General features: G+C 43.8%; 1 protein-coding gene across 2 annotated transcripts; it reads left to right on the top strand.

The window, feature by feature from the left end:
• The first annotated feature begins 107,971 nt into the window (after positions 1 to 107,971).
• EMCN (endomucin) lies at positions 107,972 to 239,491 on the top strand. 2 transcript variants are annotated; one of them, XM_075609167.1, is made up of 11 exons: positions 107,972 to 108,127; positions 117,654 to 117,716; positions 133,536 to 133,679; positions 151,229 to 151,348; positions 202,614 to 202,682; positions 203,981 to 204,040; positions 217,308 to 217,400; positions 222,120 to 222,144; positions 226,138 to 226,199; positions 230,985 to 231,058; positions 236,509 to 239,491. In XM_075609167.1, the coding sequence occupies exons 1-11, from the start codon at positions 108,004 to 108,006 to the stop codon at positions 236,512 to 236,514; spliced, it is 840 nt and encodes a 279-aa protein (XP_075465282.1). In that variant the 5' UTR covers positions 107,972 to 108,003; the 3' UTR covers positions 236,515 to 239,491. The 2 variants fall into 2 exon arrangements, with proteins under 2 accessions (XP_075465282.1, XP_075465292.1); XM_075609177.1 differs by lacking the exon at positions 230,985 to 231,058.
• The last annotated feature ends 4,302 nt before the right edge of the window (positions 239,492 to 243,793 follow it).

The following is a 243,793-nucleotide window of genomic DNA, read 5'->3' on the forward strand; positions in this document are numbered from 1 at the left end:
GTACAAATTAATGGCTAAACTGATGCAGGATGTCTTAAAGTTACTAGAGGTCAAGTCTGTTCGGACATCGGTCTACCATCCACAGACTGACGGATTGGTGGAAAGATTTAACCGAACTCTAAAAGGGATGCTGAGGAAATTTGTAGATTCAGAGAAGAGAGCCTGGGATGAACTTCTCCCTTTTCTGCTGTTTGCAGTGCGGGAAGTTCCCCAGGCCTCCACGGGATTCTCTCCATTTGAATTGCTCTATGGCCGCCAACCCCGGGGTATCCTAGACCTCCTAAAGGAGTCCTGAGAGGAACAGCAGTCCCCTTCTAAGAATACCCTGCAATATGTACTAGACCTTAGGAAGCGCCAAGATGTGGTCGGCCATTTTGCCAGGGAGAATCTTAGGTCAGCCCAGGACAGTCAGGAGAGACATTACAATCAGAATGCTCGCATGAGAGTGTTTCAGCCAGGAGACCAGGTGATGTTATTGTTACCCAGTTGCGAGAGTAAACTCCTGGCCAAATGGCAGGGCCCATTCGAAGTACTCCGCCGTACGGGTGATGTGGATTATGAGATTGCTCAACCAGGGTCCAGGAAGGGTAAACAAATTTACCATGTGAACGTGCTGAAACCCTGGAATATGCAGCGGTCTCTATTCATCCACCCGGTGGAGGAGGAAACGGACTCCACGGGGGAACATCGTGAGTGACGATAAAATCCCAATGGGTAAACAGTTGTCCTCTGAACAAAAAGGGGACTTGTTAGCAATAATTACACAATTCCAGGATGTTTTTTCTGACTTACCAGGACAAACTAACTTAATTTCCCATGCAATCGAGACAGCACCTGGGGTAAAAGTACATTCCCGTCCTTATAGGTTGCCTGAAAGTCGTAGGGCTCTGGTAGAGAAAGAGGTACAAGAAATGTTACACTTAGGAGTGATTGAGGAATCATGCAGTGAGTGGTGTAGTCCACTAATTATGGTCCCTAAACCCGATGGGAAGATAAGATTTTGTGTGGACCTCCGAAAGGTCAATGCAGTATCCAAGTTTGACGCATATCCAATGCCAAGGGTGGACGAATTAATTGACGCCCTTGGTAACGCGGAATATATATCCACGTTGGACTTGACAAAATGATACTGGCAAATACCCTTAGAGGAAAAGTCCAAATGCAAAACAGCCTTTGCCACTCCCACGGGTTTATACCAGTTTGTGACAATGCATTTGGACTGCATGGAGCCCCAGCCACATTTCAGAGACTCATGGATAAGGTACTGAGGCCCCATAGGAATTATGCCGCAGCCTACCTAGATTACATTGTCATTTATAGTAAACACTGGCGGGCCCATCTAAATAGGCTGAAAGCGGTCCTCAAATCTCTAAGAGAGGCTGGGCTCACACCCAACCCTAAGAAATGTGCCCTGGGTAAGGCGGAAACCAAATACTTAGGGTATGCAGTGGGAGGTGGAAAAGTAAGGCCACTAGTCAACAAGGTAGTTGCCCTGAAAGAAGTTCCGACCCCCCAAACAAAAACGCAGGTACGCTCTCTGCTGGGTTTAGCAGGGTACTACCGGCGGTTCATCCCCAACTATTCGGAAGTGGCAGCCCCTTTAACGGACCTCACAAAAAAGTGTGCCCTTACACAAGTGGTGTGGTCAAGGGATTGTCAGAGAGCCTTTGAGGACACAAAAAGGTGTCTATCAGAGGGTCCCATCCTTAGAAGCCCAGACTTCAACAGCCCTTTTATAGTGCAAACAGATGCATCAGAGATAGGGCTAGGGACAGTGTTGTCACAACAGTTTGAGGGAGTTGAACATCCTATCCTTTTCCTGAGTAGGAAATTGTTCCCAAGGGAAAAAAACTACACAGTGATTGAGAAAGAGTGCCTCGCAGTAAAGTGGGCAATCGAGGCTTTGAGGCATTACCTGGCAGGAGTCCATTTTACTTTGGTGACGGATCCTGCTCCACGGAAGTGGTTAAATAGCATGAAGGATTCCAATGCTAGATTGACTAGGTGGTATATGGCCCTCCAACCCTTCTCATTTGAGATTCAGCATAGGCCGGGAAAAGAGAACGCAAATGCTGACTTCTTTTCTAGAGAAGGGGTGGATGGTCGGGCTTCAGCCGTGCGTAGCCCCAGCCACACACTAACAGGAGAGGAATGTGACAGGGTAAATAAAAGCCACCAGTTATATGCCTGGAAAACCTATGTCTAGTCTGCAGTGCAGCACTGACTAGGTTAACTTCAGCTGGGAACCTCAGGACAATTAGTTGGATCCCAGCTGCCTAATCAAGGTGTGTTAAAACCCAGGCTGTAGACACATGGAGCCTGGCTGTTGAGGAGAGAGGAGTAAGCTGCTGAAGAGATTTCCTGATACAAGGTCCGATTAGCAAAGTAGATGAATTGTGAACTGTCTGTCCCCTGCATAGAAAAGGGTAACTGCCTGATTTGTACACTGTCTGCTAAAGAGAAACTGTTTTTGTTTGTCTGCTGAAGAAAAGCCATTTTTCTTTTGTTGCTGATGAAAAGCTATTTTTGTTTTGTGTGCTGTATATCTTTTAAGGCTAAATAAATCAGCCTTGTCAAGAAACCCGCGTGTGTAATTGCAGGTACCCTGCAACAAGGACTTACATTTTTTTCCATTTTTCCTGCATTGGATTGAAGCCGGGAGTCTCTGGAGCTGATATGCATTAATACCAGCTCCGGAGACTTCTGGCTGCTATACAATGCAATAAAAATACATTTACAGGCAGCTTCATTACGTTAGCGGCTAACCGCTAAGGCAATTTTTTGGCCCATGGTGGGTGTTTAGGCCTTGCAGGGGGTCTGTGGGAAGAGTTACCCCTTCATTACCTTGGCGGTTACTACCACTACAGTAATTAAGGGGTTAACCCCCTCCTGCTACCCATCCAGTAGGCATAAACACCCACCATAGGCCAAATACCACCTTCACTCACCCCCACTACCAACAATACACATTAAAACACAATACTAGCCAATGCACCCATTCATTGCCAGTGTGGTTACCTATGCCCTCAATGGGAGTAAAGATAACACCAGGGGAATTAATTGGTACCCCCTTTACCCCCAAGAACCATTACATTACAGTAATGGGAAAAAATACTAGTATCCAGAGTAATAGCTCATTTACCCATTTAAAATAAAACATTATCCAGCCAGCATAAAGTAAATAAAACTCTACTTACCCCAGGCCCAGAAGAAGGGCGTCCTCATCACCATCAACATCCTCCTCGTCCTTGTTGCAGGAACAGTACATTAAAAAAAGAAATTGGTAACCTCTTTAATAATTAAGGGGTTAACCCCCTCCCCTGCTTCCCACCTGGGCGACCTAACTACCTTCAGCAGGGCAACTACCCCTAACCTCTGTGAAAAATCAGGATCTCCCCAAAAAATTAGGCAAAACCTCAAAACTACCGATGCTCCTTCAATGGCAGTAATGAAATAATGAAATAAAGAGTTTACACAACAGTCTCTGATTCCTTCGGTTTAAAGTGAGCGTGTGAGGGAGAAACGTTTTATACATAAATCAATCCATAAGGTGTGTTTGTGATGGACGCAGCCAGGGTGGGGGGCTATATGAGCAAAAGATAGTACAAGTGATTAATATTGTACTGCAATATGTCTGTAAAATACTTACAGTGTCTTTGTTGCTTCCCTTACCGCACCCTGTGTCCCACACCTTCTGTCAGCTGGCCGGTACTCACGATGAGCTGTCTGTGTCCGCCTGTCTGTGCTGTAACGATGAAAGGACCCCCACACAAATTGCTCACAGTGCGTGCTCCAGCCGGAGATTCAAGTAGAAAAACTATTAGAAGAGGTGGTCACTGCCTTCCGATAACAGTAATCGCCAAGCTTAGTATAATAAAAATTAATATTTATTCATGAGAAAACGAAAGAACAAGTAGTGTATACTCTAACGCGTTTCGTCTCAGTTGAGACTTTATCAAAGAATAAAGAACACTAATTAACGAAACGCGTTTCCACCTTTAACACCCTTCTTAACCCAACTACACCTATACCCCCTCTACCCTCATGGCCTGAGACCTTGCCACCTATTTCACAGACATGATTAAGACAATCAGTCATGACATATCTTCATGTAAATCTCCACAAACAACACCTATCTCCCTTTGCACACCTAATTTCACTTTCAGCTCATTTTGCCTTGTGACTGAGGATGAGGTCTCCAGTCTCCTCTCTTTAACTCTCCATACAACTAGCCCAAGATCCTATTCCCTCACATGTCTTCTGCTCCCTCTCTGGCACACTAAGCCCAACCCTAACTCACCTTTATAACCTCTCTCTCTCACCTCTGGCACATTCCAATCTTCTTTCAAACATCCACACATCACACCCATTCTAAAGAAACCCTCACTTTACTCATCCTCCCACTATAACTACTGCTCTATCTCTCTTCTCTAATTTGCCTCCAACTACTTGAGTGACTTGTATACTGTATAACTGCCTGACTCACTTTCTCTCCTCAACTCCCTGCTTGACTCTTTACAATCTGGTTTCAACCCTCTACACTCCACTGAGACAATATTAACAAAAGTGACCAATGACCTACTCTCAGCTAAATCTTTCTCCCTACTAATTCTCCTGAACCTGTCTCCTGCCTTTAATACTGTTGACCACCCCTTCTTCTAAACATTCTCCACTCCATTGGCCTCAGTGTTCGGCCTTCTTCCGGCTCACATCCTACCTATCCAACTGCACCGTTAGAATGTCATTCTCGGATGTCTCCTCCTCTCCATTCCTCTTTCTATGTGAGTCCCACAAAGCTCTGTTTAGGGGTCATCTTTATGATCCCAACTTCATTCCTCACATTCAGTCCCTCATGAAGTCCTGCCATCCCCACCTCTGAAATATTACTTCACCCATTTCTCCCTCATGATGAAACTAAATTCCTAATTCACTCACCATGTCCCACCTCGATTTCTGCAACTTTCTCTTTGTTGGTATTTTCCTTGTGTGCCTCTGCCAACTCCAATCCATCCAAAATGCTGCTGCTAGACTCATCTACCTCACTCACCACTTCACTTCTACTGCTCCACTACGTATATCCATACACTGGCTTCCCATAACCTCTAGAATTACATTTCAAACCCTAGTAATTACTTACAAAGGTCTCAACATCACTGCTCCCCTAACATCTCAGCCCACACCCACAAATATATACCTAAATGCTCTGTTTTCTGCCCACGACATTCACCTTTGCTGTTTAAAAACTCCATGAAAACTCACCTTTTCAAGGGACCCTACTCGCCAGACCTCTAACATCCAGCACCCCTTCCCCACCAACCTCACTAGAACCAGCTGTGTGACAGGACCAATCTCCACCCAATGTAACACCTCCCCTCACCCCCCCAAAAAAAATCCTTAATGGCTTCAGCTGTCAGACTGGGGCATATTTTAGCCTGAGCCAAAATATCCTACAATGAGCAGCCACCTTACCTTCTTGTTTCAACATTCTCTCATTACCTCTAGATTGTAAACTCTCACAAGCAGGGCCCTCATTACCTCCACATCTATTTGAGCATGTTGTCATCAGTTGTATGTAACTGTTAATGTAATACAGAAGAGTAAAAAGTCAGTACTCAAGTGGTCTTCATGAAAAAAGTATCCAAAGGATTTATTTAAAAATAGATTGACATTTCGGTTCACTTGTTAGCCTTTCTCAAAATGAGTGGCGGGATCTGGTTCAAGGTGAAAGCTAATCCACAGACTGTTGTCTATAATAAGGTTAAGTTGGTGGCATACACACATAATTTAATATAGGGATATCTGCAGTTAAAGTGCTAAAATACATCTATTTAGCAAGGCAATGTCAACCTTGGGGACCGGGAGTCATACCACATAGATAGGGAAGCACTAGCAATCCTGGATGGAGAAAGCCTGATAAATTCATGTTTAAAGGGATAAATTACCAACACAACCTGTCCCATCCTACCCACATGCATAACTATGGGACCCCTTATCCTAAATTAACCAGTGTAGTCCCAATCTTTCATTCAGCCTCTCGGGGCTACAGTGTCTAGAGTATAAGTCCATCTGGCTTCACACTGTAAAAGGTGTCTTTCCCTGCCCCGCCTCTAAGAGACACTGCTACCGATGCAGCAGCCGTTATTGAAACACTTCACGCGGTGTATATCTCGGAATACCGATGTCAAGGTGCGGGATTTCTTCCAACCGTACCGCCTTTAGACGCGAGTGCAGAAAATGGCCTTTTAGTGTTCTGGTTTTTAAACACCTGAAATTGACACAGTAGCACAGTACTGTACACATTACAATTCATTCATTTCATTGCATTTAATTGCACACAATCCATGAAATTCAAAAAAAGCAACCGTGATAAACACATGTGCCTGGGGCGAGTGGCCGCGTTAATGCCGCGTGGAGTACACCAGCGCACACGAAAACGGCTCCATGATTTGTTCGAATAACAGCCGCTGCATCTGTACCTGTTCTATCCCATGGTGTCTTAATTGAAATGGCTCATCAATTGAAAAATAATTGCTACTGAGGTATCTCTATTAATTTCTAATACTTTTTTTGTGTTGGCCACACTTTCTTTAAAGCCCTTTATAGTTTTTCCTACTGTATACATACCAGCCCACATGGGTATTTCAATAAATATACTATATGCGTGCTTAAACACTTAAAGTAATAGATTTAAAATCTCCTGCCTGTATGGGGATTGGGAAAGAAAAAAAAATATCTCCTCTCAAATTATCCTATTACACTGAGCTCACAACAGGGAAGGAAAATTGTCACAGGTTGGTATTTGTAAAAAGGACAGTTTTAGTGTATTAATGCTAGCTGTTTCCCAATCCTATCCTTGATACTCTATGCTCTTTTGTAAAAAAAAAAAAGCGGCCTGTCTTTAAACAGGTGTCCCACTTGTGGGCCCACCTGTAAGAAAGGCCAATGTTTCAGCACAATCTTTCTTATGATTTTTTGCCTGCAAGTTAAAGTAAAGGTAAATACTGATATCTTGGTGCTGACTTTGAAGAATAGCCGGGATCCAACCGCTGCTGCCATAGGTAGTGGTACTGAGAAAAATGTCTTATATTGCTACACAATTCAAAATAGGTCTCATCACAAGTCATTGTAATACTAATTGCTTTATTAGCAGAATTTTAGAACTCACAACATGAGTTAAAAGTATGTACAAAGGGCACTAATGTCCTAGTGGTTTCTTAAGTGGATTCAACAGCTCAGGTGGTGTTTTAGTGTCAATCACAGGTAGTTAGGACCTGCAAAGAGGCCATGACTTGGCAGGGCTGCAGGCTTATAACGCTTTGGCCAAAGAGTTGAACTAAATGACTCTTACTTATGAAAAGACACACCGTTAAGTACTGTAGTTAAACGATATATTTTTTTGTCATATTGGATGCAGCACTGGGAATTTTTTTTTGTCTTTGGTGGCACTCGTTTTGACACAAATATATTGTGTGTGTTAGTAAATCGTCAACCGGTAACAGTTGTTTGGAGGTCTGTGACTCCTCCTCCCTGGGTTTAAGCTCACTCCTCCCCACTTTTTAATTAGCAGGTCTTTTCATGGACCTGTGGAAGACTGGTCTGTTGAGGACATTCTCCTTCCAGTGCAGAGGTAAATGAGAATTTTCACAGATCGTGTTAGGACCTGCAAAGGGGCCATGCCTTGGCGGGGCTGCAGGTTTATAACACTTTGGCCAAAGAGTTTAACTAAATGATTACTTATGAGAAGACACAGTTAAATATTTAACTATATATTTTTTGTCATATTGGATGTAGAATTGGGAATCTTTGTCTTATTTTGCAATTCTAGCATTGGCCTAATCCAATGTTTTGTCACTGTAACCCCTCTCAGCTAAATGTCTTCTCATCTGTTGGATCCTTGTAGTCAAAATCTCCTGGTTACTAACAATTCTTTTTATCTCATAGTAATTGACTGTATTGCAGACCACCTTTCAATACATATGGATGGAAACTGTTGGCACATAGCAATCATATGTAATAACATTGTATTGATAATAACTTATATTTCCAAAAAACTGACAAAACAGTGTCATATTTTGCTGTGAACTTGATCGTGTCATGGTGTGTATATTGACAAGGAAATTCTTATTTCACTGACTCACTGACTGAGAGAATACTATTTAGTATCAGATTGCTGGTCTCACTCACAAACACACATGAATGCACCAACACCAACTGATAGTAAAGTATAGTTTATTGAAATACTTAGTTGCGGACAGTATTAGACCGTACTGGATTGGGTACCCCCGCATCAGCTGATATATGTAATTAGTGGTGGTGCTCCTTGGGTAGGGTGTAAGCATAAACTAGAGAAGAAAAAGGAACCCAGTATGGGCACTCTGCCACCTTCTGGATGATAAATGAGTAATTAAAATTACCTTTATTTAATAGTATCCAAAAATAAAATAATGGATTTTAAAACGCTAATTAAATGCCAGAACGATCCTATGTACAAACACTAAGGGCCTCATGCAGTAAACTCAGATAGAAAAAACACCAGGGTTTTTAAATCGCCATTTTTGGCAGTGTTGCTATCACAGTATGCAGAAAGGCCTGAATACCAGTGATAGCAACATTTGCAGAAATGGCGAGTACCAGTCGGCGATAGGATCTGCCCTCCGAAAAGGCTTTACTGCTATTGTAATGAAGCCGCTGTAATGTAATTTTTATTAATAGTGTGTGGGAGCAGGGGGTCTCCTGAGCTGAACTGCTTTGATTTCAGCCCCGGGGACCCCCTGCTTCCCGAGTTACAGGCCCTGGTATTTAAATCCCCTGGTTATTTCATGCGGACGCTTTAAAAAGGGTGGCGGTACCGGCACCCGATGCTCCATACCAGGGCCTGTAACTCTATTAATAAAAATTACATTAAAGCAGCTTCATTACCTTAGCGGATATCAGCTAAGGCAATGAAAGGGTTAAACACCAGTGCCATGCTTATTTTGGCTAGCGGGGGTGGGTGAAGGTGATATTTGGCCTTGGTGGCTGTTTAGGTCTTACAGGGGGGTTGCTGGTGGACTTAACCCCCTCATTACCTTAGTGGTTAATGAAGAGGTTAACTCCTCCAGCTACCCACCCGGTAGGCTTAAACACCCATCTTTGGGGCTAATACCCCCTTCACCCACCCCCACTACCCACAATAAACACAAATAAACACAACAGCCCTACTAACCACCTCCTAGGCCCCCAATAAACCAATACAATATCTAATAAATACCAATACACAACCCACCCACTTCTGTGCCTCCACATAAAACCAATATTTATTTTTTTACACACACGATTAATACCCCAGGCAAGCGGGGGTCCCCGGGTGGTCCTGATGGGTGTCCGCAGGCCACACAGTGCACCCTCGGGGGTGCCCACGGGTGTCTGGTGGCCCTACGGTTGTCCCCACATGGCTCTGTGGGCCTCCAGGTGGTCCCAGCGGGTGTCTGTGGGCATTAATGGGGCCACAACAGTCCCCACGGGTGTCTGGGGGCCCTCAGGTGGTTCCCACAGGTGTCTGTGGGCCTTCGGTGGTCCCTGTGGGTCCCCGGGACCCCCCACAGCTGTGGGACCCTCGGTTCCTACCCCCAGGTGTCTGTGGGTCCTCAGGTGGTCCCCGTGGGTGTCCGGGGGTCCTCGGGTGGTCCCCGAATATGTGACGCCATAGCTTTATAAAAGCCTATGCAGCCTCATTTTATGGCAAGAAGCCGTACTCCTCCACCAAAAGCAGGAGAATGGCGTTCCTCCAGAAGATACAGATAAAGAAGAAGATACAGATGAAGACAAAGATACAGATGAAGACCCCAGAAGACCCCAAAAGAAAGTTACGAAAATGGATTACAATTTACAGAAGAAAATAAAGAAAGAAGAAAAGGACTGCGGATTTTTTTTACCTGTGGGCCGTTGCTGTTCTGGATCGTGGATTGGTTCGAGAGCATGCAGTGACCACGGGAATTGGAGAGTGAAGACATCTAAAGGTAAGGAAAAAAATTGAATGTATGCTATTTTTATTTTACAGGTTTTTTTAATTTTATTTTTATTGTGATTGAATTTTTTTTTACGCCCATTCATTCCCACTGTATTTATGTATGTATCTTTATGGATATACATACATACAGGGACAAGCAATGGGTGTTTTGACAATGCTTGCTTTTATGTATTTTACATGTATATTGGTAATTTGTTTTTTATTTATTTTGCTCTTTATTTTGTGTTTGTATTTAGTTTGCTGGCATTTTTGGTGGTGTTTTAAATTGTTTATTTCTGTCTTTTGATTGGTGTTTGCTTTTTAATGTTGGATTATTTTGTGACTTTTGTTTTAGAATGATGCAGTTTATGTGGATATTTATTTTATTTATTAATGGTTTTGTTTTGGTGTTTTAATTGTTTATTCTGATCTTTATTTTGGATTTAATTAATTGATTGGTGTTAATTTTGTTGTGTTTACTTCTTAATTTGTTTTTATTTTGGGATTGTTTGTGTCATGGAACAGAAATACCCATTTCTGCCTTCTCTGTTTAACCCCCGCCCCCTTCCTTTCCTTGGCAGTTCTGCCTGCTAGCTGTATTTGGATGTTACTGTCCTTGCAGTTTCACTCCCAGTGCAGATGGAATGGATACATTATGTTGCCTTTTTTCCTTCCAGTCTGTCACACCCCTGGTTGCCCTGGCAACATCTCCAGTCCTCCAAGTTAATGGGCTTTCCCATTCCCACTGTCCCTGCTGACAGTTAGTTTGGCCTGACCCCTATCCCTGTGTCGCAAGCAGTACCCACTGTCTTTTACTTCCTGACATTGGCAGAGTGAGTACATTTATGTTACACCCCTATGGCAAGGCCAATTCTTTTCACCTGCCCTTAATTACAAAGCATCCACAGAGATACACCTTTCCAACACAAACATCTTATCCACAAAGAGGGCTGAGTTGAAGCTAGCTGGGTTCATTCATACCCTAGACATGACCCTGGATCCAGAATAGTTTGCAATGCATACTGTAGGAGATTGTTTGTGATTGTTTTATTAAAGTTGACCATTGACTGGCATAGTGTTAAATCATGCTCATATTATATGGATATGATGTACTTACTGTGCCATTCAATTGTTTTATTGCCATTTGTTAAAGAAAAAAAGACGGTGTATAATCAGCGCTAATAATTACAAATGATAATGATAATAATGAATAATATACCTCTACAGGAATACCCCCTATTGGTGGGATTGGCTGCCTGGAGAAAAACTGATTCGTACAAATTAGATGACAAGATATGAACAAAATGAAAACCGGCACCTTACATGTCCAATTGTGTGATATGGAAGTCCAATTGGTGAAGGAAAGTGTCCCAATAATTAGACCTTTCAGATCTAAGAGTGCCAGATGGTCTGATGTGGCTTCCGTCGTGCGTTCAAGTGATATGTGAAAAAACACAAAAAGAATTATAGTGCAATATGCCAACAAATGTCACTCTAAAACTGACATGCATACCAATAAAAACAAAACATTTAAGACAGACAATACAGACAATACAGACAATACAGACCAAGACACTACCCAACAAACAAGACAAACAATAGCAAGGCTGAAATTAATAAAAGTAACTTTTATAAAAGATAAAACATAAATGGTAATTATGCGGATGACTGAGAGACCGCTGGTCCGGATGGTGTAAAACCGGGACCCTACTCACGAGATTTCAAAAGTAAGTAGGCAATGAAAGTCGGTCATGATTTGGAACAGTTTCTCCTTCTGGTCACACTATGGAGCATTTCTTATAAACCCTCCTGTAGTTCCCCGCGTCTCTGGGGCGGATGCTCCGTCACCGAGGGGCGGACCTTGTGGTTGAGTACTCCTTCCGTCTCCGACCCACGTCTGCCGCGTCACTCTTGTCACTCCGTCAAAAAAGCACTAGACATCCCGGGAAGTCTACATTATATATATATATATATATTGTGGCAGAACGGCCTCGCGGCGGGGTCAGTAAGATGCTTGACACGATGGGAAACTTTAAACACTAGTGGTTTATTAGCCACAACCAAAATAAGTACGGGTGCACTGTCCCTTTAAGAAACTACTTTCTTGCAAATTAAAGCCTAGTCCCGTTAGGGACACTAACTCACTTCTTGAGCCCTTACTAACAGGACAGCCAGCTAATCTGGTCATGCCCAAAACATGCTACACAAACGATAACCAATAAGCATAATAAGAATAAAGTCTTATCTGTTTCAGCTCCGAACAGCAAACAGGAACACGGTTCCGGGGAGCAGGCTGTGTCCAGCCTCGCAGCAATGTTTATCTTTATCCTGGGTTGGGGTCCCAGCTGGTCCCAGCAGCAAAGCTCCTCGCAGGACTGGGGACCAGAGCAGCAGCAGCTGCTACGGCTTCCAAGCCGGGAGAGTTCTCTCCACCTTCCTGTGGAAAAACAAGCTCACCTTGTGTGAGCAACTTCCTGCTTTTTAAAGCACTTGTTTCACTCATGAGTTCAGCCCCTGTTTAATCAGTCTTCAGCTGTGCTTTCTCTGTCTGAGGAGATTAACACTCAGTGATCTGGCTGCAGCATCTCTCCATTCACTGTCACAGCCTACTGAGTCAGTGACTCTGTCACAATATATATATATATATATATATGTATATATATATATATATATATATATATATATATATATATATATATACATTATACACAATACATTGCATGCACAGTTAGAGAAGATGTATATTATAGGCTTATGTAACAGTTACAGACAATATTAAAATGTGAGACAGCCTTAGTTTTGAAAGAACTTAAACTGGTGGTGGATGTGAAAGTAGGTTGCTCCAGTTTTGGGGTGCACGGTAAGAGAAGGAGGAGCGGCCGGATACGTTGTTGATGCTTGGGACCATGAACAGTCTTTTGGAGTCTGATCTCAGATGATAAGTGCTGCATGTGGTAGGGGTGAGGAGCTTGTTCAGATTGATGGGTAGCTTGCCCAGAAAGTATTTGAAGGCAAGACAGGAAAGGTGAACTTTGCGCCTAGACTCGAGTGATGACCAATCTAGTTCTTTGAGCATTTCGCAGTGATGTGTGTTGTAGTTACATTGGAGAACGAAACAACAAATTGAATTGTAGAGGGTGTCAAGTTTGCTAAGGTGGGTTGGGGGTACCGAGCCATATACTATATCTCCATAGTCTATAATTGGCATTAGCATCTGCTGTGCGATACGCTTTCTGTCCAGCAGGCTTAGGGAGGATTTGTTCCTGTAAAGTACACCTAGTTTGGCATAGGTTTTGGATGTCAGGGTATCAATGTGCATTCCGAATGTTAAGTGGGATTCAAACCATATGCCCAGGTATTTAAAACTAGTTACAGGAGTTAGGGTGGTGTTAGCGTTGGTTCTGATCTGGAGCTCAGTCACTGGAAGCTTTAAAAATTTAGTCTTGGTCCCAAATTCCATTGTTACAGTCTTGTCAGTGTTTAAAAACAGTTTGTTTTGGGAAATCCAGTTTTCGAGTCTCTAAAAGTCAGACAGAAGTATGTGTTCAAAGTCGGACAGGCTAGGGCTGTGAGCATATAGGATTATGTCATCTGCATACATGTGTATTAAAGCTTCCTGACAAGCTGTGGGAAGATCATTTATGAACACTGAGAAGTGTAGGGGCCCCAGAACAGAGCCTTGCGAGACGCCACAGGTGATATCCAGGGGGTTGGAGTTAGAGCCTGAGATGGACACATGTTGGGATCTACCTGATAGGTAGGACTGAAACCAGTTTAAAGCACGCTTTCCTATTCCAGAGCTCTGGAATTTGATAAGCAGGATAGCTTCAACAGTATCAACAGTAGCAAAAGCCTTTGCAAAATCTAGGAATATTGCACCAGTGAGTTGACCCCGTTCCATTCCACACTGGATTTCATTGCAAACTTTTAGCAGGGTAGTTACGGTAGAGTGTTTTGGGCGAAAGCCAGATTGGAATTGTCTTGTTATAGTAATCGCTTAATTGGGAGTGGACACATTTTTCCATGACTTTGGATAGGTTTGGGAGAAGGGAGAGTGGCCTGTAGATTGAGACAGTGTTTTTGTCCCCACTTTTGAAGATTGGGGCAACTCTGGCAGTTTTCCACGTCTTAGGGATATGGCCTGCGGACAGGATAGAGTTGACTGTGGAAGAAATTGGTTTGGCAATTGCTGGGGCACCAAGTCTTAGGAACCTAGATTGTAGTAAGTCAGGTCCACATTGGCTGCTTACTTTTAATTTTAGTAGCGCTTGTGTAATCTCCCCTTCGGATACTGGGCCAAATTGAAAATTGTGGGCAGTGTTGGGAGGGGTGGGGCTATATGGGTACTCCCAGGATGAGATTCAGGTTTGTGGTTTGTGTTGCATTTCACTAATAAATTAGTAGCACACCCCACCAAGTAATCATTGAATGCATTTACAATATCAGTGGGGTTTGTCAGAGTAATATCAACCTTAGTGATATTACTTGGATGTTGATGGTTAGAAGGCTGGAATATATTGTTGATAACTAGTAGAAAGGGGGGGTGATAGACAGCACTCTGACACAATGACTCAGCAAGGTTGCAGGGTGCACGGAACAGGAAGGGACCCTAATTCCCTTCAGAAGTACTAACAAACCAAAAGATAGTACCAGCACTCTCTGTCCCACAGCTACAGATATAAGCAAATACCAGTGTAGGGAATATGAATAATTTAAAGACACTAATAATAAACTGAAAATATAGCAATAATAGCCAATACGCCAATGCAAGAATAAATATCACCATAGAGAAAATCAAAAATTAAAGTGGATAGAGGGGAAAGAAGGAGAAGGGGAAAAAACAAAAATGAAAAGCAAAAAATCACAAAAATAGAAAAAGGAAAGCAAACTAGGGGGGCGACGTTTCGAGGGGTGACCTCTTCATCTGGCCCATTCCCCCTGGTCCCAAAGGGTCCCAGAGGTACTTCCCTAAACCTTCCCTCCCCACTGTCAAATAATCCCACACTCAGCTAATGATATAAATCTAAAATCTAAAGAGGGCAAATCACATAAGCAGATATCAAATATCAAACAAGTAGTAGAGAGGATTAACAACTCCAGCCAGACGACAGGAGCTGTTAATCCTCTCTACTACTTAAAGCAATGAATTCAGCTTGTTCAGTCCCAAGCACTCGACAGGGCACCAGGAAGAGGGTTTGCTTATACTTGTTCACTGATTGACATCTGATATCTGCATATGTTCTGTGTCTTTTACAATATTCTTGTATCTACATTTATTGTTTGATATTTGATATCTGCTTATGTGATTTGCCCTCTTTAGACTTTAGATTTATATCATTAGCTGAGTGTGGGATTATTTGACAGTGGGGAGGGAAGGCGTATTGGCTATTGTTGCTATATTTTCAGTTTATTATTAGTGTCATTAAATTATTCATATTCCCTACACTGGTATTTGCTTATATCTGTATGTGTGCGACAGAGAGTGCTGGTACTATCTTTTGTTTTTTTTTATATTGTTGATAACCTTCCAGAAGTTAGCTGGGTTTGATGTATTCTGGTGGAGATTGTCAGAGTAATATTGTGCTTTTGCGTGTCTTGTTTGCCTTGTGCACATGTTCCGCAGGCATCTGTAGTTATTGAGATCCTTGGTAGTGCCAGTTACTTTGTAGCTTTTCCACAAGGCATCCCTGAACTGGTAGAGTGCTATAAGGAAGGTGTAACCCACGGAAGGTGGGCTCCCAGTTCTCTTATTCTGCGTAGTGGAGCATGGGTATCACAGAGTTTTAAGAACTCGGATTGGAAATAGTCGAGCGCAGAATCAGGGTCAGGAATTAAATCGATTCTGTGCCAAGGGCAGTTGGTAAGGTCAGCCAGAAACTGTTGTGGGTTAAAGTTTTTAAATGTTCTAGTGAGGAGAACTTTAGGGCTTGATTGGGGCAGTTTAATTTTCTTTACACAGTACACTATTGCGTGGTCACTGAAAATGTCAGGAAGGATGCCAGAGGATTGGATTCTGCTGGGATTTGAGGAGAGAATCCAGTCCAACAAGGAGTGGTTATGCAATTTCAGGTTTGTCCGTGTGGGTTGGGAAATGAGTTGCATTAGGTTAAGCGATTTAATTTGTATCTGGATTTTGTGGTTTTTAGGGTCAAGCCAATTGAAGTTAAAATCCCCAAGAACTAGCAGCTCACTCTTCTCATTCAGAGAGGAAATGGAGCCAAGAAACTGGGTGATATCAGTCAGGGACTGTAGAGGGGCTTTAGGGGGGCGGTAGATGCCAGCAATCAGGATGGGCTTAGAAAAGGGGAGGCAGATTTTGCCAACTAGGATTTCAAAAGAGGGTGGGCTCAGTATATTTACTGCCCTTCTTTATGAGCAAATAAGGTGGGGATAGGCTAGCACCATTGACACTGTATAGATCCCCATAAGGAAATTACCCCAGATCCTGCAGCAGTGTACCTGCTATGTGTGTACTATTGTACCCTTGCCCGGTCTTCCACAATAGTGCCGGAAGTGCCATCAACCTGAGTTAGAAAGAGGAAGTATCTTCTGAGCTGACTGAAAAAAAGATTTAAACTGCTGAATCTTGAGCATACAGGAAAGGGGGAAGCACTGTCTGAAGTTTACAATATACAGGAGATGTTCAGACTATGTAAGCATAATTACTGCAATAAAATGTCTAGCTGTCCCGCGACCTCCACTGATTAGTTGTGCAAGGGTTAAAGGTATCCGCTCACTGCGGCAGGCAGAAGCTGATGGCTGAAGAAATTCTTCAAAAAGTCGTTGGTAGCTTTGGCTTGGTTTCTTGGCTCAGTACGCACCAGAGCGTATGTAACTGGGCCCCTCACACACAGGGGTTTAGTTCCGCTAGTCCACCCAGGTAATAAGTCTCCCGCAAGAGACACAATACATCCTGCAAGGTATACAGATACAGTCCCCTCAAGAACTGGATACAGAAAAAAAGACACAGGCTGAGCTGTCTTAAACCAAACACTCACACACTAATACAGTTTGCCCTTCAGTTATATCTCAAACTTCATAGAGATGCCAGAATGTCTGCACGCTTCATAGGTTTTTCCTGTCTGAGTTATGGATGAACTGCTGACACTCTATTCCCTTGGAGTGTTATATTACACCCAAGACTTATCCTGGATGACAAGCTGGGAGATGTGAGAAGTGTCTCCCTTTACACAAAAGACTCCTCTCAATTTAGATTACTCCCTTCGATGTGCCTCCGCCCCCCGTGGCTTCTTTGGATATGCAAGCAGAGGCATTAGGCATGTAAAATAGTGCGCACGTGCGTCAATTATAACTGGCTGTGTTAGCCAGACTTTTGTATACTTGGGATGCGCGCACACACGGCTGTGAGCGGTGACGCGGCAGACCAGTGAAAATACAATAAAATTGTATTTTCGCGCTGCTGCCACGCCGCAAACCAATCACAGCGCGGCCTAACGCTGTGGCATCAGTCACACCTCTTAACCACGCACATCACGGCTTGCACCCTAGCAACTAAACACGCACGCCATGTTCACGCACAACGCTGGGCGTGCGCCCACACGCGTAGCAGGGAGGACTATATAACAAGCCTTAGGATGCAAGTCAGTTGTTCCTTGATTAGAAATGCAGGAATAAACTTATAATGTCCACTTTTCGTTGCTTGGGTGAACCCCGAACTCCCTAAGGATTAGGATTCATGGGGATAGGCTGTCCTACTGGCTCTATGCGTAGTACAATCATACCAGCGCTTCTGCTTGGTCTGCGCCGTCCTGTGGTTAGCCTTTGCCACCCCCAGAGATATCCAACTTCTCTCTGAGCTCCACCACGTACTGTACCACAGATCTATCAGTACAGGTGGATTCTCCCTCCCAGTCCTCTCTGAACAGGTCAAGCGGCCTACGCACCCTGCCCCCGTAGAGCTTCTCAAAGGGAGAAAAGCCTGTAGACTCCTGGGGCACCTCTCTGTCAGCAAACAGGGGCTGCAGGTGACCCTCCCAGTCTCCCACTTCAGCTGCCACGAACTTCCGTAACCTGTTTCAGGGTGCCGTTTAACCGCTCACACAGTCCATTAGTCTGTGGTTGATAGGGAACTGTGCGTAGCTGGGTAACCCCACACTTAGCCCAGAGACATTGGACCAGTTCTCACAAAGTGCAAATAGATGGCGCTCTTACACACCATACACAAAAAAACATGGACCAAAGTGATTTATTAGTGAACTAAGTAAAAGTATTGATAATAATGCTCAATAACCTCTTGTAATTACTTGTTTCCACAGTCCAAACATACAAGCAACTCTCCACAAAATCCAGAAGGAGTGAATATCCCCAAGAAAGAGAGAAAAGACAATATAGTGTACACTGTGTATAAAAAGTTGTTTTGATCCAATCTTGGCTCACACTTACAATGTTGCAGTTGGTAATGCACTTTTTCTAAATGTGGCAATCGAATTGGTCTTCGTCCCAGGGATGAGGTATATGTAGATAGTCCCTCAAATATGGAGAGAAAGAAGACACATAGTGCCTCATGCAGTAAGCGCCGAAAAAGTGCTCTCGGCAGGGGTTCAATATCGGCATGATTTTGTCGATTTGCCCTCGCAGTATTCAGGAAGGGCCGAATCCCTGGCGAATCACTGCGAAAGCAAAACGCAGAGTAGCCGGTGGCGAGAAAGTCTGTCTTCCGATAACCTGGCGATACGCCGTCCCCTGCCGATATGTCAGCAGAGAGACATCCGCCACTCTCTCTGCGCAAACATCGGCAAAATAAAAAATCTACACTATGAGTAAAACACAGATATAAATAAACAATAATTCCTTGCCTTTGCGGCTATCTGCTATGGTAATGAAGCAGCGTTAATGTATTTTTAATAATAGTGTACAGGAGCAGGGGGTCCCCTGAGCTGAACCGCATTGATTTGTGGATCAGGGACCCCCTGCTTCCCGAGTTACAGGCCCCGGTATGTGTCATCGGGTGCCAGTGTCGCCGCCATCTTAATAGAGCCCACATCGCGTCTTGGACGCTATAAAGATGGCGGCGACATTGACCTCCGATGCCACAAATCAATGAAGTTCAGCTCAGGGGACCCCCTGCTCCCGCACAATATTATTAAAATACATTAATGCTGCTTCATTGCCATAGCGGATAGCCGGTAAGGCAATGAAGGGGTTAAGGCATAATAGCATGTTTATTGGGGACAATTGCCCCCAATAAACATTGCAATAAACAACATACACCCTGTGCCCCCAACAACGCCTATACCCCCATTACATATATTATATTTTTGGGATGCAAAGCAATGATACTAGAGGCTGGCGGTGGCCCTCGGGTATTCCCCGCAGGCCTGCAGTACCATCTCTGTGCCCCCCCAAAAAAATCCAACAACACAAACTTTACAATAAATACACCCCACCTAACACGTACAGTACAGTAATGTGCAAAATTACTATTATCCACATATGGATAATAGCGAATGTGCCCATTTTAAATACATAAAGAACAATAAATACATTAAATACATATTGCACTCACCCATGTCCGGCTGCCACGATGAAGGCCATCCTCATCTTCATCACCGTCCACTGTCCCCTAACCCCTTAATCACCATAGCGGTTATTAACCGCTACAGTCATTAAGGGGTTAACCCACCCTCACCCACCACTCGGGAGGCCTAAATACCTCCCCCACTACCCCCTCACCCCATGAGGCCTAACCACCCTGACACACTACTCAGCCGGGAAGCCTACTCACATACCTTTGGGACCAATACCCCCTTCCCCCACCCTCAGTACCCACAATAAAAACAATTCACAGCCCCACAATAAACATCATTATATTTATTACATACATAACCCACCCTCTATGCCCCCCCATAAATACATTATTTATTATTTTACATACAGGGTTAATACCCCAGGGCCACGGGAGTCCCCGGTGGGCCTGATGGGTCACCTCACAGACCTACAGTAGCCCAGCACCTGGTTTGAAACAGGGTCTGTAGGGCTGCGGGTGGTCCCCGCCAGGCGCCATGGTCCACAAGCTGGTCTCCACGGGTCACCGTGGGCCACAATGGGGTCCCCACGGGTAGGCCCGCGGCTGTCTGGTGGGCCCCGGGTCAGACCCACAGGTGTCTGAGGGGCCTCGGGTGCTTCAAACAGGGGTCTGGGGGCCCTCGGGTGGTCCCTGCGGGTCCGCGGTTTACCCGTGAGAAGTCCGAGGAGACCTCAGGTGGTCTCCATAGGTCTCCCGCAGACCTGAGGAAACAACCCTGTATGTAAAAATAAATAAACATGTCATATACATTAAATACAAAGAAAGATGGCCGGCCTCACATGGTACGGTAGCCAATCAGAGCGTGGGAACTACATCCCAACTGTGATTGGCTCTAGTACCATGTTACAGGCTTTGAATGACGTCACATCCGTTCTCCCCAAAGCCTCTGTCACATGGTCTACAAGAGCCAATCAGAGTAGGGATGTAGTTCCCACGTTCTGATTTGCTACCGTACCATGTGAGGCCGGCCATCTTTCTTTTCATGACGTCGTCTTAAAGGCAATTGAAGCACAGCCATTCTGATTGGTGTCATTGCCTTTAAACGACGTCATAATTTCCCCCCCCCCCTCCAAATCACATGGTTTTCACGGCCCAATCAGGGGCGTGGGAACCATATGACGATAATGTGACGTCATAGGCCTATAAAAGCCTATGTCGTCTCATTTTGAAGGCAGACGCTGAGAAGAATGGACCTCCGGAAGGAAGACGAGGACCAGGGCGTGGCAGCAGACGGGAAGAAGACCCCCAGAAGACCCCAGAAGACCTTAGAAGAACAAGAAATAAGACGGAAGAACACAGATGAAGATCCCGTTGACGTTTTAGATTAAAACAAAAAGTCTCGGTTTATTTTTTTATGGTTTGTTATTTTATTGGTTCCTGTTGCTGTGCGTGGATTGGTTGGAGAGCTTGGTGTTCAACGGGAGTCAGTGAGTGGGGCAGCTAATGGTAAGTGAACAAAATGAATGTAATTTTTTTTAACTTTAACTGTTTTTTGTAATGTCTTATATGTGATACAATTTTTTTCCATTCTCATTTTTTGCCACTGTATGTATGTATGTATGTATGTATGTATGTATGTATGTCTCTATCGATATATACATACAGGGTAAGAAATGATTTGTTTGGAAATGCTTGTTTTGAACTATATCAATGTATTTTGATATGCTGCTATTCATAAATGTGTCATTTAATTTTTAATTAGATAGATGTAATTTATGGTGTTCTATGCTGTACTTTAGGTCAGGGTGAGGCTTGCTTTGTTATAGTGTGTTTTTTTGGTACTTCTATTTTGTCAGATGTTTACATTTTTGGAGAATGGCTTTGTTTAACGATTAAAAGAGTTAATTGTGTAATTGATTTGGATCGTATTTAAATTGTTTTGGGATTTCATTAATTAATGGTAATTTATTTCGGTTGGCTTGCTTGGTTTAAATAGTATACTTGTTTGGATTTGATTATATTTTCTTTTGAATATTTAATTGTTAACGTTGATTGGCAGAGTGTACATGGTGCACAGATTTTATGCATCATGTCGGTTAGCCACAAGGTAATGAAGTGGGCTTTAAATGCATTTTTCCTGCCTTGGATGCATGCCGGGGGGCTCCGGTGCTGCTATTAATGGGTATCAGCTCCGGAGACCCCCGGCATCAAACCCAAGCAGAAAAAAGGCCTGATTTTTTCTAAGTGTCGACCTTGCCGATGCTTCTCCCCCAGCAACTTGCCAACTTTAGTTGACGGGCTGGATTGGCATTAAATTGTCAATTCTAGAGTGCCGATCAGCAGCGAAAAGCTGATCGGGGCTATTAGAATTCAGCCGATTTCAAAAAGTGGCGAAAAGTGCCGAAAAGTGGCGTATCGGCACCTGCATGTCGAAAAGTTTTTTCGGGAAAAAAAATTGACGATTTTGGGCACTTTTCGGCGCTTACTGAATCGGAAAGGCAATTTTGGCGAGAAAATGGCGAAAAAAGCCTTTTTGGCGCTTACTGCATAGAGCCCATAGTGCAACTCCGTGATAAACAAAATTGCATGAAAAACGTGATGTACTAGGTATTCACACATTGCAGAAACAAAATTAAAAACCGGGCGCTTCTTAAACTATAGTGAAAAATATTTTGTCTATATAATATAGGTGATAGTGATGTGTAGTTTTCAATTTATATCACAAAATGTGATAAGTGACCTCCACCAATATAAAGTGAATAATAGTGGTGATGTGAAATACAAAATATAAAAGCAGCTCTACACCCTTTAAACGGACTGTCCAGGTCCAGGTAGATCTTGTGTAGGTTTCCAATTGAGCGATTCACGCATTGCACATGAATAGTAAGCATAACAAAGGAGGAAAACATCCATGGGAAGCGGTGCACAGCAGAACAATAGCCAAATGCAGCTCTATGAAAAACGGCTAATTTATTGAAAAAACGAGCATGTTCACATTGCCAGACACACTCTGACGCAGTTCATCCCGCTTGGGACTTGGTCAAAGAGGAAATGGTAAAGCGTCTGTGTGCTTCTCTATAAGGTACTGTCAGCTCCGTGATTGGCTCATTACAACCAGATCTAATTGGCATACCCTCTGCACAGCTGAATGTTAATGAATGAGGGTGCCGTATGGCCGATCCGGAGCTGCAGTGTTCAGAGGCAGCATACTGTATGCATCACAGACACAGCTGATACAAAGTTATAACAAATATATACACATACAGTAACACAGAATATAAACTTCTTAATGAACAATACTGTCAACATGTGACATAGGAATTGTAACATATGAATAATGTTAAAACCACAAAAAGCATTTGTAAACATAAGCAAGGAAAAAGACATTCGTTTGTGAGAATAAAGATGAAAAATAAATATAATAATAATAATAATAATCCTATTCCTAACTAACCCATTTATAATGTTGAATAATTAAATATACTCACTATGACCAATAATAGGTCAAAATATATAAAGATTAAAGATTAAATAAAGCAATCTAATAAATAATGAATAGGTATGAAACCTTGAAACATTTACAATCTAAAAAAAGAAATAAATATAAATTCTTAACATAATCGTGATCATATATAATTAACATCATTCAAATTTGAAAACATATAAGAGCCACCTCAGCACAAATGAGTAAGTTAGTGAATAATAATACTAATCAAATTAGAAAAATCATATTAGAAAAATATAATTATATAGCATATAACTAAATGTCAGTATACCAAATTGTATAAGCCATAACTGTACCATTTCTTGATTCATATAGAAGAAGCACTTCACTGCCACCACTCTAGTAATGGGAATGAAGTCCAATAATAATATATATATATATACATATGAATAAGAAATGTATAACAATGAATAGAAATGTCACCCAAAACAGATCAAAGATAAAGAATATATATTCATAGAGAGGAGAGATGCACTGGATCACATCACAGCCTGAATCAATCAACCAGAAAATGTTTCAGTTCCCAATCCGTGTGTATACCATTTGGGTGCAGTGTGTCCATAGTGTAAATCCAGTGCATCTAACTCTTATTCAAAGCATTCAGCTTATCCCCACCTCTGGGATGACATGGAGCATGTTTAATACCTACAAAGGAGAAATTGGAGAAACCTCTTGAGGGCAGGCTGAAAAATGGCGAGAAACCGGATGTTTGTCATCTTTCTTTTAAATAAGGCGTACGTGCTCCATAATCCGTGACTGTAAGGGTCTTATGGTGCGTACAATGTATTTCTTATGGCACCCGCACTGTAAAATGTACACAACAAAACATGTGTGACCGTTGATGAAACTGTTAATACAATGATTGGACTTGTATGATTTAATGTATTTGGTGGATTTTGAGTATTGGCAAATGGAGCATCTACCACAAGTGAAGACGCCTTTTGGGATCCCTTGTATCTCTTTGTAATTATCATCGGACTCGAACATAGGCGAGAGACAACCAGCCAAAGTTCTACCTTTCTTAAAGGCAAAAAAAAGTTGGTATCGGGGCAGGGTGGGTTAACCCCTGAATTACTTTCGCGGTTATTAACCACTAAGGTGATTAAGGGGTTAACTTGCATTTGAAAATATTTGCTATGTATTTTTTTGCCTATGGAGCCCGTTTGATGACCGGACGCCCATCGCATTGCCAGGGGGTAAGTAGAACTCTATTTATTTACTTTATTGATGCTGTTTTATGTGTTTAAAAATGGGCAAATAATCTATTATCCATATCTGGATAATAGTTATTTTGCACATTACTGTACTGAATGTGTTGGGGGGGGGGGTATTTATGTCTTTAAATGTTGTGACAAACGCCCCTCTTTTGTAGTGCTGACGTCTGTCTGGGTTCTTCCCGACACAGTCTTCTAGGGTTAATTATACAACAAACAGGATCATGCAAAGTATTATGCTGCTTAACTCAGGCTTCTGCCTGCTTTATTTTCATCCAATTAAGGTACTGCAGCTTTAACATGTGTAGGTTAGAGGTACTCAGATACTTTCATTCAGCAGTTCACACATTTCAGTGTTACAATATTTCCCACACTGTTATTTCAAGAAATAAAACCAAAATCATATAAGCAAATCCTATCCCTTTCAGGGATCTAACTACACATCAGAATCAGTCTCTCTAACAGCTGCTGGCCAACTAAACTGGTTCCCCAGCTTAAAACAATGCTCTCTCATTTAGGGACACAAGATACAGCACAGTCTTTTAGCAACAGCAGTAACCATTTGTTTTGTCTTATCTGTTCGTGGAGTCCAGGCAAATCCTCTGGTACTGTGATACGTGGAGGGGCCGTCAACCCCGATACTGGATGCAGGGGAGCAGCGACACCCCCAGCCCCCAGGCTCCAAGGAGAGAGAGAGAAATGCAAAACCTCTCTGCTCTAAATACCTGTGCATGTGATTAGAAGAGCAGGTGAGGGAGAACTAGAGCCATTGTAATCTGTGGTCTGGATTTTCCATCCAGCTGCCTGAGTTAATGTGAAGCTGTGGACCGGATCATTTTTAGCTATTCCTGCACTTTCTGCTCTAAAATGGGGCAGAAAGCTGCCTAACATCTTTGGACTATGTCACAATGTATATGACAGGTTTATTTTTTTTACATACAGGGTTGGTTCTTTAGGTCTGCGGGGACCTCTGGAGACCACGTGAGGACCCCCCGGACGCCCACGGGTACCAGGCTGCGGACCCACAGGGGACACCGGCGGGGAAGAACCAGGGGCCCTACAGCTGTGGGGGCCCTGCGGACCCATAGGGACCACCTGAGGGCCCCAGACCCTGTGGGAACCACCCGAGGACCCTCTGACATCTGTGGGGCTGACCCGGGGACCACCAGACACCCACGGGCCCACCCGTGGAGACCCCATTTGGGGCCCACCCATGGAGACCCCATTTGGGGCCCACCGATGAAGACCCTATTTGGGGCCCACGGTGACCAACAGGGACCACCTGGAGGCCAACAGCACCTGGCGGGGACCACCCGTAGGCCTCCAGACCCTGGAGTACTGGTACACTGTGGGGCCTGCGGACCCCCGCCAGGACCACCGAGGACTCCCATGGGCCTGGGGTATTAACCCTGTATGTAAAAGAATAAATCAATGTAGAGGGAGAAAGGGGGTGACCCGGGATTAAAGGGGTTACACCCCATTTGGCCATCCCCTGACCTGACCCGGGAGTCAAAGGGTTAACTGGGCTAAGACACAGAACAGTGATTTAACCCCTGTAATGACATGTACATGTGTATTCCCCTGTTTCCCCTGTTTTATTGTAACATCTGGTCTGCAGCACACACACACTGGGATCCATCCGGGAGCACAAGGGTTAATAGTTGTATAGTGATTATAGCCCTTTGTGTAAGTTTCCCGCCTTTTCAGGCAACATTTTGCAGGTTCCCATAGGCCGCCATTAGGGCTCAATGCTTATTAATGGTGAATCTTGCTGTGGAGTCCTGTTCCTGAGAAGACCAGCAGATGGCGTCCGAGAGGGAGAGCGGCGGTTTCCCATTGAAAGTCAATGGGCTCATTGACTTCAATGGAGAAACCCCCGAGAGAGCTTTCCAGGAACGAGTTGGCTGCCGTCCAAACCGCTTAACCGCAAAGCGGATACAATTTCAATAGAAGAGCTTTGATCACTTACAAGTCAAGTTCAACGACAAGTGGCGTGGGAAAAAACAGCTCTAGGGCCCCTAGGAATAAAATTATTTTTGTCCCTAGTTCCTAGACCTCCCCCCACTCGACCACAACCAGGTCCCCGTATCCTGGACCCCCGATAAGGGTCGAACCGAGAAGAGCGGACCGCGCCATAGGTTCCAATGGCGGCGGCAGAAACAGCTCAGGAAAACGGCTAAGTGTCAAATGCAGAAATTTGGTAATACATAGCTCCGGTTCCGGAGGGCCCAGCGGATCAGGGTTTGGGGTATCTGTAGCCACTGCTCCGGCATCGCTGCAGAACCATCCTTGACCCGCTTGGACCAACCCGACGGAGTATGGACCCCCTTGAAAGTTCTGGATTTCTCCCATAGGCTTCAATGGCGGCCAAACCCCATTGACCGGCTACGGCGGAAAACTCCCATTGACTTCAACGGCGGCATCGCCCCGTTGAACGTCTATGGCGGGGATTCCCATAGCCGCCAATGGCGGCGGTTTGCCATTGAAAGTCTATGGCGGCGGAACCCGTTGTTTTCAATGGGGATTTAGTGAAAAACCGTGATTTACAGCGGAGATTTGTGTATTAAAATGTAAAACGGTTTTAAGTGTATTTGTGTATCTCCGGTTTCCCAGGTCGTAGCAGGTCGCAAATTGGACCATAGGGTGTCCCAGTTCCGGCATTGAGAACTGAGAAGTTTGCACCTGCTGGACCCAAAGGAACCGGATAGTTTAATATGTTCATGTTTTATCCAACATACTGTATTCCGAGATATGGGTAAAACTCAGAGGAAATTCCTTTGCATACCAGGGTAGCATATGGCCCGAAAGGTGACCCCCTGTCTAGGACTTGAGTATGTTTCAAAGGATTTTGTCACCTCCACTGTTTGCATGAGGGTGGAGACTACTCAAACCAGAGCAGTCTTCAAGTGTTCCATTTCACACCTCACAACAAAGGATTTCCTGCCAGGTACTCCATTTGGTAGACTAGCTGGCATTCCTGATATAGAGTAGGGGTCATAGAAATGGGACCCCAGAGCTCTACTGCGCATATCCCAACTAGCCGGGGGCATGGGTCAAAAAGGGTTCCCACGTTAACCACTGGCTAGAGTTAATTGAAAACCAATCCACGGTACTCAATGTTAAGGATAGGGCACAAAAGGTTTATAAACTGATGTCCACCCTGTATCCTTTGTCTTCAATTTATCATCTGATGGCTACCTGATTGCGAGAGAATTGCTATGCTATATACTTCTCATTCCCCAACCCCAAAGTAAGTGTACTTCTTGTCTGTTACTGTATTATTCGTGTGTTCACCTATCCAAAGGAATAAATATACTTTATTATATCTAAGACTCGTCCCAGTTCAGACCCAGTGATAAATATATATCATCTGTTATATATACTTATGTGTGACTATACAGCCTGCCATAATCTCACCGTGGCAATCATGTATTTATGGGGGCACAGGGGGTGGATGGGTTATGTATTGTTTATTAAATATAGCATGTTTATTGTGGGTAGCGGGGGTGGGGGATGGGGGTATTGTCCCCAAGCCAGGGTGGGTAGGCCACCCTGGGGATAGTGGGTGAAGGTGGTTAGGCCTCACGGGGTGGGTAGTGGGGGAGGGTGGTTAGGCCTTCCGAGTGGTGGGTGAGGGTGGGTTAACCTCTTAATTACTATAGCGGTTAATGATCGCTAAGGTGATTAAGGGGTTAGAGGACATTACATTGGCTCTTTTTATTCTTGTGTATGTTTTGCAGCACCGGAGGGGGACATGGACGGTGATGAAGATGAGGATGGCCTTCATTGTGGCTGCCGGGCAAGAAGGGTGAGTGCAAGATGTCTTTATGTTATTTATTGTGATTAATATATTTTAAATGTGCAAATGCATTATTATCCATATGTGGATAATAGTAATTTTGCACATTATTGTAGTGTATGTGTTAAGGGGGGGTGTATTTGTTTAAAAGTATGGATGTATTTTTAAATTATTTTTGGGTGACACAGAATTGGTAAAGGCAGGCAAGTGGGGACCCGAGGGCCACAGCGAGCCTCTAGTATCATTCCTATGCATCCCCCAAAAATTAAGCTATGTATGTATGTTTGGGGGTATAGGGGTTGTTGGGGGCACAGGGGTGTGTGTGTTGTGTTTTGCAATGTTTATTGGGGGCAATTGTCCCCAATAAACATGCTATTGTGCCGTAACCCCTTCATTGCCTTAGCGGAAAGCCGCTAGGTTAATGAAGCTGCTTAAATGTGTTTTTAATAATAGTGTGCGGGAGCAGGGGCTCTCCTGAGCTGAACCGCTTTCATTTCTGGCTCAGGGACCCCCTGCTTTCCGAGTTACAGGCCCCGGTATGGGGCATCAGTGGCCAGTGTCGCCGCCATCTTTATAGTGTCCACGTCGCGTCTTGAACGCTATAAAGATGGCGGCGACACTGGCATCCAATGCCCCATACCGGGGCCTGTAACTCAGGAAGCAGGGGGTCTCTGAGCCAGAAATCAATGCGGTTCAGCTCAGGGGACCCCCTGCTCCCCACACTTTTATTAAAATTTACATTAATGCAGCTTCATTACCATAGCGGCTATCTGCTACGGTAATTAATTATTGTTTATTGTTGTGTGTGTTTTGACAGTAGTGTACATGTGTAGGGGGTCTCCTGAGCTGAACCGCATTGGTTCCAGCCTCGGGGACCCCCTACTTCAGCAGATACAGGCCCCGTTATGGGGTGCCAGTATCCCCCTGCAGGATTTAAATCCCCCGGTCACGTGACGCGGAAGATTTAAAAATACAGGGGATACCGGCACCCCATAACGGGGCCTGTATCTCATGAAGTAGGGGGTCCCCGGACCTGAAACCAATGCAGTTCAGCTCCGGAGACCCCCTGCTCATGTACATTATTATTAAAATGTATATTCTTAATGCACGATCGCCTGTAACAGCCGTGCATGGAGATGCAGAATCTCCATGCAAATGTTACAGGAGGCATTTTTTTTTCCATCAGCTTTCGCACTTGAACTTTAAGCGCAATAGCAGGGGGGGTGGGGGGGAAGCACGCACGATCAGGTAGATTTGAGCACGTCCGATCCCGAATGCGCTGAACTCCTAAGTGAATCGCTCCTCTGGCTTCACTTTATAGCAGACGCGAACATTTTTTTCACGCCACCGCAAAAGCTCACCGCTTTGTGCATAGCCCCCTAAATGTGAAAAAAGTATAGTTTGGAAGTCTATAGATGATAACCAGATCATGTAAACAAGAAAACTGCTCCAGTGAATAGTCCCAGCACCCGTGGGTGTCAGTGTAGTCACGAGTGACAAACATCCAGGCTACTTCCGGGTAAGTTGAATAAACTTTATTGGAACATCCCACACACAAGGCTACACCACGATCTCCCCCTCAATAACCATAACAGGGCCTGTATCTCATGAAGTAGGGGGTCCCTGAGGCTGAAATCAATGCGGTTCAGCTCAGGATACCCCCTACACATGTACACTAGTATGAAAACACACATAACAATAAAAAAAGCTGTGTGTGCTGAGCACGCGCATAGTAAGTGAAACTTCTTTGTTTTTTGTCACAGAAATTTTATTTGTGATGGTGATGTTTTTAATTAAAAATCACAAAACAATTTCACTTCCAAAACACAAAAGTTTGACCGCATGTTTTAGCTATTTGCACATCTATATTTATAGTAACTGAATTCTTTGTGTCTGCGTGTGTCAGTCAGTGTGTGTGTGTGTGTGTGTGTGTGTGTGTCTCTGTGGTGTGTATGTCTCTCTCTGTGACCTACCCCCACCACGACGTAGCTGCGGACACGGGGGCTGTGTTTCCTGCTGCAGCCAGCCCCCAGCGGAGGTACGGGACATGGGAGGTGCTCGGCAGCTCACAGGGTGGGGGGGGGTGGAGTAGGCACATCACTTGGGGGCGCTGTTCGGCGCATCACTGGGGTGTGTGTGTCAGTCTGTGTGTATCAGTCAGTGTGTGTGTGTCAGTCAGTGAGTATGTATGTGTGTCAGTCAGTGAGTGAGTGTGTATGTGTGTCAGTCAGTGAGTGAGTGTGTATGTGTGTCAGTCAGTGAGTGAGTGTGTATGTGTGTCAGTGTGAGTGAGTGTGTATGTGTGTCAGTTAGTGTGTATGTGTGTGTGTGTGTGTCAGTGTATGCTTCCTGCGGTTTCTCGCCTGAGGATAGCTGGCCAGCTCCCCCGCAATGATCGTACTCAGGTGCCCCACCGAGAAGCAATCTTCTCTCACCCCGATACCCTCCATCAGGTGGTTGAGTCCTGAAACCAGGCTCCGGATGTGAAGCTGTAACTCGGGGGGCAAGGAGGGCAGCTCCACGTCCCCCAGCCCCGGGATCCTCTTCTTGTCCGGCCAGCTGCAGTTGAAAGCCTGCAGGTCTCCGCCCAGCTAGCAGCGGGAAGAGAGAGGAGAAGGCCGGGGCCAGGAATAGGTGCGGGGAGATCGGGGGCCAGCAGCAGCGGCGCCCACATCACCTCAGCCGTGAAGTTCATGTTCCCCATCCACTCGCAGAGCCGGTCCTCCAGCTGCAGGTGGCCCCCTCGGCCTCCCCGGGGCTCACCGCTGTCACCAGCACGCAGTTCTGGAAGGCGCTCTGGCTCACCACGTCCCGCACCACGTCCAGGGCGTGGCCCAGCAGCGTGCAGATCACCACGAACAGAGCCTTCGGCTCGTTGGCAGCGCCGGTCTTGAAGCTGGAGGTCCTTAACGTGGAGGGCCCCCACAGAGAGCAGCAGCAGCTCGGCGCAGCCGCACCAGTGCAGGATCTCGGCGCTCGTTAGGAGCTGTGGCGGCGGTGAGTAAATGTTGAGCGGGGGTGAGGAGGAGGAGGGGGAGGAGGAGGAGGGGGGGAAAGCCACCCTCCTCATCCACCCGGCAGCGCAATGAGGTCTCCGAGCTGTGGCGTCCGCATGCACGGCATGTCAGCGGGCAGCGGCGGCGGATGTGTGGGAGGAATAGTGGCCGTTAGGAGCGGCGCCGGCGGCTATCGCCGCCGCATGTCACAGCGGATGTGTGGGGGGAGCGACGGCCGTCAGGAGCGGCGCCGCCGGCTATCGCCGCCGCATGTCACAGCAAGCGTGTGGGGGGAGGGGGATGGGGAGCCGTGACGTCACTTCCGTTTCACATTTCGCCCCCAACTCTCCAGTTTTACCCCATCAGAATAGGTGCCACTAAAGAAGTTTCATTTCAAAAATGATTAATTACCGTAGCGTCTATCCGCTATGGTAATGAATCTGCTTTAATATAATTTTTATTAATATTGGCTCAGGGACCCCCTGCTTCCCGAGTTACAGGCACCTGTATGGGGCATCAGATGCCAGTGTCACCGCCATTTTTAAAGCGTCCACGTTGCGTGACGTGTGACATGTACATAATGGATGTGATACTGGCACCCCATATTTGGGCCTGTAACTCGGGAAGCAGGGGTTTCCTGAGGCTTAAATCAATGAGGTTCAGCTCAGGAGACCCCCTGCTCCCGGACACACTATTTAAAAAAAAGAAATACATTAAAGCAGCTTCATTACCATAGCGGCTATCCGTTAAGGCAATGTAGTGGTTAAGGCATAATAGCATGTTTATTGGGGATATTTCCCCCAATAAACATTGCAATAAACAATACACCCACCCCCTCTGCCCCCAACAACCCCTATACCCCCCTATCATACATAAAATATCTTCATTTTATTTTTATGCACAGGAATTATACTATAGGCCGGCGGTGGTCCCTGCGGGTGTCCGGGGGCCATGCAGGGCTCCCTGGGGGTCCTCTCTTGCCTGCAGTACCAATCTTGTGCCCCCCCAAAAATACATAAATAAATACTTAGAACTACAACAGAACAAGTAAACCCAGTTATGGGCACTCAATCCCCCTGATTCGGTGTGTTATGACATAGTTAAAAACTAATTTATAAATATAAATCCTTTAAAATAATGGTGCTTAAAAAGCAACGACGCAGATTTGGATTCCTCAATCACTTTTGTAGGTATTGGAATCTATATAGGAATAAATGGAGTAAGGTACACTATAATGTTCAATCTCCTCCTCCAATAGGACCTCAAGGGCGTGCCTGTGGATGCTGGAAGATACAGATGAAGAAGACCCCCGAAGACCCCAAAATTGGATTACAAATTAGAGATGAAGAAAAAAGAAGAAAATGACTTGACCTGTTTGAGTTCATGGATTGGTTCGAGAGCTTGCGGAGTCCCCGGGAATCGGAGGGTGAAGTCATCTAAAGGTAAGTAAAAAATGGAATGTATGTTATTTTTCTTTTATCGGTTTTTTATTTTTATTGTGATAGAATTTTTTTGGGATGCCCATTCATTGCCAGTGTATTTATGTACTATATGTCTCTATGGATATACATACATACAGGGGACAATCACTGTATGTATGTCCCTATGGATATACAGAAGAAATAACAGTGCTGCACACCAAATAGAAATCAAAAAGAGGCAAGATACTTGCAATTTTGTACTGGTGTTCCTGGTTCAGGGAAAACCTGTCTAAAGAAATCCTGAGCATAGAGATAAGATAGATGATCCAATGCACTACGGATTTTCAAAAGATTTGTTATGTCCATTGGACACAATAAATCTTTTGAAAATCCATAGTGCCTTGGATCATCTATCTTATCTCTATGGATATACATACTGTAAATACAGGGGACAATCAATGGTTGTTTTTGCAAATGCTTGTTTTTATGTATTTTAAATGTATTTTGCTTCTGTTTAAAAATGTTTGGGCAATTTAATTTTAATTTTTATTTAGTAAGATGTCATTTTTAGTGGTGTTTTAAATAGTGTATTTCAGGGGGGGGTGCTTGCTTTTTAATAGTGGTTTCTTTTTGGTAGTTAGATTTTGTCGGATGGTGTTTACTATGAGCTTTCATTTATTTCATAATGGTTTTGTTTTTGTGTTTTAATTGTGAATTGTGGTAGTTATTTTGGATTGGTTAATTGATTGGTTGTAATTCCTTTCTGTTTACTTTTTTATTTGTTGTTATTTTCCGATTGTTTTGATGGCATTGGTTCTTGTTTGTGATTGTCTATTTTAGGTTGACCATTGACTGTCATAGTGTTAAATTTTGCCCATGTACCCACTGTGCCATTCAATTGTTTTATTGGCATTTGTTATATTTTTAATTGGCTATGTGATGTGTTTTATTTTGCTATGTGGTGTGTTTTATTTTGATAAGTGTTGGGTTTGATTTTGATATGTGCTGTGTCTGATTTTGATATGTGCTTTGTTTAATTTGGCTACAAATTTTTTTTTTATTTGGGCCTGTTTTTTTAATTTGTCCCCATTTCTTGCTATAGTGTTATTAACCGCTAAGGTGATTAAGGGGCTATGGGCCATTAGATTATATTTTGCTATGTATTCATTCTGGCAACGGAGGACATGTACCTGCAGCAAGCTGACGAGCACACCCTTCATATTGCCAGCAGTAAGTAGAACGGTTTTTATTTACTTTATTTATGCTTCATGGCTAATGTTGTGTTTAATAATGGGCAAATAATCTATTATCCATATCTGGATAATAGTTATTTTGCCCATTACTGTACTGTATGTGTTTGGTGGGTGGGGAGGTGTATTTATTGAAATGTTGGCCATGTTTTATTTTTTTTAAATACAGGAATAGTACCGCAGACAAGCGGGGACCGCCCAAGGACCCCTAGATACCTGTGGGAACCAACCGAGGGCCCCCAGACACCCAAGGGAACCTCTCGAGGGCCCCCAGACACCCGGAGGATGACCTGGGGACCCCCAGACATGGGTATGAGCCAGGGACCCCCAGACACCCGCGGGGACCACCTCGAGGCCCACAGAACCTAGCAAGAACCACCTGAGGGCTCCCAGACACCTGTGGTAACCCTCCGGGGTGCACTGTGGGGCCTGCGGCCACCCGTGGGGACCACCCGGGGACCCCCATCAGCCTGTGGTATTAATCCTGTGTGTAAAAAAATAAATAATGGTTTTATGTGGGGGCACAGGGTGGGTGGGTTGTGTATTATTGTTTATTAAATACTGTAATGGTTTTTAGGGGCCTAGGAGGTGGGTAGTAGGGCTGTTGTGTGTATTTTTTTTATTGTGGTAGTGGGGGTGAGTGAAGTGGGTATTATCCCCAAGGATGGGTGTTTAGGCCTACTGGGTGGGTAGCGGGGGAGGGTGGGTTAACCCCTTAATTACTATAGCGGTTACTAATCGCTGAGGTGATTAAGGAGTTAGGGGACATTAGATAGACTTTTTTAAATTGTTCTGTATTGTTTGTAGCAACGGAGGACATGGCCAGTGATGAGGATGAGGACGACCTTCATTGTGGCAGCCTGGCAGGGGTGAGTGCAAGATTTATTTACTTTATTTATGCTGCTTAATATTATATTTTAAATGGGCTATTGCACTATTATCCATATCTGGATAATTGTAATATTGCTCATTACTGTACTGGATGTGTTGGGGGGGGGAGGGGGTGTATTTATTTAAAAGTATTGTTTCATTTTTAGGGGGCACACGATTGGTATCGCAGGCCAGCGGGGACCCCCGGACTCACGCGGGGATCACACGAGGGCACACGGACTCTCTTGTGGTAAGTAGTTAACAGCTCTCTCATGCAGTCATCAGCTGTGGCTGGCACATGCATGAGAGCTACTTACCACCAGAGAGGATTCGTATTGCTTATTCATTCATTGTTCTCAGCTAACATTTGCTTGACCATAGGAGTGTTCTCTGCTATTAGGGACTTTATAATTCATTTTTGGATTTTAACTAGAGAATATATCTGCACTACTTAGGAGTATATGCTATAACATTGTTTGGTTTGTCCCTTGCTGGTTTGCTTCTTACTGGACTTTTGGCATAACATTTTTCTGTACCTGTTACCTTGGCGTAGAGGACAATCACTGTTTTAGCCTACTTATATCGGGGCTAGCATCTGGTGATCTCTGCACTATTATATACTCTGTTGTTTCATTCATTTCTGTCTCAAGTAAAGCATCATATATTGCCCTACTGAGGGTTAGTTGATCTCATTAGCAATTGAATTGTTACCTTATTGTATTCCCTTTTTAAGGAGAGGTTTTTTTTGGATAGGAGGTGTTTCAATAAGGAAGTACCACAGGCTGTTTCAGTCTGTGGGAACGGGCAAGAAGAAGGGGTGATTTAGGCCCCGGAACGTTGCCCCTCTAAGGCTAAGGCCCCGCTCCCAGAGTCAGCGCACCTGCGCTGCTGACAGGCGGTGCGCTGAGATACACAGACCGCGATCTGCGGTCTGTAGGGAGCGGGAGCCGGAGCGGGAGGTGGGCGGGAGGTGGGAGGTTTGATCGGGAGGTGGGCGGGAGGTGGGAGGTTTGACAGGGAGGGGGGGCGTGGCTTGAGCGGAGGGACCCGCTACTCTCCCCCCCCTCCCTCCACGGACTCGGGCTGGAGCTGGAAGGTAAGTTTAAACACACACACGCAGGCACTCATTCATACACGCGCACACACACACACACACACACAGGCAGGCACTCACGCACTCATACACACACACGCGCGCGCACACACAGGCAGGCACTCACGCACTCATACACACACACACACACAGACAGAGGCAGGCACTCGGGCACACACACACACAGACAGGCACTCACGCACTCAGACACATACACACACACACACACAGGCACTCAGACACACACACAGAGAAAGGCACTCACCTGCTTTCACTCCACACTCCTCCCCGCTCCCCGAAGCCTCTCCTCCTCCCGCAGCCTCCCCTCCCCATTGGCTCACAGCCACACATGTCACGCGTCAAAGCTAGAAAACACCATTCTCTGGTGTCTCCAGCGGCTGACGCGCTACAGCGTGTAGTGCTCTGTGCAGCCAGTGGGGACCGGGACCAGCTCGCGAGGATTCCCCTGCTGGTGGGGAACTCGCGACCCGCCGCCCGCGCCAACGAGCGCAGCGGGACCGAGGCCTAATATTGTTATCACTACATCCATTACGTGTTTTTGTGTGTATTTTTCCCCTCCCTTTGTTTCCTTGTTTTTCTTCATTCCCTTGTTTCCCCTCCCATCCCTCCCTCTCCCTCTCATCCCTTCCATCCCTCCCATCCCTCCTCTCCCTCTCTCCCACTTTTGTACATAGTCCTGCTCCATTAGGATTTCCATCCTGACCCGCATTTAGAATGGCTCTGTATTTGCATCTATATTTCAATACAAATCATTATTTTTCTTATGGACCACTTATCTGACTCTGATTGTGTGCTGGGAACCACTGTATATATTTATGTGATTTACCCTGGGGGTTTTGAGGTTCCTCCCTGCTCCCTTGCACCATTTTTATAACTACACTTTCTGTTACCACATTTGTGTGGAGTGCCACCTAGCACACATACTTGTAGTTTTATCAATACATTTTTTAAACATGTATATTATTAATTCTTATTTCATTGTTTCAATGGGTCATATGTAATGCATTTGGGTTTGGATTTAATAGCGTTAACATTGCCTTTCTTTCTTGATTGATGGTTGAAATGAAGGGAGGATATATTGATTTGTAGAATTCAACAGAATAGTTAATCACATTAATTATTTAATTATTTGAAAAATGAAGCATAAAAAATTGATTACTTTTCATATGGGGTTCAGTTTTAATATACCAATGGAGGGCTATGGGTTCTATCATACATCTTGTATTTATCAAGTGATATCCAAACCTGGTTGTCAATATACATTTGTATAATTCCAACTGACAAAAACAATTCGGTTTACTGTTTTACTTAAATGAAACAGAAAGTCTATATAAGCTCTCAATCTACAGGGATCAATAGTGATTCATATGGTAGCATGTATACAGAGCGGGGGTCGCAGATGTTTAATATTTGGGATGGTCTCTCCAATAGCTATACTCTCGAAGATTTCCTTCACAACAAATAATGTATCCTATCCTGTTTCAACTCTGCCCTCTCTCAGGCTAAACAAACCTACTTTTATCCACTAATCAGTACCCACAGGTCTAAACTACGTTGCCTCTTCTTTGTCTCTGACTCTTTACTCAGACCTCCATCTATTACCTGTCCTTCTTCTCAAGTTCCTCTCTGTACATGACTTCTTTCTCTCTCACTCTCTGCTCCTATTTGCTATAACTGAGACCTGGCTCACTCAGTCTGACTCTGCTCTGGAAGCTGCCCTCTCCTATGGTGGCCTTTCCTTCTCCCACACTCCGCGCACTGATGGCAGGGGTGGAGGCGTGGGGCTCCTGCTCTCCTCTCTCTGTCATTACCGAACCCTTCCTATTCCTCCCTCTCTTGCTTTTCCCTCCTTTGAGGCTCACACTGTCCAGATTTTCTCTCCTCTCCCTGTTCATGTGGCGGTCATCTATCGCCCACCTACCTCTACTCATCCCCCTTCTGCCTTTCTCTCTCACTTTGAATCCTGGCTCTCTTTCTTCCTCTCCTCAGACTCCCCTGTTCTTCTCCTTGGGGACTTCAATTGCCACATTGATGACCCCTTTCTCCCTTGGGCTTCCCGCTTTCTTTCTCTAACCTCTTCTTTTGGCCTTCAACAGTGGACTGCAGCCAGCACCCACAAGGATGGCCACTACTTAGACCTGGTTTTCACTAAGAACTTCTCTCTCCGATTTCTCCATTTCCCCTTTTCCTCTCTCTGACCATCATCTCATCTCATTCTCTCTATCTCGCTTCTCCCCTTCTCCACCTCCATCTACACCCCGGTTCTGCAGAAACCTGCGCTCTATTTACTTACCTGACTTTGAGTCCACTTTACGCTCCTCCCTCTCCTCTCTCAGCTCTGCTACAGACCCCGACCCTGACAACCTGGATCTACAAATCTGTCTTGTCCTCCTCTCTTGATCTACATGCCCCACTTTCTCTCTGCGGCACTCGCCCTTCTAACCCTAGACCCTGGCTAAATTCCCACACACGCATGCTGCGTTCCTCCACTCGTTCCTCTGAACGCCTCTGGAGGAAGTCTCACACTCTCGCAGACTTCCTTCACTACAAATTTATGCTATCCTGTTTCAACTCTGCCCTCTCGCAAGCTAAACAAGCCTACTTTTCTGCACTAATCAACATGCACAAGTCTAACCCACACCGACTGTTCTCTGTCTTTGATACTCTAATCTAATCATCCTCAGCTGCCTCTCCTTTCTCCATCTCCGCTCAGGACTTTGCTGACTATTTTAAGGAAAAGGTGGAATCCATACGTCAGAACATCCCCTCTGTTTCTTCTTCCCATTCTACAGCTCTTCCTAACTCTCATCCTGCCTTCCTTGACTCTTTTTCCACTGTCTCAGAGGAGGATGTGTCGCTGTTGATCGCCTCTTCTCCCTCTACCACTTGCCCTCTTGACCCCATTCCCTCCCATCTCCTAAAACCTCTTGCTCCTACTATAATCCCTACGCTCACACACATTTTTAACTCCTCCCTCTGCTCTGGAACCTTTCCATCCTCCTTCAAACATGCAACAGTCATACCATTACTCAAAAACAGCAAGCTTGACCCTACCTGTCTTTCTAACTATCGACCTGTCTCCCTCCTGCCTTTTGCCTCTAAACTCCTTGAACGTCTTGTATTCTCTCGCTTGCTCCATTTTCTCAACACCTACTCTCTCCTAGACCCTCTACAATCTGGCTTCCGCACTGCTCACTCCACGGAAACAGCCCTCACTAAAATAACTGACGACCTCCATGCTGCCAAAGACAGAGGTCATTACACTCTGCTCATATTACTCGACCTCTCTGCAGCATTTGATAATGTGGACCACCCTTTTCTCCTTCATATTCTCCATACTCTTGGTATTCGTAACAAAGCTCTATCCTGGATCTCATCCTACCTCTCCCATCGTACTTTCAGTGTCTCTTCTGCTAACTCCTCCTCCTCCTCTATTGATCTCTCTGTGGGGGTACCCCAGGGCTCTGTCCTGGGACCTCTTCTCTGTTCTCTGTACACACTCTCTCTAGGTGATCTAATAACATCTTTTGGGTTTAAATATCACCTCTATGCTGACGACACACAAATATACTTTTCAACACCCGACCTTACACCTGCTATACAGACCAAAGTTTCTGAATGTCTCTCTGCTATATCATCCTGGATGGCCCTCCGTCGCCTTAAACTCAACATGGCTAAAACAGAGCTCCTCATACTTCCTCCCAAACCTGGCCCTACTACCTCCTTCCACATTACTGTTGGAAATACGATCATTCACCCAGTAGCCCAAGCACGCTGCCTAGGGGTCACACTCGACTCCTCTCTCACATTCGCCCCTCACATTCAAAACATTTCTAAAACTTGTCGCTTTTTCCTCAAGATACGCCCTTTCCTCTGTTGCTCGACTGCTAAAACTCTGACTCAGGCCCTCATTCTCTCCTGTCTTGATTACTGTAACCTCCTGCTGTCCGGCCTTCCTGCCTCTCACCTGTCTCCCCTACAATCTATCCTAAATGTTGCTGCCAGAATCACTCTACTCTTTCCTAGATCTGTCTCAGCATCTCCCCTCCTGAAATCCCTCTCCTGGCTTCCAATCAAATCCCGCATCTCACACTCCATTCTTCTCCTCACTTTTAAAGCTTTACACTCTTCTGCCCCTCCTTACATCTCAGCCCTAATTTCTCGCTATGCACCATCCCGACTCTTGCGTTCTGCTCAAGGATGTCTTCTTTCTACCCCCTTTGTATCTAAAGCCCTCTCCCACCTTAAACCTTTTTCACTGACTGCCCCACACCTCTGGAATGCCCTTCCCCTCAGTACCCGACTAGCACCCTCTCTATCCACCTTTAAGACCCACCTTAAGACACACTTGCTTAAAGAAGCATACGAATAGCACTGTGAAGATTCTGAACACGTGATACATAAAGCTTGGCCCCCTGCAGATGCACTTACCAGAACTCCCTCCTACTGTCTCTGTACGTTCTCCCTACCTACCAATTAGATTGTAAGCTCCTCGGGGCAGGGACTCCTCTTCCTTAATGTTATGTTTATGTCTAAAGCACTTATTCCCATGATCTGTTATTTATATTATCTGTTTTTTATTCGATTACCACATGTATTACTACTGTGAAGCGCTATGTACATTAATGGCGCTATATAAATAAAGACATACAATACAATACAATCTATCCTAAACGCTGCTGATATAATCACTTTACTCTCTCAGAAATTTGTATCGGCGTTTCTCGCGCGGAAATTCCTATTCTGGCTTCCTTTTAAATCCCGTATTACACACAAAATTATTCCTTGCTATTTACCATCCCGACTCTTGTGTTCTGCACAAGGATGTCTTCTCTCTTCCCCTTTTGTATCTCAAGCCCTCTCCCGCCTAAACCTTTCTCACTGACTGCCCCACACCTCTGGAATGCCCTTCTCCTCAATATCCAACTAGCACCCTCTCTATGCAACTTTAAAGCCTATCTTAAATCACACCTGTTTAATGAAGCATATGAGTAGATAAATGGCTGATACTATAAACTTCATACATAAACCTTGGCCCCTTGCAGACCCACTTACCAGAACACCTTCCTACTGTCTCTGTACGTTCTTCCTACTTACCACTTAGATTGTAAGCTCTTCGCGGCAGAGACTCCTTTTCCTAATGTTACTTTTATGTCTCAAGTGCTTACTCCCATTATGTATTATATTACTATGCGACGTGTATTACTGCTGTGAAGCGTTCTGTACATACAGTAGAGGCAACTCTTATTCTAACAAAAACCAGTGGCAATTCCCCAAAAGACCCAGGTACACCCAGGTACATTCTGAATACATGCCTTAAACTTTCCTTAAACTAGCCCCAGCATTTCTGCATTGATTAATGGCCTATCAGATTAACAGCGGGGGTCCCTGGCAGTCCCATTCAAACTGAATAGGACTGCCAGGAATCCCTGCTGTGTTAATCCTATGGGTCGTTAGTCAATGCAGAAATGCCTTAAACGTGCCTCAAACTAGCCCAGAACATACCCAGCACATACCCAGCACATACCCAGAATGTAACCCGGCTAGTTTACAGCAAATGTTAGAATAAACGTTGCCTCTACTGTAGATCACACTATATAAATAAAGATATACCATACATACATATATACATTTTAATAAAAGAACTGTTTTATAAAAGAAGAGTGTCCTCTGTGTGTCCCTGAGTTGCCCAGTAGCAGAGACAGGTATAAAAGGTTGGTTGCAGTAGAAGCTTGTTACAACATGTACAGATGTAGCAGACGTTTTTGCGCCCACTGACATGTAGCGGGACACATAAAAAAGAAATGATTTTTAGGGAAAAGATAGTGAAAACATTTTTGGTTCAGGATCTAGTAATAGGAACAAAATTGCACAAAGAAATTCTAGTCAGCTTTTATATCATTATAATCAAGTTGAACTATCCCAAAGTACCTAAGAACCGGCTGGAATTTTTTGTGTTGTTGTGAAGGAATACCTTCTTACCTACAGTACATGGGAAATAAAAAGAGGAAGCTGGCAAGTTATTGCTGCACTTACAAGAAAATAGACGCACATGTAATGAAACCAGCAGCTGCAAAGACAATGGGACATAAAATGTTTATTTTTGTAAGGGCTGATAAATCAGTCAGACTCAAAACTTTGCCAAGATAACTGGGAACGTTCAAATAACTGGAAACATTCCCAAAGAGAAATAATTCATCTGTATTGTTTTTTTAGGCTTGATATAATTGTGCTAGCATAAAGCTTGTGGAGTATATGATAACAGTTTAAATTAGCACGAAGCAACTGTTTTATACAAAGTTTTGGACAAAAAGGCTATGAGAGTGACAATTACTAATCTGTTTTTAATTGTAAAGCTTTAGGCAGGTGTAAAGATTTGAAAATACTAGTGCAAGAGAGCTACTGTATATTGTAATTTATAGTGAAAATAATGTACTTATGTATACAATTTAAAGACTTATTTCTTTTAACCAATAGATGCCACTATATTTTCTATTGTGCGGTTATGGTTGCAGTAGGGATAGTTTTATTCCACAAGGATTTATTGTTGTTTCTTTCTGACGAAGATGATTGCTACCGTACATATCACCTATATGTGTTGTGAACTAGAGAGAGTCTGAGCCCACACTTTCTATAAGTAATTTTGTATTTCTTCAGGACCCTCCCCATAGCCAGCCCTGCCAAAGATTTGGGTGGATTTACAGCAACAAATCTTCATGTTCATTTGCACTAAGAAGCGCCCCAGAGTAAATACATCTATTATATTGAGACTCATTGAGTTTGGCGGCCTAGCAGTTCCCACCCTACTTTCTTACTGCCATGCCTCCCAGCTTCTGCAATTACTATTATGGAAACCAGGCAGGGGGAGAGAGCATGGGTTGATATAGAACAACTGGAATGTGAATCAGTAGTGATTCCATTCTCTGGCTATCAATGCATAGCCGGTCCCAGGGTCTCTGACAACATCTGGTTATCAAACCTCTTTCACTGTGGGATTCATTGACATTTAGGCATAGTATAACTACTGTTAAAACAAACATGTCCCCCTTGTTTCATAACCAGTCTTTTAACCCATGGATAGAACACTATATAATGCTGAAAACTCGCTCAAACTGATAGGATGCTACCAAGGATTTAAGCTTCCTAGGAAACTTCACAGGAACAACAGGGTCCGCTACTAGGCAAATAAACCAGTTAGAGGTTTGAATGTAACCTCCTAATATCCAAAGAGCATATCTAAATGTGGTAAAGTATATATCATATGTGAAAACTGTGAGAACCCTTACAAAATAATTTTCTCTAAGAAAGACAAAAAATCTTTCAAATCTCCATATTTTGTTACTCAACATAACAATCAATCTAAAAACATTAGAGAATCCATTCACAAACATTGAGGAGTGTTAGCAGCAGATCCTTTATTAAAAACTATATACGACGAGGGTCCTAAGATAGTATTCAGCAAAGCCAAAACCATTGCGAACTTTGTATCTGGCAGTTTGTTCACTTCAGACAAATCAGTGACCAAGAAATTACCTAAGGGCAACTATGCATGTTCAAAATGCAAAATTTGCAAACATATGGATATCAAAAAAGATTTCGTTTCTTTTAAAACTGGTAAAAAATATTAAGTGAACTCATTTATTAATTGTGATACCAATTTTGTGGTATACTTGTTAAGTTGCGGTTGCGGGAAACAGTACATTGGTACGACTGTAAGACACTTGAAGGTCCGTATACTCGAACACCTGAGACTAATTATCAAAAAAGATTTGAGTCATCCCGTATCTCAACATTTCAGTCACTGTAACATGGGTGATTCAGATAATTTGTGTGTTCAGGGCATTGAACATATATCGAATCCGATCAGAGGTGGCAATAGACTAGGTATCTTAAACAGAAGAGAACTATATTGGATATTTACTTTACAAACACGTATCCCTTATGGTTTAAACTCAGATTGGGATATTGGTACTCTTCTATTTGATACCTAGCTTTGCGTAAACACCATTTTCTGTGTGTGACTAAATAGGCTATATGCTTAATATATATTAGATTGTCAGACTGTAGACATGTATATAAAGTATATTCATTATATAGACATTATAAAGAAGGTCTCTGTTTTCATCATCTCTCTGGGCCGTGGAGCTTACACTTTATGTATATTTATACCAATTTGTTATTATAAGATGTTTCCACTTTCCCCTTACAATATCATACAACCAACTGTGAGGATCTTGAAATACTGTTATCATAGGTCACTTCCAATTGTTTTTAATTTATTTCTTAATTGGTTTTATCATTAATATGCTTTTCCTCATTAGGAGTGTTTTTATATTTTTTTTGTTTATGTTAATAAAGATGTGTTTGTTTTGTATAACATACTCCAGGACGCATTGGGCTCTGTTGCCTAGCTACGCTTAGCATTTGACCTTTTTTGGTCACATGTCTGTGATGGAGTGACGTCATGCGCTATTTTTTCAAGAAGTGGGAGGCACTAGCATCGGGTGCATGTGCTCATGCGCGTGCAGTGATTCTCCCACCTCCTTCGCGCATGGCGCGACTACCGGGGCACGCATTATGCAGCGTAACCACGCGACCATACGTCACGGGTCAGAGGTCATCTACGTGACCCGCGTGACGTATGCGGATATGCTCCGCGATTGGGCTACATGCTTGTTAAGTGAGTATAAATGGCGCTCCATAACTTATGGTTGTATTCACCTTGATAAAGGACTGTAGAGGTCCGAAACGCGTAGGTGTGTTTGTAACTTTGCCTGGATCCTATTAAATAGCTTATTTTTGGTACGTATCCCTGTTGGTGTTATTGCTATTCTACAGCTGGACTTGGTGCTTCGTTTTTCTTCCCTGTTCTACATTCTGAGTACTGTCTACGGATGCACATTCAACCCTGGACATTGGAACCCAACTGGACTTGCTGCTAATAGTGGATGAAGATTCCCAAGTGAGTTCGTTCCATATTGCCCTTATTATAATATAGTAAAGTCATAGGATGTTTCACTCACCGGTCACCTGCTGGTGTCATTGACATTTCCTTACTACATGGTCTGTGGGTTTGTCATTACCGGGCTACATTCCTAGAGACATTATATATATATTCATTCAAGGGTTGTTTTCCTGTTATATACTTATCTGGCTTAAGTATTGTCTTGAGAGCACCACACACATTTTTTTCAATACACATGCTTATCTGCTGCCAAAAGTTCAATATGCCCTATATCAGGGTTTCCCAAACTTTTTTTTCCGTGACCCGGTTATTTTTGAACTTCTCCTTCGTGACCCACTAAAAATGTTATCGCCTATAGGGCCTGCACAGACACACACACAGCCACTGATACACACACACACAGCCACTGATACACACACACACACACACACACAGCCACTGATAAACACACACACAGCCACTGATACACACACACACAGCCACTGATACACACACACAGCCACTGATACACACACAGCCACTGATACACACACAGCCACTGATACACACGCAGCCACTGACACACGCAGCCACTGACACACGCAGCCACTGACACACACACACACACACTGATACACACACAGCCACTGATAAACACACACACACAGCCACTGACACACATACACGCAGCCACACAGAGACACTGCTACACACACACACACACACACTGATACACACACAGAGACACTGCTACACACACACACAGACACTGATACACACACACACACTGATACACAGACACTGATACACAGACACTGATACACAGACACTGATACACACACACTGATACACACACACTGATACACACACACACACACACACACACACACACACACACACACACACACACACACACACACACACACACACACACACACACACACACACACACACACACACACTGATATATATACACACACATACACTGATATATACACACACACACACACACACTGATATATACACACACACACACACACACACTGATATATACACACACACACAGACACTGATACAGATACACACACACACACACACACAACACACACACACACACACACACACACACACACACACACACACACACACACACACACACACACACACACACACACACACACACACACACACACACTGATACAGATACACACACACACACACACACACACACAGACACACACACAGACACACACACAGACACACACACAGACACTGATATACACACACACACACACACACACACACAGACACACAGACACTGATACAGATACTCACACACACATCCACTGATACACACACACACACACACACACACACACTCGCTCTCCCCTATACGTACACAGACACAAACAGTGAATTACAGGCAATGACGGATGTGAGTGACTGGAGGGGGGGGGCAGGGACTGGGTGGGTGGGAGGAGGGGGGGACTGGGTGGGTGGGAGGGGGGAGACTGGGTGGGAGGGGAGGGGGGGGACTGGGTGGGAGGGGGGAGGGGGGACTGGGTGGGAGGGGAGAGGGGGGACTGGGGGGGGGAGGGGGGACTGGGACTGGGGGGGACTGGAACTGGGTGGGTGGGAGGGGGGACTGGGACTGGGTGGGTGGGAGGGGGGAGGGGGGACTGGGACGTAAGTATGTAAGACTGGCCTTTTCTCTCTCTCCTGTTATCCCCATTTCCCAAGCAGTATGTCCTGGCAGGATCGTTTGTCTCATTGTGAGTGCTATGCTAGTGCTGGCTTGTATACAAATATCCCTGTGTAATTGTTCTTTGACTATGTATTTCCCTTTTTTTTCCGTACCCAAAACCCGCCCAAATATCTGCAAAATAAACAGTTTAAAAAAAGAGCACATCAAAACTATTTCACTTGAACACTACAGACAAGCACCACCCCCAACATAATTAAACAATAAACTGTATTTCCTAAAAATGTAATGTTTGCATCTGTTTCAGTAACTGATTACTCCAGACCACAGTCCTCAAATGCCGTAATAGTCCATTAATTGTCTGTCACGTTTTTGAATTTGGCAGTGCTGTATTTATACTGCTTCCCCAGTGCATTTAAAATAGCAAAATGGTTAACTCTTATTACCACATGAGTTATCAAAGTTCACATTTCTGGTCCACTCAGCCTAAAGTTCAAAAGACACATGATGTTGGAAGATTAATTGGGCAAATCAATGTTACTGTCCCCTGCAGTCTGCAGCATGCTGTATCTTCCCAAACTTTCCCTGGGTATTATGTTAAGAGGGGTGTCAGGTACTGGATCCCCAGTGACAGGGATACAGGTGTGTGTCTGCCTCTGTGATTCAGTTGCCTGAGGTATGCTTGGAAAACAAAAACCATACTGGATCAGCACTCAAAAAGTAAATGGAAAGAAGGAAGGACTTCTGATCTCACCAAGTTTCTTCTTTAATCTATCAAAAACAAAAGCAGAACAAATCAGCACACACAAGGAAAGCAAAAGTTAGCAGACACACACGGTTGTAGGTGCACAACGTTTCAACGCCTCCTGGCCCCTTCATCAGGCTTTTCTTTGATTTACTTTTTGAGTGCTGATCCAGTATGATTTTCATACAGTTGTATGCATCTTGCGGTGTAGATGCTGGATCATAGCACCTCCACCTCGACTTAATTGTAGTCGACAGGGTGAGTGCTACTAGTTCATTTTTTTTTTGTGCTTTGGCAAACAGGTACAGGTAACTGCTCTGGGATGCCACTTTATTGCAGACCACTCTCAGTAGAATGAAAGGGAGGGTCATAGGCACAATTTGATCATCACTGAATGTATACAACAAAAAACAGACAAAGATGCCCAAAGCTACTTCCAATGTGACAAAAATACACAGTGCAATACCTATATATTCTCTTGGAAAAGGGTCATTTATTTTAACCCTGTGGCCAAAGCGTCTTAAGCCTGCTGCCACTTTCAAGACATGACCGTTAGCAGGTCCTAACACTCCCTGACTTAAAATTCTTATTTACCTGTATAAATACAAGAAGAATGATCTGCATTGGATCTGTCATAACCTGGCAAAAAGAAACTGACCTGCCAACTTGGAAAGTGGGGAGGGGCAAGCTTAAACTTTGGGGGGGAGGGGCCACTACCCTCCCACAAGCAGCTGAGACCAGCTGCACATAGTTAATAAACATACACTTGTTGGGTACAACAAGCTCATTTAGTTTAACCCTTTGGACAAAGCGTATTAAGCAGGGTCTGCAGGGTCAGAACTGAGTAAGTACACTACTGTATAGAACAGTTTTCCACTATGGCATTTAGAGGAAAAACAATGTTTTGTCCCTGGAACCTAGACCAAAGCATCCACTCAAGGTTCATGTGTGAGGGGAAATGTCTAGACTTGGACCTACAGTTATATTTGGAGGTAAGCACACTTCGGTTTCAGTGTTGTGAAAAGTAACTTTATCTTAACGTGATCCTGTGCCTTTTGCCATCAACTGAAACAGTGTGACATTTTTACTGTATCTCCAAGTTTCATAGCTAGAGCCTACTTCTAAGAGGCCATTATTGCTCAGGCGGCAGCACCTTACATTTCAGAATACATCCCATGTGGTGCATCACCCCTTCCCCCAACCCTCGCGCTGTGGGTGTTTGAGTAAGTCAGGTTGGGGTTTACTTGGCTCACTTGGTTTTACTGGCGCACTTCTGGATGGTAAATGTAATTTGCAATTATTTATTTCATAACATGAACCATATGGCAGTTATGCTAATGTGTGCAGACCTATCTGCGACATGTAAATGTCCCCGCAAGTAGTATTTTTATTTGCAATCCAGTACATTAAGGTGTTTTGTCGCTTTTTTACTCACCATAACTTGTTTTGTGCCTGGTTACACCTCTAACAGGAATTCTACATTGTTAGAATGTTTGTTTATTTGTATAAGGTGTGAGAGGCGTTGTGTACTGTATAACAATAAGAAGAGTAACAATTATACCTCTCCCTCCGGAATATTAGGGAGTCCGCTATGTAAGTAGGGTGTGTGTAACTGCATCTCTCCTATAACTCTCCTGCATCTAACAATCCCAGTGTCCTGCCTGTATGCAGTCCCAGTGTGTCTTCTCTGTACAGTATGTCTGTATACAGGCTTCCCTGGGCCTCCTAGCTGTGTGAGTTCTGGTTGCAGGGAACCCCTTCATTCATATCTCATACAGTGGTGAAGCCAGCAGGAAGAAGTACATTGCTGTGCACTTGGATTTTAAACACCCTGAAACTGGAGCAAAACTAATGCAAAAATACAGCACAGATTTATCAAAAAAAGAAAATTGCATTATTTAAAATTGAATATTTTTTCTTTGATAAATAAGGTGCAGTTTTTTCCCCAGGTTTTTTAGATAAGAGTCTCTGATAAATAGGCAGTAAAGTCTGCCAAAAGCTTAATTCTATTTAGTGTATCTGGTCCAGAGAATTAAGGACTGCAATCTTTTCTGTGCGCATACATACATTGCACAATTTAGCAGCCGCGCTGTACTGCAAGTTTTCACACATACAATTTTTTTTTGTATGTGGAACTTGCGACGGAGGCGTGGCCACGCAGCCGCCGGCGGTTCAGCCAATGAGGGTGAACCAGCCGCGTGAGGTCATGGCCATGCCCCCGCAAAACCCCCGCCATGACTCCTCCCATCTCAAATTCTCTCCCAAGATCGCGATCTGCGGTGAAGTGCTATGCACGCGCCGCCCCCCCGCCGGGCGCGCGTGCTACAGAACGCACTGGGACTGCAGCCTTACTGAGAAGTATAAAGAATCTTAACACTGGACAGCTCAATTCCCTGCATTTTTAAACCCAGTGGTTAAAGTGTGATGGTCCTACAATAGTAGAGTTGCCAGGTGTCCGGTTTTCACCCGGACAGGCCGGTAATTCTGCTGCCTGTCCGGTATAAAATTGGAGGTAAAACCGGACACCTATGTGTCTGATATTACCATTTTTGCGGCAATGGTAGCGCGAGGGCTGGCATGGTCAATGGCGAGGGCAGCGGCTAGTGCTAGTGCTGATAGGGCTGGTGGGCGGAGGCCGTGGGAGGGCCGGGGACGGTGGCTGGGCAGAGCAAGGAGGACTGGTGTGCTGTTCCTGATTGGAGGAGAAGACAGCCAACCAGAGGACAGCGGGGGCGGAGCCCACACCCCGGCAGCCCAGAGACATGTTCCTGTGCTGTCTGCATCCTGCAGGAGATAAGGTAAGGACAATGTGGGGGGTATTATATGTATTTGGGAGGTGGGGGTATATTTTATATGTATTGGGGTGGTGGGGGTATATTTTATATGTATTGGGGTGGTGGGGGTATATTTTATATGTATTTGGGAGGTGGGGATATATTTTATATGTATTTGGGAGGTGGGGATATATTTTATATGTATTTGGGGTGGTGGGGGTATATTTTATATGTATATGGGTGGTGGGGGTATATTTTATATGTATATGGGTGGTAGGGGTATATTTTATATGTATTGGGAAGGTGGGGGTATGTTGTATATGTATTGGGGAGGTGGGGGGTATTTTATATGTATTGGGGAGGTGGGGGTATATTTTATATATATATATATATATATATATATATATATATTGGTGGTGGGGGTATATTGTATATGTATTTGGGTGGTAGGGGTATATTTTATATGTATTGGGGAGGTGGGGGTATATTTTATATGTATTGGGGTGGTGGGGGTATATTTAATCTATATGGGGGTGGTAGGTGTATTTTTTTATATGTATTGGGGAGGTGGGGGTATATTTTATATGTATTGGGGTGGTGGGGGTATATTTAATATATATATATATGGGGGTGGTAGGTGTATTTTTTTATATGTATTTGGGAGGTGGGGATATATTTTATATGTATTTGGGGTGGTGGGGGTATATTTTATATGTATATGGGTGGTGGGGGTATATTTTATATGTATATGGGTGGTAGGGGTATATTTTATATGTATTGGGAAGGTGGGGGTATGTTGTATATGTATTGGGGAGGTGGGGGGTATTTTATATGTATTGGGGAGGTGGGGGTATATTTTATATATATATATATATATATATATTGGTGGTGGGGGTATATTGTATATGTATTTGGGTGGTAGGGGTATATTTTATATGTATTGGGGAGGTGGGGGTATATTTTATATGTATTGGGGTGGTGGGGGTATATTTAATATATATATATGGGGGTGGTGGGGTATATTTAATATATATGGGGGTGGTGGGGGTATATTTAATCTATATGGGGGTGGTAGGTGTATTTTTTTATATGTATTGGGGAGGTGGGAGTATATTTTATGTATTGGGGAGGTAGGGGGATATTTTATATGTATTGGGGAGGTGGGGGGATATTTTATATGTATTGGGGAGGGGGGGATATTTTATGTATGGGGGTGGTGGGGGTATATTTTATATGTATTGGGGAGGTGGGGATATATTTTATATGTATTGGGGAGGTGGGGGATATTTTATATGAATTGGGGAGGTGGGGGGATATTTTATATGTATTAGGGAGGTGGGGGGATATTTTATATGTATTGGGGAGGGGGGAATATTTTATGTATTGGGGAGGTGGGGGGATATTTTATATGTATTAGGGAGGTGGGGGGATATTTTATATGTATTGGGGAGGGGGGATATTTTATATGTATTGGGGAGGGGGGATATTTTATATGTATTGGGGTGATGGGGGGATATTTAATATATATGGGGGTGGTGGGGGATATTTAATATATATGGGGTGGTAGGGGTATATTTAATATGTATGGGGGTGGTAGGGGTATATTTAATATGTATGGGGGTGGTAGGGGTATATTTTATATGTATGGGGGTGGTGGGGGTATATTTAATATATGGGGGTGGTGGGGGATATTTAATATTATGGGGTGGTAGGGGTATATTTTATATGTATGGGGGTGGTAGGGGTATATTTTATATGTATGGGGGTGGTGGGGTATATTTTATATGTATGTGGGTGGTGGGGCTATATTTTATATGTATTGGGGAGGTGGGGCTATATTTTATATGTATTGGGGAGGTGGGGCTATATTTTATATGTATTCGGGAGCGTGTTTAAAAAAAATAAATATATGTATTGGGGGGGGGGGGTCGCAACTTTTACCATTGTGTCCATTATTTTTGGAAAAGCCATCTGGCAACCCTAAACAGTAGTTGTACCTATTTTTGAGGTGTACCTGAGCATACTGCAGTGCTCTGCTGCAATATTACCATTCACTCTTTAATTGAGGTATCTGTAAGGACCAGTGAGTCCCACTACTTTTATTTATTTTTTAATCCGGCATCACACTTTTAAAATTGCTTTTACAGCCGCTTACAACAATGATGTTTTGAAATATTCTGTAGGTGAAAATAGTTTTGACCAGGAAAGAGGCAATTAAAACAAAAATAAATAACTCATGAAACTACTCTTGAAAGTTGACAAGTTTCTTTTCTGTCTTGTGGAAGTGTATTTCCTTTTCCAGAGAGATAAGAACTGGTGCGACATACAAAGTATGAAGTAGTCTCCTCTAAATGTTTATTTTCACGTTAAAAGAAAATGCTAGCCCTTTTCCCTTTCTAAGAATAACTCACAAAAAAATGTTTTTCTCTGTGGATGGAAATCTAAATTGTTATCATTGCAGATAATCTAATCATGCACATTAAATAGATCATGAAGGAGGTGTAGTTATACAAAACAATTTACCTAGCTCAATACTCGTCCACAAATAGCAATCAAATTATCAAGGAAATGGAACACACTGATATCAATTAGACTTTTCTTTAGTAAATTTGGTACTACTGTATACCAGTAAAGCACTAGTGCTATACAGTAGCAGTCAAACTTTATACATTTAATATACTAACACGAGCATTGAAGACCAGATTCATCGAGCACCGCAGCAACATCAAAAGGGGCGAGGAAAATATCACTCCGTTAAAACATTGCAAAGAACATAGACATAATGTCTCGTCCATACGTTTCATGAGGATTAAACATCTGTCCTCCATGGGCAGAGGGGGCGATATTGATAGACTGTTGCTGCAACATGAGGCATTTTGGATTTTTTACACACAAAAACACACAGAATGCCTGCTCAGCCTACCGAAAAGAAACAAAACTTATACTTCCTAGAGTGGGGCTGTCAGGGTATATACATATTTGGATAACACGACAGAGAGAGAGGACCCTATAGGGACGCACACTAAACTCTACTAATAGAAAAATAAATACATTTTATTAATAATTATGTAACCCTGCTTCCCCCCCCCAGACTCTACAGTGGTGTCTAGGGTGCATGAGGGCAGATTACATGCGTCGTGGTGGTGCATACCTGTGAGGAACAGGAGGGCCTGAGCTTCCCGCAATGTTATTGGGGAGCCAGGACCAGGCTTCTGGGGTGGTAGCCTCCTATTCTCTTAGTGGTGCAGCGCCTCCATCTTCTATACTCCCAGGAATATGGGACAGGATCTGTATAGAAGAACCCCCTCGGTCCCAGGGTAATAGCTTCCAACTCACACACAGTCTTTGGTACAAAGGATAGTCTCTTTATTGGCAGATCAGTGACTCTCAAATGTAGTGGCGTCCAGCAGCCACAACAACAACAGCAAAGCTTTGCTAATTACTCCGCTCTCCTCCCATACAGATCTTTCCTCCTCTCCTTCCCTCCAAGCTCTCCTCCGACAGGATGGTCTGGGCGGGGGCGTTAATACCCCGCGGCCCACCTCCGAGGTTATCCTTGCGGTGGGGATTGGATTCTCCCCATCACCCCAGGCAGGGGGGTGAGGGGCATCGGTCCACCAGGTCTATAATGCTATCAGCTCTACTCAAAGTGGCTGAGTCTTTCCACTCCTCTCTCTGTTCCTACATGGCGGCACAGGTGAGACCGCCTGTCTCCTCCACTCCTTGGACTGATCAGCAGGACTCACTGCTCAGACAGACCTACGACAGACTCGTCACTTACAGGAGTTTGCTGCTAAATATAGAGCTAGCCCCGCCCCTCGTGATGTCAGCAGAACTTCCCGTCTTGCTGACGCCTGCAGCAGAGTCCAAGCCTGGATCTACCACTCAGGGCAGGGCTATGAAGGGGGAAAACCCATGATGATTACTGGTGCCTGATCTTAACAGGACTTACCACAGTAGAAGGAAGATAGGTATAGCCTGTGCTGTTTACAGGGGGCTACACTTACATAAGATACGAACATGAACACAGGATAAAAAAGCGCTAGCACAGCATTGGACTCAATCATGCAATGGTACCCAGGTACCATTATTGAGGTACAGTAGTCCTATATCAGCAGCCAATCTGTATACTAGCGACACAACGCACATTTGTATGCGCCTATGTACTGTGTATGCTACTCACCAGATATACCTTTTCTCGGCTCTATACATAGGAGACGGTATTGTTGCATGATTGAGTCCAATGCTATGCTAGCGTTTTTTTATCCTGTGTTCATGTTCGTATCTTATGTAATTATTAATAAAATGTATTTATTTTTCTATTAGTAGAGTTTTGTGTGCGTCACTACAGTATAAAGTCCTTTCTCTCTGTCGTGTTATCCAAATTTTGGATTTTTTCACTGAAGTGCCTCAAGCCTCATGGATTAAATGATGACTTTGAATTGACTTGCTTTCTATAATATTTTTAGTTCAGGACTCCTTAGTTTTTTCGCTCCGAGTTTTTCAATTTTTATTTCATAAATTTATTTTTAATTTTTTCTGTTTCTTTATTTTTCTTTTGTGGTATCACTACTATTTTTTTTTAACCATGTTACTACTAATGATCTGTTTATACATAGTGGAACATTCTTTGTTGCTTTAAACAATTGTTGTTTCTTTTTTTCCCCTTCTGTTCTATTTTTCTCCTTTTACTTTTGTCTAGTCCATGGGATCCCCGTCCTATCTGGGTGGGACCCACTTTGGCTTATTGTGTTTCCTTGTATTATTATTTGTCTCTCTTTTTCTTGCAGCACAGAGCCTTGCCTCCGTTAGGGGGCCTTGCACTGGGTAGGGCATTGCCAAGGTGACACCCCTCTCACCTGATGCTCTCCCGCTGCTCCCTGCCCCGCTACACGCGCTGAGGTGATGACTTCATCACGCGGGGAGGGAACACCATGCTCCATCTTGCCTCCGGCCGGGAACCTGGCTGGTGTAGGGATGTCACCATGGTGATGCCTCTATCATCTGACGCGTCTCCGTTCACTAGGTTAATGTGCTGCTTTGTATCCTTATCCTATTTACCACTAGTTTAAGCACACACATTTTCCTTTTTTTCTACCTATAAATACTGTAACATTCAATTTGGACAACCGCTGAGTAGCAGGCCACTAAGGTCTAGTAAGGGTTAAATACAGTGTATTACTAATAGTACACAACCTACCCGTTTGCATTGCAATTACTTAGAGTACAGTATAGTACTAACTGTTATGGTAAATAAAGTGTTAACCTATCTCCCCTATCTCCCTAGGGCACATGCCCCCTTCCCCTTACATTGTATGTAGTATACTTGAAGTGGCCATTAATCCTTTCATTGTCAGGGTGGCTATCTATACTCTTTTAATGAGAACGTACTTCAGAAGAATATAAAGTAAAAGGCAGTTGACTTCCTTATATCAGCTGTGTAGTGTAGTTCACTTAAAAAAAACCCCAGAGTATATAATGCAGTCTAATAGCAATAAGGACCCATACCATATAATAGTACAATTACTGTATGGCCCTGAAACACATGGACCACTTGTGAATCTGATCATATTGATATTAATATTAACATCAAATTAAATATTACACAGGTATATTGGTTGCACTGTTTACAAATACAGTATGAGCCTCCCATTATAAAACAGTAAACATTCCAATAAACCTCACACAAAAAAGGAGTGGCTTTTTAGGTTCTTGTTTCCTGTCATCCTTACAATTACAAACAGACTGTATTTCATAGATCAGATATTAAAAAGAAAGTGCTGTACTTAATGCACATTTCAATAACAGCTCCTTTACCCTTGTTTTGGGTCAGCTTGCCTCGAGCACAACTCCCAGAACCAAACAGCTCTCCATCATGAGTTGACATCCCTGTAGCTCTTTGTCAATAAGGAGTTAGAATGGAGTGGGTACTTTAATTAAAAAATTATGACATGAACCATCTTTTATTAGTGCCGGCTTCTCCCTTTGTGATTTAAGGCACCCTAGGGGTTAAAGTACCCATTAGAGGCTTATCACACCTGATATCATTTTTTTAATCAAACTGGGGTATATAATCAGCAAGGGGAAGCCCTCCCAGTATCCCTGATGAAGCCAATCACGTTGGTGAAACGCGTAGGAGGATGAGATACTGAGGGTCACGATCCAATCCACTAACAGAGCAAGCACTACTTGTGAGCTTTGCCAGCTCACTGTGGGACGAAATAAGCCTGAATCAACCTGAATCAGATTGATACCTGCCAGCCTTTGAACATACTACACCACACACGGGTGAGCATCACAACAGGTGATTGACGTAACTCCATTGGGGCCCATGGACACCCACGGGTACCACCTGGAAGCCCACAGAGCCTAGCGGGAACCACCTGGAGGCCCCCAGACACCATGGATACTCCCCGGGGTGCACTGTGGGGCCTGTGGATACCCGTCGGGACCACCGGGGACCCCCGCTGGCCTGGGTATTAATCGTGTGTGCAAAAAAATAAATCATGGTTTTAGGGGGGGCACAGGGGGTGGGTTGTGTATTGGTGCTTACTAAAAAAAATTAATTTAAATTTTAATACTAGTGTAGATGAGCAGGGGGTCTCCGTAGCAGACCCCCTACTTCCCGAGATACAGGCCTCGTTATGATGTGCCGGTATCCCTGCCATGTAAATGTCCTGCGTCACGTGATCGGGACATTTCCATGCATAGGAGATACCGTCACCCCATAATGGGGCCTGTACCTCAGGAAGTAGGGGGTCCCTGGACCTCAAACTAATTCGGTTCTAGGGCGCCGCCATCTTGTGCGTTGCGCACGCACAGTGCGGGCAATAGTGGCGGCCATTACAGTAAACTCCGCATGGGGGAACTACATACCCAGAAGCCTCTGGGGACTGTGATATCACCTGATGCATTATAGCCAATAGGGCTCCAGGATTCTCCTGCTCTGGAGATAGATACATTTGGCACGCTGTGAGCCAAGCCAGTCGAAAGAAGAGGGACTGCAAAGGAGCAGGTAGTGCCCAGGGAGCAGTGCTCCGCTGCACTTGGCCAAACCTTATTCCCCTATGCCCCAGTTAGGCCCCAACTCACTATAGCTTGTGGTTGCTATAGGGAAAGCCCATAGTCAGGGATCTTTCCCCATTAGTTCATCCTAGTCAGGTACAGCAACAGTGAGACGCCATGTGGTGATTGAGGCCTGCTGACAAGGATCCCACCAGCTACACAGTGATACTATCCACACCAGAATTCTCCCCACGCGGAGGCGGACCCAACGTTGGATCAGACGGATCCCCTTTTGTTATTCTGCTATACCCGGGTGCAGGAGCCCCGGGCAGGTATCTAGCAAGTGCACTAACACTCCTCGGGATAGCGCTCTCAGATTTGGGTGGGCCTTGACATTGGGACATGGACATCAGGGAATTGGTGCCTGGCACCCATGGTACTTTGGGACACTCACTGTGATATCAGTTGGGAGATATTTGTCTTACTGTGGGGTACAGAGTATCTATGTTATTGCGTTTAGTAAAGGTTATTGTTATAAACTGTGTTACCATTATTTGTTCCTGAATGGTGTTATCACACTTAGTTAGGATCCCGTACGGGTAAAGGCGCTGTCACTGTAAGTACATTCCAGAATACACCCCAGTTTCCCATCAGTGGCCGCTCAGGCCTCCTGTGAGCCTCACAGGTATTGCACCACACCTACCCCCAATATCTTCCCTCAATCGCTGTATGGTGAGGGTATTTTATTCTCTACATGATTGAAGTAGAGCCTAGTATTCCTGCTTTTCTACAGTGCCTGGAATTCCAGTATGTGCTTCACCTGCATCTTCAGCATCTACTTCACTTGCAACTCCAGTGTCTGCCCTGTCTGAGGCTGAGGCCCCGCTGTGGTCGGCGGTGCACGGCCACGTGCGTGCGTGCCACCAGCCCCTTACTTGATGTGTGCCTGCCCCCGCTGCCTCCTTCCGACTGGGCTTACTGCGGGCTATGACGCATCAGCCTGCCGGAGCTACCAGCAACTAGTGTTCTGCAGGTTTGACGCATCACGTGGTGCACGTGTCAGCCAATGAGGAGGGAAGGAGGGGAGGAGGGAATGAGGGGAGGAGGAAGGAGCTACGGTAGGGAAGTCTTTTAGTTAGGCAGCTGTGCATAGCTCTCCCTCTCCCGTGCATAGCTCTACCTCTCCCCCCCTCACATGCATGGCTACCCCTCTTCTCCCCCCCCCCCCCCACACATTTCCCTCCGGTGCCCGCTTCGCAGCTGACCCTGCTCTGTGTTTTGGCCTGCCCCCGACCCATTTGACACGCCCCCTGACCCGTTTGACACGCCCCCCCGCGCCGAAAAAAGTTATCTGCAGACCGCAAACCGCAGTGCAGTAAGACGGCCGTGCGGGCGCGTGCAGCGGGGCCTTAGCCTGAAGCTCTAGCATCTGCTTCACATGCAGCTCCAGCCGCTGTCCCACATTTTCTTCCTTTTGCAGCTTCAGTTGCTGCCCTACCTGCAGCTCTACCTGCTACATCTTTTCATCTGCCTCAACCCTCACAGAAGAGTCAACAGAAGGCAAGGATCCCTCTTCTGCTAGGCCCTAGATATAAGAGGGAGACCATGAAGAGGCCATTCTTTTGTACCAATGAAATCTGTTGTGGTTCTAGCTTACAGGATACTGGACCATCGCAAACAGCACAAGATTGTTCCTGCCTGAGAAGAGGCAACACCATCAGGAGAATATAGCTATTGGCTGTCAAGTTGTGACAACCCTCAATAATCACTTTAATCAGTTCTTGGCAACAATGGAAGAGCTCATCTCTGTCATGCAATATGTTGGGAGATATGTCAAACGTCTACACCAGGCTGTGGCCCACGACAGTATTTGGAATGTCCTACCTGATGAAGGAGCAAAAAAGAAAAAATAGACTGAAAAATAGATTAAGGAAAGGAACAATACGAAATCCTTAAAATGAAAAAACATGAAAGGGAAAACTTATGAATATTAACAGAAATTTTAAAGATGAACTTAATTTGAATTACTTTAACAATTAAAAACATAAAATAAATACAATCAATTGAAAAAATTAAAGAAAAATTACTTTTAAGTTATTCCCCACATTTTTTTGTGAGCAGATGCTCATGTGTGCAGTCTGTTTCTGTTATCAACATCAAAAATCAATCAAATTTTTACCCATCAAATGTCATTAATATATAACTTGCAATCCTGTCCTCTTTTTAACCCCGACACTGCTTAGTGATTACCAGATGAATATGATTTTGGCAACCATAATTTAATTGGCATATAATTAGATATAACAGCTATTCAAAATAATGCTAAACGTTTTACATGACTTTCTGTGAGCTGAATTGTCACATCATTTCTTTTCGGAATATCACATTATATTCAATATATATTAGTCGTATTAAATAGACTAATGCACGTAAGTGAATGTGGGCCAAAATGATTTTTCTAGTATAACAAAACTACTGTATCATCACGACCCTGAAATAAGGCTTTTGGAAGTACCTGGATTGGTGTAACACTACAGTTAGACAAGATGTCAATAACATATAATTATTTCCCAGCACTTTATCCTTCTCCTTTCCTCTCTTTCCACTCCAGTAAAAGTTCTATTTCAGGGAATGGATAGGACTAATACCCAAATGTACATACGTCACAATATTGTAAGTTAATGCAACGCTATCCTACCATAAAGTTACATTAACCCTCTCTAATGAGATGTAGTAAGGCCATTATTTTTGCATAAAATTAACTCAGGGAACATAAAAGTCTGTTCCTGTTTTAGGTAATGTCATGTTCCCTTTTATAACAAAGGACATGGGCATGTAGGCCTCAGAGTTTTATGTGAAATTAAAAATAGTGTTGGTGTAAAAATATTACTTGAAACATAATTAGTGTTTACAATACAATTTAGCATTAGATTCTACAGAATCATTAGCATCTGGTCTAAAATGATGCTAATGAGGTCTTAAATTAGCTCAACTGCTGATGCATAGATTTTCTGTTGCAAATATTGGATTGTGCATACCAATTACGTGTATGTTACTTTTGTGTGTATTTGCATCATTAACATATGTCTTTACAAAAATGAAACTCCTGGGTGTGATCTTTGCCTGGAACTATAAATAGCCCTATAAAGTATTTCCCTTCTTGTCCTGCCTCTTGGTCTATTGTCCTGTATGGCATTTTGTGCCAGGTAGCACCTGTGCAACAATAGAGGAGTAAGAGGAGCCATGGTTCATCAAAATCCATGGGGAAATACATGTGTTCTGATTGTGCAGTCTGATTTGCTGCTGGTCCACGTATGCAGCCTTCTTAAATTAAGAGCCTAAATTGGATGCACATGCAAGACTGGTAGTATATAATAGCTATTTAAAACTTTATTAAATAAATTAGGAATAGAATCCTATACTCCGTCTTTCAGGATGGATTTTACCGACCCAACAAAATGCCATTTGCATTGGTTCTTGGTCAACTCTAAATGTTTGAGTCAGAAATATTCCTATTTGCGCACACCATCTCCAACATTACCTCTACATTACCTGTTGTTCACATATGAAGTTCATTGCATTATCAAATATCCATCCATTTTCTCACTTTTTCTCACTTTATATACTGTAGGGCGCTGCCATAAACTGACCAAATATTATATTCCTCCCTAAAATGAAGAGAGGGGAACATCCAAACAAAATAAATGATATAAATTTTAAAAAGTCATTTCAATACTTAGAGGGGCTAGTATCTAAGGTGGAGAACCCCCTTAACACCCGCACAACCAAATTACATTATAACAAGAAGAGGTGGCATCTGATGAAGGGATTGGTACCCCAAACATCACCACCAGTCCCTCATACACCTGTTAGGATGCCACTGTCATTTTTGTTTTTTGGTATATTTAACATTTTTATTCTGTATATATTGATTATTAATTATCTTTAAAAAATTTATAATTCTGTATATATTAATATATTTTTGGACAATCAATGTGAGAGTGCAGTGTTATCTTGTAGTATTGTGCAAAAATTATTTTCCAAAATGTGTACCAAATGTTTGAATAAATAATAGTAAATAGTGAGTCTGGAAGTGTTAACATCCCCAAATATATTTGCTGTTCTACTTCTCATTTAGTTTCCTATTTCTAAAGGAGAATGCAAACTTGTGAACTCGCATAAAAATGATAGAGCATTTTATAAACAAACGATTGTTAAAAAAATTGTATCCTTATTATTTAGAGCTTTGTAAAAAGATTAACACATCAGTATTGCATGTGAATTATAGAATTGAGTGGAAAATGGTGCTCAAAAAGCACATGTATGCTATGTGTAGATGATTGATATAAATCCATAAGTGTCCAGGGTGCTTTATGAATGTCCCCAATAAGGCAGTACATGCATGAATAGATAAGCCAGGAGAGATAGGGACCTAATGATGTCCACTTGACAACCATAATAATTGGCCCTTAATGCTTTCCTCCGTAAAGTATAATATAATAAATGGTGCTAGCACGAGGTAATATCGTACAGGGCTACAGCCCATTACCAGCCAGTATCCTGCCAGGACAGTCCAGCCACTCCAGGGCGTGTGGTCCTCGAAGAGAGGATCAGAAAGATGTATATTGAAGCACAGCCAGGATCCAGGGTGAAAAAATGAAGACATTCCAGGGCAACTCCAAATAACAATACATTTATTGAGTGTAGCTCACAATGAATAGGTGAAAAACGCACCTTAGCGTTTCATGTGTTAGCACTTTATCAAGGTGCAAGGTAGATTTTCAAAACACACATTTTTATAGTTTATCTTTCCCGCCCTCATTTCCCCAGAAATGGAAGGGATGTTTATTATTGGCATAGTAATATTATTAATATTTTATAATTCTTCTATATAGGAATTAATGTGTTCCATATTACACGTAATTGTATGTATATATAATATAAACATACATTGTGATTTTATTATTATTTGCATTATTGGTTATTAACCCAGTATACATAGATTCATACAATATCTACTTGCATAGCTGATGTATCCTAGCTGCATTGATATATACTATGTATCCTCTATTATATAGGTTTATTATGTGCATTTAATATATAATTGTTAGGTTGACACAACTATCTAGCATATATCCTAGGTGTGTATACACCACTACTATATTGTGTCCTAATACTTATGTTCACACACCACACATTATAGATGATAGTATCCACACATCATGGATCTATTACATTGATGAAGTAATATTGCTGAAATGAAGATACTGTTGATATTACTGAAATGGACCTGGGGAGGGCGGGGGGGGGGGGTCTCTGGAGAAGGATTGAATGCAATATTCTGTTTCAATGTTGTCTGATTTGTCATGTTTTTAGTATCCATTTTGTGTGTAAGAATGGGGTGTGAGTGAGTTTTGCTCTTGGCAGATTTACGACTGTGTCTGTAGTTTACGCCCACATTCCTAGTATAAGGCTGTACTTGGTTCCTTTTACAGAGCTGTTTTAAGCCAGTTCTATCCAGGTTTGAAGGAGCTGTAAAATGATTGGTTTAGGAATTAAGGAGTGGTTAGTGTAATCTGCCTAACCTATTTTGAACAAAGGAATCAGAATTGTATAAAAACCCTGTTTGGACACTCTTTTGGCAGAGAGTCTCATTTTGACTTTTGAAAATGTATGATCATACTCTCTGCTGTACGTACAGACAATAAAGTACTTATCAACGAACCCTGTTTGTGAGTTTGCAAACCATTGACAGTTTGGCGTCGAGGCGATTGGATTCGAAAATCTCGGACACTTGTACCGGAGGAGACAGACGGCTCTCAATGGAACACTCAACGCTATGATCATTTGATAAGATAGGCGCCTTTTGAAATGCCATTAGTTTAAAATGTGGAGTGTTTCATGAGGCCATGATGTCTCTGAAGTCTTGTCCGGGTGACGGAATTCCAATGAGTACGTTATTATAAGAATCAATTAATATAATCTATGTGGGAATCAATTGATATAAACTGTGTTGTTCTGTATGAAGTCTGTGTGGGGGTCTTTGTGAGGTAACTTAAAAATCTGCAGTTGTTACAATCTGTCTGGTCTCAGTGGTCCCAGTGGTCTTGGTGGTAGAAGAATTCTGTTGAGGAAAAGGAGGGTGCCGGGAAAAAAAATTAACTCAAAATTATATTAATTGCAAGGAAAATGAGGCACTGAACCTAAAAATCAATGTAGCTCACTGTCTTGAAAATGTCTGTAGCCCACAGCTGCAGAAGCAGCCGCCACCCCTCCCTTACACAGGATTCTGTACACATCACAGTTAATCATTAACCCAGAAAGACATTTGCTAGAATGCTAAATTAGTAGTTTTAAAGAAATTAAAGCATTAATAGATATTATGAACCTATTTAGATTAGTTACAAGAATAGGAATAGAAAAGTACATTCTTATTAAATTAGTTTTTGTAGGGATAAGAATCAAATGGTATTTAGTTTTTTTTCTATTAGCAAGAATGTAGGAAAACACCACACTACTGTTTATTGTAGATTGTTGGTATCATGCAAAGTTTTAAAAAGTAAAAGCACATTTTTTAGAGTAATAAAATTAGACAAAAGAAAGTGTGATCCAGTAATGTTAGGAAAGTGTTCTAAGCAGAGATAGGTTGTGTAAAAGAGAGATAAGGAATTAGAAATATATAGTAATTAAAACAATAAGATTTTTGTTTTATAGGAAAAGTTGCAGAGGTGTTTTTTGTTTTGTTTTTTAGTTATCACATTTCTCTGTTCAAATTTATAATAGGAAATTCACTTTACTGTTGCAGGACACATGCAGCACTGTAAGGAAGCAAAGGAATACAAATCAGAAAGACAAAGTGGAAAAAAGAAAGTGTTAATTTGATGCAAGTACAGACAGAGTTTTAGTTACAAGATAAAACTGAGGAGCATGCATTTTATTCTCAAAATAGATCACAGGATAGGGATCAAGGAAGGAAATAAAGTGTTATAAGTGTAAGTGTTAGAAAGTCAGGATATTTTGTCAGAAAATTGCGAAGCTCCTGAAAGAGATACAGGCATTAGCTGGAAAACGGTATAAACTAAATTAGTAGAAATTACAATTTTCCCAATCTAAAGTTAAGACATGCAACCCAAATTCCTAATACCAGATTAACCAAGTATGAGTGCATATTGACTGGCACTAATAATGTCACAGTCCATCGGTGCCCTCATTGTTCTCAACAGAATTTTTTTGCCTAAAAAAATCCGGGATAGTCCAAAGTGTGGATTCTCAACAGGCGTCTTCTCCGCCTGGATTGAGAACCTCAGGGAGTCTCATGTATTGCAAATCTTAGCGGGGAACACACCCTAGGTACAGGTTCAATATAGAGAAAACTAGTTTTTTTCCCCAAAACGTTTTATTAGATTTTCAGGTATAAATATTATTTATTTATTTATAAAATATTTTACCATGAAGTAATACATTGAGAGTTACCTCTCATTTTCAAGTATGTCCTAGGCATAGAGTTAAGACAAATAATACATGGTTACAAATAGAGTTACATAAATGAGCCGGTTATACATTATATACAAGACATTGCATGCACAGTTAAAGATTATATTATGGGTCTATGAAACAGTTACAGGCCAGATTAAAATGTGTGACAGCCTTAGATTTGAAAGAACTTAAACTGGTGGTGGATGTGAGAGTCTCTGGTAGGTTGTTCCAGTTTTGGGGTGCACGGTAAGAGAAGGAGGAACGTCCGGATACTTTGTTGAGCCTTGGGACCATGAACAGTCTTTTGGAGTCTGATTTCAGATGATAAGTGCTGCATGTGGTAGGGGTGAGGAGCTAGTTCAGATAGCTGGGTAGCTTGCCCATAAAGAATTTGAAGGCAAGACAGGAAAGGTGAACATTGCGCCTAGACTCGAGTGATGACCAATCTAGTTCTTTGAGCATTTCGCAGTGATGTGTGTTATAGTTGCATTGTAGAACAAAACAACAAATTGAATTGTTGAGGGTGTCAAGTTTGCTAAGGTGGGTTTGAGGTGCCGAACCATATACTATGTCTCCATAGTCAACAATTAGCATTAGCATCTGCTGTGCGATACGCTTTCTGACAAGGAGACTTAGGGATGATTTGTTCCTGTAAAGTACCCCTACTTTGGCATAGGTCTTGGTTGTCAGGGTATCAATGTGCATCCCGAATGTTAAGTGGGAGTTACACCATATGCCCAGGTATTTAAAACTAGTGACAGGGGTTAGGGTGGTGTTAGCGATGGTTCTGATATGGAGCTCAGTCACTGGAAGCTTTAAAAATTTCGTTTATTCTTTTTGAAGTGAAACTTCTTTAGTGGCACCTACTTCTGATGGGGCAAAACTAGAGAGATGGAGACGAAATGTGAAACGGAAGTGACGTCACGGCTCCCTCCCCCCCCGGTCCCCCCACAAGTCTGCTGTCACATGCGGTATCGCCGCCGGCGCTGCTCCCCCCACACGGCCGATGACATATGCGGCGCCGCTCCTAATGGCCGCCATTCCAGCCATTCCCCCCCCACGTTCGCCGCCGTTCCCCGCCCGCTGCCCGCTGACATGCCGCGCATTCGCGGTAGTCATGGCGATGGTCACGGACGCCACGGCACAGAGACCTTCCTGCGCTGCCGGGTGAATGAGTACGGACGGCTTTCCCCCTCCTCCTCCTCCCTCCTGAGTCCGCTATCTCTCTCCGCCACCCACCACGAGCCGAGCCCGCTCTCCCCCTCCTCCCCCCAGCCCTCTCTCAAGACTGCACGGGCACTTATGGTGCCCGCTGCTTGCGAGCGCGCGCAGTCCTGCCGCCGTGATCTGAGGTGACGGGAGGAGGTGCAGGGTGGTGATGTGAGGAGGTGCAGGGGAGGTGATGTGCATGGGGGGCGATGTGCAGGGGGGGCGATGTGCAGGGGGAGTGATGTGCAGGGGAGGTGATGTGCAGGGGGGGCGATGTGCAAGGAGGGGCGATGTGCAGGGGGGGCGATGTGCAGGGGGAGCGATGTGCAGAGGAGGTGATGTGCAGGGGGGGGCGATGTGCAGGGGGGTGATGTGCAGGGGGGGTGATGTGCAGGGGGAGTGATGTGCAGGGGGGGCGATGTGCAGGGGAGGCGATGGGTGGGGGGGGGTGATGTGCAGGGGAGGTGATGTGCAGGGGGGGTGATGTGCAGGGGGGCGATGTGCAGGGGGGGGCGATGTGCAGGGGCGGTGCGCATACATCACACACGCACACACGCAGTCACACGCACGCACATACACGAGGAATTCACACAGTGCAAATAGCAAATTCAGGGGATGTGTGCCGAGCACGCGCATTCTAAGTCAAATTTATTTGCGTTTTGTCAATTAAATTGTATTTTGATTTTTCATTAAAACATCACCAACACAAATACAATTTCTGTGACAAAAGTCAAAAAAGTTTCACTTACTATGTGCGTGCACAGAACACACAGCTTTTTTTTTTTAGCATTCCTTTGGAGGGGGAGCTACTTTCTTCCAGGAGGCCACTACCTCACACCTCGCCGCTGTGAGAATAAAGGAGATTAATTTCCTTACTGGGTGGTCAATTTCTTTCATTGGCCTAGCCAGTAGGAAGGTCAGTGGATCAATAGGCAAATCGAGGTTGGTAACCTCTTTTAGTAAAATTTGAACCATGTCCCAATATTTCTTAATTTCTGGACATGACCACCAGATGTGGGCCATGTCCCCCTTTTGTCCACAGCCTCTCCAACAGAGATCAGATGCCAGAGGATACATTTGCTTTAGTCTCACTGGAGTCAGGTACCAGTAAAACAGTATTTTATAAATATTTTATTTGGTTGTGGTGCAAATGGAAGTTCCTGAGGCTGCTTCCCAAATATCGTCCCATTCCTCTCTGTTGATATTTATATTCAGGTCCGCGGCCCATTTCAGCATATAGTCATGAGTTGGAGGGTCCACCGATGTCTCCAATTCAGTGTACGTTTTTGATATTACAGTAGTCCTTTTTGGTGAGAACTATCTTTGCATAGTCTCTCGAACTTAGTGAGAAGGGGAAATTCTGGATTTGGGGATATTGTTTGGGTGAAATGTCTAATTTGGAGGAATTTTAATGTTTCCAATTGTGGTATATCATACTTAGCACGTAAATTTTGGAAGATCCCCTTCAATTTAAATTGATCATATAATTTAGACACACATCCGGGAGGAAATTTAGGATTATCAAAGATTGGCGTGAGTTGCGAGCTGGAGGAAGCAAGTCTAAATCTAGTCTTAGCTTTCAACCAGACCCCCATGTGTGTTTCATCGCCCCCAGCTTAAATTTGTGCAGGTGCATATCTCCTCTATCCAAGCTCCAAAGGCATGCTTGCAGAGAAGGCATTTTAGCATATTGCCATTCTATTTCGAGCCAGCAACGCTGGTCTGGGTCTGCGTTCCACATGGCCGCTTGTTTTAGTTGGGCTGCCTGATAATATTTACAAATATCTGGGACACCCATACCTCCCCTTGTTCTTGATGCCAACAATACTGATCTTGCGACTCTGGGCCTGTTGCCCTGCCAAATAAAATTGAACAATCTATTTTGGATGTTTTTTAGTTCAAAACCAGGAACGTGGACTGGAAGTGTTTGAAAGAAATATAATAATCTAGGGAGTATATTCATCTTTATCGAGATCATTCTTCCAATCCAAGAAATCTGGTAACCTTCCCATTTATCCAGGTTTTTTTAATTTTTTCAAACAGAGCTGGGTAATTGAGTTGATATAAAGATTGGTAGTTCTTTGATACATTTACTCCCAAATATTTGATGTACGAAGAATTCCATCTATAACTGAAATTCAATTTGAGCAGTTTCACTTCTGGTTCTGAGAGGCTTAGAATGAGGGCTTCAGATTTATCGCTATTTATTTTATATCCAGATATTTTGCCAAAATCTCCTAGTTCCCTTTGAATGTTAGGAAGGGAAGTTTGGGTCTGTATAGGGTCAAGATAATATCATCGGCGAATAGGGAAATTTTGTAATTTGTTTTTCCAATTTCTATGCCTTGGATGTTTATGTTATTTCGTATTTTAGACGCTAGAGGTTCAATAGTGAGAGCAAAGAGGAGGGGGGATAAGGGGCAACCATGTCTTGTTCCGTTTTTTTTTGGAATCTTTCAGTGTTCCCTCCAGGTAGTCTAACAAGGGCCGATGGGTTTTGATAGAGCGCCCGCACACCTTCTAGATAAGAATCTTTAAAGCCAAATTTTCTCATAGTAATATCGAGAAATAGCCAATCAATTCTGTCAAATGCCTTCTCAGCATCTAAACTCAGTAGCATTGCCTTGGAGCCTGTGAGGTGCACGTGATCAATTATGTTGATTATTTTACGAGTATTGTCCGAGGCTTGACGCCCCGAGACAATCCCAACTTGATCCAGGTTAATTAGTCTGGGCAAAATTGGGTTTAGTCTATTTGCTAGGATCTTGCTATACAATTTAAGATCATTATTCAGGAGGGAAATTGGCCTATAGCTCCCACATTGTGTTGGGTCTTTCCCTTCCTTATGTATAATAGCAATGTTTGCCAGGGACATTGACGATGGGATCGGGTTTCCTTCCAAAAATGAATGAAACAAATTCAGCAGATGAGTGGACAATATTGGCAAGAATTTCTTATAGTAGACATTGGAGAAGCCACCAGGGCCAGGGGCTTTAGAGGTTTTTAGTGTTTTCACCACTGCAGTCAGTTCTGCCTTCGAGATTTTGGAGTTGAGTGAGGAATTCTCTTCCTCTGTCAATGATGGAAAATTGCAATCATTGAGGTAATTTGTGATTGCTTCCAATCCAGTTGGCTCTGATGTGTCGCTCCGGGTCCTCAGGTTATACAATGTGGTGTAAAATTTGGAACAATTCTTCTGCTATTTTTTTTTCGTTGTATAGTATCTCACCAGACTTACTCTTGATCGCTGTTATTTGGGATCTTTTCTGCACTCATCTTAACCTGCTAGCAAGAAGTTTGTCGGCATTGTTGCCCTTATCATAGTATTTTTGGTTGGTCCATTGAAGAGCTTTTTCTACATTCTCCAATTGGATTTGCTTAAGCTCGTTTCTATTGGTGGTCAATAGTTTATATATATTTTTTGAAGGGTTGGTTTTGTGTTGTTTCTCCAGTTCGAGGATTTTGTCTGTTAATGTTTTTATCATTTTTACTTTCATTTTCTTTTTATGGGAGGCAATTGAGATAAACTTACCTCTAATTGCCACCTTATGGGCTTCCCACAAGATGGCTGGGGATGAAACCGATCCGAAGTTGATATTAAAGTAGTCTTTGAGGGCTTTTTTGATTTCTCTTTCTACTTCTACATTATTTAACAACGAATCATTTAATTTCCAATTGCAGGTGATCGTTTTCGTAAATGGTATAGAGATTGTCAGGGTTACAGGGGCATGATCCGACCATGTGATCGGGATGATATCTGAATTGGTGGCGGTCTCTAAGATATTCTTGGTAGCTAGAAGGAAGTCGATGCGTGAGTACGTCTGGTGAGGAGAAGAGTAAAAAGAGAAATCTTTTTGGCCTTGGTGGTGGGTTCTCCATATGTCCATCAGAGAGAATTCTTTAATTATCTCTTTAAAATTTTTCCCAATTTTATGTGATTGGACAGAGTGCGAGTGGCCTGGAGTGAGTGATTTATCTTCAACAGGGTTTAATACCATATTTAGGTCTCCACCTAATATTATTGAGGATAAATATTCAGGGTCCACTTCTTCTAGCACTTTTTTTAAAAACTTGGTTTGGTTTTCATTTGATGCATAAAGGTTAATCAGTGCGATCGACGAGCCAGATAGAGATCCATATACCACTAGAAATCTACCCTCTGGATCCGTTGTTACTTTTGTTTAATTGAATGGCGTACCTTGGCGAATTAAAACTGCTACTCCTCGTTTTTTACTACTAAATGATGAGTAATAACTCATTGGGAATGCATTTTGGAAAGTTTTGGGCGGGTCCTGGGATGTGAAGTGCGTCTCCTGAAGGAATATAATATCCCCCCCAGAACTCTTCATCTCTTGAAGAGCTAGCCTCCTTTTCCTATTATTTTGTAACCCTTTTACATTCAGGGAGACCAGTTTGATAGCAGATTGGTTAGCCATGGGGTTTGCCTTTAATGTGTGTTTTTAAAGCCTCTCCTTTCCCAGTGGGGAGGACTTGCTTCAAAACCAGATTATGTGTACTTAGTTTGGATATCAGTACTGTTTGAGTCGTTCTTAGAAGTGAATTTTTCTCAGCTGACATGGCAGGGGTGTCAGGACAGTGGAGAGAGGGGGTGGGGGAGGAGGGGAAAGAAGGAGGCCTGCTGGGACAGTAAGAGTAAGAGTAAAACTAGGCCTTGATATGGCCTTAAAGAGTTACAACCGGTGTAGCTATTAACCGGTTATTGGGCTTAAGGCCCTTGGGGGGTAAGTCCGGTGTCGACTACCCTCAAGGATGGAGAAAACGTGGGCCCCTGAGTATACATAACATTACACCCTTCTGGGGTATGAACAGTTAAACTTGTGCATAATATTTAAAACCATTGTATTAACGATTGCCCAACTTGGTGGACCCTCTTATCCTCACTTTAAGCGAGAACACTGGACAACATCAAGACCCCCGTAATTTAACGATACAGTTTCTCAATTATTACAGAATATGTGGTGGTAAGGTATTTGGCTTCTGTGATTTATAATCCGGGTTCCGGTAGCCGTCTTCATTATCTAGCTTTGAAGGGAGGGGGGGAAGGGGAAGAAAGGAGAGGGGGGAGGGTGGGGGTGGAAGGGGGGGGTACAGGTGGTAGGGGTCGGAGGGGGGTTAGGGATGGGAGAGGGGGGGTAGGGGTGGAAGGGGGGGTGGGTGGGAGGGGAGGAGGCAAAAGACGAGGCATAGGAGAGCACCTTGTCAGGTATGAGGCAAGGGAGCGGGACCGATATACGTTTTTAGACCTTGAACAGTTCCAACATTGTGCATTTCAATAATATTGGTTAGAAAGATTGAAAAGAACAGGTAAACATGTAATACTAACAGTTGAGTCTCGCAGTGTATTATCTTGATTTGTAGCTTTGGACAAGACATATGGACAATATCAAGACTCCACTAATTCAGTGTTACATGTTCTTGTCAATTGTGAGGTATTTGACGGACAGGTATCTAGTCTCTGTGGCTCTTATCTCTGGGGGGGGGGGAGATAGGGGGGAAGGAGAAGGGGGGAGGGGAGGGGGGGGGAAGGAGAGGGGGAGGGGCGAGGTAATCGAAGGTAATTGGAGAGGCAGGGAACAGGGGAACGGAGCTGATGTTTCCTTTCACTGATTGAGCATTTTCAACCTTGTACATATCCCTTACAGTGAATAAAGACATTGACGTAGAATGGCCACATAGGTTTCTCAAATAAGTGAGTCCCGCAATGGACTGACACAGTTCGTAGCTTTTCAGGGGAAAGGACACAGCTGGGAGAAATATGCAGGCATTAGGTCAGGGGAGCCGATTGTGCTAACAGAGGACGGGGTGAGGGAGAGGGAGGGGGGAAGGAATGGTTATAAATCTTATATGTGAACCCTAAATCTCGAACTGAGATGACCGGGGGAATTAAGCATAAGGACCTTGTTTTATCGGCTAGTAGGCTAGGCGTTGTTAACGTTTACCGCTTGCTCGCTGCATCTGTATGATCAGCAGCAAGTTTGCCGGGGAATCTAAAACCTCTGCTAGGGTACAACTTTAATGGGACCTTGAACTGGGAAGGGGGGGGAGTCTATATTTCGCCAACGGCGGGGCATAGAGAGTTAAAAGTACCGCGTCTCCCTCCCTCACCCGCTGAACCCACAAACCATGCGACGCTCCGCCTTCCGATTCCGAATCTGGCACTCAGGGTCGGCTCTCTCCCTGGAGTGATGGGTCGGCACTCCGTTGCAGTCTCGGCTTCCGGGTGAAGTCGCCGCAATAGCAGCCCCCCATCTACCCAACAAAAACTTGAGGCAGGTGCCCAACGGGGCACCAACTTTCTTCAACAGGCGTACTGGAACATTGAAGGCCTCTTATCTGGTTGCAGGAAAAAGAACACTTGCGTCTCTCGGCAACTTATCAGATGTCCTCCTCCGTTGTGGGTCAGGTGGGCCGCATCTCTGGAACTCGCGAGTCAGCTGGAACAGGGGCAGTCAGACAGGCAAGGGCACCTCCATTATTCGAGGTAAGGTCTCAGCGATTTCCACAGGTAGTTATTTATTTATTTTTGGCTTGTTGGTGGGCGGCAATTCTCATTGATGCCCACACCGGGCCTCCTCTGCTCTTGTCCGGGTCTTGGTTCAGCGGCTCATCCGACCATGATTGTGGGGGGGTCAGGCCAAGCGCACGGGTGAACGGCGCCATATCCTCCGGGTGGCGTAGGGTCAAAAATCTTCCCCCTTTGCTGGCAATCAATTTGAAAGGGAACCCCCAGCGGTATTTAACCTCTTTCGTGCGCAGCAGGGCAGTAAGGGGCGGTTGATGGTGTGTCTCGAGAGGTCGTTGAACATCAGCAAAGTTTCTTCGTGGAAGATTAAAGATTCCCTTTCTGTACAGGCAGCGATGATCTTTTCTTTAGAGGAGAAGCTGTGCATTCTCACTTTGATGTCGCGTCTGCATTTAGGGTCATCCAATTTCGGGCCCAGTGCACGGTGGGCCCTATTGATCTCGAGGTCTTTTTCATCGATGCCTCCGCAGATCATGGTGAATAGCTCAATCAGGTATGGTCTGATGTGCTCTGGCGTTACTGCTTCAGGGACATTTCGGACGCGCAGATTCTGCCGTCTGTCCCTATTTTCCTGCTCCTCCAGACCTTCTTTGAGGGATGATATCTCTTCTCCTAATCGGATAATTTCTTCTTCTGCAGCAGTCTCCCTTGACAGGGACTCCCCCACTTTGTTTTCAGTGTCCGTCGTTCTTGCCGACAGGCTCGCAATCTCCTGCCTGATATCCCTAACAGCCTCTTTCAAGTCCGCTTGTAGAGATGTATATAATTTTGAGTGCATTGCCGCAAAAAGTTCCTCCAGGTACGCTCGGGTTATCGGCTCTTCCGACCTCGGGCTCGAACTCAGTTGTTCCCGGTCATCTGTAGCCATTGCAGCACCTTGTGCTCCGCCGCTATCTTGCTTTTCGCCCGGCTCCTCTGCTCTCTTCTGGGGCGGCGAGAAGTATTTAGAAACCCCTTGGTTTGCCGTTTTTTTTAGTCTGTTCGACATTCATGGTCTTTCAATCGTCTCGGGGAGTCTAAGTGGGTAAATATTTTCGGGCCAGAAGGGTGTTTTCTAATGATAGATTGCAAGCGGGACCACGGAGCTCCACGCTTACCCGACCATACTTGGTGACGTCACCGAAAGCCCCCATTATTGTATATTATTAACCTTATATTTTTTCTATGTTTTATATTTTTGATACTAATATATAGTTTAGGATTCTGACCGGAAACTACCAAACAGATCAGTGGATCGTGGTTGGGTTATTATAAGGGGACAAACCGCCCACTGGGGACGAAGCCTAAGAGACATGATTAAAAATTTTCTTGCACTCGAAATAAAGCTCGACATTTTGGCAAACAATCAGAACATTTGACTAAAATTAACAACAATGGAGACTTTTTGAGAAAATGGCAGTATATTAAAGGTTAAGTGATCTGAACATTCAATGTGGTATAAATATTTATGTGAGTGGACATTGACATTGGACATAACCTAAGTACAGTACATTCCAGGCATGCAAGTTGTGTACTAAGAAGGTTAACATTACTGAAGAGGTCAAAAGACATTTCTGCACTTGTCGCACAAGCGGGATGATTTTTGCAGAAGTTGCCAGAAGTGATAACTGCACGCCACCCGTGCTGAGAGAAAGCTCTTTCCCTTGACTCCCTCCCTCCCTCCCTCAAAATCAAAAGTTGGAACTGAAAAAATACAGATGCAGCTTCCATAATTTTACGAAATCACACGGTTTATACCTCAGAATACCCATGTGATGGCGCGGGATTACTTCCAACCTTACTGCCTTAAGACGCAAGTGCAGGCGAGTGCATAAAATGGCATTTTAGTGTTCTGTCTTTTAAACACCTGAAATTGACACAGTAGCACAATAGCACAGTACTGTACACATTACAATTCATTAATTTCATTGCATTTAATTGCACACAATCCATGAAATTCAAACAAAGCAACCGGGATAAACATGTGTGCCTGGGGCGATTGGCCGCGTTAATGCCGCGTGGAGTACAGCTGCGCACACAAAAACGGCGCCGTGATTTGTTTCAATAATGGCTGCTGCATCTGTACTTGTTGCAGCCAGTGTTATAGCTTGTTAAAATGCCGGTTTTTATTGCGATATTGCAATGTTATCAAAGCTTTCTGAATAGCTACACAATCAATATCGCTCTAAAAGGGCACTTATTGTGCATGAATGCACTTATCGAAGTTTAGTGAATAGGCCCCCTCTTGTCAGTTGTCGCTGTGTGCTTGGGTAAGTCAATTTGTCTTCCAATCCCTCAGGAATTAAAAAATTGTAGGCTGTATAGGACATACTTATTATACTTGTATATCAGTAAAAAATACTAATATCTTCTCTAAGGAAAGGGAGAAGAATGGACAAAAGTTTAGACATAAAGTTATTTGTATACAGGATAGCAAGTTAATAATAACCACACAGGCTTAATATTCCCTCCTATACTCAAACAACAAATGTTACCAAAGGGCTGATGCATGGGTACTCAGTGCCCTACGTGGACTAGGGGAGGATCTGTGCTGGAGCAGCGGCAGACACCTGAAGTCAGTGAAGACTTCTGAGTACAACTGCTGGTGCGTGGTCCTCTGTAGCTGCCCTCCTGCTCCACTCCCGCGGCCCTGCTCCACTTCCATCGCCATCCTCCTCCTCTGCTGCCCTGTTCCATTCCCACCACTCGATGTAATCCTCCTCTGCTCCCGCCACCGGTCGTCGTCCTCCTCTGCTCCAGCCACCCCCCAAAATGTGCTGCCCTAGGTAACTTTGTTGGTTTTGTGAATTCTCATGATAGAAAAATCTCCAGTATACCATAGTTGACTGTTTACTGCAAACCTAGTGAAAGTTTTTCTAATGAAGTAAAAATGTTCTTGCAGTTGTGCCAAGTGTACTAGGAACAAAACTGTTGAAGATACGCTTCTGGCCAAAAAACAAAGCCAAATAGCTGCTAAAAAGTTGATATAGTGTATAAGTTAGTTTAAAAGATTTCATTGTAAACAGCAGCATAAAATTCATGGGTATACTATTGAACATTGGTAATGTGGTTATGTAACTTTGTTTCAGATTAGTCAATAGAGCTTTGCCAAGGGCCTTGCAATGTTGCTTGAAATTTTCTGTGTATAGCAATGTGTGTCTGCCTTTGTATTCTTCTGGATGTAGAGACTTACTGTAACTCAATTATTTTTTTTTCTTCTGTAACTGGGTTGCACACACATTAAACAAAGACAATTAATAAGCAGCACTTCTGTGTGATTTCCCCTTATTTTATTTATCACCTTTTCTGTCTTGGAATATAGGCTGTTTTTAATATATGCTGTTTTTTCATTTATACAGGCATACCCCGCATTAAAGTACGCAATAGGACCGGAGCCTGTATGTAAAGCGAAAATGTACTTAAAGTGAAGCACTACCCTTTTCCCACTTATCGATGCATGTACTGCAATCGTCATATACGTGCATAACTGATGTAAATTATGCATTTGTAACAGGCTCTATAGTCTCCCCGCTTGCACACAGCTTCGGTACAGGTAGGGAGCCGGTATTGCTGTTCAGGACGTGCTGACAGGCGCATGCGTGAGCTTCCGTTTGCCTGTAAAGCGAGATGTACTTACTCGCGAGTGTACTTAAAGTGAGTGCCCTTATATCGGGGTATGCCTGTACAGATTATACATATGTTTAATTGTGAGTGCAGGTCCAACCATGAATTTCTTATTACTTTCATCATGCCATATTTCCCTCTCAGCTGTCCACATGTCATAACTATCATTAATGACACATCAAATAAATCTAGAGTTACCACCTCGTCGGGTTTGACCACAGCATGCCATCTCCGGGCTCCGGGTTTCATTGGCATTTCTCTGGGCCACAGACAGGGAGTATTGAACTGTCTGTCTCCCTGGGCTGCTGCTGCAGCTTCTGTCTCTCTGGTTGCTGCAGAGGGTGGGGCCGTTACTGCACATAGGCAATTCCTCCTCCCCTTGCCTAACTCCCCACCCCAGTTTGAAGCAGCTCACACACACCGACAGGAACAGAGCAGCTCTATCCTCCCAAAGTCAAATAGTGTGTGTTGTGATTTAGTGTGGGCGTGTGCATGCAAGTGTATCAAATTACCGGTGCAATTCAAGTTCAAGAAATGTCCTCAAAATCAAAAGTAAGGCTGCGTCCCCGCTGGCGCTGAGCATGCTGTGCCCTTTGCGCTTGCCGCTTTCACTTACTGAAATCTTTATACTCACGTCCCCGCTCAGGCGGCACGTGCACACTTGTGCGTGGCTACGCACGCTTTCCCAAGCTTGGCGCTTGAGGAGACAAAAAAAGTGGCTTTGAAGCACGCTCAACATGCCCCCAATGCCCCCATGTGTACACTTGCAAAATACACAGGACACCCGGCGCTCATGCTTAGACAGTTGGTGAAGTCACCACTCTCAAGCATGAGTGTGGTCAGCGCCAGCAGGGACGCAGCCTAAGGACAAACTGCCCACCTCACAGACACTCCAACAACTCAATTGACAGGTGTCTGACTGTACTGCCAATGGGGAATTTTTTATTTTCGGAAACCAGGTACTACTTTTGTGCAAGGCATACATCTTTATAACATACCCTACCATAAATGTCTCTGTGCAGTGACATGTCTCAGGTGCAGTACTTCACACTGTGACACCATTCAGCTGGATAGTGTCTTTCAACAAAGCCTTTTATATTTTTGACTACAGAAGAAAAAAATACCAGATCTTAAAGAAACCTAGCTCACTCTCTCCAGTATTAATCTTTGTGTATTGTTCTACTTCAAACAACTGTAAAAATATTATTATTTTTAATACACGCGTTTGGGAGGTCCTCAAAATATCTCAAAATAGCCTTGTTACGCCGGTACTGCCCGCAGACCAGACCCGTCCCTTCTACTGAGGTGAGGAACGTATAAGAGCATGCACCCGCAGCAAAAGGAGCGTGTCCGGAGTGTGGTGGTTGCGGCGTTGCCAGGCCAGGTGATGTTAGCTAGCAATACTTGCCGGTACCGGTGAAGAAGTGCCGTCGTCGTTGCCGTTAGCCTAGGTCAGGGATTGGAGAATTCCGGAAGGTCGTTTGTCCAAGCGGGAGTCTAGAGCCAGAGAAAGACGTCCGCCAAGCCAAGTAGTAACCTGAGTAAATGAGAGAGAAAGAACGCCAGAGTAGTAATCCAAGAGGAAACTATGTTGAGCAATGAATGAATGGCAGGACAGGCAATATAAAGCGTGGCTGACCAATAGGAAGAGGAGGCAGGCCTGGAGGAGTACATGGAGCTGTCCTGGATAGGCTGTCCAAAGGAGGATACAGGTGAGCAGTCTTTATGCCTGATTGATCCTTGTGTGTGTGTTGGGGGCGGAGCCTCACTGCAGGAGCAGTGAAAAAATTAACAGGATCCTGCGCGCGCTCTGTAACAGAGACGGGCGCGCGCTCGTGAACGGCAGCAGCCGTCACAGCTCGAGCCACCCGTGGTTTGGTAACTGTCCGACGAGGAGGGAATCCCCTGATAGCCGAGACCGGAGGGAGTCGATGCCGGGAGCGCCCCGCAGCAGCAGGAGGAACATGAGGTGAGGGAAGGCCATGCCGCGGCTGCTGCGGGCCCCGAATCCTCACAGTACCCCCCCTCAGGATCGGCCTCAGGACGATCCTCCCAGGGTTTAGATGGAAACTTCTTTCGGAAATGTTTGAGAAGTCCAGGTGCATGGATATCTTTAAGAGGTAGCCATGATCTCTCTTCGGGTCCAAAGTCCTTCCAATGGACCAAGAACTGAACCTTACCTCTTGAGAGGCGGGAATCCAGTATAGCCTGGACCTCGTACTCCTCGTTGCCCTGTACGATCACTGGATGAGGTTTAACTGTGTGGTCCGGAAAGAGGGAACTGGAGATGAATGGTTTGAGAAGCGAGGTGTGAAAAACATTAGGGATTCTCATGTTTTGAGGTAATTGAAGTCGGAAGGAAACCGGATTTACCTGCTCCATGATGGAAAAGGGACCGAGAAACCTAGGTGCAAATTTGGGGGAAGGAGTCTTGAGATGGACGTTCTTGGAAGACAGCCAGACCTTGTCCCCGGGTTTGTAGTTGGGTGCCGGACGGCGGTGACGATCGGCCTGGGTTTTAGATGTCAAGGAGGCTTTTTGTAGTGCATATTGAATTCTGGACCAAGAGTCCTGTAAGAGGGCGATATGCTCGTCCACGGCTGGTACTCCAGAGGAGTTTTTGGATATAGATAGGCGAGCCGGATGGAATCCGTAGTTGATAAAGAAGGGAGTCTCACGGGTAGACTCATTCCTGGAGGAATTGAAGGCATACTCAGCCCAGACAAGTAATTCTGCCCAGTCATCCTGAGAGTTAGAGACGAAGCACCTTAAGTATTTCTCGAGGGATTGATTAACCCTCTCGATCTGTCCGTTAGATTGAGGGTGGTATCCAGAAGAAAAGGAAGATGAGATGCCCAGTCTTTTGGTGAAATTCCTCCAGAATTTGGAGACGAATTGGGAGCCCCGATCAGATACGATGGAAGTGGGAATCCCATAAATACGGAAAATCTCTTTGGAGAAAATATCAGCTAGGGCGGGTGAGGAGGGTAATCCTTTGAGAGGGATAAAATGTGCCATTTTGGAAAACCGGTCCACTACCACAAGAATGGTGTTCATGCCATTCGACCTACGCAACTCCACAATAAAATCCATTGATATGTGGGACCAGGGACGCTCCGGAATAGGTAAGGGTAGGAGAAAACCTTGAGGTTTCTGACGAGGAATCTTGTTACGCGCACATACCGGACAGGACCGTGTAAATTCAAGAATGGTTTTGACCATATTGGGCCACCAGAAAGTGCGACGGATGAGATCCAATGTCTTCTTCAATCCTGGATGCCCTGCTGAACGGGCGGCATGTCCCCAGTCCAGTATTTCAGGAACGAATTTGGGTTCTACGTACAAAGAGTCTTTAGGAACCTCAAGACCGGTCGGAAGATGTTTTTGTCATTTGATGATCTTCTCAAGATTCTTGAACGCCGCAGCCGCTAAGATTCTTTGTTTAGGAAGGATGGACTCAGTGGTCTTTTCCGGTCTCTCTTCAGAAGAGTGTTGCCTGGAGAGGGCATCCGCCTTGACGTTCTTAGTGCCAGGAATATATGAGAGAACAAAATTAAATCTGGAGAAAAATAATGACCAGCGGGCTTGGCGAGGACCTAAACGATGGGCATTCTCAATGTACAGTAAGTTTTTATGGTCCGTGAGAATAGTGAATGGCTCTTTAGACCCCTCCAGAAGATGCCTCCATTCTTGAAAAGCCAACTTGACAGCCAAAAGTTCCCTATTGCCCACGTCATAATTTCTTTCAGCAGAAGAAAACTTTTTGGAGAAAAACCCGCAAGGGTGAAGTTTATCCTGGGAAGAAAATTTCTGAGACAGAACCGCACCCGCCCCACAGTCCGAAGCATCAACCTCTAGGGTGAATGGGAAATTAGTGTTCGGATGTCGAAGGATGGGAGCGGAGACAAAGGCTTGTTTCAGTGTTTTGAAAGCCGTGACTGCCTCCGGAGACCAAGATGAAGGATCTACACCTTTTTGGGTCAGTGCTGTGATAGGAGCGACGATAGTAGAAAAGTTACGGATAAACTTCCGGTAATAGTTGGAAAAACCTAAAAATCGTTGAATAGATTTGAGGGAATTGGGTTGCGGCCAATCTACGACGGCTTTCAGTTTCTCTGGGTCCATGGCCAAGCCTCTGTTGGAGATGATATACCCAAGAAAGGAAGTGGTAGACTGGTGAAAAATGCATTTCTCCATTTTAGCAAACAACCGGTTCTCTCGGAGGCGTGAAAGCACAAATTTCGTGTGGATGAAATGGTCCTGTAAGTTTTGGGAGAAAACAAGAATGTCATCTAGGTAGACAATGACAAAGTGATTGAGGACATCCCGAAAAATGTCATTGATAAAGTCCTGAAAAACTGCTGGTGCATTGCACAAACCGAAGGGCATCACTAGGTATTCGTAGTGTCCGCTACAGGTGTTGAAGGCAGTCTTCCATTCATCGCCCTCACGGATGCGGATGAGGTTTAATGCCCCACGAAGTCAAGTTTGGTAAAGAGGTTGGCCCCCTGAAGTCTGTCGAAGAGTTCGGAGATAAGTGTGAGTGGATAACGATTTTTCACCGTAATATGGTTCAGACCCCGGTAATCAATACATGGTCTGAGAGTACCATCTTTCTTCTTGACGAAGAAGAATCCGGCCGCCGCAGGAGAGTTGGAATGACGTATAAAGCCCCGCTTAAGGTTCTCACGAATATATTCGTCCATGGCTTCCGTCTCGGACAATGAGAGAGGGTAAGATTTGGCTTTAGGCAAGGTATATCCAGGTACCAGGTCAATCGGACAATCGTAGGAACGATGAGGGGGTAGGAGTTCAGACTGTGTCTTGCTAAAAACGTCCAAAAATTCTGCGTAAGGGGAAGGTAACTCCCTCTGAGGGCTGGATGTGTTAGCTAATAGAAAGATGGTCGCTCGGCAGGCAAAAGAGATTCTTCTGACCTTGAGCTCCAATCAATGGGATTAGGGGATACCCAATCGATGAGCGGATTGTGCTTCTGTAACCAGGGCAAGCCGAGCGTGATCGGTGTACCCGGGGCATGAATCACGTCAAAGCCCAGGGTCTCTTTGTGAGAATGAGTAGAAAGGGTGATAGGTCCGGTCTCCAAGGAGATATATGCCGGAGTGAGAGGCCGATTATCAATCCCGACCAAGGCAACGGGGGAGTTCGTCTTGGAAAGTGGAATCTGATTCTGTTCAGAAAAGGTCTGATCCATGAAGTTCCCTCCTGCGCCGGAATTGATCAAGGCAGCTGTGGAGGTGCAGAAGGTAGGACCAGAAAGAGAAACGGGAATGGTCAATCTTTTGGGGAGTTCCCTTCTGAGTAGGGGGCCAGAAGATTTAGCACATAGGAAGCGCCCCTTCGTACTCACTGGGTTTGGTCGTTTCCCGAAGACGGTGGATTGTCGCGGGTACGCTGTTGGGAAGATCCACAATGATGGCACGACTCTCCGGTTTAGCGAAATTGTTGTAAGGGTGCCCGGGGTTGCTGGACTCCGAGTTGCATCGGCTCTGGAGCTTCCAGCGCAGGCAGCGGAGAGAGGAAGTGTCTCGGGGTAGTAGAAAACCTGGAGAAGGAAGCACGGAAAGGCGTAGACCGGGATTGCTGATGCTGAGCGCGGCGTACCTGAAGACGTTGGTCCATACGAATGGCCAGGGTGATGAGGTCCTCCAGCAGTCCTGGTCTGGGTTGAGAAGCAAGTTCATCCTTCAGAGAATCCGATAGGCCATTCCAGAAGACAGAGACTAAGGCCTCCTGACCCCAACGAGTCTCAGCTGCTATGGTCCTGAATTCCAAGGCGTATTGGGCCACAGGTCGACGTCCCTGTGTAAGGTGCAGCAGGGAATCAGAAGCAGTTTCTTGTCGTGCGGGGGTATCGAAGACCTGTCGAAAGTCTCGCCTGAAGGCTGTGTAATCTCGGGTAATATCAGGTCGCAGTTCCCAGATCGGGGAAGCCCATGCCAGTGCGTTACCTGTGAGCAGACTGTATACATAAGCTACCTTTTTCCGACCAGTAGAATACAGCTGCGGAGCCATCTCGAACTGGATCTCACACTGGTTGAGAAAGCCGCGGCAAGGCTGGGGATCCCCTGCGTAGGGCTTCGGAGCCGGAATCTTCGGAGCTGAGGACAAAGTGGATGTAGAATCGGACTGCGCAGGTGGTGCCTGTAGAGATAGGTCCTGTACCTGTTGGGAGAGGAGAGCCACTTGATCCGTTAAGGCCTGGATTTGTTGATACATGGCCGTCATCATAGAGTCCACATTAGTCTGGTCTGCGTCTTGTGGGCTCGACATAATGTTATGCCGGTACTGCCCGCAGACCAGACCTGTCCCTTATACTGAGGTGAGGAATGTATAAGAGCGCGCACCCGCAGCAAAAGGAGTGTGTCCGGAGTGTGGTAGTTGCGGCGTTGCCAGGCCAGGTGATGTAAGCTAGCAATACTTGCCGGTACCGGTGAAGAAGTGCCGTCATCGTTGCCGTTAGCCTAGGTCAGGGATTGGAGAATTCCGGAAGGTCGTTTGTCCAAGCGGGAGTCGAGAGCCAGAGAAAGACGTCCGCCAAGCCAAGTCGTAACCTGAGTAAATGAGAGAGAATGAACGAGTAGTAATCCAAGAGGAAACTATGTCGAGCAATGAATGAATGGCAGGACAGGCAATATAAAGCGTGGCTGACCAATAGGAAGAGGAGGCAGGCCTGGAGGAGTACATGGAGCTGTCCTGGATAGGCTGTCCAAAGGAGGATACAGTTGAGCAGTCTTTATGCCTGATTGATCCTTGTGTGTGTGTTGGGGGCGGAGCCTCACTGCAGGAGCAGTGAATAAATTAACAGGATCCTGCACACGCTATGTAACAGAGACGGGCGCGCGCTCGTGAGCGGCAGCAGCCGTCACAGCTCGAGCCGCCCGTGGTTTGGTAACTGTCCGCCGAGGACGAGGAGGGAATCCCCTGACAGCCGAGACCGGAGGGAGCCGATGCCGGGAGCACCCCGCAGCAGCAGGAGGAACATGAGGTGAGGGAAGGCCATGCCGCGGCCGCTGCGGGCCCCGAATCCTCACAAGCCTTAACATTGCATATTTTGCTTAATAATAATAATAATAATTTAAAAAAAACATTTCCTGGGGGAGATCCCCACCTTCCTTCTATGGGCTGTTCTACACCAAAGGTGGTCCACCTACTGGGTGAAGTAACATCAGACCCCGATCTCATCTCGGGTCAAACACTTTTAAAAGGTGGCAACTCTACATAAAGCACTGTTAAAGGGCAATCTTATTAACCTGGCCGAGTTTAGAAAGAGGTAGAGGCAAGCACGGGGAACTGCCTTCAAAATAAACTGACATTATTAGAAAGGATAAACAAGAAAAGCCATCACACGTTCTTTGCAACCACATTATCATCACTAAAGTCAAACAAAATATTTTACTTCATTATAAGGCCTAGAAAGCTTTAAGGTGGGTGAAGAAAAGGTACTGTAGTATACTAAATGAATATAAAATAAATATGATATTTTCAATTTTTGTGTATGTTTTAAAATAAGAAAAGTGTGCACATATCCCCCAGATTAGGTGATAAGGACCATTCCCCCTCTTAATATTTGGGCTTAGTCTACTCATTGCAAATTTATAATCATCTCAAAGACGAGGGATGTTGTAACCCCCTCCATGCTTAGTGCATAGGAACTGGGGGTATCTGTCTGAAATTCACAAATATGGGTTTACTAATGTAACCCACAAAATTATCCTATAGGAGATGTGTGCAGAGGTTTTAAAACAGGAGATGTATCTTTAGGGGAAAATAATATAGGCTTCAATTAGCCAACACATTAACAACATAAATACTGATTGTGTTCAGCGTACGGGGCAAAAATAAACAGGCCAAGCTCCTCTCTGGAGCTCTGACTATAACAGTGTTCACTCTAATAAGTTGAGGGGCTATGCCCCTTAACAATGATAATTAAAAAGTCAGATGTAGGAGAGTTTATCTTTGGGCCCCATCTTCCGCCTGTTTGGTATAGGGGGTGATATGTCTACATGCAGTATAGTAGCTTCCTGGATCAGAGAGTCGTTTGCAGTGAGCACTGTTGGGTTATTAAAAGTCTCAAACGAACCAGCTGAGGAGGCTAATTAAGCCAGGCTGCTCTGGACTTAACCTGTTCAGTGCTGTCTTAGGTTCTGAAAACATGTCTCGCCTGTATCATTATCTGACAGGGAATCCACCCTGTTACACTCCTCACCTGTTCGTAGGTAGATAGGACTACCCATAACAGAAGCCCATCCCTCCACTCTCTCTTGAAACATAACCATAGCTAGAAAGAGAATGGCTGGAGGGAGAGATACAACATAGTAATTATGGGGTTGTAGTTTTCCATGGTGTTTAACCACTTTTTCTTTCTTCACTTCCAGTCCCCCAAATCCTCAAACCTTGCTTCAATCCCTCCATGTCTTTTACTCTGTTGGACAGTGTATTCAGCTTCCACCACCATGGGATCTGGTTCTCCTTAGAGTGAAGTCTTTTCTTAAAGCTATTTTCACTACTACCAGTAATTTAGTTTTTCGCCTTTGGGGCAATTATCTTGTACTCAAGAGATGAAGTACAGAGGCTTTCTTCCATTTTATCAGTTTGTGGCCACGATATGTGGTCGTGATTGAAGATGACACCAGTGACAAAGTCCTTGTAGCCTGCGCATATAGCCAGTGTTTTTTCAAGTAAAGTAGGCACTCTAATTCAGCATGCTTTAGCCACTCGTGGAGCACTTCTTCAAAGTATAATTGTCCATGATGTGCTTAGCTTCCTCAATCCTATGGAACTCGCTTAAGCTCATTTTTCCATTTTAACAACTCTTTTTGTGCTTGTTTTGGAACAAGTTCTTTCATGCGTTGTGTGGTCTCTTCTTCCCTGTCACTAGGGTGACCACCTACGTCTGGCTCAGCATCATTGATCTCGAGATGCTCAACCTTGGTGGAGTTCTCATCAACTCTGATTGTAACCCATGGCATCTTTCTATGGTAGCTGGCAGATTTATAGTCTTGGGACTCTTTTTCTCAAATCATTAATTTAACCAGTCTGTCTGCCTCTCCAATGTGTGGGGAAGTCCCAAGTGATGTCTGGCAGAGTATTTCTCTACAGTAGCACCATCTTGAAGCTCCTTTAGTACTGGGGGAACCCCGGTTGACAGCTTCCTCATCAATCATGGGTTTATCTGCAAAAAGCATGATCCCCTTATCAGTAAAAAGGTAATTTGTGTTTGATTCATGATCCTTAATTTCCAGTAGTTCAATCTTGCTGAAAGTTCTTCTCACACTTAGCCATTACCCATTACCCATTACCTCTCTTTTTTTAAGTAGTCGTGTGCATTTTTCCATTGCAAAGATGAGTGGACAACCAGTGTTACATTTTTAGAGGTGTGATAACAAATACAGTTCTGTCTCCTTCTAGTCAAAGACAAAATCTTCTTTATAGCGGCGCATTTCATTGTGATGATTCGGGTTTGGGCTACGTGGCCACAGTAGCATGACAGGATCTTTATTGCACATCTCAGTCGTAATTTGTTTCTTCTTTCCTGGGTTTTGGGGCAAGCCGATTGTAGCACTAAGATAGTATTATTGATGGAGATAGCAATTTTTCTTTGTCGTTGCATTCTCCAAACTGACTGAAAAATGCAGGCTGCTTTATTCTGGTGATAAAGCTGATGAGCTTTCATCCCTCTGTCTGTGGCCTGTATGACGACTGGTTTGCAGCATTAGCAGCGATACCTTTCTCTCTCCATCCTACCTTTGATAAGAGCTCTGTAGTTTTTTTAAATGTTAGAATGCTTCTCGCCTTTCTTTCAGTCTACTCTGATGTGAGAAAGTTCTACCTGAAGACAAAGCGATTTGCTCTTTTCCTGCTGCAAAGCACCCTCTGCTTCTAACTGCACTTCCAACTTTTCTTGTTTGATTTGTTTCTTCACCTTTTTTACTTTGTGAAGCTTTTCATTTCTTTCAGGACCTTATCACAGTTATCTTTCCATTTACCCTATTTCCTAGATTCTAAGACGCCATTGATACTAAGATGCACCCTTGATTTAATTAAAAAAATTGGAGGGAAAAAACCCCACTATATTAAATATGTAGATTTTTTTTAACTAGCAGACAATAGCATACATTTATCTACACTAGAGAGAGGAAGACCCAAAATGGGGAGAGAGAGAAAGACACAGAATGGGGTGAGAGAATGGATGGATGTTGGGGGGAAGGTGAGAATAGAGGGAAGGGGGGGGAGAGAATGGAGGAAAGGGGGAGGGAGAGAATGGAGGGACACACAGACACACAGACACAGAGACACACACAGCTCCCCCTGCACCTCCTGTAGTTCACACAGAGATTCGACAGAGGGGTGGGTCACACACAGAGACACACACACACACCTCTCTCTGCACCTCCTGCAGTTCACAGATTCAACAGAGAGGTGGGACACACACACAGAGATAGAGGCACACACACACACACACACACATGGAAAGTATATGTGAGAGTCTCTACATAAGTGTACATATGTATGTATAGATACAGAACACAATCTCATATCAATGACTGTGAACACAGGAAGGGACATATAAGATGTCCCACATCACTTACACAAGAAAAAAAACTCAGGGTTGTCAGGTTTCAGTCACAGGCAGAGTTTTACAGCATGTATTTAGCATCAGAATAGAGATTCTTTCTCTGTCAGATACTTTGTAGTCCTTCTGCATAAAAAAACATCGATTCTAAGATGCATCCCAATTTTACACATGTGAAAATGGGAAAAAAGATGCATCTTAGAATCGAGGAAAAACAGTACACACACCTGTGCTGAGACTTTGAATCTCCTGGCGCAATAGCTATGTGTTGAAAGCATGAAGCTCTTTCTGAGAGACTTCCAGATCAGTACTGAGACTGTTAACCTCTTTCTGAGAGACTCCCAGTTCTGTATCGAGACTGTGAAATTCCTTTTGAGAGATTTCCAGTTCTGTACTCAGACTGCATATTTCCTGGCGAGAATATGAACCTCTTTCTGAGATTTCCAGCTCTGCACTGAGACTGTGAATCTCTTCCTGATAGACTCCCATGTCTGCACTGGCACTTCAAAACTCCTTTTGAGAGATTCCCAGCTCTGTACTGAAGCTGTGAGACTCCTCCTGAGAGAGTTTAAGTTCTATACTGAGACTGAGGGTCTTCTTCCGAGAGACTTTCAGCACTGCCTGAGCCTCCTGGTACTTCTGCTTCCAGTCAGCAACAATTTCATTAGAGCGGCTGTTTCTCGTTACTGGATCAGAAAGCCCTTTGCATGGTTTTTCTGTAAGGTTTTTATAATCTGTAATGAGCCACCTGAGGAGGCAAGTTAGGCTAGACTGCTCTGGACTTAACCTGCTCAGAACTGTTTGCTCTGGATTTAACCTGCTCATAACTGACTCAGGCTCTGTAAACATGTTTCCCCTGCATCATTATCTGTCAGGATCCAACCTGTTACAGACCCCTATTTATTTAGGGAGTAAGGCTAATAATAACATCTTCATGATCTGCACAAGGGGTGAGAATGTTGCGCTTCCTCATTTTTTGCAGTTGGGAGGGAGTATGTTCCATGACAATCATACTGTAGAAGTGGGAATTCTGAAATAGCTACTGAAAACAAAAAGAGTCAGAATTTCCTCTTTATTTTGTGGGTTTGTGTGACCCCAAAACAAATGTAAAAGCATTTCCAAATAAAATAAACAATGAAATACAATATAACATGACATTGAAGGGACTTGCAAGCACCTGCCCATCAGATTGTAGTCAATGGGGGAAATACCCTCAATATTTTTACAAAGCCGCACACACAAACACAGACAAATACGCTTTATATAAACATACAGTAATAAGTGCATATATATATATATATATATATATATATATATATATATATATATATATATATATAAAAACACACACATACACACACACACACACATATACTGTATATATAAAATCAAAAACAAATAGACAATACCGTTCTGTGGCTAACAAAATGCTTTTATTTATGCAAGCTTTTGAGATTCACTGATCTCTTCTTCCGGCGATGTTACAATGGATAAAGCAAGAAAAGTTGAACTTGGAAACAGTGCATCTTGGAATGTATCTGTGACTGAAACCTATCCCTCCCCCCTGTGCTGTATGCGATTTATGACTTGAGGTATTAAATGGTCCCTGAATGTTAGTGATGCAAGAGTGAATGTGTGTGTGTATGTAAATATATACCTTATAAAGCGTTCACAGTGTATACAGCGCTTTACAAAAGGTGTGTGTGGAGTGGGAGTGTATACCAATGGTGTGGGTATGTGTAGAAATGTAAGAGGGTGTTGCAATACTATAAGTGTGTGTGGATACTATGTGGTCCCTATTGGTATATAGGGTTGGAATTACATTGTGTATTTGTATGTGTAAGAGACAGCTGTGTGTGCATTCATATAGTGCAGTATACAGCATATAGACATGGCCTTTAGTACTCATGGGAAGAGAGTGACTCATGAAACTGCGGCCTCGATTTAGGCAACCACTAAGTGTCCGAACAGTTGCATAAATCGCAACTTTGTTTCTTTCGCTTTTGCTGTAACTTCAATCTGCTGTGTTATCACCATCATACCTTACACGTGTTCCCACCGGCACATCTGATTGGCATAGGGAGGGGGGCGGTGACCGCGGCTGTTTTTACCTTTGTATATAATTCGCCTCGTTCTACTGACACATTATGCACTCCGGGAAGAAGCCCATCCTATGAGTGAGATGGACGCATATGAGACCTCCAAGTTACTTTTTTTGATTTAGGATTTTTCATGTCCCCTTTTTTTCTTTTGAAATGAGCAGGTTGTTCTTACTTCCAGGACAGTTTACTCTACGGGAGTCAAATACCATCAAGGACTCCTGACCTATTCATCTGATGTCAGCTGAGTGTTTCCTGCTACCTATGTGGTGATTGCACCACTTTTTTATAGGTTGATTTGCCTATATATCACCTATGTTTCTGGCTTGATCTGATAGCATTAATATGCACTACCAGGCATTATATTAGGCACATCTCCTTTATATAGTTCTAACTTTTTTCCTTCCCCCTTTTTTTGCTGTAAACAGTTTTTCACCTTTTTGGGATGCATTGCCAGCTTTGTTTATTGTCGGTTTGCCCACTAAACCCCTTGTTATATGCACTGGTAATATTATTTTCCTTCTATGCATATGTATAAGCTTATTTAGTTATATCTCTGTTAATGTATTTGAATTATTGTTATAATTGAATTTATTTTTCTTATTATAGTTTGTTATAGATAGATTATAGCCGTTTCACGTTGTGCAGAGGTATTCTTATTAGGGATCTTTACTATAGACTTAGGCACTTATTTCCTTTTGTTATACAGTATATGTTAGCTTGGAGGTTCTCTATATGGACCGGTTTTCTATATGTTTTTTATATTGTTAGTGTTATCTATTTTGGTGTCTAATTAAATTCATTTGTTACCTGATTCTGACTTTTTATATTTATTCTTGTTATTACAGTTATTTCAGAGAGCTATTCGGGGAATTCTGTTGGTCTTTTGTGTGTTTATATATTAGTTTAATCCCCAGCACCACCAGTCATTGGAGGCTATTTGCTCCTTAATTCATACTGTAGTATAACCAGTTTTTTTATATTGTTTATTTTTCATAGTTGGGAGCGACACTGTTTGTGTGTGTGTGTGTGTGTGTGTGTGTTCATACGATTATGTATGACAACATTTATTCAGCACCTTTATCCAGGGCGCTGTACATTAGTTAGTAAAACAAAGGTGTGGTTACATATAGATTTAATTATAGAGTAACTGTTAAGATGTCATTGTGGTGGGTAGGGGTGGGAAAATTATGGGTTAGGTGCATTGAGAGTTTGTTTTTTTAGTAGGCAAGTGTTAGGGTCAAGTCTCTGAATTTAGTTTTGATAGTGGCATAGTGAATTGTCTAACAGTTGGGACAGTGAATGCAGATGGATCAGTGAGGTGGATGACTTTGGAGGGTTTTGAAGAGACTTTAGGAAACTTTAGGAAGGTGTGACGGTAGGGGATATCATTGGTGTTGGGAGGTGATGGGATAGGCGGTTAATGAGGGATCATGGAATGTGATGGAGAAGAGATGAGTTTTGAGCTGGCTTCTGAAGATTGTTAGAATGGGGGCCGATTGAATGTGGTGGGGGAGCTTGTTGCATTGGAGGGAAGCGAGTAAAACAAATGATTGGAATCGAGAGGAGGCACAGGGGGTTAGGGAGTGAAGATTTTGGCAGTAAGGGAGCAAAGGGAATGGGAAAGGGCGTAGTGAGAGATGAGTGCTTAAAGGCAAGTACAATAGGAGAGATTTGTAGACCAGGGTGAGGAATTTGAAGAGGGAACGCTGTTGGATTGGTAGCTAGTGGAGTTAGGAGAGGCGAGGGGTGGCGTGGGCAGAGCAAGAGGGATTGAGAAGTGTACTGGCTGCAGCATTTTTTATTTGTTGGAGGGGTATGGAGTAAAGTGGGAGACAGAGGAGAATGGAGTTACAGTAGTAAGGACAGGTGAAGAGGAGGCAGTGGATAAGATGTTTGGCTTAGGAGATCGAAATGAGTGGACACATTTTTCCTATGTTGTATATAGGTGGAAGTGGCAGGTGGTAGTGATGAAGGTGATGTGTTGGGCAAGAGGCGGGCACAGTCAAAGGTGACTTCAAGGTTGCAGAAGTGGAGGGGGAGATGTGAGGTGGGGTAATGAGGTGGTGGGTATTGGGGATGATGGAAGGGAGTAGGAAGCAGGAAACTAGAGGACTTCAATCTTAGCTGGGTTCATTTGTATGAAATGGGAGGACATCCAGGTGGAAATGGCAAAAAGTGAGGCAGAAATACAGGTGGAAAATTTGGGTGAGAATTGTTGGATGTCATCTGCAAAAAATTCATGGGAGAAAGATGAGTTCAAAGAGGGGGGCAGTGTAGAGGGAAAAGAGTAGAGAACCAAGGATGGAGCCTTGGGGCACACCCACTTGGAGGCTGGTGGGCGGAGAGAATTATTGAAGGTGACAAACTAGGAGCAGTTGGAGAGAGAGGATGAGAGCCATGACAGGGCGGTGTTAGTGATGCCAAAGTTGGTGAGGGTGGAGATGAGAGTGAGGTGATCGACGGTGTCGAAGGCTGAAGAGAGGTCGAGGAGGATGAGGATGGTGGAGAGTTTGAAGTGACGCGCTTGGGAGAGAAAGTTGTGGGGAGGGCAGTTTCAGTAGAGTGTGAGGGACGGAAGTCATTCTGGACAATGGGAAGGAGGGACTGGATGTGGATGAAGGTGGAGAGTTGGTAATGAATGATGAGCTTGAGGAGTTTGGAGAAGTATGGAAGGAAAGCTGGAGGGGAGGGCAGGGTCGAGAGATTTTTTTTTGAGGGATTGGGATTACTACGGCAGTTTTAAAGCACCCTGTCTATTGTTTACTGGATAAGGGGAGGTTGAAGGAGAAGAGATTGGGGAGGACTGGGAGGAGTGGAGGGAGAAGGGAGTGTGGAATGGGGTCAGATGGGGATGGGATGAGGATTTAATGATTGAGAGGGGTTTATCATCAGTGGTTGGACAGAAAGAACGAAAGTAGTGGGTATGGATGGTGGATTGAGGTTGTAGGGAAGGAAGCACGGATGTTGTTAATTTATTGTGAGAAGTAGGAGGCAAGGTCCGTGGCTGAGAGGGGGGTCAGTGACTTAGGCGAGAGAGATGGGGAGGGTCGTAGCAAATTTTTTAGGGTGCAGACCAGTTGGCATGGATCAGGTGATTTGATAAGGGTGTTATAGTATATTTGTTTTTGCGATTTGAGAATTGAGGTGTAGTTTTGGAGGAGGGAATGGAAAGAGGCAAGTGAGGATGGGGAACAGAAAGATCTCCATGATTTCTCGGCTGTGCGAAAGGAGAGAAGGAGTATTTTGAGTTGGCAGGTGAGCCGGATTAAAGTGGCTATGTAGTGGGACTCACAGGGTGGAGTGGTGTGATTGAATTGAGGGAGGAGGATAATGCAGAGTTGAGGGTGTATAGGGCACAGTTCAGTGGGAGAGAGGAAAATGATGTTAGTGGGGGGAGGAGTGATGAGGTGGAGAAGGTAAGGGAGGATGGGTTAATGATTAGGAGGTTTCTGCAGAAAATGGGATTGAGTGGGGGTGAGGAGGAAGGAGGAGAAGGGAGGTTGCTGCAAAGGATGGTGAGAGGAGGAGGTAATCGGCAAGTGGGACAGTGTGGAGGGGGACTCAGCCTGGCATCTAATCACCCACAATAGAATGTGAATAATCTTCAAGCTCTCCAATTAATCCACAAAAATGCTCAAGTGACTGACTGGTAAAAATAGGCTACTTCATACAGTATAAGCTGAAGACTTTTGTAAAGTTCTTTAAAATGGTTGCCAGTATTGTTAAACAGTTGCTTGCTTATTGGGTCAGTTCTGTTTTTCTGTTTTGAGTGGAACAGACCAGATGGCCTGATGTGCCTCTTGGGATTTGAGATTCTCCTGTAACTTGTTGCAATTACATACCCTTTGGCTTTTATGGCATTGACAAAACATTACAGAAGTGATTGTTTAGCACCTTTAGACTGTAACCAAAATGCTACTTTATTGAGAAAGCTGCATTAGACAAAACCGTGTATACTGTATGCTACAGCAGCATCAATAACAATGCATCAGTAGCAGCTATGGAAAGAGTAACAAGGTTATTTACGTCAAATACCTTTTCAAATTGACAGTTTCCAAACATTAGTGCCTGAGTATAAAAAAAGCAAAATGTGTCCAAAAACAGCAGAGCTACATTACATCCGCTTTATGATAAAAGACATACTGTATCATATGAGGCACTTCCTCCTCTGGCACGAACTAGAGTAGATCCCAAAAATATGAACATAAAAAATGTCTTTGTACAGTACGTCCCACATTTGCTTACCCCCCAATCAAGCTGTATATCTACGGTGTGGGACACACTACAGTAACTTGAACTTTTTGTTCGTGTTCAGCTGATTTAAGAAAAACATATATTGGTTATGGCTCTGTGATCACTCAGTTGAGTTGTTATTCTTTATGGTCTGTTATTGCTAACAAATATATACAGTGGTCTACAAATCACCCCAAAATCTACTCGCCGAACCAAAAAATGGCTCTGTGATCACTCAGTTGAGTGGTTATTCTTTATGGCCTGTTATTGCTAACAAATATATACAGTGGTCAACAAATCACCCGAAAATCTACTCGCCGAACCAAAAAATCTACTCGCCACCTAGCCCCGCCACTAGCCCCGCCCCCACTTTTTAAAAAAAGGAGTAGATTCCTACTAAGAATTGAGTGTGTGAGTGTGTGATTAGGTGAGTATGTGACTAGTCTTTTGGTGAGTGTGTGACTAGTCTGGGTGGGTGGGTGAGTGAGTGTTTGACTAGGGTGGGTGGGTGAGTGTGTGACTAGGGTGGGTGGGTGAGTGTATGTGACTAGTCTGGGTGGGTGAGCGAGTGTGTGTGACTAGTCTGGATGTGTGGGTGAGTGAGTGACTAGTCTGGGTGACTGACTGAGTAGGTGGCTGATTGACTGGCTGGGTGACTGACCGGCTGGGTGACTGACCGGCTGGGTGACTGACCGACTGGGTCACTGACCGACTAGGTGACTGACCGACTGGGTGACTGACCGACTGGGTGACTGACCGACTGACTGACTGGGTGATTGATTGACTGGGTGACTGACTGGGTGACTGACTGGGTGGCTGACAATACACCCAACACTCCAATACATATTAAACAACCCCCCCAATACATATTAAAAAACTCCCTCAATACATATTAAACAACCCCCCCTATACATATTAAACACCCCCCCCCCCCCACCAATACATATTAAACAAAAATCAGACTTGCCGAAGACACGTGGTGGCCTGCAGCACCACTACCGGCTGAGTTAAACATGCTTCGTCATTTAACAAAAAAGGCTTTACATTTTCCCTTTGCAAACCAATGATTTACGGAATAAAGGCAGAGTACATCATGCTCTGAAAATTTAGCACCAAGTGACCCATACAGCCCAAAGAACAAGAGCATAGATAACAAAAAGCAGGCTATTGAAAAGGCTGCGGCACTCATCGAGACCAACTGCACCTAATAATTACCAACCTTCATATCACTAGGGAAAACAAGGCTAACATTATAAAAGTATAAATAAATGAAACATGGTTAAATAAAATACTTGGCTTCTGGCTATTTTATAATCTGATCATCATTTTGCCACAATTGTCTAGTTATCTACATGTAGATCAATCGCCCCTATGTAATATACATCATACGCAGTAACTGCAGTATGTTTTCTCGGCGTTACTTTAGCGCAGACCCCCGGGGACCCCCCAGCGAAACCTCCCAGCCCCCACACAGAGACCAGGCCTTGGCCCCCCAGGGACACCGCGAGACCTTCCAGCCCCCACACATGAGACAGGGCCGCTGTGGGTCTCACTGCACCCGGAACATGGGAAGAGCACGAGCTGCGGCGGAGATGTCCCGCCTCCCCAAGGGCACAGCCGTTACCTGGCATGGGCCCTCCCCGTAGTGGGACCTGCAGATGACGGAGGTGGTGAACCTGCGGATGCTCTGACCCAATATGATGGCGGCGAAGTACAATGTGACTGCAACCTGCGCGTCCTCTGTATTCAAGGATGAGCCTGCTGGCCTGATGGGGGGTGGGGCTGCGGATGCCCCAGCGCAGATGGGTTGGGCTGCGGATGCAGGGGCCTGTGGCAGATGGTGGCGCACTCTGGCTGCCGATGGAGAAGGAGGGGAAGTGTTGCTGAGAGGCGGGGGAGGAGGGAAAGTGCTTAAGAAAGGTGGGGGAGGAGGGAAAGTGCTGCTCAGAGAGCTGGAGGCGGGGTAATCTCCTGCAACAACATGAACACACCTCCGGCTTTTTTTCCCCCTCCTTTAGCGCGAGCGGGGGAAATTAAACCGCAGCACAAGTGCTGTTTGGGCCAATTGCCAAAGGGCAATTTCGTGTCGCTCCAGGCGATCGGGTTTGTCGAACACTGTATATATATATATATATATATGCCCCTAGAAGAAGCAAAGGGTGCGAAACGCTGCGTCGGGCTTCTCTTGGTGTGTACTCCCCGTGGATCCCCCTTATCGGCTCTGAACTCTCTCTGCTACAATACTACAGATCTCTTGCCTCACATGCCATCTCAGGACTTTATCACAAGGACAATTTTTTCATGATGATCGGCAAGTATACATAGTGATTTTTCCATCTTATCAGTGGTGACCCTTTGTTATTCATTTGTTTCCTTGATGACCTAGGTGGTACTGTATTGGCAATTATTATTATTATTAGCAGTCAATAGTTTACAGCACACAGCTTCAATCAATAATTTATTGACCAGCCGGTCTTTACATATATCTCAGGAGTTTACTACTTCTCTCCTCTTGAGCAGTATTAATCTGTTCTTATACATTTATTAAGACTACAGTATTGTTCTGTCATTTTGTATGTTTTATGGCTGCAGGGATCCAATGGGGATTGTTTTAACTTTGTATCTTTTTTGTGTTCTCCATGTTCATGAATAAACATTTTTTCATTATTATATTTGCTTGAGTGCTTTTAGAGGGACACTTTTCTTTTTTCCTTTCTCCTTTATATATATAGTGCAGAATAAATGAGTTCTCCAGTATTAGGTGATACCTTTTTTATTGGACTAACAATTTATGTCATAGGACAAGCTTTCGAGAGTTATCCTCTCTTCTTCAGGTCAAGCAATACTGATTTACACAGGAATCTATGGCTAAAACAGTGTGGAGAGAGGAAAAAAACAAAACAACAGATATTTACTGTAGATAAGGTAGGGTGTTAAGTGTTTGAAGCCAAGGGATAGTGTCAAAGGAAGGTGGGGAGGGATACTGGGGGGGGGGGGGAGAAAGTGTGGATAAGAATAGAGGCAAGCAGGATGATTACAAGCAATTTTGATAGGGTGTGAGAAAACCCATGTCCGCATTAAGTCCTTTGGTTTTGGTGTCAAACAGTCTTATCATTCTGAGTTCAAATGTTTTCCGTTCTTGGGTGCTTTTAAACATTCCATTGAGGATTTTGATTTTTAATTAATTTATGGAATAATCTGGTAGTGAGAAGTGATGTCCCACAGGTGAGCAGTATCTTCCTTCTTCGTGATGGAGTGTAGAGTGTCTGTGCATATTCATTCTTCCTTGGAACGGTAACGTATAACTACATTCTCTATATGGGACATGCACCTGTGGCTTACCAGCACCTATTGGAGTGCCAACTGCCTTATCTGACTATATATATAAATATATATATATATATATATATATATATATATTATAACAACAAAGAAAGCAACCTAACAAAAAGCACACGGGCATACCAAGGAAGTGTAAACATGAATTTATTCTGGTGTGTTAAAAACAAGGGATAAAGATTAAAAGAGGAGGGGGACTCACATCTATCATCATGTGCACATAGAGGCAAGGGTATAATGATTTGGACAAATTCCAACGTACAGTTCAAAAAAACCACAAGGAGCTCTGAGTTGAGCGTACCTGTGTATCATATGCATACACTGAAAATAAATGCATGTGCAACAGAAAGTCAATTGGTGTTAACAGACAAATAGCTGCAATAGGTGGAAGCATAAATAGCACAAATGTCAATAATGTGTATACATCACCATTAGGAACATAGATTGCAAATAACAGAAAATAGCCATAGCCCCTTATCAGGAAAGAAAGGTAGGGGTCCCACTCCTCAGACTCCTACTCCAACGCGTTTCGACTTAAAACGGTCTTCTTCGGGGAGTGGTGAGGGGAGGAATGAGCTAGTATATATAGGCAGGGAATTACAACTCCATTGGCGCCAGAAACATTTTAAATTGTTAACAGCTGTGGCAGGGAAATGAATACACACGATATACTTACAACATGGCGTCTGGGATAGCTATACAAGGCTCTTATTGGTCAGAGACTATCAGGTGGTGTTTAATCATAACCTCCCATATGCAAATCCTGTACCAACATGAGGAGTGTCATGATGCAATGACGTGATGTAGTCATGGTAATCAAAAGACACTCCTGAAAGCGACTACGCATACAGAGGGAGTAGAGGAGAGCCGCAGGTAAATGACAAACACTGCACCAACCCGTATGTGAATCGGGGAATGGTGCGTGTGACGTCATCACGCATCACGCATTTACATAGAATTGCATTGGGTAGCTGTAGTAAATACGAGAGCATAACAGGAACAGCTGAGGGCAGAGGATTGACTGCCAGGGAAATAAAGGAGAGCCGTGAGCAGGTTGCACTCACTACAACCACCCATGTGTAAATCGGTAGATGATGACGTCATCACGCCATTGCGCATCTACTTATACTATACGTTGACAGTTTTTGCACACCAGTGATTTATTGTGTTGAGGTGGTATTTCTTTGTGTATCTCTCTCTCTCTCTCTCTCTCTCTCTCTCTCTCTCTCTCTCTCTCTCTCTCTCTCTCTCTCTCTCTCTCTCTCTCTCTCTCTCTCTCTCTCTCTCTCTCTCTCTCTCTCTCTCTCTCTCTATATATATATATATATATATCTACTGTATGTATATATATATATATATATATACTGTATATATATGTATTTTGCTTCTAGCTATAATTACATCTGACAAATTACAACTATATTTACACATTTTTATCTTAAAAGAGAAACTATCTGTGTGTGATGTAATCAGTTTGGCTCAGGTTAGCCAGGGTGGAGACTAGTTGCTTGGAAAACTGAGAGCTGAGAAGCTTGGCTAGGAAGGCCTGAAGGACTTATTTTGAAATTGTCTGATAAAGGAATTGCAAGAGAAGGGTATTCTTTTGCAATTCCTTTCTCAGATGATTTCAAAACAAAAGTTGGATCTGGTGAGAAGAAGATGTAAAATAAAGACTTCTTTTGCCTGTGAAAAATATTAGCAGTAAAAAAGAAAAAAAGAGGAGAACAGTGTACAATGTACAGTGAATTGTGTAAATGCTGGCAGTGTGTATTGAAATGCAATGAACATTTCATATTCAACTCAGAGTACAAATAGGGCCGACCTTAGCCATTTCGGCGCACTGTATGGAAACAAATTAGCCGACCCAAAACCACCCCTCCCCCCGGCCTTTTTGGCACCACACCCACCGAGTGTTGGCAGCCTTGCAAGCCCTCTCCTGTCACACCTGTATTTCTCTCCCCCCTCTTTCTCTCATGCTACCCCCTCCTCTTCCTTACTCACTCTCCACTTCCCTCTCTTAAACCCCTCTCTTCTTTCACTCTCCCCCCTTCCGCTATTACTCAAATACCCCCTCTCACTCAATCCCGCACCCTCAATTCCCCCCTCCTCATCCTCATGCCACACATACAACCCCCCCACACACACAATAATTATCTCCACACAATAATTACCCCAATACAAAACATCATTACCTCCCCCAAATACAGACACGACTACACACACACCCAGATATAAACACCCCTATTACCGCCCGATAAAAACACCAGCACCCCCCCAATACAATTACAACCCAAACACAATTACAGACTCCCAAAACAATTACCACCACCCCTAAATACAATTATCACCACACCCACCCCAAAAAACTATTACCACCCCACAAATACAATTACCGCCACCCCCCAAAATACAATTACCACCACCCCCACACAAATGCAAGTACCCACCCAAATATAATTACCCCCCCCCAAATACCCCCAAATACAATTTACCCCCAAACCAAATAAAATTACCTCCCAAATACAATTACCACAAATCCCCCAAATGCAATTCCCCCCTCCCATACAATAACCCTCAAACACAATTACCAGTTACCTCTGGTAATTGCTGTCACCAGTCCCCAGTTGCTCTGCCCCCCTCTTCCCACACCGTCCTCTCCCCTGCCAGTGTTCGCCGGAAGCTGGGCCTGATTTCTGGGTGCACCCAGCTTCTGGCTTGCACCTTCGGGATAGAGAGGAATGCATGGGAAGAGGCAGGCAGAGCAGCTGGGAGAGCCAGGAGCTGAGTCCCTGGGGTTGCAGCCAGTGGCTCGGCTTCTGGACGCAGAAGACCCTGGACTCACTTGTCCCAGCTCTCCCACCCTGTCGGTGGCCCTATCCCCAGGTGTACATTGTGGGGCTGGTTTCAGGGTAGATTGAGAGGCACGGTCCTTCACGGCCCTGATAGACGGCGCCTATCGATCTACCCTAAAGCTTGCCCTGGTGGGACGATAGGGAGTAGCCAGTCTTCATAATAAAGGAGAAGCCCAACTGGTTACCCCTGAACACTGTGGGTCCCTGGCAGCTAAGTAGCACCGTAAGCCAGGGACACTGTGATGTATATGAAAAACCTGACCTGTTTTGTGGTTTACCTGTTCCCCTTCTCCAATAAACATGGGATTTCGGGAGTGGGGGTTTGAAGGGGGATATTTGGGTCAAAATGTGTTTATATTTTGTGTAGGAGTTCGGGGGACAAAGTTACCGGTCGTCCCGTAATTCTCTCCAACGTGCAGGTCCAATTTGCGGGTGCATGTGGTGAATTACACCGGGGCTACACAGTGTCCCCCAGATTCCTGGTTTTAGATCCCAAGTATCCCAGACTGTCATATTCTCTAGCCTGCTGTTACCATGCTTGGCCACCGGGACTGCTGCCACTCTCAATGTCTTGTTCTAGCCTGCAGTACCTATACTTGTCCACCGGGATTGCTGCTGCTAAACTAAGGAACATTCCAGAACCTGATACCTGACACCACTGCACCTGTGCTCCACCTCTCAGCCTGCCTATATAAACCTCCCTTTCCTGTTCCTCCTTGCCTGTTTATACTGGTTCCTTAGCTTCTGCAAGGTTCCTGTGTTTACTGCTGTGCTAGCTATTGCTATCCTCCTGTTCCAGTTTCCTCGTTGCCGACCTCTGCTTGTTTCCTGACTTCGCTACCTGCCGCCTGCCTCGGACCCCTTGCTTGTTTCCTGACTTCGCTACCTGCCGCCTGCCTCGGACCCCTGCTTGTTTCCTGACTTCGCTCCCTGCTGTTCCTGCCACTGGGATCCACTTCAGCCGAAGTCCAATCCTTGACAGAATAAACAGGCCCTACCATGGATTCCGCCGGAACAGACCTGGCCCAGGCTCGGACACTGCAGGACTTACAACGTATCATGGTTGGTTTCCAAGAACAACAAGGACACCTTATCAAACGTCTTGGTCACGTGGTGAACAGGATACCCTCCGGAAAGAACGGGATGCCCGCCAGGTAGAACGTGATGCCCGCTGGGAAGAATGTGTCGTCCACGCGGAAGGATGTGCCCTCCGCTCAGAGGAACGAGCTGCCGCCGCAGAAGCTGAAAACCGTGAACTACGTGCAGCTTTAATCACCGCATCTGTTCAAAAAACTCTGACTGTGCAAACCGCGCCCCGTGTAACCCTTCCGGAAAAATTTGGAGGAAAAAGACAATCTTTTCGGGATTTCCTTAATTAATGCAGACATGTGTTCAAGCTTCAGCCTACCATCTATAATACCAACGAAGCCCAGGTTGGACTGATCATAACCCTGCTCAAGGATGAGGCCCTTGCTTGCGTCTCCCCTATGTTAGAACAGGATAGCCCACTACTAAGGGACCTGGAGGAGTTCATCGATGCCATGAGTCTTATTTTTGATGACCCAAATCGTAGTGCAACCGCTGAGGCAACTCTGAACAATCTTCGTCACGGAAGACGCTCGGCAGCTGAGTACGCCGCTGAATTCCGAAGATGGGTTAACGATACTGATTCGAATGAGGCCGCGCAGAAATATCATTTTCGGCAGGGTCTCTCGGAGCAAGTTAAAGACGAGCCCCCAGAGAGATTTCAGGACTTTGTCCGTTTATGCATCCAAATTGATCGCAGGCTTTCGGAAAGACGATTGGAGAGACAGGGGTTCATGCCAAGCAACCCTGGGTTTAGAGATGTCAGTACCCCAAGACATTCCAGGGAGACTGAGGAGGAGCCGATGCAAGTAAATACACTGCGGGGACCCATCTCAACCGGGGAAAGGAATAGACGCCGAACAGAAGATCTCTGTTTATATTGCGGAAATGATGGGCACTATCTCGCTGATTGCCCAAACAAGTCCAAGCGGTATTCTTTCCAGAGTCCTAGGAGAAATCAGCTGCACGCTATTTCAAAGACTGTTTTCTCTGCTTCTCAAGGGAAAGATAACCCTCCTTCGCTACACCCTCACCTCCTGGTTCCTATTATAATCGAGGAAGGAACACATCGTTTTTCAACCACAGTAATGGCCGACTCAGGGGCGGCAGGGAGTTTTATGGACATAGAATTCGCCAAGAACAATTCGGTTTCATTTGTAGCCAAGGAATCGCCAGAAAGGATGGAAGTCGTTGACGGTTCTCCCTTGAGCTCTGGACCTGTTACCCATGAAACCAGTAACTTAACACTAATCATGGAGCCCAATCACCAGGAGAAGATTTCATTTGGTCTCATTCCATCACCTTTTTTTTCCAGTGATTCTGGGAATTCCATGGCTCATGATCCATAACCCACTAATTGACTGGAAGACAAAGACCCTCACGTTTCCCTCGGAGCACTGTCAGCTAGCCTGTCTACCTAAAATTCCTATACCAGAGTGTGTAGGAATCCATAAGATTTCCTCGTCTCAAGAAAATCTTCTGCCGGCTCCTTACTCTGAGTTTTTAGATGTGTGTGACAAGAAGAACGCAGATACGCTTCCCCACATCGCTCTTATGACTGTCCCATTGAATTATTACCGGGTGCTGCCATTCCGTTTGGAAGAATCTATTCCCTTTCCGAACCGGAATTGAAGGTCCTCAATGACTACCTTCAGGAGAACCTATCAAAGGGTTTTATCCGACCCTCTACTTCTCCAGCAGGTGCTGCGCTCTTCTTCGTGGGAAAGAAAGACGGTTCTCTACGCCCCTGCATTGACTATCGGGAACTAAATAAGATTCCAGTGAAGAACAGGTACCCTTTACCTCTGATTCCTGAACTATTGGAAAGAATTCGGTCAGCCAAAATCTTTACCAAATTAGATCTCAGAGGAGCGTATAATTTGGTCCGCATTCGACCCGGTGATGAATGGAAAACAGCCTTCCGAACCCGTTATGGGCACTATGAATATCTGGTGATGCCTTTTGGACTCTGTAATGCCCCTGCTACCTTCCAGCATTTAATTAATGATGTCCTCCGAGAGTTATTGGACCAATTCGTAGTGGCATACCTGGATGACATCCTTGTCTTCTCAGATAACATCATGGATCATCAGAGACATGTCCGAATTGTCCTTGAGCGTCTCCGTAAGTACAAATTGTACATCAAGTTAGAAAAATGTGAATTTGAAAAGACCAGCATGCAATTTCTTGGTTACATCATCTCTCCCGAGGGTTTGAGTATGGACCCAGGCAAAATTCAAGTCGTGGTGGAATGGCCAATCCCTCGAAATGAAAAGGACATTCAGAGATTTGTGGGTTTTGCCAATTTCTATAGACGTTTTATTAAAAATTTCTCTGGCATTATTGCCCCAATCACCCAACTCACACGGAAATAATTCCCCTTCAAATGGTCTCCTAAAGCGGATGCGGCATTCGAACAATTGAAGTCACTCTTCACATCTGCCCCTATCCTCATCCATCCAAATCCAGAATTACCATTCATCTTGGAAGTGGATGCATCCGACTCCGCTGTTGGTGCCATTCTGTCACAAAGAATTGGACCCAAGATGCTCCTTCATCCATGTGCCTTTTATTCATACCAAATGTCAACAGCTGAACGAAATTATGACATCGGAAACAAGGAACTTTTGGCTATAAAAGCTGCATTCTCTGAGTGGAGACACCTACTGGAGGGGGCCAATCATCCAATTACAGTCTTTACGGATCACAGGAACTTAGAATTCATTCGATCCGCAAAGAGACTGTCTGCGCGACAAGCCAGATGGGCTCTCTTCTTTGCAAGATTTCAGTTCCATATCTCATACCGCCCTGGCTCCAAGAATGGGAAAGCCGACGCCTTGTCACGGTCCTTTCCTAATCCTAGTTCAGACAAAGAGCAAGAAGAAACTATTCTTCCAAAAAGAAATTTTTGGGGCGTCACATTCTCTGCCGATCTCCTCACACGAATAAAGGGAGCCTACTCAAATGACACTTTTCTTAAAAACCCTCCTCCGGAAGCAGAACTATTTCTATGTGATGGTCTCTGGAACTGTAAGGATCGTCTGTTTGTCCCTAAGGAGGTAAGATTAGAGGTGCTCCAATTAATGCACGACTCCCGACCCGCTGGTCATCCAGGTGTCCTCAAGACACAGGAACTGTTGTCTCGCTCTTTTTGGTGGCCTAAATTAGCACAAGATGTTAAAGACTATGTCCTCTCCTGTGAGACTTGTGCTAGGACCAAGACCCCTCGAGCATCACCTGTGGGTTTACTGCAGCCTCTTCCGGTTCCAACTCGTCCTTGGGGGTCCATATCAATGGATTTTATTGTTGACTTGCCCCGATCAAATGGACATAATACCATCCTGGTAGTGGTAGATCAACTTACAAAGATGGCTCACTTCATTGCAGCACAGAATCTTCCTTCTGCAGACCAGACAGCCAAGTTGATTGTGAATGAGGTGTTTCGGCTTCACGGGGCTCCTGATGAGATCATATCCGATAGAGGGGTACAATTCACTTCAAAATTTTGGAGGACCTTCTGTTCCTCTCTAGGAATTCGTTTAAATTTATCGTCTGGCTATCATCCACAATCCAATGGCCAGACAGAAAGGACCAATCAAACTTTGGAACAATACTTACGATGTTTTGTTTGTCATCTCCAGGATGACTGGATTGATTTCCTACCATTAGCTGAGTTTTCATACAACAACTCACATCATTCTTCGACTCAGAAGAGCCCCTTTTTCTCAAATTATGGATTGCATCCAACCTTTATTCCTCGTTTTCCATCTTCGGGCCCCATTCCGGCAGTTACAGAGAAACTGGAGACTCTGCGAGACATCCAGGAGACCCTCAAAGAGACACTTCGTGAGACTCAAGTAAGGTACAAAAGAGCAGCAGACCAACACCGCAGACCCTCCCCAGAATTCCAAGTCGGGGATAAAGTCTGGCTTTCTACAAAAAATCTACGTCTAAAGGTTCCAATCATTAAATTGGGCCAAAAATACATCGGACCATTTCGCATCTCAGCACTAATAAATCCAGTGTCCTTCAGATTAGAGCTTCCTGAGACCATCAAAATACACCCTGTGTTTCATTCTTCTCTGCTGAAACCTTTCCGTGAGAACCCGTTTCCTGGACGGAGACTTCCTCCCCCTGAACCCGTCCTCGTGGATAACAAGGAGGAATTCATTGTGGAAAGAATTTTGGATTCCAGGTTACACCGAGGGAAACTACAGTACCTGGTTCACTGGGTGGGCTATGGCCCAGAGGAGAGGTCTTGGGAACCCAAAGATTTTGTACATGCTCCGCGACTAGTCAAAGCTTTCCACCGACGATATCCAGACAAGCCTTGCAAGGATCGTCCGGAGAACGCTCTTGGGAGGGGGGAGTAATGTCATATTCTCTAGTCTGCTGTTACCATGCTTGGCCACCGGGACTGCTGCCACTCTAAATGTCTTGTTCTAGCCTGCAGTACCTATACTTGTCCACCGGGATTGCTGCTGCTAAACTAAGGAACATTCCAGAACCTGATACCTGACACCACTGCACCTGTGCTCCACCTCTCAGCCTGCCTATATAAACCTCCCTTTCCTGTTCCTCCTTGCCTGTTTATACTGGTTCCTTAGCTTCTGCAAGGTTCCTGTGTTTACTGCTGTGCTAGCTATTGCTATCCTCCTGTTCCAGTTTCCTCGTTGCCGACCTCTGCTTGTTTCCTGACTTCGCTACCTGCCGCCTGCCTCGGACCCCTGCTTGTTTCCTGACTTCGCTACCTGCCGCCTGCCTCGGACCCCTGCTTGTTTCCTGACTTCGCTCCCTGCTGTTCCTGCCACTGGGATCCACTTCAGCCGAAGTCCAATCCTTGACACAGACCCATTTCCCCAACAAGTATAAGGTTCCCCAAGAGATGTGTATTTAATGAAACCAGTGTGTAATGTTTTACAGTATACAGTAAGTATTAAACTCTGTGCTGTAGGTGCCGGGATGTGTGCATAGAGTCCGTAGATCAAAGGGGAGAAGGGAAGTCCCAAGGTGTCAGGACCGTTTGGTGAGTGGGGAAGGACGGAGTGCTGTGTCCGGAGATCAATGGCTTCCCAAAGGGATGTCACTTGGACTGCCAGACCTGGCGGAGCCTGCCCAGTGGGAGGTAATGGGTTTGCTGGGGGAAGCCGCTGGCTGTAGGCACGATTCCCTTTGGCCAATTCATATTTCCCACTCACCCGGCTTTCTGAGCCGCTCAACACACCCCCTTCTTTTACGTCAGCAGCCAAACGAGCCCCAATTTGATTGGCTGGCTGAGTTAGGATCCATTCTCTGATTGGTCGCTAGTCTCACTTCCATGTTAAACATAGAACAGTGGGGTCTATGTAAGGTGACTGCCCAATCAGAGAACCAGACCATCTAGTGGCTTGAGTCGGTGAGGCACTGACAGGCTTTTCAAAGTTGCTCTGTTCCGAATAGCAGAGCAACCGACATCAGTTTTGGAGCTAGGAAAGCCTGCCTACTGTCGCTGAGACTAAGTCAGAAGCGAGGACCAAGTTCTGAAAATAGAACGTAGCGGTCGCGGTTGGGTATTCTCCCCAAAAAGAGTACCACGGAGCTCGGGACGAGGTCCCGGTCAGGGTAAGCCTTCCGAAGCAGGCGCCTGCACCTATTTGAGGCTAGTTTTCACTCCCAGACCTCCAGTAAGTGTGTATTCTTCCTGTATTTTGTATATTCATTGTGTGTACATAGTTTCACCCGAATAAACCTAATTTTATTCCACTACCTTGTTTTGTCTAGTGAATGATCCCAGAAGGTAAAAAGTATTAAAAGTGCTGATCTCCCGTGTGTGAGGATCCGCCATCCTGGTGGCTGGAGACCGTCTCCTCACCTGAACAAACCTGCCGCCATGGACACCCATGATGCGCAGTCTCACGGCCCTGTTACGCGCGCGGACATTGTGCGGCCTGTCTGCCCGGGCTCCACCTCCGCCCCCCAGCTCCAGCACGTGGTGAGTGTGCTCATCCAGCCTCCTCTGTCACTCACGCCCCAGTCTCCGCCCCCATCCTGGTGACGGACAGGACCAGCGTGGGAGTGACTTGCGCTCCGGTCTCCGCCCCATGAACTCAGTGATGTGCGCGGGTCGGCGTGCGCTCGGTCCCGCCTACATTCCGGATCGGGCTGCATCATAGGACACACCTGTGTGCACCAGCAGCCTATAGGATTCGGTTTCCTGGTTCCGCCCTGGCTCTTCATTGGAGGATCTCCTTTTATATACCCTGTTGCTTCAGACACTCATTGCTGAGCATAGTCTTGTGTGATGCTGTGCCTTGCTGCATTCAGTTCCTGTATCTCCTGCCTTGCCTTGTTTGCCTTGCTTGTTGATCCTGCCGCTGCCTGACCCTGCTACGTACCTTGGACTCCGCACATCTCTACTCCTGATCCGGATATCTACCTACCTTCCGCCAGTCTCCAATTCTGAATCTGGCTACGCACCCCGACGATCCGCTACTCTCCAATCCTAATCTGGCAAGTACCCTCTACCACTCTCACGTCTATACTCCTGACCTGGCTTACACGACCAATCTACATTCTAGGCGCACCCGCGTGGTTGTGGGTTGGCGTTACTCACAGCGGTCCTGCTTCGTTTGTGGTGAACTACGCGTTACACCATGACACTTGCTATTTATTATAAGCGTGGGTGGTCGGGTATTCAGTGCCATGAGGTATTTAAACTTCTCCAATTTGTTTTTAAAGAAATTTCTGAATAGGTAAAATGTTTAAGGGAATGATGTGTGTCAATTTTCAGGGCCAAAAAAATGTGTACTAGTTTTTTAGACAAATGTGCTCGCCAAGTAATACTGTATATATTTGCAGGTTATTATTTTTTCTGGGGTTTATTTATCAAATGTTTCACCAGGAAGGGACATTGAGAGTTACCTCTTGTTTCATATCAATGTGACTTTTGCAACTGCCCCAAATCTCTAGAAAGGTTTTCTTTGCATTAAGGTTTCTTTCATCTCTTCTAGTAATGTTTGTGCCAGTTTAGGATTTTTTCTGGCAAATTTAAAAAGGAAAAATGAATGGTACCCAGTTTTATGCTTCTTATTGTCTTTCTTTAATCCAGTAATTCCTTCTATAACTGCTTACCAAATGCTCACAGACACATACGATGATAAAGATCTTGAAATCAATACATCAACATGTTGAACATAGCTTTTTTTATAAAAGTTACTTTCATGGTAAATACGCACTTATTCAAATACATCATTTCCATGGATGTGCCAAAATTAAAAATGATTTGTCATTTTTTTTGTCCTCAATTGCTGAATATTGCAGCACTGAGAGAAAATATAAAGTAATGCTACTGGGTCGATTACAAACGTCCTCCTGTCATTTATAGTTCCATTGAGGAAGCTGGGCATTGAACAAACAGTGTATACAGTGATGTTGGCTGCAGGCTTATAACGCTTTGGCCAAAGGGTTTAACTAAATGACTCTTACTCATCAGCAGATTAGCACTGGAGTATTGTACAATATGTTGTGTCACTTTGGATGTTGCGCTAGGTATTTCTGTTTTTGTTTAAACCGTGTATACCTTCATCACCAATGATATGCAGTAACACATACAGTAAGCTTCTTCCCTGTCTGTGTACTGTGTCCTACCTCAGTGATTTAGTACTGCAGTTCAGGTGGCATTTCCCTGATGTGTGGTTCAGTAAGCAGAAGAATGGAAGTTTCCCCGAAGGGCGTTGCTTCAGTGAAAAATGGAAAAATTGTAGCTTGAAGAGACCAGGTTCAATAAAAAGGTCTCTTTATTTCAACAACAACACATCTAACAACGAGACCTCCTACGCGTTTCTCACCTTCTGTGCTTTATCAAGGTTTAGGAGGTCTCCATGTTAGACGTGTTGTTGTTGAAATAAAGTAACCTTTTTATTGAACCTGATCTTTTCTAGCTACAATATTTCCAGTTTTCACTATTGCAGCATTGACACGGTTAAAATGTTTTATTTTTATCCACAGAAACATATCTGCTTGCCAAATGGAAAGAAGTTCCTGCAAAGGATTTAAACAATACATCCCCCATGTCCTGAACTCCCAGTGGGAGATTGTGTATTTCCTCCTGTTCTTTATCAAAGTCCTAAAATAATCAGACAGGGGCAGTGCCAGTACACACACCTTTTCCAGATGATAATTAAGCCCTGCCTTGCTGGGAAAAACACTGAGGGACAATGTGAGAGTATGTCACTGACAACCATGAAGCCCTTAGGATCTGCTCTCTTTGTTCTAGCTGTGACAAACCTTATCTCGGGTAACTATGCATTGTGTTCTTTTGCGTCGAACGTAGCTTTTTGCACAGTTGTGTGCTCTGTAAACTATGAAGCTTATAGTTCTGCTACACCAAGAACAACATCTGTTATAACCTGAATTTTCATAAATATGTCAGATGTATGTATGCCTCTGCTTAAACCCTTAACTACAGACTAAGTGACATTCAATTCATTGGGATCTATGTTTCAAGGCAAAAGTGCAAAGTATTGCACTAAATGTTATCAAAGAAAAACAAACGGGTGCTTTCAATGGGATTTTATCCTTGATGCATTTGGAGCAATTATGTCGCCCTAGAATTGTATCACGTTTGCCTTGAACCATCAAGTACATCCCATTGTGTTTTCTAGAGTATCTGACTATTAAATGTGTTGTTTTATTAATTGTTGTTGGATTTGTTTTCATATAAAGCATCTAGTTGAATACTTCCTAGTTGCTAAATTACTATTTATATGCTAGGTGCCTCTTTGCATGAGTCAAAGTATGCACAATTAAATGTTTATCAGTTTATAAGCATGTGATTTTAATAATCCAAATATTGTTTCTGAAATTTGTTTTTGCTATAAGCATTTGATTTTCTTCTATTACTTCAAATCTTTAAACACACGCAATCTGCCTCGGTTACTCAAATCAACAGTGGAACAAAATGTGTCACAAGTGCTGGTATGCTGTACAGTATTTATTACCTACCTCAGCAGATACTTTATAGTTTTAAAACATAAGTAAGAATTAATTAATGCAAGAAAAAGATTGTCCTACTGACTTTACAAAAGCAATCCATTATAAAAAAAAATATTTAAATTTCAATTATGTGTTCTTATCCTACAGTATGTAGGTGCAAACACTTCCATTCAGGAATTGATCTAGTGAACAGGCTTGTTTAAAAGTCCTGTCTTATAATCAATGACTCATCTGAGTTTGGATGCTTGGTCTATTGGCAAACATCAGTAAGCTTCAAGAAATAGTATTCTAGTTTTTAAGCATACAGATGCAATGGCCATTATTTTAACAAATCACGCGGTGTATACCTCGGAATACCCATGTCATGGCACGTGATTTCTTCCAACCGTACCGCCTTAAGACGCGAGTGCAGGCGAGTGCATAAAATGGCATGTTAGTGTTCTGGCTTTTAAACACCTGAAAGTGACACAGTAGCACAGTACTGTACACATTACAATTCATTAATTTCATTGCATTTAATTGCACACAATCCATGAAATTCAAACAAAGCAACTGCGATAAACACATGTGCCTGGGACGATTGGCCACGTTAATGCTGCATGGAGTACAGCAGCGCACACGAAAACGGCGCCGTGATTTGTTCGAATAACGGCCGCTGCATCTATTGCATAGTCCATTGCTCAAGTTTTAGAGAGTAGAAGGAATGGGATTTAAACAATATTTCATACATCTTGTGACCATGGTTATACAGTAAATACTTTTAAAAGTATGTGATTACTCATTAAAGTTCTGAGTTCAATAACGAGTCATTTATTATTATTATACTTTGGTCAATATAGAGTAATTTCTCGAGTTAATATTTTGAAAATAAATTTCAGTTTTTAAGGCTTTATTTTCAGTGCATAAAATGCACTATTATTTTTCGCATAAAGCAGAATAAATGAAAAAAGATGTAGTTGTTTAGGCAATACAATTGTGTGACTCGGATTACATCAGAGAAGTTTAAAAAAAAAAAACCTTCAACGTAGACAGAGTAATGCTTTGAAGATGTATTTTAAACAACAAGAGATCAATCTGACACACCTAGATGTTGATTTACTAAAAGTTGCTAAACTGTAATGCACCTAATGATGTCTTTTTAGCAAAGACTCCTAAGAGCAAAACTGGTGCCAAATTATTTGGGGGAAAAAAACGGCAACAGATTTAGCAACGAAGTTACCGAGTTCAAAAGGATTATTTTTCGATGAAAAATCTGTTGTTTTGCAACCAGGAGACTTTGATAAATAAACCCCATTTACCAATTACCGTAAATTGACCTTAAAGCATAGTTCAGAAAACTGGGCCTTTAATGTTCACTTATGTATAGCACACAAAGGTGAATATGTATGAAAATCTCCCGGCTACAAAACCATGGCAAAACGGATGCAAAAAAATTACAACACACATATCAAAGGAAATGGTCCGTTTTGGAGCAGTGGGAAGTTTTGCTTTAATACATTTGGTGCACTTATTTATAATTCATGTTTTATAGAGCTCCAACCATGTACACAGTGCTTCACTGTAGAAATACACAGGCAATTAAAAATATAGGTATAAGAGCATTAGGTATGGGAGTAATCTCTGTTTTGCAGAGCTTGTAGTGTAGGCCTTTTGGTACAGTATCAGAAACAAACAAAAACAACCAGAACATATGATTTCACCAAAGTGATCTACAGTATGTTTAAACATTATTTGATGTGTAAAAAGCTGTCATAGGCCTGTTTAAAAGAGGTATCAGCACTGGCATCACGTTATTTGAATGTAATGTTTATCAGGCACCTCTAATAAGTACAAAAAGGTCATTATTAAAAAAAAAATTAGGTTATCAAGTTTACTTGTGAGGAAAACTTACGGCTGAGATTCCAAATCTAATTTACGCTAATTGAACTTAATTAATAAAAAAAAATCACATTTTAAAACAACACATTACAGTGGAAAAATGTTTCCTATGCATACAAATAATTTTTATTTTGTCTACAAATTGGGTTTGCATTAGAATTTTTGAGTTCCTGCTTTTTCAGTGGTGTTTTTTCAGAGATGGGCGAACTTGTTTTCAGGATTTGGATCTGCTTCGGATCGACTGGTTCCGACGGATTTGATCAAAACAATCGGCGGAATTCCAGGGAATGAATCTGAACTGTTCCGCCCGTCTCTGCGTTTGTGCTATGCTTTAACTGTTTTATTACTTTAGGATTTCATTATGTATGGTGAATTATGTATGTAAGGAAGGGTTAGTATATAGATGCTTCTTTTGGTGTGTCACATCCATTGTAACTTTTAAATTGCTTTTTCAAAGGATGTTCTATTCGTTGAGGTAACTAAAGCATATTATAGGGTTAAAAACAAAGGAAGCAGACTCATAGGCAGAAAATGTGAAGGCTCAATGGATAACTACAGAGCCATCTAAATGTATAAATAAAATACTTCCTGACACAGGATAATGTTATATAAACAGAAATAGCAGCAACATGTTTAGAATGTACTGGAAAAAGCATGTACTTCAGCTATCTCATTACATACATTCATATTCATTTAAAGTAGCAAAACCTATCGTTTACTGATGTGGCAGAAAGTGTGGTGCCAGAGAATTAACGCTGCTGGGCGTCCGATTCAGAAACATGGACGCCTCCCGCAGCGCAAGCATGGCAGACACTGCCTCTGGTGCCACAGACTTTAGCTTTTTTGACCGCAGCACTAGAGACAATGGGGCTTATTCTAGTAGCTTCAATATATATATGTATGTCTTTATGTAACGCTTGCGCTCACCACGAACAAGGCGGGACCCCGGTACTGAGGTGGGAAAGTATGAAACTGCGCACCCACAGCAGCGGGGGCACGCCTGGAGGGTGGGTTGTCAGTGTAGCCGGTCTAGATTGAAGAGATTGGGTTAGTTCAGATACTTGCCGGAGTCCGGGGGCGGAACCAGTTGGATGGTCGGAGTCCGTTGTGCAGTGGTCGGGGGTTGGAGCCAGGAGATTGGTAGAGTGTCCGTAAACCGAGAGGTGCAGGTAGTCAGAGGCAAGCCGGGTCGTTATCCAGAGCGGGTCCAAAAGTCAAGCCGGGGTCTTTATCCAGAGGAAGTCCTATAATCAAGCCGGGTCGGTATACAAGAAAGCAACAGAGAGACAGCAACAAGGCACAAGGCAAAGCAAAACATAACGCAGGAACACAAGGCTACGCAGGTTTATGCTCAGCAAAGTGAAAGTCTTTTATGTAAACAGGAACCAATGAGGCTGGGGGCGGAGCGGAGGCACAGCCTCTGCGGAGGCAGGGATAGGCTGCAGGAGACAAGTGGGCATTTAGGAACTTGCCACGCAGCTGGTGAGCGGTGCATGATGTCACGTGCACGCGCCGTGCATGACAGACATGCGACATGACCGGGGGGCGGACCCAAGCTATGTGGCACGGAGTGAAGCGCTGCGAGTGCGTGTGGGCTTGTAAGCACAACAGGGGAGCGCGCTGCAGCAGGTAAGGAGGGAACACGCCACAGAGGACGTGTTCCCCGATTCCTTACACTTTATTTATATAGCGCATTAATGTACATAGCACTTCACAGTAGTAATACACGTGACAATCATATAAATAACAAATAATACAAATAACATGTAATGGGAATAAGTGCTTAGACATAAAAGTAACATTTAGGAAGAGGAGTCCCTGCTCGATGAGCTTACAATCTAATTGATAAGTAGGAAGAACGTACAGTAGGAGGGCATTCTGGTAAGTGCGTCTGAAGGGGGCCAAGCTTTATGTATCATGTGTCTAGTATTATCCACGGTGCTACTCACATGCTTCTTTAAGCATGTTTGCCTTAAGGTGGGTCTTAAAGGTGGATAGAGAGGGTGCTAGTCAGGTATTGAGGGGAAGGGCATTCCAGAGGTGTGGGGCAGTCAGTGAAAAAGGTTTAAGGTGGTAGAGGGCTTTAGATACAAAGGGGATAGAGAGAAGACAACCTTGAGCAGAACGCAAGAGTCGGGATGGTGCATAGTGAGAAATTAGGGCTGAGATGTAAGTAAGGAGGAGCAGAAGAGTGTAAAGCTTTAAAAGTGATAAGGAGAATTGAGTGCGAGGTGCGTAATTTGATAGGAAGCCAGGAGAGCGATTTCAGCAGGGGAGACGCTGAGACAGATTTAGGAAAGAGTAGTTGATTCTGGCAGCAGCGTTAAGGATAAATTGTAGGGGACAAGTGAGAGGCAAGAAGGCCGGACAGTAGGCGGTTACAGTAATTGAGACGGGAGAGAATGTAGGCCTCAGTCAGGGTTTTAGCAGTCGAGGAACAGAGGAAAGGGCGTATCTGTAATATTGCAGAGGAAAAAGCGACAGATTTTAGAAACATTTTGAATGTGAGAGGAGAATGGGAGAGAGGAGTCGAGTGTGACCCTTAGGCAGCGTGCCTGGGCTACTGGGCGAATGATAATACTTCCAACAGTAATGTGGTAGGAGGTAGTAGTATGGCCAGGTTTGGGAGGAAGTATGAGTAGCTCTGTTTTTGCCATGTTAAGTTTAAGTTGGCGGATGGTCATCCAGGATGATATCGCAGAGAGACATTCAGAAACGTTGGTTTGTAGCGGGTGTAAGGTCAGGGGTTGAAAAGTAAATGTGTGTGTTGTCAGCATAGAGGGGATATTTAAACCCAACAGATGTGATTAAGTCACCTAGAGAAAGTGTGTACAGAGAAAAGAGAAGAGGTCCCAGGACATAGCCCTGGGGTACTCCCACAGAGAGATCGATAGAGGAGGAGGGGGTGTTAGCAGAAGAGACACTGAAAGTACAATGGGAGAGGTAAGAGGAGATCCAGAATAGAGCTTTGTTCCGAATACCAAGAGTATGTAGAATGTGAAAGAGAAGAGGTTGGTCCACGGTGTCAAATGCTGCAGAGAGGTCGAGTCTTTGGCAATGAGCATGCTGCTATCTCGAACGGTTTGGCCTGTTCCCACTGAACGTTTTCTCATTTGTGTTATCACGGTTTTCAGAAAGAATCAGAAACCCTCTGAAACAGTGAGGCAGGTAAATGCCAAAAACGTTCGGCGAAGCAGCAAAGTCATGTCAGATTTTTCTAAGTACTCCCCCTGCGATCTTCTCACAATCTGAGCTACACAGAGAGAGCCGCCTCTCCCTGCACAGCTCTCACAGGCGATCGCACTGTTTTTATTGAAATTTTAGAACTAGTGTGCGGGAGCAGTGGGTCTCCGGAGATGAACCACATTGATTTCAGGTCCGGGGACCCCCTGCTTCCCAAGATACAGGCCCCGTTATGGGATGGCCTCAAGGTGTGGGGGAGTGCAGATTCAATATGTAATAAAAGATGAAAAAAACATAGTGCAAATATATAACTAATATATATATATAACTATATATTAAACTAATTATATTATATTAAATTAAACTATATAACTATATGTATAACTAATAATGTTTTATTCATCTTTTATTACATATTGAACCTGCGCTCCTCCACACCTTGAGGCCATCAACGTTTGAAGTGGATTCAACAGACCATCCACTTAAAGGGTTTTGAGCTGCAAATCTCTTTATTTTCACATTATTCACTAGTAACGTTATGATTACAGATTATTTCACTTTGTTTAAGTTTTTATGTTTTATTCACATATTGATGGCACTATTTTATGCCCTTTATCACTGTGCCGCCCTATTTGAACTTTGTTGCACTCTGTTCTCTCACTTCACCCGTTATGGGATGCCGGTTTCTCCAATGCATTTAAATGTCCCGGTCACGTGATGCGGGAGATTTAAACATTGCATGGGGATTATTATTGTACTGTAATGTTAGGGTTGTTGGGGGTAGAGGGGGTGCCCATTCATTCCGATTACGGTTATCTTTGCTCCCATTGAGGGCATCGGTAACCACACTGGCAATGAATGGGTGTATTGGCTAGTATTGTGTTGTATTGTTTATTGTGGGTAGTGGGGTGACTGAAGGTGGAATGTGGCCCGCGGTGGGGTTTTATGCCTACCATGTGGGTAGCGGGAGGGGTTGACCCTTTCATTACCATAGCAGTATTAACCGCTAAGGTAATGAAGGAGTTAACTCCTCCCGCAAAGCCTAAACACCCACTGTGGGCCAAATACCACCATAACCCACCCCCACTACCCACAAAAGAACGGGCACTGGCAGATAACCCCTTCATTGTGTTAGCGGTTAGCCGCTAAGGTAATGAAGCTGCCTGTAAATGTATTTTTATTGCATCGGATTGAAGCCGGGGGTCTTCGGAGCCGATATTAATGTGTATCATCTCCGGAGACTCCCGGCTTCAATCCGATGCAGGAAAAATGCATTTTTTTCTACGTCTTGCTCTCAGATCCCATCTCACCGCCCTTGGGCTGGCAAAATGAATCTTTGATAATCTCGCAATTCCAGAGCTCCGATAATTTCATCGGAGCTACTAGAATAGCTACTTTTGAGAAAATTTTTGATTTTGAGCTTTTTTGCAGCTCCCGCGAGATGTGTTTGGCCAGGAGCCAGAAATTGCGAATAAAATCCCTTCCCTGTATGATTTGACCGACTCATCAAGGGTTTCTGATTAGTTACTTAGCAACATTTTGCGTTAGCTGCTCAAAATCCTCGATGAGTTGGTTATCGAAGCTACTAGAATAGGCCCCAATGAGTCTTGCTACATCTGTATGTCTCACCCATGATATTCTCATCACCCACACCACATCTTGTTTTACACATCATTTTTATGTATTTGCGGGTTTTTACCTTGATTCTTACTCTACATTGTTTCAATCTATTGTGAATTCGCCGAAAAGTGGGATCTTTAACTTCCCTTCTGCCAGGGATGCCTGAAACACGTGTTCTTGTGCAGACGTGGCTCTGCAAAGGGCTATGCATCAAAGATCTGCATAGTCTACAAACCACATTTGTAACAACCCTCATGTGTATATATATATATATATATATATATATATATATATATATATATATATATATATATATATATATATATATATATATATATATTTTATTTATTTATTTTTTAACAATTGCAACCTTCAACTAATATTTTTTTTTTAAACCCTGAACTTGAAGGATGTAATTTTTGTAATTCCCAAAAATATACGAGAAGCTAATATTGTTTATCATGTATGCATGTATGTATATCTTTATTTATATAGCGCCAAAAGTGTTCTCAGTGCTTCACAAAGACAATACAGTACAGGGAATTATAATAATACAATAAGCGTATCAAAGTCAGGCAATAGGAAAGGAAATCCCTGCCCCGAAGATCTTACAATTTAAGTTGTGTGATGGGAGACTTACTGAGACAGGAGGTCAGGGAATAAGTGCAGTAGATGGCAGTGCTTGGCCACAATGGTTGATAGAAGTGACTATGGGTGTGGGACAGTAGCCATGTGTCCAGGCTATTGGAATGCTTCATTTGCAATGTGAGTTTTAAGGTTAGTAGTAAATTAGATGGGTTAATACCATTAGCGGGGAAGAGGTGTCAGGGAGACATGGGTGAGAGTAGATTTGTATATGGCTGGGTCCAGGATTAGGAGAGATATCCCCAGCATCAAGAAGGAGGAGTAGAAAGAGAGACAGAAAGTGAATAGATGATTTGTGCGGGTGCTTTTTATTTAGGGGCACAGAAGTTGTTGGGAAAGAGGTGTGTAAATAGTGGTGCAGTGTATGGGCATAAGGGAGGGGAGGAGCGATGAAGAAATTTAGATAGGAAGGGAGTGGGGAAGTTGGTGAGAAGAGAAACATTTACAAAGGAGTGAGAAAATAGCAAAGATGGAGGGCATAATGAGATGCAGGGAGACAGTTTAGAGGAGAAAGTTCCCAGGTATTGGAAGATAATAGTAGTTGTTGAAAGAGAAGTTGTAGAAATTAGGCTTGGCAGAGCAGTGTAGCACTGAAGATTAAGCAGCAGATTAGAAACAGAGTCTATAGATGTGTACAAATTATCAGAGCATTTAGAAAGTCAGGTTCTCACAGTTGCAGAGTTGTTGTTGTTGCTGTTGTTGTTGTTGTTGTTGTTGTAGTAGTGCAGAGTCCAGTTCTTCATGTATTCTTCACCGTCAATTCTAACTCCAATATTAACTCCACAGACACTTCATATGTGACACTTAAGATGTTACACAGCCATGTTATAGGAATCTTAAAATAAGTATATTACTAGGCGTATATGAAACTAATATAAAAAGTGTATCATCTTAAAAGAAGGTACTATTATCTTATATTATAAGAAGTTAATATTCTTCAAACATTAAATATGTACAGTATTTGATTAAAATAACACAGATTAGACATGATGTGGGTGCGAACATTTCAATAAATGTTTCATACTTTACACTTTTTAATTACTGTCTACACTACAATACAGTGATATATGTTTTATGAGCCCTTTACTTTGTGTATTAAAGATTGTTTTAATTTAGTTGGTGTGCAACAAAGTGAATTCTCTGTGAAAGTACCTCTTGATACCCTCTATTTTTGTTTTCTGTCTATTTTACTTAATTCACTGTCTGCACCCATCTATCACTATTGTTCACTATATACCTTGGTCTACTAGTACGGAATGAATTGATCGTCAGCTTTTCCCTGTTTTTCAATTTTTTCATACCGTATGAAATAATGCAAACTCTGTTAGGTATATAAAAAACTATCTTATAATGCACTAATATTATCATATAAATAGCTACTATTCTTATTGCTATTAGCTTTCTATAAGATACATATATGCTATTGTTCTGTATTTAATATGGTATGAGCAAAAACAGTTATCATCATTAATGTTTATGTTTCTTTTCTCAATCTTCCACAGAGTCATCATGTACATCAGCGACACCAGCAGATTACAGCAGTTTACCCACAATTTCCACAGGAGGTATCTGATTGTTGTCAGTAAAATAAAAGCATATAAAATGCAGAGGCAATGCATGTTTTTCGATGTTGATGTACCTTTATTCATATGCAGCCCCAGCTATAGAAGAGAACCTCTGCACATCGAAAGCCTGTCTTCAGAGTTAACCACACTAGAACAGCATAAACCCATGTAGAATATTTTTAGAGCAAGATTAACAAAAAAATAGCAAATCATTTTCAAGTTTTATTAAGTTTGTTACTATTACTATAGTAATATTCTTTGGGGGGTCGTAAAAAGGGTACTAATAATTTTTGAGAGAGAAAAATATATGTATATATAACTGCTCAAAAGTAAGTCTGCCAGTATCCGGTGAGTACACTGACAAAATGCCAACAGTGTCAACCGGTAGGTCAAGCGGGTGTATGTGGGGTTGCTGATGGGATGAAAAACACACTGTAAGATCACCCCACCCCCCTTATTTACCCTTGATGTACTCACCGGATACTGGCAGACTTACTTTTGAGCAGTTAACAGCATTGATACCAGCTCTAGCCACCACAATTATAGTGGAGGTTGCTTTAACATTAGCCGCCTCCTTTATGCACCATATCACCCAGCCCTGGGATCAGTGACTATGAATGTGCACTAGGTGTATTTATGTGGATTCTAACAGAATGGCTAATGTATGACTGGTAATCACATTTCACCATTAAGCTCAATATTGATGCAGCCATACTCAACTGATAATATAGGTGAGCCCTGTGGATTAAGAGCACACCCATAAATCCTACGACATATCAGCAGTACATATGGTGGTCTGCATCAATTACTTTTCTGCAGTATAGGTGTCCATGGTATATCAAATACACACCTGATCAATGCCAACGGAATTATACCTTACCTTTTGTTTGCTTATTAGCCTTCGCTTTATTTCATTTGTGGGCACAATATGATTCCACCATAGACCTAGCACCTTTAACGTTAGCGAGATTATCAAGCGAGCAGCGCTATTTCAAGCAGGGGCAGATATGGTCTAACCTGTCGCTTACTATGCCATAAAACGCTTACATTATTGGTATATCATTTGAGTGCGTAACACATGCACTGATACACTAATACTGAGATCAACCTCTAAGTTAGCTCCAATAGACCCATCTCCTATATCTTTTAGGAAGCTATAACAGATAGCGCCTTGATCCCGAATATCTATAAGGGATCTTATTACTATATCTACCCACCTTACCTCGGATGGGTTATGAAGGATACAGTCAAGTGCTGTTATAATACACCGTTTAATTACGTTTTAACACCCTATTTTTTATTCTTGGTTATTAATAAAGTATTTTAATTTTACAATTCTACATTTGTTGTGACAGAGTGCTGGAAGACTGGGTCCTTTTTTCTCTCATATGATATAATCAGTCTCCATCCAGTCAGCACCTCACTGTGGTTAGCATAAGCTGTGCGGGTTTTTTCTGTGTGTATCACTCTGTTGTTGGAGATACACAAAAGTCTAAATTCACAATCCTCTGGTAAATAAGCACTTAAGGTGACATTACCTAAAACATTAACAGATGTTATTTTCCTTGAGGTTTACGTGTATCCTCAAAGCTAATTGTATGCAAAAAAAAATGTCTGTTGTACAGTATAGCACGTTAGCATAGTCTTAACGTCATACTCACAGAATCCCACAACCCAGTGAAAAATCATTTTTTCTGGGAGTGGTGGTGAACTATACTATAGTATAAAAGTCAATGGATACTATAGCAAAATAGTAGAGCCCTCCACCACTACCATCACTAAAAAAGTAACTTTTTCAGGGTCTGGACTGGAGTAACGCCATGTTTAGGTACAGTAGTGTATGATCTAAGTGACATAACATAAAGTCCCTATGTTATACTTAATAGACTGTAGTGGATATACAATGTTCAGGTAAATGCCCCTTTTGCATCTCGTTATCACTAATGGCTATAATATTTTCACAATACTCTTTCCAAGAGAAAACATATGTAATTGGCCTTTGAAGATATGGGGTATAGTTTAACATGAAATTAAGTTAGATTTCCGTCATGTAACTGAGCTTTGTGGATCTGGCCCTACGAGTTTTCTTTAGAAGACCCCCTAGCTTTAGAGATACATTACCTTATCAACAACGGGGAATGAGATTTGAAAATGGCTTAGCATTTGATGGCCAAACATTTTGGCAGTTTTCGGTGCCTTCAGTTAATGGGTCCTTGTCATGGGAGTTACAGGTTATTTACGCCTTTTTACCAGGATCATTCATTGAGCAAAATAAGGTAGAGAAATAAATTGTAATTTGTTTGGCATAAATTCGCTTACACACAGTGAAACACAAAATACAGATGAAAAGACACAGTTACTTTGGGGCTGGGGTTAAAAACTAGACTTTTCTAGGTGCAGGGAACTCTTTGGGAGAGTTTTACCCTGACCGAGACTTAGCCCGGAATCTCCTGGAACCCAAATCAGCAGAAAATTCCATACGTCACTGCTACGTTCTCTTCTCAGAACTTGGTCCCTCCTGACCGCGAGTCAGCCCAAATCTCCTGGAACTCAAATCGGCATAAAATCCCAGCCGCGACCGCTACGTTCAATTCTGAGAACTTGGGTGCAAAATGCTGGACTTAGTCTCTAGCGGGCAGGCTTTTCAGGCTTGAAATCGAAGCCGGTTGCTTTGCTATTACAAGCAAAGCATCTTTGAAAAGCTCACCCATGCTCTTTCAGCTCTGACTCAAGAGGGACACCCAATCTGATTGGCTCACGGCTTCTTATATTATTCCCTGCTTCATTCATAAAATAGAAGCAGACCGGACAACCAATCAGTGCGGGAGAACTTTCTGAAGCAGCCAAACAGAGACAATCCAAGTAGAAAAGCTGGGTTAGCGGGAAATTTGAAATAGCCAAGGGACATGCGCAAGCCTGCCACATCTCCCCCCAGCTACACCAATGCCATCCGCTGGGCATGCACCCCTAGGTCTGGCAGAACAAGTGGCATCCCGGAGGACTGCCATTGATCTCCGGACCTAGTACTCCTCCTTTCCCCGCTAACCAAACGCTGTTCGCACCTCTGGGCATCATCTGGCTGCTTTGAACTCCAATGTCCAGCAGACATACCGGCGCCTATGGCTTTGCACGGGCTGCCTGTTTGGACATGGATTCCGAATGTTGAAACATATTAAAATATACTTTAATACACACAGAGTTTCGGGGAACTACTACAGCTATGTGGGACTCTAGGGGAAGGTCTTGGGGTATAGGGACCAGAAAAGGGAAAATGTTGTCGTTTTATTTCTGTCTGCCTTATTCCCCACACACTTTCCCTTTGACTCAGTTTGGACTCTCAGCGTCCCCCCAACCTTATATACGGTTGGGTACCCACAAACCATATACTGTTTGTGGGTCACCATGGCACTAACTAGGGTACCCCCTTAACCTAGGAATTCTCTCAGCTACAGGAATACATATTTATCCCTGTGCCTTCTTCTCCTTTCTGAACTGTGCTAAAGCAGGGTACCCTAGTGGTGAGTCTCGCTTACGTTTTCAAGGGGAAGTATTGCTGGGACAATGTGCCTACAAGTATCCGAGAATCAGGCATGATTTCCGGGTAAATTTATTGGGGAACCAATAACTCTGGACCCCAACCTCCTAAGCACATTCTGTCAATGGTTCCTCTGCAAAACCCCCCTTGAAACTCATACACCAGAAATCCCTGCTTGATTGCATTCCAGGAAAGGGGAAATCACAGAACATGGTTTTATTACAGACAGTATAATGCAGTATTACAATGTTACTGGGTCCAAGAGCTAACTCTCTTGGACCCTTATACATGGGGCAGGGGTAACCAAACGGGCTTGACCTTTATTATATAGCCTTGTTACCCTCTCCTGTCACACCTCCCCCCCACGATGAAGGCTCTGGGGTAGTCACCTCATCAGGTGGAACCGCAAGCCTGGATATCCTGGCTGCCTTTGGGTCACTGGGGATGTCCTGTCGGGAGAGTCCATCGGCATTACCATGCTCACTACCCTTCTTGTGCTATATGGTAAAGTCAAACTTCTGAAGGGAGGCTCCAGCAAAGTAATTTGCCATTCTCCCCCGACACCCTCTGCAACCAACTGAGGGGATTGTGATCAGTGATCACAGTGAAAGCTCTGCCATACAAATAGGGTTGAAGTTTCTTGAGAGCCCATACGATGGCCTGGCATTCCTTCTCTATAGTGGCATAAGCCAAATCCCTGGGAAGCAGCCTCCTGCTCAGATAGATGATGGGGTGTAAACCACCATCCTCGCCCACCTGGCTTAGTACAGCACAGATACCATAGTCAGAGGCATCTCTCTGTACAAGTAAGTGCTTGGTATAATCCGGTGCTGCCAAAATGCGAGCACTAGCCAGTGCCTGGAATGCTTCCTCACAGGCAAGAGACCAGGCTACCAGAACCGAGAGTCGTTTCTGTGTTAAGTCAGTCAGGGGTTTGGCAAGGGCACTATTCTGTGGGGCAAACTTCCTATAGTAACCAGCGGTGCCTATGAAAGCCATGACCTGCTTTTTGGTTTGGGGTACTGGCCACTGAATGATGCCTTCTAACTTAGCTGACTCCGACTGATGCCCTCGACCAACTCTGTGCCCCAGATACAGAACCTCTGCCATCCCAACTAGACACTTGGTAGGCTTAAGTGTCAGCTCTGCTTCCCTAATTGTTTTCAGCACCGCTGCAACATGGGTTAAGTGGGTTTCCCATGAATTACTGAACACAGCTATGTCACCTAGGTATGCCCTTGCAAAACTTTGCATCCCTTCCAGTAACCTATTGACCAGGTGTTGGAAGGTAGCCGGGGCATTCTTCATCCAGAATGGAATAATTAGGAATTCATATAGGTCACTTGGAGTGATGAATGCTGACTTCTCCTGTGCCTCCTGGATCAGAGTGATTTACTAATACCCTTTGGACAAATCCATGGTGATCAGATACTTTGCACCCACAAGCTCATCTAAAAGCTCATCCATTCGGGGCATGGGATAAGCATCTGACACCATCTGAGCATTGAGCTGCCGGTAGTCCACACAGAACCAAGTGGTTCCATCCTTCTTGGGCACGAGGACTACTGGAGAAGCCCAAGGACTCTAAGATGGAACAATTAACCCTAGGGTGAGCATCTACTCTATCTCCCTCTCTATACTCCCCTTCACCTCTGCTAATACCCGATAGGCATTCTTATGCAGAAGTCTCTGATCTCCAGTGTGGACCAGGTGATCAGTGATATGTGTCCTGTCCGACTTATCTGTGAACATGATCCTGTGCTGTTCTTACATAGCCGTGCTTACACCCACTGGTGTGCACTGAGCTGGGACCCTATCTCTACCTGCTTCACTGTGACCCCTTGCCTAGCTTCCCCTAGGAGGTCGGGCAGAACTTGGCTCACCGGGTACCCCATTGTTGGGCTACAGATAGCCATCGCCAATGCCACACTCTGAAAATACTCATAACATATTGATGTGATATGTCCTATGTCTTCCTATCTTTCCATCTAGCTGTACAACATAAATGGCACTCATTCATCCACCGGAGTACCATATACAGGACAGCGCAGGCAGCCATGAGTTTGTTCTGCCAAGTGAGCTTCAGAACAAGTACTTGCTGCCCAGGGATGAACTCTCTGTTATGGGCATTCTGGTCAAACCAAGTCCTGCTTGGTCTGAGCCTCCCTGAGGTTAGCCTATGCTGACCCCATGAACCTTTCTAACCGGTCCCTCAGATCCACTACATATTGAAGCATATGTAACGGCTGGACCCCCCTTGTCTGACCCACCCAATCTCACATTGGCCCGTGTGGTCTAACCGGTCCCCATTACAAGGTCGTGTGTGGTGGTGCACCTGCAAGTAACAGGACTCCTGAGTCTCCCGCTTGATGGTATTAGGGGATGTCATCAGGACAGGTAGCTGAGGTAGTGGGTGCGAGTCCAACTTACTTCATGTGCAGCGCCTCCATCTCATCAGGATCTATGCTTCCGCAGGGAGATGGTCCTGGTGAGGAACTCCTTCTTGGTGGTGCCATCCACTGCTGAGTAACTTCACACTCACCCAGTGGAGGTATCTTTAACAAGGGCATCTTTATTTGCATGGTGGTATGGGCAAGCTGCCCCTCACAGATAACAGCTCAGCCGCTCATCTCTTTGCAGCACTCCATTAGGAAGGTCCCTTCTCCCTAATAGAGCTGCTTTCCACCTTTACTCTCAAAGAGATTCCCCAGCTTCTCTGGCTGCTGTAATCTCCTCTCCTGAGCTGCTTTGTCTCTCTCAGCTCCTCTCTTGAGCTGCCCTGTCTGTCAGCTCCTCTAACTCTGTTCACTCTGCTGCGTATGCTCACTGACTCACAGCTAGCAGGAGACACTGCAACATTGTTGCAGACCTTCACGTGCCTCTCAGTGAACAGAGCAGCACAACAACAGGAAACTGAACTTCTAACTTTAGGCAGTGCTGTGTCTTATATCACCCCCCAGAGAACAAACCTGCTCTGTACCACTAAGTGTGGGCACAATGCATGTTGTCACTTTCTTTGGGGACATATGACACCTCACCAGGGTTTGAGGGCAAACCTCCATTGATTGTTGCTGGCAATCCTGCATACTTACCAGGTTTACTGCCAGCATGAGAAAGAGATATGTACACCAATCTTACAAATGGCTACATTCTCCCCCTGGTGGAACCCCAACGGCCCGGCTGGGATCTAAATTTGCGGAACCTTCCTTCAGGTAGCACTGCAAAACATAACAACACATTACAGTACATATCTTTTCATCATAACATATAACATATACATCTTAACTTTAGATGATAACAACCAGGATTACTCCCTGATGGAGTACCCATTAGTGGTACTACCATACCCTCTTACGGTGGCTTGCGCACAGCATGGTCCACTGGGCTTAGAGCATCAATGCTGTAACACTCTAGGGGACATACTGGACACCCACAATCAGACCATAACTCTGGCCTGGATGCTAGTGGACTGAGAGTATCATGCCCATACACCGCCCTAAGGCTTCTCCTGGAGATGTAGCATATCCCCTCGTGACTACACCACGTCTCATCTAACCCGCCAGGATCCCAATTTTCTGCATCAAGAGAACCCATTTCTAACGTAAGTTCGCCCTCCCAGCAATGGTGAAAATTACGTACCCAATTTTGGCGATCCCTAATAACTCTTCATGACAGTGAGGGCACATAGGGGGCTCTCCGGGCAATAGGCACCATATGAGCAACATTACCCAAATACCCAGATGAAACTCCCAATGTTCCTGGAGACCCAAAATTTGACCCAAGGCTCTTAGGATCACATCCCACCATAACAGTACGATTGTCATCATTAGTGCAGTATAACATTCGTTGCATAGACATTTCCCTCCCCGACCCCTCACCGGAGACAAAACAGTCACCCCAGTCCAGATTTTCCCCAGTCCATTCTTCAGAAGTGGCTCGGGACTCCCCAGACAACCCTTGGCTAGACTGGGACCCATAGGAAAAAGTGACAGGGGCAGGGGTTTTAACTATGGCCAGGGGTTGGGCATAGGGAAACACCGCTGGCATACGCGGGGCTACGACCCGCAACTTCTCGCTACCTTGCCCGTTACCATCAGACTGGCACTCCGGTTCACTCGCCTCCTTACTCCCAGGCTTCTGCAGGGCCTTCTGGCTCTTCTCGGACCCAGGCAACCGGGTACAGCTGCTTGGCCGAGAGGACACGGCCATCTCGCTGGACTCGCCGCCATCTTGCGTTGGGTTCCCAACCGGAACCTCTTCCTCCAGAACGACATCCGCCACCGGAAGTGATGGTTCTGCTCTCTGCTCCGTCCGGGCCTGGGCTAGGCCTTTCTCCGCCGTTGCCACCACCGGCGCCTGTGGGGGTTAGGAGGTTCCTCACCACTCCGCTGGCTTGCGATGGGTTCCTCTGTGGTAGGCCGGACTGGCCGTTGTAGGGCACACGGGCCTACATCAGGGTCCGCAGCTGATGGGATAAATGTCTCTATATCTTCAGCTTCACTTGTGTGGTCCGCCGGCTGGCACATCACCACAGCTGGTTGACTACTGTCTTCAGTAGTACAGGATGGGGGTAGGGACATCTCCGCAGGGGAACAGCGTCGGGGCGCTTCGCATTCGCTGGTGGCCATCGGTCTGAAGCAGTCCTGCTCCGGCGGTACCAGTGGTAGCGATCCCCCTTCTCCCTGGGCAGTCACCTTACCCTTCGTTGATTCCGCCAGGAATGGTTCCATCATCTGGGGTTCCGGTATTGGAACCGGATCTGGAGCCGTCTCTGTCATCGGAGCTTGAAACTCCTCACGCTTAGGCAGATAATGGCTAGACACAAGCTGGTTTGCTCCTTTTGCAAAGAAAGTAGCTCCCCAAACAAGTTCTTTTCCCAGAGATACACAATCAGAGTCCTCACACCTCAAGCTGGTGATTCCGTCATTGGATACTTCCCGGAATCCTTTAGGCAATGAATAACAGGCAAAGATCCTATCACCCCTCCTCACTTTATGTATACACAGGCACAAAAGAAAGGGGTAAGTCACTCCGTTGGCCCGCCATGCCCCTGGTTGCTGAGGTTGTGGTTTGCTGCATTCTGTTTCTTTCTGAGGGGGAACAGAAGTTGCTACTGGCAGTTCAATGTGCTCACTCCCCCTGGTGGACTCTAGAGGAGGGTCTCGTAGACTTGTAGGCTGACCCAGCACAGGGGCGGAGTCAGTCATAGTCCATGAGGACGCGGCTCCAGCTTTCGCGCCAAACTCCCCAACGGGGTGGAGTTTTCTCATTGGCGCCAATCCTGGCCAACAATCAGCAAACTGCAAAGTTGCAAGACTTTCTGCAGCTGGCCCACGCGGTGTCCCGGGAACGCGGGAACCGCCATTTTGGGTCGTATTATCTTTCTTCATCACATTTGAGGTAGCGTTTGGCTGTTTGTATATGGAATGATAACAAAGTCCATTTCGTTCCTCCCATCTAGCAACACTGTCGTCCTCACTAGCCTCGAGGTTACTTTCCCGAGAGCATAGACAGGACAAACCCGGCGCAGCCACGGCTGTCACGCCAGTCTCCAACAGGCTCACAAAAGTCTCTTCTGTAGCTTGTTCTTCTTCCACGCACAGGTCATATGCGTGTTCCTCGTTTGCCCGCCATCCTGGACCTTCTGCGCTCTGCAGATCCTCCATTCTGACGGTTCTCTCTAGAGGAGGGGCACTTTCTACCAAGGAGTGGTTCTGACTCTGTGCTGAACTACTCACAGTGCAGGGGCGGGGTTCAGGGTTTCGCACCCAACCCGGACAATACTCTGCAACAATTTCTTGCACAGTCCTGGTGCTCTCCCGACTTGGCGGGAGCCGCCATCTTAGGTGTGACTCACTGCTTGAGAAAGCCTCCATTCTTGCGGTCGCCATTCTTTTCTCTGTTATAATTTCTGTTATCGCACATGGAGCTCCTCTCTGCGGGGCAGCTGCCACTCCGATGCAATAAAATGCCTTGTGCACCACCTTGTGTACCTAATGTAGATCTGACTCGTGTTTGCACTACCTCAGGCTAGGCTCACTCGTTCTGTGTCTACTGTAACGCTTTCCTCCAGTCTGTGCTCCTTGGTAAGTGGTCTGGAATGGAGACTAGAGTACTCTGGCTCTTCCATGCAGTACTTTGGGCGTCGACCTACTGTTGGCTAGCCTAGTGCGGACCCTTCCAGAATTCCTGCCCTAAGTTACCAGTTTACCCCTTCAGGCGTCCCCCGCTAGCGCTACCTCAAGGCGACTAGAACAGCAATAGCCCGCTGCTCCAGACTGACTAACCCCTAACGGATCCCAAGGCGTCTGTGCGGCCTGCAGCTCCAGCAGCTCCCTGACTACCCCTGGTTCCGTCCCACGCAGCACAAAGTGGCAGCAGACACTCTCCCTGTTTCCTAGTGTGCCTAGCAAAAGCCTGTCCTGTTGACAGGTATCTCAGCAGCGCCTCCAAATGTAACGGCTGGACCCCCCTTGTCTGACCCACCCAATCTCACATTGGCCCGTGTGGTCTAACCGGTCCCCATTACAAGGTCGTGTGTGGTGGTGCACCTGCAAGTAACAGGACTCCTGAGTCTCCCGCTTGATGGTATTAGGGGATGTCATCAGGACAGGTAGCTGAGGTAGTGGGTGCGAGTCCAACTTACTTCATGTGCAGCGCCTCCACCTCATCAGGATCTGTGCTTCCGCAGGGAGATGGTCCTGGTGAGGAACTCCTTCTTGGTGGTGCCATCCACTGCTGAGTAACTTCACACTCACCCAGTGGAGGTATCTTTAACAAGGGCATCTTTATTTGCATGGTGGTATGGGCAAGCTGCCCCTCACAGATAACAGCTCAGCCGCTCATCTCTTTGCAGCACTCCATTAGGAAGGTCCCTTCTCCCTAATAGAGCTGCTTTCCACCTTTACTCTCAAAGAGATTCCCCAGCTTCTCTGGCTGCTGTAATCTCCTCTCCTGAGCTGCTTTGTCTCTCTCAGCTCCTCTCTTGAGCTGCCCTGTCTGTCAGCTCCTCTAACTCTGTTCACTCTGCTGCGTATGCTCACTGACTCACAGCTAGCAGGAGACACTGCAACATTGTTGCAGACCTTCACGTGCCTCTCACAGAGCAGCACAACAACAGGAAACTGAACTTCTAACTTTAGGCAGTGCTGTGTCTTATATCACCCCCCAGAGAACAAACATGCTCTGTACCACTAAGTGTGGGCACAATGCATGTTGTCACTTTCTTTGGGGACATATGACACCTCACCAGGGTTTGAGGGCAAACCTCCATTGATTGTTGCTGGCAATCCTGCATACTTATCAGGTTTACTGCCAGCATGAGAAAGAGATATGTACACCAATCTTACACATGGCTACACATAGAAGCATTAGTAGTATTGGTCTCCCCTTCCCATCCCTCACGGAATAGGTCAAGTACTCCCCGGAACCTGTGGCCATATTGAAACTCGAAGGGTGAGAAGCCAATGGACTCTTGCGGTACCTCTAGGTATGTAAACAGCAGATGCTACAGATGAGTCTCCCAGTTTTTCCCTTCAGGGAATGCCAGAAGCATCTACTTCAGGGTACAATTGAACCGTTCACACAGTCCGTTTGTCTGGGGGTGGTAAGGGGTTGTGCACTGGTGGGTCACTCCACACAAATCCCAGAGACAGTGAAGCAATTCAGACATGAATTGCGACCCTTGATCAGTTAGAATCTGACTAGGAAATCCTGCTCCAAAGAAAATCACAATCAATGCCTTCGCTACTGTACTAGCTTTAATGGATGACAGTGCTACAGCCTCAGGGTACCTGGTGACAAAGTCCACCACCATGAGTATGTAGCACTTTCCTGTCCAGCTAGGGATCTCCAGGGGTCAAAATTTGCCCATAGCTACTTTCTGAAAGGGTTCCCCAATTACCGGTAGTGGGTTCAGGGAAGCCTTCACACAGTCACCCGCCTTGCCTACTTGCTGGCAGGCAACACAGGATCTGCAAAAGTCTGCCACTGCCCTGGATGACCCTGGCCAGTAGAGACGCTGCAATGGCCAGGCTCTATTGTGAGTTATCCCCTGATGCCCCGCTAGTGGAATGGAGTGGGCTACCTGCAGTAACTGCTGCCTATACTCCCTGGGTACCACTGTCTTCTACCTCTCCATACTCTGTTTGGAGCACTAGGAGCTTGATCCCTGTACAAGAGCTCACGGTACCAGAGATACCGGTCAAACCCACTCTCAGAGGCAGACTCGGATGCCCGGAGTCTCATGCCCTCTAAGTCGGGATCAGACCGCACCACCTCTCTGAACCATGCCCCCAGCTCTGGCCACTCATCCTCAGTCACTAAGTCAGGGGATGGGGAAGCAGGTATGTTGGGAGAAGGGTCAATACAATGTATCGACTCTGTCTGGCTTACCTGCCTGGTTTCCGCAGGGACCTCTGGAGCTGTTGGTTCCAAATGCAGCGGAACGGTGAGATCCTCAGTTGGCAGGGGTACCAAAGGCTCCCCTGCCTGGGCAAGTGCCCTGCTTTGGCCTTGGGTGAAGGCTGCTACCGGAGCAGCATCCTCCACAAATGAGCAGATGAGGTGTCTCAGGTCGTTACCGAGCAGCACCTCAGTATCCAACCCAGGCAAAAGACCTACATCCCTCATACCTTCACTGGAACCCCAGTCAAGGAACACCCGGGTGACCTGGATTGACCGAGGTCCCCTGTCAGGCATGGTGACCTGCATACCTGTTCCCGGGTTACATGATACAAAACCAAAAGCAAACAAATTGGCTTTGGACAAAACCAAAGTCAAAACCACCAAAAGGATGTACTGTTAAACCAAATACAAAACACCAGGCCAAGTGCACATCTCTGTATAACACAACATACAGTATATTAATGGCCATATAATGCCCTGTTCAGATTAAAATTAGTGCTTAAGTTATGTGCCCATGTACAATTGTTTGTTACCACCGGTACTTTTTTGTTCCCATGAAACTCTAACTATACTGTATGTAATATTTTCTATCCGGCACATAAAAAAAACGTTTAACACATGTTAGGTGGAGGACCCACAATTACAAATGCATTATTTCCTCTATACTTTTCCACATTGTTTAGTTTCCTTGTTGCTTCCGGCTAATAATGCTTCCGTACAAATACTTTCCAAAGGAAAAGTTGCTGGGGCCTTTGATATTTTCACAACAAAGATTAATAATGACTTTGGGGATTTGAGAAGAAATGGTGTGCAGAAATGACAATGTGTAACAAATACAAGTAAATAGTTACAGGTCGTTTGTTTCTTCTAAGCAATCAACCTTAAACATGCCATTTGTCCACCATGTTTTATGCTTTAAAACATGTTTTGATACAGGAGAAAACAAGATAATTCCCTTTAACTCTTTGAGTTCCGGAAGGGCCGCTGCACCAGAGTGCCACTGCCCCTCCATATCACATAGGAGTATGTGATGTGATCGTGCCAGCACTGATGATGGAAGAGGAGGAGTGGCGTCCTTCTGTTCCACTTAGTGATAGATTAGATCACAATCTCCCCTAGAAAAAAGAGCAGGATCATTACGATCTAGCTACTACGTCATGAGGGCACAGGAGTGCTATGATGTAGTAGAAAAGTCTAAATGGCACCAAAAGGGTTAAGTAACCTAAATAGAAAGGCACGCTTTAAAATTCCCCTATCCCAACCTCCCCTTAACGTTATTGGTTCTCTGATAAGGATATTATGGGACAAAGGTTGTCGCGGAGAGAAAGATTCTCTTGCTGGTTCCGGCTCACCACACGTGTGCTGATGACGTCATCAAATGGCGCCGTCAGAGTTCTCACGTCGCGTCTTTTGCAGTTGAACAGAGAATGTCCCGAACACAGTCAATGTTGGTAATAAAAATAGACCTCAATAGGTAATGGGTTGGAACGCGCCCTCTTCCTTCCCACGCGTTTCGTATAAGAATATACTTCGTCAGGGGATATCGGAGGTTACCTTCTGGGCGCTCTTTATACCTATATCTCTCTTGTGATTGGCTGTCGGTGTATAGGACAGACCCTCATTCAGGGAGGTAAAACTAATCTGCACTAAACTGCTAAACTTTTAAACATCCTATATTTGGAGAAAGGACCTCCGATATTCCCTGACAAAGTATATTCTTATACGAAACGCGTAGGAAGGAAGAGGGCGCGTTCCAGCCCATTACCTATTGAGGTCTATTTTTATTACCAACATTGACTGTGTTCGGGACATTCTCTGTTCAACTGCAAAAGACGCGACGTGAGAACTCTGACGGCGCCATTTGATGACGTCATCAGCACACGTGTGGTGAGCCGGAACCAGCAAGAGAATCTTTCTCTCCGCGACAACGGCGGCTATACCCTCACTACACAGTGAGGGCTCTTACCTACTCGAGTGGAGGGTGTATAAAGACTGCCACCAGAGAGGAAAAAGAGAGACCCGATCCGGCTGCTGGGCTGAAACAACTTGATCCACGGTTGCAGTTTGCCTAGTGGTAACATGTCCCTTACATGTCATGCTGATATATGCTTTCTTTGATGTACGTGCAATACTTACCTGTTTAAAGCTATAAACACATTTCAATATACTACACTATGAGGCTTTTTGCGCTGCTTCTCTTTTTGTTCTTGTATTAGTTTTCGGTTTGTGGAGCCATCCCACGAGCACAGCAGCACCTACCTCCATCCTAACGGGTTTAATATTTGATTTAATCATATATTTATTTTGGGTTTAACACTGTTATCACTTTGCATTAAGCAATTTTATACCTAAGCACATTACCACAATTTTATGAGCGCAGATCACACTTTTTTCACTATATTGTGTGACTGAAATGAAAAAAAAAGGCTTCTCTGACTTGTTTTCCCGGACAATAATAATACTTTATGTGCAAACTGCTACTACCCTTTTTTTTATCTTACAGATGTAGTAATATTTACTGTGTTTGGTGCCACAGACCAACATGCTGAAATCTGCCACCTGTCCGTAGCACCAAAAACAGTAAGGTTTGCAGCCCGGGAGAATTAAAGCTGAGTGGGTCCTTGCTTTTGAATGGGACCCTTGCAGCCTTAATCCTTCACTTGGGTCATCATTTGAGGAGACAAACTGATACTAACCTTGTAGATGAGCTGCACAGCTGTCTCCTTCCCAGTTCCCTTCTGTCCCCAGTCTGTCCAACCGGCTGGATAACAGATGCCCGAATATGGGCCTCTATATCATGAGAGGTAATAATATAGGACCATATTCAGTCATCTGCGTTATCAAGGGGTCTGGAAAATATATTTAACACTACCAGCCTCTTGATGACGTAGATAAGGGGAGCGCAAACTTTTTGTGCTGCATCCCCGTCTCTCTGCCCCCGGCTCTAGCGCCCCCTGCCTACCTTTATCCGCGTCAGATGACGCTGCGTGGGCGTGTGACGTCTGGTCACATGGTGCTGCGGCATCTATTGATGCCACGTTGCCATGGCGATGCAACACAGACTGCTGAATCCCGGTAAGTAAACAGTTGCGGAGGCCTCACGTGATCCCCCGGCATTTAATTTAAATGCCGGGGGGAAGAGCGCGGGGCCTCTGCAACTGCCCGTGCCCCCCAGCACAATCTCCCGCCCCCCCTGGAGGTCGGGCCCCCCACTTTGCGCACCGCTGACGTAGATGACCGAATATGGTCCTATAGTATTTTCCCTCCTGATTTAGAGACACATTTTCGGGAATCTACATCATCCAGTGGGTTAGACAGACCGGAGACTTGTTCTTACCTTCAGAGCTGCCTGGTGCTGCACATGGAGATGGGGACGGCTGCGCAGCTCATCTAAAACATTGTTATCCACTTCTCTTCTCTCCTAATGGCTCAACAGAATTAACGTTGCGGGGTCCCATTCAATAGCAGAAGCAGGGTTAATCCTCCTGGGCTGCTTACTGTTTTTGGGGCTGCAATCAGCCCAGCTGCCAGACTGCATCACCACCACGTGTGCGATCACAGCTCTGAAAAAAATATGTCTTACTACATCTTTACAAACTTACAGTTTTGCGTAGTTTTAAAATTAGGGGACATTTAGTTTTAAAAGTCTCTCTCGCTTTCAGATTTTAGAACATTAGTAGTGTATCAATCTTTCTATAACAGTTTTCAAAATCATATCTGCTCCATTATCTAACATGGATAAAATGACTGAATGTGAGGTTAAGCACTATTACTTGTATACACTTAAGCCTCCAGTTACTAATTAAGAAGAAGAATACGGCTTAAGTACTGATAATCAAACGTTTTGCGTATGCCATTAATCTGTTAATCTTTTGCAGTTACGTTTCCTACAAGTGCACAAACGTCCGCCATTACCGTGACGGAGGCACAAACATTTCCCCCCATTACTGTGACGGAGGCACAAACAAGTTCCAGCAATATGTTGGCGGAGGCACAAACAAGTTCCACCATGACTCCGACAGGTATGATCAAATGTGTAAAATGTGTGTTATCAATGTAAAAAATACTCAAAAGGATTTTTCAATATTGCAATTATGTTATGTGTTATGTATTTCTCTGCTGATGACCATAATAAAGAAAAGAAAGTGCAAATGTATTTATGTATGTGCTCAGAGCCCAAAAACATAACTTGATTGCATAGTGTTGGTCTGTGGAATTACTATGTTATGAGCTCTAGTAAAGCCACCTTAAGATAGAAATTCCTCATAAGACTAAAGTCAACTAATGGTTAATAGGTTAAATGTAGATGATTGGCACTTCTAAATAAATCTGACAACTGTAAAAAAAAATGTATTTATACTCTTAGGTCTCGTTCAGGGTGCCAGAGGCAGGAGTTGGAGGGCGGGCGTTCGCGTGTGCGAGCGGCAGTCTGCTGGGCGATGTGTGCACATCATCCCCAGCAGACTTTTTCAAGAGTTGAGGAGGCGGAGCTACAGACAGCAGCTTAGGGATCGGGGTTGCTGTCTTGAAATCATTCTCAAGAATGATTTCATTGGCTGTCAAGGTCCCTGTGACGCTGCTGCAGCTTCAAAAAACAACTTGGGTTGTTTATTGAAACTGTAGCCAGCGTCAACTCCGTACTTCGGAGACAGGGCAGCTGCTACCCTGACAACCGCAATTCCCTTTCAATACATTGTTTCGGATGGCAGCTCGCACGTAAGCACGCCCTCCCTCCAAAGCCAGCACCCTGAACGAGGCCTTAGGGCCCTGAAGCGGCCCATGCATGTCAATGGGTGTTTTTGTCCGATCGTAATGCGATTGGCCACTTTAGTCCTTCTAGAATTAGCCTCCTAATGTTATCATGTTAAACAAATGGTTTGGGGTCTAACTTTTTAGCACATTAATGTTCTCATCGTAAACCAATGTGTTTTTTTTGTTTTGTTTAGTTTTTTTTTAAGAATCTTTATCTAACCTCTTGTGATAAAGCTCTTTCAGTCTCAGTCCTCAAATCATTGCTAGTTCTGTCATTATGATGCCATTTTGAAGATCAACATAAAGAGTAAATATGTGTACTGTACATTTTTCAGGAATAAAAGAAAGAAAAATGTTAATTTTTCACAAGCCATGAATAAGAATTAATTTTGGTTTGGTAAAGAAAATTGTTTTTATTCTACAAACAATGTCTCCCTTCTGGTTATTATAGCAGAAATGGCATATATATTGTTGTAAAATAAGGTCCATTCCTTTTTATTTGGAGCCAGTTGGACCACTGGTCTGCACATTACTGCTAGAAATGACCATAGATCCTAGGGATATCAACTACAATTGTAACATGCTTGTTCCTATAAACATTACTATTGCATCCAAACCAAACATTAGTGTAGTCTACAACAGTGGTGCTCATCTCGAGTCCTCAAGACCCCCCAACAGGTCAGGGTTTAAGGATATCCCAGCTTCAGCACAAGTGGCTCAATCAGTGGCTCAGTCAAAGACTGAAACTGCGATATTTTTGAGGGCTGGAGTTTAACACACCTGGTCTACAATTCGTAATGTTGAGTTTGATACTTAAGAGGGTTGCCTACAGAATTGTGCCGCAGAAGAACCTTGACCGCTGTTAGCTTCTCCTTAGACATTACTTAAGTGATAATCCCCTCGGAACAGGGCATTACTGGCCAATAATGCACTGGCTGGAGGAGTTGGCCAGTAATGCCCTGTTCTGAGGGGATTATTACTATTATAGGCTACATGTAGCTTTTTTCATCAAATAATAGACACTTTTGTATAGATATATAACTCGGAACTACACTGATGCACCTTTGTAGGAAAAAGAAGTAAAGTAGCAAATGAGAGAGGTGAGGGGGGGAGAAGAGATAGAGGTGAGGGGGGAAGAAGAGAGAGAGGTGAGGGGGGGGGAGAAGAGAGGTGAGCGAGGGGGGAAGAGAGAAAGGTGAGGGTGTGGGAGGAGAGAGAGAGATGAGGGGGTGAGAGGAGAGAGAGAGAGATGAGGGGGTGAGAGGAGAGAGAGATGAGGGGGTGAGAGGTGAGGGGGCGGGGGAGGAGGAGAGAGGTGGAGGAGGGAGAAGAGAGAGAGGTGAGGGGGAGAGAGATGAGGGAGGGGAGAGAGGTGGGGGGGATAGAGGTGAGGGAGGAGAGAATGGTGAGTGGGAGATAGCGAGGTGAGGGGGTGGGGGGAAGAGTGAGGTGAGAGGGATGAGAAGAGAGAGAGAGATGAGAGGGTGGGAGGAGAGAGGTGAGGGGGGAGAAAAGAGAGAGGTGAGTGGGATAGAGGTGATGGGGGACGGAGAGGTTAGGGGGGGGAGAAGAGAGAGGGTGAGAGAGGGGGGAGATAGAGGTGAGGTGGGGAGAAGAGCGAGAGATGAGGGGGAGGAGAGAGGTGAGGGGGGAGAGGTGAGGGGAGAGAGAGGGGTGAGGGTGGGGATGGAGGAGTTAAGGGGGGAAAGGGATGATGGGGGAGAAGTGGGGGTATGGTGGGAGTTGAGGGGGAGAAGAGGGGAGGGGGAGAGGTGGGTGAAGGGGGAAGAGAAGTTGGGGACAGTGATTTAAACTACAAACTAAATAAAAACCAGATAAAAATTACCTTAGCACAGCGGTGCGCAAAGTGGGGGGCGCGACCCCCAGGGGGGGTGCGAGATTACCGGCGGGGGGCCCTGGGTTTACAGAGGCCCCGCGCGTTTCCCGAAGGCACTTAAATTAAGTGCCGGGGGAGCTGCAGGGCCTCTGTAAACCGACTTACCTTGATTCAGCCGGCACCTGGAGACGCATCACCATGGCAACGCGGCGTCAAATGACATAGTGACGTCATGACGTCCAGGTGCCGGGAATCAAGGTAAGGAGGAGGAGGGAGGGGACGCTCAGAAAGGAAGACATCCGGCAAGGGGGCGCAGGGAAAAAAGTTTGCGCCCCCCTGCCTTAGCAGAATGTGGAAGAAATATTACTTTGTTGCATGAAACAAAGTGACTTGTTAGGACACACAAGTTTCTGTCAGCACTAGCAGCTGTGTGAGCGAGCCTGCATATGCTACTGTGCTCTGTGAGAGGAGAGGAATGGAGATGCAGCTGGAGCTTGGATGGGAGAGGTAATTTACTGTTAGCAGTTTTACATTTTAGCAGGTTTTAAAAAAAAATTTTTTTTCAAAATCTCAGCGCTTCCCCCTGCATCTCTGAAAGGTGAATTGACAAGTTGCCAAAAATTCCGGGCATTACTGAATGAATAATGCCCAGAATTCTAACCAATCAGAGAGCAGGGATTTCAATAATGCCTGGAATTCTACAGCTTTAGCCTATAATGTAAAATATCCAAAAGTAGAATATTGGAATTTTTCACAATTAAAAATAAAATAGGTTGAGCAATGTAGAGAAAAAGCAATAATCCTTCCAGCGCTCGAGAAAAAGAGTCTATAAGCAGGATGTTGAGCAGGTGCTGCAAGTCTTTATGTACCTTTATGAAGGAGATATGAGCTGGAAATCCTTGTCAACCACAAAATGAGACTTAAAAGCCTACTAGGCGCCATTAGCCTTTTTAACATAACGTTAAACTAAGTTAATGGCACAAAGCTGCAGTTCAAGCTGCCGTTCAAAAAAAAAAGCAAACAAAAAAAAACTTTTTTTTCCCCATTCAATATGTGCATCAATACAATCTGCACACTGACAAGTGATTAGCTAAGTTGCAGATCAATCCGTTCTCCTGTAATCAATCGCTTTGCTCAGGGTTACTTAATTCAGTTCTTGCACAGCATTGTGGGCAATGTAGTCCAGCAATATCCTGTGACTAGGCATTTACTCGATACAATTGGTGCACTGCTAGAGAGAAGGCAGGGCTCAAAAGCCAGAGCCTATCGAAAGGGGAAGGGGCTGTGACTTTGGAAATGGTTTCTATAGAAACAAAAATGCATTAAAAATGTCTTAATTTTTTTTTGTTAAATGCTACAAGTATTTTCTCATAGTACAGAACTGATTTATTTAAAAAAAATAAACACACACATGCAGGATATTACTTGAACTGCAGCTTTAATCATAACTCAATATTCACTAAAGCAAAGAACATGCAGTTAATCAGAATGTACTCTTGTGAAAAGCCTGGTGCTACTTTTAACATACGCTATTGTTAATGATAAGCAAATGAGTCTAAATGATGTTGCTCCCATCCAGACAATGACATAAGGCTTTTGATGGAGAAGAGAGGGTGAGAAAGTTAAATGTAAGTTAAAGGTTAGTTAAAAACTGATGCTAAACAGGAGTTAAAAACTGGCGATAAAAGTGAGCTTAAAAATGGAGTTCAACAAAATAAATAGTCTGATGGAAGTAATGCAAAGACATTTTTTAAAAAGTTGTTATTTAAAGATAATTGTATTGTATTGTATTGTATGTCTTTATACTTTATATGCACCGCTATCCTGAAATAACGTGATGTTCACCCTATTAAAATAAGCTCATTGACAGACATTTTCATTGCATATTATTAACTTAGTGAATAAGGTGTTAACTCAGGGAAAATAACAGTAGTTCCTGTTTTAGCTAATGTCACATTATTTACCCTGATTTAACAGATCTGGGCTATGGTTTTCACTTCAATGAATGTAACTGTAAATGTTGTGTAGCCCCTTTTCCCATGTCTAAGGGAACCTAGTGTGCCGTTACCTGTGGCTCACAGAAGGCCTGAGCCTCCGTAGCTGGGAGCCTGGGGTGAGCTCTCGTTCTTGGGGCAGTGCCTCCACCTGAGAGGGATGCCAGCGCAGCGGGAAAACCCCTTTCAGGACCACTTATAGTGAAATGATACACACACCAGTATATCACAATTGGTTTACTAACAATAGAATAACGATATAACGGTACCATACAATTTAACACACACAATACAATAATAATAACACATGGTGAGTGTGACCCAAAGCACCTAGGGTGCGTGGCACCAATACCTCTGGGGACCTCCCCCAATGAGAGTCAGTCACACCCACGTGTAGGGAGTAGCGTTACCCCACTTTAACTCCCTGGGCACTCCTGTACCCAGGTACCGCTGAATCAGCAAAAAGGATCCGTCTGATCCCACAACATCTGCTGACCCTCTCTCTCTGGTCTGCACAGGCATCTGCCTCTTGAGGGAGCTCCAACTGGAGGGTGTCGCTTAATGTCTATAGTTGCCTGTGATCTGATCCCAAACTGCAAGCTGCAGCTCACCATGTGGCGTCTCTTCACTGGTGCTACACCTTACACTATAAGGCCTGGGACACAGTGGGATCAGCCTTGCTGATCTGTGCTGAGGCGCGCTCACGCTCAGCACTGAGCCCCTGCAGCCGCAATGAGAGCGGCTTTAGCAGGGGCTCGCGCACGCTTCCGCACACTTGCGGAAGCGTGTGTCTCACCAAGTGTTCAGATTTGGCGCTCGCCGGAGCGCAGGGCCGGTGACGTGAGCGGTTCGCCCAATGAGGGCGAACCAGCTCCGTGACGTCACTGGCCTGCCCCCAGACACGCTCCCGACACGCCCACGGACAGCGCGCTGTCCGCACGGACAAAGTGTCTATGTCCCAGGCCTATGGCTAAAGGGTAGCGTCCCTGTCTGGGGTCTTCTCTATAGCAGCCACAATCTAGAATGGGACTTAGAACATAGCTGGGACCTAAGGGACAAACCTAGTCTTAGTCCAGGGAGCACTGCTCCATGGACACTACCTCAACAGTTCTCCCCTTCTTCCAACTGCCAGTAACTGCCAAACTGTGTCAACATTCTACCTGCATGTCCCTCAGACTCCTGGGATATGTAATCCCTTGCTGAGTCTCTCCTAAGATGGCCGCCGCAACTCTGGAGGCTGTGCATGTAAAAAGACTCCACTGCGCAAACCTAAAATGGCCGTCGCAAATTGTCGCCTCTCTGCGCATGCGCAAGGCTGCATTTGCACATGCGCAAACTACAAGATGGGTATGATGCCGGGCTCTTCCGCTCCCATACACTGCTTCCATCGTAAGAGGGGTCATGGCTACATCTGTATACAAAGTAGTCCTCTCATATTGTACATCCTTCAAAGGAAGGATACACTTACAGTACCAACTTCAAGGATAGCTGCCTGTATAATGACTGATCAGGCATGGGAAAACCATAACAATGTCCTGGGTACTATATATCAAAGTCTCCAAGCTGCAAAACTAGGGTAAACAATATGAACGAGATTGATTTGAATGGAATTCTTTTTCTTTGATTATTATTATTATAATTATATTTATTTAAAATAATATCATTATTTATTGTATCATAATATACACCAGAATATCGGATTCTAAAGTGATCATGGTCTGCAGACAAATGATCTTTCTTGAGATTTACATTACTGTCATATCTGCATCAGATGTCGTGTCATTTAGAGATCTGCGGCAGGAGAAGCAGCTAATGAATTTTTAGGAATCCACAAAAATACTATTGACACTATTTACAATGTGCAATTTGAGGAATATATACCAAAAACCTTAGCACTAATCTTTTCTTTAAGGAAGGTTGCTTCAGATGTACAATAACTGTTTGTTAAAGGATTGCTTGCTGCCAGTGTTTACCAATCTTCAGGGATGAAAATGTTGAAGATCTGTAAGACTAAACAAAATGCATTCACTGCAACAAAAAAAAATGTGATAGTTACAGTCTTGCTTTAGGTTCTGCAACATCATTGCCTGAATGTAACCATAGTTACAAACTGACCATGTGGAATCCATAACACTGAACGTGGGCATCATTACAGAATACAGTTACTGTGACAATAGATGGAAGTCGTTTGATAATATGAGAAGAATACTGTAAAAGAAAAGACCCTAGATATGTACTGTACAGGCTATGTGCTGTGAAAATGCCTTTATTAAAAAAAAAAAGTGAAAGTAATGTAAGTGTGGATTTTGACTGCCACACTGACCGGTAAAAAAATAAGTTTTCTACAAAAATGCACAATATTATCATTATAATTAGGGTTGAAAAAATATATAGGACTCCAAGTACAATGTTTTGTATGGGACACTAGATGATACCGAAATTGATTTAGAGAAAAGCAAACAAAAAAACTGCACAACACATTATGTTTACCAAGTTATATAAACCCTTTGAGTGCCGGAGGGGCTGCGGGGCTACCGTGCTGCGACTCCTCCAGCACTCAGGGTCACGCGTCACCCCCATTTTGTCCGCCATCATTGTAGATTGTATGGAACAAGCATTTATTTTATATTTCTACGTAGCTACTATATCATGGGGCACCCAGGTTGCCAGAACGATGTAGCTACGGCTTTTGGCATTCAAAGGTTTAAAGTATTTTTGTAAAATTGATTCATTTTATTTGTAGATGAAAACAAGTATTGATAGAGGAACTCCATTTTAAAATACTTACAATGATTGGGTGCACCAAATACGTGTGTGTGTGTGTGTGTGTGTGTGTGTGTATAGAGGTATCTGTACCGTGTTAGCCAAGTTTAATAATCAAATGAATAGATGATACCGTTCTGTGGCTAACGAAATGAACACACACTCTTACATTCCTAACATTCAGGGACTATTTAACACCTCAAGTCATACATGGCATAAAGCACAGGGGGGAGAAATAGGTTTCAGTCACAGATAACATTCCAATATGCACTGTTTATAAGTTTAACCTTGCTTGCTTCATTCATTGTAACAGCACCGGAAGAAGAGATCAGTGTATCTCGAAAGCTTGCATAAATAAAAGCATTTAGTTTGCCACAGAATGGTATCGTCTATTCATTTTTGATATATACATATATATATATATATGTATATATGTATATATATATATATATATATATATATTTAAAACAACATTACCATTCTCACGTTCGGTAAAGGAAGACTGCACTCCGATCAATGTAAACAAAAAAAGTCTGTATTAGGCATAGATACAAGATAAATAGGCCGCCCAGTCCGACGTTTCGGTCTCGGAGTGGAACCTTTCAAAAGGGGGGTGCAAAGACAGACTGACACACAGACATGTATATACCCTCACCACATGTGACAAACACACCTGTGCTCAATTACCTGTTGACTGCTTAACCCACAAGAGTAAAACATCCGGTGTGTTGGCTGTAGAGCCGCCATCTGGGAAGGGGGAATCCGATGAGGCTAAGTACTAGCTAACCATCTGCACTGCACTTGTGCGCCTCACTCCCCCCCTCCACTCCCCTCCCTCCACTCCCCTCCCTCCACTCCTTCCCCCCCTCCTCCCATCCCCCCTCCCCCCCCTCCACCTCTCCCCCCCTCCCCCCCCACCCCCCTCCCCCTCCTCCACCCCCCTCCCCCCCTCCACCCCCCTCCCCCCCTCCACCCTCCACTCCCCACCACCCTCACCTCAGTGCATGCACGCGCCCCTGGTCATGTGATCGGCAACATTTCATTGGTCAGTTTATTTTTTGGGAGGCTAGCCATCCCACCAACTGTTGTTAGGTGGCAGCATCCCAAAGCACTAGTGCTGCTAGTTGCGTTGTCCATGCTGCTGCTCACAAAAGTGATTGCCTATCATCATTATGATCATCACTTCACTGCTACCACCAACACCATTAACAGTTATTGTAGGATTGTAGGACCAACATTCACATTACAGGTATTTACTCCTTCAGTGCTACTATCATCAGTCACTTCCTTCCTCTGCTTTCAACACACAATATCAACACCACGCTCCTCCTTATCAACTACCACATCCATTTGTGCCTCTATCCCTCCTGCTTCCAACTCCTCAGACTATTGAAATAAAAGAGCTAGATCCTGTGCATCCATCCTTATCTTCCATGCACATTGTGATACATATGTACAGTATGAGCCTTCCTTCACAGGTGGCTCATAGGTGGAGGCCTGTCCATTCCCCTCCTCAGCAGTCATCTTCCCTAGACTTTTATTTCATAGTAAATGTAATAAAGAAGATTTATATTCTTCTCACAAAACAAAATATAGAGGAACAAAAAACAAAAGGAAGAAAACTGCAGGAAGTTTGGCATAATCAGCAGTGTCCCAGCACATAACAAAACCTAGGACCTGAAAGTCTGGTAATGCTTGTAGCAGCTTTTTATACCTTCAAACTCTACATTAGGGAAGTTAATTAGGCTTATTTGTCCCACCTTTACATAAAATTCAAATATTCGTATGCATAAACAAAAATATTCTACTAAAAAAAAGATAATGAACTGTGTTTCACAGCAATACAAAATAAAATTAGATTTTTAGTTAAAATATATGTTACCCCCCCCCCCCCTCTTCCCCAATGCATTTTCACACCGGATAGAAACAGGCTGCTGGAGGCAAGATAAATATTTTAAAAGGCACACAGTATAATTATCTTTGTAGTCTCTGACGTAGTAAATCAGAACTAGTTAACTGTCTGTCTGAGCTCTCATTATATATTATTTTGGTTTTTAAAGAGGCGCTCTCTTTTTTATATGTTTAAAAAAAAAAAGAAACTATAAAAAAAAAAAAAATTTGAAGCAGGCGGTCTCCAGAGGTGAACCGCGTTAATTTCAGCTCCAGAGACCCCCTGCTTCCAGAGATACTTACCTTGGAAGATTGCAGCCCACACGGGGCTAGTTTGGGCTATCAATATGGTGGGTTTGAATGTCCCACGTCCTGCAGGCCAATAGGAAGCCGTGACGTGGGAGCTTTAAACTGTGCAGAAATACAGGCAGCACTCTCGAGAAAAAACAACATAAAGAAACATACCAAGAGTGCTCCTTTAACAGCTTGAGTGCCCCATGATGTAACTACTGCGTCCTAAGTCATCGTCTTTTCCTTCATTTTCTAGGGGTGATCACATTCTGAATGCAATCTGACTGGATGCGGAACGTAAGCGGAGAGTGCTCCTCTTCGTTCATGTTATCAGTGATGTTGCAATGTGCCAGAGAGGCTGTGACACACAAATGAGGAAAAACAGACAACTCTGCTTTTCAATCCATGTGTTTTTCTAAGCATGTGTAGCACTTGTCTTGCCCCTCCCACTCCCCCCTCCCACAAGAGATCTGGCCAATACATGGGTGCTGTAGCTCACCTGCTTGTTACAGGAGGTCTGAGTTGCTCCGTTGATGTTGGGTGGGAGCGCAACAGGGAAGGCTTTTCCTCCTAGGGTGCAGTGCCTCCATCCCATCTGGATCATGCTAGAAGCAGGATGGTCCCCACAGGCAATCCTCCTCTCCACAGACAACACAGCATGTTGGCACGGTATGGCATCCTCCAATTTCCCTGGATCAGATACCCAGGGCTAGAGGCCCCAAGCATCGCTTCTAAACTCCCTCACCCCCTGATGGGATGAGGGGAACACTCCCACCCCCCTGAGTAAGGGAAGACACACACTAATCAACCCACAAAAATGTGGTGGTGACAGCTTTTATACCCCAGGGGGAAGGACTTGTAACCCCGCCCCATAACAGGGCAGGTCCAGGTACTGACAGGCATCACATCAAATAGGCCTGCCCCTGGATATGGCAACATAATACCCATCCAGGCTGCAACTGCAGACAAGACCTTGCGCAGGAGTTTAATCCCAACACTGCCTGTTCCTATCAGGACTTAGAGTGTTGAGGCCAGTGGAAGGCTATAGCCAGGGGCACTAGGCTGCACATGTATTTATGATACAGTTCTCCAGTAGGAGCAAGGAAACACAGCAGATAGAGAACATTTTTAGAAAACGTTCTCTCCAATATGTATATGTCATTAGGCTTTCGATACTCTCTACTTAATTTACACGTGTAGCAGGGTACCCTCCCTTGCCTCCACTCTGGCAGTATTCCCATCGTGTGCGAGGGTTTGAGTAAGCTGTGTCGGCCATGTTGTGGTTGGCACAGCCACATACATATGGACTGTGTGTAAGGCAGTGGCCATCTTGAGGTTAGCAGTGCAGGAAGAGGAGGTCCTGTTCAGGATTTCCTCCGCGGACTGGAGGCGGTGTGCACAGTCCTGATGGAGCCGGTGAAGGGAGAGGTAAGCCCGCTGGACTAGACCAGACCCGTTCCCCGTGGGTCCCAGCTAGTTTCTCCTACACCGTAGTGGAGTACTGTAAGGCTGGCCAATAGTAAGGGACTTGTCCCCTTAGTGTGCGGATGATCCAGTGGAGCAGGCGGAACTGCAGCGGAGGATTCCCCAGGCCTGATGGAACGACCGCGCGGTAATACCGGATGTAAGGCGAGAAGGGGATTGTGTCTGAGGTCCAGCATCTTGGGATCAAGGATGCGGCCTGTCTGAGCATACCCTGGTGTACCTGAGCACCCAGGAAGGTACCCACATGCACCAATACCACACTGGGAGGGTAGCGCTGCCCTCACATATCTCTGGGTGTGATTGTTCTGCAGGACACCAGGTTTTAGGTGTCAGGGCACCCTCAGTACTTTGGGTGGACAATTGGGGTGTTGTTACCAACAGAGATTGTTTATTGTGTGTAAATTGTATTGCAAGGGGTATTATGGGACCATAGTAAAGTGTTTTGCATATACATTGTTTGGATTGTGGTTATTTGAGGTATACCCCATAGCTATAACTGTTCCCGTGAGGGGCTATCCCGCCAACGCTGGGATCATCACGGGTGGTGGCTCTGCACCAGTCATCCCAGGCTCCCCAAGCGCGGAGGCTCTGGCCTCTTGTAAGCCTAACAGGTTAGCACCATAACGCCCGTGTCAGCCAAATCTTCCGTAGGAGGAGGGAAGGGGTGTTACACATGTTTACACCAGCTTGTAGTCTGGCTCTATCACACACATACAAAAATAAGTAGAAAAACATTTTTTTGGTCACTTAATCTGTCACAGAGTGAGCAATTTGCACATCTCTACTTTAGATATATTTTAGATATACTCGAGGGGAAACAAAATTGCTACAGTACATTAAACTCTGAAGATTAGGTGGTTTATGTATCAATGCCAAAATATCTAATTCAGGGTAAAAAAAAGATGTATCAAAGGATAGAATCCCATTGAGATTAATTTAAACTGCATATAAAAATGCTTATTAAATATGTTTGGGGGGAGCTTAAGTCAGACTCCAAATACACTTGACACAATTATACTGACTGGTACTGTAGCTACTCAAGATCCTGTAAAATTATTAAAGTACTGGGCCTCTGTTATGGCACGGTGCTTAATTTCAGAGATGAAAATACATGCCCGAATTTTACGTTGCGCTTTACTTTCAATTACGCAATGTTCTATACTATACCGGATTGAAATAGTCACACGCTCTCACAATTTGAATTACCAAGGTATCAAAAAGGAACTTGAAAAGTGAAATGCATACAGAGAAATCAACCATTTTAACCTGTAAAGCACTAGCATATCATCTTGATGAAATGAAGATAGCCAATTCTTCCCTGATGCATGGGGTGGAGATGAGGGGAGTAGGGGGATGTAGTAGGAACTTGACAGACTTGTTTGCTGTAATATCATGCAGCACAATTTCAAATCTCAACAATTGCTATTCAAAATAAAATATTACTTGTTGGAGTACTTGACAATCTACTCAATGGTGTTAATAAGCAGAACACCATACTCTGCATTTAGAGCAACAACACTGCCTTATTCCTAAAGTGTAGAATTCACATTAAAAACATTCTCACAAAATTCACAAGGATGGCCAAGTACAGTAGGTATCAAAATAAAAAATAACAAACTCATTGATTGGAGGAAAGGTGGAAATTAAAGGTTGCTTGTAGAAAAAATAAATCAGTATCTTGTGGAAATAATGTAATCGAGTAGAGTATATTTTTTGTTTCTTACTTACAGTACCACAGATAGTTATTAAGCTTTTACTGTACAAGTATGAAATAGCAAAGGGAGTGTTTTACTGCCTTTCATTTTGCATGTTTTAAAGAAGATTAATATTTTCTGAAGTATGTTTGTACTCCATTACTTCTACATTTCTATTAGATGATTCACTATTCACTAATTCCCCCTGCATGCTTTGAAGGGTCCTTCACTCAATATAAAGAAAGGTGGTAGATTTGTTTTATAGAAGAAAATGATGACACAGTCATTATATATTGCTTTCATCTTTGCAGCATAACTGATCTTCCCGGCAACCACTTTGAAATGATTAAAGCCCCTCAACGCGCTTAATTTGTGGACATGCTTTAAAATGTTTTAAAGCAAAGCCATATCTATACAATTATACACATATGTACTGATTAACCATTATACATTTTTCTAGCACAGATAAAAAATCCCCTACAGCAAACCTGGGGAGCCATGCAGTTTGGAGAACAGAATATTAATATTATTCAAACACCACTATTGCAGCTAAAAAAGATGAACATACAGTACAGTATAAGCTGTACTTTATTACTATAATTATCTTATCTATATATTAGCAGCTATGCACATACAGTATCTCTTTCTAGATATGTAACATACATACTGTAACCATCCTTGGCCGGTTATTAAGGAGTATTCATCAGCTGACTATGTACATGGCTTTGCTCTGTCTCTCATACCTTGTCAGGGTTCTGGACCTGCGCAGGCTGGGTGTAGATATACTGATGGAGTAATGATGGGCACCTGGAACTTTATAGTACAAATAAGAGCTTTATTACCAATAGCCGTTGATAATGCTCTTCACACTTAGACACACCATTTTATTCAGATTTACTGATATGTTTACAGTGTTTGTACTTTTATGCTTTTTTCTCTTTGGGTTAGCTGAATCGTCCCTCTACGTATAGCGTCCACGATGTCCCATAACTAGTGATCCCTTTGGGGGCTTTACTTACATTTTATTTCCTTGGGAGCAATATCTCAGTTCTGTACAGACTGCCACAGCCAAGGGACCTTCCGATTGGGGCAATTCGACTATGCCCTAAAGTTCCTATCTGGGAACCCCATTTGGGCAAAGGCTTCCTTGTATTTGATTAAGTGGGTTAATCATAGCCATTGCTAGAGACACTATCTGGGTAGGACACTTTCCCTAACTATAAAACAATAACCAGGGACAGATCAATCCTAGTGCACTTACTGTAGCTATACATGGCAACATATTTATATTCTTAAAAGTGAGGCTCCCCCTACTGTCAGTCCCTGGAACCTAGTTCTTCAACCTTCGGACTGGCTATATATACAGTACCCAGATAGTGACATTATTAACCACCAAGAATACAGTGATCGTGGCCTCTTTTCTGTTAGCAGGTCACTCTTTACTATCCAAGGAGGAGCTTTACTCTGCATGAGCCCACATAGTTAACCCATTATGGTCATTAACCACTTACATTAACTAGTAGTTCCTAGAGGGGCTACACTACGATAGTCATTCTACAGTATATGGAAATTGAGATACAAAACAACTGAATAACACGGCTCAGAGAGGCCAGTGATCCAGAAAAGATCCCCTCCTTAAAAGCAGTCAATATCACTCAGTGCAGAGAAATGGTTAGGGTATATAGGTAGGTAATGAGTAGTGAATTTGAATATGTAGTAATATGGAACAATTTAAAAAAAAACTTTTAATAGTATCAAAATATAAAATATAGGGATCTAAAAAACATTTCCCACAGGTAACAACAGTGCTGCTCTATATATGCCAGTATGGGGTTACTTGGAGAGTACCCGCCACAACAGGTCTATATAAATATTGTGACCTGTAAGTAAGGCTAATGTCGCCTTACAAAAAATATATAAAAAAAGAAAGGCTTAGATAAGCCAGATAGACCAAATTGAGGTGGGGTTTCTAAAACAACTCCCCCCTCCCACGACCACGCTACAATACAAACGATATAATTTTTTCATATACCGTGATAGGAACGGTTCCGATATGCATGTACCGTGGTAATAACGGTTACAAATATACGTGGAAGAGTTCAAGAAACCCCCTCCTGTGAGTACCGTGGTAAGAGCGGTTCTCTCAGACCGAATCAACAAACCATGGTAATAACGGTTACTATGGACCAGGGTAGATAGGTTAAGGTACAAGCTGGATAGATATAAAAATATAAATTATATTGCTGTTTAAAACTGATGTGTAGATGGGAACAATGTAGTGTGCCAGAGTCAATATATATTGAACCGAGTGAACGCGTTCTCGTTGTTTGTACTCCTCAGTACCTCCATGGCTGTTACACCATTCCCTCTGTGAACCGATGTCGGTGGGGCAGTGATCCTTTTATCTGCATGACTAGCAGCTTGAATGCAGTTGACTCTGCCTCTCTTCTGCCTTGGATCCCAGCTCTTAGCTGCGGCTAAGTATTCACTCGGTTCAATTTATACATATCTACTCTCAAGATTGGAACACATTAGACTTTTTAACACATGTGGAGCTCTCTCTATGAACAGTGTACTTTGAATTTCATCATGCACTATGGTTCAGTATTACTCAATGAATGATAGATCAATTCTGATAGAAACACCTAGTGCTATATTGCTATTGCTCACTGTTTAAATTCATCTTCGTCACATTAACCCTTTGTGAGTGTTTGTTTGAGATAGTGAGTTTCCTGTGTTCCACCATGCTTCTTGTATTAGACCGGCCGGTCATAATGGTGGGTGGCTAATTGCATGCCTCCGCACCCTTATTCCATTGTGTTTCATAGAGACTGTATACATAGTGTGTTTTCAGAGGTTACTTATTATATGTATATTTACAGGTGTTAGACAAATTTGTTTATAGTTAGGAGTTACTGTGGATTGTTTTAAACTTTTGTGTTTTCGTGATGTTATAACCATTAAATTTGAAGAGTTGAGTGCTTTTGGTGGGATACTTTCTCCCCGTTCTTGTTTTATATATATATATATATATATATATATATATATATATATATATACTGTGTATATATATATATATACTGTATATATATATATATATATATATATATATATATATATATATAGACCTGGATGGAAGTATATATATATATATATATATATATATATATATATATATATATATATATATATAGACTGTGTATATATATACTGTATATATATATATATATATATAGACCTGGATGGAAGTTTGTTGTATATACTAACAGTTTATCTAGCGCTGTCCCTGTCAAGTAGACATTGGTAGTTTATGGGGCTCCTGGTGTACATAAAGGAAGCCGCAGTACAGTGCATAGCCCCTGTTAAAAGGGGAATGTCCACATGATAGCAGCTTCCAGGAGCATTAGTCCCCCATTTTAATGTAACCCTAATAAAGTCTACTGGACAGACTATATAAAACAGTAATATTCACAAAAGCCAGCATAATGTACCTTGATATATCTGCCCAGTACCCCGATCCATTTGATGGGATAGTAGTTTATCAATTTTGCAAGCGTGTCCATGAAATGGTAGTCTTAGTTGCCATCCAGAGGGCTCCCTAGTTCCCATCCAATGGTGACACAAGCTTTGAGGTGTTAGAAGGGGCTCCTTAAGGTGATGACAACTGACCTCATAGGTCCTCTGGAGTTCCATCAACCTGTTGCATTGCTAATCCTTTGGGCCTTGGACCACTTCATGGGGGTGTCACTGTAGTTCCTTGTTTACCTGGTCTACAGTATTTCATCTTCTTCTACTTTCTCCCTCCCAATTACAGGAAACCTGGATAGTTATATATTGCTTAAATCATTCTCCTTTTGCTAACTATAGCTATAACCAGACTTGAGTGAAAATACAAGCTGAGGCGATGCTGCAGGAGGGTCTGTGCTCCCTGTATTTCTCCCGGCAGCGGGAGTTTAATGGTGCACAGGTCAGGTCCGGATGTTGCATCGCATCAGCTTGTACTTTGTCCCGAGCTGCAGCATTTTGCCATTTTTGCTATAAATCTGGCTATAGTACATCTGTAACTATGGGGGTAGAGGTACACATTATTCACAACTATTTGACTTATTGATTACTTACGGAAAGCCTGTGATATCCCCAGTACCAAAGCTTTCCCATTTAGCATATCCTGCTACTTGCTTTCCCACTGAAATATATTATTTCTAGAACCAATTTTTTTATGTCTGTATATTTTAGCAATGATCACATTTGTTATATGTTGTTACAGTATGTTGTTTTTATATGGTACATTGATTTATTCTTCATTGTTGAATACAACTATTTATCTTTGAGCAAATTAGCCAAGAAGTTTCTTAAATTGCCATATGGTGTTTTATGGTTTAGCACTGCTTAGTACATACTAACCTACTTTCCGCCTCTTCACCCACGGATGGGTATAGGCGACTTCCACGGAAAACTTCACTCTAAAAAGATCCATGGACGTCGTTAGCTGAATATACCCAAAGGGACGCTAGGCCCAAGGGTCGACAGAGCCCATTTTGTTAGAAGCGAGGGGCGCCACGTGAAGGCAGGGTTGTCAATTGATAATGAGAGGCTCTATATTCGCATCAATTATCCTTGCCCCCCCCCCCTTAGTACATATGGCCCTAAATGTTTCATTTTATACTATAATACCGAGAAAGGGTAGTATTTAAACTATGCATTACTGGATATTTATAGTATACGTTCAGCGCTTCCGAGACACTTTCATGTATGGCTGATGAAGATTGACGATAAAGCAATAAAAGCAGGCTTCAAAATCAGGAGTTAAAATGGATACAATTTCAAAAAAATTAATTGCTAACCTCTGCTATCTTTTCTTGTAGGTTTGGAAAATCAAACAAATACTGACAGCATGTTTGAAGCAAGCTCTAATGGTAGTACTGGTAGTTCTACTGCACAGGAACCACCGGCTAATTCTAGCACTCATGCCAGCAACAAGACAGGTACTATAATAAAAATGTTCTATTCTGGTAAAGAAGCACGTTCGCAAACCTTTCACCGGAATAAAGATTCTCACATAATCATGTATCTTATCATTTTACAATTGCATATTTTTGTGTCGCATATGGATTTTTGGCATAAACTTTCTTTAGGGTTTAGTGCAAATATATGTTTTTAAATTGACTCACACATTTTAGACTTTTTTTTAAAACTTGCACGTTAACAACTTTTTAACTTCATTGAAATAATGTGTAGTAATACTGTATGTGCATAACTTCAGCACGGGGGGGGGGGGGGGGAATTGTGGTCACTGCCACATGGGTCATAGCAGGCCATATCCGAATGTGATTAAATAATATTCCTTGATCATTTTCACTCAGGTGTTAGAAAATTGCACAAAGGTGTATGATTTATGTATGTACACATACAGGCAAAATAAATGTATATAACTTCACTAAATACATTGCTATCTATTTTAAATTACATTATATTCGATTGTTTCAATCAAATAACTCAATAAACTACTGACAGCAAGGTTGGAACCAGCCCTAAAGATAATAAGTTATCCTACTAGACAAAACCCACCAGCTACAACTTCTAGCAGTCATGCAAACATTAGGAGAGGTAATACAACTTGGAGGTTCACCTGGTTGAAGATTCATGCACAATCCTGTATCTTACAGAATTCCTTTTACAATTACATATTTTTGTATCTCACATGAATTTATGTAAATATGCATACAGTTCAAATGTATAACACTTCACCAAATAAATATCTAACCATTGCTATCTTTTGTTTTAAAAACACACGTATTCTATTTCATATGAGGAATCATTTGGCCCACCTAGTCTTCCTATTCTCTTATCTTATGAAACATCAAACCCAATCCTTGGCATTCTTGCATATCCATGATTCCCATATGTTTATCCTAAAAAGTTGTGATGAATGTTATTACTGCAGCGATTCCCAACTACTGCCCTCAAGAACACCCCAGCCCCCAAGTACAGTTTATCTCTGTACATCTATAAAACCTGACCTGTTGTAGTTGAGAACCACTGCCTTACTGCAATATGCTGTTTTCCTCAAAGTTAGAGCTTCGTGATTTTCTCATTCCATCCCTATCTAAGGATGCTAATTAAACCAGAGTTTATTGCTCTGATCCAAGAATCAGACTTTGCTGGCAAGGTACTTCAAGCTGCAGTTCAAGCAATATCCTGCATGTGTTTTTTTTTTTTAATAAATCAGTTCTGTAGTAAGAAAAAATACTTTTAGCATTTTCTGTTTTTAAAAAAACAACTTTGAAAGACCAATTTTCTTGTATTCTATTTTAACAAGCATTTGCTAAGGCACTGCCCCTTCATGGCCTGTCACAAACCCAGGCACACCCCTTTGTCAGCCCTGCCCTCCCTCTAGCACGTGTCAGTGCAGGATTGCTCATGAATATTCATGAGCTTCCACTGAGTGACAGAAGCAAAGAAAAACATATGCCAGCTCTAATTATGTCACCAAATTTCACCTATGAATACATGGAGAACGAATTGACCGGCAGCTATACAGTTCTTTAGGTAATTAGAGATTGCCCACATGAAACTATTGAAGTAAAAAAATAAATTTAAAAAAAAAACAAAAAAAAACTGAACTGCAGCTTTCAGTTGTTAATTGTGCAAAAAGCATTTTAGTAGTAGATGATAACTTTTATTTGGATTTACAGATTATAACCCATATTTACTAAGCAGTATTTTGCCAGAAAACACCTTTCAGTCTTCTACCATAAGGCACTTTACAGACATTGGGGCCGATTCACTAAGCTCCGTTAAGTGGCTTTAAGAGTACCCTTTAAGCCCGATAAGGCTGCAGTGCGATTCACTAAGCAGTGATAACTGCGCTTTATCGGTCTTAAAAGGGCTTTTTTTTGCCCTCGGAGCAAAATGCGCACGATCAGCCTATTGCGCTGATTTTTGCCAGTACTACCGATTCACTAAGCAGTGCTAAGTGAATCGGCCTTTAAAAACGCGCCAAACAAACGCGCCAGCTAAAGGCAGGCGCTAAAGAAGCTGGACTTAGAAAAAATTTCTTTGTTTACCTTTTTGCTGGCACACCATCCATACAACAGGTCTGCGGAGGTGACCAGGGGTGTCCGGGGGAATGTCCGGGGGCATCCGGGGGTCCCCGCGGACGTCCGCGGGCCTGCGGTACCAATGGTGTGCCCCCAAAAATTAAACAATACTGTAAAAAAATACTCCCGTCCCCTAACACATACACTACATTAATGGGCAAAATTACTATTATCCACATATGAATAATAATGCATTTGCCCATTAAATATACACTAATCACAATAAAAACATTAAATACATTTTGTACTCACCCTTGTCTGGCACCCACGATGAAGGCCATCCACATCTTCCTCCCCGTCCATATCCTGGGGTGCTGAAAAATATACACAATAAGAAAAAAAGCAAAACTAATGTCCCTTAACCCCTTAAAGACATTAGCGGTTATTAACCGCTACAGTCATTAAGGGGTTAAGCCACCCTGACCCGATACCCACCCTTCACCCATTTATTTGTACAGTGGCTTCATCATGTATGTATATATATATATATATATATATATATTTTATATATATATATATATATATATATATATATATAAACAACAAAGAAAAAAGCTGCGCCTCTAAAGAACATATACAATAAATATATATATATATATGCTATAACAATACAATGTGAATATAGAAGAATATCTTAATTATATAGGCAATATATACACATATATGGTATTTGGTATTGTGGTCCTATAATAGTATCAGGCCCACAAAAACATGAACAATAGTATATATAAAAAAGCAAAAAAAGGATAAACCAGTCCTCAAATAGTCCAATGAATGGTATAGGTGCTGGTATGCAGGGTCTCCGGCAGCTCTCAATATGGACCAACCACGTCCACAAGATATCTAAAAAGGAAAAAAGAGGAGAGAGCGCACGCCCATAGCGTATAAAAGTATTTAATGAGGGGGAGGGGGGAGAGAGGGGGGTAAAAAACGCACTTACAAAAATGCAAATAAAATCAAGCATATGTGATATATAATAATCACCACCATCCGGTTTTTCTCTAGACTCTTGGGGCAGTCCCAGGCTCCGTTGGTAAGGGAGCAACGTCACAGCAGATTCCCAGGGCTGGTAACACCATCCGGTTAGACTGCAGACTTTTGGGGCCGTCCCAGGCTCCGTTGGCAGTGGAGCAGAGTCCCAGCAAATTCACAAGGCAGGTGTGCTGTACAATAGTCCAAGAAAGAGGTCCCGTAATAGTGGTGCCTATAGCACTCGCGCCTGGATCAATACGCTCCAGCGCTTCGTGTAGACTCCAATGTCTGTGCGTCTGACGTCACGACGCTCCCTGACGCGTTTCGTCAGTCACGGCTAACTTTCTCAAAGGGATAACGTGAGAGGGGGAGGTCCGGTATTATATATACACAACCTCATGATGGTAATTGAAAGAAGTAACCTCCCCTACTCAGCTGCAATCGTTTTTTATGCTGCTACACACTTATACATACCCATTTAAACATAATACAAATAATTAACCCTAAAAGGATTGGAGGAGATAGTTGGAGGAAGAGCAAAATTTAAAAACATACACTCTAATGTTCATAAAGACAGAAAAGAACCGAGAAAATCTTAAGGGATCATACCAAATTGAAAGTAAAAATGAAAATAAAAATAAAAATGAATATAAAATTAAAATAAAAGCATTCAGCCTGCATGTGCTTCAAAACCTGGTTGACCAATAGTATATGAATTATTATATGGGAATATGTTATAATTATCCACAGGGTGCATCAGTTAATTGATACTTGAGCACACCTAGTATAGAGATATGTGGGCCGCACGATTAGAGCATTGAGACTTCGTATAGCTGAACATACACGTTTAATAAAAAAACAGGATTTGAACCATCCGGTATCCAGGCATTTCTCCCAATGCCCAATGGGGGGCATTGGTAATTTTTCCTTTTCAGCCATCGAATGTATACCCCATCATCCAAGAGGGGGCAATAGGGAGAACAGGCTAAACAAAAGAGAAATGTACTGGATATATATGCTCGATACTCTCCATCCATTTGGAATGAATTCAGACTGGGAATTAAAACACTTTCTTTTAGATTAATTATTTGTATATATTTTTCATATTTGTTATACTTGATTGAGATTATTTTTGTTTCTTAGTTCATCTAACATGTGTAATGATTTCTCTATATAAACAAATCATATTATATTATCTAGTTTATAAGTATGATCATGATTTATATGTTTATTAATATCTGCTATACATTTGTCCATGATAGTTATTCATTACTTTTTAGTCATTTTTGCTTGACATCATGTTCTTGTTTTTAAATTCACATTGTTTTTTTGTATATACACTGTTTATTAGTATGATTATGCCTGTTTGTTTCCCATCAGACTAGCTGAGGTTAATATATGTTATACATCTGAGTCACTATTTAACTATGATTGCTATCTGCTGTGTCTAGTTTAAGAATGGTCCAATCAGATGTTGTTTGTCTGTATATATATGTGTCTGGCATTGGAGACAAAATACTCTTTGAAAAAGTCCCTTCTAAGGGATGAAACGCGTCAGAGTGTTTGCATGATGCTCAGCCTTTTGAAATAAAGAACTTTTTATTCAACAAACTACTTGTTTGGTTCACTGGGAAGTAGTGACCGTTTTTCCTCTTCTACCTCCTATGCCACGTTTCACGAACGGAGCACACAAGGAGTCTCCAACTGCAGCAGGTATTCTCCCTATCCTACGGAGGAGGCGGCGTCCAGCTGACACACGCTGCAGGGCATCGCACACAGGCTCCCCGGTCTTCACACAGCTGATTGCCGTCTGGTTGCGGCTCGAGGACCATCCGTGCGTGCTGACGCACCATCACGTGGGTCCCCAGTTCGACGCGGCTGGTACAGACACGCAGCTCCCATTCCACCTACATCGGTGAGCGGAAGGGGAAGGCTTGCAAGCCAGCTAGCGGTGCAGCGACACCTTACACCGGAGTGTCAGGCAAGAACGCCACACACGTGGGATTCACAGTATCGTGCACCCGACAGCCGTGCATGGTTCAATACGGGTCACCATTCCAGCATACTGTTTGTCTTCAGGGGTTGTTCCGGATACCAGTCGGGTAAGGTTAGCATTATTGGGACATTTCAAGGGTTACAGCACTTGTTACGGTGGTCACATTTTCCTGTACCCCTTGTCCACATTTGCTTAATTAACCCCCGACTGGTTTGTTTCATATCCATCATCCACCCCTACTTTATTTTATACTTTTCCTAATTTATACCTGCTGGAGACTCCACTCCTAGTTACACCTGGACAGAGATTGCTTATCATTATTATATATGATTGTGTAGCATTGGAACTCAGGAGTTTATTCTCCCTTTTTTTCCCGCCTATAGAGAGGAATGACTCACATACAGGCTAATACTATACAAAAAACTGAAAAACAAGAGATTCACCTTCCCCCCCTCCCTCCCTTTCCTCCAAACCCCCCCTTCCCCCTCCCCCCTCACCCCCTTTCCCCCCCCCCCCCTCCCCCTCCTCCCCTTCCCCCCCCCCATCCCCTCAACTCCCCCTCCCACCCCCCACTTTCCCCCCCACCCCCAATCCATCATTTCCCCCCGTCTGAATAATGGATGTATTTATAAATTTTTATTTGCACAATTATGTGGTTTAATTAGAAATAGGATCATCCTAGGGTTTAATATATGGTATTAGGTATCTATCTTCACATACACTATTACAATTATTGTATAGCCTTCATATAAATTTAAATTAAAATTAAATTAAAATTAAAATTAATATTCACTTGTATAGGCACTTAATTCAGTTTGGCCATTTAGGGCCCGGGTAGTAAACATTGGCGAATGAGATAAATGGTAAAGTTTCCTTTTACACATACACTATATATCTTTTTCACATACATACCTTTTTATATATTTTATATAATATAAAAAAAATTTTTCACATAACTTAACAATACAATTAATCAAAATATGCTCTCACAATTAATTAGTTCCCCGGGTCCTGGCCTTGTTTGTGGCATACAGACTCCAGACTGATGGTTCAAAATATCCCCAATCTGATCAGTTTTTTCCTGATAGGATCACATGAGATATTGTCTATATTCAATTTTAAATTATCTACAAACCCGTTAAGGGTAATATTTGTACTTTATTGTGTATGTCTGTATATGTACACACTACTGCATTTTATTTATATAATATATATGATGTTATGTATCTCTTGTTTTTCAGTTTTTTGTATAGTATTAGCCTGTATGTGAGTCATTCCTCTCTATATACTAGGTGTGCTCAAGTATCAATTAACTGATGCACCCAGTGGATAATTATAACATATTCCCATATAATAATTCATATACTATTGGTCAACCAGGTTTTGAAGCACATGCAGGCTGAATGCTTTTATTTTAATTTTATATTCATTTTTATTTTTATTTTCATTTTTACTTTCAATTTGGTATGATCCCTTAAGATTTTCTCGGTTCTTTTCTGTCTTTATGAACATTAGAGTGTATGTTTTTAAATTTTGCTCTTCCTCCAACTATCTCCTCCAATCCTTTTAGGGTTAATTATTTGTATTATGTTTAAATGGGTATGTATAAGTGTGTAGCAGCATAAAAAATGATTGCAGCTGAGTAGGGGAGGTTACTTCTTTCAATTACCATCATGAGGTTGTGTATATATAATACCGGACCTCCCCCTCTCACGTTATCCCTTTGAGAAAGTTAGCCGTGACTGACGAAACGCGTCAGGGAGCGTCGTGACGTCAGACGCACAGACATTGGAGTCTACACGAAGCGCTGGAGCGTATTGATCCAGACGCGAATGCTACAGGCACCACTATTACGGGACCTCTTTCTTGGACTATTATACAGCACACCTGCCTTGTGAATTTGCTGGGACTCTGCTCCACTGCCAACGGAGCCTGGGACTGCCCCAAAAGTCTGCAGTCTAACCGGATGGTGTTACCAGCCCTGGGAATCTGCTGTGACGTTGCTCCCTTACCAACGGAGCCTGGGACTGCCCCAAGAGTCTAGAGAAAAACCGGATGGTGGTACAATTAATCTTTGCATCATGTATACTATGCCAACCAATGCTCCAAATCAAATAAACTAATCCAAACAAGATACAAATACAATCATTAAAGAAAAACAAAGCATCAACACAATTAAATTACCATCAATTAATCCAATCACCAATCAATTAAAATCCAAATCAATTACACACTTCAAATCCTACAAGCAAACCATTGTGAAAAATAATCTATGTCAAAGTAACCATCAAAATAAATCTATCTTCCAAAAATAAGACAATACAATAATCTATAGCAACCAGCCTTAAACTAAACATTTGCACAAATGAAATGTACATTAGCAACACATTTTTACACAAAGCAGCAAATTGCAATTCCAATAAACATCCAAACAAGGCAAGCCAACAAGTTTTTGTTATACCTGTATGTATGTCCATCTATAGTTTACAGACATAAATACAGGTGCAATAAAAGAGCAGGAAAAACAATTGAATCACATTAAAAATCAACATACAATACAACCACTGATTTGTCCTGTACGTATGTATACCCATAGTGATATACATACATTCAGGCCAAATAAAGGGACATTCAGGAAAAAAATTCCAAGAAACCTGTAAAATAAAATTAAAATACATTTAATTTTTTTACTTACCATTAGATGAACCACTCACAGCAATAAAGGGGAACCGGAAGCACTGAAACAGCTAATCCAACAACAGGAACCAGGTAACCATAAAATAAAAAAAACATTACAATCCACAAGTGTCTGTATCTTCTTTTTTCTATTTGTAATCCATAGTGGGGGTCTTCTCTGTCTTCTTCTGTCTTCTTCCGGGGTCTTCTTATCTTCATCCACCACGCCCTGGTCTTCTTTCTTCATAGGAGGTCTTTCCTCCCCAGCGTCTAGCCTCAAAATGAGACGACATAGGCTTTTATAGTCCTATGACGTCACATTTTCGTCATATGGTTCTCACGGTCCTGATTGGGCTGTAAAAACCATGTGTTTTGGCCGACAAAAAAAAAATGATGACGTCATTTAAAGGCAATGAAAGCACAGCCAATCAGAATGGCTGTGCTTCAATTGCCTTTAAGATTACGTCATGAAAAGAAATATGGATGGCCTCACATGGTAGGGTAGCCAATCAGAGCGTGGGAACTCCATCCCAACTCTGATTGGCTCAAGTAGACCATGTGACAGAGGCTTTGGGGAGAACAGATGTGACGTTATTGAAAGCCTTTCACATGGTACTTGAGCCAATCAGAGTTGGGATGTATTCCCCACTCTCTGATTGGCTACCGTACCATGTGAGGCCGGCCATCTTTCTTTTCATGATGTCATCTTAAAGGCAATTGAAGCACAGCCATTCTGATTGGCTGTGCTTTCATTGCCTTTAAATGACGTCATCATTTTTTTTGTCGGCCAAAACACATGGTTTTCACGGCCCAATCAGGACCGTGAGAACCATATGACGAAAATGTGACGTCATAGGCCTATAAAAGCCTATGTTGTCTCATTTTGAGGCTAGACGCCGAGGAGGAAAGACCTCCTATGAAGAAAAAAGACCAGGGCGTGGCGGATGAAGATAAGAAGACCCCGGAAGAAGACAGAGAAGACCACCACTATGGATTACAAATAGAAAAAAGAAGATACAGACACTTGTGGTTTGTAATGGTTTTTTTATTTTATGGTTACCTGGTTCCTGTTGTTGAATTAGCTATTCAAATGCTTCCGGTTCCCCTTGATTGCTGTGAGTGGTTCATCTAATGGTAAGTAAAAAAATAAAATGTATTTTATTTGTATTTTACAGTTTTTTTGGCATTTTTTTCCTGACGTCCATTTTTTTTTATGTCCCTTTATTTGGCCTGAATGTATGTATGTCACTATGGGTATACATACGTACAGGACAAGACAGTGGTTGTATTGTATGTTGATTTTTAATGTGTTTCAATTGTTTTTAATGCTCTTTTATTGCACCTGCATTTATGTCTGTAAACTATAGACATACATACAGGTATAATAAAAACTTGTTGGCTTGCCTTGTTTGGATGTTTTTTTTTTAATTGTAATTTGCTGCTTTGTGTAAAAATGTGTTGCTAATGTACATTTCATTTTTGCAAATGTTTAGTTAAAGGCTGGTTGCTATAGATTATTTTATTTGCTTATTTTTGGAAGATAGATTTTGTTTGATGGTTACTTTGTCATGTCGCCTTGGCAACGCAGCGTCATTTGACCCGGCAGGGTGATGTGACGTCACATGACCCCGCTGCGTTATTTGACGCTTCAGACTCGGTAAGGGGGGAGCGAGCAGTGGGGGAGAGCAGGCAAGGGGGTGCAAGGCAGAACGTTTGCGAACCCCTGTTATAGGCGATACTGCAGTAAAGACAGATACTGTATGTAGTTTACTGGGATTGCTCCTTTAAAACCCGTATTTAAATTAACATTAAAAGCAGCAATACTTCATTCCCCCAGTTTTTTGGTTGTATTTCTTTCTTATTTTTATACGTAATGTATATGTATATGACAATGTATAATTCTATATTCTTACTTAGAGTAAGCTAAAATCGTTTGGTGCTCCTGTTATAAATCTGTAAATTCCTGATTGTGTGCCTAACATAATGGCCGCCTGCTGACTTTGTGCTGCAGTCTTTGAAATGCTGCAGCTGATATGCAATATCATATTACTAAGTGTAGGACATTATTGTTACCATTATGAAAGTTTAGTATGATCTGTACATTAAATGTACAGATCATACTGTTTGTAAGAAGGTTCCAAGAAACGTATCCCGTATAGTAAAATAAACAACTTTTCTAAACCAGTATAAATAATGTTGTTTGAAAATGTTGCTTTAAAAGTGTACTTTACAGTTCAACATTGTGATAAACAATATCCTACAAATCAATCATATTCATTTTTGTATTCTTTATTTATGGAATATAGTCAAATGGTTTGTACAGGCATACCCCGCATTAACGTACGCAATGGGACCGGAGCATGTATGTAAAGCGAAAATGTACTTAAAGTGAAGCACTACCTTTTTTCTACTTATCGATGCATGCACTGTACTGCAATCTTCATATACGTGCATAACTGATATAAATAACGCATTTGTAACAGGCTCTATAGTCTCCCCACTTGCGCACAGCTTCGGTACGGGTAGGGAGCCAGTATTGCTGTTCAGGACGTGCTGACAGGCGCATGCGTGAGCTGCCGTTTGCCTATTGGGCGATATGTCCTTACTCGCGAGTGTACTTAAAGTGAGTGTCCTTAAACTGGGGTATGCCTGTATAAGCTTTGTGAAATACAAAAAAATATTTCATTCCATAGTAATCATTTTGTAGACTGTTTATTCTCCCTAATAAAAATATATTCAGATTTCATGTTCACACAGGTGTGAAGAATTAATAATCAAACAACTTGCACCCACTCTGCGAAAATAAAATGTTCAAACTATAAACAAATTTACGGAGCATATCTATAAACACAGACTCAAAGCATGCAATCCTTTTCACTGCCATTAAACGCATCAGGGGTAGCAAGCTGCAGGATTTCTGTTCCATTAGCAATGGAAGTTGCTCCGAGGCACTCCCTCACGTTCCGGATGGTCCCCTGGCAAAATAAAAAGCATGGATTCCTGACGAAGCTAGTGCGTCTAGCGAAACGCGTAGAATATAGTTGGAGAAGGAGCAGCAATAAGAGGAAGCCCAGTGGAGTCCAGTTGCTGTTTACAGCGGCCGCTTTCGGAAGCAGCGACCTGTGCTAATCAGCGTGGACTCGATTGTGGGAGAAGGGCGGTGAGAACGTCGTCGCTCCGGTTTATTGGCTTTTTGCTTATTTTACTGCACATGTTTGTAAGTGCACATTTGGGAGGGTCCCAATTTATTAAATTATTGTTATATACAGTCTATGCTATGGTGTTCTCCTATCTCCTCCTGTTGTACACCCACACAGCATTTTAACTAGGAGGCCATTTGCCATATACTACACTTGTTCCTGCACACCAGTTTATTGAGTGTGATTTGTCTAATGTACTCACACTTATGTGAGTATAACCATTGGATATTATAGCATCATCCATAATTGTTGTTTTAAGCATTATTGCACTTTATACTGTTTTTACGGTTTTGCATATTGTGTATCCCGCTCCCTCATCCTGCCTGTCCACACAATGTGCCGAACCAGAGCACTCAGGAGGCAACAAATGGGGTCACGGCAACAGATTGCCCTATCTACCTTCCTAATGATTGAGTCTCCTACCACCATAACCTGCCTAGTTTCCTGATTATTCTCAGTCCCCTTTCTGCTGGAGTGACTATTCCCCTTGGCTACTAGACAAATCAGTCTGCCCCAGCATTGCCATTCCAGCCCTGATGCTCGAAATATCTTCACTCATTCTGGCAAATGTATTGGGATGTGTCAACTCAAAACTGACCTGCCTCTTCCCCCTGCTAACTGTTACCCATCTACCGGGCTCTTCCTCAACCATAGCTCCAACCTTTGCGCTATTAATCCCAGTCAGGGCCTGCTCAGTGAACAATGAACTTGTTTCAAAATTACCAATGTCCATTAATGTTGCAAGTTGCCTCTTCAGATCAACAATCTGATTCTCCAAAGAGTTCACCTTGTCACACTTCCAATAGCGGTATACTGCATGAAATAGCTGCTCCAAGTGCACATACATGTGGCAAGATCTGCATTGAGTGGCATTAAAAACTCTGTGCATCTGCAACTATGGAGTGTAAAGTGCTAACAATTTGGTTCTAAAATGTAACTCCATTGTTTCAACTCATTATGGTTATGACTCCACACTTAATCCAACTGTACTTCAACCAAACTGCAACTGAATAAAACGACTCATCTCAAACAGTGTAGGATAAACAGTGAGAGAATCGTCAGAAAGCCATGTATATAAGAGGAGTATCTGGAAGAAAAGTGTATGTAATGTAGAGTGTGAAGGCAGACTGGGCAATGGTTGTACTACTTTTGCACTGTACCATGCATGATTTTCTCTTCATCCAAAGGCATGACTTGTGCAGGCATCCTCTTATTGTTCAACTCCGGCCTGATGAACTCCCTGTTTAACTCAAGCTACACTTAAAAATCATTCCACATTAAAATATGAACACTTTTTCTGCAAAGTCTAACCCTTGCATAGGCTTTCCAAAGCCAAGTGTGCATTTATAGTGCTAACAAGTCACATGAAAGTGCTAAAATGAACAGAACTAATTAGAACATTGCAGGCTAAACAATTGGCTGAAGGGAGCTTCAAGATGCAGGTGAATAAGGTGTACAGAAGAAAAACAGTAGAAGAGTTAAACAGTTGAGCAATTAATGTTCTTTCTGTTAGCAGTGTGCAGGCACAAACTAGCCTACTTTATTGCTAGGCTACGTTTGCTATAGTATAACAAATAACTGTCAAGTGCAGTAATGCAGAAACAATGACAGACATTACTTTTAACTGCCATTTCAAGGCACTCTTATATTTGTAACTCTTAACTTGGACAGGAAAACAAGAATATAAAGCCAAAACTGCAGTAAAGTGTACTGGATGTAATTGGATAAATTGGCAGGTATGGATCTTCACTGATGGCACACAGCTATTCTTCTGGTGACACACAGCCATTCTCCGCTGCTATCTATCACATTGCACATGAAATCCAAAAAATATCAACTTTTCTCACAGCTTCACAAGATTCTGTCTAAGTTCCATGGAAAATGGGGCTTCACTGGGAAATACATTATTTGCACTATTTTGCCAACTTGTCAGCATAGGTAATATTTTTCAGTGACTTGTAATGCGTTTGCTACTTAATTGCTGATTTGCAACACAACCAAAGTCAGATAATTCTAGTTACCTAGTGTATGATTTACACATCTATTGGATAAAATTCCCCAATAGACATAAAAATGAATATCACACACTGTAGAGTGTCTATAGCACGTTGTGCTTATGTAATAATATACTGTATAATAAAGGTACAGCTATTACGTAACCCAGGGGGGCGCAAACTTTTTTCCCTGCGCCCCCCTGCCGGCTGTCCCCTCACTCCCGTGCCCCCCCCCCCCCCAACCCCAACTTACCCGCACACCGGCATAATGACGTCAAGTTGCCATAGCAACGTGACGTCACATGACCTCGCAGCGTCATTTTGACGCCGCGTTGCCATGGCGACGCAGGGAGGAAGCCGCCGGAGCCACGGTAAATTAGGTTTACAGAGGCCCTGCAGCTCCCCCGACACTTAATTTAAGTGCCTTCGGGAAGCGCGCGGGCCTCTGTAAACCCCGCGCCCCCCCGTCTGCAGTCTCGTGCCCCCCCTGGGAGTCGCGCCCTTCAGTTTGCGCACCGCTGACGTAACCTATAGTTGGAGAGAAAAGAGAGGCAAGCAACACATTGTATCTGGCAGTGAATGTGTTAGGACTAGGATTAATGGGAATATAAATAGGTTAACAAACACACAGATAAAAAGCAAGCTCTCAGAAACCCCCCCAAATTACGACAATATATATATATATGTGTCAAAAGGTGTGCTACTGGGTGTGGCTAATTGTATAAAACAAGAAACAAAGAAGTCCAGAGCAACATCCAATGTGACAAAAATACACAGTGATATACCTATATATCTCTAGAAAAAGGGTCATTTAGTTAACCTTTTGGCCAAAACGTATAAGCCTGCGAGCCACTTTCAAGACATGACCAGTTCACAGGTACTAACACTAACTGATTAAAATCCTTATTTACCTCTATAATTAGAGGAAGGATGGTCCTGGCATTGAACCTGTCACAACCAGGTGCATGAAAAGAAAACCTGCTTACTTGGAAAGTGGGGAGGAGCAAGCTTTAAACCCTGGGTGGGAGGAGCCACTAACCTCCAAAACAGCTGAGACCAGCTGAACAAAGTTAACAAACACATAGATACCCAGCAAGCTCTCAGAAACCCCACAAAATTACCACTATATATATATATATATATATATATATATATATATATATATATATATATATATATATATATATATATATATATATATATATATATATATATATATATATGTGTGTCAAAAGGAGTGCTACTGGGCATGGCTAAGTTGGTCTCAGCTGTTTTGGAGGTTAGTGGCTCCTCCCACCCAGGGTTTAAAGCTCACCCCTCCCCACTTTCCAAGTTAGCAGGGTTTTTTTCATGCAGCTGGTTGTGAACTGGTAATGCCTTGAAAGTGGCTCGCAGGCTTATACGCTTTGGCCAAAGGGTTAACTAAATTACCCTTTTTCAAGAGATATATAGGTATATCACTGTGTATTTTGGTCACATTGGATGTTGCTCTGGACATCTTTGAATATAAATAGGTCCCAGCTTTACTTCCATAACCCAAGACAAAACTGACCAACCATTGAACTGGGTAGTCCTAAGGGATAAACCCTTGCGCACCTGCACATCCCTTGCTAGTGCCTGGGCATTACTGTCAGACTTTATTTGTGGATGAGCAGGCCCAGGCCTCTGGTTTGTACCTCTTGAGCTGCCACCTCTTTCTTGTGGTTGAGTAGGCCCAGCTGTACCACGGATGCATTTTGCCCATTCCTCTTTTCCCTCTTTGGCAAGTGCATGCCTTTATAGATGTGGTATTTCTGTCTCGACTGGCCTGGCAGTTCCTATTAAACCCCCTTACATACAGTTTACCAGGCTGTGACCCACGTGATAGACTATATTAATGCCTTAATTAACAGAATGTATATTGAGCACATGCCTTCTTTTATAAACTTTATATGTTTGATCTGCACCATGATTTCTTTCATTCGTTTACCCTGGGGTACACTCCCAACATTAATACAAGAAGAAACATCACTGCCACAGTTCTGGGATAGGTTTTATTGAAATGTACACACTGTAAGTAGGATACCATTAAGAACCAAGACTTCACTAATAAGTCAACCTGATATATCTGTGTGCACTATATTTTTCTTTCTTTTTTGGGGTTGATCATGCTCTCTCTGGCATTTGTGGAGAGTTTATAGAGGGGGACTTTTTGAAACAAGTCCCCACAGGAGATTTTTTTGAGCATTTTCCATCGCCCAAGCGCTAATTGATTCACATTATATATCACTTTACTTGTCTCATTGATTCACTTTATCTACGTTACTATACTCACTTATTCACTATTTACTATACTTTGTGGAAGCGCCTTTCAATACCACTTTGGGTGTTTACATTGCATTTTTTACCTGAACTTCACATCATACTTGTGCCAAGTGAAACCTCCATGTGTTCTGCATGTTAAGTGAATTAATTCCATAAGCTTCGTTAAATTTACCCTTGTTTACGTTGTTTTTTCCAATAAACTGCTTCCAAAAATTAAAGAAAATGCTCAGGCAATAGCTTATATTCTTATGTATTTTAACCTTCTCTGCCGGCCACGGATCTAGCTCATGTATTTTCTTTTGTCTTCGGCCCATTCTTGTTAGCTCAAAAACTACAACATATTTTAAGCTGAATATGGCTTTCTTAGTCCTACTCTGTAAATGTGAGCATAAGGAGATAATGGCACAAGCGTCTGTATCTTGCTCTTGCCACCTCTTGTTAACTCAGCAACGGCTGGGCATTCCTCTTGCTTTGGCTATGTAATGACATAATGTTCTGGCTAAATGGTTGGAACTGTTTCTTAATTAATCTATATATAGAAAACTGAGTAGCACTCACAATTCTCATGATGAAGAAATGCCATTGGTGCACATCCTCATATGGTGTAGAGGAATAGTACTGAAACAAAAGATGAACGTGTGTCCAGCAGTCTTGTGTGAAGAATAATATGTTTATTCAAAGGGTCAAAGTTTCTGTGTTAGTGTGGATCTTTCTCAAGATACAGTAGGGCTTTCTCCCAATCAGACAACTCCTGTGACTGAGTTACTGTTACAATTTTCAATCTCACTTGAACTTTCTACCTCATGAGCTAAATATAATGGAATGGCATGTTCATCTGTCCCCAACATTGAGAGGGATTGCTGCCCATCTATCTTGCAATTTCCTTCTAGAACTGTTTTCCTATGTGCCAGTTTGGTCTCTCTGTATCCTGCCTTATACTGCGTGGTCAAATCTGCCAGCCATGCTGGCTTTACTTGGCATGCTCCAGTTAGTGCCTGGCTATGGTGGGTTGGCCAAGGGTTTGAACCAATTCTCCAGTGTGTATTGTTACTCTGGCTGATAGTGATGAAATGCATGGTGGCAGAGAGTGTGAGGTACCCCACAGATGCTGGTTTCCAGTAGTGGGTGTTGCTGGTTGTGGCCAGATTAAAGGTTGAGGGTGGGGAAGCCACAATGCCTTACCCCCTGCCCCTCCCTTAGTTGCAGCCCAGGCTAAGTGACCATGGACACCTAGCCCCAAAGCATGTATCCGGCAACCCCCTCGTGGCTTTTTCTCTATTCCTTTTTTCTTGCAAGTCATGGGGGGACACCATCCCAAGTAACTGTGGGCCATTAGCCACGGCATCTGTGGGTCTTATGATCCCATACAGGGCCTCTGCCCCATATTTACAACTGTAGCCCAAATAGTGAGAATACCAAACTCCATCAAGATTGCAGTGGAGCTGACATAGGGTTTCATTGTATAATGGCTCATTGACTAGACACTAGAACTGTATATGTGTAGAAGGATGAAGATGAAGATCATGCAGAGTGCGCATAAACTACATTATGAGGGTACAGTATGCATATTCATCAGTGTTTTTAGAGAGTGGTAGAGCGTAATGCTCTGTTTTTTTGGGGTATGCTTACAATATTCACATTCTATAAAACTATCCAACAATTCATTGTGCTAACAAAACCAACTAATATTATGAGTTCTTATAACTGCACTGCACCTCAAAGCTACAGTAGATAGAAATAGCCATGTTAGTCAAGTAGCGATAGTGCAGAGTAAATGAGTACTTCAGTATTAGGCGATACCTTACTAAATAAACTAGTTATTAACAGATAAGGAAAACATCCCTATTCTGAGATTCTTAAGTGTATCAAAGTTATCAGTAAGGGAGTGAGAAAAAAAAACCACCCAGAAAGATCTTCAGAAATAAGGTTAGTATAGGAAATAATAGAAGTGTAAACACATTACCAGGAAAATATTAAGGGTGTGTTTTCTTTCATTAGTTGCACTAAGGCTAAGTGAGTTTGTACAGCAGCACCACCTAGTGCCCCTTTTTAATGATCATAGGGACTTTGCAGATTATTTTATCATTATTAGTACAGTAGTTTACACAGACTGGTTATAAGGCTACGAATTAGAACCTTGCCCATTAAAATGTAGCAATTGTCTGTAATGAGCTACCACTAGTGAACTGAATTGTATTACTGCACGCTAACCTAATATCACAGTTTTGAGACTATGTACTTTACAAATGCATTAATAGATTTGTAAACGAAGTGATCTAGTCCTTTTGAACATAATGAGCATTCCGACTCTTGTGCAAAGGTCACCATAAAGAATGGATAGTTTCTAACATGACAAAGAAAAATGGAATATACTTCACTAGTATAAATCAAAAATGCATAGTTGCATATATTTTTTTTACTTTTTAATATTGTATAGACTCACAAAGTCAATGAATATTAATAAACGTTAAATACATGACAAATCACCACATGATAGCTGCAGGAATGCATGTGTGCAGACATATTTTCCTATTAATAATGAAAACTAATCTGGATTTCAGTGTTTTCAGCCATGCAGCTACTGTATATTCTAGTATACGGATACTGGATAGAGAAATAATGTTCTATAATACTCCTGAATTGCTGTGCATCTTATCTACAGTATTTAAGCAAATATGTGAATTCAACTTTTAGTAAATAGATGAATTGACTATGATTTTGTACCCCTTATCATGCAGATTAGGATATGGGCTCCATCAGTTCTTCCCCAACAACCAATGAAAGAACATCTCAAATAGTTAAAGGAAGGCTACACCCATTGCTCAGACAGGAGGGCCGTCTTGTTTAGTTTGTGACATCATTTATGACATAGGGAGTGCAGTCCCAGAAATGCTGAAGGCTGAAGTACTATGAAATTAATTTCTAATTATTGTGGATTCAGCATATTCTAGAACCGCATACTGTACGGTAGATCTGTCTTTTCCCTTTCTCTTTTTTCAGCATTTTTTTTTTAAACATTAAGCTTAGGTTTATGCTATTTTAGGAGAATAAGAAGTTAGAAGAATTAGTTTAGTGGTATTTTTATATTTTCGGCAGTTCCTATAATATACGTACTGTATACTATGTATACGGAATGGGCACGTTTGCATGTTAGAAATCCGAACGCTGCAGATTTGACATTCGCTTCGAACTTAGAAACAATTTTCAAATATGAGTAAAATTTTAGCAAAAGCTCAAGAAAATCGTACTTTCTGAATTATTCTTTGGTGCTGTGGTTGTTTTAACTATTTATTGTTAAAAAATGGTTGAACTTTTCCAAAAAGACGTGATTTTTTGTAAAAAGTTCAGTTAAAAAAAGTTCAACCAAATTTAAAAATATGTATTTTTTTTCTATGTTTAAAAAAAATACATAAAAAACCAATACCAAACGAGTTTTTGCAAAATCAAAACACATGTTTTGTTTAGAGTTAAAGCCGAAACAGTAAGATGTTGCACAGTACTGTTTTTTCAAAAATATATGTCTAACTTTGCAATAATCAATGACATTTCTAAACTTCTAAAAGGGGCAACGTTTCTATGAAGAAAACATGCATCCCATATTAAAATGAGCACGACCCACCCAAGTGTTTTTATTGTATTTTTATTAGTGAAAATGGACAAGTGGTGGAGGTTAAAATGTTCTTTTGGTCAAAAGTCATTTAAGAGTTTATGATTTATATACACACACAAACACACACATGTGCGCATGCACGCACACCCCCCCCCCACACACACACACACACACCTCATAGACTTTATAGTGCGGCTTGATATACTCAAACTGTACTCTTACAGACATTTATTTTTCTCTCTTCTACTAATAATCTGTAGAGTAGGCAGGTAATTGTAAATGTCCTTGGCTCTTTCATTTAGCAGAAGCAAACGGGTCATAAAAACTAAAAGGCAAAAATGACTAAACTGAATGCTTGGCAGAGTGCCAGACAGAGGGCATTGGCCTTGATACAGACTTTTCATGCACTTCCTGATGCAGTATTTGGAGAAGGATTGGTTAGTCTAAAAAGATAAATATTCAATAAATATGAATATAAGTGTGCATATATTTCAAAAACAGTTTATTTTTTGTATGTCTACCTTCATATTTATGAGTTCTCAGTACCTCAGGCATAATAGCGCCTGTGTGTACATACATAATTAAAACCTGTATGGGTGGCGGGGGGCTACAATACCTATGTATATAGGTTTAAAAATGAATACTAATTTGCTATTTTGTAGAATATTTTAGCTCTTTAGCACAATTGACTGTATTATACAGCAGGGGTGAGCAAACTTTTTATGCCGAGCCCCCCTTTTAATCCATAAAATTTCTCGCCCCCCCCTGCCTTATGTAATCAAAATCACATGACGTCAGTGCACGTGAGCTGGTTCAGCCATTGAGGGCGAACCAGCTTTGTAACGCCCCGCCACGCGTCGACAAAAAAAGTATTTATAGCTGAAACTACATAACTTAAAAATAAATATTATAATATTTGTCTAATAGTGTTCCCATTTCTGCTGTATTATTAATCTCTCTCTTCCCGCCACATTAGAACCTCTCAGGACCTCTCTCCCCTCTTCCAGTCTCTCCCTCTCCCTGTATTTCTCACTCCCCCTCCAGTCCCTTTCTATTCCTCCCCTCAGTGTCTCCCCCTCCATCCCCCCAACTCTCTTTCCCTCCAGCCAGTGTGTCTCTTTCTCCGTCCACCCATTGTCTCTCACTCTCTCCCCTCTTCCAGTCTCACACTCCTCTTCCAATCTCTCCAACTCCCTGTATTTCTCACTCCCCCTCCAGTCCCTCTCTATCCCTCCCCTCAGTGTCTCCCCCACTCTCTTTCCCTCCCCGTGTGTCTCTCTCTCTTTCTCCCTCCCCCTAGTGTCTCCCTCCCTTCATTGTCTCTCACTCTCATTCCAGCCATTGCCTCTCCCTCCAGCCATTGCCTCTCCCTCCCTCCAGTGTCTCTCTTGCACTCTCCAACCAGCTATTGTTTCTCCCTCCACCCGGTGTCTCTCTCACACTCTCCCTCCAGCCATTGTGTGTCTCTCTCCCTCCTGCCAGTGTCTCTCTCATCCCCATCCCCATGTAGCTCTTTCACCCCCCCTCCCCATGTCACACTCACTCTCACCCTCCTCCCCATCTCACACTCTCACCCCCCTCATGCCACTCACACCCTCCCCATGCCACAGTCTCACACTCACTCCCCCATGTCCCAGTCTCACTCTCCCACCCCCCCATGTCCCAGTCTCACTCCCCCCCATGTCCCAGTCTCACTCCCCCCATGTCCCAGTCTCACTCCCCCCCCCATGTGCCAGTCTCACTCACCCCCCCATGTGCCAGTCTCACTCACCCCCCATGTGCCAGTCTCACTCACCCCTTCTCCCCATGTCACACACGCTGATACAGGAAGCAAGGAAATGCTGCTGTGTACTGTAGCACAGCGGAGCACAGCGCCACCTAATGGCCAAAAGAAAAATTGCAGCTGCAGACGGCTTTTTTTCCTCTGCTACTGGCAATATCGCCGCTGCTTCCTGCGCCCCCCCTAAACAATCTTGCGCCCCCCCAGGGGGGCGCGACCCCCAGTTTGCGCACCGCTGTTATACAGTATGTATTTATACCTTGTAAATCAGTAAATTAATAACTAAGATTCTGTCCTCTAGTGGCTTTGCCAAAGGCACAAAATCTTTTCATGTGCATTTTTCAGGTAAGCACCATTAACACTAACTCAGGGATGGAAACTGAGGCATGAAGTAGAGAAACGTGCTGATCCATACCAACATGTGTGGCCCCCAGTCAGAAGGGAATGGGTTAATATTAGCTCCACCCCATAGAAACCTCTAGTAATTGTAGCGAAAGGGTGGTCCTTAGGAGGTTCTATAAATACAGTGGTCAGCTTTCACTACATACAATAACCAGGAGGGCAAGCTAGGAGACAGCTGTCCCTGACCTACAGTTGAAATGACCTGTAAATGTTTGGCAGGCTGCCGAACCCTTGAGACTTCACCCTAAATTTGAGGCCAGGAGAAGGTCTGTTATAAAAAAAAAACAAGTCCCTGCCAGCACCACTGCAGACAGATATCTGCATCCAAAGTCAGTCTGCTGTCATCCCTGATAAGCCCATAACAATGCAAAGAACAGGATGAGGTCAAAGAAAGCCAGGACCGGCTAGTTAGAAGATGGATACTTTTTTCTAGGAAGACCATTTTAAATCAAATATGTTTTGTTACATTGAGTGCATAAAGGATGTGTTTTCAAGTAAGGCAGGACAAGAAGGCTACTAGTTGGAGATGGAAACTATTCAATCAAGTATGTTATTTGGAGGCAAAGTGCACGAAGGATGGTTTATAATAATAATATAATTGATCAATGTACACATCGCTGTACATTTTGCAAGCACAATTATTCCCTTCCACATAGAGTTTACATTCTGTTTGGTGCCTGAGGCAAAGGGAGATAAAGTGACATGGTGCTTTTTAAATAAAGCTAACATGACCAAACAGTCAAACTAAGAACGTTATGTTAGGAGATAGAGCTATGAGTAAGACAGGAGAAGACTTCTATTTGGAGATAGAGGCCGCTATAACCATTCAATCAAATTAAGAATGCTGGAGGAGTGCATAAAGGATGTTTTTTCCAAGAAAGACAGGACAAGAAAAAAGAATGATGCTACTAGTTGGTGATGGAGACTACACTACTGGACCATTTAATTAAATCAAATACGTTATGTTGCAGATATGCATTAAGGAGGCTATTCACTTTGTGGCCTTGAGCATGTTATTTTCAATGCAGCAAATATTGTCTCACTAAACTCAAATGCTGCAGTACCGGTCACTGTTCTGTACAATGTATATGTACTGTACACATATTTTTCCAAGTAAAAAAGAAAATAAGGAATATTATGTTTTTGGGCCCTCCCACCCTTGGATAACAGATGAAATAATTAGCATACAGGCAGTCCTCGGTTATCCGACACTATGTGTTACTCAAAATGGCGTTGGATAGCGAAATGTTGTAAAGAGAAACACGTTTTCCCATAGGAACACCGTTTAAATGAAAGGTTCCGTTCCTGAAGGCACTTTTAATGCTAAAATACACAAAATATTTTACGCAGACAATAAGATATGCAGCACACACATAAATTATATAGTGCATATACTGTATTATATATATATAATATAACATAATATAAAAATATAATATATTATATAGTATAATATATATATTATATACACATAAACAACTTTGCAAAGCGTCGTAAGAGCGTTGGATAAGCCGTTTTGGCGTTGTAAAAATTAACATAGGTATGGATTGCATAGTGTTGGATAAGCCATTTGTTGTAAAACGAAGCGTTGTAAAACGAGGACTACCTGTATATACAGTACAAACAGAAAACACAAAAAAACAGTGCAAACCGCATTGTGCAGTATATCAAATTATTTTGTTCCATAAAAAAGGTAAGTATTAGGCGTACATTAAGTAAACAGAACAAGCGCATTGAGTGCTAAAAGCACAGCGAGTGACCACTCAGCAACAGGCATCAGGCAACACTGGATTTCGCAGCAACTGAGATTCATGAGGTCATCATCCCGTCCTCGGTACAGGATCCTGCAGGAATCCAGTTGTTCCGGTGGAGCTGTCTCTTTTGGAGGAAGATTCCTCCCAGTAGTGTCGGCAAGCGTGCTCTCGTCGGACTTCCGTGTCACGTCCAAATGACGTCAAAGTGACATAAGTTTTGCCGTTTTATAGATTAATATTATGTTATTAACATTGTTCTCTTTTCATTTTAGGCTTATACCTTTTTATGTCAATAAAATGATGTGCTTAATGTGTTTGATTGTCAGTGAGTTGTTGGTCTGCTTAGGTAACTCCTCCTCTCTTCCACCCCCTTTTTTAACACCAGTCCGATTGGTAGTTATCATCTAATTATTGTCCAATACGGACGGAGGGAGGTGTACTTAATGCAGTCAGCATTCATTGTCAAACTAGTCCCTGATGAAGTAGCGTAAGCTACGAAACACGTAGGATTAGTTGATTTTATTGTCCAATTTTAGCCCTTGTTATTTGTGCTACACTGCTTGGTGGCATATTGAATTGTTGGTGCTGCGACTTTTTATCCCCATTGATTGGGTGCACCGGGACTCTGTAACGTACTGGACTCCCTGCACGTTCAGCGTGTACCACAAGGACCCTGACATATGTCGCTGTGACGTCATTTGGACGCGACACAGAAGTCCGACGAGAGCACGCTTGCCGACACTACTGGGAGGAATCTTCCTCCAAAAGAGACAGCTCCACCGGAACGACTCGATTCCTGCAGGATCCTGTACCGAGGATGTGATGATGACCTCATGAATCTCCGTTGCTGCGATATCCAGGGTTGCCTGACGCCTGTTGCTGAGTGGTAACTCACTGTGCTTTTAGCACTCAATGCGCTTGTTCTCTTTACTTAATGTACACCTAATACTTACCTTTTTTATGGAACAATATAATTTGATATACTTCACTATGCGGTTTGCGCTGGTTTTTTTGTGTTTTCTGTCTGTAGTGCTGTCGGGGTGCTGAGCCACCCTGACCTTTTAACAGCTGCAACTGCCACTGTATTTACAGAGTTTGTATGTTTATACACCCTAAGAAGTAAGGGTTGTATTTATCTTTTCATTTATCACACTATATCACTATAAGTGGGTTGTAGTTAAATGGTTTATTAGCTGTGCACTATATTTCTTTATTTTTATATACAGTACAAGCAGGCACTGACTGTACCCACATGGATGTTTCATCTGTTGCTGGAAACACTGTTTGAGTTTTGGCATGTATGGGCCCCCACAGAACAGTTTGAACAATTTGAAGTTAAATTATCTCCCTTATAGAAATATCGCATTTCAGAAAATTCTGTGCAATCAAGTTGAGAGTGTGGAAAAAAAGTAATGTGTGTACATTTTTCAAGTTGTAGTACACATACAGATGTAGCCAAACTTACTGTCCTTGTGGCTGCGGAGAAAAATATGGACACCCGCAGCCTGAACACAGCCCCCCACGTCCACAAGGACAGCAAGACATCAAGAGTCTGCACAGGACAGGAAACATTGGTTCCTGTACCCCTGGATACTGGATAATGTAAATGCCCAAATATGGTCATACAGCCTCCCCCTCATGATGTAGAGCCCCATATGAGGACATCTACATCCAGGGGAAAGAACTAGTCCTGCTTATCTTCAGTGAGCGGGGACATGGATCCAGGAAGAGAGATGCAGACAGGGACCTGCACAGCTCATCTTAAATGTGAGTATCATTTTTCTCTTCCTGTAGGATGTCCCATTCAGAAGCATGGAACCCTGCAGAGTTAATCCTCTTGAGAAACTTACTGTCCTCGGGGCTGTGAGTATTGTAGCCGCAATGTGTCCGCACTCCAACTGCACAGGGGCAATGCAAATCGCGGCACCAAAAACAGTTCGTCTGGCTACATCTGTACAATATTTGCTCAATAATTCAAAATCATAAAAAGGAGTCATTTCTTTTGCAATTACATTCCTCAGTTTAGCAAAGAGATTGCTAATCAGTATGCTTTTTTGTGAATGTGCGGCAAGAACCCTATAAAATAGGATTCTTTTGGCTACTATTTTATATTTACTACTAGCTAGTTTTGATATCTAAGAGAGTTAGTATAACGTTGCTGCTACAGTTAACCTACTGTATCCTAATAGACCAACAGACCTGTATCTTTAGCCCATCTACAGCTATATACAGACGAGACCACAAATATTCTAAAGCTTGCCTTAAACTAGCCCGGTTACATTCTGGGTATGTGCTGGGTATGTGCTGGGCTAGTTTAAGGCAAGTTTAAGGCATTTCTGCATTGACTAATGACCCATAGGATTAACACAGCAGGGGTCCCTGGCAGTCCCATTCAGTTTGAGTGGGACTGCCAGGGTGCCCCCGCTGTTAATCTGATGGGCCATTAATCAATGCAGACATGCTGGGGCTAGTTTAAGGCAAGTTTAAGGCATGTACCCAGCATGTACCTGGGTTTTTTTGGTGATTGCCACTGGTTTGTGTTAGAATAGTCGCAGTCTCTGCTGTATACAGGAATCTATCAAATAATACCAGCTGATTTGTGTTTTGTACTGTATTTAGGCAGGTCTGTACTCATACTCTCCAAGTGGCGAATACTTCACAGCTCTGTTCCCGGGTTGTATACTATGGGGATTTTTCCCCCTCTCTCCTATTTTACCCTACTTATTATTCTTACTATCCCATAAACTCTAATTACGGGTGGCTAAGTAATTTGTATTGAATAGGTAGCTGATATTGTCATCTAGACCCTTTGAGGTCCTACTAGTATCCTTAGCCTACCCCATCATTTCGGGTCTTCTCTCCTGAACCCACCTACCTGTTTGCAATATAAAAAAAAATAATTATTAAAGTTGTTAATTATTGTGCCGTTGTGATTGTGTGGCTAATTATCCAAACATCTACACTACTCTTTCGCACACACCTACCGCCGTCCATTTTTAATTATTTGTATATGTTTCTTCGTCGCATTTAGGACCCATTTATTTAATATATACCCAATAAAGTTTAAGTTTTAAATCTTGAAGGGTTTCTCTTTGAGTGCAGCCACAAGGGAATTATTTTCCTTTCTCATTGCTCTTCAGTGAAGCCAGCAGTACATAAAGCAGCTTGCCTGTGAATTACCTCTGTTAACCCCATGCTACTGGACATAGAGACTGATCGTGCTGCTGTTGCTGAATCTGATACCTAGTTGGCGGCCATGGTCATGTAGTCATTAGTTTCACCAGGATCACTTGTCCACATATCTACAGTATCATGAAATAGATAGTTGGCTCAATGGCATTTTTTATGGCCGTGGTGACTTCCCTGCAACTATATGGTCTGGTATGGCTTTGCTAGAGAAATGACATTTAGATAGAATTGGGAATGTGCACACATAGGCTCAACAAAGTATCCGGACGTTCCTCCTTCTCCTTCCGTGCACCCCAAAACTGGAACAACCTACCAGAGACTCTCATCACCACCAGCTTAAGTTCTTTCAAATCTAAGGCTGTCTCACATGTGAATCTGGTCTGTAACTGTTTCATACGCTCATAATATATATTTTCTTCAACTGTGCACGCAATGTCTTGTATATAATGTATACCCTGTTCATTTATGTAATTGTACTTGTAACCATGTATTATTTGTTTTACTCTGTGCCCAGGACATACTTGAAAATGAGAGGTAACTCTCAATGTATTACTTCCTGGTAAAATATTTTATAAATAAATAAATATAGTAAACTCCACTAAGCTGCGAAAGCCTAGCGAAAAAGTATTGGTAGCAGAGATAGGATGCAGATCCACTTTTACAATAGCAGCCATGGATCTGGTGATCTGCTGTGCAATAGAGTATCTGGAATCAAACCGTTTTCCTCTTTCAACTGACAGTTAATAGTTTGTGATCAATAGAGAAGTTAAGCTGGGAAGAGGGCTTATCCCTAGACTTTCTTTTTACTATCCGTGGAGATGCCGCAGCAGCTGCAGCAGCACCCAGGGATTTTTGAGAAGACATGGAGATAGAAAAGGATACATTCCATTGTTAATAATTAGGAGTTGATGATTCTGTTGGAGATGAAAAGGATCTTCCAATGCTAATGCTACTAGTCAATTCTGGATTCTCCCTTGATGACAGGGGTTGGTCTTCTGAGAATGAACAACTTTTGCCGCAAGTGGTGCAACATGGAGGAAGAGCCAATGTGTTATGTGTTCCTAACTCTGGTTATTTTTGCCTGACATAGTCTGCAGATTGTCTGGCATATATTGTCTGGGTTAGGTTATAGCACTTTCTAAGTGGAAGAGGTAGATTCTTCGTAATGGTTTTTAGGTATGATAATGCATTTATCAAGGGCATGTGGTGGTACTGGCTGCTTTTTACCTTCTACTACAACACTATCTGATCACCTATATAAACTAAGTAAGAATGTCAAGTACAACATATATAATAATTATATATAGATCATCATCATCTTTAGACCTTGTTGATCCACTATTGCAGCTAAATACTAAAACAGCAATGACAGAGAGAGCGGGGGGGGGGGAGAATGACAAAGAGAGAGAGGGAAGAGAATGAGAGAGAGGGGTAGAATGACAGAGAGAGGGGGGAGAATGACAGAGAGAGGGTGGAGAATGACAGAGAGGGGGGAGAGAATGGCAGAGAGAGAGAGGGAGAGAATGACAGAGAGAGAGGGGGTTGAGAATGACAGAGAGAGAGGGGGTAGAGAATGACAGAGAGAGAGGGGGTAGAGAATGACAGAGAGAGAGAGGAGGAGAGAATGACAGAGAGAGAGAGGGGGAGATCGGTGTATTACTCCCTACCTCTGCTCTGTGGGTTCGTATCCTGTTTTGCAGTCAGCAATGTTACACGTTGCACGAGCCAAGCAATGGACCCCGCAGAGGTAACGAATGCTGTTTCCCATCAGGGCCAGCTTCTGGGAACCCATGCCACCCATATAGTTATGCTGGATCAGAAACTGGATTCCATCTCCGCTGCGCTGCAGACAATGTGCAGACACCTCAGTACCCCCAGCGTGACCCCATCTATGCCCACATCTTTAGCTTGTGACGCTGCACCAGTATCTGTTGTCCTAAGGGAGCCCTGGATCCTGACTCCTGTCCACTATGGAGGACTTCTCTCGGCTTGCAGAGGATTCTTGAACCAGTGCCAGGTGCAGTTTGACACAACCGTCATCCTTCTCTACCCACCACTCTTAAGTGGCATATATCTTCTTGCTCCTCATGGATGTAGTATTAGCTTCGGCGTCACCTCTTTATGTAAAGAGTTCCGATTCCGTGTTGGACGATTCCGCTTTTATGCAAACCTTCCGGACAGTCTTTGATATCCTCGGCCGTGCAGCTTACGCTGAATTTGTACTACTACAGTTAATACAAGGCTCTCGCACTATAGGACACTATGGTATCGAGTTTAGGACCCTGACACCAGAGACCGATTGGAACGAGGGGGCTTTGAAGGCTGCTTTCAATCAGGGCATTGAGGAGAGGCTGAAGGACAAACTGACATACAGGGACCTACCCGAAGATTTGGAAGGCCTGATCGCCCTTTGCATGTTACAGGACCTTCAATGAGGGAGAGATGCCAGGAGCAGGATCATTCTCAAAGATTCCGGTCTCTTCCACTGACTCCACCTATACAGGCTCCTTCCAATGAAATGCCAGGAGAACCAACGTGTCACACTGTGCAGCCCGCAGACCAGACCAGTCCCCTGTACTGAGGTGGGATATAGAGTATACGCATCGACAGCAGAGGGGGCGTGTCCGGGATGTGGCGTAGAAGCGTGGCCAGGCCTGGATGTAGATAAAGAATGGTCAAGTACTTGCCGAGTCCGAGGATATAGAAAGTTCCGTAGTCAAAATCCGTAGCTGAGTCCGAGGGTCTTAGAGGTAGAGTAGTCTGTGGGAAAGCCGAGTTCAGGAGCCAGAGGGGGTATTCAGACGAGCCGGGTCAATAGCTGTAGAAATAAACACAAAGAGAGCACGACACAGATTCCAGGCAACACAGGTAGCAAGGAGCTATGCAGAGCAAGGAAGTGAAAGCAAAGCAGGATATTTAAAGCGGCAGTGACCAATCCGGACGAGGGGCGTGGCGGGGGCGTGTTGAGGAGCTGCTCGTGAGTGGCTGAGAGACCAGGAAGTAGTAGAGCACAGCTGAGAGTGCTGGAGACATGGTGAAGACTCCCACGCCGAGTGGGGGGCGGAGACAGGCATAATGGGCACGCTATAAATCCTTGAAGGAAGCGAGCGCTCTGTAACACCAGCGCCAGAATCCAAGATGGTGGCCACGGCGAAGTTCAAGGTATGCGCTGGGCGACGGCATGGGTAGCGACGGGGGCAGGGGCAGCAACCTCTGCAGTACTGGTAGTGGGTAAGGAGGGGTCACGCCGCAAGGGACGTGGCCCCCGATTCCTTACACAATGGAACCCATGCAATTGGGCAATTTGCATTTGACAGAACTGGAGAAGCAGCACTGGCGATCCTTGGGGTTGTGCCTCTACTGCGGCGAGAAGGGTCACATGGTACGAACCTGTCCCAAGTAGTCAGGAAACGCCCGCAACCAGAGCAAGTAGGGGAGTTTCCTCTGGGTATCTGTGCCTTCTCCCCATCTTCTTGTCTCTTGATGGTCCCCATCTGCCTATCCTGGAAAGACCAATCCGTGATAACCAAGGAATTCGTGGACCCTGGAGCCACTGGTATATTTGTGGATGAGAAAGGACGTACCCCTAGATATCTCTTTCATTGATGGTAGACCGTTGGGATCGTGGGTCATATCACAAGAGATGGTTTAAATCAGGACTACAGTTCGTGTTTTGCACCACAAACTCGTCCAACTGAATGTCATCAATTCCCCATCCATCGATGTGGTTCTAGGGATTCCCTGGCTACATACCCACAATCCCCAGATTGACTGGATTTTGGGACAGATAAGAACTTTGTGGTCTGTCTGCCATGGCAAAGGTCATGTCGTCTGGTGGGTTCTCTTCTACTGCCTGCACTGGAGGACTTACCCAGTCTCCTGGCCTGTTATTCTGACCTGGGGCAGGTCTTCGACAAGGGACAGGCTGAAGAATTACCTGTGCATCGACCGTTTGATTGTGCAATCGATCTCCTTCCTGGGATGACTTCTGCTCATGGACGTACATATCCTTTTTCCAAACCGGAAACCAAGGCGATGAGGATATACATTGATGAGAACCTGAAGCGAGGATTCATTTGCAAATCCTGTTCTACTGGTGCAGGGTTTTTCTGTGTGGCAAAGAAGGATGTGTCATTGAGACTTTGTATTGATTACTGGGGTTTTAATAAAATCACTGTCAAGAACCAGTATCCTCTTCATCTGATCACTGAACTCTTTGATTGTCTACGTGGGGCAACAGATTTTACCAAGCTCGATTTAAGAGGGGCCTATAACCTGATAAGGATAAAGCAGGGTTATGAGTGGAAAACCGCTTTCAACACACGCGATGGCCACTACGAGTACTTGGTGATGCCCTTCGGCCTATGCAATGCACCCGCAGTGTTCCAGTTCCTTGTGAACGAAATTTTCAGAGACATGTTAGAGTTGTCAGTTATCATATTGATGATATCCTTATCTATTCTAAAACCCTGGAACAACATCCTCACCAGGTGAGGGTGGTCCTTAAACGCCTCCTGGAGAACAATCTCTTCACTAAATTCGAGAAGTGAGAATTCGAGAATCCTGTCTTTCTTTTCTCGGATACATCATCTCTGCCCAGGGTCTAGAAATGGATCCTGCCAAGGTTGGTGCTGTTCTGGGCTGGCCAGTACCTAAAGGATTAAAAGCCATTCAGAGATTCTTGGGTTTCTCAAATTATTACAGGCGATTAATTTGGGATTTTTCCAAAATCGTTGCACCCATCACAGCCATGACAAAAAACAAACAGATCACATGAACTGGTCTCCGCAGGCTCATGCGACTTTTCTGAAGCTCAAGAAACTTTTTTCTTTGGCACCCATCCTGAAACACCCCGATTCTCATCATCCTTTTATCGTCAAAGTAGATGCCTCTGACGTTGGAGCAGAAGCAGTTCTGTCACAGAGAAGTGAGTTTCAGAGTCGGTTGCATCCATGCTGCTTCTCTAAGAAGTTTTCTCCTGCGGAACACAACTACAATGTGGGTAATCGTGAACTTCTAGCTGTCAAAATGGCCCTGGAGGAATGGAGACACCTTCTTGAGGGAACCGCCGTACCAGTCACGATTCTTACGGACCATAAAAACTTGGAATACCTTGAGGGGGCACGCAGGTTAAACACTCGCCAGGCTAGATGGGCACTCTTTTTCACTCGCTTTAATTACGTGATCTCCTAGCGGCCGGGTTCCAAGAATGTAAATGCGGATGCCCTATCACGCCACTTCTCCATGGATGACACTGATTCGATGGACAAATGCCTCATAATTCCTTCATCTAAGACTGTGTCTGCTATTTTGATTCTTCATCGTATTCAAAAAGCCCAGACCAAGGCTCCTGCTGGAATAACCATTCCCCCATCCAAACTTTTCGTTCCCCCTCACCTTCGGCATGAGGTTCTTCGATGGGGACTTGAATCCAAGCTCGCAGGCCACCCAGGGATTCGAAAAACATGTGAGCTCCTGGAGAGGACCTTTTGGTGGCCAGAATTAAAAACAGAGGTATATGACTTCATCTCGGCCTGCAGTGTGTGTGCCCAAACTAAGGTTAATCGAACATTTCCTTGTGGGCTTCTGCAGCCACTGCCTATACCCTCCAGTCCTTGGACGCACTTTTCCATGGACTTTATTGTGGAACTTCCCTCCTCTCAAGGCATGACTACGATTTTGGTTATTGTGGATCGTTTTACTAAACAGGCTCATTTTGTACCCCTAAAAAAGCTTCCCTCCTCCCTGGAACTGGCAGACATCATCACCATGGAGGTATTTCGTCTGTATGGACTGCCTTTAGAGATTATTTCAGACAGGGGGTCTCAGTTCATCTCAAAATTTTGGAAGGCGTTCTGCAGGCGATTAGGGATTGAACTCCGTTTCTCATCTGCTTACCACCCACAATCTAATGAGCAATCCGAGCGCACCAATCAATCCATGGAGCAATACTTCAGGTGCTATACATGTTATGGAACAAGAGCCACATTTCTGACTCACCCCCCTCTCTCCTTTGCAGTTTCTGCCTGTCAGATTTTATTCCCAGCTGCATGGAGTCTGCAGACACATACTGTGCCTGCGTGGCTTGCAACAATGTTGCACTCCTTGCCTGCGAGCATGACATCAGTGAGCTGCTACAGCAGTCTCTGAGATCCTCACCAGAATGGGCTAGTCTGCCCCCCCTCCTGTTTGTTCAGACATGGTCTGCCCCTAGACTTTTCCTTTGCCCACACCGCACCTCACTTCCTTTTCAACCCTGGAGACAGTGAGTAAAGAACCTTTCTCTGTTTATAACCCTTGGTGAGGCCATCTCTTTTTACCGGTTCCTAACTAATAATAACCAATACACACCATCCACAAGCATCTGTACCCTGCTACCTTTTCCCAATAAAGTGGAGGAAATATTACAGGGCTTGGAGTGATTTAAAAGGGAACTGTGTTAATGCTATCGGGAGCCATTCATACCAACGTGCCCTGGCTTCAGAATAGTAAAAAGAGGACCGTGTGCCTTGGGAAATACACACAGAGGAGCTGCTACCCACAGCCTTTATGCTAAAGATACAAGCGAGCAGCTTACGTAGCAAATAAATAAACAGCAGTCTCTCACCACATTGCACAAGCACGTTGCTACACAGAGCCACAAGCCTCTACACAGCAAACTACCACAGCTTTATGCAAAGACAGTGAGCAGCCTTACTTTGCTAATACTACACAAAGGAATCACACAGCAGCTACTACTCAAAGACTTTATGCTATACAGAATAGTCCCTGCACACAAGGCAGCAGCTTTGCAAACAGACTGTACACACAAACCTAACTGCCTTTTTCTCTGTCTGAGTCCACCCGCTGCTCAGCCCCACAGTGAGGAGCCTACGGACACCTGTAAGTACAGCTACCCCAACGCTGCACGCTGCAGGACACCGCTCGGCACCATCTGAGACAGACGCCCTACGCTGACAAGGTAAAGACCGCACGCCACACGCACTGGCAAAAGGCCTACACACACCTACAGCATGGCAGAACTCAGAGCCTCACCAGACATCACGCAGGAAAGCGATCTCTCAGATACAGAGACCGCTGCGCATCTGCAACAGGCGCAGGCAGGCGCAAGGCCCAAACGGACAGTCACACTGACACAAAAGGGCCGCGAAAAATATGAGAGCGACATTGAAGCGCACCGCGCTAAATTAGAGTTGGCCTGGGAAACAACCGCATTGGAGTTACGCAATGTCGTTAGTATTGGCGATAATGCACAACAGCTCGCGCAGGCAATTATTCAAATAAAGTCTGATCACTCGTGCTACCAAGGGCTGTCAGAAACATACATCACCTACTTGACCAGAACCAACACCGGCGAAAGCCTGCAAGAAAGAGACTTACAAAATAACATTGATCTTGCACGTGACAGCCGCGTGCGGGCCGCCATCACAGACGCTCAAAGCGTGAGAAAAGAGCTCCTCCTGGAGACTGCATCGCAGCGCTCAAGCATATCCAGGCACTCATCTAGATCAGCAAGATCAGTGCAATCTAACGCGTCCAGCGCAAGCACAAACGCTACCAAGGCGCGAGCCGCCGCAGAGGCCGCACGTGCCAGGGCCGAATATAGTCGCAGAGAGGCAGCAGTAAGGGCAGAAAAAGCGCGCATAGAAGAGGAGGAGCAGAATGCCACTGCTACCGCTGCCGCTGCAAATGCCGCCGCTGCTGCTACCGCTGCCGCCGCTGCCAATGCCGCCACTGCGCGTAGGAAAGCCGAATTTGATGCGGAACTAGAGGCGCTTAATCAAGAGAAAGAAGCCGCCGCCGCCATAGCCCAAGCTGAAGTCCTAGAAGCAGCCGCGCAACAGGATGGCGGGGAGCTACCGTACAGACGGATAGCCTCAGAGGATCCAGCCCAACGCACTGAAGACTACGTAAGGAGCCTCTTCAGTGTAAACACCAGCGCACCATCTCAACACGGAGGGAGCGACACCACAGACAAAGAAGACTCGCTAGGACCACGAGGAGAAGACGCTGCTCTGTCAATGGCATACGCTGCCTGGGATAGCCACAGCCGCAACAGTGATCCACACGCCAGAGCGCACACGGATGCACCACAACAGGCTCGTAATCCAGGTACACCCACGCGGGAGAAAACAGCCCCTCACACTGGCCAGCAGCCATCACGCGTCCACGCCAAGGAAGAGGCGACCGCACAGACCGTCCCAGCAACTACCTCAGAACGGGGCAAACGCGCCGACGTCTCAGGTCTGACAGACATAGCCAAGTACATGATCCGGCGCGACTTGGTGCACGCAGGACTCATCAGCTTCGACGACCGCCCTGAGAACTACCGGACGTGGAAGTTCACGTTCAAAGACGCAATCGACAGCTTGGACTTCTCAGCAAGGGAAGAGCTCAACCTGTTAGTTAAGTTCTTGGGGAACGTATCCAGGGAGCAAGCGCAGAGACTTCGGACTTCAACCCCAAGTAGGTCTGGACCTAGTGTGGGAAAGGCTAGAAGAGACCTATGGCAGCCCTGAAGCAGTCGAGGATTCACTCTTCAAAAGAATCGAGAGCTTCCCCAAGATCACGAGTAAAGACTACTCGAAGTTACGAGATCTTGGAGACCTGCTGCAAGAACTGGAGTTCGCAAGGAAAGACCATTCCTTAATAGGTCTCAACGCCCTAGATTCAGCTCGTGGAGTGAGACCCATCCTGGAGAAGCTACCCTTCAACCTCCAAGAAAGGTGGCTTTCACAAGGTTCCAAATACAAAAGGGAGAAGCAGGTTGTCTTCCCCCCATTCTCATTCTTCGTGAGCTTCATCTGCGAAGCGGCAAAGACAAGAAACCACCCCAGCTTCGTCTTAGGGGCGCAAACCACATCCAGCGTTAGCCACCCGAGGAACGAAAGGTCAACAGCAAGGTGCAAGGACTCCAGAACACCCATCTCGGTCCACAGGACGGACGTGCCCCCTACGACCCATGCGAGTCCCAGCCAGACGGCCGACAGGGACAAAAAACCAAGGGACCTTAACAAAGAATGCCCTATCCACAAAAAGCCGCATCCACTTAACAAGTGCTTCGGATTCAGGATGAAACCCATAGAGGAGCGAAAGAACCTACTCAGGGAATGGGGAGCCTGTTTCAAATGTTGTGCTTCCACAACTCATTTATTCAAGGACTGCAAAGAAGCTATGAAATGCACAGAGTGCGATAGCGACAGGCACATAGCCGCTCTACACCCGGAAGCTATGAAGCCCAAAGCAAGCAAAGCCCCTAACCCTCCGACAAAGCAGGGCGGGGAGGAAGAAGTGGGAGACACACCCCCCCCCGACGTCAGTAGCATCCAAATGCACAGAAGTATGCGGAGAAGGAAACGACGGTAGATCTTGCTCTAAAATATGTCTGGTAGCAGTGCACCCAGAGGGACAACCCCAAAGAGCCAAACGGATGTATGCGATCATCGACGACCAGAGCAACCGATCGCTGGTCAGGTCAGAATTCTTTGATATGTTCAACATACAAGACAGTACTTCTCCTTACACTTTCAGAACGTGCGCAGGGCGAATGGAGACTACAGGGAGAAGAGTGAATGGCTACACCATATGCTCAATAGACGGCAAAGTGAGCATGCCCCTTCCCACACTCATCGAGTGCAATCACATGGCGGAAGATAGGACTGAGATCCCCACGCCAGACGTGGCGCGACACCATCCCCATCTAAAAACCATTGCCGATCATATCCCACCACTAGACGAAGATGCCCAGATCCTGCTGCTACTTGGCAGAGACATCATGAGAGCACACAAGATCCGCGAACAGCGAAATGGGGACCACAACGGCCCAAGTGCCCAAAGGCTCGATCTAGGATGGGTGGTAGTTGGAGAAGTATGCATAGACAGGATACGAGGACCCGACAACGTAGGCGCCCTACAGACGAACTTGTTGGAAAACGGTCGTATATCCCACTTCAAACCTTGTCCGAACCACTTTCAGGTCCACGAGAAGCTCGAGACCAAAAGGAACTACGGAGACGCGCCTGTGGCAAGAAAATACCCCAATGACCTAGGGAGTACAGTGTTCCAGACAACAAAGGACGACGACAAACAGGCGCCATCAATGGAAGACAAAGAATTCTTGAGGTTAATGGATAAGGAGCTCTTCAAGGACGAATTGGGCAGTTGGGTGGCCCCACTACCTTTCCGCTCGCCAAGAAGACGCCTCCCAAACAACAGAGACCATGCTATGTCTAGGCTCGCTTCGCTCCGCCGTAACCTACAAAGGAAACCGGAGACCAAGGAACACTTTGTGGCCTTCATGCAAAAAATCTTCCACAGTGGCCATGCAGAGTCGGCGCCCCCAATGAAAGAAGGCGAAGAATGCTGGTACCTCCCGTCGTTTGGCGTCTACCACCCCCAGAAACCTGGCCAGATCTGAGTGGTATTCGACTCCAGCGCTCAGCATCAGGGAGTCTCCCTAAACGATGTTCTCCTCACCGGGCCGGATCTGACGAACAGTCTTCTGGGAGTGCTGATCCGCTTCCGCAAGGAACCTATCGCCGTAACCGCAGACATTCAACAGATGTTCCACTGCTTCCTTGTGCGGGAAGACAACCGTAACTACCTAAGATTCCTGTGGTACCAAGATGACGACGTAGAAAAAGAAATCACGGAGTACCGCATGAAAGTACATGTCTTCGGGAACAGCCCATCACCTGCAGTGGCAGCCTACGGCCTCAGAAGAACGGCCCAAGACGGAGAAGCAGAGTTCGGGAAAGACGCCAGGAGCTTCGTCGAAAGTGACTTCTATGTGGACGACGGATTAAAATCAGTTCCCACCGAAGAAGAAGCCGTAGATCTACTCAAGAGGACACAAAAGATGTTAGCGAAGGCCAACCTAAGGTTGCACAAAATAGCTTCCAACAGTGCCACAGTGATGAAGGCGTTTCACGCAGATGATCAAGCACCAGATCTCAAGAATTTGGATCTGGGGACCGACACGCCTCCCATACAGCGGAGCCTGGGGATAAGCTGGAATCTTAAAACAGACACCTTTACGTTCCAGGTAGCCATCGAAGAAAAACCCTTCACACGTCGCGGAGTCCTGTCCACCGTTAACAGTCTCTACGACCCGCTAGGATTCGTGGCTCCTGTCACTATACAAGGGAAGTCCCTCCTCAGAGAAATGTCCTTCGAAAAACAGGAATGGGACACCCCACTACCTCCAGAAAAACGGAAAGAGTGGGAAACGTGGAAACACTCCCTGAAGGCCCTCGAGCAACTTCAAATCCCACGCCCCTATTCACCTATATCTCTCACCGCCGCACACAGCAAAGAGCTTTGCGTGTTCTCAGATGCCTCCACCAAAGCTATAGCAGCGGTGGCCTACCTAAAAACCACGGACGTGGATGGAAGTTGCCACATCAGGTTCATCCTTGGCAAAGCTAAGCTGGCGCCACAACCTGACCATACTATACCCAGACTCGAGCTGTGTGGTGCAGTGCTAGCAGTAGAACTGGCGGAGCTTATCGAGAATGAGATGGACAGCAAACCAGATGCCGTCAAACTCTACACAGATAGCAAGGTGGTACTGGGATACATCTACAATAAGAAAAGGAGATTCTACGTATACGTAGCTAACCGTGTAGAAAGAATCAGGAAGTCAACCAGAACAATGGCGCCACGTGCCCACAGAGCAAAATCCCGCAGATCACGCCACCAGATCAGTACCCGCATCTCAACTGCAGAATACGTCGTGGCTCACAGGACCAATGTTTCTTGCGCAGCCTGCGGAAACGCTACCAACCCCAGTTGACGATTTTGAACTCGTGGATCCCGAAAAGGATACGGAGATAAGGCCCCTACAAGTATCCGTGGTACTCACCAATGTATCGCACAAAAACGCATTCGGATCACATCGATTCCAACGCTTCTCAAAGTGGACGGCCCTTCTGCGAACAGTAGCCCATCTCGGCCATATAGCCTCCTCCTTCCGCCAGACACCAGACGGTAAAACTACCGGTTGCCACGGCTGGCACATCTGCAAAGAGCTGCGCACCGTAGAGGAAATTACAAAGGCTAAGGAAACTGTTCTGAGTCATGTTCAAAGGGAAACATATGCGGAAGAGATCAATTGCATTCGCGGAAAGAAGAGTGTTAACAAAAACAGTCCACTTTGGAAGTTGAATCCCTTCATCGACAACGACGGCCTCATGAGAGTAGGAGGCCGCCTCAATAAGTCCCAACTGAGCAGGGAGGAAAGCAACCCTCTTATCATCCCTGGCCGGCATCACATCGCCACTTTGTTGGTGCGCCACTACCACGAACAAGTCATGCATCAGGGACGACACTTCACCGAAGGCGCCATTAGGGCGGCGGGCATTTGGGTCGTTGGCATGAAAAGGTGCGTGGCCAGTAATCTCCACAAATGTGTTAGGTGCCGAATGCTGAGAGGCAAAAGCCAAGACCAAAGGATGGCGGATCTACCTGTCGACAGACTTAATACAGAATCCCCCTTTACCTATGTAGGACTTGATGTATTTGGGCCCTGGATGGTCATCTCGCGTAGAACTAGGGGCGGACTAGCAAACAGCAAACGATGGGCGGTACTCTTCACCTGCATGAGTATGCGAGCGATACACATCGAGGTTATAGAATCTATGGATGCTTCAAGCTTCATAAATGCCCTCAGAAGGTTCTTCGCAGTCAGAGGACCAGTTAAACAAATACGCTCCGATTGTGGTACCAATTTCGTTGGAGCATGTAAGGAATTACAAATAAACACTAAGGACAATAGAGACAATAGTATCCAAAGATACCTGCGCGACCAAGAGTGCCGTGGACTTTTAAGAGACATTGTGGTGCGTCAAGCTAACCAAGAGCTGCGCACCCACCTGGCTTCCCTTACTGGAAGGCCTGGCCAAAGGACTTTGATGCCAGTGGTACCAGCCGGTATCACATTGCTATGGAAATATGGACCTTTGCAGTATATTGTTATGTTGTATGTATTGCACATATGTTCCACATAGCTTGCCATATAGTGGTATCTACAGATACCAGACGGGGAGTGTTATGGAACAAGAGCCACATTTCTGACTCACCCCCCTCTCTCCTTTGCAGTTTCTGCCTGTCAGATTTTATTCCCAGCTGCATGGAGTCTGCAGACACATACTGTGCCTGCGTGGCTTGCAACAATGTTGCACTCCTTGCCTGCGAGCATGACATCAGTGAGCTGCTACAGCAGTCTCTGAGATCCTCACCAGAATGGGCTAGTCTGCCCCCCCTCCTGTTTGTTCAGACATGGTCTGCCCCTAGACTTTTCCTTTGCCCACACCGCACCTCACTTCCTTTTCAACCCTGGAGACAGTGAGTAAAGAACCTTTCTCTGTTTATAACCCTTGGTGAGGCCATCTCTTTTTACCGGTTCCTAACTAATAATCACCAATACACACCATCCACAAGCATCTGTACCCTGCTACCTTTTCCCAATAAAGTGGAGGAAATATTACAGGGCTTGGAGTGATTTAAAAGGGAACTGTGTTAATGCTATCGGGAGCCATTCATACCAACGTGCCCTGGCTTCAGAATAATACAAATGAACATCAGAATGATTGGGCAGAACTCTTACCACTAGCAGAGTTTGCACACAGCAGTCTATCACATGACTCCCTGGGCTGTTCCCCATTTTTTGCAGCTTGGGTTTACCATCCCCGTACCGTTCCTCTTCATTCTCCACCAGTAGATATTCCAGCTCCGGATACCAGGGCACATAATTTACAGAATCATTGGAAGGTGATTCAGGCAACCCTTCGCTCAGCTACTGAGAGACAAAAGAAATCAGCAGATAAGCACCAGGACATCACACCCATACTCCATTAGGGATAAGATATGGCTTTCAACGCGAAATATCCGTTTACGCCAACCTTCTGCTAAACTCGGACCACAGTTCATTGGTCCATACAGCATCATCCGGAAGATAAATGAAGTCACCTTTCAGCTGGAACTCCCCTCCTCTTTAAAAATTTCCACCACTTTCCATGTGTCCCTCCTGAAATCTGTAGTGAGGAATCGCTTTTCTGAGGATCCTCCCACTACTAGTCCGGTAAATGTTGAGGGTCAAATTGAATACGAAGTGTGGCAGATACTTGACTCTCGTAACTTCAGAGGATAGATTCAATATCTGGTTGATTGGAAGGGGTATGGTCCTGAGGAAAGGAGCGGTGTGAAGTCTCAGGATCTTCATGCTCCAGCTCTAGTCAAGGCGTTCCATCGTCATCAGCCAGAAAGACCATGACCTGGTTGCCCCGGAGTTCAACCCTGAAAGGGGGGGGGGGTATACTATAAGGTATCTGTCTGAACATCCAGGAAGTGACATCATCTGGTCCGAAGCTACCATGGCCATCCTGCTTCCTGGCAAATCCTGCCCTTACTCCCCTGACAGGAAATCAGCCTCTCTTTGGCTCTCATCGCCAGCAGCTGCCTCTGGCCTTAAATAGCAGACAGTTGCTACTAGTCTTTGCTCATGCAAAGTACTGGATACCTTGTCCTGTTTGAGCCCTCCCTTGCCTTTGTTTTGCCTGCTGCCTGTCTTGACCTTGGAACTGAATCTGACCACCCTTGCCTACCACCTGCCTCGACCTCGGAACCGGACCTGACTACCCTTTGCCTGCTTCAACCTCAGAACTGAACCTGACTACCCTTGCCTACCGCCTGCCTTGTCCCCGGAATGTACCTGATTACCCTTGCATCCCAGGCCTCTGATCCCAGGCCAAGGTCGATGTATTGCTCCCTACCTCTGCCTTGCGGGTCCGTATCCTGTTTTGCAGTCAGCAACATTACAGAATTACAGAGAGAGGGTGGGAGAGAATGACAGAGAGATGGGAGAGAATGACAGAGAGAGGGGGGAGACAATGACAGAAAGAGAGGGGGAGAAAGATAGATGAGAGGGGGAGAGAATGACAGAGAGAGAGGCGGGGAGAGAATTACAGAGAGAGAGGCGGGGAGAGAATGACAAAGAGAGAGGTGGTAGAAAATGACAGAAAAAGACAGTTGGGAGAGAATGACAGAGATAGAGGGAGAGGGGAAAGAGAGCGACAGAGAGAGGGGGTAGAGAATTACAGAGAGAGAGGCGGGGAGAGAATGACAGAGAGAGGGGGAAAGAATGACAGAGCGAGAGGGGGTAGAGAATGACAGAGGGAGGGGGAGAGAATGAGAGAGAAAGAGAGGGGGAAGAGAATGACAGAGAGAGAGAGAAGGGAAGAGAATGACAGAGAGAGAGGGGAAGAGAATGACAGAGAGAGAGAGAGGCGGGGAGAGAATGACAGAGAGAGGGTGTAGAGAATGACAGAAAGAGAGGGGGAGAATGACAGAGAGGGTGGGGTAGAGAATGGCAGAGAGAGGGGTGAGAGAATGACAGAGAAAAAGATGGGGGAAGAGAATGACAGAGAGAGAGAAGGGGGGAGAGAATGACAGAGAATGACAAAGAGAGAGAGAGAGGGGGGAAGAGAATGACAAAGTTATAGGGGGAGAGAATGACAGAGATAGAGGGGAAGAGAAGGATGGATAGAGAGTGGGGGGAGAGAATGACAGAGAGGGAGGGTAGGTGAAAATGACAGAGAGATGGGGAGAGAGAATGACAGAGAGAGAGGGGGGGAGAGAATGACAAAGAAAGGGGAGGGAGAATGATTGAGAATGGGGGGGAACGAGACTGACAGAAAGTGGGATGAGAATGACAAAGAGAGAGGGATGGAGAGAAAATGACAGAGAAAAAGAAGGGGGCAAGAATGACAGGGAGATGGGGGAGTCTTTATGAATTAATCTATTAGGTATAACATTTACATTTTACAGTTAGATATAAAAAAAATGTCTGAAAGTTAATTGTGTGAAGTTAATTGTGTGTGTCTGAGGAAGGAGCGGAGCACACCTAATACCAAATACCCTTGCACCGGGCCTGGGCATTATGTATATACTGTATAAGATGTTACCAGTCTCTAAATCAGCAGCATAACAAATCAATTGCTTGCAGAACCTATTTTTTTGCTGAGTTATTTAACCTATACATTTTCTCATTTGAATGTAAGATTGGGCAATAGAGAAAATTTGTGTTTTGTTAGTGGTTTTGTCATGTGATTTTACTCTATTGCATCATTACACATCATGTCTGTCTATATCATATTTTTAGAACACATTTAATCAAGTAATTCTGTTGTATGCTGTGCATTTAGGAGACACTTTAATTTAGCCTTATAAAGACATTCAAAAATACAATAATATGTGCCTAATATTCTAATCGGAACCCTGCCAAATGATCCTCTGGACTTTTTATGTGTCTTTGAGTCTGGACATTTATGCAAACTGCAAACTAATGAAGATAATTATAGCACAGTACAAATAATGACTGCAAAAGGATTGTATAGAATAGGAGTATTGTAGGTGAGTATAAGTCACCTCTTGTGTGTGTATATATATATATATATATATATATATATATATATATATATATATATATATATATATATATATATATATATATATATATATATATACAGCTAAACCCCGTTATAACGCGCCTCGCTATACCGCGATTCGGTTATAACGCGGTTTTCCCGTGGCTCCCGTTTTAAAAAAAAAAAAAAATTTTTTTTTTGCACACTGCACACACTGCACACACTGCACACACTGCACACACTGCACACACTGCACACACACTGCTCATTGCTCACACTGCACACACTGCACGCACACTGCACACACTGCACACACACTGCACACTGCACACACACTGCTCATTGCTCACACTGACACACACTGCACACTGCTCACACTGACACACACTGCACACACACTGCTCACACTGACACACACTGCACACTGCTCACACTGACACACACTGCACACACACTGCTCACACTGACACACACTGCACACTGCACACACACTGCTCACACTGACACACACTGCTCACACTGACACACACTGCACAGACACTGCTCATTGCTCACACTGCACACACTGACACACTGCTCATTGCTCAAACTGACACACACTGCACACTGCTCACACTGCACACTGCTCACACTGACACACACTGCACAGACACTGCTCATTGCTCACACTGCACACACTGACACACTGCTCATTGCTCACACTGACACACACTGCACACTGCACACACACTGCTCACACTGACACACACTGCACAGACACTGCTCATTGCTCACACTGACACACACTGCACACACTGACACACTGCTCATTGCTCACACTGACACACACTGCACACTGCTCACACTGACACACTGCACACACACTGCTCACACTGACACACACTGCACACTGCTCACACTGACACACACTGCACACACACTGCTCACACTGACACACACTGCACACTGCTCACACACACACACAGCAAGGTAACCCAACCTCTGTGGTGCCTCTTCAACATTAACCCCCTCATAGCCAGGGGAAAGGGTGTCCGAGCGTCCGGTGTGTCCCCCTCCCCTCTAGGCTGGTGTTACGGCCCGGGGCGGGGGGTGGGATGTCATTATGCTGTGGGGGGGTGGCGGGGCCCTGCGCTGCGGCTGAGTGGCAGGACGACCCTGCGCTACGGCGGGCCCTGTACTGCTGCGCGAGGGCCCTGTGCTGCGGCGGGGGGGGGGGGGGGTTTGCGGTCTTCCGGAGACTGTGCTTACCTGTCTCCAAAGCAGCACATCCCGACAGCGATCACTTTAGGCACCCCTCACGTTCGCCGTGCGCATGCGCATGCGCTGTGCGGCTCGTGAGGTGTGGATGTTCCCTGCCAGTTCCCTCTGCTCCTCCTGAAGCGGGGACCGGAGGGGCATCCCCCCTCCCATCCCGCGGCCTGTCACGCGGTGACAGGGGGAAGCGGGGACCGGAGGGACATCCCCGCTCCCATCTCCTGTCCCGCGGTGACAGGGGGAAGCGGGGACCAGAGGGACATCCCCGCTCCCATCTCCTGTCCCGCGGGATGAATATGCGCTGATGCGGCGGCCATTTTTTTTTAAATTTAAATTAGCGCGACCCCGTTACTAACGCGGTGGTCTCGGGGTGGACCCCGAGGACCGCGTTATAACGGGGTTTAGCTGTATATATATATATATATATATTTCACCTCTCACCAACTTTTTTGTTCTCCTAAATACAAATATATTTACAGTATGTAACCAATCCTTATTTCCCTATATGTATTCATCCTTACTAGTGCAGGGGCCTGAGTCCACCTCCTCTGTGTATGATAGATGAGTAGCCGGAAAAAGGCCTGACTGAGATCAAACAACATCAGAGTGACCGGTATAGTTTAGGATAACTGTATTTTATACATGAGAAACAGAAACATACAGGCTCCCTCGTACTTGAAGGAACCTGAACAAATTGAGGTTAAGACCAGTAAGAGTATAGCTAAAGGTATTCTAGAATAAGATTGGTAAACAAAATCAAGCAGGCTGAGGTCAAGAATCCATTTTTATCCAGACAGAGGCAAGAACATTGGGTGCAAAGTAAAGTAAAATTGTGCCAATTAGATCTCCAGGGAAATTTTCTCATTAGCAGATGTGTTCTTCTAACCAGCTGTTGGCTAAAACAATACACATGTACAGTAGCACACATTATTGCCCCCTGTTATCATACAATTTTGCATTACCACAGTCCTTGAGTTTTACTGGGTAATACGCGTTATCAGGTCATTTGCAATACAATTAAATGGAGCAGTAAATTGCCAAATTACCATGACTTTCTACCACCACGTGCAAATTAGTGCCATAACACATGATAACGGGTGCAATAACATCTGCTCCATCAGTACATGCCTTAGTATAGTGTGTATGCCTGCACAATTTTGGGGTTTGGGAGCACATAGTATAATTTTAATTTTCCAGGCAAATGCTATAAGGGATAATACAGGAGAATTGTTTTCAATATGTTATCGGTTAGTGATGTTACATTTTCATAAAACCATACTTTATTAGTTAATTACCAGAACAAACTATTTTCACTTTTTCATAACAGATGTTAAATATGTATCTTTGTTAAAATCTGTAGATGGATATACAAAGATGTAGTTTAAATAAAGGTTGCAGACTGAGGTCACGATGTCCTTGTTGCTTTTGGAGGCGGGTTTGCAATGGTATGCAAGTCTTTTTTTTTTAATGTCTTCGAATATGAAAGGTTTTAACATCTCACTTCATTTTTGCGCCACACTTGGTGGTACTGTAACACTGACAATTAACGATAGGAAAGTTTACTGTACTTTGCAAGCTCAAATTGAACTTCAGAAAGCACTTTCCAACCTAAGCAAAATTTTAATCAAAACCCAAAAATGTCTCCTCATATTCTTAAAAAAATATATATATTAAGAAATGATGTAAACATTTGAGTTTGTAAGCAAATTAAAACTTGCTAATTTTTTTAAGTTTCTAATTTGAGGAGTTCGAACTTTCTGTTTAATATGAGTCTTTTCCAATCATTTAAAAAAAAAGAAAAAACATTCCAGAAATACAGTATGACGTCGGTCTGTGGAGACTGACGTGAACAATTTTCCTGCCCTGTCTGTTTGGAGGTCAATCCTCTGCCATTTCTCAATGTGCCATTATGTATTATGTATGTATGTCTTTAGTTATATAGCACCATTAATGTATACAGGAATACCCCGGTTTAAGGACACTCACTTTAAGTACACTCGCGAGTAAGGACATAATCGCCCAATAGGCAAACGGCAGCTCGCGCATGCGCCAGTCAGCACGTCCTGAACAGCAATACCTGTACCGAAGCTGTGTGCAAGCGGGGAGACTATAGAGTCTGTTACAAATGCGTTATTTACATCAGTTATGCACGTACAGTATATGACGATTGCAGTACAGTATATGCATCGATAAGTGGAAAAAAGGTAGTGCTTCACTTTAAGTAAATTTTTGCTTTACATAAATGCTCTGGACCCATTGCGTATGTTAATGCTGGGTATGCCTGTACAGTGCTTCACAGCAGTAATACACGTGACAATCATATAAATAACAAATAATATAAATAACACATAAAGGGGGGAAGTGCTTCAGACATAAAAGTAACATTTAGGAAAATGAGTCTCTGCTCCGAAGAGCTTACAATCTAATTGGTAGGTAGGAAGAACGTACAGAGACAGTAGGAAGGTGTTCTGGTAAGTGTACAATTTAAACAGAAAAAAGTGCGCAACCCAAAAGACACTTAATTGTTAGGAAGACAATGTCTAAGTAAAACACCATATAATAAGGCCTTGGTTATAAATTGACTTAAAGCAAGGCCCAACCCCACTGTGGAAGTGACACATTTTTAAATTAAATCCATACAAAACCGTTGGAAGTGGCGTCTGCTGCTAAAATAAAGAGTGGCTCAACACTCCCACAAACTAAGAGATAGAAACACAAAAAAAGCGCAAGACGCAAATGGTGAAGTATATCAAAGTAATCAATATTGTAATAAAAAGGGTAAGTATTCTGCGTACATCAATGTTGAAATAAATGCGCATTTACGTGTTAATAACACAAATTTACCACACGGCAAACATCAGATGGAGTGGTCTGGTGGATACAGCTCTGGTCTCTCTGCTCCTGTAGACTGGTACTGCTGCCTGCGTCTCCCACGGTCTCTCACAGCAACACGTGATTTAGCACCCACAGCCTCCAGCAAGATCGCAAGATGACCTGGTGACCGAGCGATCTTGCTGGAGGCTGTGGGTGCTAAATCACGTGTTGCTGTGAGAGACCGTGGGAGACGCAGGCAGCAGTTCCAGTCTACAGGAGCAGAGAGACCAGAGCTGTATCCGCCAGACCACTCCATCTGATGTTTGCCGTGTGGTAAATTTGTGTTATTAACACGTAAATGCGCATTTATTTCAACATTGATGTACGCAGAATACTTACCCTTTTTATTACAATATTGATTACTTTGATATACTTCACCATTTGCGTCTTGCGCTTTTTTTGTGTTTCTATCTCTTAGTTCTGGTAAGTGTGTCTGCAAGGGGCCAAGGTTTATGTAAGAGGTGTTAATTATCAGCCATGGAGCTACTCATATGCTTCTTTAAGCAGGTGTGTTTTGAGGTGGGTCTTAAAGATGGATAGCGAGGGTACTAGTCAGATATTGAGGAGATAGGCATTCCAAAGGTGTGGGGCAGTCAGTGAGAAAGGTTTATGGCGGGAGAGGGCTTTAGACACAAAAGGGGTAGAAAAAAGACATCCTTTAGCAGAAAGCTCAATCCGATGCAGGAAAATGCATTTTTTTTAATAAGTCCTGTCTTGCCGCTTCTCGGCAGCTTCACACCACCTTCCTGACAACTTTTTGTGGTGGGACGATTTTGTGAGGAAATCTCTGTTCTAGAGCCGCGATTAGCCTCGATAAGCTATAATAAAGCTAGATAAGCTAATTGGGGCTACTAGAATTGTATGAGTTTGACAACCTTCCGATAAGTGGCTTATTAACGCTCGTTTGTTGTTGTTTTTTTTTCTCGTTAAAAAAAAATTGCCGATAAGGTCTCTTATCGCCGATTTATCAGGGATTACTGAATAGCAGTATGCCTTTTTGGCGATAAGGAGTGATACAGGATGGCAGGGATAAGTGCAAGTTTTCTTTATTTATGCAGCTGGTTAATGTTTTATTTTAAATGGGCAAATGCACTATTATCCATATCTGGGTCTTTATAGCAGTGTATTTTTCCTCACTGGATTGGTACTGCAGGCCAGTGGGAACCCCCGGACACCTGCGGGGACACCCGAGGAACCCCGGACACCCGCGGTGACTACCCGAGGACCCTGAACACCCGCAGGGACCACCTGGAGGACCTCAGGGGACCACCTGAGGACTCTCGAACACCTGTGGTGCCCCCGGACACCCACGGGAATACCAGAGGACCCCCAGACACCTGTGGGGACCATCCAAGAAACCCCAGGCACCCATGGGGCCCCCGGACACCCGCAGAGACAACCTAGAGGCCCTCAGACACCCACGGGGACCACCCAAGGATCCCTAGACACCCATTGGGCCCCCGGACACCCACGGGGACCACCCAAATCCCCGCCGGCTTCTTGTATTAATGCTGTGCAGGGGAAAAAATTATTTTATGCATGTCTCCATCTCTTTTGTGCCAGCCTTTAGCTGGTGAAAAGAAATTGTGAACTTTTATAGTATATAATATAGTTATCACTGCTTTGTGAATAGCAGTTACTGGCAAAAAAAATGTGGATTTGCCATTTTGTGGCCTATTGTACGATTTTTTTCGCACTGTTTATGGGTGATACAAAGCCATTATAGCATGATACTGCACTATTATCACTGCTTTGTGAATAGCAGAGCAGGCAGTATCACGCTATAAGGGCATTTATCGCACTTAAAACCACTTATCACTGCTTTATGAATAGGCCCCACTGACTCTGACAATGAGTTTGAAGCTGGGCAACCTGGTTCAATTCCCGGTGTCGTGCCCCTTGTGACTTTGGGCAAGTCACTTTATCTCCCTGTGCCTCAGGCACCAAAAACATAGATTGTAAGCTCTATGGGCAGGGACTGTATCTGCAAAATGTCTCTGTAAAGCGCTACGTAAAACTAGCAGCGCTAAACAAGAACAAAATATGGTTATTATTATATTATTAATAAATAAAACCACTAGCCAACAAAATAATTAATTCATTAAAACCGCTTACCAACCCTAAAATGTACTAAAAAGTAGCCATCCTAATTCCAAACAATTTAATCCAAACAATAAACAGAAAAAATAACAATCAATTGAAAACAAGCATTTGCCAAAAAATGCATTGCCTGTAACTGTATTTATCTGTACCTTAAAGGGGCACAGATTAATACATTAGAGTGAATGAGCAATGAAAAACATTAAAATAAATAAATACAATCAAAAAACCTGAAAAAAGACATTTACATACATTCAATATTTATCTTACCCCTCTTACCCCTGAGAAGTCTTCCCCCTCTGAATCCCAGCTTATCAGGAAGCTCTCGACCCGCGACGTCATCACCTGCAATCCGTCTCCATCCACCTTGAAGAACAGCATCAGGTACCAAAATCTTCTTTATCTCATCTTCTTTCCCCTTCTGTCTTAATTTTCTTATTTTCTTTAATCTTCTATCTTCTTTCTTTCAATCCAAAACCCAATGGTAAATCACCACATATCACATGGTACACGAACCAATGGGATTGTCTTTAATCCAATTGGCTGTAAAACCATGGGATATTAGCCATGTGGTTTTAAGGATGTGACGTACCTCCCTTGGAGGTGACTTCAGATCCTTAACAATAAAACCAAAAAAAGAGGTGGGCACTTGATACAGTGTCCAATCGGATTGGAGCTGTACCATCTGACCCTAAAATGTGATGTCACAGGCCCTATATAAAGCCTGTACATCTCTTTTTAGCGGAAGATCTTGACGTGGCAACAACCATTTTGGATTTACCACTGGGTTTTGGATTGAAAGAAAGACGATAGAAGTTTAAAGAAAAAAAGAAAATAATGACAGATGAAGATAGAAGAAGATTTTGGTACCTTATGCTGTTCTTCAAGGTGGTTGGAGACGGATTGCGGGTGATGACGTCACGGGTCAAGAGCTTCTTGATACGCCGGGATTCGGAGGGTGAAGACTACTAAAGGTAAGGAAAATATTGAATGTATGTAAATGTCTTTTTTCAGGTTTTTTTATTGTATTTATTCTTATGGGTTTCATTGCCCATTGACTACTAATGTATTAATCTGTGTCCCTTTAGGCTACAGATACATACAGTGACAGGCAATGCATTTTTTGGCAAATGCTTGTTTTGTATTGATTGGTATTTTTTCTATTTCTGTTTATTGTTTTAATGAAATTGTTTGGAATTTGGATGGCTTGTTTTTAGTACATTTGTGGGTTGGCTAGCGGTTTTATTTCTTGATTTGTTTTATTGGTTAGGTGTTCCTTTAATTGTATTCTATTATTTTGGTATAATATAATTTTTATTCTTTAGCAGTTTTGGTGTTAGAATAATTTTATTGATGTGTAGTTGAGGCTTTTTAGTTCTTTTATTGTTGTGGTGTTTAGCTGCTTGTTTATTTCTTTAATTGTTGTGTATTGTTGTGCTTGATTGTTTTAATAGGTTGACCTTTGACTGCTATAGTGGCTTATCATGCCAATATTATATGGGTATGATGTACCTCTGTGTCAATCAACAGATAGAGGGTGGGTATAGTGGCCCTTGGGTGGGTGGTTAGGCCTCCCAGGTGGGTAGCGTGGGAGGGTGGGTTAACCGTTTAATTACTATAGCGATTATTAATCGCTAAGGTGATTAAGGGGTTAGGGGCCATTAGATTGTATTTTTTCATATACTCTTACTGGCAATGGAGGACTCCTTCTTAGCAGATTCTCAGCAGCTTCTCCCCAGCCTCACGCCAGCTTTTCCTGGCGTGAGGATTTGGGGAGAAACTCACCATTCTAGAGCCGCGATTAGCCTCGATAAACTAATTGAGGCTACTAGAATTGCACGAGTTTCAAAACCTGCCGATACGTTGCTTATCACTGCTCACACGGCGATGTGTTTTGGAAGGCAGAAAAAATTGGCGATTCATGCCTTTATCGCCCTCTTTATCGAGACATATTGAATAGCAGTAGGCATTTTGGCCTAAAAGGCCTCGATTAGTGGCTTATCGAGGCTTATAGAATAGGCTGATTAGTGTTTTACGTGTTGTAAAGATCCTCCCATTCTGCTACTTTTATATTTGGCCCCTACTTCTTGTCCCTATCCTGACCTACCTCATTCACATTATCTGCCACTTGTTGAATCAATACATACAGCTTGTAAAGGAGAAGGCTGCTGACATTGTCTCTGGCTAAAGCACCAATTAGGCTACACTCCAACATAGTATCTTATTGCAGATTCCTTTAAGTATATAAGCAATGATAAAGAAGACTTCCACTAAACAGCGTACAACAATGATAAAGAATGCTTATGAGCACATTGGCGTGTTTCAGACATGTCCCCAAATCTGCCTTATCCTGCATCATACATTGCTTCCACTGCAACCAGCGATTCTGGGTAATGACATGCAAATGAACACTCATTTAGATACATTTTACAGACTGCAAAACACTGATTCAAGGTTTAAATGAATAAACTAAACGTTTTATGTAAAATTTCCGACAGCCTCATCACAAGCATTTACTGTTAAATAATGTCCGTGAAATAGAGTGTAGATGATTTTAGTTGAGGTATATATCTAAGTTTCAACCAAAACAGATAATTTATTGTTTGTTTTCCTTCAAATAGAAGCTACAATGCATCCTATTAATGTACAGGAACATGTACCTAGTACTACAGAAACAATGTCACCTAAAGGTATGTGAATGCAACAATTGGGCCTCGTCCACATTTATGTTCTCCCTTTGATGTTAAGTTAATTTTATTATTTAATTTATGCATCAGGGCTGCAAAATCATGGACCAAATGCGCAGACAGTTCACACCTCCACTCTGACTACATACCTCCTTCTTATACTAGTCTGACACCAATTATTTGCATGTCACTGTTTCAGTTTATTGATGTTTTGCACCAGTTTAAATATATCTTACTGTATCAGCCTCTACTTTAATATACCCAACGAAGGGTCCTGAAAACGTATTTTTAAACATCAGTAAGCCATTAAAGGTGTCACTTGATGGAACAGGCTTCAGATTGTCATGATTCTGAGGATTTAGAGGTTATGCCTTGGGATACCCTACATATACAAAACGTGAGCAATCCTGTATCCAATAGCTCTTTAAGAAAGACATTCTCCTCGTACCCCATTCAATCTAAAGAGAAGCATAGTAAAGTATTTTATCAATTGGTGTGTCGAGAGTTTGATACCCCGTATAATGTGACATTTATGATTAATAACATCCTTAACCACCATTAGATAATAGCACTTAAAAAGCTGACTGAGATCAACAACATTCTCGACAAGGGTCAACAGGGGAGGCGGACTAGTTATTCAGAACAGAGAGGACATGTACAAGGGGCCTTAAGGTTAATAAATTATAATATCACATATGAGAAACTGAAGCGGAGTCCCAAAATAGCTTTTGTGGATCCATTGAGAAATATCTTGTTAGAGAGTCAAATGAAAGCCTTAACTCCTTTATGAAAACGCAGTTATACTTTTCTACCATCTTCCCAAAATCCACAAAGATGCAAAGGGGCACCACTAGGTCTTCTCATTATCTCAGGCATTAGATGCATCACCAATAATGTATCAAAGTACATAGATTACTTTTAACAATTAATGGTTGTATATGTTAAGTCCTTCGTAAGAGATACAATCCATCTTTTACAAATAGTAAAAGATATCCCATGAAACAATTTATATATTTGGTTTTCGTGTGACATGGGATAAAAGCGGATTGATTTATGGAAACAAAAGGGGGACATACCCACTCGCCAAAGAGATTTTGTCATACAAGATATTTGTTTAACTCAAACTTATTTTTATTTTAGGGATTTTTACTTGCAGAATAGAGATGTGAACAAAATGTGCTCCCTGTTGTGCAATTAATTTTATTGATTACTAAAAGGGTAATTTTATTTGAAATAACAACTCCTTTTTAGAAAATATTTCGTTTTTACTTTTAATGATAACCATGAAATTCTTGTTAAAGCTTCAGATTCGAAGATGGAAAATAAGAATACAAAACCTACAGATGCACCTTCATTTTCAAGTAAGTAAGCAAAGAAACTAATCTTGTTTTCATGTTGAAGTTGCTTGTATTTAGAGATGATTACTTATCCTGCAAGCAGTGAATTGCATGCTAGGACATACTTTCCTATGTCCTTTTCTCTTTTTCTCTATTTTTGCAACTAGGTCATTCTATTTGTGATATATAGATATAATACTGAGTGGGACATTAAAACTATATACCAAGATAATATATATACATACACACACATATACATACATATATATATACATATATATATATACCATAATATTGAGTTAAGTTATGGTGAGTAAAAAAAGTGACAAAAACCCTCCACAGGAAAGCAAATACGCAAATACAACTGTATGCTCATCTGCATGTCTTAGGCAGGTCTGCAACCCCGCCTTTCCCCATTATCACCCAGCATACAGCACTTCCACTGCAGCAAGGGATTCTGGGAAATGACATGCAAATGAGCACACATTGTCACTTTTTGCCTCAAAAACCATTTTTAACATGGTTCCCTATAGGCTTAAGCTTGCTGCATGGTCACAGCTCAGGTGCATACCCAGAAAACCATGGTTTTCTGGGTATGCACCTGAGCTGTGACCATGCAGCAAGCTTAAGCCTATAGGGAACCATGTTAAAAATGGTTTTTGAGGCAAAAAGTGACAATGTGTGCTCATTTGCATGTCATTTCCCAGAATCCCTTGCTGCAGTGGAAGTGCTGTATGCTGGATGATAATGGGGAAAGGCGGGGTTGCAGACCTGCCTAAGACATGCAGATGAGCATACAGTTGTATTTGCATATATATGTATGTATGTATATATATATATATATATATATATATATATATATATATATATATATATATATATATATATATATATATATATATATAAATAATCAAAAAATAAATAGATGATACCGTTCTGTGGCTAACGAAATGCTTTTATTTGTGCGAGCTTTCGAGATACACTGATCTCTTCTTCCGGCGATGTTACAATGAATGAAGCATAAGGTTACTTAAAAAACAGTGTCTCTTGGAATGTTATCTGTGCTGTTCCTTCCCCCGGTGTGGATGAGATTTATGGCTAGAGGTGTCAAAAGGTAATGAAAGCAAGTGAGGAAAGAGTGTGTATGTGTATCAGTGTGAATAAAAATGAATGGGGAGCCCACAGTATATACAGTGCTTTACACAAGGCTCGCACAAATAAAAGCATTTCGTTAGCCACAGAACGGTATCATCTATTTATTTTTTGATTATTGAAGCTCGGCTAACACGGTACTGATACATATATATATATATATATATATATATATATATATATATATATATATATATATAAAAATATATATATATATATGTAGCCATGCATAATAATGACTGCATACATCTTCCCTGTTGGCTGTAAGTCCTGGTAAGTATAGGCCTGCCAACAGTAGTTATGGAGGTTTTCCCTCACACCCTGGTGTGGTGCCCTGTGTAAGGAAGGAAGTGGCTGTATGCTCTGAGTCCCTGGATAGTGACATCAGAGATGCGCCTGCCCCCTGAGGTATAAAGGGCACAACACTGTCAGTTAGTGTTGTTGAAAAGTGTTGCAAGGTTGGCAGAGAAGCATCTGGTAGAATGTATCTTCCTGCATAAGGGATTGGAGGAATACTTTTGTGACCCTAGTGCTGTAACTAGCGGTAGCAGAGTGACCAATCAAGTCTGTCTAAGCCACACTGTGTCCAGGGACCTGGCACAGTGGTGATCTCCCTAGGAGAAAGGGAATCCCACTTCAATACGGGAGGGCGTACCTGGCAAAGGGACAGCACGGAAAGATGTGCGGCTAGAGCCGGCAGCTGCATGGGGCAGTCTGCTACATCCAAGCATATAATAAAGATGCCTTGTTCAAAGAAACCCCCACTGTGTGAGTGTGAGATTACTCTGCAGTGGCGGTCACCACCGAGAAGGAGTTCCTCACCAGGACCATCTCCCTGCGGAAGCATAGATCCTGATGAGGTGGAGGCGCTGCACGTGAAGTAAGTTGGACTCGTACCCACTACCTCAGCGACCTGTCCTGATGATATCCCCTAATAAAACCAAGCGGGAGACTCAGGAGTCCTGTTACTTGCAGGTGCACCACCACACACGACCTTGTAATGGGGACCGGTTAGACCACACGGGCCAATGTGAGATTGGGTGGGTCAGACAAGGGGGGTCCAGCCGTTACAAAAATATATATATATATATATATATATATATATATATATATATATTGTTGCATGTAACTATTCCAGCCCTTGTCATGTGAGGGAGTTGCAATTCCAGCCCTTGTCATGTGAGGGAGTTACAATTTCAGCCTGCATTGCTGCAGCAGACTGTTTAATTAATCTCAGCTGAGCTTTACCCTTACTTACCTAGCATGCTTTCTAGCTCAGCTTTTGATCAATTATGCTGCTGTCCCTCACCTGGTTTGAACCATAGTATTTATTTGACTGAGTTGCCTTATGCTTGCCTTGATCAGTATGCTGCCTGCTGCTCTCTTCCAGGCTCCCTGGTGTCGCTCTCATGTCTGACCCTCCTCTTCCTTCCTGGACAAGCTACGCTCATGTAGCGGTCATGTAAAATGCCTACAGTCATCTCTCCTGCTGGCAGCAAGGCCTGGTTAGTGTGGGCATGCCAGCAGTAATCATGGAGGTTTTCCCTCACACCCTGGTGGGGTGCCCTGTGTATGGATGGGACTGGTCACATGCTCTGACTCCATGGTTAGTGATGTCAGAGGTGTGTCAGCCTCAGAAGTTACATAAGGCACAGCACTGTGTCTAAAAGTGAGTTGCTGAAAGGTACTAGTTCAAGGCGAGTACAGTTGCTGGAAGTTCTACCTGAAGTCTGAGTTGAGGAAGAAGTTCTGCTAGAGTGTTAGTTATGTTATAATAACTCCATGGGAGACTGTGTCCAGGGACCTGGCACAGGGCAGTGATTCCTGCGGGAATAGTGAATCCCTCATCTAGGTGACATACCTATCAAAGGGGAGCACGGGCGAGATGATCGGCTAAATATACCCCATTGTGGAGGGCAGCTATGCCCACCGTGACAATAAAGATGGAGCTGATCAGAGAAACCCCTGTGTGTGAGAGTCCAATGATTACACAGGAGGTTGCACCACCGAGGAGTTCCTCGTCAGGATCATCCCCATGCGGACGCAGGGACCCTGATGAGGTGGAGGCACTGCACTGGAACTAGGTGAGATTCAGCACACTACCTCAGCTGCCTGTCTGGACGGGTCCTCCCCACACACCATCATGCGGGAGACTCAGGAGTCCTGTAGCCAACAGGTGCACCATCAGGCATATCTACACTGTAATGGGGTCCGGTTAGACCACAGGGGCCAATGTGAGATTGGGTGGGTCGGGCCGGGCCAGAAATACCGTTACATTTGGAGGCGAGTTGCTGAGATCAGATCTGTCATCAGGACAGGCTCTAGCTAGGCACACTGGGAAACAGGGATAGGGTCTGCTGCCACTCTGTGCTGCGTAGGGACGGATCTAGGGGTGGTCAGGGGCTGACGGGATATTGTCAGTTCGCAGGGACAACCTAGGGGCCTGAAAGGAGTGAGGGGTTTGGAGCCGGGCTATAGCTGACCGAGTCACCTTGAGGCAGTGCTAGTTGGTAGGATGCCAGAAGGGATAGCCTGTTAACTTGGTCAGGAATCCTGGAGAGGGTCTGCGCTAGGCTGACCAAGAGAGGTAGACGCCCCAAGTACTGCATGGCAGAGCCAGAGTACCTAGCCCATTCCAGACACTCACCGTAGGGAGCACAGACTGGGAGGAAGGAGTCACAGCAGACACTGAGAGAGTGAGCCTAGCCTGAGGTAGTGCAACACTGGGTCACACCTAGATAAGGTACACATGTGGTGGTGCATCTGAAGCTAATCTTTATTGTACCGGTGTGGTGGCTGCCCCGCAGAGCGGAGCCCCATGTACGATAATTGGTACGAGAGTGAGACAACCCAAAGAATGGAGGATCCGCGTGGGGCGGAGAACATGAAATGGCGGACAGAGGCTGATGGGGAGGGCACCCGTGGCGTGCAACCCACTGAAGAGCAGACTGTCGCCGAGTTATCATTAACCAGTCTGCTCTGGAGCGGAGCGAAGGCTGTGGCTGCCCCATTTTTATCCTGCTTAGGACAGCGAGGGGCCACCCTTGAAGAGTGTGAGGAAATTGTAATAATTGGGGGAGAACCCCGTGAGGAAAACAAACAAACGGACTTTTTGGGCTTAAAAGTCAACCAAAATGGCGGTTCCCGCTTGCTAGGGACACCGCATGGGACAGTCACAGAAAATGTGGCTGGTGCAGGACTTGCAAAAAGCTGGCCGGGAATGGCGCGAACAGCAGAGCCCCGCCCTGATGGGGGGTATGGCGCGAAAGCTATGGCTGCGCCTGCATGGACAGTGACTCACTCAGCCCCTGTGCTGAGTCAACCGCTTAGTCTATGGGACCCTCCCCTGATTTCTACCAGGGGGAGTGACTTTCAACTATGGCCTGTGGGAATGCACCCACTGGGCCCAGGGACTGATATCCAGACGGCGCCACTACAAAAAGTAGTTCCGGCCGTGGAAGAGCCGTGCAAAAAGGATGGTTATCTTGCACAGAGGGCGGCTGCCAGGAGAAGGCGGGAACTAGCCGCGGGAAAAGACCCCCACCCTTGTGGTGAAATTGGCGCGAAAACGCTAACCGCGCCCACCAGGACTGAGAGAGGTGCGGCCTTAATTAAGGGGCATGATATTCCTGTGGGACCCGCCCATTATTGCAACCCCTAGGGGCGGGTTCCAGCTCTGTCAGAGAAGGGAGGAGCCGAAGCAGGGAGTGGCGGATCCAGCAACTTCCATCAGTCAGTTGCGAGGAACCACTGAGAAGGAGAGACCTGTACAGGAAGTGGCTCCTGTAAAGAGAATGGCCTGCTCCTCCACGGTGGGCACAATGGTCTCTACACAGCCCTACTCAGTGCCTGGCGGGGTGCTAGTGGTGAGGGTGGCCAATACCGAGACGGTGGTTGGGCTATGCCTACAATGCGGGCTGCCCGGTGGCACGGTCAACACGGCGGCACGTTGCCCTCATTGCGGGACTTTGTACCTGTGGCCTATGCCCACATTTATTCCTATACAGCCTGCTGACCCCCCAGTGGACGTGACAAGGCGCTCCGCCGTGTCCCCGGGCGCGCTATGGATCAACCGCGCGAGTCCCGGAGACAAGGGACTGGAGCCGGTCAAGTCGGCTGGGTCAGTAGCGATCGAGGCGGCTGAATCAACCCCCGCGTTCGGGGAAAAGAGACTGTCACCCCGCCCGGAGACCCCTAAGTCAGGAAAAGGGGATTACTCAGACGAGGACCTCCGTGAGCTGGCGGTGGTAAAAGCGGAGCTGAAAAGGCAGACCGGAAGGACGACACCCCGTGGGGTGAGTGGCAGGACGTCCCCCGCAGATCGGCGACCCGACCGACGGAGTCCCGCCATCCCAGGACCTAGCGGAGACGGGAGAGAGACGCCTACACCCCTGCGGACGGGTAAGCCAAGCAGCCCTATTACTTACCTGGTTACAGCGGACGGCGAAGCGCTGGAGGGGCCGCGCCAGGCCCAAAGCGCACGTGGAGGGACGGCATCACTTCCGGCAACGACGGCGGAGCAACCGGATGTCGTCATAGAGGAAGAGATCCCGCATGGGGGTCCCACGCCAGATGGTGGCGTTTCCGGTTCCGGGGAGGACGTCACTTCCGGTGGCGACGGCGGAACCCATGAAGAAAAAGCAGCGACGCTTCGGCGATCGGGGGAAGGTCCCCGATCACTTACAAGGCCCAGAAATTGGAGAGACGATCTCAGGACTGAGGAGGGTGAGACATCATCCTTGGACCAGTCTACGGACAGCCAGGAGCGGGTCGTAACCCCGTGGGGTCCCGTTCCGTGTCCCTATGCCCAAACCCCCGCCATAGTTAACACCCCTACCCCCATCCCACGGTCACCGGGTTCACCGCCTAGCCTGGAGTACGTGGACAATTCACAAGGGAGAGAGGGAAGACGGACTGGGGAAAGGCAGCGCAGTGGCGCTACGGAGGGCGATTCAAGGGGAGGAGGAGAATTGAGAGTGGCAACTACAGCACCCCAACCCGTAGTAAAGGCCTCGGGGTCGTTTAGGTGGTCCGTACCGCGATCTGAGAGGTCATCAGGGGTATTTTCCATGGACGATGACAGGGACTCAGGAGGGTCAAACAGATTTCGGGAGAACCGGTGGTGGGCCCCATTATTTGAAGGGTACTCGGCCTGGATGGACCGCACTCGGTTCCTCATCCGGCGAGAGGATGTAGTGGACTATTGGTGGGCGGTGGGAGAGTTTACCCCAGAACAGAGGGACAGAGAGCTGCAGGAGCGATGGCTGCAGTTTGAGAATAGGGAAATAGAGCCTATGGGTCCTAGCATACTATCAGACCCCGTGGATCCTGATGAGCCCCTATCATGGGTGTTGCCTGGGAGGGCAGGTAAGGCTGACCTGACTAGAATTAGTAGGGCCGAGAGAACCATAATGGCTCGGTATAAATCTTCCCACGGGTTGGAGTACCCGTATGTCCCTGAGCCTCTCATGGATGAGATAGAGGACAACCGGGATAGGTGGCTTAGGGAGGCCATAGAAATGCACCTAGTGGGGAGAGGGAGTTCCGTGATAGGAAAGAAGGCCGAGGAACGGATAGAACATTTAATCCGTATATGGGCCATTGGGAGAAATATCTATAAACACAGAGTAACATATAGACCAGAGAGGGGATTACCCAGGCATTTCTCAGTAACAGTTCTGGATATGGGGGGTAGGGAAGTAAAGAAACCGGACCCCTATCACTATTTTTAGGTGGTACTGTGCATTACGCGGGTCCGTGGCTGCTGGTCGGGGCGGGCTTGGCGGATGACTGTATTCATGTGTACTGCATTATGAGGAAATTTGTGTGATGTTAATTATGTTTTCTGTTACAGTGCTTCCTGGAAAGAGGTATACAAATTTAGGTCCCAGCGAGGACGATGGGATTCACCAGGGGGAGAATGTAGCGGTCATGTAAAATGCCTACAGTCATCTCTCCTGCTGGCAGCAAGGCCTGGTAAGTGTGGGCATGCCAGCAGTAATCATGGAGGTTTTCCCTCACACCCTGGTGGGGTGCCCTGTGTATGGATGGGACTGGTCACATGCTCTGACTCCATGGTTAGTGATGTCAGAGGTGTGTCAGCCTCAGAAGTTACATAAGGCACAGCACTGTGTCTAAAAGTTAGTTGCTGAAAGGTACTAGTTCAAGGCGAGTACAGTTGCTGGAAGTTCTACCTGAAGTCTGAGTTGAGGAAGAAGTTCTGCTAGAGTGTTAGTTATGTTATAGTAACTCCATGGGAGACTGTGTCCAGGGACCTGGCACAGGGCAGTGATTCCTGCGGGAATAGTGAATCCCTGATTTAGGTGACATACCTATCAAAGGGGAGCACAGGCGAGATGATCGGCTAAATATACCCCATTGTGGAGGGCAGCTATGCCCACCGTGACAATAAAGATGGAGCTGATCAGAGAAACCCCTGTGTGTGAGAGTCCAATGATTACACAGGAGGTTGCACCACCGAGGAGTTCCTCGTCAGGATCATCCCCATGCGGACGCAGGGACCCTGATGAGGTGGAGGCGCTGCACTGGAACTAGGTGAGATTCAGCACACTACCTCAGCTGCCTGTCTGGACGGGTCCTCCCCACACACCATCATGCGGGAGACTCAGGAGTCCTGTAGCCAACAGGTGCACCATCAGGCATATCTACACTGTAATGGGGTCTGGTTAGACCACAGGGGCCAATGTGAGATTGGGTGGGTCGGGCCGGGCCAGAAATACCGTTACACTCACATGCCCAGTCTTCCTCTTCCCCTGGGAAAAGTTACTGTATGCTCAGTTACCTAGCCATCCTCTCTCCCCGTGCAAACTATGTTCACGTACCCGGCACCTTCTGTTCTGTTCCTGGGTTAGCTCCTAGTCGTCCCCAGGCAATCTAATGTACACTCACCCGGTCATCTTCCCTACCTAGGCAAGCTGCTCTGATGAGCCCAGATGTTTTCCCTCCCTAGGCAAGCTTTGCTGACACGCTTGCCTCCAGAGACAAACTATGCTCACGTGCCCGGCCATCCTGCCTCCCTGGGCAAGCTATGCTTTCATGCCTTGCCTTCCTCTCTCCCTAGCCATTTCCCCCGCCACCCCCCCCTAGAACTTCCCAGGTTTGCTCTCACTCCTGGTCGCCTCTGCAGGCAAATACTGCTGTCCAGACAGTGTTTTCATTCACTTTACACCAACCTTTTCTGTTTTATCCTGTCACAAATAACAATGCACGCATTACAGACATTTTAAAAGGCAGGCTCGACCCATACAATACATTAATTTGTATATATAGATTTCCAATGTTACAAAAAGTGACTAAAAATGTGTAACTGTACCTGCAATGAATTTGAAGTTACCCTATAAATGACATATTGTTACCTTATATATATTTATTTATATATTTATTTATAAAAATGTTTTACCAGTAAGTAATACATTGAGAGTTACCTCACATTTTCAAGTATGTCCTGGGCACAGAGTAATTAAGACAAATAATACATGGTTACAAATACATAGTTACATAAGTGAGCAGGGTATACATCATATTCAATGGTATAGTGATAAAGTGAAAAAAGGCGCAAACAGATAAAAGGGTAGTCACTATACTTAAAGGGAAAAAAATAATATAAACTCTTCTAATGAGTGAATAAGACAATCAAATAACACAAAAAGTGAAATAGTGATGATTGCCACACTAACATCTACCACTGACTGATTGTCAACACTGCTGTTTTGACTCTTACATCTTGTAAGTAGCCACCCTACAGGAGCCAAGATTTTGGAAACTCATTTTCCTTATTCCCATTCCCATTGCACTTAGATCTGTTTTATTTGTGTTATTTGTGTTTCTTCCCTATGCTCCCCCTGGATTTCGTGTTACTATACATCATATACAAGACAAAGCGTGCACAGTTAAAGATAATATATATTATAGGCGTACAGTATGTTACAAACCTGATTAAAATGGGAGACAGCTTTAGTTTTGAAAGAACTTAAACTGGTGGTGGATATGAGAGTTTCTGGTAGGTTGTTCCAGTTTTGGGGTGCACGGTAAGAGAAGGAGGAGCGGCTGGATACTTTGCTGAACTTTGGGACCATGAACAGTCTTTTGGAGTCTGATCTCAGGTGATAAGTGCTGCAAGGGGTAGGGGTGAGGAGCTTTATCAGATAGACAGGTAGCTTTCCCAGAAAGTAATCTAGTAATTTGAGCATATCGCAGTGATGTGTGTTGTAGTTGCATTGGATAACAAAACGGCATATTGAATTGTACAGGGTGTCAAGGTTGCTAAGGTGGGTTTGGGGTGCCGAGCCATATACTATGTCCCCATAGTCGATAATTGGCATTAGCATTTGCTGTGCGATACGCTCTCTGACCAGCAGACTATGGGCCTCATGCAGAGAGCAGCGCAAAAAGGAATCTCGCCATTTGCCGGCGAAAATGGAGCTTTAAACCGCCGGAAAAGGCAAGTTTAAAAAAAAGCGCCATTTTTTTTTTTTTTTGCTTGAAATTCGCCGCGCGGCTGGAGAGTTTCTAATCTCTCCAGTTTTTTTTTCTGCCGTATGCAGAGAGCCGCAATCGCCATCTAGTGGCTGTTCGCGCCAAAAAAATGGCGCGATTTTCAACATTTTTCCTCTCCACCAAGCAGCTGGCGCTCCGCGGCCGGTGGAGGGGAAAAAAAAAAAACGCGATTTTTTCCCCACTAGTTTCAACAGCGCTCATAGCGCTGGTTGAAACTCTCCATATGCAGAAAGGCTTGTAAATGCAGTTTTCTGCCCTTTCTGCATATGGAGAAAAAAACTCTCCAAAAAAGCTAAAAATTTTCCCCCTCTCCAATTCTAAATAGCGCTGCTCTCTGCATGAGGCCCTTAGGGAGGATTTGTTCTTATAAAGTACACCTTTTTGGCATAGGTTTTGGTTGTCAGGGTATCAATGTGCATCCCAAATGTTAAATGGGAGTCAAACCATATGCCCAAGTATTAAAAACTAGTAACAGAAGTTAGGGTGGTATTAACGTTGGTTTTGATCTGGAGCGCAGTCATTGGAAGCTTTAAAATTTAACCTTGGTCCCAAATACTACTGTTACAGTCTTGTCAGTGTTTAAAAACAGCTTATTTTGGGAGATCCAATTTTCAAGTCTCAAAAAGTCAGATTATATTGTATGTCTTTATTTATATAGCACCAAAAGTGTACTCAGCGCTTCACAAAGAATACAGTACAGGGAATTATAATTATACAATAAGTGCAGCAAAATCAGACAATTAGAAAGGAAATCCCTGCCCCGAAGAGCTTACCGTCTAAGAGGTTTAATGGGAAACTTACAGACAGTAGGTGAGGGAGTAAGTGCTGTAGATGGCAGTGCTTGATCACAATGTGTGGTAAGAGTGACTGAGTGTGGGACAATAGCCATGAGTGCAGGCTATTGGGATTCTTGATTTGTGGGGTGAGATTTAAGGCTGGTCAGTATTAAATGAAAAGGTTAACACCATTTACAGGGGAAGAGGTGGCAGGGACGCCTGAGTGGGATCAGATGTGTATGTGTGACTTCAGGCTATGGGGAGATCCAAAGCAGTGGGAAGGAGTAGATAGAAGGTGTGAATAGAGGATTTGTGTGTGTGTTTTTTATTGAGGGGTATAGAAGTTGTTGGGAGAGGGGTGTATAAATAATGGTGCAGTGGGGATTGGGGATGTTGGAGAGAACAGAGACATTCACAATTGAAGATTGAAGTATGTGGTGTTCAAGGTTGGAGAGGCTATGGCTGTGTGCATATAGGTTTGTGTCATCTGCATACATGTGTATGGAAGGTTCCTTACAAGCTGTGGGAAGATCATTAATGAACACTGAGAAGAGTAGGGGAACAGAGCCTTGCGGGACACCACAGGTGATATCCAAGGGGTTGGAGTTAGAGTCTGAGATGGACACATGTTCGGATCTACCTGATAGGTAGGAATGAAACCAGTTTAAAGCATGCTTCCCTATTCCAGAGCTCTGGAGTTTGTTAAGCAAGATAACATGATCAACAGTTTCAAAAGCCTATGCAAAATCTAAGAATATTGCACCAGTGAGTTGTCCCAGTTCCATTCCACACTAGATCTCATTGCAAACTTTTAGCAGGGTAGTTTCCATGGAGTGGTTGGGGCGAAAGCCAGATTGGAATTGCCTTGGGAAATTTGTCTTGGTATAGTAATCACTTAATTGGGAGTGAACACATTTTTCCATGACTTTGGATAGTATTGGGAGAAGAAAGATTGGCCTGTAGTTTGAGACAGTGTTTTTGTCCCCACTTTTTAAGATTGGGACAACTCTGGCAGTTTTCCAGGTCTTAGGGATATGTTCTTGCGATGTCTTCCAGGTGGGGGGAGTGCTCAATTCTTCAGATAATATGCAGGGAAAAAAGTGGAAGAAATAATAGTGCAGACCATATAAAAAATATGTGCAAACAGTAATCTCTAAATAGGTCTCACTCACAATAAATGGAATGGTAACAGATGTGTCAGAGATCCTTCTCTCTCTGACTGGAGCCCTTGTGTAGTGGAAGCCCTCTGATAATGGTGATATTAAATCTGTGTATCTGGTGGGCTAGATGGGTCCATAAATGTTGAGTGTACCTCCCGAGGGTATGATAAAGAAAGAGAACACACAATTGTTTAGCCTCTCAGATTCCAGTTGTATTTCTATACTGGAATCTATCTATACATGAGGCTAACTCTGTTGCATACGTGCATATTATTTAATCTATTTTTAAGGTTATTTACATTTATTGTTACGGTAATATATGTTTTAAGAATGTATTAAAAGTTACATTTTAACATTAGTAGTGTGCACTCAAGTGAATTTTCTTTTGGAGCACAAACATTTTTGTACTCCTTTTGTTTCCCTGATTCACTTCAATTCACAGCTGCTCCTACTGTTTTTGATAATTATCGATTATACATATCATTTACTTACATCACAATTCGTATGATTTAGTTCAGGCCTGCACAACTCCAGTCCTGGAGGGCCGCAAACAGGCCAGGTTTTCAGGATATCCCTACTTCAGCACAGCTGGCTCAATTAGTGGCTCAGCCACTAATTGACCCAGCTGTGCTGAAGTAGGGATATCCTGAAAACCTGGCCTGTTTGCGGCCCTCCAGGACTGAAGTTGTGCAGGCCTGATTTAGTTGATCACTCCCTATCCCCCTCCTTTTGCTCTCCCCCCACCTGGAAGACATCGCAAGAACATTGGACCTGGACAGTCCTTTAAGGGTGTAGAGCTGCTGTTTATATATTTTTTCACATTTGGTGAAGGATTTTTTATTCACTATATATATATTTGTTTATTTTCTTGTAATTCACATCTGTATATCACTTTTATATCACTTTTATTATTGTAATTAGTTCACTATTAGAAGCGCCCAGTACCATTTTTTTGTTACATTTTCTTAGGGATATGGCCTGCAGAGAGAATAGAGTTGACTGTGGAAGCAATTGGTTTGGCAATGGCTGGGCCACCAAGTCTTAGGAACTTAGATTGCAGTAAATAAGGTCCACATTGGCTGCTTAGTTTTAATTTGAGGAGCGCTTGTGTAATCTCCTCTTCAGATACTGGGACAAATTGAAAACTGTGAGCAGTGTTGGGAGAGGTTGTGGCTATAGGGGTACTTTCAGAATGAGGTTCATGTTTGTGGTTTGGGTTGCGTTTCATTAATAAGTTAGTAGCACACCCCTCAAAGTAATCATTGAATGCATTTGCAATGTCATGGGCCTTTGTCAGAGTAATATCCTCCTTAGTGATATTACTTGGTTGTTGAGGGCTAGAAGGCTGGAATATATTGTGAATAACCTTCCAGAATTTAGCTGGATCTTTATCATATCTAGCAAATAAGCAATAATTATGGTTTATACTCACAATATTTCTTTAAGTATGCAATTTGCAAGGTTGCAAGGTTGATAGGTAGAACAATTCATCTAATTTTAGTGGTAAATGGGTTCTACAGTTTGTTTCTTTCTTATCTCATTTACCACTGAGATCTGACATTGTCTATGCACAATGCCATAAGTTTTTGTAATGGACGATCATTTAATTAAAGACAGGCAGTAGGATATAAGTGAAATCTGGAAAATAAGTGTTTTATGCAACATTATTTTTGCTTATATTTGCAGGCATTTGGACAGCAGTGTGTATTGCTCTGGGTGTGATCGTTTCTATAGTAATCCTGGCGTTCCTATGTAAGATGTGCCAAAGAAAGACGCCAGGTACGAATACATTTCCTGAAACATCAAGCAGGCTATAAAGTATCACTACAAGTGATTCCGTAATAAAACAGATGCACAGAAGATTAGCAAGTTAGTGCATCTCTGTGCGCCAATACATGAAACCATTTTTATATGGTGTTCTTCACAGAGAAAAAAATGATGCTAGGGCTGGAGTTAGAGATGACGTTTAGAGATTGTCTGTAGCGCACATATGTATATTATATATGTAATATTACAATTCAAGTATGCACCACGTTTGGGTGTCAAAAAATGCGGCAAAACTGTGGTCTACTTGTTCTTGGCGTAAAAGATGCAAGTAGACGCAATAATTCCTAATGCATTCATATGTATGAACATGACGCACAAATGTACGAAAATTAATGATGACTTTCTAACAGATGGATCTAATAATTTTAGGTGAGAAATAGATGTTTTGATACAAGGCATTCTTTCAATTCTTTAAAAAAATAAAAAATAAAAATATTCTGTATACTTGGCTCCACCAAGATTATTTTGCTGCATTACTGTGTCTAGTTTCATGTTAAGAGAATTGTTTTTCAAATTAAAACATATATCTACAACATTTAAAATACAGTATATCAACTACCAAACATGTAACACCTAAGTAAACCAAAAATATATTGGGCGAGAATATTTTTGCACCTTCTGTCAGATGTGGGCAAATGCATCGATGGCGTTTAGTTACTACTTGTGCTGCTTTTCATCCAAAGTTTCCTAATGGTTTTATGTGTTATTATTAACCTGCAAAAGAAAAACAGATAAAAGGTATCCGTACAGTTCAGTATGATAGTCATCTGCGGTGTAAAAGAAGCAAAACTATTTAACTGACTGTATCTCAATCACACACAATATTTGTTCATTGCATTGTTATTATTGGCAAGGTCTCTTGTTATAGTTAAGCCAGAGGTTCTCCGCTACAATCTTCAAGACCCCCCCCCCCAACAGGTCAGGTTTTAAGGATATCCCAGCTTGATCACAGGTGACTCAATCAGTGGCTCAGTCTTCGACTGCATCACCTGTGCTGAAGCTGGGATATCCCTAAAACCTGACATGTTGGGGTGTCTTGAGGACTGGAGCTGAGGACCTCTGGGTTAAGGGCTTTAGAACAGCATTGTCACGTAGCTGACAACTGGGAATACATTGTTGAGTATGTAAGATGGTTTTTGACTGTCATTCATACAATGGGTGTATACTGTATACGAAACAACTAATAAATGCAATAGCATGGTATACCAAGTAACACAGCATATAAGGCCAGATTTTAAAGCTGCAGTTCAAGTTGCCATTTAAAAAAAAAAAAAAAAATCCATTCAGTATGTGCATCAATACAATCTGCGCACTGACAAGTGATTAGCTAAGTTGACGATCGATCCGTTCTCCTGTAATCGATCGCCGAATCGGGGGTTATTCCGTTCACTGTTAGGGCTGCACAAAAGTACCCAGGATACGAAGTTCTGTGGGGAATATCATGTGACCAGGCAGGCACTAGGTATAATTGGTGCACTGCTAGAGAGAGGGCAGGGCTCAAGAGCCAGAGCCTGTCTCAGAAGAGGAAGGGGGTGTGACTTTGTAAATGGTTTAGAAACAAAAATGCTTGTTACATTAGAATACATAAAACATTTCTTTATATATTTTTTTTAAATGCTACAAGTATTTTTTCATAGTACAGAACTGATTTATTTAAAAAAAAAAAACACAAATGTAGGATATTGCTTGAACTGCTGCTTTAAACAATGTGCTGTGTCATGATTGTAATAGTAGTAAAGGGAAAATTAGCCTAAAATAACAGTTTTTATACAGATGTATTTTTTAATTATATCAAATATATAGCAATTCGCAAAATGTACTAATTACTTGCTCTGGAGTGGTGTGATTTTATTTGCTGGGTACTTTAAAGCAGCAGTTCAAGCAATATCCTACATGTGTGTGTTTAAAAAAAAAAATCAGTTCTGTACTATGAGAAAATACTTGTAGCATTTAAAAAAAATGTTTTAAAGACATTTTTAATGTTTCTAATGTTGAAAGCATTTCTAAAGTGACAGCCCCCTTCCCCTTCTCATAGGCTCCTTTTCTTGAGCCCCGCCCTCACTCTAGCAGTGCACCAATTGAATCTAGATTGCGTAATATAGGGAGTGGTGCTCAAAAAATCACATGTAGTTCTATAAACAAAGCTTGTTGATTTCTGTTCATGAATGTCCAGGTGCTAGTATACTGTCCAATAAGGAATAAATAGTATTCACCTGAGAGGGATATGTGTCTAGTGGTGTCCACCTGACAACCACATAGTTGAGACACAACAATAAACACAGAATCATATAAACAATATACAGTTCAGTTAGAGCAGTGTGTAACAGGGCACTCTGGCCCGTTACCTGTCAGCTTCAATGACAATCCTGTAGCATCCAGGCGTGCAGCCTGGAGTGCTGAGATTCCAATAATGTAGTTGATGCCAGAACACATCCACCCGACAGCCAAACTTGGGAAAAATCAGAAAAATCCAGGGCAACACAGGATAAATGTAAATGAAACGCGTAGGTGCGTTCATCTAGTCCATCTTTTTCAGCTTGCAATAACCTTATGTTTATTCTGAGTTGCCATGGATTTTTCTGATTTTTTTCCAAGTTTGGTTGTCGGTTGGCTGTGCTCTGGCAGCAACTACATTATTGGAACACCACTTGAATCTAGTAACTGCCCAGTCAGTCATATTCTAGGACTACATTGCCCACAATGCTGTGCAAGAACTTAATTAAATAACCAAGAGCCAGCGATCGACTACAGGAGAACGGATCGATCTGCAGCTTAGCTAATCACTTGTCATTGTGCAGTTTGTATTGATGCACAAATTGAATGGGAAAAAAATATAAATACATTTTTTAAAACGGCAGCTTGAACTGCAGCTTTGACTATAATGGTGTGTATCCTTGTTTACTTTCACCTTGAAATCTTAAATTCATCTAATTGCTATTGTTCATTTATAATTAAACTAAATGTTCTTCACTTTAAAGAGAATTCAACTCAAATCTTATGGTAACCTGGGGTATACCTGAGTCGATGTTCGGTCGGTAGCGCCTCCACCTGTACAGGATTCTGTGATGTAGAATAGCCCCGCTACAGGACCCGCATACAATGAAACACACACTTATGAAAGATAACAGTTTTACTGAACATAAATAACCTAGGATATATATATATACCACGCACGGCCGTACCCTCCAATGCTCCCCTCCTCCACCCAAGATGTGTGTGACAACGCTGCCCCTCTATAGTGTTTGAGTTGGGGCACTGATGCGTTGGGTACCTGCCGGGTGATGCCACACCCGGGATCGCTGATGCAACGATGCTGGGATTTATGGATCCGATGCTGATACTGCGAAGCCTCCGCCTCTATGTTGGGTGGGTCCCTCGTGGATTGTACCACCGTTAACAATGTCTTTATTAATTTAGGTCGATCTATGTCCTGGACCACAGGCCGCAGCCACCGTGCGGCGTCTCCCTGTGTTCGTAACACTAATATTGCTAAGCAAGGCAGGGTCCCTATCTGAGGGCAAGTCCCTATCGCAGCCACAAACTATGTGGGAGTCGGGACCTAGCTGGGGCATAATAGGGGGTATCTGGCCTAGTGCAGATGCTACTGACATCTGCACATAAAACTTACTCCTTCCTTGTCCCAGCTCCAACTGCCACTCTCCTAACTGTCAGCTCACACTTCCAACAACGTTCCAATCTCCCCTCAGGAGATTCCAGCCGCCCTATTGGCTGTACTGTGTCATGTGTTGTGCAGCCCCTGGGGCTGCTGGAACATTTGCATGCGCGAAACTTTTTCTGCGTGCGCGAGCACACAAACAAAATGGCGGCGCCCTTACCGGCTACCCGTCTGCAGCGGAGGTGAGGAGAGCTAAAGGGAGAACCGGGCTACATATATATATATGTATATGCAAAAAAAACAGTAGATAATCGCATAATCCTAATTGCAAAAGTATAACAATTTAATAATATACAGACACAAATAAACCTCATATAGTAAAAGAGAAAATAAACAGTACAAGGACAAATTGAAAATATAAATGTATTTTCACATTTAAATTACTATTATATCACCCAGTTTTTTTTTTCATTTTTGTGCGCTGGTCACTTTTTCTTTGTAGCTATATATATATATATAGTTTATTATTATTTTTTGCACAACACTATTTTAACATCATTTCAATCAATAAAATATTAAAGAATTGAAACTATAACATTTCTTTGCAAATTGATTAATCTACAGGTCACTTGAAAAATTTACGGCAACATTTGAGTTATGATATGAAACCTCCATTCTTGTTGATTCATCTGTCGGGAGAGAGATTGCTGTATAAAGTAATGTGTTTAAGAATCAATACCACTGCCGTAGATGTACGCTACTTCACTTTCCAGCTGATTAAACTATAAAACTACTCACTGCAAACTCCTTGCATTTTCTAAACTGAATCCTTTGTTGGACTTACTGTAATAAATTTATTCTCTTGCTATTTTCATTGTGATATAAAAAAAAAAAGGTCAAGCTACCATAAAACCATGATTTCTTTTTTCCACACTACATCTGTGGATAATGTTCAGGAATTAATATAATGAAATCCGTCGCATTACTGCCTATGTTAGCTCAGATTTGTTTAAAAACACAACTGAAATGACTTCTAAAAATGTGTTTTGTTTCAGCTGTACAGCACACGGGAACAAAAACGTAAGTAAGCTTTTGCCATAATTCTGTTAAGATATGTTGTAGAAAAGTTTTGGTGAGTATCTTTATTTACCTGTCACAACAAAGTGCTCCATTGCATGAAACTCAAGGAGTCTAGTTGACTAAGCTCTCCGAGCAGTAAAACTGGAGCAGAATCAGTGCAAAACTGAACTTCAAATGCACTTGGGTGAGTAAGTACTAAGCCCAAATTTCCCCATATGCACCAGCTGCATCAAAAATAAAAAATAAATTTTGTTTGTTTTCATTTGTTTTGGCGCACAGAAATTGGCAGCGCTTGGCATACAAATGTAAATGGTATGTACTAAAAAAAATATATATTTCGATGCGCCACAAAATCAATAAAAGTGCGTCAAAATCGTCCATGGCGTAAAAGACTATTAATATGTCACTATGTATCAACTGAAAATTGTATTTTATTATTATTATTGCTTTTTTTTTTGTTAGGCGTTAACATATTCCACAGCGCGGTACCCTGGGGACAGAGATTTGAGAATTACATACAAATAAGGACAAATATGTGCAGATGTAGTTATACACTAATAACTGATATTTAAAAACACTAATTATACATGACAAATACAGATAGTTCTGTTAATTTAAATTCTATTAACCTGATCGTCAACATGAGAAATGCATCACTAATAATTTCAATCAACAAATTGTGTCATATGTATGAACTCTTCATGCATCGGATGCACATTTTTGTCAACGTTACTTTTAAGCAATAAAATGTTGGTGCACACATTTGTTTCACTTATAATCGTACTACACAGGCCACCGTGTTTAACAAACAAAAGAAATCTCATTTAAAGCAGCATGAGTTTAATTAATCTCCAGCAATTCTATTGCTCTGGTTTTGTCTCAATTTTGCAGCAATACATCTTCAGTAATAATCCCCTGTCACTCGGGTCTTTTCCAACCCTCTTTGTCCAAGTCAAAAATAAGTATGGCTCAGATGCTACGTTGCAACATGGGGAAAATAGTGAAATAACCATATAATTCATCACGTGGTTTGAAACTTATTGAAGCAATATCCAAAAGATTATTAAAAGCTTTTTTACGACAATTGAATCTTGTGACAGACTCTGACAAACTTACAATGAACAAAATAATACAAAAAGAAGATGCTCTTAACTGAGTTTATTGCTGAATATTGCTTTTAATGTGCTTTCATTTTAACCCACTGGATAATTTTACTGGAAATAATGTTTTTGTTTCACTTGAGAAAATGATCAGTTCTGTTAAGATTTGTAAACACACACAATTCCTACAAGCTCTAACCCGAACACCCACCACATCTTTATACTATATTATCTTTTATACTATATTAGTGAAAGCACTGTATGTTTGCCTGCCTGGATGTCCGGTGTCCCTAGGGGAAATCTCATTGGTCCCTTGGGTCGCCCGCCCCCGCACACCTCTCATTGGCCTGAGGCGGAGTGACGGCCCACACACACACACACACAACACAGCAGCTCTATACACACACACACACACACACACACACACACAACACAGCAGCTCTATACACACACACACACACACAACACAGCAGCTCTACACACACACAACACAGCAGCTCTATACACACACACACACACACACACACAACACAGCAGCTCTATACACACACACACACACACACAAACACAACAACACAGCAGCTCTATACACACACACACACACAACACAGCAGCTCTATACACACACACACACACAACACAGCAGCTCTATATACACACACACACACACAACACAGCAGCTCTACACACACACACACAACACAGCAGCTCTATACACACACACACACACAACACAGCAGCTCTATACACACACACACACACACACACAACACAGCAGCTCTATACACACACACACACACAACACAGCAGCTCTATACACACACACACACACACACACAACACAGCAGCTCTATACACACATACCCTCTGTCCGCCCCCCTCCCCCCCCCCCTCACGTGCACCGTCCTGCACTGGCTCCGTACGGGAAGCGCGGCCCTCCTACCCCAGCCGCTCCCTTACCTCCCCGGCGCTACCACCCGCTCAGGTAAGTCACTGTGCGTCCCGCCTAAGCCTCAGGCCCACTGCGCGTCCCGTCTCAGCCTCAGGCCCACTGCGCATGCCGCCTCAGCCTCAGGCCCACTGCGCGTCCCGCCTCAGCCTCAGGCCCACACACACAGGGAGCTTCCTACCGCCGCTCAGCCAGACGCCACATCGAGCGGGCGCCGGGGGGGGGGGGAGCGCGAGTCTTAGGCCCACACAGGGCGCTTCCTGCAGCCGCCTGCACGCCTCACTCAGCAGGACGGCACATCGGGGGCGCCGGGGGGGGGAGTGCGAGTCACAGGGAATGGGGGGGGGGGAGTCACGGGGAATGGGGGGGGGAGTCACGGGGAACGGGGGGGGGCCACCAGCCGAACCAGCAGGGGGACGGACGCACGGAGGAGGGGGGGGAAATGCCCATACATAAATTATGACAATACATATGCCCACTGCTCTCCACCCCCCCCACTCCCCTTTCCCCCCCCCACTCCCCTTTCTCCCCCCCCCCGCTCCCCTTTCTCCCCCCCAGCTCCCCTTTCTCCCCCCCGCTCCCCTTTCTCCCCCCCCCGCTCCCCATTCTCCCCCCCTTTCTACCCCCCCCGCTACCCTTTCTACCCCCCCGCTCCCCTTTCTCCCCCCCCGCTCCCCTTTCTCCCCCCCCGCTCCCCTTTCTCCCCCCCGCTCCCCTTTCCCCCCCCGCTCCCCTTTCTCCCCCCCCCGCTCCCCTTTCTCCCCCCCGCTCCCCTTTCTCCCCCCCCCGCTCCCCTTTCTCCCCCCCGCTCCCCTTTCTCCCCGCCGCTCCCCTTTCTCCCCGCCGCTCCCCTTTCTCCCCCCCCCGCTCCCCTTTCTCCCCCCGCTCCCCTTTCTCCCCGCCGCTCCCCTTTCTCCCCCCCCCCCGCTCCCCTTTCTCCCCCCCCCTGCTCCCCTTTCTCCCCCCCCCGCTCCCCTTTCTCCCCCCCGAAACCTTTACAACAAATACTCACCTATTGTTCCACGAGTTATAAATAATACTACCTATTACGCATTTACATCCCGGGCAACGCCGGGTCTCTCAGCTAGTCATATATATTGTGTAAAAAGGTGTGCTATTGGGTGTGACCCAATGGTGACCCGATATTGGAAATGGGTGGTAATTATCTGAGGAAGGGGCTGTGTCTCCGAAACCTAATTTGGTTTGCTACAAGAATGAAGTAAAGCCTCAGTAATGTTTTTTTGCAACAAAAACTGTGTGCCTCCATCTTTTGTGTGTTCTATGTCTATGCCTTCAGTTGGAACATTGGGGCTTTGATGGGTTAGCCTGCACTAAGACTTTTATACTGTTCACCTTTTTGGCAATTAGTGTGCCTCTGTCTATCTATATAGTGCATATTGGATGTAGCATTGGGTATTTTTGTATTTTGTTGTATGCATTTGGTCACACCCAATAGCACTTATTTTGACAAATTATATCATATGTTGTAGTTAGAGCTTGGAGGGTTTGTGTGTGTTAGTAAATTGTTAACCGTTAACAGTTATTTGGAGTTTAGTGACCCTCCTCCCAGGGTTTAAGCTCATACCTCCCCACTTTTTAAGTAGCAAATTTTTCTGTACCTATGCAGGGCAGATCTATTGAGACATTTCTCCCTCTAATGCAGAGATTAATGAGAATTTTCACAGGTCGTGTTAGGACCTGCAGAGTGGTCATGCCGTGATGTGGCTGCAGGCTTATAACGCTTTGGCCAAATAGTTTAACTAAATGACCCTTACTTTATGAGAAGACAATCAGTTAAATATTTATCTATATATTTTTTGTCATATTGGATGTAGCATTGGGTATTTTTGTATTTTGTTGTGTACTGTTAAGATCTGTGTATGCAGAGCACTTTTATGATTAACAGAACAAATAATACATGTTTCTGTCTCCTTACTCTAATAGATCTGCTCAAAACAAGGAGAGTGTTAAACTGCTTTCTGTAAAAACATCAACTCCTGATTCTGGTAAGTATTCTAGACTGCTCTTTGTCACTGTAATCATATACATGTACATGTCATGTCATAATCATGTACAGTGGAATTACAAGTGGAGACTAAAATATCTAAACATTTGTCTGTGCTACTAAACATTAACATTACATCAAACCCCTCAGTATGGAAGCAGCTAAGGAGGATACTAAGATACACAGAAAAGGATCTGAACTAAAGGCAACACATAATAGCTCTAGTTAGACCGCACCCTTAGTATGCAATACAGTTCTGGGCAGCCTACTGTATAAAAACCATCAGAGGACTAAAGAAAGGGCAGATCAGAACAAGGGGGGAAGTGGGAGGGTGCTAGAGGCCATCACGAAGTTTAATACTGTTTTTTTTATTTACACACAGGCTACAACTATTTCATTTGCAGTCCTATAATTCACTTACTGCAAACAAACGTTTCTAAAATAAGAGGCAATGTTTAACAAGTTTACAGTTACACTACCTTAACTATGGCACAGACCTGCTTCATTTTAAGGCATTTACTTAAATGAAAGTTAGTGTCTGATTGAGCTCATATATCCTGTATCGAAGTCATTGACCTTTTAAAGAATACTTAACAGAGTTAACATCGCACCCGGCAAAAAATACTACGTCTTATTGCAGCAATTTTATGGGGGATGTCATCAAGATTGCGTTAATAATTTACCGGGTGCGATATTTGACCCATTGTTGCGATGCAGGAATTAACGCGCCCATTAATAACGTGTTTCTAACTGCTTCACCATTGCATTAATAATATTTCTATCATAGACTTCTGTAATATCTATTATTACCATCTTTGGTATAAATAACATTAACTCCATTGATGCCTTTGGCTACCAAGTTAAACCACAGAAATCAAAGGGGTTAATATACCAAAAACAAAATACACTACCTATCCCCCTTGGCTACCTTAGGCCTCGGTCCCGCTGCGCTCGTTGGCGCGGGCGGCGGGTCGCGAGTTCCCCACCGGCAGGGGAATCCTCGCGAGCCGGTCCCGGTCCCCCCTGGCTGCACAGAGCACTACACGCTGTAGCGCGTCAGCCGCTGGAGACACCAGAGAATGGTGTTTCCTAGCGTTGACGCGTGACGTGTGTGGCTGTGAGCCAATGGGGAGGGGAGGCTTCGGGAGGAGGAGAGGCTTCGGGGAGCGGGGAGGAGTGTGGAGTGAAAGCAGGTGAGTGCCTTTCTCTGTGTGTGTGTCTGAGTGCGTGCCTGTCTGTGTGTGTATGTGTATGAGTGCGTGAGTGCCTGTCTGTGTGTGTGTGTGTGCCCGAGTGCCTGCCTCTGTCTGTGTGTGTGTGTGTGTATGAGTGCGTGAGTGCCTGCCTGTGTGTGCGCGCGTGTGTGTGTGTATGAGTGCGTGAGTGCCTGCCTTTGTGTGTGTGTGCGCGTGTATGAATGAGTGCCTGCGTGTGTGTGTTTAAACTTACCTTCCAGCTCCAGCCCGAGTCCGTGGAGGGAGGGGGGGGGAGAGTAGCGGGTCCCTCCGCTCAAGCCACGCCCCCCCTCCCTGTCAAACCGCCCACCTCCCGATCAAACCTCCCACCTCCCGCCCACCTCCCGATCAAACCTCCCACCTCCCGCCCACCTCCCGCTCCGGCTCCCGCTCCCTACAGACCGCAGATCGCGGTCTGTGTATCTCAGCGCACCGCCTGTCAGCAGTGCAGGTGCGCTGACTCTGGGAGCGGGGCCTTAGCCTAAGTGGTTAGTAACTGCTACGGCAAACAAGGATTTAACGGCTTATTTTGGCCAAATGTATTTAATATCTGGGGAAAAACAGGGAATGTGTAAATGCATTTCCAGGTCTATCAGAATGTATTTTTCAAAGCCTGTATTCTTTATTCCCTGTAAATGCAATCCCACAGTTTAGTGAATCAACATTGTTCTGTAATGTGCTTTGTGTGTCAACCCTGCAAGAAAGCACATTAGATATTCCATTGTTACTGTCATCTATATGGAGAGGACTCTGTGATTTAATCAGCTAAAGTTCCTGCAGAGACAATGGTTGGGAGCCTGGAGGTGTTACAGACATTTGGTGAGAAAAAGTGAACAATTAGGGATGGGGATGGGCTCGTAGCAAGCCCTTTGGCTGTTGTGGAACCAAACTAATCCATGCTCTGATTACAACATATGATATCATTTGTCAAAAGAAGTGCTATTGGGTGTGACCAAATGTATACAACAAAAGACAAAAATACACAATGCTACATCCAATATGCACTATATAGATAGGCAGAGGCACACTAATTGCAAAAAAGGTGAACAGTATAAAAGTCCTGGTGCAGGCTAACCCATCAAAGCCCCAATGTTCCAACTGAAGGCATAGACAGAGAACATACCAAAGATGGAGGCACACAGTTTTTGTTGCAAAAAAAGATTGCTGAGGCTTTACTTCATTCTTGTAGCAGACCAAATTAGGTTTCGGAGACACAGCCCCTTCCTCAGATAATTGCCACCCATGTCCAATATGGGGTCACCATTGGGTCACACCCAATAGCACACCTTTTTACACAATATATATGTGTAACGGGTATTCCCTCTATCCCAATCACAGATACCGTGTGTGTGGGTGGAAACCTATGTGTTACCAGGTGTGGTGCAGTATACCTGTCAGGCTCACAGGAGGTCTGAGCCTCCGCCAGTGAGAGCCTGGGGTGAATCCTCTTGAATGTTCTTGGTTTCAGCGCCTCCACCTGTGTAGGGTTCTAGGGATTTAGAAGGTTGCCTACACAGGACCCGCATATACAATTACCACATACACAGGAATGTATATAACCACTTTACTAATATATGCAGGCAATTGCACACACTTATAACGTTCCCCCTAGGGAGTAACTCCACAGTCACCGTGTATCCCTACACTGTGTCCACAGCCCAACCCCCTTGTCCCGTGGTCAGCGCTGCCACTATGTGTAGTTGTGATATGTTAGGATACGTTGGTGCACATAGGAGGATACCTGCCAAGTGCTCCTGCACTCGGGCCTGCAAGCGACTTCAAAAAGGATCTGCCGCTTGGTGATCCCGTCTGATCCGATGTTTCCTCGCACGGGGCCCGCCAGGGGCGATCCCACCCTGGAGATAGTCTCTGTCTCTTAGGCACAGACTTGAGCCCAAGTCTCTTCTCGGGGAGCGCAGCGTCCGCTGTGTCCCTATCTAACACTAGTACTACTGTGACAGGGTCCCTAACCTAGGGCCTGTCCCTGTAGCACCACAAGCTGGGGAGTGAAGACCTATCTGGGGCCTAGTCCGTTCCCCTAGCTCTTCCCGGTCCTGACTGCTAACTAATACTCACAGCACCTGCAGCAATGCATTGCAACCTACTTGGTACCTGCAGCAAACGTGCTGCACACACACACACGATGCCTTCTTGTCAGCCCTCACAGCACCGACAGCCGTGACACTGACAAGACTGCATACCACATGCACCTAAGGGCAGGGTCCCTAACCTGGGGCCGTCCCTTATTAATTACCCACTAACCTAGTGGGGAGTTGGGGTCTGCCTGGGATATGGGGAACCTTACCACTTGCTCCCTACACCCGTCCTTCCCCTTCCTGCTCCCAGCTCCAACTGCCGTTGCTCTAAACCCGCAAAATGTATCAATCTGTCTGTCTAGGAATCCTGGTCTCTCATTGGCCACCTTGAGACACCTGGTGCCTGCCTCTCTATGCCTCATGGGAGTTGTCGTCCCGTGGAGGCTGTGTCTGTATTGGGGCCGTGTGTGCGATCCTACTGCGCATGCGCAACTCCCTAAGGGCTGCCACAACTTCCTAGTCTGTACCAATGGCGGCCCCCGCTAGCCGGGTACACCGCCGAGCCTCCCAAGGCTCGCAATGCTCCATGCACTGCACTGGCCCCCACCCTCTCATTGTGCTGGTGGGTCCGTCGCTGCCTCCAGCAGCACCCCGCGACCGCTCGGCACTTCGAGAGGGGGGTCTCTGGGACATGGAGGGCACCGGGGCTACATATGGAAAGGCAAAAATGCAGCACATAATATACATTGGCAAGATAAGCTAAACCAGCATGGAATATGTGCTATATTCTTACTATAAATACATTACAGTACATATTAGCCATTTAGTAGACCAAGTGGTCAACTAGTCATGGGTTTCCAGGACTAGCTGGCTAAAAAGGGGTTAATATCAACATTAAACTACTGTACCTACCCCCCTTGGCCACATTAGTGGCCAAGGGGGGTAGGTAATTTCTAAGGTAATCAAAGGGGTTAACCCCTACCATGCCGACCCCCCAGGAAGCATAACCAGCCTCTCCTGGGCAACTGCCCCCATCACTAACCCCCTACCCCCACCCACAATAAATACAGTATAACCCCCTCTGCCCCCCTCCCGTCTCTCTAGACACTATTATACTGAGACACTAATGGGAATAAAAAATAATAGAGGGATTGAATAAATGGGGGGGGTGGGAATAAGGAACTCCTTATTCTGCATATGTTGATATTTTGTTTATGTTACCTTTTCCTCTATATGTTTTGTCCCCAATCACCCTCTTGTTTGTAATATAATAGTATCCAGTGGTATCTTTTTGTAATGTAAACCTCTCTAAAAGTCTGGTTGCTCTTTTTTATTAAAATCTGTTAAAATATATATATATATACCACATATACTTTTAAGATGTATGGATAAAAAATATAATGGAGTTTTACAGTAATCTTTGAATTATTCCCTGCATGTTTAAAAAATTATGTACTAAAAGAATGACAAAGATACACATTTATAAATCCATATTCACTGTTCTTTGTTTTATAGCCGAGCAATCATCTCATAGAAAGAATAAACTTACACAGCTTGATGAGCCATCTCAGAATTCACACAATAACTATGTAAGTTGGTTATGCATATGTGTAATCATTATTTAAAGCAGCAGACCCATCTGCTCAATGCATGTGTATATATATAAAATTATTTTTTTACTTGCCTAAACTGGGGTTCCCTGAGATGCTCCACATTCGCATAAACTTCCCAAACCCCCCAGTACCTGAGATACCGGCACCTTGCCTGGTGGACACAAAATGGTCATGGTGAGGATTGCTCAACGGCCAGAAGATAATTGCAATGTCATGTGGAGATGAAGTTGCAATTTTCTATTGTTGATTCTGAGCCTAAATGTCAATCTTCTTTTTACCGGCACCCTAGGAGGGTGGGCAAAGAGCGAGATCTACCAGTTCAGGTCAAGTTAAATATATATATATATATATATTATATTTTTTAGAATCCCTTTGCTTTAACTCAAATGAGACAATTTTTCAGCATCTTATTGTTGGCTATGATGATTGTCATAACTAAATGCATTGTGTTAATGATTGTAAAAAATACCTTTATTGAAGTGTTCCACCAACAATTATCAAAATGTCATCATTGCTTAATTTCCAAAGCTTTAAGATATGTGACATGGTTATCTAATCTGTGAGGCAGATACAAAATAGAAGTAACCAAAGTGAGTGATAGAGAAAGAGAGTAAGATAATACAGTCACATTTTTCCTCTGCGAGCTCAATAGCTTCATCACCTCAAAACCCTTGTTCCTCTCATTTTGGTTCAATTTTGATGTTTGCTGTAGACATTTAAAAAAACACCCAAGTGTGTTATGGATGCTTAAATGTGTATTTAATGCAAAATATATGAATACTTACTTCTAAACCTTTATTTTCTGTTTATCTAAGCACTGCTTAGATATAAAACTGCTTCTAAATTCCAGGATAGTCAATTTCACCCCTCAGCATGGTAATGCTTAAAATACTGTACCTCATTCTCAAAAGACCACTAACACTTCCATTAGGTGATAATCCCTAAAGTTACTCCCACTGTGAAGTACAGTACAATATCTTTTTGTGATCCTTTGAAAGGATATTGTCTAAATAGATGTCTATATAATGCTTATCACTGTCAGGGGCCATGTGAAGATTAATTTTCATTTTGTTGTCCGCAGCTGACTTATCTGTAGGAAAAAGCATGCTGTATGCCACATGTTCCCTCTTTGATTACTGTGTAAAAAAAAAATTTATTGTGTGAAATATGCATCTTGCTGTATTCATTAATCCTGTATTGCATGTCCAAACTGTACAATAGGAGCTTTTATTTTATTTTTTTAAAGAAATTTGGCGCTGTCTTTGCAATTACAAGGGATCTGCAAAAACCATATGGAAATAAGGAAAACATACCCAATTTCATCCAGTAAAGCTGCGAGTTTGCAGTTCGCCTGTGATAGCACAGACAGGAATCTCGAGATATTTGCAAACACGCAGGGCCGCCAACAGAAATCATGAGGCCCAGGGCAAATGCAAGGAGCAGCCCCCCCCCCCCCCCCACCCCTCCCATAGCACACCTACCATGATTTTTTTTTTAGGGCGCAACTTTGACCTAAATGGCACTGTGGCGAGCACAATTTCACAGCTCGTGACCCCCCCCCCCATTTTACACCTTGCGGGCCCCCTCGATTTCCCTACCTTTTCCCATGTATTTCTCTCTCCTCCTTCTCACCTCTCACTCCCCCCCTCCATCAGTTACCCCACTTTCCCTCTATCCCTCCCCTACTCCCTCTTTTCCTCACTCGCTCCCCCCCTCTCCTCCCCTCTTCCGCAAATACACCCCTCTCACTCAATTCCCTTCCCCCTCACATAATTCCCCTCACAAAATATATACCAAAAAACCCCAGCAACCCCAATGCAAAATACTTCCCACCCCCAAATACATACAAAAAAATCTGCAACCCCCAAATATATACAACCCCCCACATCCCCAAATACATACAACCCCCCCAAAAAAACACCTCCCCAATACATATAAAAAAGATTTTTAAATTACATTTTTTTAAATAACACGCATATATAAAATACCCAATGCCTTATATAAAAAGCCCCAATGCATATAAAACCCCACCATTGCATATAAAAAAGCCCCAAGACATATAAAGAAGCCCCCACTCCCTCCCAATACATATAAAAAGATCCCCACAATACATATATAAAGAACCCCACTCCACCCAATACATATAAAAACACCCCTACTCCCCCCAATACATATAAAAAAAAGTAGGCATATCTTGGGGATGGTCAGGATTGGTGGCTGCGGGGTCCGGCGGCCGGTGGGGGGTCTGAGGAGCCACCTGGCTGGGGAGGGCACTGGGCGAAGGCACCAGAACTGGAGACGCGGACCACGGAGGATGGTGGATGCTGTAAGGGGGGGGAGAGGAGGAGAAAGGATCCTAGTAGGGACTGAGGGGTGGGGAAGGATGTCGGGCGGTAGGGCCTGGCTGGTGGAGCCGTGGGGATGCCAGAAGGTTCCTGGGGATGGTGGGGGGGCCTGGGGATGGTGGGGGGGGGACCTGGGGAGCATGGCTGCGGACTCGGGGAGAGCGCGGGTTAAGGCCCGGCCGCCCGGGCCCCTACTGTAGCCGAAGCGGCGGAGCCTGGAGGATGCTGGTAGGGGGAGGGGAAAGGATCCATAGGGTCTGGGACTGAGGGGTCGGGAAGGATGCTGGGTGGTAGGGCCTGGCTGGGGGAGCCGAGGGGATGCCAGTAGGGGCCTTGGGATGGTGGGGGGTCTGAGGAGTGTGCTGGGGACTCGGGGAGAGCACAGGGGTTTTTTTTCCTGACACGGCCCGGTGGTAGCCACGAGTGGCAGGGCCCCCTGAGTTACTGGGCCCGGGACACCAAACTTGGCAGACCCACCCTGTTGGCGGCCCTGCAAACACGCCTCACACACCTTGAAAATATACTTTTTAAAATCAAATAAATATATTTTACATATTAAAATGATCATATTTCCAGGGTGTTTCAGATGAAAGCTTTCAATTATTGATGCCTTGGTAATGCATCTTCAGTGCTCTCATTAGTGATGTCAGACTTTGTTGTACATTTATTATTTCCAGGTGGCAGATTTAAGTACACTGTTAATTCATTACTAGACAGGAGAACAAAATCATATAAAATGTAATGATCAGAGTTTACTGCTCATATCCCCAGAGTTTGATTGAAGCCTATGCAGCGGTCTGCAACATCACTTTGGTCTTGCTTCACTCATATTCTTATCTAATTTCCTCAAAGCAGCAGGAAAGTGGCAACAGGAGTTCAATAAGATGTAAAGTGGCAGCACCAAAGTGATGTTTAACAAATGTGTCAACTCTACAAATATCTAAATAAATGGAATTCAATGGAAGAAGCTGAAAACGATGTCTACCTTAGCCTGCAAGTATCAATGGATGGAAAACCTTTGAATAAAATCAATAGGAGAATGAAGATGAGATGGCACACATTTGGCAGAAACAAGACAATATTTTAAGGGAACATTCTACTGTATCTCAAGAAGAAAGTGTAGGAAAGGAACTAGTGTATTCTTCCTGTGCTCACATATGGTTGGCAAACTTGGACCTCAAATGCAAAGATAATTCAGAGGCTTCAGACAATGCAAAGAAGTATGGAGAGATGTATGTTGGGTATTACCCAAAGAAACAGGAAAAAGAATGAATGGGTTGAGAAGCAAACAAACGTCTGTGACATCACAAGGGTGAAGAAATTAAATTGGCAGTGAGCCGGACATATTGCAAGAAATAATGTCCATTGTTATACAAAGATAATACTCGACCAGAATCCAAGAGATATCAAAAGATGACGACCAAAAGTAAGATGCGAGAATTACAATTGGAAATTTGATGGAGTAAGATGGAGAAGAGAGGCTGGCAACCAAAATATCTGGAAGATCATTGGGGAGGCCTCCTGCCAGCAGTAGAATGATGATGGCTGAAGATGATTATTAGAGAGAGAGAGACAGGGACTTGGAATAAAGAATGTATTCTACAATACCGATCTTTCGGTCCTGCTTGGGACCTTTATCAAGGCATATACAAAACCAGTGAATAAAGACAACAATATATACCCTCCCCCAATGTCTGAAAACCGTGAGACGCTGCTGCACTTCTAGGGAGTTTTTCGGCAAATTGATACATGAAGAAAGAGAAAGTGAATCATTAAGGTTAGACAAATAAAGAACACTCAGAAAGAAAGATAGACTAAGGACAGAGGTAGACAATTAAGACAGTGAGACAAGTAGAATAATTACAAGAACCAGTGAAGTAAAGAAACAGAGAGTGAGTGGAATATAGAAAGGGAATCTGACACAAACCCAATAAACAGGTCACATGGGAGTAGAGGCAATTCGAACAATGACTGTAGGTAGGAGAAAGTGCAGAGAAAATATATCAGAATAAATAATTCTCTACACATATACTGTAAATTCTGGCCAGGTGAAAATAAAATTACCTCATTCTAACTACCACATGGATCTATAACTTGTATTACCTTATTGAGATGGAAATCTGGAATGGACTACAAAAAGGGCAACACATAGAATACATGCTTAACTGAAACTGTCGCTGGGAGGGCTCATTCACCTGTGACTATTGTTAGATAAATGTATTGTTTTTTATTTTACATTTTATTAATGACAGGTTTTTCCCCAGTCTCAGGAATTGTTTGCTGCCTGGCTTCTCCCCACAACTGCAATCCATTAGGTCAGGGTTGTAAGTAGCTGGAGTGGGAAGCTCTAGTAGTGCATTGTGAGTCACCATCATGGTCACCTTAGAAAAGGAGGTATCTGGACTAGATTAGAAATACCTTGCCTTCACTTACGGCACAGAGGCCCTTTATAGATTTGAAACAATGATCAAGTAATTTCAATTAAAATGTACAATGGAATAGTCAATGAAGAAGAATATCCCCAAAAATAAAGACCTGACCGATTTTGTTTTTTAGGTCGCACTACTTCATTAACAGTTAGTACCACTAGACACATGCCTCTGAGACAGCCATTAATGAAGTCATAATTTGCTGTAGTTGTACTTTGATGTATTACCGTTAATAATTTCTGCACCATTGTTTTCAGTACAGAGAGTTGATGAACTAAAATAATGAACAAGAGTTATGACTAGGACAGTCAGAAACCAAGAGACTTCTAAAGTCTCAATCAAAACAAAATTAGCATTTTGGATTGCTGTTTTATGAAAAAGCACCTGAGGTTTTTTACTTGCATTATTTATTGCCCAACTTTAGAGTAATATAATACACTTCTCATTACATTGACATAGTATAAATAAAGGATAAATAATTGTGAGCCCCTTTGGAAGAAGAATAGTGCATACAGGTTAGAAAATTCTGGTTGATAAATTGTGAATATGTTATTGTTTAAAAAAATGACGTAAAGATTATATACCCATACTACTGATATCTATTTTTCTGACTTTATATATTCACAATATTCTCTTGTATGTATTTCTTTAGATGTAAAAAGGATAGCTCCACCACTACAACTGGAATTCAATGATGAATCCTGACAACCAACAACATGAGTTTCTACAGTTATCAAAAAACAATCTTTTTTTTTTTTTTTCAAAACTTGGACACAGTTGTAAATTCTTGTTCTTTTCATTTGTATAATGATGTTGTGTAATATCTGTGAGTGGAAGTAATTGAGAAATATATACAGATGCTGCGGCCTAGAGTCGACCACATCTCGCAGAAAACTTTGAGATTCCTATAAAGAAACTCGCGAGGTAGCCGAAAGCAGCTAAATGGACCATCAGATTAACACAGCGGGCGTACCTGCAATTGAATGGGACTTGCGCTGTGTGAATCCTGCCGGGGTCTTCTACCTGTCTGTAAGAGACGGACAGTAAGAGATTGAATCGGCCACTCTACCTGCGCTCCTCTAACAGGCAATCGCAGGAGTTTTATTTTATTTTAATATTATAGTATTGTAACAGGGTGTCTCCGGACTTGAAATCAATGCTGTTCAGCTCTGGAGACCCCCTGCTACACTACTGTAATATTAAAATGAAATAAACCCCCCGTGATCGCCTGTTAGAGGCGTGCAGATAGACTGAATGAGTCACTCTATCTCTTACTGTGCATCTCTTACAGAACCCAGTAGGATTCACATGCGGTGTGAATCCGATGGGCCATTAGTCTGCTGTGGCCCATCTCGCGGGGTATTTGGTGAATTGGCCGTAAATTGGGCAAGTTGGATGGACAAATGAAATCTGCGTTGCTGGAGACAGTGTCTGCCACAATGTAGATGCAAGGGGGTGTATGCATCTTAATGGGAAGCCTCACATCGTTAATTCTCTGGTGCCACGGTTAGGTACCACGCGTGGCAGTGGCACAGATGACACGAAGTCTTACTACATCTATAGGCTTCCATGAAACATCCTTTAATTTGTAACTTTAGGCTGCGTTTATGTATAAGAACATGCACAGCTCCAAATAACTGAGTATTTAAAGATCATGGTGCAATCACTATTGGCTGGGAACAAGGACTGTAAAGGTGTCTCGTTTACTGAATTCATTTTATTCAGCAGACGTCACTGTGATCTTTAAACAATCCTCACAGAGGTCAATTTCATTTTAGCAGAATAAAAGTTAGGTATCATGCTTCTGGAATGAGAATGAGTAGTTTATATCCATAATACATTAAGGGGCTTACATTGTAGAGGACAATTGGGCTGGTTATTTTAGCCTTAAATTCCCATTGTTCTCAATGGGTAATTTTGACCGGAAACGTCACTTTGGATGATATAAAGGTTTTGTCCACTAAACTGTTGTATTATTATAATTATTGTTTATTTGTAAAGTGGCAACATATTTCCGCAGTGTGGGACAGTAGCACACAGTAATGATATCCATATAAATGCTGCTACTGCTATTTGGTAAGTGTATAGTAATAGATTAGCTCTTAATACTTTCATGATGAGACTTTGTATGATCCTATCATAATATTTTCCTATGCACGGTTTAAATGTTTAAACACACTAAAATCCAATGGGAATCCAGCATCAATTTAGATCCATTAGTCACAATCAGCTAATGTACCATCATTATTTAGACATGAGCATTTGGATATTCAGTAATAAGGGCCTTTGCGTTACATGGACAATATCTTATTGAGCTCAGCTGACTTCTTTACATTGGGAATGCACTGTGTGTTATTTTTCTGTTTAGCTGTATTTAGCACCAATCCAAAAAATACTGCTGCATCAAGCACATTTTCTCTTAAGATCAATCGAAATGATGCACTACATATTTCCTGCAGAGTTGCAGATGTATTTTTGGGGCAACGCCAGAAGATTCTTTACTTGCATCATTGTAGCGAAAAAGAATGTAAACGTGAGCGATAAAGTGAGGTTTTACCAATCTGGATCCATCACAGATAACTATTAAGATTTCTATCTTGGCCTCTGTGTATAATAATAAACATTCTGAGACATTTCTACTCTTGGATACTACCTATTGAGAATAGGAAGAAAGTATTCATTAGTTCATTAGATTAGAAATGTTTTAATTTGTAAAATGCTCTTTAAAAAAAAAAAAAGTACTTTGATCTACTTATCTGTGAATTCAATTGACTTGGCTTTGTCAGATTCCTTTTGCAGGTATCATTTTTCTTAGTCTGACATAACAGGCTATTCTTTGTAAATACTAGAGATGGACGAATTATTCACAAGCACTAATATTCGTGGACCTATCTGAGTCCGGACAAACCAACTTTTTTTTTTTTTAATTCGTTTTTACAAAGTATTCCCATTTTCTATGAATAATTACATGAATTTTCTGCCGATATTAGTTTAAACGATGGTAAAAAAAATATATGTTTATTTGATGTTATATGTAATATGTTTATGCAGACTATTATTGGAAAGTGGGTTTGTGAATGTTTTCACAAGTTTGTCAAATTCTTCGCGGATTGAACTTGAACACATTCATCCATCTCTAGCATACAGTATACTCATTTATCTTGAGCGCTTAAAATTACTGTTTACACTAGATACCCTGTTAATAGTTTAAAATGTTCTTCAATACATATCTTCTTACAGTTATAAATATAAAATATGATGTATAGGGCATGTTTGATTGCAAAATATTTTCTAGTGTATTTCCCTTGACATAAAAAAAGCTTTTTGGAAATCATTTATAATGCTTCAAAATGCTAATACCACAACTGCTTGCAGCTTTAGATAGATAATGGCCCATAATAGCTTGTTGTTTAGTTTTTACATGATTTTTCACTTGCACGTTGCTTGCCTAGAGAGATAGGTAAATGTATTCTGACATATGTAAAATCCATTCAATATATTATGAAATGTACTGAATACAAAGTATGTATGCAATATCAGTGTTACTCAAAAATCGCCATCCTCATTTACTATTTAAATTCTGGGTTCAAAGACACGAAACAATATAAGCAAATATTAAATATCTTCAACATTCAGTTTCAATGGTGTTTATTGCACAATACATCTTTCTGCTGAAATTATTTAGTGCTGTGAACAAAGAGATTTTCCTGGATTTGTGTAACATGCCACAGGGAAACTTAAAGAAAGGCATGCATCTCTATTCACATTCTCATTAGCAAATATTTTCTTTTTAAGTTATATTACAGAATTTGGGACTTATCCACTATATTGTATGGATGTAACTGTTTTAGTGTACCATGTTATTTGATGCTGCTTACTAAAATCACCATGACATTCTCTAAGGCAGGGGTGTGCAAACTTCCCCCCTGCACCCCTCTGTATGCACTCCCTCCTTGCTCGCACCCCCCTCCTTATCATGTCTCTGGCGTCAAATGGCGCAGTGGGGTCATGTGACATTACGTTGCCATGGTAACGTGACGTCACTTGACCCCACTGCGTAATTTGACGCTAGGTTGCCATGGCAACAAATCGCCGGAGACAAGGTAAGTGAAGTTACAGAGGTCTCACGCAATCCCCAGGCATTTCATTTAAATGCCTCGTGAAGAGCGTGGGGCCTCCGCAACAGCTGCATTTCCAACCCCCCCCCCCCCCCTCCCCACCGAAAAATGGCTCTAGGGCAGGGTTCCGCAAACTTTTGGTGCTGCGTTCCCCAGTGCTCCCGCACCCCTTACCTTTGTGACGGCGTTAAATGACACCGTGGGGTCATTTGATGCCCCGTTGCCATGGCGACGTGCTGCCCAAAGCCATTGGAGACAAGTTAAGTGAGTTACAGAGGCCTCGCGCACTCCCCGGCATTTCATTTCAATGCTTTGGGGAAGAGCTTGGGGCCTCTGTAACCGCCGAGCACTCCCCTGATCTAAGGTCAGCCACATAGAGGTGATCAAACACAAATCTGTACTCTACTGAACGCAATATCCTTGTGAGTTGTTGTTCTGTAATGTATCAAGATTTCCAGGCAATTGATATTCCCAGGGTATTCACTAAACATGAGTGTCACCCACAAGGTGTGTCATTTGAAGTGTCATTATTATTGCCTGCTTCAGTTTCGTTTTACTCAACGAGATATATTGGAACTGTAGTTTCACCTACACGAATGTGACGTTCTTGCTTCCAGTTTTCATATGTGAATTGTAATCTAGGAAAACACATATTTGATTGCTTACAATGTTAAAGCAGAAATTACTCTGCTTGAGTCACCCCTGAAATTCAATTTGTTTGATTTTTTTTTTACAGTATCTGGACTGGGGGGTCATCAGAGTAGAGGGAGGGAGACCCTTTTTTTTACTAGAGTCCAAAGTTCTATATTTCTCCTCAAATAACATGTTGGGAAACACCTGTGCACAAAAAGGATAACAACTGAGATATCTGAGAAATATGACATTAAGAGTAATTTAAAAATACTTTGCATATCCTATCCTCTCTTGCTGTCTGCCAAACCCATATTTCAGGGTCTAGAGGAAATCAATGTTAGCGTGGTTTCGAATGTCAGGTGGAATTAAAGTGTGTGAATAAAGCGTGTGAATGGTGGCCGGCAGCGGAATTACATTTGCTCAAATGTTTGCCTGGGAATCGAATTTTGCCTAATTTTGACACATTTTCCAATCTCTAACGCAGCTGAACTACACTAGGAATCCAGGAACACACAAACTTCCACCAATCATTCAACCTCTACCCCTCCTTACTTTATTATATAATACAGTAATCAAGCCACTGCCAATGCTTCAATAGTTAAAAAAAACATTTGGGTGTTTTTGTCTCTAGATCCACTTATTCAAAACATGGTATCTTCAAACTCCAAAGTTGTATTTAACAAGTCACAAACACTAGGTAATTTACTGTCACCTAGTATGTTTCATACTCAAAAACCGGGCTACAATAAAAGCTTGTTTCCACATTTAGTAGGTGTGATGGTGAAGGGGTAACCAGGCCCTCAATAAAGGTACAGCTCAACCCCGTTATCGCGCGATCCGATACAACGCAAATCCGCTTATAACACAGTTTGAGCATGGCTCCAGATTTGAAAACCTCAATTTTTCCACGTCGGCATCTAGATCTCTCTCCTCACTTATTAGGGCTGTGTCTACGTGCTCTCTTCTCTGCAGCTGTCCACATGCTCTCCTCGTTGTCGTGCGCGGCGTCATTTTTTTTTAAACATTAAATTCAATGCTTTATTGACTAACGGACACATATAATAAAAATAAAATAATAATTTATAAATTATTATTTTAATCTTGTACCATATCATACAGGAATTGAACCCAGGACCTTTCATATGCTAGTTAAAGTTTGTACCTCTACACAGAGGGATTGTGTGATGTCACAGACATCTAGATATAAACTTAACATCACAAAGTACACTGTGAAATATATTTATAGGGTATGTCTTGTCACACCAAGCTTATGGTGCAGAGGTAAGAAGTAAGGCATTGGTATCAGTATTATGGAAGGTCCTGAGTTCGATCCCTGCATGTGTATTTTACAAAATGTATTAATGTATTAATGTTCAATTCCCACATGGTGTGTGTATGTGTCTGTTAGTCAATAAAGCATTGAATTGAATGTCTCCGGAGCTGAACCACATTGATATCAGGTATGGGGAACCCCTCCTTTCTGAGTTACAGGCCCCGATATGGGGTGACGATATTGGATGTATCCAATGTCGTTTTTTTATGAATCTGCATGGATTACAACCGAAAAAAATCTGTTTACAGATTTTACACCGCAAAACGGATTTTGGGGGGGAAATGCAAGAAAATCCAAGGAAACGGATTTGGGTGGATTCACCCATCTCTAGTAAGAACCCCTCTTGACAAGTAGGTTTACCCCTCAGTTATTTTATCTCTGATTTGGCAAATCTATTTAATGCCCCACCTGCATAACAATATCACCACAAGTCAGAAACTAAAGAAAAGATGAAGCGGCATCCTCTAACAAGCCAAGCTAGATGTACTAATGTACATAAATGTACTGTATGCAATTTGAAGCATCAAATCTCTTCAGGAAAATTATTGCCATAATCAGCAATCCAAGATGAATAGTACTTTATACACCAATGTACCAATACACTTGTGGGTGACTACTTTATGAGTTCCCAAAAATAACACAATGGCTGTTTCTTATTGATTGGGATTTCTATGGCTGTAGTCTGCATCCTTAATTGTACATTTTTCCTAACAGTTTTGGGGTCGTGTTGGAATGTGAAGACTTAATTCCCTCACTGTGCAGGCTCAGGAGGCCACACCCTAGCTGTAAACTCTTCTAAGCTATTGGCAATTAGCTCCTAATTGGAAAAGGATTGTTTTTTAAAAGACAGGAAGTCAGCAGCAGATGGATAGCATATCCTGTGGTCAGTGCAAGGAACACACCTGACAATTCCCCAATAATGAATGTGCAAACATTTTTAACTGCTGGGTCGCTGAAAGTCAGGCTACAGAACATCAGTAAATGTAACCATATTTCGAGCCAATGCAACAACTGTTTCTCCAAAAAAGGCCAGGGGAGCGTGTCTGGTAGTCATAAAAAATAAATGAAAACATCACATAGTACAGTAATGTTAAAATACAGTGATTATGTGTGCGAGGCTCAAAAAATGACTACTCACATGAAAGTAGCCAAAATCAAGCAGCCATCCAACTTAAGGGGTGGATGTACCCTGTGATTATGCAGCAGCCACCAGCCACCAACCTCCAAGGGGCCTGATGGTAGGAGTGGATTCTCGGTGTTCCTCCTCTTGGGTATTGCTGGACTGAAACTCTACGCGTTTCGCCGTTGTATGCTTACGGCTTCGTCCTGATGAACATCGGAAGTCAGACAGTGTGGTAGACATATGTAGCCCTTGTTCCCCCGTACCAGGGAAGGAACTACCAATGCTCTATTACTGTTGGCAACCAGGAGGCCTGAGCCGCCACCACTGGGAGCCTGGGGTGATTCTGGTCCGTCTCGGTGCAGTGCCTCCACCTGTAAGGGTTCTCAATATGGTGGGATAGGCCCCTTACAGGAACAATAACACTAATACACACAGGTAAATAACAACAACCTTTATTGAACACAGACCACAGTACCCTGTACCCCACAGTATAACAATGCCCCAACCTGATACTACATGTGAATGTCTCCCAAGGTACATAGGGTACTTGACACCAATACCCTGATGTACTTTTCCCCCAATGTCAGGGCCCACCCAAAAGTGTAGGAGATAGTGCTATCCCATGGAGTTTTGGTGCACTTTGTTGAGGTACCTAGGGAGTACCCCAGAACTCTGTGTGGCCAACTTAGCCACAGGATCTGCTGATCAAGCAACATCATCGTCCTCCATG

This window comes from Ascaphus truei, chromosome 1 (assembly GCF_040206685.1).
Source record: "Ascaphus truei isolate aAscTru1 chromosome 1, aAscTru1.hap1, whole genome shotgun sequence".
Taxonomy (NCBI): Eukaryota; Metazoa; Chordata; class Amphibia; order Anura; family Ascaphidae; genus Ascaphus; species Ascaphus truei.

Coding starts and splice junctions, on each gene's coding strand:
- EMCN (XM_075609167.1), top strand. CDS start 108,004: ATGATAATTAAGCCCTGCCTTGCTGGGAAAAACACTGAGGGACAATGT. Junction 202,683..203,980: donor AGAAACAATGTCACCTAAAG/GTATGTGAATGC, acceptor TTCTTGTTAAAG/CTTCAGATTCGAAGATGGAA. Junction 226,200..230,984: donor AACATCAACTCCTGATTCTG/GTAAGTATTCTA, acceptor TTTGTTTTATAG/CCGAGCAATCATCTCATAGA.